General features: G+C 34.5%; 10 protein-coding genes, 5 long non-coding RNA genes, 1 other non-coding gene and 3 pseudogenes across 19 annotated transcripts; 12 read left to right on the top strand and 7 right to left on the bottom strand.

Annotated features, from left to right (window-relative positions):
* Positions 1-17,071: 17,071 nt before the first annotated feature.
* LOC142623376 (uncharacterized) lies at positions 17,072-19,061 on the top strand. Its single transcript, XM_075796779.1, has 6 exons — positions 17,072-17,140; positions 17,242-17,285; positions 17,370-17,390; positions 17,686-17,834; positions 17,987-18,292; positions 18,743-19,061. The coding sequence occupies exons 4-5, from the start codon at positions 17,704-17,706 to the stop codon at positions 18,273-18,275; spliced, it is 420 nt and encodes a 139-aa protein (XP_075652894.1). The 5' UTR covers positions 17,072-17,140; positions 17,242-17,285; positions 17,370-17,390; positions 17,686-17,703; the 3' UTR covers positions 18,276-18,292; positions 18,743-19,061.
* Positions 19,062-22,045: 2,984 nt separating this feature from the next.
* On the top strand, positions 22,046-23,350 carry LOC142623701 (uncharacterized). The gene is made up of 4 exons (XR_012842191.1): positions 22,046-22,105; positions 22,207-22,233; positions 22,835-22,918; positions 23,216-23,350. It is a non-coding gene; the product is annotated as an uncharacterized LOC142623701 (long non-coding RNA).
* Positions 23,351-67,487: 44,137 nt separating this feature from the next.
* Positions 67,488-69,625, top strand: LOC142625307 (heat shock 70 kDa protein, mitochondrial-like; annotated as a pseudogene).
* Positions 69,626-70,218: 593 nt separating this feature from the next.
* Positions 70,219-71,139, top strand: LOC142623936 (uncharacterized). Its single transcript, XR_012842251.1, has 3 exons — positions 70,219-70,290; positions 70,392-70,418; positions 71,023-71,139. It is a non-coding gene; the product is annotated as an uncharacterized LOC142623936 (long non-coding RNA).
* Positions 71,140-91,328: 20,189 nt separating this feature from the next.
* Positions 91,329-94,810, bottom strand: LOC142623817 (uncharacterized protein At4g37920-like). 3 transcript variants are annotated; one of them, XM_075797274.1, is made up of 5 exons: positions 94,508-94,810; positions 94,011-94,176; positions 93,274-93,518; positions 92,217-92,404; positions 91,329-92,100 (listed from the first exon to the last, which is right to left on the bottom strand). In XM_075797274.1, exons 1-5 carry the CDS (start codon positions 94,547-94,549, stop codon positions 91,884-91,886), a joined length of 858 nt encoding a protein of 285 aa, XP_075653389.1. In that variant the 5' UTR covers positions 94,550-94,810; the 3' UTR covers positions 91,329-91,883. The 3 variants fall into 3 exon arrangements, with proteins under 3 accessions (XP_075653389.1, XP_075653391.1, XP_075653392.1); XM_075797276.1 differs by having other exon boundaries at positions 94,011-94,191; positions 94,508-94,774; XM_075797277.1 differs by lacking the exon at positions 94,508-94,810 and adding an exon at positions 94,313-94,341 and having other exon boundaries at positions 94,011-94,191.
* A 19,844-nt stretch (positions 94,811-114,654) lies between these two features.
* LOC142624430 (uncharacterized) lies at positions 114,655-162,447 on the top strand. Its single transcript, XR_012842334.1, has 3 exons — positions 114,655-114,792; positions 151,641-151,796; positions 162,402-162,447. It is a non-coding gene; the product is annotated as an uncharacterized LOC142624430 (long non-coding RNA).
* LOC142626208 (heat shock 70 kDa protein, mitochondrial-like) lies at positions 129,561-132,827 on the top strand (annotated as a pseudogene).
* Positions 134,920-136,954, top strand: LOC142623404 (uncharacterized). Its single transcript, XM_075796811.1, has 5 exons — positions 134,920-135,018; positions 135,114-135,262; positions 135,558-135,706; positions 135,859-136,182; positions 136,636-136,954. Exons 3-4 carry the CDS (start codon positions 135,576-135,578, stop codon positions 136,169-136,171), a joined length of 444 nt encoding a protein of 147 aa, XP_075652926.1. The 5' UTR covers positions 134,920-135,018; positions 135,114-135,262; positions 135,558-135,575; the 3' UTR covers positions 136,172-136,182; positions 136,636-136,954.
* A 3,723-nt stretch (positions 162,448-166,170) lies between the features above and the next one.
* Positions 166,171-169,113, top strand: LOC142623959 (uncharacterized). The gene is made up of 4 exons (XR_012842255.1): positions 166,171-166,198; positions 167,436-167,471; positions 168,433-168,516; positions 168,923-169,113. It is a non-coding gene; the product is annotated as an uncharacterized LOC142623959 (long non-coding RNA).
* A 1,380-nt stretch (positions 169,114-170,493) lies between these two features.
* LOC142626369 (uncharacterized protein At4g37920-like) lies at positions 170,494-174,245 on the bottom strand. Of its 2 annotated transcripts, none has more exons than XM_075800192.1 (6): positions 173,905-174,245; positions 173,303-173,580; positions 172,807-172,888; positions 172,069-172,313; positions 171,013-171,200; positions 170,494-170,896 (listed from the first exon to the last, which is right to left on the bottom strand). In XM_075800192.1, the coding sequence occupies exons 1-6, from the start codon at positions 174,146-174,148 to the stop codon at positions 170,680-170,682; spliced, it is 1,254 nt and encodes a 417-aa protein (XP_075656307.1). In that variant the 5' UTR covers positions 174,149-174,245; the 3' UTR covers positions 170,494-170,679. The 2 variants fall into 2 exon arrangements, with proteins under 2 accessions (XP_075656307.1, XP_075656306.1); XM_075800191.1 differs by having other exon boundaries at positions 172,807-172,972; positions 173,905-174,243.
* Positions 174,246-174,553: 308 nt separating this feature from the next.
* On the top strand, positions 174,554-176,737 carry LOC142625306 (serine/threonine-protein phosphatase 7 long form homolog). The gene is made up of 3 exons (XM_075798986.1): positions 174,554-174,579; positions 176,095-176,194; positions 176,318-176,737. Exons 1-3 carry the CDS (start codon positions 174,554-174,556, stop codon positions 176,735-176,737), a joined length of 546 nt encoding a protein of 181 aa, XP_075655101.1.
* Positions 176,738-186,452: 9,715 nt separating this feature from the next.
* Positions 186,453-189,511, top strand: LOC142625305 (ABC transporter G family member STR2-like; annotated as a pseudogene).
* Positions 189,512-198,294: 8,783 nt separating this feature from the next.
* LOC142625829 (nodulation receptor kinase-like) lies at positions 198,295-209,987 on the top strand. The gene is made up of 15 exons (XM_075799554.1): positions 198,295-198,768; positions 199,467-199,995; positions 203,232-203,701; positions 203,812-203,962; positions 204,133-204,219; positions 204,513-204,581; positions 205,713-205,784; positions 205,909-205,974; positions 206,056-206,225; positions 206,670-206,896; positions 207,241-207,367; positions 207,445-207,513; positions 208,288-208,477; positions 208,981-209,113; positions 209,378-209,987. Exons 2-15 carry the CDS (start codon positions 199,790-199,792, stop codon positions 209,726-209,728), a joined length of 2,388 nt encoding a protein of 795 aa, XP_075655669.1. The 5' UTR covers positions 198,295-198,768; positions 199,467-199,789; the 3' UTR covers positions 209,729-209,987.
* A 2,301-nt stretch (positions 209,988-212,288) lies between these two features.
* On the bottom strand, positions 212,289-213,625 carry LOC142625830 (protein BRICK 1). The gene is made up of 2 exons (XM_075799555.1): positions 213,264-213,625; positions 212,289-212,584 (listed from the first exon to the last, which is right to left on the bottom strand). Exons 1-2 carry the CDS (start codon positions 213,394-213,396, stop codon positions 212,460-212,462), a joined length of 258 nt encoding a protein of 85 aa, XP_075655670.1. The 5' UTR covers positions 213,397-213,625; the 3' UTR covers positions 212,289-212,459.
* A 3,410-nt stretch (positions 213,626-217,035) lies between these two features.
* Positions 217,036-235,152, bottom strand: LOC142625828 (putative cytosolic oligopeptidase A). Its single transcript, XM_075799553.1, has 17 exons — positions 234,715-235,152; positions 234,426-234,593; positions 233,935-234,058; positions 233,048-233,124; positions 229,705-229,848; positions 229,363-229,593; positions 229,204-229,294; positions 228,435-228,556; positions 223,225-223,332; positions 222,892-223,137; positions 222,597-222,742; positions 222,085-222,202; positions 218,498-218,657; positions 218,360-218,391; positions 218,137-218,202; positions 217,484-217,555; positions 217,036-217,323 (listed from the first exon to the last, which is right to left on the bottom strand). Exons 1-17 carry the CDS (start codon positions 235,135-235,137, stop codon positions 217,231-217,233), a joined length of 2,421 nt encoding a protein of 806 aa, XP_075655668.1. The 5' UTR covers positions 235,138-235,152; the 3' UTR covers positions 217,036-217,230.
* Positions 225,405-228,227, top strand: LOC142625831 (uncharacterized). The gene is made up of 3 exons (XR_012842410.1): positions 225,405-225,492; positions 226,415-226,481; positions 227,420-228,227. It is a non-coding gene; the product is annotated as an uncharacterized LOC142625831 (long non-coding RNA).
* A 9,526-nt stretch (positions 235,153-244,678) lies between the features above and the next one.
* Positions 244,679-246,291, bottom strand: LOC142624130 (ribosomal RNA small subunit methyltransferase, mitochondrial). Its single transcript, XM_075797638.1, has 2 exons — positions 245,694-246,291; positions 244,679-245,583 (listed from the first exon to the last, which is right to left on the bottom strand). Exons 1-2 carry the CDS (start codon positions 246,099-246,101, stop codon positions 244,804-244,806), a joined length of 1,188 nt encoding a protein of 395 aa, XP_075653753.1. The 5' UTR covers positions 246,102-246,291; the 3' UTR covers positions 244,679-244,803.
* Positions 246,292-250,617: 4,326 nt separating this feature from the next.
* On the bottom strand, positions 250,618-257,261 carry LOC142624379 (serine hydroxymethyltransferase, mitochondrial). The gene is made up of 16 exons (XM_075797942.1): positions 256,958-257,261; positions 256,788-256,838; positions 256,514-256,600; positions 255,036-255,157; positions 254,819-254,895; positions 254,398-254,522; positions 254,029-254,121; positions 253,842-253,934; positions 253,538-253,735; positions 253,313-253,417; positions 252,661-252,726; positions 252,416-252,493; positions 252,035-252,146; positions 251,843-251,953; positions 251,515-251,682; positions 250,618-250,798 (listed from the first exon to the last, which is right to left on the bottom strand). Exons 1-15 carry the CDS (start codon positions 257,045-257,047, stop codon positions 251,537-251,539), a joined length of 1,554 nt encoding a protein of 517 aa, XP_075654057.1. The 5' UTR covers positions 257,048-257,261; the 3' UTR covers positions 250,618-250,798; positions 251,515-251,536.
* A 1,520-nt stretch (positions 257,262-258,781) lies between these two features.
* On the bottom strand, positions 258,782-258,855 carry TRNAN-GUU (transfer RNA asparagine (anticodon GUU)). The gene has a single exon. It is a non-coding gene; the product is annotated as a tRNA-Asn (tRNA).
* Positions 258,856-265,228: the final 6,373 nt, after the last annotated feature.

Genomic DNA, 265,228 nt, shown 5'->3' with positions numbered 1-265,228 from the left:
TCCTTATGAATGAATCATTGCAACCCTTCAATACCAAACAATATTGCAAAATAAATCTTTTATCTTCACCTAAATTTCTATGAATCCAGTCAACAAGAAAAACAAGCTTTCAAAATCTAATTACCTCAAAACAAAACAACATAATTTAATTCTCTTCATTCTCTCACAAACCAAACAAAACAAAATCCATAAAAAAGCACTGGTCTCTTCCCATTCCCTCAAAACCCAAACAAAACCAAGCAACAATACCATAATTAAAATTTTTCAAACACTACTCATGCAAAATAAAACTCTCTCAGAAACCATGTAACAAAAAATCAACCTGTCATAAACGTGATTCTCTTGCCCGTGTGGGGGTCCTGAGAAAAACAAAGGGGGAAGAGGAGGATGAGAGAGAAAGAGAGAGGTGGGTCTGGAGAAAAAGAGAGAGGGTGGCTTGTGTGGGAGAAATTACAAGGCCCTCATGGTATACCACGTCACTTGTCCACTATTTTACTCAAAGACTCACACTTTTTAAAAATTGCTGAGTCAGAAAATTTTTTAAAACAAAAACTAATTATCGGCTCAAAAATTTTAAATAAGTATGAGTCTTTTAGTAGAATGGTGGACAAGTGATGTGGTCCACCATAAGAATTGTATAATTTCTCCTTGTGTGGGTGCCGTCTGAACATGAGAGAGAGAAGTTAACTCTTAAAATGGGCCATGTGCATTGCATATGACCCTTGCATGTCTCTCTCTCTCTCCTTTTTAACACCTGTCTCTATTTGCAGTTAATTATTGCAGGCTTGTGTGCAAAAAATCCCTTTCCTTGTTTTAATATGTTGTGAAAATACTCAACTTTGTTGCCATAGAAACTCAATTTGTGTAATATTTCAAAGTTCTTATTTAAAAACTTAAAAAAATAATCATTGAAAATTATCTTATATAAATAATCATTGAAAACTGACCTGATGCCAGTGATGGTCGGAGATGGGTCTCCGCCCACAAAAGCCGACTGACGCGGGTTGGATGGCGGGTTTTATTCTTCAAAACCCGATATACCCGATCTGACCGAGGAAACCCATGAAAGAAGGTAGAAGTTATGTAGATCCGTTTAGATTCATTGATTTTTCAGTGAAGGTTTGGTAGTTTTTGGTTAGATCCGGTGAAGATGTAGGTTTTCTTCCTTAAATCCAGTGGTGAGATGAAGATTGTGCTTCGATTTTGAGCTTTGATCCGGCGATTTTGAGCTTCGATCCAGCGAAGATTTGGTGCTTGTGCATCAAAATTCACTTAGATCCGGCGATAGTGATGAATTTTGTTGCACAAATTTGAGCTTCATGTGATGTTTTTCTTCAATTTTTGCTTAGATCCGTGATTTTTGCTCAAATCTGGGCTTGATGTGTTGATTTTGAGCTTCAATCCTGCGAAAATTTGGTGATTGTAACTCAGTACGAGGCCGACTGACCAAACCGTTATCCACTGGCGTCCAATCTGACTTGACCCGAGGTCGTCTGTGGTCAGCGGCGGGTCGTTTAACCGTCCACCCGACGTAAGCGGGTCGGTTGCGGGTTGGGCATAAACCCGACCTGGATCGACCCATGGACACCCCTACATGACTTAATAAAAAATATTTTGATAATATAATTAAATTTAAGATTAAAAAATAAATTGTACTTGTACACTTAAAAGAAATTTAATTTTGTCTCTCAAAATTTTTTTTAATTTTAATTTCTTATTTTGATATTTAAATCATTTGTTTTAGTGTTGATTTCATTCAAATGGTTATAAGTTATATCAACCTAAACCAGCATATGTATACATATGTAACATTCTAAATTAATAATAAATAAAAATATAATACTCTAACTTGAGTCTAAACACTACAAAAAATTGGGCCTATAGTGGCGTTAAGGAAGTCCTATAGTGGCGTTTCCAAGGGCCTATGGCAACGTTTTTAAAACGCCACTATAGGTCCTAGTCTTCCAAGGACCTATAGTGGCGTTTCACAAACACCACTATAGGCACTTTTTATTTCAGTTTTTATTTTTTATTTTTATTATGGTTGGATTTTTTAAATAAGGGCTAGAGGGAAAAAGACCTATGGTGGCTTTTATCAAATGCCACTATAGATACTTTTTTTTTGGGGTCTTTTTTTTTTTAATAAGGGCCAAAGAAAAAAGACCTATAGTGGCGTTTGTCAAATGCCATTATAGGCCATTGTAAGAGAAGGACCTAAATTTTTTAAGTTTATATATATATATATATATATATATATATATATATATATATATATATATATATATATATATATATATATGTATATATATATGGGCCAGAGGTAAAAAGACTTATAGTGGTGTTTGAGAAACGCCACTATAGGCCCTCTTATAGTGGCGGTTGTCAAACACCACTATAGGCACCTTTTTTTTTTCAATTTTTATTTTTATTTTTTATGGGTTGGGTTTTTTAGGTGAGGGCCAGAGAAAATAGACCTCTAGTGGCGTTTGACAAATGCCACTATAGGTTCTTAAAGATATTACAACATATTTATATATATACCCAACCGCAGAACAAGCATATTTTAAGAATATGCTATGACATATTCCAAAAAAAAAAGAAAAAAACCAAATCTGAATTCAGTGATTCAGCAAGTTGAATATGCCTAGAATATTCTATGGCATATTCCAGAATATTCGAATAATATATATATATATATATATTTAAATGTATATATTATTATATATTTATATTTAAATGAGAGATGCTACGTCTACAACATTTTTTTAATATTTTCACAACAAATCATAAGTGGTTAATTGTTATTGGTTCAAATTTGAACTTAACACTAGGATTACTTTTTTGTTCCAATAATAACAACTAATAACAATCTACTACTTAAGATTTGTTTTAAAAATGTTGTGAAAATATCATTTCTCTATTTAAATATATATATATATATATATATATATATATATATATATATATATATATATATATATATATATTAGAGGTGCTACGTTCACAACATTTTTATAACATTTTCACAACATATTATAAGTGGTGAGAGATGCTACATCCACAATATGTTTACAATATTTTCACAACAAATCATAAGTGGTTAATTGTTATTGGTTCAAATTTGAACTTAACACTAAGATTACTTTTTTACCCCAATAATAGGGTGAGTTTATAGTGGCGCCACTATAGGTCTGCCTTATAGTGGTGTTCTTAAACGCCTCCATAGCCTTTTTAAAAATTAAAAAAAAAAAAATTGGTCAGCCTTTTAAAAAAAAAAAAAGGTCTATAGTGGCGTTTCAAACGCCACTATAGGTCTAGTTTTTTGTAGTGAAATCTTCTATCCCACTCTTCTTGCTTCACTATATACTCCACAAATAAAAACATGTCACATGTCTATCTACTTTATTAAATACTAAATTTATACCTTCTATTGTTTCAATTACCTAAATATGATGGATTATTTATTTATTTATTTTAGAAAATTGAAATAATAGAATGCATAAATTTAGCATTTAATAAAGTAGATGGACTTGTGGCATGTTTTTATTTGTGGAGTATATAGTGGAGTAGAAAGTGTGTGATAGAAGATTTGGACTCCTCTAACTTAATGTAACATTCTTACTTACTAATAAATAAATATAACACCCTAACTTTTTTTTTTAGAGTGTTGAGGACTCTTTTTTCGGCCCACGTGACATTACTTTATTGGCAACCCATGCCACATCAACATATTATTGATTTTTTGGGTAAATCTCTTTAAAGCCCAAAATAAGCTCATCAATTGGAATCATAACCCCGCAACATCATCAACATCAACATATGGATTGGGCTCACACAATGAATCAAAACTCACGACCCATATCACCTCTCTTACACTCATGAAAATTGGCTTCTTCAACAAGAGTCCATATTCACACAAAATGACAACAAAACCCGAGGTACGTCATCTCATCTTTGGTTTATGATCCAAGCTCATAAGTCTATTTTGGGAAACTTTGGGAGTCGTGGTTTGGAGGGCCAAGAGATATGTTCAGTAAAGCTCCAGTGGTTTAAAGTTGATAAAAGAAACATGTTGCTTGGTGTGTCTTCTTCAACTCCCTAAACTCTGACGAGTCCGTGTGTAGCGGGTAACATATGGTAAACATCTCTTATCACATAGAACTTTAGATGATAAAATTCCCTATTGCTCTTTTTTCTAAAACTTAATATTCATCATGTGACAAATACTCAATATCCCCAGCCATCTAACTACTGGAAAAATAACTTTTCATTCAATCCCCAGCTGTTGCTATACAGATTTGGAAACTTCATTATATTATTCTACATAAATCTTATTATTGCTTTCAACTAAAATCTAACTCAAACACATGGCCTAATTTGATTGGCTATCTCTTATCTCCAACTATATGCAAAATATTCATGATATCTCTCATACCTAGCTGTTGTTTGCCACAATTTGACCATATATTTCTTTGCCAGCTACCAGAGCAGAGCTTTAAATACTCTTCTTGCTCACCAAGATTATGTCACAACACAATGAAGCCTTAACTAAATCTCTAAAGTTTCATTAACTTTCAACTAATCCTTCTATTACTTGCTAGAAATGTGTTGTAATGAAACATTGCACCAAAAAAACAAACACCCAAAATGGGAAACATTTTCAGCAAAACCCCAGCAGTGTATTCAGCACTTAACACCTGGCTGGGAGTGATATCATCAGCCATTTAATGTTGAAATCCTAGCTACCAGATGCTATACCCAAAATAGAAAGATATCATTGAAAGAGATCTTACCATTTTTAGCCAAATCCATAGAGTAAATGTTGAATGACCTCTCCAACACTCTGAAACCACCATACTGACCTCTTTTGTTTCTGCCCAAAGCAACAACTGTCTTATGACAGTTGTCTCATGATAGTTGTCACAACTTTTCCTAACAGCTGGGATAGCTTTTTCAGAACAGATGTAATAGTTGACCCAGTCGCCTGAGCATTACTTTTTTTTTTTCCACATTTGGCTAAAACCAAAACCAGCTAAACTAACCATCTTTTTCTTGCCAAAATACCTTCCTTTTCTGCTGCTCTTTCCCCAGCAGCTCTTACCCAAAATAACTAGAATACCTTAAAGCTAAATCTACCTTTTTTGCCCAAATCTTAAGATAGATTTTCTGAAGATTCATTACTAGTTGGAACAGATTTTGGCTGAGATTCTTTGCTAAAAGACTCCTTTAAACTCAGTTAAATAGGACCCTTCATCAACACCTCAAGGGGAGGACCAAAGAGGGAGAAGAACAACTCTTTCACAAATACTCTCCATGCTCTCTCCCTAAGCTCTTAATGAAATTTTGAGATTTTAGTTTCCAAATGAGGAACTAAACTCTTCAGCCCTTAGCTCACAAATGCCCTTCATAAATCTTCATACACCCTATAGCAGAAAATCCCAGCAGTACATACCAGCAGAAAAGCCCAGCAGTAAATTCCACCAATCTTGCTAAACACACTGCAGCACTATTACCCTCTTATACTCATTCTCTCACTCTCCATGTTCAGAAAATACACCTAATTTACTGCTCCTATCTCCAAATACTTAAACACATCTCCATACTCTTCTCCTACAAAATCTTTCCTCTTGGAAAGAAATCTCTACAACTTCAATGGTTATAATCTCATATTTTTACGATCTTTAACCACCATATCTCTCATACTTCCATATATCATACATATTACAAATACTACATCTCACAAAACATCTCTTTCTCCACTTCTCTTACACAATCTCATACACATTTACTACACCATTACATATGACTCACTACACTCATCTAAACCTCACTTTCATACTCTCTCACTCTGAAGTTCTACTATTTTGCTGTTTATAAACACATATCAATACTCTTCTCTATCTTTCTTATGAAATCCATTCTCATGGAAGGCGTAAACTTCTATTACTAAAGTCCTTCTCCTAGAAGGCATAAGATTTCATATCAAAACCCCTCTCATGGAAGACACAAATCCATCTTACATAAAGTCCTTCTCTTAGAAGGCACAAATACTCCATACAAAAGCCTTTCTCATGGAAGGCAACACTATTCATAACTTAACAACAACTAAAAGAGCATTGTCAAGGGGAAAACTCATTTAAGTGTATGATAAGAGAGGCAAGCTTAACCAGCCCCTAAACACAGCTGGGCATACTTTCTCTCCCTCCAGTTGCACCCATTTCTCTCTCTCAATCTTGAAGTTATCATGGCAAACAGCCTTCGCTGGGGTCACTCTGCTAGGATATTATTAACTCATAGAAGCTACACAGCTGGGCTACAAATCATACAAAGATAAGTGATTTTGCTTCCATATCTTTAAATATACATCATTTAGTACATGACTACTTCACATTTAAATACATATTACTTTATTCCAACTATTATTACAACTATTAACCAAGGCTTAAATTCATTTAAATGCATGATAAGAGGGGCAAGCTTAACTGCCCTCTACCGCTGACATTCTGCTGGAATCTTATCAGCTCATTAAGGCTACATAGCTGGGCTACAAATCATATGAAGATAAGTGACTTTGCTTCCATATCTTTAAATTTACATCATTGAGTACATGATTACTTTACTTCTAAATAAATACTACTTTATTTCAACTACTAATCAAAGCTATCATATCAAACGCATATTGTATATTTATTCGACTATTATCATGATTCTTAGACTTTAGCTTCAATGGTTTGGTAGGCTTAAAAGTATACCGGTAGCCGTTGGACCACGTGGCCCAATGTTGAGTTCTGGGACGCAACTCCCCAAACAAACCCGGGTCTAGCAAGGTCACCCCTCCAAAGGACCACACGTGGCCGAGCAACCGAAAAAGGCCCCCGAACAGAGAGATATATAACACCCTAACTTAAAGTAATGTTTGTAATTGTATTGTTTTTTAGCCTTTAAGAACACATATATTATTATTTTTAATCATAAAAAAACACAGATTTTAATATTACACGTGAAAAAAATAATAAATTTAATAATTGAAACGGTTGAAAACAAAATTAAGCCAAAACCTCAATTTATTAATGAAAAAATAGCCAAATTTTTTAACTTAAAAAAAAAAAAACTGGAGTTAAGTAAAGATTGACTTACATAAAAATTTGGACAGATGGATTCTCTCATATCCAATTTCATGTTTAACTGCAAATTTTGCTTTTAATTAAAGAATATAGATTACATGGAATAAAACACCAAACAAAAGCCATAACAAATTAAATCCATTATAAGATATTGATGTCAACAACAAATAATCATGTAATAAGAAATTAAAAAATACAAATATATTGATTGTTGTATTGACTTCTGAAAAAAACACTAAAATGTGTGATCAAACATAGAAGTTCAACCTATCTATAAAACTTGTTGATAAAAATCATATTATATATAATAAAAAGGCAACAAATATATAAATCTATTCAATTTGATGAAAGAAAAAAAAAATTACCTGCAAGGTTGTAGGTAGGATAAAGTGGAGAACGGAAGAATATAGTAAATAATTGTAAAGTACGTTGTAAAAATAATGAAACACTAAAAAACTGTGTGTACATATAGTGGGAATAATTTTAGGTTGTAAAGAAGATGATATGAATAAAAAGAAATAGTTTAGGTGAAACTCAAATACTTTTATTTTTATTTTTTACTTTATTATTAGGAAAAAGATGACATAAGATGCAAAAATTTATCCACAAAAAAAAAAAAAAAAGAGTAGGGAAAAAAATGCAAGTTCTATCTTTTTTTCCTTTTACATTTTTTAAAGAAACGTAGGAAAAAGAAAATGTAAATTCGATCTTTTTTTTCTTTTACTTTTTTTTATCTCTCTTTTTTATTTAAATTCTATCCTTAGGTAAATCAAATACTACTTCATTTCATTACTTGATTTGTCATATTTATCCAAAAAATATGTATATATCTATTCTTAAAATCTAAAAATTTATTAAAATTTCTGCAATTTGGTGAAGTCATATGGGACAATCACGACATCTAAACCCAACTTTTATTATATATAATATGATAATATGATATGATATGATATGATTTCACTATTTAACTTTTTTATCTACTATTCATGGGTTCTACTGCACTTTTTGGCACTATTAATGGGTCTCACTGTACTATTTCAGTTACTTTTTACCTTTATCTACAATAGTTTTAGCAATAAGTTTTCATTTTCAGCAAAATAAGCAGTATCCAAACAGACTACAAGTCGCTACATTCTTTTACACTTGATTTCGATTTAGTTTTTATACTTTACTTTTTTGTCTATGTTTTACTTTTAAGCTAGATCTCTAGTATATTCCTTTAATTTATCACAAGAAATATAGCATCCGTAAATGGACATGGCACAAATATGGACCGGGCTGAGGTTGATCCAATCTACTAAAGTCTGGCCTAACCCATAATAATAATAATAATTAAAAATAAAAAAAAAACTGCAGCCCCCAAACTTAATAGAATAAATAGTAAATGTTCAGCACCGCCCACTCCAAAAAATAACACTAACAGTAGGGTTGCATCATGTTTCAGATTCTTCTTGTACGATCGATCTCTCTGAAATTACACAATGGAGGATTCTACGGAGGATTTTACTTTTATTGAGCAATTATTGGAGGATTGTTTCTATATAGGTACGAATTTATGCTAATTGATTAGGGTTTTGTTTTGTTTTGTTTTTTTATTTTTTTTTTGTCATGTAGTAATTGGATTTTGCTTTTTCTTCTTCCCCTAACCCAAACACTAATTCCGCTACTCTTTTTTTTTTTTTTTTTTTTTTGGTGAGGATCACAATAGCACTAGCAAACTCAACAACCTAGAGCACACCAACCACTAAACCCAATACTCACCACCAATTACAAGACCCACAATTGAGAGGGGAGGACGCATGATGGATATCAGGGTCGGTCTTGTGGTAGATCTCAAGATTGGTAGTGGTGGTCCATGAGAAAAAGTAAGTGTTTTTTTTTTTTTGGAACTTTCTTATTTTCCGTACCTTCTTTGCATAGTGTATATCAAAGATATAATTTTAAGTAATTTTTATGCAAAATGTGTTTCAAAAAGCTAAAATTTAGTTTATTTTGAAAATGCCAGAAAGCTAGACTAAAAAAACATTGAGACAAAAAGTGAAAAACTAAACCTTTTCCAACAATTCCCAATCGCATTATAGAGGGAGAGAGGGGAATAGTAGAGAGAGAGAGAAAGGTTTGAACAAAGAACGAGCAAAAAATATTATCATATTACTCTAGGGATTTTGAGAACAAAAACTGAGAGAGGCATCTTCTCGAATTTTGTTTGTAAGATGAAAAATGAGAAAATTATTACATAACAATTTTTTTTTAATGTAATTAATTGAACAAGAAATTTTTTGTGGGCCCCAATTTTTTGTTTTTAAATTCAGCTACCAAACATGCTCTTATTTTTCATGTTTTTAAAAATGTTTTGTTAAAATTTTGTATTGAAACACAATTAAGGTGTTAAAAAAAAAAACTACAATTTAAAAGATATACATTTTTTTTAAAGATGAACCAATGATCAAATACACCTGGTGTAACTCTTTAGAGTTACACATTTTCTAAACCATCATATTTAAGTAGATCCAACGGTCAAAAAAGACACCCATTAATGGTAATATTCTAATTAAGATTTCATTAATTATCCCTTATTTATTACATTCCACAGCTATCTTTAAACCTTAAAAAAGGTATACATCTCTCTCCTTCTCCTCAACTACACGTTTCTCTCTCTTTCTTTCTCCTCCACTGCTCTTCCACCTCCACGGCCAAGTTGCCGACAGATGGGAAAAAAAAAAGCCACAGCTGCTGCTTGCATAATGGGATTTCTGATCACCACGATTGACAAACAAGTTTTGAGGGTGGAAGAGATTTTGATCACCACGATTATTCAAGAAAAGAAAAATGTAATGATTTGATATCTTATAATTTATGTGCTAAGTTATTTTCTTTTCCAATAGAAATGGAAATAGTACAAAATTAGGTTCATTTATGTTTTTATCAAGAAGATCGTAGTATTTCAAAGTCGTTGTCTTGTCCCATTGTAAGCAAATATAAGTCACGACTTGATTGGGTTATGGTTCCTAATACAAAGTCGTCATAGGATCAATGTGAAAGTCATAGCATGAGCTTTTAGAAGGACTAATATAAAAGTCATTTGCCAATCCTGCACCATTCTAGTAAGTACAGGATACCAAGGCAAAATCCCTTTAGACCACCCTAAATACCTTTATCTATTTTTTTTTGGCTAAACCTGTGCATGCTTGTAGGTGGTCCAAAGTACTGATAATGTTTTATAGTTCTACTAACATAAAATTGATAGGTTCCTTTAAGCTATGCAAAATATCGATCACATGCACGCAAGCAAGAATGACAAAAGGCAGGACCATGACTATATGGCATTCAGGTTCCTTAATTAAACTTTATGCATCACCAAAGTCTAAAAGGTTGAATTGCTATCACGATTTTGAACTCTAGAGTTATCTCATAATCCTTTCCAGTAACAAGATTAATTTCTTACAAACTCTAAAAGAAGAAAGAAAAGGGAAATGGTAGCTGAAGGAGCAAGTAATTTGCATATGAAAGTTGACATAGAACACACTTTTGCGTTCCAACACCCACAACCATCACTAAGCATCTAAGATTGATCTTCAAGGATGGTCTTGTACTAACCAATTGCTTATGATATGCTATGCCAGCAATAGCATCATTGTATACCATTTTGCTTTTTTTTTTTTCTTTTCTTTTTGCTTGCAACTTGTGGAGGTGGTACGAGAGAGAGAGAGAGAGAGAGAGAGAGAGAGAGAGAGAGAGAGAGAGTCAGAAGTCAAACTTTTTTTGGGTTTAAAAGGTAATAAATGAGGGTAATTAATTAGATTCTAATCTGAATATTTGTAATAATTAAAGTCTTTTTTTTAACCGTTAGATCAACTTAAATCTAATGGTTTAAAAAATGTGTAACTTTTTAAAATTATACTAGGTGTAACTTGAACCTATCTCATACATATAAGTCTAAAAGTTTAAGTGTAATATTCATTTTTACTACATCCACTTCACTCCATTTCAGAAGCAAAATCTATTAGTAAATAACTAAATAAATAAATTTAATTATTTTGTCCAAATTTATTAGTACATGAAGTTATTTAAGCATTTTTTAAATTAATGTTAATCAAACAACACAATCTTTCAAATAATATAATACATCTTATGAACGTTTTCATTTAAATTTTTAATAGTATAAAAAAAAAATTACAAAATGACATGATTAGTTAGTTTCACATCAACAACATTAATAAAAAAAAAATTATTTGGTCCACTTTGGTCCATTTGGTTTACTTCGGTTTCATTTGGTCCAATCGGTCTCTTTCAGGCCTCATTGGTCCATTCGGTCCATTTTGGATTAAATGGGTCTCAAATTGATTTTTTTGTAGGTTTCCTTTTAGTTCCGGGCTCAAAATTTATATATTTATTCTTAATTTATGGGTTGAAAAGTATGAAATTTTAATCTATTTGATCCAAACTCTTTAGTTTTGCGGTAAAAAATACAAACAAAATAAGCATTATAAATTGGAGACATGAGCTCTAAAAAAGCAATAAAAATGATAAATATTCAAAATATTAACTTAATTTTCAAGTTTCTCTAATATAGAAATTATACTTATATTTTGAAAGAAAAACAAATGATGCAATTCTAAAGTTATATAATAATTTAAACTTAACATAACATGTTACATGTGTTCCATGGAATGAGGATGTACATTTTTTTTATTAATATTCTTGGATATGTACACATTAATCAACTGATTTTTAATGATAACATTTTTACTGATTTTTACTTTTTACTTTCTCTACTTTGTTTTTAATAATTCTTATTTGTTGGTAATAAGGAGATTAACATTAAAAAAAAAAAAACCATCCAAAAGACACAAGCGGTAGACATTCTATTACCGTACAAACCATAAACATCAAAGCTTAACAAAAGAGAAGTTTCCATATTTATTGGCATCAAAAACAACAAAATCTTCACCCGAAGGGCATCCTCTTTTGGCTAACATGTCTGCATTTTTATTGGCTTCCCGATAGATTTGCATAAGTCTAACTTGAGGGAGTTTGACTAGTGTTAAACTTGCCTTGTGCGGGATTTAATTTTATCGTGAAAGAAATATTACAAATAATAATTAATCTTGGAAAATTCAAGCATATGTTAAATGCAAATTGTTATTCGTCTAAGATAAATCAACAATCCATGAGTATTGGTAATTACAAAATTATATCGTGCTCCAATAAATTCTACAAGCAAGTCGTGTTTACCATCCTACATGATTTAGGAATTGTGTTGAATGTGTTGTAAGTTAGGAAGTAATAGACATGACATAATTTCTCTAAACTTCTGTTTTAAAATTATTAATTTATTTGTTTATATGTGTGTGTGTGGGGGGGGGGGGGATGTTTTGGGTTTTAGATTTGCATTAAAGTGGCTATTTAACTTTTTTGTAGGGCATGAATTTCATCTTCTATGTTATTGTATAGTTTTATAATTTGATTGATTGTTAGTATTTTAAGTTGGAATTTATAAATTCTCAAAAAAAAAAAGTTGGAATTTATAAATTAAAAAAAAACCCAAAAAAAAAAAAAAATTTTTTTAACACAATCGTAAGCCTGCAAAAGGGCATATTTTTTTCTTTTTCTACAAATAACAATACACCAATTTCGAAGTCTAAAAATAAAAAATCTTTACCTCAAGGTTCTCAACAACCACTAAAAATAGATACTGTGATTTCATATTCTATTACACCTCCAATAGTCCTTCAAAGTACATTTATATTTAAAATACATAAATGTCCACGATAACTAATACTTTTTAGTTTTTTTTTTTTTAAATTTAATTTATGAAAAACTTGTAATTTTATTAAGATGAAGATAAATTCAGTACATCATGAGTAATGGCTAATTCAATCAGTGGTGGATTTTCCTCTATTCACATTACATAATTATCACTATTATCTATATCATTCACATACAAAATATAAGCTGGTATTTTGCTTTGACGCTTTACATGAGAGACTTTTATTGATTGGAAGTCTAGGAGCTTCAGAGCTACCCTAGCTAGAATGTTTGAGACAACCACAGGTGGTGTGTATTATCCCGAAAGAGTATCAGCTACTATCTTAGAATCACATTCAAAGACCACATCTTTTAGACCAACATCCCAAGCAAAAGACACTCATACCTCCATGGCTTTCACTTCAATCTCCAACAGCCCCAACGGTTGATGAAATCTTCTACTTAAAGTAGCCGTAACTCTTCCCTCATGATCTCAAATTTCCACACCTACACTCGCCTGTCGAGACTAAGCAAAAACCACCCCATCCACGTTCACCTTGTAACTTTATTAAGACAAAGATAAATTTAGTACATCATGAGTAATAGCTAACTCAATTAGTGGCAGATTTTCCTCTATTCACATTACATAATTATCACTATTATCTATATCATTCACATATTTCACCAAAATATGAGTTGGTATGTTGCCTTGATGCTTTACATGGGAGACTTTTATTGATAGGAAATCTAGGAGCTTTAGAGCTACCCTAGCTAGAAGTTTGAGACAACCACAGGTGGTGTGTATTATCTCAAAAGAGTATCAACTACTATCTTAGAATCACATTCAAAGACCACATCTTTCAGACCAACATCCCAAGCAAAAGACACTCATACCTTCATGGCTTTCGCTTCAATCTCCAGGGGCCCAATGGTTGATGAAAACTTCTACTTGAAGTAGCCATAACTCTGCCCTCATGATCTCAAATTACCACACCTACACTCACCTGTCGAGACTAAGCAAAAACCGCCCCATCCACATTCACCTGTTAGCTCAATATAATAATATATCCACTGGCAAGCAAGCACTAAAGGGTAATTTAAGAATAGCTTAAGCATTGATTGAAATAAAAATTTGCCTCACTAGCTTAGCCTGCCATTCGCATGTTAGAGGATCAATGAGAGCACTAACCTTTGCTTGTGTTGGTAGTGTATTTGGTTGAGATAAGACTTTGAAGGTGTTCGGTTCATTAAGCCACTTATCGGTCCAAATTCCAATTGATACCTAAATAGTTGTCAATATCGTATGATACACGATACGTATTGTATCGTGTGTAAAAAGTTACGTATCGTGAGGGTGTATTAGAAATGCTCATGAATTGTACGATATATTGTGCATATTGTGTAAAATCGTATGCATCGTACGATTCACAAATATATGCTTTAAATGAATCTTTTTAAAAAAATTTGTACTTTTATTTGAATTGAACAAGTTATTAGACTTGTTTTTAACACAAAATTACTAGGTTATTTAATTTAGCTTGATAAAATAACATGTCCATAAGTTTTTTTTTCCCCTCTTTCTCCGACAAAATTTGGGAGACACATTTATACTTCACTTTCATATTTACAAATTTATTTTCTATACTATGAATAAATTATTAATTGAGAATATAATTATTTTTTATTTTTTTCATTATTCTTATAAGTCTAAGAAATTAGAATGCCAAGAAGAAATATTTTTTAAAAAATTATTAAACTAAGAGAACAAGAAGTGATATTAAATATTGATGATGATGAAGACAATTTTAATGAATAGATAAGCTTGCAAAATGATAAACATTATGATAACATTGACTTGAGATGGAGTTGATTAGACAAGATGATGAATATGATAAAAAGAAATTATTATTATGGGTGATTTGTAATGTTATTAGTGAAGGTTACTAGAATCTTTTTGTATCTCCTAATCTGCATGCTACATTGTTAGATTTAGTGGCCATTTGGCATCTGAAGTAGTGCTTTAAGCCATGGAGTTAAAGAGTGTTATATCAATTTAGTAGCCAAATTGATCAAAAATTTAAATGTTCAAGGTATAGACATGATAATTGAAACTTCGGAGACTAAACTGTACCAGGCCAAACCAAAGAAAATATTACAAAATGAGCATGGACATTTGGCCGCTTCACAGTTTTATCAGTGTAGTAAATTATTTTTTGAGGTACAACTATTTCAAACAACTCCATTTTCAAAAAGCTGAAAAATAAGCTATACTAAACAAACCCTGATAGTGTTGGAAACCGTACATTTTTGAAAATTATGTGGAAATCAGGGCAATATATTATGCTGGAAATTTGTTATGTTGAACTTACACTGTTTGTGTGCATGTCTAGTTTGTCCTTTTAGTGCAGTCAATGTTCCAATGTTTTGCAGGAAAATTACCCTTTCCCTTTGGAGTTCTAATGTTTATATCTTAAAATTTTCTTTGTCAATGCATTTACAATTTTCGCTAGATGTATACGTTTGTGATAAACATTGAGTCTAAGATACTGACCGAACTTAATAATGCATGAAAATCAATAATTGACTACTACTGCTACATATTGCTTTCCATTTTCCAAGGTTTTATGGACAACTGAAGAAAGGTTAAGAGTTTGTTAGTGTTTTTGGTATATTGGGTTTTATGGGTGGTTCTTAGTTGCTATTTGTAGCTATGCTTTGGCGATAATTTTATTAGTGAAGGTTGCTATAAACTTCTTGCGTCTGCTGAATCTGCATGGTACACTGTAAGATGTAATGCCCTTTGGCATGGTTTTATGAAGTAGAGCTATAAGCCCTAGAGTTGAGTGCTATATCAATTTAGTAACCAAATTGATCAAAAATACATTTTTTGGGGTAAAAACGTAATAATTGAAACTTCGGAGACTAAAGGAAATATTGCAAAAGTAAATTCTAGAGACACACCCAACTCTACACCTAAATCTGCAACATGTTTATGTATCGCCTTGTGAATTCTAATTGGTGTACCTAATTTTTTTTATCATCAAGTACCCACACTGGTCCTATGTAAGTACTAAAATCTAACACCTAAGCAAGTTGTGAAATTAATTGTGGATTTGGGTGTGGTTGTAGGCACCTTGATTAGAAAATGAGCATGGACATTTTGACTTATGCAATTCATGGGAAAATTTAATATAATTATTTTATAAAAATATAATGTAAAATTTGTAGGTTAAATACTACATGTGTTACTTAAAAGTATTTTCTATTTTTATAAGTTTTATGTAATAGAATATATAATGAACTTTGCATTCAACAACAATACATAGTTATATATATATATGAAAAATATAATTTAATAAAAAAGATTTAAATCACATAATTATACTATTGTTTATATAAATGGAAAAAATCAATTATTGTTTTTGTTTTGTTTTTAGAATTGTTATTTAAATTAATCATACTCACAACTTTTTTAATAAACCTAGAAATTGATCACTGTTCCAATTTGAGTAGAGGATAGACCTTAACAGAAAATTGAAGAGAAATGGCAGGAAGTGATTGAGTGTAGAAGTTTCTCGTATAAAATCATTGACTCTAGAGATATAGTAATATGGAGAAGACAAAATTGTTTCAAGCACCAACAAAAATGGAATTGTGATGTTGGGGTCTTGGGTTGAAACAAGCGATATTTTAGTAGGCAAATTAATGCCTCAGGTGGCAAAAGAATTGTCGTTTGTTTCGGCACGTGTCAACCTTCCGCTCATGATTCAACCACTTGAATCCCATTTCTAATATATATATTACTTTTAAACTATTTCTATCTATATATTACTTTTATACTGTTTCTATTTCACTTCACTTTTCAGATTTGAATTTTATATAAATAAATTAGAAAGAACTGAAGGATATAAAGAGCTAGAGAAAAGGAATTTTAATTTAAATAGCACTCTAATTGTTTTGTTTTGAATACTATTATTATTAAAAATAAAAATTCTAATTAAAAAAGAAAAGAAAAATCTAACCGACTCTCACATTTTAGCGCCAAGCCTAATTGTTTTGTTTCGAATACTATTATTATTAAAAATAAAATTTCTAATTGAAAAAAAAAGAAAAAGAAAAAGAAAAATCTAACCGACTCTCACATTTTAGCGCCAGGACAAAAGATTTAAATTTGAAAAATTGAGGACAACCTCAGAACCACTTCGGGGCATCTCAGGCAAGCTCCTCTCTCTGTCTCAGGTTCTCTCTCGGTCTTAGCTCAGTCTCAGGTTGTCTCTCACTTTCATGTTCTCTCTCTCTCTCTCTCTCTCTCTCTCTCTCAGATTCTCTCTTGAATTTTCTTTCTGACTTGTATTAATCATTTTGATAGCTTTGCAATTTTACGAATCACAGAAGAATTCGTCTCAGTCTCAGGTTCTCTCTCTCAGATTCTCTCTTGAATTTTCTTTCTGACTTGTATTAATCGTTTTTATAGCTTTGCAATTTTACCTATTACAGAAGAATTCGTCTCAGTCTCAGGTTCTCCCTCACTCTTTCTCTCAGATTCTCTCTTAAATTTTCTGTTTGACTTGTATTAATATTTTGATATCATTTCAATTTTACCTGAATAATTCTGTATAAATTGAGAACTCTTAAATATTCTTTTTGACTTGTATTAATCAGTTTGATAGCATTTCAATTCTGATAGAATAACTCTGTTTAAATTGAGAACTCTTAAATCTTGATTTCAGTTTTAACAAATAATAATTCTGTTTAAATTGATTACTCTTATAAATTGTCTTTTTGACTTGTATTGATCAGTTTATTTTGATAGCATTTCAATTTCTACTAGATGGCTGCTACTGCTCGGTTGTCCGCTCGATTGGCGTGGAGGGAAACCAGAGGAAATGGCTCAGTTGTTGGTGGAGGCCTCCGGAAAAGTACTCCTCCAATTAGCAACATTCCAAAATTCGGTCTCATTAGGTAATTTCTTTCTATTTCTATTTCTTCTTGCTGGTTTTTGTCATGAAGCTCCATTTCCTTTGGTCAGAGAGCTCGAGGAGAGAGGGGGAAGATTCTAATTCCAATTTGACAAGTATTTTAATTTAATTATTTTTGTTGTTGTTTCTATATAGGCCTGCTGCTGGTCTTTTCTTTCAAGCTGCTCGTTTTTTCTTTCAAGCTGCTCGTTTTGCATTGTGGTTCTCCAAATATAAGGGTTACTTTCAGGGTGGAGCCAAGATTTTTGTTCTTGGACTTTCTACCTACTGCTTTTCCCAAATTTCCAAGCTGGGAAGTCTGGAGCAGAAAGTTGAACAGATTGATCGTAACGTGGACATTGTTCATGGGGGAATCAACATTATCATTGCTGATTTGGCAGAGATAAAGGGAAGGATGGATGCTGTCATTGCAGCAAATCCATGACTGTTATTGGTCGTCAGGTACAAAGGCTTGGTCATTTCTTGGCTGTATGCAATAAGCAACTAGTGTCATGCATAAATTCCAAATATAGCTTATTTTCATGAATAGTTTCACCTTAATGGGATTGCCTAGGAAATTATTATTATTATTTTTTTTTTTTTGTGTAATTCCCCCTAAAGAAATTTAGGAATAAGGTTAGGGCTTTATCTTGGAAAGCTTCTGTTTGTTGGGTTTGAGTATAATAGGGTTAAGCATATTGCTCATACTGTAACCCATTAACCCCACTTAAACTTTGATTTAATATGCAATAGTTTTTTTGTTGGGATTTAAATGAAGCATGACTACTGATTTATTTTTTCCTTCTTATCAGTCCTTTAAACATATTCTTTTGATGATACTTTCAGAAATCTTTGTATTTTATTATTCACATGTCAAACAAATTTATTTGGTGTCTCTCTTTTGGGATCCAGGACCTGATGGGCTTTTTGAGGTGAAGCACGAGCACCACTAAGGCATTGAGTCCATGGCTACCAAGTGTTGCACATTCTTTCCATCCTGTCAGATTCTATTGTACTACCTTTGGATGTTGATGATCAGAATTTCTTTTTCGCATTATGGATTCTGAACTAATACTTGCAAGTGGCAAATTCTTTTTTGCATTATGGATTCTGGACTAAGGCATTGAGTCCATAGCTACCAAGTTGTTTTGTGTTGTCTTTTTCCCATACTTTCAGCTAAATAAAATTGATGATAGTCTGGATGATTCACTTTCCAGCTGATTGATTTCAATGATAGCAATTATTATCATTTAGTGTGGAATGTGAGTGAATTGACAAGAGGACCACAGGACTGGCCAGGGGAGTTTGGTCTGGAACAGGACTAATGAAAATTCTGAAAGCAAGACAACTAGGAATGAAGCAAATAATTTTGGTATAAGGATTTGGGAGAATTGTGCATTAAGGAAAATCAAGTGGCTTGTCAATTGGAGGCTCTGAAACAAGAAATCAATAATACATTTGAAAAGACACAGGCCTTTTTTTTTTTTTTTTTTTTAACAGTTCATGATAGAAGTTTGACTAAAGCCAAACAACCGGCTGCTTTAGCTTTGAATGTGTACATATTCTGGACTCTTATCAGTAGATGCTTCTTTTTCCTATTGATGTTATGAAAAAAGATAAGAGTTCAGGATTCTTATTCATGAGACATGAGACATGAGAAATGAAAATTAAATTTTATTTTACAAACAAAAATGCCGTGGAAAAAGGAAGAAAACAAAATGGGGGAGAATTTATAAGGTGCCTGTATTAGCTAGGCTTAATGTTTAGGAATTGGGATCCAACATCCACAAAGTGCGGTGATATGAATTTATTCTCTGAAGAGAATCTGATATAAGGAATTTTTTCTCGGACTCTTCAGGCTCCCTGTACCATCTTGGACCTTGGAAGAGTGAGAAGTCGAAAACTTAGCTATGAAAAAAGCTTTGCAAAAACTTAATTAATATGATAACTCGTACTTACTAGTGTTTACAAGTCCAAGTTTGAATCACCTCCTCCACTTAAGATGTATATATTAATAATAATAATAATAATAATAAAGTTATTCGCTCTTAATAACACTACGGGTCCGTTTGGATAAGTGGTTTAAAAAAGTGCGTTTTCAGAAATAGCGTTTTTAAAATAAGCGTTTTGAAAACACAATTTTGAAAATCACAATAAAACGTTTGGCAAACTTTGTGAACAATTAGTCTAAAATTGTTGTTTCAGTACAAATTACCAAAAAGACCTTAGCGTTTGGTTTGTATACTATTTAGTTTGTCTGCTAAATCATGATCCAAATTCCAATATATAAAAAAAAAATATAATTAAGTACAACCAATTACATGATGTATTGTTGTATATTTTTATTGAGTCCAAATCTTCTGTCCCACTTTTCCTACTCCACTCTATACTCCAGCAATAAAAACTTGCCACGTGTTCACCTAATTAATTAAATACTATCATTATTGACTTATTAATGCTACCGTTATTAATTAATAGTAGTATTTAATTAATTAAGTGAACACGTGACAAGTTTTTATTGGTGGAGTATAGAGTGGAGCAGGAAAAGTGAGACAGAAAATTTGGACTCATTTTTATTAGGTATAATAATAGTTTGTTATGTTTATTTAACAAATAAAGATGAAAAAGAAAAGTCATAAAAGTGGCCAAAAGAAAAGAAAAGTCATAAAAGAGTTTATGACCCATACCATTACGTGACCACCTAGGGACTCTAAGTTTTAAGACTTCTAGTTTCAACCATACACGTGGTGGAGGTAGATGGGTAATTGATAAATGTTGCTTTTGTAAAATCAAAAAGTCACTCTCTGTGCTTCCTAAAAATGACGGAAGAACTGAAGAAATAAAGAAAGAAAAACTGGGAGAAAAAAGGTAGAAGAGTTAGAATGCTGGAGATTTAAAGGAGATGAGCTAAGAAAAGTGTGAAGACTACTTATTTAGCAAGTGCCTACCCAGATGCATCTGCCAGCGAAAGCTAGTGCTGTCTGCAACTATATGGTGGTGCAGATTAGGTAAGTTGCTAAAATTACATTAAGCTTGAAGTTTTTTTTGGGAGGGGGGGGGGGGGTCATGATCCCCTCGGCCTCAACGTGGCTCTGCCACTGGACAGAGAGCAAGCTTGAGGGTGACTAGTGAGGTTATTTGCTAGCTGGTGTTTTTGTCATCTAGCAAAAACTTAAGGGTGTTTTAGGTATTCAAACTTTAAAATGTATAATGTGATTTGCGTTTTCAATGAAATTTTTCAAAAAGCTATTCTATACCTCAGTTTCAAAACGTAATATTTGACGTTTTAAATAACGCAATTTCTAGTAAAATCGTTATACCAAACACACGTGAATTGACGATTTTAATAAAAACGTGCGTTTAGGATTCTAGCAAAGGTAAGATTCTTGTAGGCTATAATATTTGAAGCAGCTTCATAGTCAATTTTCAGGTTCATGACAGTGAGTGGAAAAAGAAAAGTAATTTCCCCACCAATGAGCAGAAAACTATATAAAGAATGGAAAACAGATCTTTTAGTCAAAATTTGTCCTGAGTGCTCTATCCAGTACGTGGTCTTCCTAAATCTAACTCATAATCATAAAGGTGCATGTCATGTTCAGTCTAAGATGGGGGTTAGGTAGGACTTTTCAAACTCAATTTTAGGTTTGGAGGGGTTGTCAGTGTTCATTGATTGTGCCAATTGCAGTACGCCGCATGCTTCATTGGTCTTTTCATGTTGCAACTGAGTTCCACCATGATAGAGCAAGTGAAGATTTGAGCAAAAAGAAGAGTAGTGACTTGGCACAAATATGGACTAGGCTGAGGTTGACCCAATCTACTGAAGTCTGGCCTAACCCATAATAATAATAATAATAATAATTATAAAAAAAAAACCGCAGCCCCCAAACTTAATAGAATAAATAGTTGATGTTCAGCAACGCCCACTCCAAAAAATAACACTAACAGTAGGGTTGCATCGTGTTTCAGATTTTTCTTGTACGATCGATCTCTAAAATTACACAATGGAGGATTCTACGGAGGATTTTACTTTTACTGAGCAATTATTGGTGGATTGTTTCTGTATAGGTACGAATTTATGCTAATTGATTAGGGTTTTGTTTTGTTTTTGTTTTTGTTTTTTTTTTTGTCATGTAGTAATTAGATTTTGCTTTTTCTTCATCCCCTAACCCAAACACTAATTCCGCTACTCTTTTTTTTTTCTTTTTTCTTTTTTGTAGTTTATTCTCTGGTAATTTGGAATGTGTTTGCCCATTCAGGAGACATAGTGAGCTCGTGGCAAGTTCTGCTTTTGGTTTTACTTTTTAATTTAATTTAAATTAATTGTTGACTTTTACTGAGTTGATACTAATTTGATCGTGTTGCATCTTGGTCTATAGGTTTGAAAGACGAGCAAAAAAATCCGAGTATGTCTGTTTTTCGTTTTTACTATGCTTTCATATAATTCAAAGAAATCTCATCATGTGCTTGCATGTTCTAATTATTTATATACTCATGGTCCTATTTTGAGTTTACGTTGGAGTTTAGTTGGTGCATAATATAGACCTTTCAGTTGGATTTATAACTTACCAGTGGAGAGTAGTTATGGGTTTAGGGTTTTGAGAACTTGTGTATCTAGGGTTTAGGGTTGCTTAAAAAGGATTATGGGATTGTAAAAAAAGAAAAAGAAAAAGCAGAAAACATAGGTTTTTAATGTATTTAAGAGGTTGTATGAACTCTACTTAGAGAAGGAGAAAAAACTCTCTCTTGTACCGGTAGTATTTGGTTTCTTACTAGTATAGTACTAGTCCAAATACTAAATAAGTCCTATTAATACAATAAAACCCTTGGAATTTGCATTTTTTTTTTATGCCTATTGGGTTGTTAATATATTGTATGACTTTTATTATAAAGATTTTGCATTGACATGATGTTCCTTTTAGGCATCTTGGTATTTATTCAGAATCAATTTGATTAAATTTTGTTGTTTCAATTATTATTTTCATTCTAATGATTTTTTTTTAACAGGTTAGCTAGAATCCATCACATAATTCGCAAGAAAGGATGGACAGCAAAATTTATGACTTTGGGAGAGTTGGCTGAGGATCTTAAGTAAGTCTTACAATTTTAACAAATTCGTATGCATAATAGTAACTTTAGAATTTGTTCACAAGAATCTTTAAACTTGATCCGATTAAACCAAACATTGTATACTTGTTCGACTGTAGAATTTTTCCTTTTAAGGTAAAATCAAATGCCTTTTAATTTGGTCTATTGTTTCATGAAGTTTTTAGGATCTGTGAAGATGCAAACTTTTGGACTAGAATGTGATATCTTTGACAATTTTCTTTTTAATTTTTTGCAAGAAAAAAAAATCTTAATGACTTCCCAATTTACTTATGGGCCTAGGTCTTATGGAGATACGTGGAGCGAACTGGCTGAATCTGAATGAAACTTCAATGTGAAGACAGATTGACATGAATTCAAAATATTCTTGCTTCACAGTTATTAAATATACTAGTTCCTCGCGTGATGTGCTACTCGTATGTTGAATCTTTAGTTACATTTATGTTATGTTTCATGTATAATACTTATTATGGTTAATATTTTCGGAATGAACTTCAATTATATTAAATATTATAATTAATATTATGAATTAATTGCTTGATTTTTTTTTTTGGTGGTAATTTAGTAGTTGGAGGTTGGGGGATTTGAATTTTGCATATCATTGTTGAAAACACCTGGGAGTGTAAATTGAGTTACAAGGCTTGTGAAAAATGCGTGATTAATTGCATTAAATTTAATTGTTGTCGAACAAGATAAAATTACTTATTCTTAATTGATCAATGCAATTGCAATCATGTGTTGAATTTATGCCAAAATATTGTTCTTGTCTCCAAAGTTTACATGAATTTTTCATTTTTTACATAAATTCTAAAAATTTAATGAATTTATTTGTTTTATATTTTTAATAATTTAAAGATGAAAACGAACTTCTGAAATTGATGTTGTTTATGGATGAAAAAATTGTATTTTTTTTTTTTTAAAGTTTAGAGATCTAGAACAAAATTCATGGAAATTTTAGGGTTGAAAACAATATTTTGGCATTAAATTTAACCGTGCTTTACACCTAAAGAATAGTATTTAAGTTTGGTCTATTATATTTGATATGTTTTTACGTACTTTGTGTCCTTAATGACAAGAATTTCCTACACACAACCCCTGCAGCAGTTGCTACAAACAGGGAAAAAAGAGACACATATGCAAGGGTCATGTGCATTGCACATGACCCATTTTAAGAGTTAACTTCTCTCTCATGTTCAGAAGGCAGTCATGACACCCACACAAGCCACACTCTCTCTTTCTCCTTAATCCTCCTCCTCCTCCTTTGTTTTCCTCAAGAACTCCAGACTATCAAAGAGAGTCAACCTATCATAAATATGATTCTCCAAAACAATGTAACCCCTCAAGGCCAAACAATAGAAAATCAAACTGTCATTACCTCACAATCAAATAATCTACAAAACAAAAACACTACTTTCCCTACATTTCCCCACAAAATCCCTAAAAAAAGGGACTGCATTCCTTATGAATGAATCATTGCAACCCCTCAATACCAAACAATACTGCAAAATAAATCTTTTATCTTCACCTAAATTTCTATGAATCCAGTCAACAAGAAAAACAAGCTTTCAAAATCTAATTACCTCAAAACAAAACAACATAATGTAATTATCTTCATTCTCTCACAAACCAAACAAAACAAAATCCATAAAAAAGCACTGGTCTCTTCCCATTCCCTCAAAACCCAAACAAAACCAAGCAACAATACCATAATTAAAATTTTTCAAACACTACTCATGCAAAATAAAACTCTCTCGGAAACCATGTAACAACAAAAAATCAACCTGTCATAAATGTGATTCTCTTGCCGGTGTGGGGGTCCTGAGAAAAACAAAGGGGGAAGAGGAGGATGAGAGAGAAAGAGAGAGGTGGGTCTGGAGAGAAAGAGAGGGTGGCTTGTGTGGGAGAAATTACAAGGCCCTCGTGGTATATCACGTCACTTGTCCACTATTCCACTCAAAGACTCACACTTTTTAAAAATTGCTGAGTCAGAAAATTTTTTAAAACAAAAACTAATTATTGACTCAACAATTTTAAACAAGTAGGAGTCTTTTAGTAGAATGGTGGACAAGTGATGTGGTCCACCATAAGAATTGTATAATTTCTCCTTGTGTGGGTGCCGTCTGAACATGAGAGAGAGAAGTAAACTCTTAAAATGGGCCATGTGCATTGCACATGACCCTTGCATGTCTCTCTCTCTCTCCTTTTTAACACCTGTCTCTATTTGCAGTTAATTATTGCAGGCTTGTATGCAAAAAATCCCTGTCCTTGTTTTAATATGTTGTGAAAATACTCAACTTTGTTGCCATAGAAACTCAATTTGTGTAATATTTCAAATTTCTTATTTAAAAACTTAAAAAAATAATCATTGAAAATTATCTTATATAAATAATCATTGAAAACTAACCTGATGTCGGTGATGGTCGGAGATGGGTCTTCGCCCACAAAAGCCGACTGACGCGGGTTGGATGGCGGGTTTTATTCTTCAAAACCCGATATACCCGATCCAACCGAGGAAACCCATGAAAGAAGGCAGAAGTTATGTAGATCCGTTTAGATTCATTGATTTTTCGGTGAAGGTTTGGTAGTTTTTGGTTAGATCCGGTGAAGATGTAGGTTTTCTTCCTTAAATCCAGTGATGAGATGAAGATTGTGCTTCGATTTTGAGCTTGGATCCGGCGATTTTGAGCTTCGATCCGGCGAAGATTTGGTGCTTGTGCTTCAAAATTCACTTAGATCCGGCGATAGTGATGAATTTTGTCACACAAATTTGAGCTTCATGTGATGTTTTTCTTCAATTTTTGCTTAGATCCATGATTTTTGCTCAAATCTGGGCTTGATGTGTTGATTTTGAGCTTCAATCCTGCGAAAATTTGGTGATTGTAACTCAGTACGAGGCCGACTGACCCAACCGTTGTCCACTGGTGTCCAATCTGACTTGACCCGAGGTCGTCTGTGGTCGGCGGCGGGTTGTTTAGCCGTCCACCCGATGTAAGCGGGTCGGTTGCAGGTTGGGCATAAACCCGACTTGGATCGACCCATGGACACCCCTACATGACTTAATAAAAAATATTTTGATAATATAATTAAATTTAAGATTAAAAAATAAATTGTACTTGTACACTTAAAAGAAATTTAATTTTGTCTCTCAAAATTTTTTTTTAATTTTTATTTCTTATTTTGATATTTAAATCATTTGTTTTAGTGTTGATTTCATTCAAATGGTTATAAGTTATATCAACCCTAAACCAGCATATGTATACATATGTAACATTCTAAATTAATAATAAATAAAAATATTATACTCTAACTTGAGTCTAAACACTACAAAAAACTGGGCCTATGTGGCGTTAAGGGAGTCTTATAGTGGCGTTTCTAAGAGCCTATGGCAACGTTTTTAAAACGCCACTATAGGTCCTAGTCTTCCAAGGACCTATAGGCACTTTTTATTTCAGTTTTTATTTTTTATTTTTATTATGGTTGGATTTTTTAAATAAGGTATAGAGGGAAAAAGACCTATAGTGGCTTTTATCAAACGCTACTATAGGTACTTTTTTTTTGGGCTCTTTTTTTTAATAAGGGCCAAAGAAAAAAGACCTATAGTGGCGTTTGTCAAACACCATTATAGGCCCTTCTAAGAGAAGGACCTAACTTGAGAAGGACCTATAGAGTCGGACAGGACCATAGGGCATGTAAAACATCCTTAAAGTGACTTGAGCATAAAGAGCAGATTGGATCGTTGATGATGCATCTCCGGACCAACTCTGAACTTGTGGGCAGTGCATTACAGGCTGCTCTCCATAAGAAGTTTTTTATTTTGTTTGGCAGATTAAGCTTCCAGATCCGATTCCAAGGTGGCTTGGGATGATTAGGTAGAGCTTGAGCTTGTGTGATTGTGGAGCGAGCTTTAGACTTGAGAAAATAGTAACCTGACTTGACTGAGTAAATGCCTGACTAAACAAATGGCCAAAATAGAACATCCCTTGATTGTCCACGGTTTAGAATGATTTTCTGAACCAAGTCAGCTTCAAATGGAGTGAGAGCAGTGGATAATACCTCTAAATCCCAGGTGCGAGTCTGATGGTTTATAAGAGATCTTACTGAGGCATTTTGAAATTCTGATGGTAGAGGGTCGCGTACACCAGAAAGGGAAGCAGTAGGCAGCTAGTTGTCTCCATAAATTTTGATTGATTCTCCATCTCCCACCCCTCATTTCGCCCCCTTTTGAATAACACCCCTGGCTTTCAAGATGCTCTTCCGTGCATAAGACCCACCATGACCCTCTTTGGCTTCCATAATTGTGCAATTTGGAAAGAACCTTGATTTAAAAACTCTGTAGAACAAAGAATTTTTATTATGCAGCAGCCTCTATACTTGCTTGCCTAGTAGAGCTTCATTGAAAAGCGATAATTCCTTAAAACCCATCCCGCCTTCCGCCTTTGGGTCACACATGTCACCCCATTTAACCCAATGAATTTTCCTTCGGCCTCCCCTTTGTCCCCACCAAAACTTACAGATTAGAACTTCAATTTCATGGCAAAGACTTAGAGGAAGCATAAAACAACTCACCGTGTATGTTGGGATTGCTTGCACCACAGCTTTTATGAGGATTTCTCTACCGGCTTATGACAACAACTTCTCTTCCCACCCTTGTAATTTCCTCCAAATCCTTTCCTTTATGTAATCGAAGCTTGCTTTTTTGTTCTTCCCAATAAGTGATGGTAGCCCCAGGTACCTATCATAGGGCAGAATTTTGAGAACTCCAAATGCTTCCTTAATCTCTTTTTTTTCCTCCTCGGATGTTGACTTACTAAAGAATAAAGAGGTTTTGCTTCGGTTGATTTGCTGCCCCGAAACACTTTCATAAGTTGCTAAAATTTCCAACACCTTAAGGGAATCATGTCTGTTTTCCCTACAAAACAACAAACTATCATTTGCAAAAAGCAAATGGGTTAGTCTTGGGCTCCTCCTACAAAGGGAGATCCCCCTTATAGAATTTTTCATTGGCAACTTTGGTAATAAGGCTATGTAGTCCTTCTGTGCACAATAGGAACAAAAATGGAGATAGGGGATCGCCTTGACGAATCCCCCTAGAAGGACGAATTAGGCCTTTCGGTTCCCCATTCACTAGTATCGAGTACAATATTGATTTCACACAAACTATCATCAGGTTTATCCACCTCTCTTCAAACCCCAATTTTCTCATAATTTTTTCCAAGAAAGTCCATTCTACCCGATCATAGGCTTCACTCATATCTAATTTGACCGTCGTATAGCCAGTTTTGCCCCTTTTATGTTTTTTCATGCTATGGAGAGTTTCAAAGGCTACAAGAATATTATCATATATCAATCGGTTTTTTGTAAAGGCACTTTAATGTTCCGAAATGATATTAGACAATATTTTATTCAATCTATCAGCTAACACCTTTGACAAAATTTTATAGAGGACATTACATAGGCTAATGGGACGAAAGTCATTAACAAACAAGGGTTTTCTATTTTTGGGATAACAGTGATGAAAGTATGGTTAAGGGGATGGGGGAAGGGTGGTTGTATTTAAGTAGGACAAAATTGTTTTTGTGACATCACAACCTACCAAATTCCAATAATTTTGATAGAATAGAGGGGGCATACCGCTGGGACCTGGCGCATCGCCGGGACCTGGCGCTTTTAATGGGGCCATCTGCTTCAAGGTCGTTTGGACTTCCCAATCCATGAATTCTTGAGACAACATTGCATTCATCTCATCAGTGATAAGTTTTGGAACCGAATTCAAGGCAGCCTCCTCCATGACTGGGTTTGAAGATGTAAACAATCCCTGATAGTAATCTGTGAAGCTATTTGCATTTGAGTCAGGTTGAGTAACCCACACCCCATTCAAGTTGAAAATGCCTAAAATTTTATTTTGCCTACACCGCTGAGTTGCCCTACTATGAAAGTACTTTGTATTTTTGTCCCCTCCAATCAACCAAAAATTTTTAGCCTGCTGCCTCCACATTTTATGCTCCTTATCCATCAAATCATGTACCTCCTTTGTTAACTCCCTAACCAGAAAATTATTGCCTGATTGCATAGCCACCTGTTTGGCCTTCTCTAGTTGTTTTTTCTTCTCTTTCAATTCTCGCCTAACACTCCCAAAGTGTTGCCGACTCCATTGAGTTAAATCCTTCCCACACTTCTCAATTTTTCTCATCACTTGAACCTCGGCACTGCAATTGAATTCATCTCTCCAAACAGCTTCCACCGTACGGCCACATCCTTTATCCGATAACCACATCTCCTCAAACCTAAATGGTCTAGACAAGGGTGGAAGGTCTAGACCTTTTGGAACAATCCATACAGGAATATGATCAGAGGTAGAGCTATTTAAATGAAATACCTTTGTTGCTCCAAACTGCTGCACCTAGTCATTTGTACACAATGCCTTATCCAACCTTTCCCATATTGATTGACCATTAGCAAAATGTTTTCTCCATGTGAACTTCGAACCTAAGTAGCCTAGATCAATGAAACCACATTCATCCAATGCATCCCGGAAAAGCTTTATTTGATTATGACTTCTTCTATTGCCCCCCAATTTCTCATCGGCCCTTCTTAGTTCATTGAAGTCTCCCGCTCATAGCCAAGGGAGTTGGAATTTTCGATCCAAACTTCTAAGTTGTTCCCAAGATTCTAATCTCGTGTGGGTCTCTGGTTTGCCATAAAAGTCGGTAAATCGCCATTCATCCTCCTTATTTCTGTTGATAATTGCATCAATAAAATTCTTACTTGAACCCACCACTGATACACCAATTGATAATCTCCAAACAACACCAATCCACCACCCCTAGTCGATCTAGGAGTGATGAAAATATTTTCAAACTATATCTTCTGTAGCACTTGTTTTAGCCTTGCTTCATCTGCCCATGTTTCAGCTAAAAATACGATAAAAGAATCTTTTGCCCGCACCATCTCTGCAAGCTCGTTCTCTGTACATTGGTTTTCAAGCCCACGACAGTTCCACACTAAGCAACTCATTGTGATTGGCGGGGCTGCTATATAGCCTCCACCATTGAAATTGTAGCAACTCCATCATCTTTTGAAACCAATCTACGCTTCGAATGTAACTCCAGATGATTAACCCCCCTCCTCTTCCTGCATCTTAGCCCATTCTCTTCTTTGTTCACCTGTGTTTTCTATGTAGGTTTGCAAACTTGTTCCGTCCATGTTTTTTACTTTTTTTTTTTACACTTAGGATTAGGTTTTCCCAAGCTTTGAGAATGATTAGAAGTTTCTGCCACGTCAGGAAAAAACTTTCCTTGGTTATCTGTTGATTTACGTGAACCCTTGCTACTGATTGGAGGAGCCAAATTAGGAACTTCAGAATTACTCATTCCATTAATTACCCTCACCACTTTATCCTTAATACTCGGGTCCTCATCATATCTAGCCAACTCTAGGAAGTAATTGAGTTCGAGATTAATTATGGTTCCTTATTTTTCTCCTCCCCATTACTACGTGTATCCGTCGGTACCTCTGTAACCATTGGGGAATTTGATTCAATCACAACTTCTGGAGGTAATGTAGCATTGATGGTCACCTCATTTGGAACGGGTAAATCTTTGGCATTAATATCTAAATTAATTCCTTCATCGGTTTCCATGCTTGCTTGAGCCATCTCCAGTTGTTTCTCCGCTGAACTGTTCGTCCTCATCTCCAATCTTTCCCTTGCCGCCTGGAATTCTTTTCTCGTGAATGGATGTCTCATCCCTTAGAAACCAGGTACCACTATGACATCTCTTCCACTAGACGTGTATGGTGCGGCCTTCAGATTAGAGTTGTACTATTGTTGATCCACTGTTAATGTGCCTTTGCTTTGCAGCCATAGCTCGCAATTCTTATCTGCGTGATTCAGACTCCCACACCAGAAATAGAGGTTTGGCAAACGCTCGTATCGGAATTGGACCCAGTGTTTTAACCCATTATCTAGTGTAATAACCCTACCTCGGCATAAAGGCAGAGTAATATAAATCATCACTTGCACCCGATTGAAATGTCCACCTTTATCGGTTACTACATCTGTTGATTTATGCACTCCCCAATGATGTCACAGATGTTTTCTGCCACTTCCTTTGTCATGTACCGAATTGGGATATCATGGACCTGAACCCAAATAACGTTTTTGAAAAAACCAGGTTGCAAACCGGATAATCTGTATTGTACCTCTGCAGCATCGCCAGATGTTTATCGAAACTCCAAGGCTGATTTTTGAGAATTCTATCTATATCATTGGGGTTATCAAATACAAACAGAACTCGGTGATCATTTTGGTTTCAGATAGTGAACTCGTTTGTAGATCTCCACAATTGTTTGAAAGTTCGCACCATGGCCTCCATATTTAGAAAACGTGGAGTAAGGAATTGAGTAGCTAGCAAAAATTCACCAATACGTTGTTCTTTTGATAGTGTGAATCCAACAGTTTCCTTTTCTAAAAGGGAAAAGTTGGTCCATTGATTTGCTAACTCCTCCATGGCAAATTTCAAGGTGAACAACCCCAAAAAAACAAAGAATCCACTAGCTCGGAAGGTACACTTGTTACCTCCTGAGAACAAACTCTCCTTCCAATGAAGGGACCAACACACTTCTACTGCCTTAGAGAAGAGAGAAAACCTCACTTTCTAAGCAACAAAGAGACTGAGCAACTTCTACCACGTTGGAGTTCTAAGAAAATGATAAGATAAAAAATGTCTTTTCTCAAGATGTCTCAATAAAATCTTTTCCAAAAAATGTCCATTTTCAAAATAATAAAATTAAGGTTGCAACTTCTTTATTTCAAACCTTTTTCTTAGAATAATTGTAGGGATTTATGTTCAAGACTCATTCCCTTGAGTCTTTGAACCCCCTTTAAGTAACATTGTTCCTACTATTTCATTTTTTTTTTTTTTTTGCATGATAAAAAATGAGAAAATTGTGGATAACAACAAGGTGCTACTTGTCCAACTCTCTCTTTTTATTTTTACGTTGTAATTTTTTTTTTTTTTTGTGTATAGTATTTACTATCCACATGCTAGCTATATAATAAATAAATATTCGCATGCTATTGTATAGTATGCTTGTATGCCTTTTCACATGATACCTATATATATACCTCATATGCCTTGATTGTATATACGTAAATATTTACACACACACACACACACACACACACACACACACATATTTGTATGTATATTGTTTGCAAAAACCTTTTCAAAAAATCAAAACACCAAGTATTCTATTTTTTCATAAAAAGTTAATAATTGAAATAAATTAAAATGAGGTACTATTTTCTGATAGGTGTTGTGGGGTGCCTAACATCTTCCCCACACATAACCAAACTTTTAAGTCCAAGAACTTTGGTTCAAAGAATTTTGGTTCACCATAATTAACAAACCCATTAAAATTGGTATAGCTAATTAGGTAACTTAAAATAAATTAGACTCTAAGTGACCAATTACACCTAATACAAAACTAATGATTGGTGGCGACTCTTAAAATAAAAAAGAAAAGAAAAAGGTAGTCACATGCACACATCCCACCCTAGAAATATAAGCACACAAGAGTCACGTCGCCAAGGACCCAATGTGTGACAAAATCTAAGGTAAAAACCCTAGTACGTCCATAAAGTTCATAAAAGCTCTTTTGGGGGTGGAAATTTTAGGTATAATACCTCCTTTATGAGCCTGAGGTGCTACCAGTGTCCCTTACCCACTTGATAGCACACATGGGCTGGGCTCATGCAAAAGGTTTGAAAGAAACAGACTCATACCCTCCAAACCACACTTCCTCAATTTCCCTCAATATGTTACATGGGCTTGGGCTATGCTTAAAATAATAAAATATAATATAGTACGTGAAATGGGCTTGTAAAAAAATATGTCGTGAAAATGGATGTCAACAATGAGCTCATAAGAAGGGACGGAAGATAAATCTTTCAACTTGTCACTCATTATTAGAGCTTGTTAGAAGTCAAAAGTTCAAGCTTGGCTCAAGCTCGACAAGCCTAAAATAATGTTTGAGATTGAGCTTGTGGGAAAACGAAAAAGCTTAAGTTTGGCTTGGTGATAATTTTGATTGCGGTGTTACCTCGAAGGCCACCTTTGGAACCTATGTTTGGAAAGCTTGGGCCATTCCTAAGATCAAGAATTTTCTTTGGTTATGTGCCCATAAAATGTCCTTGTTCGGGAAATTTTAGCCAATAGGGGGATCGATATGTCTCCTTTATGCCCAAGATGCGGTATGGCTTCCAAGTCCATTGCTCACCTGTTGCGTGACCGCCATGAGTCAGTAGTTTTTTGGAATAATTTGGGAAGCCCTAATGCCTGTATGGCCTCCTTTAATATGCCTATGATGATTGGCTCCACTTTAACTGCTCTAGTCTTGATTCTTCTCCCAAGCATTGACTTCTGTGGAAGATTTCGTTTCCTTTCAGCATATGGTCCTTATGGTTGCATAGGAACGAGGCTGTGTTTGTTGTGGGACCAGCCCACTTTAATGGCCAAGTGAGCCACGTGACTTGGAGTCCCAATTTGCCTAAGAGAAGTATTAGGCGGCTAGGATTATTAATTGATGCATATAAAAGACATATGCTTTGTGATGTGCGTGTGTGCCATATTGTAGAAAATAAGAAAAAGAACAGCAGCAAGTGTGAGGCAGTGAGGAAAGAAAAATTATGTGTGTGAGAGCAAAGAAGACAGGGAGACTTTCTTTAGCGGTGAGACATACACAAGAGAATATTAATTTGGAGTTTTTTCTCTAGGGATATATTTTGGATACTACGACCATGGGTAGTTGTTGGATTTAGAGTGTGACTGAAGATTTTCAGATCTAGGAATTTAGTGTAAATTCCCTACAATTGGTACTAGGGTCTAAGGTTAAGGTTTGAATGGGAGCAATGGTAGAGAAAATACAAAAGGTGTCTGGAATAGAAAAATTCGATGGCACAGACTTTGGATTATGTAGGATGTAGATCGAGGACTACCTCTATGGGAAGGAGTTACATTTGCCACTTTTGGGGGAGAACCTGCACTTATGAAAGATGAAGAATGGGCTCTTCTTGAAAGATAGGTATTAGGAGTTATTCGACTAACTTTGTCATGATCTGTTTCACACAATGTTGTGAGGGAGAAGACCACAACAGATCTGAAGAAGGCTTTGTTTGATATGTATGAAAAGCCGTTAGCAAACAACAAGGTGCATGATGTCACAGAAGCCTGAAGAAATAATTTGACAAAAATATGTGTTTATTGATAATAGTATATGAAAAATGTTTACAGACTTAGAAGCTTATTTAAAGGCTCTGTAAAACTTGACAACGATAAATTATATTCTAAAATAATTCCTAATTAATACCTAACCATAACAGGAATCAAACTTGACCTAAAAAACTTTAAAAGCACTATAAAACAAGGAAATAAATCACCTAAACCTAAAATTACGTTTATTACATAAAAATATTAAAATTAAATAATTACAAAAATTAAATTGTAGATTTTGTCCTACATCAGACCCTCCACTTGAAACAAACTCGTCCTCGAGTTCATCTTTGAAATCTGAAATCTTCTGTACCAAATAAACAAATACTTTGAATTCTTTAATAACTTGATCCGATTTTAAAACTTGAATTCTTCATAAAGTGTAGCATAAGATTTCTTCTCATCTACCTTCAATTTATTTGCAACGTCAATCAACACAGCATTGATAATAAAATTAAAATTTTCTACTCCAAGAAAATCAACATATTGTAGTCATCTTCAACAAATCAACAGAAACTTGAGGATTGTGGGTTGGGGAATTATCCTCATATTTAACCTCTATTGGATGTTCCATAATAGTCTCAACAATTACCATCTTTTGATTTCTGTCATTATTGAAGACACTGCATTTTGTACCCCTTATGACTTAAATCCCCGCTCCCCATGATGCCAAAATTCTTATACCCAAGGTTGGTTTAGGGCCCAATCAGATTACAAATTGATTTGAAAGGTGTTAAATGGAAAATATAACTTTTTAATAAGCAAAAAATCTATTTTTGGAAAGAAACTCCAAAGAAAACCCTCGACTTGCATACGCAAGTATGAACCTGCGTATGCAATCTTAAAGCATGCGTATGCAGGTACGAACCTACGCACGCAAGTAGGGTTTCAAAAACATAAAAGACAAGTTTTCTGCATTAATGTTAAGGTTTGGAACGAATCTCACATCATTTGAAAGTCATTCCAAACCCCCATTTTCACTATATAAATAGTCATACATGGTATATTTTCAAAACACACAAAAATCCACGGGAAAACACTAAAATTCACTAGAAATAGTGAATCAAATAAGGAGTTTTTCACAAAACATTCTCAAATAAATTTTATTTGATTAGGGCATTTTTTGGTCTTGATCTTTGAATTTTAAGATTACTAATCACACGTTTATTGATTTGTGAATAGATTTGACTGAGGGGAACTGTAAAAAATCAGGTCTAGGAGCTTTTTACTTTGAGGTATATATTTCAAACTTTTCTTTCTTTTTTGCCTTTAATTTGTGTTTTAATCTTATTTTTTTGTGTTGTTTATATTATAACATGTTTGTTTAGCCTAGGTTTAGTCTTGCTTCTGCTTTAAAGCATGTTAGGGTGTTAGATTTATAGTTTTAAGTTTTGCCTTGTTTCTGTGTTTGCTATTTCTAGGTTAGGGTTCTTGAACAACCCTGCGTTGTGCATGCATACGCAGATCAAATCCTGTGCACGCATATATTTAGCCTGCGTATGCAGGCTTCTGTGTGCATATGTAGGCTGTTGTCCAGAAACCTTAATTTATGCTTTGCTTTGTTTGTTTCACATGTTATACTCCTGCTTTAATCCTTTATGTATCTGTATATAGCTTGAGTCTTTGTTTACATGTTTTTTTTTTTTTGCCTTCCACGTGTTTAAATTAGGGTTTGATTTTATTTCTTTCTTAAATGCCATGTCATTCATTCACATGTTCATGCATGATGTCATAGGTGTTGAGTTGTTGCAAGGTAAGTAAAGGTAAGTCATGCATTCACGATATACATGCATGGTATGGTTAAGGTTTGATGATACAATTGTGTTCTTAATGCTTTAGGTGATAACATGACTTGTCTTGTTTCTATCTTGATTTGATGTTCAGATGCTTCTGCCTTGGATGGAATATAATGACATGATGGTAGTGGCATGTAGGGTTTATGTTATGCCATGCTAGATGAATGCTAGGATAATGTGACATATATGTTAGATGAATATTAAGATATGCCATGATTAGATGTATGCTAGGGTTTGTGACGTGATGATGTGTCATGATTAGATGAATGTTAGGTTGTTTGATATGCATGATTAGATGAATGTTAGGCTTTGGTTGGCATGTATGATAGATGTATGGTTAGGGATAATTGATGTCATGTTGTGTGTTTAGATGTATGCTAGTGTGTGTATGAGTACAGATGCAATGTTGAGTGTACCTTTAATAGGGTTAAGATATAAGACACAATGAAGAGAAGCCAACCTTAGGGTTGGGTGGTTTTGGGTGCTTGACACTTTCCCAAGACTGGGCCTTAACTCCAAACGCATATCTTTGGTAGTAAGATCAAAAAGTCATTCCTCGAGAGGACACTATATATATGGTTTCTAGACCATTGTAAAAACTAGGTGGCAACTCCCCATTGTGTCCACAATTATCCACAATTAGCTCACCTTCTTTTCTTTAACCTCTTCATCAAGTTTTTGGCGAGTGGTATCTTCAATCTTCAATTCAATAACTTGTTGCAAGTCTTGATCTTTTTTAACCTCTTTAAAATTTTCTTTAGAAACAGGCTGCTTCTTCTCAACCCTCAAATTCTTTACTTTACTTGACACATGAGCTTGACTATGATAATTTTGGTTTTGTGGTTGACCTTCCATGTTTTGAACATATAGCCTTTCACATGAATATAAAGATTTATAATCAACACTTGTATAATCTAGTATATCATAATAGTCATTAGGAAAACATAAATCAATTAATACCCTTTTCATTCTTTGCCAAGAGCAGATTGGATGCTTACTTCGTTGCTTTCTATCGATTTTAATATCTTCCCACCATTCCTCTGCTTCATCATCCAATTTATTATATGCAAGCAGCACTTTTTCTTCATCACAAATCTTCCAAAAATTAAAATACTCTTCCAAATCAAGAAGCCAGTCAATATAATCCAACTTACACATATCTCTGTCAAAGAATGGAATTTTCTTGTAGTTACAAGTGCGTCGTCCAATATATTGGTTATTGTTGTTATGAGATGATTTCCTAGCAAGAAAAGTAGCAATCATTTGCTTGATTTCGCCTATAATTTGCTGACTCTTTTTACAAAATTGTTGATTCTCATCACGGGCCTCTTTATGAAACTCAAGGAACTCACCCCTAGTGAGGACTGGGTTGTTGACGTCGTCATCATGGTCATTGTTGTGGTGGTTATCGTCTCGTCAGTTAGCCATCAAACTAGGGTATGCCAAGACACTAATACTAACTAATGTTGCAGAAGCCTTAAGAAAGCGCACATGATACTTTCTTGAATAGAAACTAAACTATTAGCTTCTGGTAGAAAACCTCAAATCCATGAGGGGTTTTCTTGAATCCACAAGGAAAAGAAAATTGGAATCCACCAGAAAAATAATTTGACAAAAAGTCTCTATTTATTGATATTAGTCTATGAAAAACGTTTACAGACTTAGAGACCTATTTAAGGGCTCCGTAAAACTTGACAGACAAGGAAATATATTCTAAAATAACTCATAATTAATACCTAATCATAACAGGAACCAAATTTGACCTAAAAACCCTTAAAAGCACCAAAAAACAAGGAAATAAATTACCTAAACCTAAAATAGTGTTTTTTTACATAAAAATATTTAAATTAAATTGTAGATTTTGTCCTACATCAGGGCATTTGATGAAGAAATTATTCAATATGAAGATGGTAGAGATTGCATCAATAGCACAACATTTGAATGAATTCGACGCCATCAAAAATCAACTGTCTTTCGTAGAAATTGATTTTGAAGATGAGATCTGTGTACTGATCGTTTTGGCTTCTTTGCCAAATATTGGGAGGCTATGGGAATGGCAGTAAATAACTCTACAGGAAATAGTAAACTCAAGTATAATGACATGCGAGATTTGATTTTAGCCGAGGAAGTTCATAGGCGAGATGCAAGTGAATACTCAGGGTTTGGATTTGCCTTAAACCTCGAGCACAAGGGTAGAAGTAATAGCAAAGAACATAATGATCGGTTTAGATTTTATGAAAGGTCACAATCAAGAGGTAGATCTCAGTTTAAGGGAACAAGAAAATGTTTCTATTATGGAAAAAAGGGTCATATAAGATGGAATTGTTGGCATTGTAATAAGAAGCAAATTAAAGACAAAAATGAAGAGGATGATAATGAAAATAATAATTATTGAGAATGCTTTGATGCTCTCTATTGAAGATCTAAAGTGTGAGCATGCTGTTAAGAATGATATTGAGTGGATTATTGATTCGGCAACCTTCCACCATATTATCCCTACAAAAGGGTTGTTCAGCCTCCCACCATATGATATTGAGTGGGTTGTTGATTCAACTCCTAATTCCAATATTTGGAAGACCTTGTGGAATGCTTATTATTTGCTTGAGAAATTTCTTTCTTTCATGTGGAAAGTACTACATGGTGCTTAGTTTTCTCCCGGATTTTAGTAGTATTAAAAAAAGAAAAAAGAAATATAATAGATGTAACGGATCGGAGAGTGGATGTGGGCAGAGATATGGGCCGCCAATCTCAGCCCAAATAAATATTTGATGGCTAGCACCGCCCACCTCAAACATAATAAGTACTTAACACACTCTCCCGATTCTCAAAAACTCTCGGTCTAGCGTCTAGGAAGGGTTGCATCGCTCTCCAAAAATTCTACAATGGCTTTCAGACTCCGTACGAATTTATGTTAATTGATTAGGGTTTTGTTTTTTTATCGTGTAATTGGATTTTGCCTTTTCTTCTTCCCCTAACCCTAATTCCGCTTCTCATTTTTTTTTTTTTTTTTTTTTTGGTAGTATATTATATCGGACTTGCTGTTGTGGTTGCCAATTTGGCAGATTTAACGTTCTCATGGCAAGTACAATTGGTTTTATTTATTTATTTAAATTTTATCTGCCTTTCCTGAGATGATGCTAATCCTTCTTGCATCTTGGTCATTCAGGTGTGAAAGAAAAGTCAAAGAAATCAAGTATGTCTAGTTTTACATTGCTTTCATGTATTTACTTCATATATATTTTGGTTTTATTTACACATATCAGACCTTTCAGTTGGATTTGTAGGCTGTATATGTACGATGAGAATCCATGTGTAATGCACCAACAATCTTGACTCAATTATGTTGATTTTATGAACTTAGTGGACAATTTGGTAAAAATATAACTCTAACTACCATTAAATTATTGTCTAAAAAATAGGGTTACTTCTTGTTGATTTTCAAATTGTTTTATTTATTTATATATTAAATTTTCAAAATAAAAATTATATATATAAAATACAAACACTTTTTTTTCTACAAAAGCTTGTGATGAGGCTAGTGTATATATATATATATATATATTTTTTTTTTTTTTGGGGGGTGGTGGTTGAACATGGGCTTTACTTGCATTGGTTTATAATATGCAAGACATGAATTTAAATGTTGTAATTTATAGGAGTTTAATAATTTGTATCATTTATTACAGTTCACAACTATTATATTAGTGACTTCCAGAATTATTGGAAAGGAGATTATTTTAGCAATTTTTTGTTATTATTACTTTTGAGAATGGAATTTTTATTTCATTATGGAGGGGAAAGTGAGTTTTTAATAGTTAGATCCCTTACAAATTAATGGTCTTAAAAATGTGTAAACTTTTAAGAGTCACACTAAGTGTAACTTCAACCTATATCTCTCTCTCTAAGACTTAAATACAATACTTAAGTATTGTTCATTAGGTTTTCCTCTTAAAATTCTGCCATGTGGATTTTTCTCATGAGATGAAAATGTATTTTTTAGTAAAATAGCCATGTGACTAAATCTTAAAAAGAGAACATAAGGAATAGTAAAAAAAAGGCCTTGATAATTTTTTTTACTCCTTCCTTAAATCCTTCTTACAACTTTTTCACGAATTTTCCTTTCACCTGACGCGCAAAAGTCCTCAACTAATTGACATATATCTTTCGGTTTATTTTATACTTATCCTAAATCCCCAGATAAATAAAAAATAAAAAATCAGTTTTAGGGAAAATGTAATGCATATCAGTAAAGGCACAAACCCAGGCTGTTGGCATGGTATCTCCTTAAATTCTTTTAGTGTAATTTCTTATTTATCTAATGGTTTTGCATGTGGACACTTTCATGTGTATTGAAGGTGGGATTGGATATGTTGGCCTTTATTGAGATGATGCTAATCTGTGTTGTATCTTTGTCATTCAGGTCTGGCAAAGGAAAAGATGCAGCTGCACTAAATGAGTATGTCTGGTTTTACGATGTACTAATTGATACATAGTTCATAGAAAACTCCATCTAAACTCAATATGTGTGCATGTACTAATTTATCAATGTGCATAATATTATTGTTGATGATTATAATACTCTGCAAAAATTTATAGGCATTAATGTAGCTAGTTGGCCTTATACTTACCTTGGTTTTCATTTTGATAGGTACCAGTAGGTCTTTTAATCTTGTTACAATGATTTTAAATTGAGTTTTGTGCCCACTGGTTCTGGTTTTGGACATGTATAGAGTAGATAATAGAAATACTGGATAGAGCGGAAGTGATAAATGAAAACGCTATATATCTGTCTTACATATGTTTATCTATGATTTTTTTTTAATGTCATTGAAAACCATACCATGCATTTTTAGATCAGGTGATGCCTCATGGAAAAATTATTAGTGACATTAACTAATGGATGTGGATGGACCGATGGAGGGACCACATTGACCACAATTTTGAAGATTGAGGGTTTAGTTGATTTAATAGGCTACCAACAACGTGCTTCCTAGTGGTGAAAGGCTTTGGATGAGTGTTGTGGGCCTTAAAATCCTGAGTTGAGTGGATTCAATTCCGCACTAGTAGTTCCCTTGGATTACACTATAGATACTTTTGATGGGTGGGGTCATGCATCCAATGTTTACTCTCTCATTGTGTCTAAATGGTCTTACCTTGGTGAGATTCCTTGTTATTTCAAAAAATGATTCAAGAAAATGCCAATGAGTTGTAGTTCAAATGAAACTTGCTTTCCTTAAAAAAGTAAGACTGAGGTTGAGCTTGTACGTTCAAGACTCATTAGGTGAATATGTAACTTACTAAGTAAAAAAAAAATTGTTACACTAACCTCCATTCAGATTTAATTAAATGAAACCCCCCTTCTCCTTCCTCCCTTGAGGTTTATTATTCTTATTATGCAAACATTTTTTTTACAGGATAGACACAATCCATCGCATAATTGATAAGAAGGGAAAAGCAGCAAAACGTATGACTGTGTTGGAGTTGGCTAAGGAACTTAGGTAAGTTTTACAATTTAAACAAATCCATTACACATGTATATATATTGAAAGACACCATGGTAACACTATGATTTGCTCACAAGAATCTCCAAACTGATCCGTTCAAACCAAACATAATGTACTGGTTGGGCTGTAGAATTGTTTTCTTTAAATAAAATGTAAAATTAAATACCAATTAGATGAGGTGGTTCATGAATTTTTATTCGATTTTTGAAGATGTATTACATTCAAGCTTTTGTTTATTTTATTTTTTCATAGTTGGCCTTCGTTGCACAATAAAGGCTAAAAAACACAATTGTGTAAAATGATATCTGTCATATTTTTTTTTTCTTGTGTAAAATATTCGTAATGATTTCCCTATTTGTTTGTGTCCTAGGTATTATGAAGTTACAGAAGGTATATGGAGCGAATTGCTTTATTCCAATTAAGTGGACCTAGGAAGGAAGATATTTTGATTTGAAATTGGAATAATCATGTTCCTCACTTGTCCCCTAATTATCAATTACTAGTTGATGCTTTGCATGACGCATGGTGTATTTTGAAATATTTTGTTAAACTTATTTTATGTTGTAGACATATCATTTCTTTTACATTTTTTTAAGGTTAAACTTTAATAATATTAATTCTTTTTAGAAAGAGAGGATAATCAAGGGTATGAATTAATTGCATTAAATTTTATTTTCTTCAGAAAAATAACATTATTTATACTTCGTTGGTCAATGCAACCAAATGTTTAACTTAATTAAGCAACTTATTATTCTATATAAAAAAAGAAAAAAGAAAAAAAGAGCAACCTAATATATTGCACTTAAAGAACCGTACTTAAGTTCTGCTTATTGTCTTTGACATTCTTGATTACGTGCAATTCACTTTGCTTTTATCTTTTGACTCACTTTGTTTTTAATTCTTGCTAGATAAGCTCAATCTGTGCAAGAATGTCAATTTCAAATGGTTTATTTTTTTTAATATAAATCTTATACCTATAATCATTAAAAGTAATTTTGCATAAATAATTAGTGCATCCCTTATAAAGTATTTATATGTGAATTTAGCGGCATTATAGTATTTGTACTTTTTTTTTCAACTATATATATATATATATATATATATATATATATATGTAAAAGTTGTCACTAATTAAGAAATGTCACGGGCTTGGGTGAAACTAACGTTTGATGTGGGCCAGAGCTGAAAGGCATTGAGATTGGGCCTAAATGGAGAGAATTGGCTTGGGACTTTTAATGGAGGGGGCTTATGTAGCTTTAGATAGTATCTGATCCAAATGGGTCTAAACCGGTCCAAACACAAACCCCCCTCAACCAATTAGGACCTAAAGACAGTATCTATGGACCGAAGATAGAAAGCCTAGCCACATCATCATCTTATCTTACCCTTTTTTCTTTTAAGGCTCAAAATCCCCAGTAAATGTTATGCCTTATATGTCAAAATCTCACGGTGGTGAGGTGGCTAGACAGTATTGATACTTTAAAAAAATGCTTAAATAACTTCATAAACTAATAGAGTTGGACAAAATAATTAGATTAACTCAAGAGAGAATAGACTGAATGAACTAAAGTGGATTAAAATACTATGCTGATATGACTTAAAGTAGAGTAACAATATTAAATACTACACTTTCGACTTTTAGATATCATAACAATATAGATGAACAATCCTCAATTAAGTGTACAACAACACATCAGCCCCCAACATCCCTCTGGCTCCAGCTTTCACTTCTCCCTTACTCCCATTTTTCTCTCAATTTAGAAAAGTCTAAGAAAAAGAGAGAAACCTTCACACAACATTGACAATTTAGAGTGCGTTTGGGAAGGGCTGAAACGCCCAGCGTCTGCGCTTCAGCCCCTTCCCCTTTTTTTTTTTTTTTTTTTTTTTCTTCACTGAGACGCGCATTGTGTACTGTTCATTGGTCATGAACAGTGATTTTAGGCCAATGAACAGTAATTTTAAGCGTGAAAAGTGTTTTTCACCTATTAAAAAATTATTTTGCTACAGTATTTTTCAATTTTCAGTTTCAGCTACATCCAAATGGACTCTTAGAACTCAAAGCTTCAGAGTAAACTTGCAAATTCATCTGTAGAATGAATGTGACAGCTATCAGTAGTGCTTTTAAGGTTAATTCACACTGGACTTTGCGTCAGCTTCTATAAACCTCCTACTGTTTGATTCAAGTGGACGCTTACTCACAAGTCATATGATATGCAATCGAGCCAACTAGCCATTAATTGCAATAAATCCATCCAAATATTAAAAGTTACCATCACGGTCCTCCAAACTGTCAGAAGTCTCCGACAGTAGAGTGAGGTAGCGAAAAAATTCCCCTGTGAAGTCTTTGCGCCGCCGTGCAACAATGGCATTAATGTCAGTTGGGCTATCTTGGATCTCCTTCAGAAGTTCACAATGACGTTCCATTTCACCATCAATCTGCAATGCTTACCCCTGATGAAACAGAACAGGAAGATACCTCTAAAACTAAACAAATATATGTATATTCAATTGAACAACCGTTTGTTTGTTTGTTGAGAAAGGTAGCAAAATTAACAAAAGTAGAGACTTAAACCTGAAATTTAATTGCCCGTGTCCCACTACCTGGTCAAATTGGATAAAATTCCTCAATTTTTTTTTATATAGAAACTAAATTAACCTATAAAATCTGGTTGAAAAATCTCTTCTTTGTTTGCTTTTCCTAAACTTCTTTGAGCAACAAAAACAAAGCATGATTGCAAATATATGAAAGATAAACACATTGTTCTACCTTCTTCACTTTTCTTCCTTGTGAGATCAATTTTTGCTTCATAGTAGGGTCGCCTTCTGCATCTGCCCGCGAACGACACCGATTGTAGAAGGTTTCCCTATACTTTTGCCCCCTGAACACCAAATACTTCCTCCATTCCTTTGATTGTGGCTTCTCCTTCAGAAAGACCTCAATAATCTCGCATTGCACATGACCCTTGCATGTCTCTCTCTCTCTCCTTTTTAACACCTGTCTCTATTTGCAGTTTATTATTGCTGGCTTGTGTGCAAAAAATCCCTTTCCTTGTTTTAATATGTTGTGAAAATACTCAACTTTGTTGCCATAGAAACTCAATTTGTGTAATATTTCAAAGTTCTTATTTAAAAACTTAAAAAAATAATCATTGAAAATTATCTTATATAAATAATCATTGAAAACTGACCTGCTGCCAGTGATGGTCGGAGATGGGTCTCCGCCCACAAAAGCCGACTGACGCGGGTTGGATGGCGGGTTTTATTCTTCAAAACCCGATATACCCGATCCGACCGAGGAAACCCATGAAAGAAGGCAGAAGTTATGTAGATCCGTTTAGATTCATTGATTTTTCGGTGAAGGTTTGGTAGTTTTTGGTTAGATCCGGTGAAGATGTAGGTTTTCTTCCTTAAATCCAGTGGTGAGATGAAGATTGTGCTTCGATTTTGAGCTTTGATCCGGCGATTTTGAGCTTCGATCCAGCGAAGATTTGGTGCTTGTGCTTCAAAATTCACTTAGATCCGGCGATAGTGATGAATTTTGTCGCACAAATTTGAGCTTCATGTGATGTTTTTCTTCAATTTTTGCTTAGATCCGTGATTTTTGCTCAAATCTGGGCTTGATGTGTTGATTTTGAGCTTCAATCCTGCAAAAATTTGGTGATTGTAACTCAGTACGAGGCCGACTGACCCAACCGTTGTCCACTGGCGTCCAATCTGACTTGACCCGAGGTCGTTTGTGGTCGGCGGCGGGTCGTTTAGCCGTCCACCCGATGTAAGCGGGTCGGTTGGGGGTTGGGCATAAACCCGACCTGGATCGACCCATGGACACCCCTACATGACTTAATAAAAAATATTTTGATAATATAATTAAATTTAAGATTACAAATTAAATTGTACTTGTACACTTAAAAGAAATTTAATTTTGTCTCTCAAATTTTTTTTTTTTAATTTTAATTTCTTATTTTGATATTTAGATCATTTGTTTTAGTGTTGATTTCATTCAAATGGTTAGAAGTTACATCAACCCTAAACCAGCATATGTATACATATGTAACATTCTAAATTAATAATAAATAAAAATATAATACTCTAACTTGAGTCTAAACACTACAAAAAATTGGGCCTATAGTGGCGTTAAGGGAGTCCTATAGTAGCGTTTCCAAGGGCCTATGGCAACGTTTTTAAAACGCCACTATAGGTCCTAGTCTTCCAAGGACCTATAGTGGCGTTTCACAAACGCCACTATAGGCACTTTTTATTTCAGTTTTTATTTTTTATTTTTATTATGGTTGGATTTTTTAAATAAGGGCTAGAGGGAAAAAGACCTATAGTGGCGTTTGTCAAACGCCATTATAGGCCCTTGTAAGAGAAGGACCTAACTTTTTTAAGTTTATATATATATATATATATATATATATATATATATATATATATATATATATATATATATATATATGGGCCAGAGGTAAAAAGACTTATAGTGGTGTTTGAGAAACGCCACTATAGGCCCTCTTATAGTGGCGGTTGTCAAACGCCACTATAGGCACCTTTTTTTTTTCAATTTTATTTTTTATTTTTTTTGGGTTGGGTTTTTTAGGTGAGGGCCAGAGAAAATAGACCTATAGTGGCGTTTGACAAATGCCACTATAGGTTCTTAAAGATATTAAAACATATTTATATATATACCTAACCGCAGAACAAGCATATTTTAAGAATATGCTATGACATATTCCAAAAAAAAAAAAACCAAATCTGAATTCAGTGATTCAGCAAATTGAATACGCCTAGAATATTCTATGGCATATTCCAGAATATTCGAATAATATATATATATATATATATATATATATATATATATATATTTTATTTTTTATTTATTTAAATGTATATATTATTATATATTTATATTTAAATGAGAGATGCTACGTCCACAATATTTTTTCAATATTTTCACAACAAATCATAAGTGGTTAATTGTTATTGGTTCAAATTTGAATTTAACACTAGGATTACTTTTTTGCCCCAATAATAACAACTAATAACAATCTACTACTTAAGATTTGTTGTAAAAATGTTGTGAAAATATCATTTCTCTATTTAAATATATATATATATGAGGTGCTACGTTCACAACATTTTTACAACATTTTCACAACATATTATAAGTGGTCAGAGATGCTACGTCCACAATATTTTTACAATATTTTCACAACAAATCATAAGTGGTTAATTGTTATTGGTTCAAATTTGAACTTAACACTAAGATTACTTTTTTACCCCAATAATAGGGTGAGTTTATACTGGTGCCACTATAGGTCTGCCTTATAGTGGCGTTCTTAAACGCCTCTATAGCCTTTTTAAAAATTAAAAAAAAAAATTGGTCAGCCTTTTTTTTTTTAAAAAAAAAAAAGGTCTATAGTGGCGTTTCAAACGCCACTATAGGTCTATAATTGCGGTACAATAATGGCGTTTACAAATGCCATTATAGCAAATGCCGCTATAGCCAGAATGGGCCTATAGTGGCGTTTTTTGGACCTGTAGTGGCGTTTCACAAATGCCACTATAGGTCTAGTTTTTTGTAGTGAAATCTTCTATCCCACTCTTCTTGCTTCACTATATATTCCACAAATAAAAATATGTCACATGTCTATCTACTTTATTAAATGCTAAATTTATACCTTCTATTGTTTCAATTACCTAAATATGATGGGTTATTTATTTATTTATTTTAGAAAATTGAAATAATAGAATGCATAAATTTAGCATTTAATAAAGTAGATGGACTTGTGGCATGTTTTTATTTGTGGAGTATATAGTGGAGTAGAAAGCGTGTGATAGAAGATTTGGACTCCTCTAACTTAATGTAACATTCTAACTTACTAATAAATAAATATAACACCCTAACTTTTTTTTTTGAGAGTGTTGAGGACTCTTTTTTCGGCCCACGTGGCATTACTTCATTGGCAACCCATACCACATCAACATATTATTGATTTTTTGGGTAAATCTCTTTAAAGCCCAAAATAAGCTCATCAATTGGAATCATAACCCCGCAGCATCATCAACATCAACATATGGATTGGGCTCACACAATGAATCAAAACTCACGACCTATATCACCTCTCTTACACTCATGAAAATTGGCTTCTTCAACAAGAGTCCATATTCACACAAAATGACAACAAAACCCGAGGTACGTCATCTCATCTTTGGTTTATGATCCAAGCTCATAAGTCTGTTTGGGGAAACTTTGGGAGTCGTGGTTTGGAGGGCCAAGAGATATGTTCAGTAAAGCTCCAGCGGTTTAAAGTTGATAAAAGAAACATGTTGCTTGGTATGTCTTCTTCAACTCCCTAAACTCTGACGAGTCCGTGTGTAGCGGGTAACATATGGTAAACATCTCTTGTCACATAGCACTTTAGATGATAAAATTCCCCATTGCTCTTTTCCTAAAACTTAATGTTCATCATGTGACAAATACTCAATATCCCCAGCCATCTAACTGCTGGGAAAATAACTTTTCATTCAATCCCCAGCTATTGCTATACAGATTTGGAAACTTCATTATATTATTCTACATAAATCTTATTACTGCTTTCAACTAAAATCTAACTCAAACACATGGCCTAATTTGATTGGCTATCCCTTATCTCCAAAATATTCATGATATCTCTCATACCCAGCTGTTGTTTGCCACAATTTGACCATATATTTCTTTGCCAGCTACCAGAGCAGAGCTTTAAATACTCTTCTTACTTACCAAGATTATGTCACAATACAATGAAGCCTTAACTAAATCTCTAAAGTTTCATTAACTTTCAACTAATCCTTCTATTACTTGCTAGAAATGTGTTGTAATGGAACATTGCACCAAAAAAAAAAACACCCAAAATGGGAAACATTTTCAGCAAAACCCCAACAGTGTATTCAGCACTTAATACTTGGCTGGGAGTGATATCATCAGCCATTTAATGTTGAAATCCCAGCTACCAGATGCTATACCCAAAATAGCAAGATACCATTGAAAGAGATCTTACCATTTTCAGCCAAATCCATAGAGTAAATGTTGAATGACCTCTCCAACACTCTGAAATCACCATGCTGACCTCTTTTGTTTCTTCCCAAAGGAACAGCTGTCTTATGACAGTTGTCTCATGATAGTTGTCACAACTTTTCCTAACAGCTGGGATAGCTTTTTCAGAACAGATGTAACAGTTGACCCAGCCTCCTGAGCATTACTTTTTTTTTTTTTCCACATTTGGCTAAAATCAAAACCAGCTAAACTAACCATCTTTTTCTTGCCAAAATACCTTCCTTTTCTGCTGCTCTTTCCCCAGCAGCTCTTACCCAAAATAACTAGAATACCTTAAAGCTAAATCTACATTTTTTGCCCAAATCTTAAGATAGATTTTCTAAAGATTCATTACTAGTTGAGACAGATTTTGGCTGAGATTCTTTGCTAAAAGACTCCTTTAAACTCAGTTAAATAGGACCCTTCATCAACACCTCAAGGGGAGGACCAAAGAGGGAGAAGAACAACTCTTTCACAAATACTCTCCATGCTCTCTCCCTAAGCTCTTAATGAAATTTTGAGATTTTAGTTTCCAAATGAGGAACTAAACTCTTCAGCCCTTAGCTCACAAATGCCCTTCATAAACCTTCATACACCCTACAGCAGAAAATTCCAGCAGTACATACCAGCAGAAAAGCCCAGCAGTAAATTCCACCAACCTTGCTAAACACACTGCAGCACTATTACCCCTCTTATACTCATTCTCTCACTCTCCATGTTCAGAAAATACACCTAATTTACTGCTCCTATCTCCAAATACTTAAACACATCTCCATACTCTTCTCCTACAAAATGTTTCCTCTTGGAAAGAAATCTCTACAACTTCAATGGTTATAATCTCATATTTTTACGATCTTTAACCACCATGTCTCTCATACTTCCATATATCATACATATTTCAAATACTACATCTCAAAAAACATCTCTTTCTCCACTTCTCTTACATAATCTCATACACATTTACTACACCATTACATATGACTCACTACACTCATCTAAACCTCACTCTCATACTCTCTCACTCTGAAGTTCTACTATTTTGCTGTTTATAAACACATATCAATACTCTTCTCTATCTTTCTTATAAAATCCATTCTCATGGAAGGCGTAAACTTCTATTACTAAAGTCCTTCTCCTAGAAGGCATAAGATCTCATATCAAAACCCCTCTCATGGAAGACACAAATCCATCTTACATAAATTCCTTCTCTTAGAAGGCACAAATACTCCATACAAAAGTCTTTCTCATGGAAGGCAACACTATTCATAGCTTCACAACAACTAAAAGAGCATTGTCAAGGGGAAAACTCATTTAAGTGTATGATAAGAGGGGCAAGCTTAACCAGCCCCTAAACACAGCTGGGCATACTTTCTCTCCCTCCAGTTGCACCCATTTTTCTCCCTCAATCTTGAAGTTATCATGGCAAACTGCCTTTGCTGGGGTCACTCTGCTAGGATATTATTAACTCATAGAAGCTACACAGCTGGGTTACAAATCATACAAAGATAAGTGATTTTGCTTCCATATCTTTAAATATACATCATTTAGTACATGACTACTTCACATTTAAATACATATTACTTTATTCCAACTATTATTACAACTATTAACCAAGACTTAAACTCATTTAAATGCATGATAAGAGGGGCAAGCTTAACTAGCCTCTACCGCTGACATTCTGCTGGAATCTTATCAGCTCATTAAGGCTACATAGCTGGGCTACAAATCATATGAAGATAAGTGACTTTGCTTCCATATCTTTAAATTTACATTATTGAGTACATGATTACTTTACTTCTAAATAAATACTACTTTATTTCAACTACTAATCAAAGCTATCATATCAAACGCATATTGTATATTTATTCGACTATTATCATGATTCTTAGACTTTGGCTTCAATGGTTTGGTAGGCTTAAAAGTATACCGGTAGCCGTTGGACCACGTGGCCCAATGTTGAGTTTCGGGATGCAACTCCCCAAACAAACCCGGGTCTAGCAAGGTCACCCCTCCAAAGGACCACACGTGGCCGAGCAACTGAAAAAGGCCCCCGAACAGAGAGATATATAACACCCTAACTTAAAGTAATGTTTGTAATTGTATTGTATTATAGCCTTTAAGAACACATATATTATTATTTTTAATCATAAAAAAACACAGATATTAATATTACACGTGAAAAAAATAATAAATTCAATAATTGAAACGGTTGAAAACAAAATTAAGCCAAAACCTCAATTTATTAATGAAAAAATAGCCAAATTTTTGAACTTAAAAAAAAAATAAAAAAAAAATTGGAGTTAAGTAAAGATAGACTTACATAAAAATTTGGACAGATGGATTCTCTCGTATCCAATTTCATGTTTAACTGCAAATTTTGCTTTTAATTAAAGAATATAGATTACATGGAATAAAACATCAAACAAAAGCCATAACAAATTAAATCCATTATAAGATATTGATGTCAACAACAAATAATCATGTAATAAGAAATTAAAAAATACAAATATATTGCTTGTTGTATTGACTTCTGAAAAAAACACTAAAAGGTGTGATCAAACATAGAATTTCAACCTATCTATAAAACTTGTTGATAAAAATCATATTATATATAATAAAAAGGCAACAAATACATAAATCTATTCAATTTGATGAAAGAAAAAAAAATTACCTACAAGGTTGTAGGTAGGACAAAGAGGAGAAAGGAAGAATATAGTAAATAATTGTAAAGTACGTTGTAAAAATAATGAAACACTAAAAAACTGTGTGTATATATAGTGGGAATAATTTTAGGTTGTAAAGAAGATGATATGAATAAAAAGAAATAGTTTAGGTGAAACTCAAATACTTTTATTTTTATTTTTTACTTTATTATTAGGAAAAAGATGACATAAGATGCAAAAATTTATCCACAAAAAAAAAAAAAAATAGTAGGAAAAAAAATGCAAGTTCTATCTTTTTTTCCTTTTACATTTTTTAAAGAAACGTAGGAAAAAAAAATGTAAATTCGATCTTTTTTTTCTTTTACGTTTTTTTATCTCTCTTTTTTATTTAAATTCTATCCTTAGGTAAATCAAATACTACTTCATTTCATTACTTGATTTGTCATATTTATCCAAAAAATATGTATATATCTATTCTTAAAATCTAAAAATTTATTAGAATTTCTGCAATTTGGTGAAGTCATATGGGACAACCACGACGTCTAAACCCAACTTTTATTATAAATAATATGATAATATGATATGATATGATATGATTTCACTATTTAACTTTTTTATCTACTATTCATGGGTCCTATTGCACTTTTTGGCACTATTAATGGGTCTCACTGTACTATTTCAGTTACTTTTTACCTTTATCTACAATAGTTTTAGCAATCAGTTTTCATTTTCAGCAAAATAAGCAGTATCCAAACAGACTACAAGTCGCTACATTCTTTTACACTTGATTTCGATTTAGTTTTTATACGTTACTTTTTTGTCTATGTTTTACTTTTAAGCTAGATCTCTAGTATATTCCTTTAATTTATCACAAGAAATATAGCATCCGTAAATGGACACGGCACAAATATGGACCGGGCTGAGGTTGACCCAATCTACTAAAGTCTGGCCTAACCCATAATAATAATAATAATTAAAAAAAAAAACCAAGGCCCCCAAACTTAATAGAATAAATAATTGATGTTCAGCACCGCCCACTCCAAAAAATAACACTAACAGTAGGGTTGCATCGTGTTTCAGATTCTTCTTGTACGATCGATCTCTCTAAAATTACACAATGGAGGATTCTACGGAGGGTTTTACTTTTACTGAGCAATTATTGGTGGATTGTTTCTGTATAGGTACGAATTTATGCTAATTGATTAGGGTTTTTTTTTTGTTTTGTTTTTTTTTTGTCATGTAGTAATTGGATTTTGCTTTTTCTTCTTCCCCTAACCCAAACACTAATTCCGCTACTCTTTATTTTTTTTATTTTTTATTTTTTTTGGTGAGGATCACAACAGCACTAGCAAACTCAACAACCTAGAGCACACCAACCACTAAACCCAATACTCACCACGAATTACAAGACCCACAATTGAGAGGGGAGGACACATGATGGATATCAGGGTCGGTCTTGTGGTAGATCTCAAGATTGGTCGTGGTGGTCCATGAGAAAAAGTGAGTGTTTTTTTTTTTGGACCTTTCTTATTTTCCGTACCTTCTTTGTGTAGTGTATATCAAAGATATAATTTTAAGTAATTTTTATGCAAAATGTGTTTCAAAAAGCTAAAATTTAGTTTATTTTGAAAATGCCAGAAAGCTAGACTAAAAAAACATTAATGAGACAAAAAGTGAAAAACTAACCTTTTCCAACAATTCCCAATCGCATTATAGAGGGAGAGAGGGGAATAGTAGAGAGAGAGAGAAAGGTTTGAACAAAGAACGAGAAAAAAATATTATCATATTACTCTAGGGATTTTGAGAACAAAAACTGAGAGAGGCATCTTCTCGAAAATTGTTTGTAAGATGAAAAATGAGAAAATTATTACATAACAATTTTTTTTAATGTAATTAATTGAACAAGAAATTTTTTGTGGGCCCCAATTTTTTGTTTTTAAATTCAGCTACCAAACATGCTCTTATTTTTCATGTTTTTAAAAATGTTTTGTTAAAATTTTGTATTGAAACACAATTAAGGTGTTAAAAAAAAACTACAATTTAAAAGATATACATTTTTTTTAAGATGAACCAATGATCAGATACACCTGGTGTAACTCTTTAGAGTTACACATTTTCTAAACCATCATATTTAAGTAGAGAGAGAGAGAGAGAGAGGGAGAGAGAGAGAGAGAGAGAGAGACGGGTTCAAGTTACACCTGGTGTAACTCTTTAGAGTTACACATTTTCTAAACCATCATATTTAAGTAGATCCAACGGTCAAAAAAGATACCCATTAATGGTAATATTCTAATTAAGATTTCATTAATTATCTCCTATTTATTACATTCCACAGCTATCTTTAAACCTTAAAAAAGGTATACATCTCTCTCCTTCTCCTCAACTACACATTTCTCTCTCTTTCTTTCTCCTCCACTGCTCTTCCACCTCCACGGCCAAGTTGCCGGCAGATGGGAAAAAAAAAAGCCACAGCTGCTGCTTGCATAATGGGATTTCTGATCACCACGATTGACAAACAAGTTTTGAGGGTGGAAGAGATTTTGATCACCACGATTATTCAAGAAAAGAAAAATGTAATGATTTGATATCTTATAATTTATGTGCTAAGTTATTTTCTTTTCCAATAGAAATGGAAATAGTACAAAATTAGGTTCATTTATGTTTTTATCAAGAAGATCGTAGTATTTCAAAGTCGTTGTCTTGTCCCATTGTAAGCAAATATAAGTCACGACTTGATTGGGTTATGCTTCCTAATACAAAGTCGTCATAGGATCAATGTGAAAGTCATAGCATGAGCTTTTAGAAGGCCTAATATAAAAGTCATTTGCCAATCCTGCACCATTCTAGTAAGTACATGATACCAAGGCAAAATCCCTTTAGACCACCCTAAATACCTTTATCTAATTTTTTTTGGCTAAACCTGTGCATGCTTGTAGGTGGTCCAAAGTACTGATAATGTTTTATAGTTCTACTAACATAAAATTGACAGGTTCCTTTAAGCTATGCAAAATATCGATCACATGCACGCAAGCAGGAATGACAAAAGGCAGGACCATGACTATATGGCATTCAGGTTCCTTAATTAAACTTTATGCATCACCAAAGTCTAAAAGGTTGAATTGCTATCACTATTTTGAACTCCAGAGTTATCTCATAATCCTTTGCAGTAACAAGATTAATTTCTTACAAACTCTAAAAGAAGAAAGAAAAGGGAAATGGTAGCTGAAGGAGCAAGTAAGTTGCATATGAAAGTTGACATAGAACACACTTTTGCGTTCCAACACCCACAACCATCACTAAGCATCTAAGATTGATCTTCAAGGATGGTCTTGTAATAACCAATTGCTTATGATATGGTATGCCAGCAATAGCATCATTGTATACCATTTTGCTTCTTCTTTTTTTCTTTTCTTTTTGCTTGCAACTTGTGGAGGTGGTACAAGAGAGAGAGAGAGAGAGAGAGAGAGAGAGAGAGAGAGAGAGAGAAACATAAATGAGAGAGAGAGTCAGAAGTCAAACTTTTTTTGGGTTTAAAAGGTAATAAATGAGGGTAATTAATTAGATTCTAATCTGAATATTTGTAATAATTATAGTCTTTTTTTTAATTGTTAGATCAACTTAAATCTAATGGTTTAAAAAATGTGTAACTTTTTAAAATTACACTAGGTGTAACTTGAACCTATCTCATACATATAAGTCTAAAAGTTTAAGTGTAATATTCATTTTTACTACATCCATTTCAGAAGCAAAATCTATTAGTAAATAACTAAATAAATAAATTTAATTATTTTGTCCAAATTTATTAGTACATGAAGTTATTTAAGCATTTTTTAAATTAATGTTAATCAAACAACACAATCTTTCAAATAATATAATACATCTTATGAACGTTTTCATTTAAATTTTTAATAGTATAAAAAAAAATACAAAATGACATGATTAGTTAGTTTCACATCAACAACATTAATAAAAAAAAATTATTTGGTCCACTTTGGTCCATTTGGTTTACTTCAGTTTCATTTGGTCCAATCGGTCTCTTTCAGGCCTCATTGGTCCATTCGGTCCATTTTGGATTAAATGGGTCTCAAATTGATTTTTTTGTAGGTTTCCTTTTAGTTTCGGGCTCAAAATTTATATATTTATTCTTAATTTATGGGTTGAAAAGTATGAAATTTTATTCTATTTGATCCAAACTCTTTAGTTTTGCGGTAAAAAATACAAACAAAATAAGCATTATAAATTGGAGACATGAGCTCTAAAAAAGCAATAAAAATGATAAATATTCAAAATATTAACTTAATTTTCAAGTTTCTCTAATATAGAAATTATACTTATATTTTGAAAGAAAAACAAATGGTACAATTCTAAAGTTATATAATAATTTAAACTTAACATAACATGTTACAGTGTTCCATGGAATGAGGATGTACATTTTTTTTTATTAATATTCTTGGATATGTACACATTAATCAACTGATTTTTAATGATAACATTTTTACTGATTTTTACTTTTTACTTTCTCTACTTTGTTTTTAATAATTCTTATTTGTTGGTAATAAGGAGATTAACATTAAAAAAAAAACCATCCAAAAGACATAAGCGGCAGACATTCTATTACCGTACAAACCATAAACATCAAAGCTTAACAAAAGAGAAGTTTCCATATTTATTGGCATAAAAAACAACAAAATCTTCACCCTAAGGGCATCCTCTTTTGGCTAACATGTCTGCATTTTTATTGGCTTCCCGATAGATTTGCATAAGTCTGACTTGAGGGAGTTTGACTAGTGTTAAACTTGCCTTGTGCGGGATTTAATTTTATCGTGAAAGAAATATTACAAATAATAATTAATCTTGGAAAATTCAAGCATATGTTAAATGCAAATTGTAATTCGTTTAAGATAAATCAACAATCCATGAGTATTGGTAATTACAAAATTATATCGTGCTCCAATAAATTCTACAAGCAAGTCGTGTTTACCATCCTACATGATTTAGGAATTGTGTTGAATGTGTTGTAAGTTAGGAAGTAATAGACATGACATAATTTCTCTAAACTTCTGTTTTAAAATTATTAATTTATTTGTTTATATGTGTGTGTGTGTGTGTGTGTGTGTGTGGGGGGGGGGGGGGGGTGTTTTGGGTTTTAGATTTGCATTAAAGTGGCTATTTAACTTTTTTGTAGGGCATGAATTTCATCTTCTATGTTATTGTATAGTTTTATAATTTGATTAATTGTTAGTATTTTAAGTTGGAATTTATAAATTCTAAAAAAAAAGTTGGAATTTATAAATAAATAAATAAAACCCAAAAAAAAAAAAACAATTTTTAACACAATCGTAAGCCTGCAAAAGGGCATATTTTTCTTTATTTTTTCTTTTTCTACAAATAACAATACACCAATTTCGAAGTCTAAAAATAAAAAATCTTTACCTCAAGGTTCTCAACAACCACTAAAAAAAGATACTGTGATTTCATATTCTATTACACCTCCAATAGTCCTTCAAAGTACATTTATATTTAAAATACATAAATGTCCACGATACCTAATACTTTTTAGTTTTTTTTAAAAAAATTTATGTAAAACTTGTATTTTTATTAAGATGAAGATAAATTCAGTACATCATGAGTAATGGCTAATTCAATCAGTGGCGGATTTTCCTCTATTCACATTACATAATTATCACTATTATCTATATCATTCACATACAAAATATAAGCTGGTATTTTGCCTTGACGCTTTACATGAGAGACTTTTATTGATTGGAAGTCTAGGAGCTTCAGAGCTACCCTAGCTAGAATGTTTGAGACAACCACAGGTGGTGTGTATTATCCCTAAAGAGTATCAGCTACTATCTTAGAATCACATTCAAAGACCACATCTTTTAGACCAACATCCCAAGCAAAAGACACTCATACCTCCATGGCTTTCACTTCAATCTCCAACAGCCCCAACGGTTGATGAAATCTTCTACTTAAAGTAGCCGTAACTCTTCCCTCATGATCTCAAATTTCCACACCTACACTCGCCTGTCGAGACTAAGCAAAAACCACCCCATCCACGTTCACCTTGTAAATTTATTAAGATAAAGATAAATTTAGTACATCATGAGTAATAGCTGACTCAATTAGTGGCAGATTTTCCTTTATTCACATTACATAATTATCACTATTATCAATATCATGAAGGAAAAATTCTGGTTTTGTATCTCATACAAAACACATAGCGGAAGCAACAAACAAGGATCTATTTCATTCATGCTCGATAACGTGCACTATGTAAATTTCAGAATTTAAGAACAAGATAGCGTACCTCAGTGTGGAGAAATTCAAAACAAAGATTAGAAGCACTTGGGAACACTTTTAATTTTCACTCCAATTCCACTTTACGCCCAAGATGTGTGGTCTCTCAATCAGTTTTCAAGGGAGAATGAAAGTGTGTCTCACACTCTCTCACACACCGTTTCTTATTTTCTTTTTCTTCTCATAAAAAATTCTGTATGTTTCTCCCTTTATAACTAACTGATTATCTAATTGGGCCGGCCTATTGGGCCTTTCCAATTGAACTTTAGTGTGTGGCTTGAAGTGGGACCAAAAGGGACCAATAAGACACCAGCTCCAATGGGCCTTGGGCTTTTCCGTCAACTCTTGACAAGTTCAAAGTTACCATTAATTATATTTAATACCATTATATAAATATAATTGCACTCTAGACCTTATTAATAAATTATATCCCAAGACTTTATTATACATGCAACCCCTTCATAAAATATTCGTAGTAACACAAAGTCATAAATGTAGACTGTCACTTTGTAAATTACTACATCTTATCCTTGAGTACCCGGTTTAATCCTTTAAAGTTATTCATTATATATTTATGAAATCCAATTTCATAAATATATACTTTAGCAATTTCTTACTAAAGTGGTTAGACCTAACTCTCTGAATAACTGAACCCATTAAACTTATCTCAAGGGAATATTTTATATCTCCATCAAGAGACTATGAATTCCATCTTGAGAATATATGTTCCATCAACACTAAATGTGGCTGCCTAACATACTGAGGTTTTGACTCTCACTTTAGATCTCACTCCTGATATATCAAAGCAACCCACACCTCATGATCAGGTCCATTATTCTCTCAGGATTAAGAGTTCATGCAAATAGAAGTCGTGAGATTTATTATTCATTTGATAGTCGTTAGGAGAATAATAAATCTCACAGCAGTCCTGTTCAATATGTCTTAACTCTTAAAACATATCAACATATCAACTAGAAGTCTCCACTTCCATGATCAAGACAAACCATCTTAGTTGATACGTTATAGTCTTCGTAGATGAAATGCCCAATTTCATCACCGACTACGAACTATAAATTCTAAGTTTACAAAGAACTTGTGATTTACATCTTCTGTGACTTTTCACATAAATCACATACAATGCATCTCATGGACTATATGATAATGTCCCATATTCATGTTACCATTATTTTAGATAATAATAAAATAACTTTATCAATCATAATATTAAGTTATACATCATGTCATACATAATGTCATACATAATATCATACATAGCATCATACAATAGGATTTAAGGGCACAAATCCTAACAATCTCCCATTTGCCCTAAACACTATTGTGCACTAATCTAACTCCCATTGCTTCCAAATGTGACTCGAAAGTCCTTTGAGGCAAGACTTTGGTAAAGGGATCTGCTAGATTATTTGCACTTTCAATCTTTGCTACCACAACATCTCCACGAGTAACAATGTCTCGAATGATGTGGTACTTCCTCTCAATGTGCTTTCCTTTCTTGTGATTTCTTGGATCTTTGGATTGTGCAACCGCTCTACTATTGTCGCAAAACAATGTGATGGGAACTTGCTCCATTCTCATAACACCAAGATCAGAAAGGAATTTCTTGAGCCAAACAGCTTCCTTTACTGCTTCATAAGCAGCAACATACTCGGCTTCTATGGTGGAGTCCGCAATACAAGATTGCTTAACACTCCTCCAACTTATGGCTCCACCTCCCAAGGTGAAAACACATCCTGAAGTGGATTTTCTGAAATCTAGATTTGACTAAAAGTCTAAATCTGTATAGCCAATGGGAATTAAATCCTCACACCGGTAAACAAACATATAATCTCTCGTTCTCCTAAGATACTTGAGAATATTCTTTACAGCTTGCCAATGTTTTGGTCCTGGATTTGATTGATATCGGCTGACCATGCCAACTAAATAACAAATATCTGGTCTAGTACAAAGCATGGCATACATAAGACTTCCCACTGCAGAAGCATAAGGAACTTGTCTCATCATATTTTCTTCCTCTTGAGTCTTAGGCCTTTGGTCATCAGACAGAGGAACTCCATGTCTAAAAGGAAGCAATCAATTCTTGGAGTTTTGCATGCTAAACCGTTCTAGGACCTTATCTATATATCCAGCTTGTGATAAGCCTAATATCTTATTCTTGCGATCTCACCAAAGCTTGATCCCTAGAATAAAGTTAGCCTCACCCAAGTCCTTCATATCAAATTGGCTTGACAACCAAACTTTAACCGATGACATTACCCTTACATGATTCCCAATGAGTAGAATATCATCAACATAAAGCACTAGGAACATTACTACTTTGTCTCGATGTCTTTTATACACACATGGTTCATCAAGATTTTGTTCAAAACCAAATGACTTGATTGCTTGATCAAATCTGATGTTCCATGACCTAGATGCTTGTTTAAGTCCATAAATGGACTTATTCAACTTGCATACCATATGCTCTTGGTTCTTTGCTATGAAACCTTCCGGTTGCAACATGTATATTTCCTCTTCAAGATTGCCATTAAGAAATGCAGTCTTGACATCCATTTGCCAAATCTCATAATCATAGTGAGCAGCAATGGATAAGAGAATTCTGATAAATTTAAGCATGGCTACTAGCGAAAAAATTTCATCATAATCAATACCTTCTTTTTGTGTATACTCTTTCGCCACTAGTCTTGCTTTAAAGGTTTCAACTTTTCCATCTATCCCTCTCTTTCTCTTGTAAACCCATTTGCAACCAACAGGTTTAATGCCGTTAGGCGCCTTTACAAGATCCTATACATAATTGGAATACATAGAATTCAATTCAGATTTCATAGTTTGGACCCAATGATGTGCATCTATATCATTTATTGCTTCATCATAAGTGTAAGGATCCGATTCAGCCTCTTCTGAGATAGCCTCATAAGTTTCTCCCAAACCTATGAATCTTATAGGAGGCCGAATAATTCTCCCACTACGACGAGGCACCTGTGTATTAGACATCTCATGAGTAGTATCTTGTGGTGTATCTAATATAGTCACATCATCCCTAGTTTCATCCATTGGTTGTTCAAGTACAGGTTCATTCATTTCAGCCAAGACAACTCTACTTCTCGGAGTAAAATTATTCATATAGTCATTTTCCAAGAATTTGGCATTTGTGCTAACAAACACTTTATTATCCTTATGACCATAGAATAAACCTCCAACTGTCCCTTTTGGATACCCTACAAAAAATACCACTTCTATTTTAGACTGTAACTTGTCAGGCTTTCCTTTCAACACGTGCTGGACAACCCCAAATGTGGAGATGTCTCATACTAGGCTTATGCCCATTCCACAACTCTACAGGTGTTTTAGGAATAGACTTCGAAGGTACTAAATTCAAAAGATACATTGCAGTATTTAAGGCATATCCCCAAAAAGAAATTGGTAGAGTCGAATAACTCAACATGGACCTAACCATATCTAAAAGAGTCCTATTCGTTCTTTCTGCTACACCATTTTGTTGTGGAGTTCCAGGTGCAGTCAACTGGAATATAATCCCATTTTCAGTCAAGTAATCCTTAAAATCACCAAGAAGGTATTCGCCACCTCGATCAGATCGAATGACCTTTATGTGTTTACCCAATTGATTCTTAACTTCAGCTCTAAACTCTTTGAACTTTTCAAAGGCTTCGGGCTTCCGTTTCATTAGGTACACATAACAAAATTTAGAGTAATCATCAGTGAAAGTAATGAAATACTCATAGCCATCTCTTGCTTGGATTGACATAGGGCCACATACATCTAAATGTACTAATTCTAGCAAATCTTGGGCTCTTCTACCCTTTGCATTAAAAAGTCGTTTGGTCATCTTACCTTCCAAACAAGATTCGCAAATTGGAAAACCATCAAAGTCCATGGGCTGTAAAAGTCCATCTTTGATTAGTCTTTGAATCCTACTTGAATCAATATGACCTAAACGCAAGTGCCATAAATATGCATCACTAGTAGAAGGAAACTTTCTCTTTAATGATTCACATGAGAGTTACTATCTAATTCAGAATTGTATAATTCATGCTTATCAGGAGTTAAAATATAAAGACCATCTACAATATTGCCAGAACAAATAAATACTTTATCCTTCTTTATTACAACATTGTCTTTCAGGATAATACAATATCCATGTTTACCTAAGTAAGTTGCAGAAATTAAATTCCTACGAACATTAGGTATATACAAACAGTCTTCCAATATTAAAACTCTAGACTTAAAACACAAATTAAACACTTCAACAGCTTCAACCGGAATCTTGCTCCCATCAGCCAAAGTAAGAAATAGTTCTCCCTCATTCAACTTTCTGGTCTCCTGGAACCCCTGCAAAGAATTGCAGATATGATTAGTACAACCTGAATCCACACACCAGAAATCCGTTGGATTCTGTACCAAACATATTTCAAGAAGAAATGAACTTTTCATACCCTTATTCTTGGCAGCCTTGAATATTGGACAATTCCTCTTCCAATGTCCTTTCTCACCACAATGGAAACACTTTCTTTTGGTTTTCTTTCCTTTGTTGGCAACCCCTAAGGCAATTTGTTTACCATCTTTCTTAATGAAGTCCTTCTTCTTCTTCTTCTTACCCTTGCCTTTCGACTTAGGTTGAGAAGTAGAAGCTTCACCCACATTGGCTTCAACACTAGAAGTACCAAGGATGCCTTCCGCCGCCACTAACTCATTCATTAATTCAGACAAAGAATAAATCTTTTTGTTCATATTATAATTGAGTCTGAATTCTTTGAATGATTCTGGTAGTGACTGGAGTATTATATTCACTTGGGATTCTCCATCAATGTCGGCACCTAAAATTTCTAATGTGTTCAGATTAGCAATCATCCTAAGACAATGCTTCCTCACTGAACTTCCTGCAGCCATTTTGGTATTATAAATTTGCCTCATGGTTTCTTGCCTTGCAGAACGGCCTTGCTCACCAAGCATCTCCTTCAGACTATGCATTATGTTCGAAGCAAGTTCTACATCCTGCATTTGATGCTGTAGAACATTTGAGATAGATACTAGGATATAGCACTTGGCCATCTCATTAGATTTTTGCCAACGATCATATCGCTGTTTTTCCTCAAGAGGAGCATCTAATGAAGGAAAGGTAGGACATGGTTGAGTAAGCACATATTTGTGCTCTTCAGCAGTAAGAACAATGTCCAAATTTCTTTTCCAATCAACATAGTTGGATCCAGTCAGTTTGTTTTGGTTAAGAATAGAAACAAGTGGGCTAAATGATGCCATGATAAAATCTGAAAATAATAAACATGAATATAATAAGTAAACTAGACATTATCAATTTAGCATATAAGCATATAATATGGAACCTTAACAAAAATTATAAAATAATATATGCAACGACAACCTAATCTCATATTCAATATCTTTCAGCATAGAGTGAACATAAAATACTATGATTGATTGAGAACTATTCTCATTATTAGTTCTATCATGATAACTCTTATCAAACACTAATAATATGCCGTTTTACATTTAGCCTCTAAGTAATAATAGTAAGAACTCAGCCTAGAGGATACTATAATACTTAGTATAGTGTATACCATTGTCTAGAATCATGTGTAACCACATTTCATTCCTTTAATAGGCTTATTTTGAAGTACCATGATAAAACATCCTCCGCATGGAATGCAAAGCTCGAAGCTAAGACAAGGTGTTTATCAAACCACTATAAACCAGGAAATTCAATCTTGTAGGACCATGAAATAAATACTCTCCGCATGGAATGCTAAGCTCGAGGCAAAGATAAAGTATATATTTCACACTACTATGAACCAACAATGGAGGCCATGAGATCCAACCCTTGTATCTCTCTCTCACTAGATATTTTAAAATAAAGGTTTTTAAGGTCAAAAACCATAATAATGCTAGACACGTGAAAAAAATATAATCCTAATCTCATTAGGAATAAATTTCATTAAACTAGCATTAACATATATATATATATATATATATATATATATATATATATATATATATAACGTAATAAAAACCCTTAGTACATATAAAAATTCAAATTATATTATATATAATATAATATACAAATTAATATATGTAATATATAATTATTACTTTTTATATATATATATATATATATATATATATATATATATATATATATGTACGTAACCTTCAGAGGCTTAGATTGCTTTATACGGATTCAATCTCTTAAAAACACAAGATAGCCAAGCATTAAAGTCAAGCCATGGAAGCCATGCAATTACATTAAATCCATGCCATGAAAACAATAGGCCAAGCGGTGCAAACAAAGAACAGTTATAAAACAGTTGCTTCAACATATACTGAGCATGTTTCATTTGGTCTTGGTGTATCACAAAGATACCGTAGGCCACAAAACAATGCCTTTCAATCCGAAACTGTTTGATAACTAAAATCTCCATTGACAAAACTAAGAACACGGTACTTGATCAACAATAATATATATCCTTGTGAAGACACGGATATATATATATATATATATATATATATACACACACACACAAGTGATGCAATTCTCTTCATTATATCCAAATGATGCAGAAAATTGAAAGACAAAGATAACAGTTTTCTTAAATTCTAAAATTCAATCACACGCTATACAATCATGATATGAAAACCTGGCTCTGATACCAATTGAAGGAAAAATTTTGATTTTGTATCTCATACAAAACACATAGCGAAAGTAACAAACAAGGATCTATTTCATTCATGATTGATAACGTGCACTATGTAAATTTCAGAATTTAAGAACAAGATGGCGTACCTTGGTGTGGAGAAATTCAAAACAAAGATTAGAAGCACTTGGGAACACTTTTAATCTTCACTCCAATTCCACTTTACGCCCAAGATGTGTGGTCTCTCAATCAGTTTTCAAGAGAGAATGAAAGTGTGTCTCACACTCTCTCACACACCGTTTCTTATTTTCTCTTTCTTCTCATAAAAAATTCTGTATATTTCTCCCTTTATAACTAACTAATTATCTAATTGGGCTGGCCTATTGGGCCTTTCCAATTGGGCTTTAGTGTGTGGCTTGAAGTGGGACCAAAAGGGACCAATAAGACACTAGCTCCAATAGGCCTTGGGCTTTTCCGTCAACTCTTGACAAGTCCAAAGTTACCATTAATTATATTTAATACCACTATATAAATATAATTGTACTCTAAGCCTTATTAATAAATTATATCCCAAAACTTTATTATACATGCAATCCCTTCATAAAATATTCGTAGTAACACAAAGTCATAAATGTAGACTGCCACTTTGTAAATTACTATATCTTATCCTTGAGTACCCGGTTTAATCCTTTAAAGTTATTCATTATATATTTATGAAATCCAATTTCATAAATATATACTTGAGCAATTTCTTACTAAAGTGGTTAGGCCTAACTCTCTGAATAACTGAACCCATTAAACTTATCTCAAGGGAATATTTTATATCTCCATCAAGAGACTATGAATTCCATCTTGAGAATATATGTTCCATCAACACTAAATGTGGCTGCCCAACATACTGAGGTTTTGACCGTCACTTTAGATCTTACTCTTGATATATCAAAGCAACCCACACCTCATGATCAGGTCCATTATTCTCTCAGGATTAAGAGTTCATGCAAATAGAAGTCGTGAGATTTATTATTCATTTGACAGTCGTTAGGAGAATAATAAATCTCATAGCAGTCCTGTTCAATATGTCTTAACTCTTAAAACATATCAACATATCAACTAGAAGTCTCCACTTCCATGATCAAGACAAACCATCTTAGTTGATACGTTATAGTCTTCGCAGATGAAATGTCCAATTTCATCACCGACTATGAACTATAAATTCTGAGTTTACAAAGAACTTGTGATTTACATCTTCTGTGACTTTTCACATAAATCACATACAATGCATCTCATGGACTATATGATAATGTCCCATATTCATGTTACCATTATTTTAGATAATAATAAAATAACTTTATCAATCACAATATTAAGTCATACATCATGTCATACATAATGTCATACATAATATCATACATAGCATTATACAATAGGATTTAAGGGCACAAATCCTAACATATCATTCACATATTTCACCAAAATATGAGTTGGTATGTTGCCTTGAGGCTTTACATGGGAGACTTTTATTGATAGGAAATCTAGGAGCTTTAGAGCTACCCTAGCTAGAAGTTTGAGACAACCATAGGTGGTGTGTATTATCCCAAAAGAGTATCAACTAGTATCTTAGAATCACATTCAAAGACCAAATCTTTTAGACCAACATCCCAAGCAAAAGACACTCATACCTCCATGGCTTTCGCTTCAATCTCCAGGGGCCCAATGGTTGATGAAAACTTCTACTTGAAGTAGCCATAACTCTACCCTCATGATCTCAAATTACCACACCTACACTCGCCTGTCGAGACTAAGCAAAAACCGCCCCATCCACATTCACCTGTTAGCGCAATATAATAATATATCCACTGGCAAGCAAGCACTAAAGGGTAATTTAAGAATAGCTTAAGCATTGATTGAAATAAAAATTTGCTTCACTAGCTTAGCTTGCCATTCGCATGTTAGAGGATCAATGAGAGCACTAACCTTTGCTTGTGTTGGTAGTGTATTTGGTTGAGATAAGACTTTGAAGGTGTTCGGTTCATTAAGCCACTTATCGGTCCAAATTCCAATTGATACCTAAATAGTTGTCAATATCGTATGATACACGATACGTATTATATTTTTTGTAAAAAGTTACGTATTGTGAGGGTGTATCAGAAATGCTCATGAATTGTACGATATATTGTCCATATTGTGTAAAATCGTATGCATCGTACGATTCACAGATATATGCTTTAAATGAATCTTTTTAAAAAAATTTGTACTTTTATTTGAATTGAACAAGTTATTAGACTTGTTTTTAACACAAAATTACTAGATTATTTAATTTAGCTTGATAAAATAACATGTCCATAAGTTTTTTTTCCCCTCTTTCTCCTACAAAATTTGGGAGACACATTTATACTTCACTTTCATATTTACAAATTTATTTTCTATACTATGAATAAATTATTAATTGAGAATATAATTGTTTTTTATTTTTTTCATTATTCTTATAAGTCTAAGAAATTAAAATGCCAAGAAGAAATATTTTTTAAAAAATTATTAAACTAAGAGAACAAGAAGTGATATTAAATATTGATGATGATGAAGACAATTTTAATGAATAGATAAGCTTGCAAAATGATAAACATGATGATAACATTGACTTGAGATGGAGTTGATTAGACAAGATGATGAATATGATAAAAAGAAATTATTATTATGGGTGATTTGTAATGTATTACCACTTTTTTTTTTTGAGAAACAAACACACACACATAAGGGAGAGAGAAAGAGAGAAATGAGTTTTAACACAAAGACACACTACTTTTGAGTTTAATTAATTTGAATGTGCATGTCATAAACACATGCTAGTTTGATTTATTTAGTTAGCTTGTTAAATACTATTACATATGTGATTAATAAATTAGTTATTAGTTGAATATATTCAAAATTTCTAATGAATATACCTTTATATATGTGTTTATATATATATATATATAATTTTTTTTTAAATTATACGATTCACAATTTAACAACTAGTTTATTGCATAAAATAATTTTCGAATGATAATTGTGCTAAAATTACACTCATAAATTCAATAGCCCCAATTAAGGTTAAAAAAAAAAAATTGTGGTCAGTATTCTCATCATTTTTATATGGTAATAACTTTTGCCTCACTCCTGTGTACTTGTGTTATTCGTGTTGCTCAAGAAAACTTTCATGCCTTGTCTTTAAAACCCTTTGCAAGAGCACCATATGTTTCTCTTTCTTTCTCATGCTCTAAAACCCGATTCTTAAACCCCACATCCTAGTCAACCATTTCTTCAGTTATGGCCACTTCTGTGCTTCTTCGGTCTCTAAGGCATCAGAAGCTTCGAACTTCTTCTTTAGCAGCTTGGAGATCCGTAAGTTCTATTCCTTTATTCTTTTTTCCCCCTTTTGTCTTTGTTACAGAATGGAAATCCTCTGTTTTTATTTTTTTTATTGGCTGGGAAAACGAAGAAAACTAAAAAGTTCCTACCTTGAAATCTATTCGATGATAGATTGTAATCGGATTAGTCATTGTAGTTGATTTCTTGTTATTTTTTCTTGTTGTTGATGATTTTTTAATTTTGGAATCTGTTATTTATTTTCTTTTTTAGTTAACAGATGCATTCTTCATTGTTTCATTATTCAATTGAGTTATATTTTTTCTCAAATATGTGGAAGGTTTTACATATCCTAATGTTATTTTTATTAATCCATGTTTTGCGAAGTCTCATGCATGTGACTATTTTGATCATAAAAATCTTCTTGCGCCTTGTTACTCCCACAGTTCATAGGTGGCAGTGCCAAGACATCATTTGCTACCTCTCCTTTTGTTAACAAATGGGCATCCTTGGCAAGACCCTTTAGGTATATCTCTTCTTTCTGCAGTTTATTGTATGTTTCCAATGCAAGCCTCTTTGATGATTTTATTTATTTTTATTTTATTTTAAACCATACACAGTTCTAGGCCCATTGGCAGCGATGTTGTTGGTATTGACTTGGGTGCCACCAATTCATGTGTTTCAGTTATGGAGGGAAAGGTTTGTTCATCCTCATTTTAACTTTTTTGATTATGTAAAAAAAATTAATTTCCTTCCTTATTGTTAATTTTCCATGATAATTTTCTTTGGCTATTTCACTGATATTTTCTGCAGAATCCCAAAGTTATTGAGAATGCTGAAGGTGCTCGAACCACACCGTCAGTGGTTGCCTTTGACAAGAAAGGGGAGCTGATTGTGGGAACCCCAGCCAAACGTCAGGGTGTGACCAACCCATCTAACACATTTTCTGGTACCAAACGTCTCATAGGGAGATGATTTGATGACCCTCAAATGCAAAAAGAAATGAAGATGGCGCCTTATAAGATTGTTAGAGGCCCTGCTGGAGATGCTTGGCTTGAAGCCAATGGAAAGCAGTACTCTCCAGAACAGAATGGGGCATTTGTTCTTACCAAGATGAAAGAAACTGCTGAGGCATACGTTGGTAAAACAGTTTCTAAAGCTGTGATCACTGTTCCAGCTTATTTTAATGATGCACAGAGGCAAGCAACAAAGGATGCTGGAAGAATTGCTGGTCTAGATGTCCAAAGAATCATTAATGAACCAACTGCTGCTGCACTGTCTTATGGGCTAAACAGCGAAGAAGGCCTTGTAGCTGTTTTGATCTTGGAGGTGGAACTTTTGATGTTTCAATCCTGGAAATATCAAATGGTGTCTTCGAGGTATGCATCACTCAATTTTTGCTGTGTTGTTTCTTCATCGTAAATGAGTCAGCTAATAGTCTTTTTAACAGGTCAAAGCTACAAATGGAGATACTTTTTTGGGAGGGGACGACTTTGACAATGCACTTCTAGAATTCTTGGTGAATGAGTTTAAGAGAACTGACGAGATTGATCTTTCAAAGGACAAGATGGCACTGCAGAGGCTTCGGGAAGCAGCTGAAAAGGCTAAGATAGAACTCTCATCTACAAGTCAGACTGATATCAACCTTCCATTTATAACTGCCGATGCTTCTGGTGCTAAACATTTTAATATCACACTGACCAGATCAAAGTTTGAGACTTTGGTGGATCACTTGATTGAGAGGACCAAAAATCCATGCAACAACTGTGTAAAGGATGCTGGGATATCAGTCAAGGATGTGAATGAAGTTCTTCTTGTGGGAGGGATGACCCGTGTTCCCAAGGTACAAGAGATAGTTACACAAATCTTTGGGAAGCCCCCAAGCAAAGGAGTAAATCCTGATGAGGCAGTTGCTATGGGAGCTGCAATTCAAGGTGGTATCCTTCGTGGAGATGTTAAGGAGTTGCTTCTGTTGGATGTGACTCCTTTATCACTTGGCTATGAAACTCTTGGAGGCATCTTTACGAGGTTGATCAACAGGACATGTTCAGTCTAAGATGGGGGTTAGGTAGGACTTTTCAAACTCAATTTTAGGTTTGGAGGGGTTGTCAGTGTTCATTGATTGTGCCAATTGCAGTACGCCGCATGCTTCATTGGTCTTTTCATGTTGCAACTGAGTTCCACCATGATAGAGCAAGTGAAGATTTGAGCAAAAAGAAGAGCAGTGACTTGGCACAAATATGGACTAGGCTGAGGTTGACCCAATCTACTGAAGTCTGGCCTAACCCATAATAATAATAATAATAATAATTAAAAAAAAAAACCGCAGCCCCCAAACTTAATAGAATAAATAGTTGATGTTCAGCAACGCCCACTCCAAAAAATAACACTAACAGTAGGGTTGCATCGTGTTTCAGATTTTTCTTGTACGATCGATCTCTAAAATTACACAATGGAGGATTCTACGGAGGATTTTACTTTTACTGAGCAATTATTGGTGGATTGTTTCTGTATAGGTACGAATTTATGCTAATTGATTAGGGTTTTGTTTTGTTTTTGTTTTTGTTTTTGTTTTTTTTTTTGTCATGTAGTAATTAGATTTTGCTTTTTCTTCATCCCCTAACCCAAACACTAATTCCGCTACTCTTTTTTTTTTTTTTTAGTTTATTCTCTGGTAATTTGGAATGTGTTTGCCCATTCAGGAGACATAGTGAGCTCGTGGCAAGTTCTGCTTTTGGTTTTACTTTTTAATTTAATTTAAATTAATTGTTGACTTTTACTGAGTTGATACTAATTTGATCGTGTTGCATCTTGGTCTATAGGTTTGAAAGACGAGCAAAAAAATCCGAGTATGTCTGTTTTTCGTTTTTACTATGCTTTCATATAATTCAAAGAAATCTCATCATGTGCTTGCATGTTCTAATTATTTATATACTCATGGTCCTATTTTGAGTTTACGTTGGAGTTTAGTTGGTGCATAATATAGACCTTTCAGTTGGATTTATAACTTACCAGTGGAGAGTAGTTATGGGTTTAGGGTTTTGAGAACTTGTGTATCTAGGGTTTAGGGTTGCTTAAAAAGGATTATGGGATTGTAAAAAAAAAAAAAAAAAAAAAGCAGAAAACATAGGTTTTTAATGTATTTAAGAGGTTGTATGAGCTCTACTTAGAGAAGGAGAAAAAACTCTCTCTTGTACCGGTAGTATTTGGTTTCTTACTAGTATAGTACTAGTCCAAATACTAAATAAGTCCTATTAATACAATAAAACCCTTGGAATTTGCATTTTTTTTTTTATGCCTATTGGGTTGTTAATATATTGTATGACTTTTATTATAAAGATTTTGCATTGACATGATGTTCCTTTTAGGCATCTTGGTATTTATTCAGAATCAATTTGATTAAATTTTGTTGTTTCAATTATTATTTTCATTCTAATGATTTTTTTTTAACAGGTTAGCTAGAATCCATCACATAATTCGCAAGAAAGGATGGACAGCAAAATTTATGACTTTGGGAGAGTTGGCTGAGGATCTTAAGTAAGTCTTACAATTTTAACAAATTCGTATGCATAATAGTAATTACTTTAGAATTTGTTCACAAGAATCTTTAAACTTGATCCGATTAAACCAAACATTGTATACTTGTTCGACTGTAGAATTTTTCCTTTTAAGGTAAAATCAAATGCCTTTTAATTTGGTCTATTGTTTCATGAAGTTTTTAGGATCTGTGAAGATGCAAACTTTTGGACTAGAATGTGATATCTGTGACAATTTTCTTTTTAATTTTTTGCAAGAAAAAAAAATCTTAATGACTTCCCAATTTACTTATGGGCCTAGTTCTTATGGAGATACGTGGAGCGAACTGGCTGAATCTGAATGAAACTTCAATGTGAAGACAGATTGACATGAATTCAAAATATTCTTGCTTCACAGTTATTAAATATACTAGTTCCTCGCGTGATGTGCTACTCGTATGTTGAATCTTTAGTTACATTTATGTTATGTTTCATGTATAATACTTATTATGGTTAATATTTTCGGAATGAACTTCAATTATATTAAATATTATAATTAATATTATGAATTAATTGCTTGATTTTTTTTTTGGTGGTAATTTAGTAGTTGGAGGTTGGGGGATTTGAATTTTGCATATCATTGTTGAAAACACCTGGGAGTGTAAATTGAGTTACAAGGCTTGTGAAAAATGCGTGATTAATTGCATTAAATTTAATTGTTGTCGAACAAGATAAAATTACTTATTCTTAATTGATCAATGCAATTGCAATCATGTGTTGAATTTATGCCAAAATATTGTTCTTGTCTCCAAAGTTTACATGAATTTTTCATTTTTTACATAAATTCTAAAAATTTAATGAATTTATTTGTTTTATATTTTTAATAATTTAAAGATGAAAACGAACTTCTGAAATTGATGTTGTTTATGGATGAAAAAATTGTATTTTTTTTTTTTTTTAAAGTTTAGAGATCTAGAACAAAATTCATGGAAATTTTAGGGTTGAAAACAATATTTTGGCATTAAATTTAACCGTGCTTTACACCTAAAGAATAGTATTTAAGTTTGGTCTATTATATTTGATATGTTTTTACGTACTTTGTGTCCTTAATGACAAGAATTCCCTACACACAACCCCTGCAGCAGTTGCTACAAACAGGGAAAAAAGAGACACATATGCAAGGGTCATGTGCATTGCACATGACCCATTTTAAGAGTTAACTTCTCTCTCATGTTCAGAAGGCAGTCATGGCACCCACACAAGCCACACTCTCTCTTTCTCCTTAATCCTCCTCCTCCTCCTTTGTTTTCCTCAAGAACTCCAGACTATCAAAGAGAGTCAACCTATCATAAATATGATTCTCCAAAACAATGTAACCCCTCAAGGCCAAACAATAGAAAATCAAACTGTCATTACCTCACAATCAAATAATCTGCAAAACAAAAACACTACTTTCCCTACATTTCCCCACAAAATCCCTAAAAAAAGGGACTGCATTCCTTATGAATGAATCATTGCAACCCCTCAATACCAAACAATACTGCAAAATAAATCTTTTATCTTCACCTAAATTTCTATGAATCCAGTCAACAAGAAAAACAAGCTTTCAAAATCTAATTACCTCAAAACAAAACAACATAATGTAATTATCTTCATTCTCTCACAAACCAAACAAAACAAAATCCATAAAAAAGCACTGGTCTCTTCCCATTCCCTCAAAACCCAAACAAAACCAAGCAACAATACCATAATTAAAATTTTTCAAACACTACTCATGCAAAATAAAACTCTCTCGGAAACCATGTAACAACAAAAAATCAACCTGTCATAAATGTGATTCTCTTGCCGGTGTGGGGGTCCTGAGAAAAACAAAGGGGGAAGAGGAGGATGAGAGAGAAAGAGAGAGGTGGGTCTGGAGAGAAAGAGAGGGTGGCTTGTGTGGGAGAAATTACAAGGCCCTCGTGGTATATCACATCACTTGTCCACTATTCCACTCAAAGACTCACACTTTTTAAAAATTGCTGAGTCAGAAAATTTTTTAAAACAAAAACTAATTATTGACTCAACAATTTTAAACAAGTAGGAGTCTTTTAGTAGAATGGTGGACAAGTGATGTGGTCCACCATAAGAATTGTATAATTTCTCCTTGTGTGGGTGCCGTCTGAACATGAGAGAGAGAAGTTAACTCTTAAAATGGGCCATGTGCATTGCACATGACCCTTGCATGTCTCTCTCTCTCTCTCTCTCTCTCTCCTTTTTAACACCTGTCTCTATTTGCAGTTAATTATTGCAGGCTTGTGTGCAAAAAATCCCTGTCCTTGTTTTAATATGTTGTGAAAACACTCAACTTTGTTGCCATAGAAACTCAATTTGTGTAATATTTCAAATTTCTTATTTAAAAACTTAAAAAAATAATCATTGAAAATTATCTTATATAAATAATCATTGAAAACTAGCCTGATGTCGGTGATGGTCGAAGATGGGTCTTCGCCCACAAAAGCCGACTGACGCGGGTTGGATGGCGGGTTTTATTCTTCAAAACCCGATATACCCGATCCAACCGAGGAAACCCATGAAAGAAGGCAGAAGTTATGTAGATCCGTTTAGATTCATTGATTTTTCGGTGAAGGTTTGGTAGTTTTTGGTTAGATCCGGTGAAGATGTAGGTTTTCTTCCTTAAATCCAGTGATGAGATGAAGATTGTGCTTCGATTTTGAGCTTGGATCTGGCGATTTTGAGCTTCGATTCGGCGAAGATTTGGTGCTTGTGCTTCAAAATTCACTTAGATCCGGCGATAGTGATGAATTTTGTCGCACAAATTTGAGCTTCATGTGATGTTTTTCTTCAATTTTTGCTTAGATCCGTGATTTTTGCTCAAATCTGGGCTTGATGTGTTGATTTTGAGCTTCAATCCTGCGAAAATTTGGTGATTGTAACTCAGTACGAGGCCGACTGACCCAACCGTTGTCCACTGGCGTCCAATCTGACTTGACCCGAGGTCGTCTGTGGTCGGCGGCGAGTCGTTTAGTCGTCCACCCGATGTAAGTGGGTCGGTTGCAGGTTGGGCATAAACCCGACCTGGATCGACCCATGGACACCCCTACATGACTTAATAAAAAATATTTTGATAATATAATTAAATTTAAGATTAAAAAATAAATTGTACTTGTACACTTAAAAGAAATTTAATTTTGTCTCTCAAATTTTTTTTTTTAATTTTAATTTCTTATTTTGATATTTAAATCATTTGTTTTAGTGTTTATTTCATTCAAATGGTTATAAGTTATATCAACCCTAAACCAGCATATGTATACATATGTAACATTCTAAATTAATAATAAATAAAAATATAATACTCTAACTTGAGTCTAAACACTACAAAAAACTGGGCCTATAGTGGCGTTAAGGGAGTCTTATAGTGGCGTTTCTAAGAGCCTATGGCAACGTTTTTAAAACGCCACTATAGGTCCTAGTCTTCCAAGGACCTATAGGCACTTTTTATTTCAGTTTTTATTTTTTATTTTTATTATGGTTGGATTTTTTAAATAAGGTATAGAGGGAAAAAGACCTATAGTGGCTTTTATCAAACGCTACTATAGGTACTTTTTTTTTGGGCTCTTTTTTTTTAATAAGGGCCAAAGAAAAAAGACCTATAGTGGCATTTGTCAAACGCCATTATAGGCCCTTCTAAGAGAAGGACCTAACTTGAGAAGGACCTATAGAGTCGGACAGGACCATAGGGCATGTAAAACATCCTTAAAGTGACTTGAGCATAAAGAGCAGATTGGATCGTTGATGATGCATCTCCGGACCAACTCTGAACTTGTGGGCAGTGCATTACAGGCTGCTCTCCATAAGAAGTTTTTTATTTTGTTTGGCAGATTAAGCTTCCAGATCCGATTCCAAGGTGGCTTGGGATGATTAGGTAGAGCTTGAGCTTGTGTGGTTGTGGAGCGAGCTTTAGACTTGAGAAAATAGTAACCTGACTTGACTGAGTAAATGCCTGACTACACAAATGGCCAAAATAGAACATCCCTTGATTGTCCATGGCTTAGAATGATTTTCTGAACCAAGTCAGCTTCAAATGGAGTGAGAGTAGTGGATAATACCTCTATATCCCAGGTGCGAGTCTGATGGTTTATAAGAGAGCTTACTGAGGCATTTTGAAATTCTGATGGTAGAGGGTCGCGTACACCAGAAAGGGAAGCAGTAGGCAGCTAGTTGTCTCCGTAAATTTTGATTGATTCTCCATCTCCCACCCCTCATTTCGCCCCCTTTTGAATAACACCCCTGGCTTTCAAGATGCTCTTCCATGCATAAGACCCACCATGACCTTCTTTGGCTTCCATAATTGTGCAATTTGGACAGAACCTTGATTTAAAAACTCTATAGAACAAAGAATTTTTATTATGCAGCAGCCTCTATACTTGCTTGCCTAGTAGAGCTTCATTGAAAAGCGATAATTCCTTAAAACCCATCCCGCCTTCTGCCTTTGGGTCACACATGTCACCCCATTTAACCCAATGAATTTTCCTTCGGCCTCCCCTTTGTTCCCACCAAAACTTACAGATTAGAACTTCAATTTCATGGCAAAGACTTAGAGGAAGCATAAAACAACTCACCGTGTATGTTGGGATTGCTTGCACCACAGCTTTTATGAGGATTTCTCTACCGGCTTATGACAACAACTTCTCTTCCCACCCTTGTAATTTCCTCCAAATCCTTTCCTTTATGTAATCGAAGCTTGCTTTTTTGTTCTTCCCAATAAGTGATGGTAGCCCCAGGTACCTATCATAGTGCACAATTTTGAGAACTCCAAATGCTTCCTTAATCTCTTTTTTTTCCTCCTCGGATGTTGACTTACTAAAGAATAAAGAGGTTTTGCTTCAGTTGATTTGCTGCCCCGAAACACTTTCATAAGTTGCTAAAATTTCCAACACCTTAAGGGAATCATGTCTGTTTGCCCTACAAAACAACAAACTATCATTTGCAAAAACCAAATGGGTTAGTCTTGGGCTCCTCCTACAAAGGGAGATCCCCCTTATAGAATTTTTCATTGCAACTTTGGTAATAAGGCTATGTAGTCCTTCTGTGCACAATAGGAACAAAAATGGAGATAGGGGATCGCCTTGACGAATCCCCCTAGAAGGACGAATTACGCCTTTCGGTTCCCCATTCACTAGTATCGAGTACAATATTGATTTCACACAAACTATCATCAGGTTTATCCACCTCTCTTCAAACCCCAATTTTCTCATAATTTTTTCCAAGAAAGTCCATTCTACCCGATCATAGGCTTCACTCATATCTAATTTGACCGCCGTATAGCCAGTTTTTCCCCTTTTATGTTTTCTCATGCTATGGAGAGTTTCAAAGGCTACAAGAATATTATCATATATCAATCGGTTTTTTGTAAAGGCACTTTGATGTTCCGAAATGATATTAGACAATATTTTTTTCAATCTATCGGCTAACACCTTTGACAAAATTTTATAGAGGACATTACATAGGCTAATGGGACGAAAGTCATTAACAAACAAGGGTTTTCTATTTTTGGGATAACAGTGATGAAAGTATGGTTAAGGGGATGGGGGAAGGGTGGTTGTATTTAAGTAGGACAAAATTGTTTTTGTGACATCACAACCTACCAAATTCCAATAATTTTGATAGAATAGAGGGGGCATACCGTCGGGACCTGGCGCATCGCCGGGACCTGGCGCTTTTAATGGGGCCATCTGCTTCAAGGTTGTTTGGACTTCCCAATCCATGAATTCTTGAGACAACATTGCATTCATCTCATCAGTGATAAGTTTTGGAACTGAATTCAAGGCAGCCTCCTCCATGACCGAGTTTGAAGATGTAAACAATCCCTGATAGTAATCTGTGAAGCTGTTTGCATTTGAGTCAGGTTGAGTAACCCACACCCCATTCAAGTTGAAAATGCCTAAAATTTTATTCCGCCTACACCGCTGAGTTGCCCTACTATGAAAGTACTTTGTATTTTTGTCCCCTCCAATCAACCAAAAATTTTTAGCCTGCTGCCTCCACATTTTATGCTCCTTATCCATCAAATCATGTACCTCCTTTGTTAACTCCCTAACCAGAAAATTATTGCCTGATTGCATAGCCACCTGTTTGGCCTTCTCTAGTTGTTTTTTCTTCTCTTTCAATTCTCGCCTAACACTCCCAAAGTGTTGCCGACTCCATTGAGTTAAATCCTTCCCACACTTCTAAATTTTTCTCATCACTTGAACCTCGGCACTGCAATTGAATTCATCTCTCTAAACAGCTTCCACCGTACGGCCACATCCCTTATCCGATAACCACATCTCCTCAAACCTAAATGGTCTAGACAAGGGTGGAAGGTCTAGACCTTTTGGAACAATCCATATAGGAATATGATCAGAGGTAGAGCTATTTAAATGAAATACCTTTGTTGCTCCAAACTGCTGCACCTAGTCATTTGTACACAATGCCCTATCCAACCTTTCCCATATTGATTGACCATTAGCAAAATGTTTTCTCCATGTGAACTTCGAACCTGAGTAGCCTAGATCAATGAAACCACATTCATCCAATGCATCCCGGAAAAGCTGTATTTGATTATGACTTCTTCTATTGCCCCCCAATTTCTCATCGGCCCTTGTTAGTTCATTGAAGTCTCCCGCTCATAGCCAAGGGAGTTGGAATTTTCGATCCAAACTTCTAAGTTGTTCCCAAGATTCTAATCTCGTGTGGGTCTTTGGTTTGCCATAAAAGTCGGTAAATCGCCATTCATCCTCCTTATTTCTGTTGATATATGCATCAATAAAATTCTTACTTGAACCCACCACTGATACACCAATTGATAATCTCCAAACCAACACCAATCCACCACCCCTAGTCGGTCTAGGAGCGATGAAAATATTTTCAAACTGTATCTTCTGTAGCACTTGTTTTAGCCTTGCTTCATCTGCCCATGTTTCAGCTAAAAATACGATAAAAGAATCTTTTGCCTGCACCATCTCTGCAAGCTCGTTCTCTGTACATAGGTTTTCAAGCCCACGACAGTTCCACACTAAGCAACTCATTGCGATTGGCGGGGCTGCTATATAGCCTCCACCATTGAAATTGTAGCAGCTCCATCATCTTTTGAAACCAATCTACGCTTCGAATGTAACTCCAGATGATTAACCCCCCTCCTCTTCCTGCATCTTAGCCCATTCTCTTCTTTGTTCACTTGTGTTTTCTGTGCAGGTTTGCGAACTTGTTCCGTCCATGTTTTTTACTTTTTTTTACACTTAGGATTAGGTTTTCCCAAGCTTTGAGAATGATTAGAAGTTTCTGCCACGTCAGGAAAAAACTTTCCTTGGTTATCTGTTGATTTACGTGAACCCTTGCTACTGATTGGAGGAGCCAAATTAGGAACTTCAGAATTACTCATCCCATTAATTACCCTCACCACTTTATCCTTAATATTCGGGTCCTCATCATATCTAGCCAACTCTAGGAAGTAATTGAGTTCGAGATTAATTATGGTTCCTTATTTTTCTCCTCCCCATTACTACGTGTATCCGTCGGTACCTCTGCAACCATTGGGGAATTTGATTCAATCACAACTTCTGGAGGTAACGTAGCATTGATGGTCACCTCATTTGGAACGGGTAAATCTTTGGCATTAATATCTGAATTAATTCCTTCATCGGTTTCCATGCTTGCTTGAGCCATCTCCGGTTGTTTCTCCGCTGAACTGTTCATCCTCATCTCCAATCTTTCCCTTGCCGCCTGGAATTCTTTTCTCGTGAATGGATGTCTCATCCCTTAGAAACCAGGTACAACTATGACATCTCTTCCATTAGACATGTATGGTGCGGCCTTCAGATTAGAGTTGTACTATTGTTGATCCATTGTTAGTGTGCCTTTGCTTTGCAGCCATAGCTCGCAATTCTTATCTGCGTGATTCAGACTCCCACACCAGAAACAGAGGTTTGGCAAATGCTCGTATCGGAATTGGACCCAATGTTTTAACCATTATCTAGTGTAATAACCCTACCTCGGCATAAAGGCAGAGTAATATCAATCATCACTTGCACCCGAATGAAATGTCCACCTTCATCGGTTACTACATCTGTTGATTTATGCACTTCCCCAATGATGTCACAGATGTTTTCTGCCACTTCCTTTGTCATGTACCGAATTGGGATATCATGGACCTGAACCCAAAATAACGTTTTTGAAAAAACCAGGTTGCAAACCGGATAATTTGTATTGTACCTCTGCAGCATCGCCAGATGTTTATCGAAACTCCAAGGCTGATTTTTGAGAATTCTATCTATATCATTGGGGTTATCAAATACAAACAGAACTTGGTGATCATTTTGGTTTCAGATAGTGAACTCGTTTGTAGATCTCCACAATTGTTTGAAAGTTCGCACCATGGCCTCCATATTTAGAAAACGTGGAGTAAGGAATTGAGTAGCTAGCAAAAATTCACCAATACGTTGTTCTTTTGATAGCGTGAATCCAACAGTTTCCTTTTCTAAAAGGGAAAAGTTGGTCCATTGATTTGCTAACTCCTCCATGGCAAATTTCAAGGTGAAACAAGAAAAAAAGTGTTTCCCAACAACCCCAAAAAAACAAAGAATCCACTAGCTCGGAAGGTACACTTGTTACCTCCTGAGAACAAACTCTCCTTCCAATGAAGGGACCAACACACTTCTACTGCCTTAGAGAAGAGAGAAAACCTCACTTTCTAAGCGACAAAGAGACTGAACAACTTCTACCACGTTGGAGTTCTAAGAAAATGATAAGATAAAAAATGTCTTTTCTCAAGATGTCTCAATAAAATCTTTTCCAAAAAATGTCCATTTTCAAAATAATAAAATTAAGGTTGCAACTTCTTTATTTCAAACCTTTTTCTTAGAATAATTGTAGGGATTTATGTTCAAGACTCATTCCCTTGAGTCTTTGAACCCCCTTTAAGTAACATTGTTCCTACTATTTCATTTTTTTTTTTTTTTTGCATGATAAAAAATGAGAAAATTGTGGATAACAACAAGGTGCTACTTGTCCAACTCTCTCTTTTTATTTTTACGTTGTAATTTTTTTTTTTTTTGTATAGTATTTACTATCCACATGCTAGATGTATAATAAATAAATATTCGCATGCTATTCTATAGTATGCTTGTATGCCTTTTCACATGATACCTATATATATACCTCATATGCCTTGATTGTATATACGTAAATATTTACACACACACACACATATTTGTATGTATATTGTTTGCAAAAACCTTTTCAAAAAATCAAAACACCAAGTATTCTATTTTTTCATAAAAAGTTAATAATTGAAATAAATTAAAATGAGGTACTATTTTCTGATAGGTGTTGTGGGGTGCCTAACATCTTCCCCACACATAACCAAACTTTTAAGTCCAAGAACTTTGGTTCAAAGAATTTTGGTTTACCATAATTAACAAACCCATTAAAATTGGTATAGCTAATTAGGTAACTTAAAATAAATTAGACTCTAAGTGACCAATTACACCTAATACAAAACCAATGATTGGTGGTGACTCTTAAAAAAAAAAAGAAAAAAAAAAGGTAGTCACATGCACACATCCCACCCTAGAAATATAAGCACACAAGAGTCACGTCGCCAAGGACCCAATGTGTGACAAAATCTAAGGTAAAACCCCTAGTACGTCCATAAAGTTCATGAAAGCTCTTTTGGGGGTGGAAATTTTAGGTACAATACCTCCTCTATGAGCCTGAGGTGCTACCAGTGTCCCTTACCCACTTGATAGCACACATGGGCTGGGCTCATGCAAAAGGTTTGAAAGAAACAGACTCATACCCTCCAAACCACACTTCCTCAATTTCCCTCAATATGTTACATGGGCTTGGGCCATGCTTAAAATAATAAAATATAATATAGTACGTGAAATGGGCTTGTAAAAAAATATGTCGTGAAAATGGATGTCAACAATGAGCTCATAAGAAGGGACGGAAGATAAATCTTTCAACTTGTCACTCATTATTAGAGCTTGTTAGAAGTCAAAAGTTCAAGCTTGGCTCAAGCTCGACAAGCCTAAAATAATGTTTGAGATTGAGCTTGTGGGAAAACCAAAAAGCTTAAGTTTGGCTTGGTGATAATTTTGATTGCGGTGTTACCTCGAAGGCCACCTTTGGAACCTATGTTTGGAAAGCTTGGGCCATTCCTAAGATCAAGAATTTTCTTTGGTTATGTGCCCATAAAATGTCCTTGTTCGGGAAATTTTAGCCAATAGGGGGATCGATATGTCTCCTTTATGCCCAAGATGTGGTATGGCTTCCGAGTCCATTGCTCACCTGTTGCGTGACCGCCATGAGTCAGTAGTTTTTTGGAATAATTTGGGAAGCCCTAATGCCTGTATGGCCTCCTTTAATATGCCTCTGATGATTGGCTCCACTTTAACTGCTCTAGTCTTGATTCTTCTCCCAAGCATCGGCTTCTGTGGAAGATTTCGTTTCCTTTCAGCATATGGTCCTTATGGTTGCATAGGAACGAGGCTGTGTTTGTTGTGGGACCAGCCCACTTTAGTGGCCAAGTGAGCCACGTGACTTGGAGTCCCAATTTGCCTAAGAGAAGTATTAGGCGGCTAGGATTATTAATTGATGCATATAAAAGACATATGCTTTGTGATGTGCGTGTGTGCCATATTGTAGAAAATAAGAAAAAGAACAGCAGCAAGTGTGAGGCAGTGAGGAAAGAAAAATTATGTGTGTGAGAGCAAAGAAGACAGGGAGACTTTCTTTAGCGGTGAGACATACACAAGAGAATATTAATTTGGAGTTTTTTCTCTAGGGATATATTTTGGATACTACGACCATGGGTAGTTGTTGGATTTAGAGTGTGACTGAAGATTTTCAGATCTAGGAATTTAGTGTAAATTCCCTACAATTGGTACTAGGGTCTAAGGTTAAGGTTTGAATGGGAGCAATGGTAGAGAAAATACGAAAGGTGTCTGGAATAGAAAAATTCGATTGCACAGACTTTGGATTATGTAGGATGTAGATCGAGGACTACCTCTATGGGAAGGAGTTACATTTGCCACTTTTGGGGGAGAACCTGCAACTATGAAAGATGAAGAATGGGCTTTTCTTGAAAGTTAGGTATTAGGAGTTATTCGACTAACTTTGTCATGATCCGTTTCACACAATGTTGTGAGGGAGAAGACCACAACAGATCTGAAGAAGGCTTTGTCTGATATGTATGAAAAGCCGTCAGCAAATAACAAGGTGCATGATGTCACAGAAGCCTGAAGAAATAATTTGACAAAAATATGTGTTCATTGATAATAGTATATGAAAAATGTTTACAGACTTAGAAGCTTATTTAAAGGCTCTGTAAAACTTGACAACGAAAAACTATATTCTAAAATAATTCCTAATTAATACCTAACCATAACAGGAATCAAACTTGACCTAAAAAACTTTAAAAGCACTATAAAACAAGAAAATAAATCACCTAAACCTAAAATTACGTTTATTACATAAAAATATTAAAATTAAATAATTACAAAAATTAAATTGTAGATTCTGTCCTACATCAGACCCTCCACTTGAAACAAACTCGTCCTCGAGTTCATCTTTGAAATCTGAAATCTTCTATACCAAATAAACAAATACTTTGAATGCTTTAATAACTTGATCCGATTTTAAAACTTGAATTCTTCATAAAGTGTAGCATAAGATTTCTTCTCATCTACCTTCAATTTATTTGCAACGTCAATCAACACAGCACTGATAATAAAATTAAAATTTTCTACTCCAAGAAAATCAACATATTGTAGTCATCTTCAACAAATCAACAGAAACTTGAGGATTGTGGGTTGGGGACTTATCCTCATATTTAACCTCTATTGGATGTTCCATAATAGTCTCAACAATTACCATCTTTTGATTTCTGTTATTATTGTAGACACTGCATTTTGTACCCCTTACGACTTAAATCCCCGCTCCCCATGATGCCAAAATTCTTATACCCAAGGTTGGTTTAGGGCCCAATCAGATTACAAATTGATTTGAAAGGTGTTAAATGGAAAATATAACTTTTTAATAAGCAAAAAATCTATTTTTGGAAAGAAACTCCAAAGAAAACCCTCGACCTGCATACGCAAGTATGAACATGCGTATGCAATCTTAAAGCATGCGTATGCAGGTACGAACCTACGCACGCAAGTAGGGTTTCAAAAACATATAAGACAAGTTTTCTTCATTAATGTTAAGGTTTGGAATGAATCTCACATCATTTGAAAGTCATTCCAAACCCCTATTTTCACAATATAAATAGTCATACATGGTATATTTTCAAAACACACAAAAATCCACGGGAAAACACTAAAATTCACTAGAAATAGTGAATTAAATAAGGAGTTTTTCACAAAACATTCTCAAATAAATTTTATTTGATTAGGGCATTTTCTGGTCTTGATCTTTGAATTTTAAGATTACTAATCACACGTTTATTGATTTGTGAATAGATTTGACTGAGGGGAACTGTAAAAAATCAGGTCTAGGAGCTTTTTACTTTGAGGTATATATTTCAAACTTTTCTTTCTTTTCTGTCTTTAATTTGTGTTTTAATCTTATTTTTTTGTGTTGTTTATATTATAACATGTTTGTTTAGCCTAGGTTTAGTCTTGCTTCTGCTTTAAAGCATGTTAGGGTGTTAGATTTATAGTTTTAAGTTTTGCCTTGTTTCTGTGTTTGCTATTTCTAGGTTAGGGTTCTTGAACAACCCTGCGTTGTGCATGCATACGCAGATCAAATCCTGTGCACGCATATATTTAGCCTGCGTATGCAGGCTTCTGTATGCATATGTAGGCTGTTGTCCAGAAACCTTAATTTATGCTTTGCTTTGTTTGTTTCACATGTTATACTCCTGCTTTAATCCTTTATGTATCTGTATATAGCTTGAGTCTTTGTTTACATGTTATTTGTTTTTTTGCCTTCCACGTGTTTAAATTAGGGTTTGATTTTATTTCTTTGTTAAATGCCATGTCATTCATTCACATGTTCATGCATGATGTCATAGGTGTTAAGTTGTTGCAAGGTAAGTAAAGGTAAGTCATGCATTCACGATATACATGCATGGTATGGTTAAGGTTTGATGATACAATTGTGTTCTTAATGCTTTAGGTGATAACATGACTTGTCTTGTTTCTATCTTGATTTGATGTTCAGATGCTTCTGCCTTGGATGGAATATAATGACATGATGGTAGTGGCATGTAGGGTTTATGTTATGCCATGCTAGATGAATGCTAGGATAATGTGACATATATGTTAGATGAATGTTAGGATATGCCATGATTAGATGTATGCTAGGGTTTGTGACGTGATGATGTGTCATGATTAGATGAATGTTAGGTTGTTTGATATGCATGATTAGATGAATGTTAGGCTTTGGTTGGCATGTATGATAGATGTATGGTTAGGGATAATTGATGTCATGTTGTGTGTTTAGATGTATGCTAGTGTGTGTATGAGTACAGATGCAATGTTGAGTGTACCTTTAATAGGGTTAAGACATAAGACACAATGAAGAGAAGCCAACCTTAGGGTTGGGTGGTTTTGGGTGCTTGACACTTTCCCAAGACTGGGTCTTAACTCCAAACGCATATCTTTGGTAGTAAGATCAAAAAGTCATTCCTCGAGAGGACGCTATATATATGGTTTTTAGACCATTGTAAAAACTAGGTGGCAACTCCCCATTGTGTCCACAATTAGCTCACCTTCTTTTCTTTAACCTCTTCATCAAGTTTTTGGCGAGTGGTATCTTCAATCTTCAATTCAATAACTTGTTGCAAGTCTTGATCTTTTTTAACCTCTTTAAAATTTTCTTTACAAACAGGCTGCTTCTTCTCAACCCTCAAATTCTTTACTTTACTTGACACATGAGCTTGACTATGATAATTTTGGTTTTGTGGTTGACCTTCCATGTTTTGAACATATAGCCTTTCACATGAATATAAAGATTTATAATCAACACTTGTATAATCTAGTATATCATAATAGTCATTAGGAAAACATAAATCAATTAATACCCTTTTGATTCTTTGCCAAGAGCAGATTGGATGCTTACTTCGTTGCTTTCTATCGATTTTAATATCTTCCCACCATTCCTCTGCTTCATCGTCCAATTTATTAGATGCAAGCAGTACTTTTTCTTCATCACAAATCTTCCAAAAATTAAAATACTCTTCCAAATCAAGAAGCCAGTCAATAAAATCCAACTTACACATATCTCTATCAAAGAATGGAATTTTCTTGTAGTTAGGAGTGCGTCATCCAATATATTGATTATTGTTGTTATGAGATGATTTCCTAGCAAGAAAAGTAGCAATCATTTGCTTGATTTCGCCTATAATTTGCTGACTCTTTTTACAAAATTGTTGATTCTCATCACGGGCCTCTTTATGAAACTCAAGGAACTCACCCCTAGTGAGGACTGGGTTGTTGACGTCATCACCATGGTCATTGTTGTGGTGGTTATTGTCTCGTCAGTTAGCCATCAAACTAGGGTATGCCAAGACACTAATACTAACTAATGTTGCAGAAGCCATAAGAAAGCGCACATGATACTTTCTTGAATAGAAACTAAACTATTAGCTTCTGGTAGAAAACCTTAAATCCATAAGGGGTTTTCTTGAATCCACAAGGAAAAGAAAATTGGAATCCACCAGAAAAATAATTTGACAAAAAGTCTCTATTTATTGATATTAGTCTATGAAAAACGTTTACAGACTTAGAGGCCTATTTAAGGGCTCCGTAAAACTTGACAGATAAGGAAATATATTCTAAAATAACTCATAATTAATACCTAACCATAACAGGAACCAAATTTGACCTAAAAAACCTTAAAAGCACCAAAAAACAAGGAAATAAATCACCTAAACCTAAAATAGCGTTTTTTTACATAAAAATATTAAAATTAAATTGTAGATTTTGTCCTACATCAGAGCATTTGATGAAGAAATTATTCAATATGAAGATGGTAGAGATTGCATCAATAGCACAACATTTGAATGAATTCGACGCCATCAAAAATCAACTGTCTTTCGTAGAAATTGATTTTGATGATGAGATCTGTGTACTGATCGTTTTGGCTTCTTTGCCAAATAGTTGGGAGGCTATGGGAATGGCAGTAAATAACTCAACAGGAAATAGTAAACTCAAGTATAATGACATGCGAGATCTGATTTTAGCCGAGGAAGTTCATAGGCGAGATGCAAGTGAATACTCAGGGTTTGGATCTGCCTTAAACCTCGAGCACAAGGGTAGAAGTAATAGCAAAGGACATAATGATCGGTTTAGATTTAATGAAAGGTCACAATCAAGAGGTAGATCTCAGTTTAAGGGAACAAGAGAATGTTTCTATAATGGAAAAAAGGGTCATATAAGATGGAATTGTTGGCATTGTAATAAGAAGCAAATTAAAGACAAAAATGAAGAGGATGATAATGAAAATAATAATTATTGAGAATGCTTTGATGCTCTCTGTTGAAGATCTAAAGTGTGAGCATGTTGTTAAGAATGATATTGAGTGAATTATTGATTCGGCAACCTTCCACCATATTATCCCTACAAAAGGGTTGTTCAGCCTCCCACCATATGATATTGAGTGGGTTGTTGATTCAACTCCTAATTCCAATATTTGGAAGACCTTGTGGAATGCTTATTATTTGCTTGAGAAATTTCTTTCTTTCATGTGGAAAATACTACATGGTGCTTAGTTTTCTCCCGAATTTTAGTAGTATTAAAAAAAGAAAAAAGAAATATAATAGATGTAACGGATCGGAGAGGGGATGTGGGCAGAGATATGGGCCGCCAATCTCAGCCCAAATAAATATTTGATGGCTAGCACCGCCCACCTCAAACATAATAAGTACTTAACACACTCTCCCGATTCTCAAAAACTCTCGGTCTAGCGTCTAGGAAGGGTTGCATCGCTCTCCAAAAATTCTACAATGGCTTTCAAACTCCGTACGAATTTATGTTAATTGATTAGGGTTTTGTTTTTTTATCGTGTAATTGGATTTTGCCTTTTCTTCTTCCCCTAACCCTAATTCCGCTTCTCATTTTTTTTTTTTTTTGTAGTATATTATATCGGACTTGGTGTTGTGGTTGCCAAGTTGGCAGATTTAACGTTCTCATGGCAAGTACAATTGGTTTTATTTATTTATTTAAATTTTATCTGCCTTTCCTGAGATGATGCTAATCCTTCTTGCATCTTGGTCATTCAGGTGTGAAAGAAAAGTCAAAGCAATCAAGTATGTCTAGTTTTACATTGCTTTCATGTATTTACTTCATATATATTTTGGTTTTATTTACACATATCAGACCTTTCAGTTGGATTTGTAGGCTGTATATATACGATGAGAATGCATGTGTAATGCACCAACAATCTTGACTCAATTATGTTGATTTTATGAACTTAGTGGACAATTTGGTAAAAATACAACTCTAACTACCATTAAATTACTGTCTAAAAAATAGGGTTACTCCTTATTGATTTTCAAATTGTTTTATTTATTTATAAATTAAATTTTCAAAATAAAAATTATATATATAAAATACAAACACTTTTTTTTCTACAAAAGCTTGTGATGAGGCTAGTGTATGTGTGTGTGTATATATATATATATATATATATATATATATATATATATATTTGTTTTTTTTATTTTTTTTGGGGGTGGTGGTTGAACATGGGCTTTACTTGCATTGGTTTATAATATGCAAGACATGAATTTAAATGTTGTAATTTATAGGAGTTTAATAATTTGTATCATTTATTACAGTTCACATCTATTATATTAGTGACTTCCAGAATTATTGGAAAGGAGATTATTTTAGCAATTTTTTGTTATTATTACTTTTGAGAATGGAATTTTTATTTCATTATGGAGGGGAAAGTGAGTTTTTAATAGTTAGATCCCTTACAAATTAATGGTCTTAAAAATGTGTAAACTTTTAAGAGTCACACTAAGTGTAACTTCAACCCATATCTCTCTCTCTAAGACTTAAATACAATACTTAAGTATTGTTCATTAGGTTTCCCTCTTAAAATTCTGCCATGTGGATTTTTCTCATGAGATGAAAATGTATTTTTTAGTAAAATAGCCATGTGACTAAATCTTAAAAAGAGAACATAAGGAATAGTAAAAAAAAGGCCTTGATAATTTTTTTTACTCCTTCCTTAAATCCTTCTTACAACTTTTTCACTAATTTTCCTTTCACCTGACGCGCAAAAGTCCTCAACTAATTGACATATCTTTCGGTTTATTTTATACTTATCCTAAATCCCCAGATAAATAAAAAATAAAAAATCAGTTTTAGGGAAAATGTAATGCATATCAGTAAAGGCACAAACCCAGGCTGTTGGCATGGTATCTCCTTAAATTCTTTTAGTGTAATTTCTTATTTATCTAATGGTTTTGCATGTGGACACTTTCATGTGTATTGAAGGTGGGATTGGATATGTTGGCCTTTATTGAGATGATGCTAATCTGTGTTGTATCTTTGTCATTCAGGTCTGGCAAAGGAAAAGATGCAGCTGCACTAAATGAGTATGTCTGGTTTTACGATGTACTAATTGATACATAGTTCATAGAAAACTCCATCTAAACTCAATATGTGTGCATGTACTTATTTATCAATGTGCATAATATTATTGTTGATGATTATAATACTCTGCAAAAATTTATAGGCATTAATGTAGCTAGTTGGCCTTATACTTACCTTGGTTTTCATTTTGATAGGTACCAGTAGGTCTTTTAATCTTGTTACAATGATTTTAAATTGAGTTTTGTGCCCACTGGTTCTGGTTTCGGACATGTATAGAGTAGATAATAGAAATACTGGATAGAGCGGAAGTGATAAATGAAAACGCTATATATCTGTCTTACATATGTTTATCTATGATTTTTTTTTAATGTCATTGAAAACCATACCATGCATTTTTAGATCAGGTGATGCCTCATGGAAAAATTATTAGTGACATTAACTAATGGATGTGGATGGACCGATGGAGGGACCACATTGACCACAATTTTGAAGATTGAGGGTTTAGTTGATTTAATAGGCTACCAACAACGTGCTTCCTAGTGGTGAAAGGCTTTGGATGAGTGTTGTGGGCCTTAAAATCCTGAGTTGAGTGGATTCAATTCCGCACTAGTAGTTCCCTTGGATTACACTATAGATACTTTTGATGGGTGGGGTCATGCATCCAATGTTTACTCTCTCATTGTGTCTAAATGGTCTTACCTTGGTGAGATTCCTTGTTATTTCAAAAAATGATTCAAGAAAATGCCAATGAGTTGTAGTTCAAATGAAACTTGCTTTCCTTAAAAAAGTAAGACTGAGGTTGAGCTTGTACGTTCAAGACTCATTAGGTGAATATGTAACTTACTAAGTAAAAAAAAAATTGTTACACTAACCTCCATTCAGATTTAATTAAATGAAACCCCCCTTCTCCTTCCTCCCTTGAGGTTTATTATTCTTATTATGCAAACATTTTTTTTACAGGATAGACACAATCCATCGCATAATTGATAAGAAGGGAAAAGCAGCAAAACGTATGACTGTGTTGGAGTTGGCTAAGGAACTTAGGTAAGTTTTACAATTTAAACAAATCCATTACACATGTATATATATTGAAAGACACCATGGTAACACTATGATTTGCTCACAAGAATCTCCAAACTGATCCGTTCAAACCAAACATAATGTACTGGTTGGGCTGTAGAATTGTTTTCTTTAAATAAAATGTAAAATTAAATACCAATTAGATGAGGTGGTTCATGAATTTTTATTCGATTTTTGAAGATGTATTACATTCAAGCTTTTGTTTATTTTATTTTTTCATAGTTGGCCTTCGTTGCACAATAAAGGCTAAAAAACACAATTGTGTAAAATGATATCTGTCATATTTTTGAACCAGAAAATGATATCTGTCATTTTTTTTTTTCTTGTGTAAAATATTCGTAATGATTTCCCTATTTGTTTGTGTCCTAGGTATTATGAAGTTACAGAAGGTATATGGAGCGAATTGCTTTATTCCAGTTAAGTGGACCTAGGAAGGAAGATATTTTGATTTGAAATTGGAATAATCATGTTCCTCACTTGTCCCCTAATTATCAATTACTAGTTGATGCTTTGCATGACGCGTGGTGTATTTTGAAATATTTTGTTAAACTTATTTTATGTTGTAGACATATCATTTCTTTTACATTTTTTTAAGGTTTAACTTTAATAATATTAATTCTTTTTAGAAAGAGAGGATAATCAAGGGTATGAATTAATTGCATTAAATTTTATTTTCTTCAGAAAAATAACATTATTTATACTTCGTTGGTCAATGCAACCAAATGTTTAATTTAATTAAGCAACTTATTATTCTATATAAAAAAAGAAAAAAGAAAAAAAGAGCAACCTAATATATTACACTTAAAGAACCGTACTTAAGTTCTGCTTATTGTCTTTGACATTCTTGATTACGTGCAATTCACTTTGCTTTTATCTTTTGACTCACTTTGTTTTTAATTCTTGCTAGATAAACTCAATCTGTGCAAGAATGTCAATTTCAAATGGTTTATTTTTTTTAATATAAATCTTATACCTATAATCATTAAAAGTAATTTTGCATAAATAATTAGTGCATCCCTTATAAAGTATTTATATGTGAATTTAGCGGCACTATAGTATTTGTACTTTTTTTCAACTATATATATATATATATATATATATATATAAAAGTTGTCACTAATTAAGAAATGTCACGGGCTTGGGTGAAACTAACGTTTGATGTGGGCCGGAGCCGAAAGGCATTGAGATTGGGCCTAAATGGAGAGAATTGGCTTGGGACTTTTAATGGAGGGGGCTTATGTAGCTTTAGATAGTATCTGATCCAAATGGGTCTAAACCGGTCCAAACACAAACCCCTCTCAACCAATTAGGACCTAAAGACAGTATCTATGGACCGAAGATAGAAAGCCTAGCCACATCATCATCTTATCTTACGCTTTTTTCTTTTAAGGCTCAAAATCCCCAGTAAATGTTATGCCTTATATGTCAAAATCTCACGGTGGTGAGGTGGCTAGACAGTATCGATACTTTAAAAAAATGCTTAAATAACTTCATAAACTAATAGAGTTGGACAAAATAATTAGATTAACTCAAGAGAGAATAGACTGAATGAACTGAAGTGGATTAAAATACTATGCTGATATGACTTAAAGTAGAGTAACAATATTAAATACTACACTTTCGACTTTTAGATATCATAACAATATAGATGAACAATCCTCAATTAAGTGTACCACAACACATCAGCCCCCAATATCCCTCTGGCTCCAGCTTTCACTTCTCCCTTACTCCCATTTTTCTCTCAATTTAGAAAAGTCTAAGAAAAAGAGAGAAACCTTCACACAACATTGACAATTTAGAGTGCGTTTGGGAAGGGCTGAAACGCCCAGCGTCTGCGCTTCAGCCCCTTCCCCTTTTCTTTTTTTTTTTTCTTCACTGGGACGCGCATTGTGTACTGTTCATTGGTCATGAACAGTGATTTTAGGCCAATGAACAATAATTTTAAGCGTGAAAAGTGTTTTTCACCTATTAAAAAATTATTTTGCTACAGTATTTTTCAATTTTCAGTTTCAGCTACATCTAAATGGACTCTTACAACTCAAAGCTTCAGAGTAAACTTGCAAATTCATCTGTAGAATGAATGTGACAGCGATCAGTAGTGCTGTGGATCAAAAAGAGCAGCACCTCACAGCTCCTCTGATTTTGTGGTCCCTTCTGTTTTAGAGTCTTGAAACCTGCTACTTTCCAAGTATTCTTCTTCTATAGTTTCCTTGAGGATGAACAACCTCTGTATAACCACAGGCTGAGTCAAGTGTTTGACTTCTCTAATGTCAGTGTCTTCCTTACTGAGATTGTAAGCATCAAGCATTATCTTAATCCATTTGTGCAGCTCTTTGGGAGTACTGCTCAACAACAAAACATGATAAATCTAAGGATGTCATAATCTGAACAGAAGCTGATTCTCAGATACTAACATAAGGGTACTATGGTAGCCTAAAGAAGCAAGAAGCTCTCTTACGTGTAAAGTGCATTAGGGTCCTTGGCTTCATGTTCATCACCCGGAGAGAAAGCAGTTGCCAATGCTGAGAATCGCTCTTCAGGATCAGTGATGTTCAGCAAATGCTTGAGTAGCTTTATCTCTTTTGGCGCAATGCTTCTAAGACTGCTCTTTGTTGCTTTATATAAACGATGCATTATATCTTTGACCTGCAGTTACACGTCTAAGATTAAACAATACAAAACAAGGAAAAACTTGGCAAATAAAGGCATTTAAAAACATTGAAATGAAAGAAATTATACAAATCAAAGCTTGATTTCAAGTGTCAGGTTTTGTGGGGTCCAGATATTTTCATGTGAGAATTAACAACTCTAGAAATCAATCTCAAGTATTGAACCATGCGATTGATGCTGTTATAGTCTTTATTCATAGTAACAAAGCCTGTGAATTGTGCATAGCAATCTGTCACATGGTAACTGCAGATTTATTTGTTTTCAAGGACATATGTTGCACCATGAAATGAAACTATTCCAGTGTCAGCAAATAATGGCAACGCAAAACAAAGTATTTGGTTAGTCTATGAAACATAAACCAAACTTTGAAGGGCTCTACTCTATTCAGGAATATTCTACACGATCAGTTTAAATAATTCAAGTGTTTTTGCCATACAATGACATTGAGACAGAGGGTTAGACTACTTTAGTACCTAAAGAGAATAACATAAATTTCAGCAAGTTGTTGCTCATATGCATAGAGGGCAATCCCATGCACTCTAATGCATTTTTTCAGGAGATCTACAGTATACAATCCTTTTTCTTGGTGTATAATCTATTTAACAAAACATACTCATAAAAATGAGACATACTTTAAATACCATCACAGCTGTAACCACAAATGTTGCATTATACTAAGATTATATGGAATATATATTTTAGAACAAGGTTTACTTTGTGACTATTAAGGTCTTGTCCACCTTGCTTGTGCATTTTGTGATGCGTTAACCAAGTTAGGAAAGTGACCCTTGTAGTCCATCAACGGGAATGTCCTCAGTAAAAGTTTGCCATCCATTCATCCATACCTCATCTTTCATAGTTGTGGATTCCTTTGCAGAAGCCCAAGCACTGTTTATCAACAAGATCAATGAGGAATCTAGCTCCTTTGCCTTGGCAAGGCTTTTAATCTTCTCACATGCCACATCCACTGAAGGAGAGTCGAGGATATTATCAAATTTGGCCTGAGCAACCTCTAACGTATCCACATAATCCAGTGTATTATCATAAGCACTGACAGCAGACAAGCATCTGGCCCCCAGTCTTGCCACGGCTGCTCAAAAAATAAATAATAATAATAATGGAACAATCTTATAAGAGAGACAAGAACAAGCTATACACAAATCAACCTTCTTTTTATTTTATCAGGTTAAAATGTCGCGAACAATCAATAAAGACTTATTTTAGGCCAGATGAAGGTGAGTTTGGATTAGCTTTTTCATGTACTTGCTTATGCATAGTTTTTTAAAAACTCACATTTTTTTAGGTACAACTGTACTCTTGCTAACATTAAATAAATAAAAAAGATATAAATTTCAACAAAAAAATAATCTAAACGCATACAATTATACAAATCAAAATCTCAGTTAATTATTGCTCATTTTCACTCTTGTAACCTCAGGGTAATTCACACTGGACTTTGCGTCAGCTTCTATAAACCTCCTACTGTTTGATTCAAGTGGACGCTTACTCACAAGTCATATGATATGCAATCGAGCCAACTAGCCATTAATTGCAATAAATCCATCCAAATATTAAAAGTTACCATCACGGTCCTCCAAACTGTCAGAAGTCTCCGACAGTAGAGTGAGGTAGCGAAAAAATTCCCCTGTGAAGTCTTTGCGCCGCCGTGCAACAATGGCATTAATGTCAGTTGGGCTATCTTGGATCTCCTTCAGAAGTTCACAATGACGTTCCATTTCACCATCAATCTGCAATGCTTACCCCTGATGAAACAGAACAGGAAGATACCTCTAAAACTAAACAAATATATGTATATTCAATTGAACAACCGTTTGTTTGTTTGTTGAGAAAGGTAGCAAAATTAACAAAAGTAGAGACTTAAACCTGAAATTTAATTGCCCGTGTCCCACTACCTGGTCAAATTGGATAAAATTCCTCAATTTTTTTTTATATAGAAACTAAATTAACCTATAAAATCTGGTTGAAAAATCTCTTCTTTGTTTGCTTTTCCTAAACTTCTTTGAGCAACAAAAACAAAGCATGATTGCAAATATATGAAAGATAAACACATTGTTCTACCTTCTTCACTTTTCTTCCTAGTGAGATCAATTTTTGCTTCATAGTAGGGTCGCCTTCTGCATCTGCCCGCGAACGACACCGATTGTAGAAGGTTTCCCTATACTTTTGCCACTCCTCCCTGAACACCAAATACTTCCTCCATTCCTTTGATTGTGGCTTCTCCTTCAGAAAGACCTCAATAATCTCGCATTGCACATGACCCTTGCATGTCTTTCTCTCTCTCCTTTTTAACACCTGTCTCTATTTGCAGTTTATTATTGCTGGCTTGTGTGCAAAAAATCCCTTTCCTTGTTTTAATATGTTGTGAAAATACTCAACTTTGTTGCCATAGAAACTCAATTTGTGTAATATTTCAAAGTTCTTATTTAAAAACTTAAAAAAATAATCATTGAAAATTATCTTATATAAATAATCATTGAAAACTGACCTGCTGCCAGTGATGGTCGGAGATGGGTCTCCGCCCACAAAAGCCGACTGACGCGGGTTCGATGGCGGGTTTTATTCTTCAAAACCCGATATACCCGATCCGACCGAGGAAACCCATGAAAGAAGGCAAAAGTTATGTAGATCCGTTTAGATTCATTGATTTTTCGGTGAAAGTTTGGTAGTTTTTGGTTAGATCCGGTGAAGATGTAGGTTTTCTTCCTTAAATCCAGTGGTGAGATGAAGATTGTGCTTCGATTTTGAGCTTTGATCTGGCGATTTTGAGCTTCGATCCAGCGAAGATTTGGTGCTTGTGCTTCAAAATTCACTTAGATCCGGCGATAGTGATGAATTTTGTCGCACAAATTTGAGCTTCATGTGATGTTTTTCTTCAATTTTTGCTTAGATCCGTGATTTTTGCTCAAATCTGGGCTTGATGTGTTGATTTTGAGCTTCAATCCTGCAAAAATTTGGTGATTGTAACTCAGTACGAGGCCGACTGACCCAACCGTTGTCCACTGGCGTCCAATCTGACTTGACCCGAGGTCGTTTGTGGTCGGCGGCGGGTCGTTTAGCCGTCCACCCGATGTAAGCGGGTCGGTTGCGGGTTGGGCATAAGCCCGACCTGGATCGACCCATGGACACCCCTACATGACTTAATAAAAAATATTTTGATAATATAATTAAATTTAAGATTAAAAAATAAATTGTACTTGTACACTTAAAAGAAATTTAATTTTGTCTCTCAAATTTTTTTTTTTAATTTTAATTTCTTATTTTGATATTTAGATCATTTGTTTTAGTGTTGATTTCATTCAAATGGTTATAAGTTATATCAACCCTAAACCAGCATATGTATACATATGTAACATTCTAAATTAATAATAAATAAAAATATAATACTCTAACTTGAGTCTAAACACTACAAAAAATTGGGCCTATAGTGGCGTTAAGGGAGTCCTATAGTGGCGTTTCCAAGGGCCTATGGCAACATTTTTAAAACGCCACTATAGGTCCTAGTCTTCCAAGGACCTATAGTGGCGTTTCACAAACGCCACTATAGGCACTTTTTATTTCAGTTTTTATTTTTTATTTTTATTATGGTTGGATTTTTTAAATAAGGGCTAGAGGGAAAAAGACCTATAGTGGCTTTTATCAAACGCCACTATAGGTACTTTTTTTTTTGGGGTCTTTTTTTTTTAATAAGGGCCAAAGAAAAAAGACCTATAGTGGCGTTTGTCAAACGCCATTATAGGCCCTTGTAAGAGAAGGACCTAACTTTTTTAAGTTTATATATATATATATATATATATATATATATATATATATATATATATGGGCCAGAGGTAAAAAGACTTATAGTGGTGTTTGAGAAACGCCACTATAGGCCCTCTTATAGTGGCGGTTGTCAAACGCCACTATAGGCACCTTTTTTTTTTTTCAATTTTATTTTTTATTTTTTTTGGGTTGGGTTTTTTAGGTGAGGGCCAAAGAAAATAGACCTATAGTGGCGTTTGACAAATGCCACTATAGGTTCTTAAAGATATTAAAACATATTTATATATATACCTAACCGCAGAACAAGCATATTTTAAGAATATGCTATGACATATTCCAAAAAAAAAAAACCAAATCTGAATTCAGTGATTCAGCAAATTGAATATGCCTAGAATATTCTATGGCATATTCCAGAATATTCGAATGATATACATATATATTTATTTATTTATTTATTTATTTAAATGTATATATTATTATATATTTATATTTAAATGAGAGATGCTACGTCCACAACATTTTTTCAATATTTTCACAACAAATCATAAGTGGTTAATTGTTATTGGTTCAAATTTGAACTTAACACTAGGATTACTTTTTTGCCCCAATAACAACAACTAATAACAATCTACTACTTAAGATTTGTTGTAAAAATGTTGTGAAAATATCATTTCTCTATTTAAATATATATATATATATGAGGTGCTACGCTCACAACATTTTTACAACATTTTCACAACATTTTCACAACATATTATAAGTGGTGAGAGATGCTACGTCCACAATATTTTTACAATATTTTCACAACAAATCATAAGTGGTTAATTGTTATTGGTTCAAATTTGAACTTAACACTAAGATTACTTTTTTACCCCAATAATAGGGTGAGTTTATAGTGGCGCCACTATAGGTCTGCCTTATAGTGGCGTTCTTAAACGCCTCTATAGCCTTTTTAAAAATTAAAAAAAAAAAAAAAAATTTGGTCAGCCTTTTTTATATATATATAAAAAAAAAAAGGGTCTATAGTGGCGTTTCAAACGCCACTATAGGTCTATAATTGCGGTACAATAATGGCGTTTACAAACGCCATTATAGCAAATGCCGCTATAGCCAGAATGGGCCTATAGTGGCGTTTTTTGGACCTGTAGTGGCGTTTCACAAATGCCACTATAGGTCTAGTTTTTTGTAGTGAAATCTTCTATCCCACTCTTCTTGCTTCATTATATACTCCACAAATAAAAATATGTCACATTTCTATCTACTTTATTAAATGCTAAATTTATACCTTCTATTGTTTCAATTACCTAAATATGATGGGTTATTTATTTATTTATTTTAGAAAATTGAAATAATAGAATGCATAAATTTAGCATTTAATAAAGTAGATGGACTTGTGGCATGTTTTTATTTGTGGAGTATATAGTGGAGTAGAAAGCGTGTGATAGAAGATTTGGACTCCTCTAACTTAATGTAACATTCTAACTTACTAATAAATAAATATAACACCCTAACTTTTTTTTTGAGAGTGTTGAGGACTCTTTTTTCGGCCCACGTGGCATTACTTCATTGGCAACCCATGCCACATCAACATATTATTGATTTTTTGGGTAAATCTCTTTAAAGCCCAAAATAAGCTCATCAATTGGAATCATAACCCCGCAGCATCATCAACATCAACATATGGATTGGGCTCACACAATGAATCAAAACTCACGACCTATATCGCCTCTCTTACACTCATGAAAATTGGCTTCTTCAACAAGAGTCCATATTCACACAAAATGACAACAAAACCCGAGGTACGTCATCTCATCTTTGGTTCATGATCCAAGCTCATAAGTCTGTTTGAGGAAACTTTGGGAGTCGTGGTTTGGAGGGCCAAGAGATATGTTCAGTAAAGCTCTAGCGGTTTAAAGTTGATAAAAGAAATATGTTGCTTGGTATGTCTTCTTCAACTCCCTAAACTCTGACGAGTCCGTGTGTAGTGGGTAACATATGGTAAACATCTCTTATCACATAGCACTTTAGATGATAAAATTCCCCATTGCTCTTTTCCTAAAACTTAATGTTCATCATGTGACAAATACTCAATATCCCCAGCCATCTAATTGCTGGGAAAATAACTTTTCATTCAATCCCCAGCTGTTGCTATACAGATTTGGAAACTTCATTATATTATTCTACATAAATCTTATTACTGCTTTCAACTAAAATCTAACTCAAACACATGGCCTAATTTGATTGGCTATCCCTTATCTCTAAAATATTCATGATATCTCTCATACCCAGCTGTTGTTTGCCACAATTTGACCATATATTTCTTTGCCAGCTACCAGAGCAGAGCTTTAAATACTCTTCTTACTTACCAAGATTATGTCACAATACAATGAAGCCTTAACTCAATCTCTAAAGTTTCATTAACTTTCAACTAATCCTTCTATTACTTGCTAGAAATGTGTTGTAATGGAACATTGCACCAAAAAAACAAACACCCAAAATGGGAAACATTTTCAGCAAAACCCCAGCAGTGTATTCAGCACTTAACACCTGGCTGGGAGTGATATCATCAGCCATTTAATGTTGAAATCCTAGCTGCCAGATACTATACCCAAAATAGCAAGATACCATTGAAAGAGATTTTACCATTTTCAGCCAAATTCATAGAGTAAATGCTGAATGACCTCTCCAACACTCTGAAATCACCATGCTGAGCTCTTTTGTTTCTGCCCAAAGCAACAACTGTCTTATGATAGTTGTCTCATGATAGTTCTCACAATTTTTCCTAACAGCTGGGATAGCTTTTTCAGAACAGATGTAACAGTTGACCCAGTCGCCTGAGCATTACTTTTTTTTTTTCCCACATTTGGCTAAAACCAAAACCAGTTAAACTAATTATCTTTTTCTTGCCAAAATACCTTCCTTTTCTGCTGCTCTTTTCCCAGCAGCTCTTACCCAAAATAACTAGAATACCTTAAAGCTAAATCTACCTTTTTTGCCCAAATCTTAAGATAGATTTTCTGAAGATTCATTACTAGTTGAGACAGATTTTGGCTGAGATTCTTTGCTAAAAGACTCCTTTAAACTCAGTTAAATAGGACCCTTCATCAACACCTCAAGGGGAGGACCAAAGAGGGAGAAGAACAACTCTTTCACAAATACTCTCCATGCTCTCTCCCTAAGCTCTTAATGAAATTTTGAGATTTTAGTTTCCAAATGAGGAACTAAACTCTTTAGCCCTTAGCTCACAAATGCCCTTCATAAACCTTCATACACCCTACAGCAGAAAATTCCAGCAGTACATACCAGCAGAAAAGCCCAGCAGTAAATTCCACCAACCTTGCTAAACACACTGCAGCACTATTACCCCTTTTATACTCATTATCTCACTCTCCATGTTCAGAAAATACACCTAATTTACTGCTCCTATCTCCAAATACTTAAACACATCTCCATACTCTTCTCCTACAAAATGTTTCCTCTTGGAAAGAAATCTCTACAACTTCAATGGTTATAATCTCATATTTTTACGATCTTTAATCACCATATCTCTCATACTTCCATATATCATACATATTACAAATACTACATCTCACAAAACATCTCTTTCTCCACTTCTCTTACACAATCTCATTCACATTTACTACACCATTACATATGACTCACTACACTCATCTAAACCTCACTCTCATACTCTTTCACTCTGAAGTTCTACTATTTTGCTGTTTATAAACACATATCAATACTCTTCTCTATCTTTCTTATAAAATCCATTCTCATGGAAGGCGTAAACTTCTATTACTAAAGTCCTTCTCCTAGAAGGCATAAGATCTCATATCAAAACCCCTCTCATGGAAGACACTAATCCATCTTACATAAATTCCTTCTCTTAGAAGGCACAAATACTCCATACAAAAGCCTTTCTCATGGAAGGCAACGCTATTCATAACTTCACAACAACTAAAAGAGCATTGTCAAGGGGAAAACTCATTTAAGTGTATGATAAGAGGGGCAAGCTTAACCAGCCCCTAAACACAGCTGGGCATACTTTCTCTCCCTCCAGTTGCACCCATTTTTCTCCCTCAATCTTGAAGTTATCGTGGCAAACTGCCTTCGCTGGGGTCACTCTGCTAGGATATTATTAACTCATAGAAGCTACACAGCTGGGTTACAAATCATACAAAGATAAGTGATTTTGCTTCCATATCTTTAAATATACATCATTTAGTACATGATTACTTCACATTTAAATACATATTACTTTATTCCAACTATTATTACAACTATTAACCAAGACTTAAACTCATTTAAATGCATGATAAGAGGGGCAAGCTTAACTAGCCTCTATCGCTAACATTCTGCTGGAATCTTATCAGCTCATTAAGGCTACATAGCTAGGCTACAAATCATATGAAGATAAGTGACTTTGCTTCCATATCTTTAAATTTACATTATTGAGTACATGATTACTTTACTTCTAAATAAATACTACTTTATTTCAACTACTAATCAAAGCTATCATATCAAACGCATATTGTATATTTATTCGACTATTATCATGATTCTTAGACTTTGGCTTCAATGGTTTGGTAGGTTTAAAAGTATACCGGTAGCCGTTGGACCACGTGACCCAATGTTGAGTTTCGGGATGCAACTCCCCAAACAAACCCGGGTCTAGCAAGGTCACCCCTCCAAAGGACCACACGTGGCCGAGCAATTGAAAAAGGCCCCCGAACAGAGAGAGATATATAACACCCTAACTTAAAGTAATGTTTGTAATTGTATTGTATTTTAGCCTTTAAGAACACATATATTATTATTTTTAATCATAAAAAAACACAGATATTAATATTACACGTGAAAAAAATAATAAATTCAATAATTGAAACGGTTGAAAACAAAATTAAGCCAAAACCTCAATTTATTAATGAAAAAATAGCCAAATTTGTGAACTTAAAAAAAAATTAAAAAAAAATGGAGTTAAGTAAAGATAGACTTACATAAAAATTTGGACAGATGGATTCTCTCGTATCCAATTTCATGTTTAACTGCAAATTTTGCTTTTAATTAAAGAATATAGATTACATGGAATAAAACATCAAACAAAAGCCATAACAAATTAAATCCATTATAAGATATTGATGTCAACAACAAATAATCATGTAATAAGAAATTAAAAAATACAAATATATTGCTTGTTGTATTGACTTCTGAAAAAAACACTAAAAGGTGTGATCAAACATAGAATTTCAACCTATCTATAAAACTTGTTGATAAAAATCATATTATATATAATAAAAAGGCAACAAATACATAAATCTATTCAATTTGATGAAAGAAAAAAAAATTACCTGCAAGGTTGTAGGTAGGACAAAGAGGAGAAAGGAAGAATATAGTAAATAATTCTAAAGTACGTTGTAAAAATAATGAAACACTAAAAAACTGTGTGTATATATAGTGGGAATAATTTTAGGTTGTAAAGAAGATGATATGAATAAAAAGAAATAGTTTAGGTGAAACTCAAATACTTTTATTTTTATTTTTTACTTTATTATTAGGAAAAAGATGACATAAGATGCAAAAATTTATCCACAAAAAAAAAAAAATAGTAGGAAAAAAAAATGCAAGTTCTATCTTTTTTTCCTTTTACATTTTTTAAAGAAACGTAGGAAAAAAAATGTAAATTCGATCTTTTTTTTCTTTTACGTTTTTTTATCTCTCTTTTTTATTTAAATTCTATCTGTAAGGACACAATTCAAATTCCCAAACTATGACTGGAGGTAGATGGGCTTGAAAGGCCTTTCTTTACAATAAATTTGTAGAGGATGGGTTTGTAATCTAGATTTCAAGGATGGTATAGACAATAAGGGAAAGAACGGGCTTTTGGCCCAATGGGACAAATTAAAGAGTTGTTTGCAAAAGTAAGATTGAGAATTCCTCCTCGGACGAAATCCGAGGATAGTTTATAATAGTATTTCCTTAAGTTTGGATACAAATATTGATTATCATATACTATTGGCTCTTTTTCTTCCTGAAAAAGCCTCTCCTTTTTCTTGTATGTCTTCCCTTCTATTTATACTCCTTTCCTTCTCTTCATCATCTTCCACTTCATGGTTGCAATCCTGATTCCGGATACTTGTCCCATCCATTCTTCCCTAAAGCCCGCTGGGGTTAGGGACCAAGTTCCAAGCTCCATGCTCAGGTCCCATCCTTCCATCTATGCAGTCAGCGTATCAATTACAGAGCTTTTAATGTATGGGCGGTGGTAGCAGCTTTACTTTAGATATTCCACCGCTCTTTCTATTGTCCTCCACGTGTACTGTGTATTCCCGTAGTCGTAGGATTCTTTATAACATAACCCGGGGACACTAAACTTCTCTTCCTATGTCCTCGGCTTAACAATCCGAGGACAAATCTACTCCTCGGACGTATTTGGACATTTAGATACTCCAAGATCATTTTGACGTCTTCGGATTTGGGTTTCTAGCCCAACAGACTTCGTTGGGCCATCTTTGATAAATTACTGGGCCCAATACCCCTACAATAGCCCCTCGAGATTCTTTATTTCTTCACCTCGGGAGGAAAATAGGATCTCGACTTAAAACACCTTTTTATCCTGCAGAATCTTGGCAATATTGCTGACGGGGAAATAACTTTTGAATTACCCATCGCGTGTTCCCGATGCTTCGGTATGCGAAACGCCCCCGAATTAATTATTGGCGCCTCTATGTCTCCCACGTTTCAATGATGTGACACATATCCAACGGTTGAGAGCGATTCCTGTGTTAAGGCGGGAATTCGCCCGCTTCAAAACTCCTTTTGATATATAAGTACTAACTTCCTTCAAAATTCTTCACACTACAGTAACCTTATAACGTACCTGCCACACTTGCCATCTTCCCGTACCTTCTCTTTTTATCAAATACCCTGTCCGAGGTGACCGTGCCTTCTTCTTTTTTAAAGTAAGTTCTTCAATACTCTCTCCCCTCCTTATCAGCTCTTTGTTTCTTTTGTTTCTTTCCCTCCCCATCTTTTTCTTTTTTCTCTGTATCTTTCATCCTCGGCGTAGTTCTTTTTAGTTTTCTTCACACCCCCCTTTCAAAGATGGGTAGATTTGCGTCCCTGGTGGATTCAAACGAAAAAATAGAGCAGTTCAAGGTTATGTACAAAATCCCCTCGGACGTATCTATTAGGTACTGTAACGAGGAGGAATATTATGTAAAAAGAAAAACGGGGGAAGTTGTAATTCCGATGATTGCGTTCATCGAAGGGGGAATGAAAATCCCCATGGGAACCGTGACTAGGGACTATCTTAGGGCTTTTAGATTAGCTCCCACCCAGTGCGCCCCAAATGTCTTTAGGATCCTAGGTTCCGTAGATGCTTTAAATGAGAAGATGGACCTAGGGCTCACTCACCACGATGTGAACTGGGTTTATAACCTCCATTACCTAAGCAAAAAAGATGAATATTACCTAAAATCTAGATACCCAGAAGTTAGGCTAATTCAGTGTCTGCCTGAATCTAATAAGGGCCTAAAAAACGACTTCCTGATCGTATCAGGAAATTGGCACGACGGCCTCCCCTGTCCGACAAGGGAAGGGACTCCAGGTGAAGTTTTTTGGCTTCTATATAGAACCCTTAAAACCATTATACTATTATATACATACTATTTTTTTTTTTTGTCTTTTTACTTGTTTTTACCCTCCTCTATTTGGATAACTCTACAGATCCACACGCAGCAGATCGTCACCCTACTCTGGTCGATTTCGGATGGTTGGATAGGATCCTTCAAGCCGAGGTATTCGTGCATACAGACGGCCAACTCTGAGCGGCTCATCTGATCCTCGGCTACAATCCGATATCAAAAGCCTTTCAAGCGCCGAAGTACGTGATCAAAGCCCACGACCCTCGCCTTCCTCGGATTAGCGTTGCCGTTGAAGGTTTTCTGCTATCGAAGGGGACTCCTATTCCTCAAGGCACTTTGGTCACCCAACCGATTCAACCACAACAACTTGTTCCAGTTGGGATTCCCATAGTCCCTTTCCCCATACAATCAGTCCCAGGTGAAGCTGCATCTTCCCATATTACCGTAAAGGAAGAAGAAGAAGTAGTTGAGGTACCTGATTCCGAGGACGAGTTTGAATTTTTTAATCAACCTCACTCCCCTGAAGATTCAATTCCCATCCTCGGCACTTCCACACAAGTCTCGCAGGCTACTACTCAAGAACCTGACAATATAGGCATTCAACGTAAGATTAAGCCCAGCCTAAGAGATGTCCTTGAGGGCGCCGACAAAGGCCCTAGAGTCCAAGAACCTCCTAAAGAGGTGCGCCCTCGGACTCAAGAAAAGGGTGCTGACAAAGGCCCTGAAACTAGGCTCCCTCCTCCTCCCCCTCCTTCCCAGACCCAACGCACCAACACAGCTGACCTTAAAAGGAAAAGGGATCAGTCAAAAGGAAATGAAGTGGTGGAGGCAGGGAAGGGCTCTCTTCCCAAGGAGCCCGAGATTGAAAGGGGTGGTAAGCAGGCCCGGGCCATGCAGACCAGGTCGGAAAAGAGGATCGAACAACAGATGGCCGTGCGCGCCCCTTTGTGGCTTCCTGACATGTCCATGGATGACCAGGCTATCACCGCGGATGCGTCCATCAGAAACTCCGATGAAGGGACAGCTGCATGCGTCGCAGACGCTTTGGAGCAGGCGCTTTTGCTCCTTGAGGACATGGGTGAACTTAGAAGAAAAAGGGACCATAACGTTTTCATGATTTTGAAGAAGGAGCTTGCAATGGTAAGTTTTTGTTCTCTAAACTTTTGCTATATTTTGTTGTTGTTGTTGTTTTTTTTTTTTTTTTTTTTTTTTTTTTTTTTTATATGTATGTATAAGTCTTGTATTTTCGTTCACAGGCCGTTCAATCTGCCCATAGGGCAGAAGAGATTGCCATCAACTCCTATAAATCCCTGAAGGCCGAGGAGTCAAGGCGTGAAACCGCCCAGAAGATTTCGGACCTTCAGAAGAAGAAGTTGCAGGAGGTCTCGGCCAAGTTGGTTAAGGCAGAGAGTGAGAAGGCAGGTTTAGAGGCTGACTTAAAAACGACAACTAAACAGGCCGAGGACCAGAGATTAATGCTCCGCCAAGCCAATGACAACCTCTCTGCAGCACGGCGGCTAATTGAGGACCTCAAGAAAGACCTGATCGAGTCTGAGAGGATCAAAGAGGAGGCTATTAAGGGCAAAGAGGAAGCCCTTGAGGAGAAGGAAAGAGCTGAAAAAGCAAAGGAAGAGGCCGAGAACTCAAGGGACCGAGATGAACAGGAAGGTTATGATATAGGTGTGAAGGAGATAACGGAAACCTTCAAGGCTCAGGTTCCCGAGGTGTGTAGGCACTACTGCCTTCAAGTGTGGAATGAGGCACTTTCCCAAGCTAGGGTTGAAGCCTCTTCCACTCTTTGGAAAGCAGAAAATGTCTACTATCCTCCTGCAATTCGAGCTTCTACCATTCCTGAAACTGCCCAAGAAGCTGCCCAGAGATCATCTGAGGATAAGGGAGGTGATTTGGCTGAAGACTTAGCTCTACCTGAAGATGCTCTTAAACAAGTTGATCCAGCACAAGAAAAGGCACTTGAAGACGTACAGCCCTCAAGTGACCTTCAGGAATCTTCAAAGGATGAGTTGGGTGATCAAGCTAATCCAATAACTTTGATAGATGATCCCAAAGGCAAAGGAATTGCCGTTGAGTCCTCGGCTCAGCCTCCATCTCCTCAAGACCCCAAAGGCCCTCTGAAGATTAAGCTGAAACAGTGACTGCTTCTCCATAATTTTTGCTTGTTGCCTTTCTCTTTTTTATTTTTATTTTATTTTATTTCTAAGTGTAATTTCTAAGTGTAATTGCAAAAGTACTATTGGAATCTAATATAAGCACGAATGTTGTTTTCCTTGTTAGATGATTCTTACTTTTTGCTTTGTTTTGATCATATCACTCCAAAAGTACCATCTTTTTGCTCTTTGCTAAAGTTAAAGCCATAACCTGAATTGAAATTGATACTCCAGGAAGGCTTAATATGCCAGGAACTGCATTAAGTGATGCATTAAGTAATTGATTCTTCATTTTGGATCTCTAGTTGAACTATGTAAAAATAAGGCATATGGTCTTTTGACTTAGGTATGCAAAGATTTGATGTTTTGACAAAAAGAAAAGAAATGTTAGCTCTTCCCAAGTAAATGATCCGAGGACTAGGCCTAATTAAGGTTCTGTTTAACACTTGGTAAAGAATATCAATTTAGACAAGGTATGTGGTCCGAGGATCCAGGCATACCAAGTTTCATTTTGATACTTAGGCGAACGAATTGAAATGTTAATTTTCTCAAAGTAGGTGATCCGAGGACCAGACGTAACTTAGGTTCTGTTTAACACTTAGTAAAGAATATCAATTTAGACGAGGTATGTGGTCCGAGGATCCAGGCATACCAAGCTTCAGTTTGATACTTAGACGAGCAAATTGAAATGTTAATTTTCCCAAAGTAGATGATCCGAGGACCAGACGTAACTTAGGTTCTGTTTAACACTTGGTAAAGAATATCAATTTAGACGAGGTATGTGGTCCGAGGATCCAGGCATACCAAGTTTCAGTTTGATACTTAGACGAGCAAATTGAAATGTTAATTTTCCCAAAGTAGATGATCCGAGGACCAGACGTAACTTAGGTTCTGTTTAACACTTGGTAAAGAATATCAATTTAGACGAGGTATGTGGTCCGAGGATCCAGGCATACCAAGTTTCAGTTTGATACTTAGACGAGCAAATTGAAATGTTAATTTTCCCAAAGTAGATGATCCGAGGACCAGACGTAACTTAGGTTCTGTTTAACACTTGGTAAAGAATATCAATTTAGACGAGGTATGTGGTCCGAGGATCCAGGCATACCAAGTTTCAGTTTGATACTTAGACGAGCAAATTGAAATGTTAATTTTTCCAAAGTAGATGATCCAAGGACCAGACGTAACTTAGGTTCTGTTTAACACTTAGTAAAGAATATCAATTTAGACGAGGTATGTGGTCCGAGGATTCAAGCATATCAAGCTTCAGTTTGATACTTCGACGAACGAATTGAAATGTTAATTTTCCCAAAGTAGATGATCCGAGGACCAGACGTAACTTAGGTTCTGTTTAACACTTAGTAAAGAATATCAATTTAGACGAGGTATGTGGTCCGAGGATCCAAGCATATCAAGCTTCAGTTTGATACTTAGACGAATGAAGATAATGAACGTAATGTAGTTTACAACAAAAAACGGCCGAAGTGCCTTTTATTTAGTAATAGTACCATCGTAGATTATTTACATTCCAGGGACGTTGTACAACACGTTCGTCCAAATCTTCCAGATTGTAGGCCCCTATTCCTGCGATCGAAGTAATACGATAAGGTCCTTCCCAGTTGGGCCCCAATTTTCCCCACGCAGGATTCTTCGTCGTGCCCAAAACTTTTCTTAATACTAAGTCGCCAGGTCCAAGAGGTCGAAGTTTTACATGAGAATCATACCCCTGCTTGAGCTTATGTTGATAATAAGCTAGTTGAACCATGGCGTTCTCTCGTCGTTCCTCAACTAAGTCTAAGTTTCTCACTAATAGGTCATCATTGCTATCTGGAATGAAGGAGCTTTTCTTCAGGGTTGGGAACCCAGTTTCTAAGGGTATTACTGCCTCGGCTCCATAAGTCATGGCGAAGGGTGTTTCACCTGTGGATCTTCGTGGTGTAGTTCGATACGTCCACAAGACATGTGGCAGTTCTTCCACCCACCTCCCCTTGGCGTCACCCAACCTCTTTTTGAGTCCGCTCACTATTACTTTGTTGACAGCCTCGGCTTGCCCATTTCCTTGGGGATAAGCCGGAGTGGAATATCTATTTGTGATGCCCAGATCACAACAGTATTTCCGAAAGGCTTTGCTATCAAATTGTAAACCATTATCTGAAATGAGAGTATGAGGGATGCCGAACCTGGTAACGATGTTCTTCCATACAAACTTTTTTGCTTCCATGTCTCTGATATTTGATAATGGCTCGGCTTCAACCCATTTGGTGAAATAATCTGTTCCCACGAGAAGCCACCGTCTGTTTCCTGTTGCTTTGGGGAAGGGTCCAACAATGTCCAAGCCCCATTAAGCAAAAGGTCAAGGGCTAGATAGAGGATTCAGGACTCCTCCTGGTTGGTGTATATTTGGAGCAAATTTTTGACATTGGTCACACTTCTTCGCATAATCTTGCGCCTCCCTCTGCATATTTGGCCACCAATAGCCCTGAGTAAGGGCTCTGTGAGCTAAAGACCTTCCCCCTGTGTGACTTCTGCAAATCCCTTCGTGTAACTCTTCCAAAAGTAGCTCCGTTGCCTTGGGGTGCATACATAACAAATATGATCCCGAAAAGGAACGTTTGTACAATTTCTGGTCCTCGGATAACCAGAAACGAGTGGCTTTCCTGTGAACTTTATCTGCTTCAGCTTTTTCTCCAGGCAGGATGTCATTTATGAGAAATGTTACTATTTGATCCATCCAACTAGGCCTTGTCCTAATTTGAAGAATTCGAGTGGAGTTACCATCCATCCCAGTGGGTTTCAACAGATTTTCAACAAGGATAACTCGTGGTAGACTTTGTGCCGAGGACGTTGCGAGTGTGGCTAATGAGTCGGCATGGGTATTGCCACATCTGGATACATGTAATAGTAAAAAAGACTCAAATTTAGATTGCATATACCTAACCTGGGTTAGGTATTCTCGCATTTTGGAATCCCTTGCTTCTAGCTTCCCTTCTACTTGGCCTACCACCAATAGTGAATCTGAGAACATTTGCACTGTCTTTCCTCCCATTTTATGAACCATGTTCATCCCTGCGAGGACGGCCTCATACTCTGCTTCGTTATTGGTGGCCGAGGACGTCTAATCTCAAAGATTTCTCAAAAGTAATTCCCTCTGGGGATATCAAAACTAGTCCTATACCAGATCCCCTCTGATTTGCTACTCCATCAACATGTACTTTCCATAATGGAGGCTCTTCGCACGAAATCATGCCTACTGACTTTTTACCCATGCCTTCTTCATAGTCTTCTAACGAAGGCTCAGCAAATTCCGCCACAAGGTCCGCGATGACCTGCCCCTTTATAGAGGTGCGAGGCATATATTTGATATCGAAAGCTCCTAGGACAGTTCCCCATTTGGCAATTCTTCCCATATAATCTGCACTTCGCAGAATCGATTTAAGAGGGAGTTGTGTAAGAACAACAACCGTATGAGACTGGAAGTAATGGGGAAGTTTTCGTGTAGCATGTACCACCGCCAAGATAGCTTTCTCCAGTGGCAAATAACTCAGCTCGGCCTCATGCAGAGATTTGCTTACATAATAAACCGGTCTCTGGATATTATTGTCATCTCGGATAAGAACCAAACTAACTGCATGGTTAGCCACTGCAATATATGCAAACAGAATTTCATCAACTTCTGGTCGAGACATAACTGGCGGTCGCGAGAGATATTCTTTAAGCTGTTGGAAAGCCACCACGCACTCCTCGGTCCATTCAAAACCCTTCCATTTATTCAATAATTGAAAGAAAGGTCTGCATCTGTCCGCGGACCGAGATATAAATCGGTTGAGAGCAGCAGTCATACCTGTTAGCCTCTGCACTTCTTTAGGATTCCGAGGTGGGTGTAAGCTGTTTATTGCCTTAACCTGAGCAGGATTCACTTCAATTCCCCGGTGAGTCACCATATATCCTAGAAACTTGCCCGATCCCACACCAAAAGAGCATTTAGAGGCATTGAGCCGCAATTTATACTCTCTTAGCTTTTGAAAAGTGTTGCTCAGATCTTCCAGATGTGCAGAAACTCCTTTACTCTTTACCACCATATCATCCACGTACACCTCAATAGTTTTTCCTAGCTGTGCCTCAAACATTCTCGTCATCATCCTTTGGTAGGTAGCCCCTGCGTTTTTCAAACCAATGGGCATTACCTTATAATGATAATTTCCCGTAGGAGTGACAAATGCAGTCTTCTCCTGGTCCTCAACGGCCAAAGGTATTTGGTGATAACCTTGGAAAGCATCAAGAAAACTCATCCGAGGATGTCCAACAGTAGCGTCAACCAATTGATCAATCCGAGGCATTGGGAATGAGTCCTTCGGGAAAGCCTTGTTTAAATCTGTGAAATCTACACAAACTCTCCACTTCCCATTCTTCTTTTTCACCACCACCGTATGGGCTAACCATTCAGGATAAAACACTTCTTTGATAGCACCTGCCTTTTTGAGTTTAAGCACTTCCTCTTTTACGGCTTCGGAATGTTCTTTGGAGGACCTCCGAGGTGGTTGCCTCCTCGGTACCACAGTTGGATTGACCTTTAAATGATGACATATGAAGCTCGGATTAACCCCAGGGGCCTCATACGCATTCCAAGCAAATACATCCATATTTTTCTTTAAAAATAAAATAAGCTCCGTCTTCTCTTCCTGTGGCAATTGAACTCCAACCTGAAAGAACTTCTCAGGGTCATTGTCTATGAGAATTTTCTCCAATTCTTCACATACCGCTTCATCTACCTTGGCTGCGGTAAGAGACTTTGATTGCTATGCTTCTCCGTTAGCCGAGGCCGAGGAGTCTGGCTCTGGTCGACGCAGAATTGCAGCCGTGACACACTGTCGAGCCACAGATTGACTCCCAAGTAACTCCACCACCTGGTCTCCAGAATGAAATTTAACTTTGACATGCAAGGTTGAGGAAACAGCCCCTAACGCATGCAGCCAAGGTCTCGCTACAATAGCCGTATAGGAAGAATAAGCATCGACCACGATGAAATCTACGTCTACCACCTCCGGACCTGATTGCACAGGCAGTCTAATTTGTCCCTTCGGAACGACAGCTCTCCCTTCGAAGCTTATCAAGGTTGATTCATATGCCATAAGATCTTCAACTTTTAAATTCAAGCCTCTAAATAGGTCAGGGTACATGATATCTGCGCCACTGCCTTGATCAACCATTACCCTCTTTACATCATAGTTACCTATTCTGAGGGTTACCACTAAGGCATCATCATGAGGATGGATAGTCCCCATCTTTTCCTCCTCAGAGAAACTTAGGACTGGTAGGATGCTTGCCTTAATCCTCTTCGGCTGATCCCGTGACTCTTCGGCCAATGTTCGAGCCACTGACATTACCCTGAAAGGAGCTGAGCCAGTCCTTCCAGGTGCTGCAAAAATGACATTGATAGTACCTAGAGGAGGTCTCGACGAAGGGCCGTCGTGGTTTGCTACTCCTGATTGGTTTCCTCGCCCATTAGGTTGGTATAGGAACTGCTTTAGCTTTCCCTCCTTAACCAATTGTTCCAAATGATTCCACAAAGTGCGACAATCCTCGGTGGTATGACCCCTCTCCTGGTGATAATGGCAATGGAGATTTTGGTTGCGTCTCAAAGGGTCCCCTGCCATTTTATTTGGCCATTTGAAAAAAGGCTCATGCCTTATTTTCTCCAACAGCTGCTGCACCGGCTCCCTGAAGACGGTGTTGACCACTTGTGGGGGTATGTGACCAGCCTGCCTGGAAAAATCCCGTGCAGGCCTATTGTTGTTGTATCTGTCCGACCTGAAATCCCTCCTTTCTTGTGGGATAACCTTCGCCTTGCCTTTTCCCTGCTGCTGATCTTCCTCAACCCTTTTGTACTCGTCGATGCGATCCATCAGTCGACGTACGCTTCTGACAAGTTTCTTCGTTAAGGACTTCCTCAAGTCATGCTCCGTTGGTAGGCCGACCTTGAAGGTCCTTATTGCTACATCATCAAAGTCTCCGTCAATCTCGTTGAACATTTCCCAATACCTGTCCGAATACGTTTTCAGGGTTTCCCCTTCCCTCATAGCCATGGATAATAAAGAATCCAATGGACGAGGAACTCTACTGCACGTGATAAAGCGAGAGCCAAATGCTCTAGTAAGCTCTTTAAAAGAATCAATAGAGCCTGCCCTTAAGCCGTCAAACCATCTTATGGCCACGGGCCCAAGGCTAGAAGGAAAGATCTTGCATATCAAAGTTTCATTCGTGGAATGCACTGCCATTCTCTGGCTGAAATGGCTTACGTGCTCCACAGGATCCGTCCGACCATTGTAAATAGTGAAGGCCGGTTGTGTGAAGCGCCGAGGTAACCTCCCTTCCTCCAATCTGCGCGTGAAGGGTGACCTGGAGATTTGGTGTAACGCTCTTCCCATTGCGTCATTTCCCAAGCCCCTAGAGGGGTAGTCTCTGCCACGCCTCCCATGCAGATTGTCTTCTTCGGAAGAGAAATATTCACCTGGGGGAGTTCTGGATCTCTGCCCGTAATTGTCATCCTCGGATCCTTCCGAAGAGGGGTCAGAGACCGGAGGAGTTCCCCTTTTCCTTTCTTGACGCAATCTCCTCTTTAGGCCGTCAATCTCCTTCTGCATGGCCCTGGCATTTCTTTCATAAGGAACTCTGCTTCCTCCTTGCGAATGACTTGCACTTCTGATGGTGTGTGTAGTATGTATACTTCCTTCCCGGTTCTCTCCATGATCAGGATGCAAGGAGTGATCCTCACGCTGGAAGCCTACGGACTCCGCACTGCGTTGTGGTCCTGATCCTACCATGATGTTCTAAACTTCCTTAAAGACTAAATTCCCACAAACGGCGCCAATTGTAAGGACACAATTCAAATTCCCAAACTATGACTGGAGGTAGATGGGCTTGAAAGGCCTTTCTTTACAATAAATTTGTAGAGGATGGGTTTGTAATCTAGATTTCAAGGATGGTATAGACAATAAGGGAAAGAACGGGCTTTTGGCCCAATGGGACAAATTAAAGAGTTGTTTGCAAAAGTAAGATTGAGAATTCCTCCTCGGACGAAATCCGAGGATAGTTTATAATAGTATTTCCTTAAGTTTGGATACAAATATTGATTATCATATACTATTGGCTCTTTTTCTTCCTGAAAAAGCCTCTCCTTTTTCTTGTATGTCTTCCCTTCTATTTATACTCCTTTCCTTCTCTTCATCATCTTCCACTTCATGGTTGCAATCCTGATTCCGGATACTTGTCCCATCCATTCTTCCCTAAAGCCCGCTGGGGTTAGGGACCAAGTTCCCAGCTCCATGCTCAGGTCCCATCCTTCCATCTATGCAGTCAGCGTATCAATTACAGAGCTTTTAATGTATGGGCGGTGGTAGCAGCTTTACTTTAGATATTCCACCGCTCTTTCTATTGTCCTCCACGTGTACTGTGTATTTCCATAGTCGTAGGATTGTTTATAACATAACCCGGGGACACTAAACTTCTCTTCCTATGTCCTCGGCTTAACAATCCGAGGACAAATCTACTCCTCGGACGTATTTGGACATTTAGATACTCCAAGATCATTTTGACGTCTTCGGATTTGGGTTTCTAGCCCAACAGACTTCGTAGGGCCATCTTTGATAAATTACTGGGCCCAATACCCCTACACTATCCTTAGGTAAATCAAATACTACTTCATTTCATTACTTGATTTGTCATATTTATCCAAAAAATATGTATATATCTATTCTTAAAATCTAAAAATTTATTAGAATTTCTGCAATTTGGTGAAGTCATATGGGACAACCACGACGTCTAAACCCAACTTTTATTATATATAATATGATAATATGATATGATATGATATGATTTCACTATTTAACTTTTTTATCTACTATTCATGGGTTCTATTGCACTTTTTGGCACTATTAATGGGTCTCACTGTACTATTTCAGTTACTTTTTACCTTTATCTACAATAGTTTTAGCAATCAGTTTTCATTTTCAGCAAAATAAGCAGTATCCAAACAGACTACAAGTTGCTACATTCTTTTACACTTGATTTCGATTTAGTTTTTATACGTTACTTTTTTGTCTATGTTTTACTTTTAAGCTAGATCTCTAGTATATTCCTTTAATTTATCACAAGAAATATAGCATCCGTAAATGGACATGGCACAAATATGGACCGGGCTGAGGTTGACCCAATCTACTAAAGTCTGGCCTAACCCATAATAATAATAATAATTAATAAAAAAAAACCAAGGCCCCCAAACTTAATAGAATAAATAATTGATGTTCAGCACCGCCCACTCCAAAAAATAACACTAACAGTAGGGTTGCATCGTGTTTCAGATTCTTCTTGTACGATCGATCTCTCTAAAATTACACAATGGAGGATTCTACGGAGGATTTTACTTTTACTGAGCAATTATTGGTGGATTGTTTCTGTATAGGTACGAATTTATGCTAATTGATTAGGGTTTTTTTTTTTTTTTTTTTTTTTTGTCATGTAGTAATTGGATTTTGCTTTTTCTTCTTCCCCTAACCTAAACACTAATTCTGCTACTCTTTATTTTTATTTTTATTTTTATTTTTTTGGTGAGGATCACAACAGCACTAGCAAACTCAACAACCTAGAGCACACCAACCACTAAACCCAATACTCACCACGAATTACAAGACCCACAATTGAGAGGGGAGGACGCATGATGGATATCAGGGTCGGTCTTGTGGTAGATCTCAAGATTGGTCGTGGTGGTCCATGAGAAAAAGTGAGTGTTTTTTTTTTGGAACTTTCTTATTTTCCGTACCTTCTTTGCATAGTGTATATCAAAGATATAATTTTAAGTAATTTTTATGCAAAATGTGTTTCAAAAAGCTAAAATTTAGTTTATTTTGAAAATGCCAGAAAGCTAGACTAAAAAAACATTAATGAGACAAAAAGTGAAAAACTAACCTTTTCCAACAATTCCCAATCGCATTATAGAGGGAGAGAGGGGAATAGTAGAAAGAGAGAGAAAGGTTTGAACAAAGAACGAGAAAAAAATATTATCATATTACTCTAGGGATTTTGAGAACAAAAACTGAGAGAGGCATCTTCTCGAAAATTGTTTGTAAGATGAAAAATGAGAAAATTATTACATAACAATTTTTTTTAATGTAATTAATTGAACAAGAAATTTTTTGTGGGCCCCAATTTTTTGTTTTTAAATTCAGCTACCAAACATGCTCTTATTTTTCATGTTTTTAAAAATGTTTTGTTAAAATTTTGTATTGAAACACAATTAAGGTGTTAAAAAAAGAACTACAATTTAAAAGATATACATTTTTTTTAAGATGAACCAATGATCAGATACACCTGGTGTAACTCTTTAGAGTTACACATTTTCTAAACCATCATATTTAAGTAGAGAGAGAGAGAGAGAGAGAGAGAGAGAGAGACGGGTTCAAGTTACACCTGGTGTAACTCTTTAGAGTTACACATTTTCTAAACCATCATATTTAAGTAGATCCAACGGTCAAAAAAGATACCCATTAATGGTAATATTCTAATTAAGATTTCATTAATTATCTCTTATTTATTACATTCCACAGCTATCTTTAAACCTTAAAAAAGGTATACATCTCTCTCCTTCTCCTCAACTACACATTTCTCTCTCTTTCTTTCTCCTCCACTGCTCTTCCACCTCCACGGCCAAGTTGCCGGCAGATGGGAAAAAAAAAAGCCACAGCTGCTGCTTGCATAATGGGATTTCTGATCACCACGATTGACAAACAAGTTTTGAGGGTGGAAGAGATTTTGATCACCACGATTATTCAAGAAAAGAAAAATGTAATGATTTGATATCTTATAATTTATGTGCTAAGTTATTTTCTTTTCCAATGGAAATGGAAATAGTACAAAATTAGGTTCATTTATGTTTTTATCAAGAAGATCGTAGTATTTCAAAGTCGTTGTCTTGTCCCATTGTAAGCAAATATAAGTCACGACTTGATTGGGTTATGCTTCCTAATACAAAGTCTTCATAGGATCAATGTGAAAGTCATAGCATGAGCTTTTAGAAGGCCTAATATAAAAGTCATTTGCCAATCCTGCACCATTCTAGTAAGTACATGATACCAAGGCAAAATCCCTTTAGACCACCCTAAATACCTTTATCTAATTTTTTTTGGCTAAACCTGTGCATGCTTGTAGGTGGTCCAAAGTACTGATAATGTTTTATAGTTCTACTAACATAAAATTGACAGGTTCCTTTAAGCTATGCAAAATATCGATCACATGCACGCAAGCAGGAATGACAAAAGGCAGGACCATGACTATATGGCATTCAGGTTCCTTAATTAAACTTTATGCATCACCAAAGTCTAAAAGGTTGAATTGCTATCACTATTTTGAACTCCAGAGTTATCTCATAATCCTTTGCAGTAACAAGATTAATTTCTTACAAACTCTAAAAGAAGAAAGAAAAGGGAAATGGTAGCTGAAGGAGCAAGTAAGTTGCATATGAAAGTTGACATAGAACACACTTTTGCGTTCCAACACCCACAACCATCACTAAGCATCTAAGATTGATCTTCAAGGATGGTCTTGTAATAACCAATTGCTTATGATATGGTATGCCAGCAATAGCATCATTGTATACCATTTTGCTTCTTCTTTTTTTCTTTTCTTTTTGCTTGCAACTTGTGGAGGTGGTACAAGAGAGAGAGAGAGAGAGAGAGAGAAACATAAATGAGAGAGAGAGTCAGAAGTCAAACTTTTTTTGGGTTTAAAAGGTAATAAATGAGGGTAATTAATTAGATTCTAATCTGAATATTTGTAATAATTATAGTCTTTTTTTTAATTGTTAGATCAACTTAAATCTAATGGTTTAAAAAATGTGTAACTTTTTAAAATTACACTAGGTGTAACTTGAACCTATCTCATACATATAAGTCTAAAAGTTTAAGTGTAATATTCATTTTTACTACATCCATTTCACTCCATTTCAGAAGCAAAATCTATTAGTAAATAACTAAATAAATAAATTTAATTATTTTGTCCAAATTTATTATTACATGAAGTTATTTAAGCATTTTTTAAATTAATGTTAATCAAACAACACAATCTTTCAAATAATATAATACATCTTATGAACGTTTTCATTTAAATTTTTAATAGTATAAAAAAAAAATACAAAATGACATGATTAGTTAGTTTCACATTAACAACATTAATAATAAAAAAATTATTTGGTCCACTTTGGTCCATTTGGTTTACTTCAGTTTCATTTGGTCCAATCGGTCTCTTTCAGGCCTCATTGGTCCATTCGGTCCATTTTGGATTAAATGGGTCTCAAATTGATTTTTTTGTAGGTTTCCTTTTAGTTTCGGGCTCAAAATTTATATATTTATTCTTAATTTATGGGTTGAAAAGTATGAAATTTTATTCTATTTGATCCAAACTCTTTAGTTTTGCGGTAAAAAATACAAACAAAATAAGCATTATAAATTGGAGACATGAGCTCTAAAAAAGCAATAAAAATGATAAATATTCAAAATATTAACTTAATTTTCAAGTTTCTCTAATATAGAAATTATACTTATATTTTGAAAGAAAAACAAATGATACAATTCTAAAGTTATATAATAATTTAAACTTAACATAACATGTTACATGTGTTCCATGGAATGAGGATGTACATTTTTTTTATTAATATTCTTGGATATGTACACATTAATCAACTGATTTTTAATGATAACATTTTTACTGATTTTTACTTTTTACTTTCTCTACTTTGTTTTTAATAATTCTTATTTGTTGGTAATAAGGAGATTAACATTAAAAAAAACCATCCAAAAGACACAAGCGGCAGACATTCTATTACCGTACAAACCATAAACATCAAAGCTTAACAAAAGAGAAGTTTCCATATTTATTGGCATAAAAAACAACAAAATCTTCACCCTAAGGGCATCCTCTTTTGGCTAACATGTCTGCATTTTTATTGGCTTCCCGATAGATTTGCATAAGTCTGACTTGAGGGAGTTTGACTAGTGTTAAACTTGCCTTGTGCGGGATTTAATTTTATCGTGAAAGAAATATTACAAATAATAATTAATCTTGGAAAATTCAAGCATATGTTAAATGCAAATTGTAATTCATTTAAGATAAATCAACAATCCATGAGTATTGGTAATTACAAAATTATATCGTGCTCCAATAAATTCTACAAGCAAGTCGTGTTTACCATCCTACATGATTTAGGAATTGTGTTGAATGTGTTGTAAGTTAGGAAGTAATAGACATGACATAATTTCTCTAAACTTCTGTTTTAAAATTATTAATTTATTTGTTTATATGTGTGTGTGGGTGGGGGGGGGGGGATGTTTTGGGTTTTAGATTTGCATTAAAGTGGCTATTTAACTTTTTTGTAGGGCATGAATTTCATCTTCTATGTTATTGTATAGTTTTATAATTTGATTAATTGTTAGTATTTTAAGTTGGAATTTATAAATTATAAAAAAAAAAGTTGGAATTTATAAATAAATAAATAAAACCCAAAAAAAAAAAAACAATTTTTAACACAATCGTAAGCCTGCAAAAGGGCATATTTTTCTTTATTTTTTCTTTTTCTACAAATAACAATACACCAATTTCGAAGTCTAAAAATAAAAAATCTTTACCTCAAGGTTCTCAACAACCACTAAAAAAAGATACTGTGATTTCATATTCTATTACACCTCCAATAGTCCTTCAAAGTACATTTATATTTAAAATACATAAATGTCCACGATACCTAATACTTTTTAGTTTTTTTTTTTTTTTAATTTATGAAAAACTTGTATTTTTATTAAGATGAAGATAAATTCAGTACATCATGAGTAATGGCTAATTCAATCAGTGGCGGATTTTCCTCTATTCACATTACATAATTATCACTATTATCTATATCATTCACATACAAAATATAAGCTGGTATTTTGCCTTGACGCTTTACATGAGAGACTTTTATTGATTGGAAGTCTAGGAGCTTCAGAGCTACCCTAGCTAGAATGTTTGAGACAACCACAGGTGGTGTGTATTATCCCTAAAGAGTATCAGCTACTATCTTAGAATCACATACAAAGACCACATCTTTTAGACCAACATCCCAAGCAAAAGACACTCATACCTCCATGGCTTTCACTTCAATCTCCAACAGCCCCAACTGTTGATGAAATCTTCTACTTAAAGTAGCCGTAACTCTTCCCTCATGATCTCAAATTTCCACACCTACACTCGCCTGTCGAGACTAAGCAAAAACCACCCCATCCACGTTTACCTTGTAACTTTATTAAGACAAAGATAAATTTAGTACATCATGAGTAATAGCTGACTCAATTAGTGGCAGATTTTCCTTTATTCACATTACATAATTATCACTATTATCTATATCATGAAGGAAAAATTCTGGTTTTGTATCTCATACAAAACACATAGCGGAAGCAACAAACAAGGATCTATTTCATTCATGATCGATAACGTGCACTATGTAAATTTCAGAATTTAAGAACAAGATGGCGTACCTTGGTGTGGAGAAATTCAAAACAAAGATTAGAAGCACTTGGGAACACTTTTAATCTTCACTTCAATTCCACTTTACGCCCAAGATGTGTGGTCTCTCAATCAATTTTCAAGGGAGAATGAAAGTGTGTCTCACACTCTCTTACACACCGTTTCTTATTTTCTTTTTCTTCTCATAAAAAATTCTGTATGTTTCTCCCTTTATAACTAACTGATTATCTAATTGGGCTGGCCTATTGGGCCTTTCCAATTGGACTTTAGTGTGTGGCTTGAAGTGGGACCAAAAGGGACCAATAAGACACCAGCTCCAATGGGCCTTGGGCTTTTCCATCAACTCTTGACAAGTTCAAAGTTACCATTAATTATATTTAATACCATTATATAAATATAATTGCACTCTAGGCCTTATTAATAAATTATATCCCAAGACTTTATTATACATGCAACCCCTTCATAAAATATTCGTAGTAACACAAAGTCATAAATGTAGACTGTCACTTTGTAAATTACTACATCTTATCCTTGAGTACCCGGTTTAATCCTTTAAAGTTATTCATTATATATTTATGAAATCCAATTTCATAAATATATACTTTAGCAATTTCTTACTAAAGTGGTTAGGCCTAACTCTTTGAATAACTGAACCCATTAAACTTATCTCAAGGGAATATTTTATATCTCCATCAAGAGACTATGAATTCCATCTTGAGAATCTATGTTCCATCAACACTAAATGTGGCTGCCCAACATACTGAGGTTTTGACTGTCACTTTAGATCTCACTCTTGATATATCAAAGCAACCCACACCTCATGATCAGGTCCATTATTCTCTCAGGATTAAGAGTTCATGCAAATAGAAGTCGTGAGATTTATTATTCATTTGACAGTCGTTAGGAGAATAATAAATCTCATAGCAGTCCTGTTCAATATGTCTTAACTCTTAAAACATATCAACATATCAACTAGAAGTCTCCACTTCCATGATCAAGACAAACCATCTTAGTTGATACGTTATAGTCTTCGCAGATGAAATGCCCAATTTCATCACCGACTACGAACTATAAATTCTGAGTTTACAAAGAACTTGTGATTTACATATTTTGTGACTTTTCACATAAATCACATACAATGCATCTCATGGACTATATGATAATGTCTCATATTCATGTTACCATTATTTTAGATAATAATAAAATAACTTTATCAATCATAATATTAAGTTATACATCATGTCATACATAATATCATACATAGCATCATACAATAGGATTTAAGGGCACAAATCCTAACAATCTCTCATTTGCCCTAAAGACTATTGTGCACTAATCTAACTCCCATTGCTTCCAAATGTGACTCGAAAGTCCTTTGAGGCAAGACTTTGGTAAAGGGATCTGCTAGATTATTTGCACTTTCAATCTTTGCTACCACAACATCTCCACGAGTAACAATGTCTCGAATGATGTGGTACTTCCTCTCAATGTGCTTTCCTTTCTTGTGATTTCTTGGATCTTTGGATTGTGCAACCGCTCCACTATTGTCGCAAAACAATGTGATGGGAACTTGTTCCATTCTCATAACACCAAGATCAGAAAGGAATTTCTTGAGCCAAACAGCTTCCTTTACTGCTTCACAAGCAGCAACGTACTCGGCTTCCATGGTGGAGTCCGCAATACAAGATTGCTTAACACTCCTCCAACTTATGGCTCCACCTCCCAAGGTGAAAACACATCCTGAAGTGGATTTTCTGAAATCTAGATTTGACTGAAAGTCTAAATCTGTATAGCCAATGGGAATTAAATCCTCACACCGGTAAACAAACATATAATCTCTCGTTCTCCTAAGATACTTGAGAATATGCTTTACAGCTTGCCAATGTTTTGGTCCTGGATTTGATTGATATCGGCTGACCATGCCAACTGAATAACAAATATCTGGTCTAGTACAAAGCATGGCATACATGAGACTTCCCACTGCAGAAGCATAAGGAACTTGTCTCATCATATTTTCTTCCTCTTGAGTCTTAGGCCTTTGGTCATCAGACAGAGGAACTCCATGTCTAAAAGGAAGCAATCATTTCTTGGAGTTTTGCATGCTAAACCGTTCTAGGACCTTATCTATATATCCAGCTTGTGATAAGCCTAACATCTTATTCTTGCGATCTCACCAAAGCTTGATCCCTAGAATAAAGTTAGCCTCACTCAAGTCCTTCATATCAAATTGGCTTGACAACCAAACTTTAACCGATGAAATTACCCCTACATGATTCCTAATGAGTATAATATCATCAACATAAAGCACTCTGAACATTACTACTTTGTCTCGATGTCTTTTGTACACACATGGTTCATCAAGATTTTGTTCAAAACCAAATGACTTGATTGCTTGATCAAATCTGATGTTCCATGACCTAGATGCTTGTTTAAGTCCATAAATGGACTTATTCAACTTGCATACCATATGCTCTTGGTTCTTTGCTATGAAACCTTCCGCTTGCAACATGTATATTTCTTCTTCAAGATTGCCATTAAGAAATGCAGTCTTGACATCCATTTGCCAAATCTCATAATCATAATGAGCAGCAATGGATAAGAGAATTTTGATAGATTTAAGCATGGCTACTAGCGAAAAAATTTCATCATAATCAATACCTTCTTTTTGTGTATACTCTTTCGCCACTAGTCTTGCTTTAAAGGTTTTAACCTTTCCATCTATCCCTCTTTTTCTCTTGTAAACCCATTTGCAACCAACAGGTTTAATGCCGTTAGGCGCCTTTACAAGATCCCATACATAATTGGAATACATAGAATCCAATTCAGATTTCATAGTTTGGACCCAATGATGTGCATCTATATCATTTATTGCTTCATCATAAGTGTAAGGATCCAATTCAGCCTCTTCTGAGATAGCCTCATAAGTTTCTCCCAAACCTATGAATCTTATAGGAGGCCGAATAATTCTCCCACTACGACGAGGCACCTGTGTATTAGACATCTCATGAGTAGTATCTTGTGGTGTATCTAATATAGTCACATCATCCCTAGTTTCATCGATTGGTTGTTCAAGTACAGGTTCATTCATTTCAGCCAAGACAACTCTACTTCTCGGAGTAAAATTATTCATATAGTTATTTTCCAAGAATTTGGCATTTGTGCTAACAAACACTTTATTATCCTTATGACCATAGAATAAACCTCCAACTGTCCCTTTTGGATACCCTACAAAAAATACCACTTCTATTTTAGACTGTAACTTGTCAGGCTTTCCTTTCAACACATGTGCTGGACAATCCCAAATGTGGAGATGTCTCATACTAGGCTTATGCCCATTCCACAACTCTATAGGTGTTTTAGGAATAGACTTCGAAGGTACTAAATTCAAAAGATACATTGCAGTATTTAAGGCATATCCCCAAAAAGAAATTGGTAGAGTCGAATAACTCAACATGGACCTAACCATATCTAAAAGAGTCCTATTCCTTCTTTCTGCTACACCATTTTGTTGTGGAGTTCCAGGTGCAGTCAACTGGAATATAATCTCATTTTCAGTCAAGTAATCCTTAAAATCACCAAGAAGGTATTCGCCACCTCGATCAGATCGAATGACCTTTATGTGTTTACCCAATTGATTCTCAACTTCAGCCCTAAACTCTTTGAACTTTTCAAAGGCTTCGGACTTCCGTTTCATTAGGTACACATAACCAAATTTAGAGTAATCATCAGTGAAAGTAATGAAATACTCATAGCCATCTCTTGCTTGGATTGACATAGGGCCAAATACATCTAAATGTACTAATTCTAGCAAATCTTGGGCTCTTCTACCCTTTGCATTAAAAGGTCGTTTGGTCATCTTACCTTCCAAACAAGATTCGCAAATTGGAAAACCATCAAAGTCCATGAGCTGTAAAAGTCCATCTTTGATTAGTCTTTGAATCCTACTTGAATCAATATGACCTAAACGCAAGTGCCATAAATATGCATCACTAGTAGAAGGAAACTTTCTCTTTAATGATTTCACATGAGAGTTACTATCTAATTCAGAATTGTATAATTCATGCTTATCAGGAGTTAAAATATAAAGACCATCTACAATATTGCCAAAACAAATAAACACTTTATCCTTCTTTATTACAACATTGTCTTTCAGGATAATACAATATCCATGTTTACCTAAGTAAGTTGCAGAAATTAAATTCCTACGAACATTAGGTACATACAAACAGTCTTCCAATATTAAAACTCTAGACTTAAAACACAAATTAAACACTTCAACAGCTTCAACCGGAATCTTGCTCCCATCAGCCAAAGTAAGAAATAGTTCTCCCTCATTCAACTTTCTGGTCTCTTGGAACCCCTGCAAAGAATTGCAGATATGATTAGTACAACCTGAATCCACACACCAGAAATCCGTTGGATTCTGTACCAAACATATTTCAAGAAGAAATAAACTTTTCATACCCTTATTCTTGGCAGTCTTGAATATTGGACAATTCCTCTTCCAATGTCCTTTCTCACCACAATGGAAACACTTTCTTTTGGTTTTCTTTCCTTTGTTGGCAACCCCTAAGGCAATTTGTTTACCATCTTTCTTAGTGAAGTCCTTCTTCTTCTTCTTCTTACCCTTGCCTTTCGACTTAGGTTGAGAAGTAGAAGCTTCACCCACATTGGCTTCAACACTAGAAGTACCAAGGATGCCTTCCGCTGCCACTAACTCATTCATTAATTCAGACAAAGAATAAATCTTTTTGTTCATATTATAATTGAGTCTGAATTCTTTGAATGATTCTGGTAGTGACTGGAGTATCATATCCACTTGGGATTCTCCATCAATGTCGGCACCTAAAACTTCTAATGTGTTCAGATTAGCAATCATCCTAAGACAATGCTTCCTCACTGAACTTCCTGCAGCCATTTTGGTATTAAAAATTTGCCTCATGGTTTCTTGCCTTGCAGAACGGCCTTGCTCACCAAACATCTCCTTCAGACTATGCATTATGTTCGAAGCAAGTTCTACATCTTGCATTTGATGCTGTAGAACATTTGAGATAGATACTAGGATATAGCACTTGGCCATCTCATTAGATTTTTGCCAACGATCATATCGCTGTTTTTCCTCAAGAGGAGTATCTAATGAAGTAAAGGTAGGACATGGTTGAGTAAGCACATATTTGTACCCTTCAGCAGTAAGAACAATGTCCAAATTTCTTTTCCAATCAACATAGTTGGATCTAGTCAGTTTGTTTTGGTTAAGAATAGAAACAAGTGAGCTAAATGATGCCATGATAAAATCTGAAAATAATAAACATGAATATAATAAGTAAACTAGACATTATCAATTTAGCATATAAGCATATAATATGGAACCTTAACAAAAATCATAAAATAATATATGCAACGACAACCTAATCTCATATTCAATATCCTTCAGCATAGAGTGAACATAAAATACTATGATTGATTGAGAACTATTCTCATTATTAGTGCTATCATGATAACTCTTATCAAACACTAATAATATGCCGTTTTACATTTAGCCTCTAAGTAATAATAGTAAGAACTCAGCCTAGAGGATACTATAATATTTAGTCTAGTGTATACCATTGTCTAGAATCATGTGTAATCATATTTCATCCCTTTAACAGGCTTATTTTGAAGTACCATGATAAAACATCCTCCGCATGGAATGCAAAGCTCGAAGTTAAAACAAGGTGTTTATCAAACCACTATAAACCAGAAAATTCAATCTTGTAGGACCATGAAATAAATACTCTCCGCATGGAATGCTAAGCTCGAGGCAAAGACAAAGTATATATTTCACACTACTATGAACCAACAATGGAGGCCATGAGATCCAACCCTTGTATCTCTCTCCCACTAGATATTTTAAAATAATGGTTTTTAAGGTCAAAAACCATAATAATGCTAGACACGTGAAAAAAATATAATCCTAATCTCATTAGGAATAAATTTCATTAAACTAGCATTAACATATATATATATATATGGATATATATATATATATGTATATATATATATATAACGTAATAAAAACCCTTATTACATATAAAAATTCATATTATATTATATATAATATAATATACAAATTAATATATGTAATATATAATTATTACTTTATATATATATATATATATATATATATATATATATATATATATATATGTACGTAACCTTCAGAGGCTTAGATTGCTTTATACGGATTCAATCTCTCAAAAACACAAGATAGCCAAGCATTAAAGTCAAGCCATGGAAGCCATGCAATTACATTAAATCCATGCCATGAAAACAATAGGCCAAGCGGTGCAAACAAAGAACAGTTATAAAACAATTGCTTCAACATATACTGAGCATGTTTCATTTGGTCTTGGTGTATCACAAAGATACCGTAGGCCACAAAACAATGCCTTTCAATCCGAAACTGTTTGATAACTAAAATCTCCATTGACAAAACTAAGAACACGGTACTCGATCAACAATAATATATATCCTTGTGAAGACACGGATATATATATATATATATATATATATATATATATATATATATACACACACACAAGTGATGCAATTCTCTTCATTATATCCAAATGATGCAAAAAATTGAAAGACAAAGATAACAGTTTTTTTAAATTCTAAAATTCAATCACACGCTATACAATCATGATATGAAAACCTGGCTCTGATACCAATTGAAGGAAAAATTTTGATTTTATATCTCATACGAAACACATAGCGGAAGCAACAAACAAGGATCTATTTCATTCATGATTGATAACGTGCACTATGTAAATTTCAGAATTTAAGAACAAAATGGCGTACCTTGGTGTGGAGAAATTCAAAACAAAGATTAGAAACACTTGGGAACACTTTTAATCTTCACTCCAATTCCACTTTACGCCCAAGATGTGTGGTCTCTCAATTAGTTTTCAAGAGAGAATGAAAGTGTGTCTCACACTCTCTCACACACCGTTTCTTATTTTCTCTTTCTTCTCATAAAAAATTATGTATATTTCTCCCTTTATAACTAACTAATTATCTAATTGGGCTGGCCTATTGGGTCTTTCCAATTGGGCTTTAGTGTGTGGCTTGAAGTGGGACCAAAAGGGACCAATAAGACACTAGCTCCAATGGGCCTTGGGCTTTTCCATCAACTCTTGACAAGTTCAAAGTTACCATTAATTATATTTAATACCATTATATAAATATAATTGCACTCTAGGCCTTATTAATAAATTATATCCCAAGACTTTATTATACATGCAACCCCTTCATAAAATATTCGTAGTAACACAAAGTCATAAATGTAGACTGTCACTTTGTAAATTACTACATCTTATCCTTGAGTACCCGGTTTAATCCTTTAAAGTTATTCATTATATATTTATGAAATCCAATTTCATAAATATATACTTGAGCAATTTCTTACTAAAGTGGTTAGGCCTAACTCTTTGAATAACTGAACCCATTAAACTTATCTCAAGGGAATATTTTATATCTCTATCAAGAGACTATGAATTCCATCTTGAGAATATATGTTCCATCAACACTAAATGTGGCTGCCCAACATACTGAGATTTTGACCGTCACTTTAGATCTTACTCCTGATATATCAAAGCAACCCATACCTCATGATCAGGTCCATTATTCTCTCAGGATTAAGAGTTCATGCAAATAGAAGTCGTGAGATTTATTATTCATTTGACAGTCATTAGGAGAATAATAAATCTCATAGCAGTCCTGTTCAATATGTCTTAACTCTTAAAACATATCAACATATCAACTAGAAGTCTCCACTTCCATGATCAAGACAAACCATCTTAGTTGATACGTTATAGTCTTCGCAGATGAAATGTCCAATTTCATCACCGACTACGAACTATAAATTTTGAGTTTACAAAGAACTTGTGATTTACATCTTTTGTGACTTTTCACATAAATCACATACAATGCATCTCATGGACTATATGATAATGTCCCATATTCATGTTACCATTATTTTAGATAATAATAAAATAACTTTATCAATCACAATATTAAGTCATACATCATGTCATACATAATGTCATACATAATATCATACATAGCATTATACAATAGGATTTAAGGGCACAAATCCTAACATATCATTCACATATTTCACCAAAATATGAGTTGGTATGTTGCCTTGAGGCTTTACATGGGAGACTTTTATTGATAGGAAATCTAGGAGCTTTAGAGCTACCCTAGCTAGAAGTTTGAGACAACCACAGGTGGTGTGTATTATCCCAAAAGAGTATCAACTAGTATCTTAGAATCACATTCAAAGACCAAATCTTTTAGACCAACATCCCAAGCAAAAGACACTCATACCTCCATGGCTTTCGCTTCAATCTCCAGGGGCCCAATGGTTGATGAAAACTTCTACTTGAAGTAGCCATAACTCTACCCTCATGATCTCAAATTACCACACCTACACTCGCTTGTCGATACTAAGCAAAAACCGCCCCATCCACATTCACCTGTTAGCTCAATATAATAATATATCCACTGGCAAGCAAGCACTAAAGGGTAATTTAAGAATAGCTTAAGCATTGATTGAAATAAAAATTTGCTTCACTAGCTTAGCCTGCCATTCGCATGTTAGAGGATCAATGAGAGCACTAACCTTTGCTTGTGTTGGTAGTGTATTTGGTTGAGATAAGACTTTGAAGGTGTTCGGTTCATTAAGCCACTTATCGGTCCAAATTCCAATTGATACCTAAATAGTTGTCAATATCGTATGATACACGATACGTATTGTATTTTTTGTAAAAAGTTACGTATCGTGAGGGTGTATCAGAAATGCTCATGAATTGTACGATATATTGTCCATATTGTGTAAAATCGTATGCATCGTACGATTCACAGATATATGCTTTAAATGAATCTTTTTAAAAAAATTTGTACTTTTATTTGAATTGAACAAGTTATTAGACTTGTTTTTAACACAAAATTACTAGGTTATTTAATTTAGCTTGATAAAATAACATGTCCATAAGTTTTTTTTTTCCCCTCTTTCTCCTACAAAATTTGGGAGACACATTTATACTTCACTTTCATATTTACAAATTTATTTTCTATACTATGAATAAATTATTAATTGAGAATATAATTGTTTTATTTTTTTCATTATTCTTATAAGTCTAAGAAATTAAAATGCGAAGAAGAAATATTTTTTAAAAAATTATTAAACTAAGAGAACAAGAAGTGATATTAAATATTGATGATGATGAAGACAATTTTAATGAATAGATAAGCTTGCAAAATGATAAACATGATGATAACATTGACTTGAGATGGAGTTGATTAGACAAGATGATGAATATGATAAAAGGAAATTATTATTATGGGTGATTTGTAATGTATTACCACTTTTTTTTTTTTTGAGAAACAAACACACACACATAAGGGAGAGAGAAAGAGAGAAATAAGTTTTAACACAAAGACACACTACTATTGAGTTTAATTAATTTGAATGTGCATGTCATAAACACATGCTAGTTTGATTTATTTAGTTAGCTTGTTAAATACTATTACATATGTGATTAATAAATTAGTTATTAGTTGAATATATTCAAAATTTCTAATGAATATACCTTTATATATGTGTTTATATATATATATATATAATTTTTTTTTAAATTATACGATTCACAATTTAACAACTAGTTTATTGCATAAAATAATTTTCGAATGATAATTGTGCTAAAATTACACTCATAAATTCAATAGCCCCAATTAAGGTTAAAAAAAAAAAAAATTTGTGGTCAGTATTCTCATCATTTTTATATGGTAATAACTTTTGCCTCACTCCTGTGTACTTGTGTTATTCGTGTTGCCCAAGAAAACTTTCATGCCTTGTCTTTAAAACCCTTTGCAAGTGCACCATACGTTTCTCTTTCTTTCTCATGCTCTAAAACCCGATTCTTCAACCCCACATCCTAGTCAACCATTTCTTCAGTTATGGCCACTTCTGTGCTTCTTCGGTCTCTAAGGCATCAGAAGCTTCGAACTTCTTCTTTAGCAGCTTGGAGATCCGTAAGTTCTATTCCTTTATTCTTTTTTCCCCCTTTTGTCTTTGTTACAGAATGGAAATCCTCTGTTTTTATTTTTTTTATTGGCTGGGAAAACGAAGAAAACTAAAAAGTACCTACCTTGAAATCTATTCGATGATAGATTGTAATCGGATTAGTCATTGTAGTTGATTTCTTGTTATTTTTTCTTGTTGTTGATGATTTTTTAATTTTGGAATCTGTTATTTATTTTCTTTTTTAGTTAACAGATGCATTCTTCATTGTTTCATTATTCAATTGAGTTATATTTTTTCTCAAATATGTGGAAGGTTTTACATATCCTAATGTTATTTTTATTAATCCATGTTTTGCGAAGTCTCATGCATGTGACTATTTTGATCATAAAAATCTTCTTGCGCCTTGTTACTCCCACAGTTCATAGGTGGCAGTGCCAAGACATCATTTGCTACCTCTCCTTTTGTTAACAAATGGGCATCCTTGGCAAGACCCTTTAGGTATATCTCTTCTTTCTGCAGTTTATTGTATGTTCCCAATGCAAGCCTCTTTGATGATTTTATTTATTTTTATTTTATTTTAAACCATACACAGTTCTAGGCCCATTGGCAGCGATGTTGTTGGTATTGACTTGGGTGCCACCAATTCATGTGTTTCAGTTATGGAGGGAAAGGTTTGTTCATCCTCATTTTAACTTTTTTGATTATGTAAAAAAAATTAATTTCCTTCCTTATTGTTAATTTTCCATGATAATTTTCTTTGGCTATTTCACTGATATTTTCTGCAGAATCCCAAAGTTATTGAGAATCTCGAACCACACCGTCAGTGGTTGCCTTTGACAAGAAAGGGGAGCTGATTGTGGGAACCCCAGCCAAACGTCAGGGTGTGACCAACCCATCTAACACATTTTCTGGTACCAAACGTCTCATAGGGAGATGATTTGATGACCCTCAAATACAAAAAGAAATGAAGATGGCGCCTTATAAGATTGTTAGAGGCCCTGCTGGAGATGCTTGGCTTGAAGCCAATGGAAAGCAGTACTCTCCAGAACAGAATGGGGCATTTGTTCTTACCAAGATGAAAGAAACTGCTGAGGCATACGTTGGTAAAACAGTTTCTAAAGCTGTGATCACTGTTCCAGCTTATTTTAATGATGCACAGAGGCAAGCAACAAAGGATGCTGGAAGAATTGCTGGTCTAGATGTCCAAAGAATCATTAATGAACCAACTGCTGCTGCACTGTCTTATGGGCTAAACAGCGAAGAAGGCCTTGTAGCTGTTTTGATCTTGGAGGTGGAACTTTTGATGTTTCAATCCTGGAAATATCAAATGGTGTCTTCGAGGTATGCATCACTCAATTTTTGCTGTGTTGTTTCTTCATCGTAAATGAGTCAGCTAATAGTCTTTTTAACAGGTCAAAGCTACAAATGGAGATACTTTTTTGGGAGGGGATGACTTTGACAATGCACTTCTAGAATTCTTGGTGAATGAGTTTAAGAGAACTGACGAGATTGATCTTTCAAAGGACAAGATGGCACTGCAGAGGCTTCGGGAAGCAGCTGAAAAGGCTAAGATAGAACTCTCATCTACAAGTCAGACTGATATCAACCTTCCATTTATAACTGCCGATGCTTCTGGTGCTAAACATTTTAATATCACACTGACCAGATCAAAGTTTGAGACTTTGGTGGATCACTTGATTGAGAGGACCAAAAATCCATGCAACAACTGTGTAAAGGATGCTGGGATATCAGTCAAGGATGTGAATGAAGTTCTTCTTGTGGGAGGGATGACCCGTGTTCCCAAGGTACAAGAGATAGTTACACAAATCTTTGGGAAGCCCCCAAGCAAAGGAGTAAATCCTGATGAGGCAGTTGCTATGGGAGCTGCAATTCAAGGTGGTATCCTTCGTGGAGATGTTAAGGAGTTGCTTCTGTTGGATGTGACTCCTTTATCACTTGGCATTGAAACTCTTGGAGGCATCTTTACGAGGTTGATCAACAGGAACACAACCATCCCTACCAAGAAGTCACAGGTCAGTTTATCTACTAAAATGCAAATTCCAGAAAACTAGGATCAGGGTGAGAACTGAGAAGTAGTAGACTTAAATTAAAAAGTTAATACTATAACATAATTATTTGCCCTGTCTGCTTGATGAGAAGACTATATATATACTCATATATGTTGTAAAATCAGTAGATAGACAGTTGTATTTAGAAAGCATAGATTAACCCAACCTTTGGCAGGGCATGCCAATGCCATTTTTAGGAGACTGGATTCTAAGAAAAGGAGGTTATCTTATCAACGTTTTGCTTTTAATTCTTATTTTCTTTAAGTGTTTGTTTTTGCTAGTGTACTTGAACACTGTGTTGCACCTAGCTGTAAGAATATAAGGTTTAAATTTTGATTTTCATGCATTTGTGTCTCAGGTCTTCTCTACTGCTGCAGACAATCAAACTCAGGTAGGAATCAAAGTTCTCCAAGGTGAGCGTGAAATGGCAGCTGACAACAAGCTTTTGGGTGAGTTTGAGCTAGTTGGTCTTCCTCCTGCACCTAGAGGCATGCCACAAATTGAGGTGATGTTCAATATTGATGCAAATGGAATTGTTACGGTTTCTGCTAAGGATAAGTCAACAGGTAAAGAACAGCAGATTACAATCTGATCCTCTGGAGGGCTCTCTGAGGTTGAGATTGAAAAGATGGTCAGGGAGGCTGAGATGCATGCTCAAAGAGATCAGGATAGAAAAACTTTGATTGATATTAAAAATAGCGCTGACACAACCATATACAGCATCGAAAAAAGCTTGGGTGAGTACAGGGACAAGATTCCTACTGAGGTTGCATCAGAAATAGAGGCTGCCGTTGTGGATCTGAGGAAAGCAATGTCCAATGAAAATATCGATGAGATCAAGGTGAAGGTTGATGCTGCAAATAAAGCTGTTACAAAGATTGGAGAGCACATGTCTAAAGGCTCAGGAAGATCGTCCTCAGGAGGATATCAGGGTGACGAGCAGCCCCCAGAAGAAGAATATGAAGAGGTCAACAAATAGAAGTTCTTAAATCAGATCACATGATATAAGATAATACAATTATTTTTTTCATGAGTTTCCAAAATCTTTTTTCAGTGGTTCTGTAGTTAATTTAGTGTGGACTTTACATGAGAATTTATTGAGAAGATTGTCATTTGTGAATGCAATCTTAAATTGGCCCCGCATTAAAATTGAATCCATTAGAATCAATTTTGAATTTATTTTTGCTGCATCTTGAAGTGGCTTCTGCAATTATTTTCACAAATACAATAGAAAGTACTCATGCTATCTTGGCGAAACTGGACTAATGGTAACATAGGTTCAGAAGATCTTATACTGTAGTGCCTAAATTTGGCTTGGGATCTGCTGTTGCTTTGTTACTGGACCCTGCTTCTTATATTGTTGACAGAATGTTTCATTGGGTCTAATGCATTGGTTTGGTTGCAACAATTATGTTTTGGCGATAATGTTATTAGTGAAGGTTACTAGAATCTTTTTGTATCTCCTAATCTGCATGCTACATTGTTAGATTTAGTGGCCATTTGGCATCTGAAGTAGTGCTTTAAGCCATGGAGTTAAAGAGTGTTATATCAATTTAGTAACCAAATTGATCAAAAATTTAAATGTTCAGGGTATAAACATGATAATTGAAACTTCGGAGACTAAACTGTACCAAGCCAAACCAAAGGAAATATTACAAAATGAGCATGGACATTTTGGCCGCTTCACAGTTTTATCAGTGTAGTAAATTATTTTTTGAGGTACAACTATTTCAAACAACTCCATTTTCAAAAAGCTGAAAAATAAGCTATACTAAACAAACCCTGATAGTGTTGGAAACCGTACATTTTTGAAAATTATGTGGAAATCAAGGCAATATATTATACTGGAAATTTGTTATGTTGAACTTACACTGTTTGTGTGCATGTCTGGTTTGTCCTTTTAGTGCAGTCAATGTTCCAATGTTTTGCAAAAGTAAATTCTAGAGACACACCCAACTCTACACCTAAATCCGCAACATGTTTATGTATCGCCTTGTGAATTCTAATTGGTGTACCTAATTTTTTTTATCATCAAGTACCCACACTGGTCCTATGTAAGTACTAAAATTTAACACCTAAGCAAGTTGTGAAATTAATTGTGGATTTGGGTGTGGTTGTAGGCACCTTGATTAGAAAATGAGCATGGACATTTTGACTTATGCAATTCATGGGAAAATTTAATATAATTATTTTATAAAAATATAATGTAAAATTTGTAGGTTAAATACTACATGTGTTACTTAAAAGTATTTTCTATTTTTATAAGTTTTATGTAATAGAATATATAATGAACTTTGCATTCAACAACAATACATAGTTATATATATATATATATATATATATATATATATATATATATATATATATATATATATATTTATTTATTTATATATGAAAAACATAATTTAATAAAAAAGATTTAAATCACATAATTATACTATTGTTTATATAAATGGAAAAAATCAATTATTGTTTTTGTTTTGTTTTTAGAATTGTTATTTAAATTAATCATACTCACAACTTTTTTAATAAACCTAGAAATTGATCACTGTTCCAATTTGAGTAGAGGATAGACCTTAACAGAAAATTGAAGAGAAATGGCAGGAAGTGATTGAGTGTAGAAGTTTCTCGTATAAAATCATTGACTCTAGAGATATAGTAATATGGAGAAGACAAAATTGTTTCAAGCACCAACAAAAATGGAATTGTGATGTTGGGGTCTTGGGTTGAAACAAGCGATATTTTAGTAGGCAAATTAATGCCTCAGGTGGCAAAAGAATTGTCGTTTGTTTCGGCACGTGTCAACCTTCCGCTCATGATTCAACCACTTGAATCCCATTTCTAATATATATATTACTTTTAAACTATTTCTATCTATATATTACTTTTATACTGTTTCTATTTCACTTCACTTTTCAGATTTGAACTTTATATAAATAAATTAGAAAGAACTAAAGGATATGAAGAGCTAGAGAAAAGGAATTTTAATTTAAATAGCACTCTAATTGTTTTGTTTCGAATACTATTATTATTAAAAATAAAAATTCTAATTAAAAAAGAAAAGAAAAATCTAAGCGACTCTCACATTTTAGCGCCAAGCCTAGTTGTTTTGTTTCGAATACTATTATTATTAAAAATAAAATTTCTAATTGAAAAAAAAAAGAAAAAGAAAAAGAAAAATCTAACCGACTCTCACATTTTAGCGCCAAGACAAAAGATTTAAATTTGAAAAATTGAGGACAACCTCAGAACCACTTCGGGGCATCTCAGGCAAGCTCCTCTCTCTGTCTCAGGTTCTCTCTCGGTCTTAGCTCAGTCTCAGGTTGTCTCTCACTTTCATGTTCTCTCTCTCTCTCTCTCTCTCTCTCAGATTCTCTCTTGAATTTTCTTTCTGACTTGTATTAATCATTTTGATAGCTTTGCAATTTTACGAATCACAGAAGAATTCGTCTCAGTCTCAGGTTCTCTCTCTCAGATTCTCTCTTGAATTTTCTTTCTGACTTGTATTAATCGTTTTTATAGCTTTGCAATTTTACCTATTACAGAAGAATTCGTCTCAGTCTCAGGTTCTCCCTCACTCTTCCTCTCAGATTCTCTCTTAAATTTTCTTTTTGACTTGTATTAATATTTTGATATCATTTCAATTTTACCTGAATAATTCTGTATAAATTGAGAACTCTTAAATATTCTTTTTGACTTGTATTAATCAGTTTGATAGCATTTCAATTGTGATAGAATAACTCTGTTTAAATTGAGAACTCTTAAATTTTGATTTCAGTTTTAACAAATAATAATTCTGTTTAAATTGATTACTCTTATAAATTGTCTTTTTGACTTGTATTGATCATTTTATTTTGATAGCATTTCAATTTCTACTAGATGTCTGCTACTGCTCGGTTGTCCGCTCGATTGGCGTGGAGGGAAACCAGAGGAAATGGCTCAGTTGTTGGTGGAGGCCTCCGGAAAAGTACTCCTCCAATTAGCAACATTCCAAAATTCGGTCTCATTAGGTAATTTCTTTCTATTTCTATTTCTTCTTGCTGGTTTTTGTCATGAAGCTCCATTTCCTTTGGTCAGAGAGCTCGAGGAGAGAGGGGGAAGATTCTAATTCCAATTTGACAAGTATTTTAATTTAATTATTTTTGTTGTTGTTTCTATATAGGCCTGCTGCTGGTCTTTTCTTTCAAGCTGCTCGTTTTTTCTTTCAAGCTGCTCGTTTTGCATTGTGGTTCTCCAAATATAAGGGTTACTTTCAGGGTGGAGCCAAGATTTTTGTTCTTGGACTTTCTACCTACTGCTTTTCCCAAATTTCCAAGCTGGGAAGTCTGGAGCAGAAAGTTGAACAGATTGATCGTAACGTGGACATTGTTCATGGGGGAATCAACATTATCATTGCTGATTTGGCAGAGATAAAGGGAAGGATGGATGCTGTCATTGCGACCAGGGCAACCATTGCAGCAAATCCATGGCTGTAATTGGTCGTCAGGTACAAAGGCTTGGTCATTTCTTGGCTGTATGCAATAAGCAACTAGTGTCATGCATAAATTCCAAATATAGCTTATTTTCATGAATAGTTTCACCTTAATGGGATTGCCTAGGAAATTATTATTATTATTATTATTTTTTTTTTGTGTAATTCCCCCTAAAGAAATTTAGGAATAAGGTTAGGGCTTTATCTTGGAAAGCTTCTGTTTGTTGGGTATGAGTATAATAGGGTTAAGCATATTGCTCATACTGTAACCCATTAACCCCACTTAAACTTTGATTTAATATGCAATAGTTTTTTTGTTGGGATTTAAATGAAGCATGACTATTGATTTATTTTTTCCTTCTTATCAGTCCTTTAAACATATTCTTTTGATGATACTTTCAGAAATCTTTGTATTTTATTATTCACATGTCAAACAAATTTATTTGGTGTCTCTCTTTTGGGATCCAGGACCTGATGGGCTTTTTGAGGTGAAGCACGAGCACCACTAAGGCATTGAGTCCATGGCTACCAAGTGTTGCACATTCTTTCCATCCTGTCAGATTCTATTGTACTACCTTTGGATGTTGATGATCAGAATTTCTTTTTCGCATTATGGATTCTGAACTAATACTTGCAAGTGGCAAATTCTTTTTTGCATTATGGATTCTGGACTAAGGCATTGAGTCCATAGCTACCAAGTTGTTTTGTGTTGTCTTTTTCCCATACTTTCAGCTAAATAAAATTGATGATAGTCTGGATGATTCACTTTCCAGCTGATTGATTTCAATGATTGCAATTATTATCATTTAGTGTGGAATGTGAGTGAATTGACAAGAGGACCACAGGACTGGCCAGGGGAGTTTGGTCTGGAACAGGACTAATGAAAATTCTGAAAGCAAGACAACTAGGAATGAAGCAAATAATTTTGGTATAAGGATTTGGGAGAATTGTGCATTAAGGAAAATCAAGTGGCTTGTCAATTGGAGGCTCTGAAACATGAAATCAATAATACATTTGAAAAGACACAGGCCTTTTTTTTTTTTTTTTTTTAACAGTTCATGATAGAAGTTTGACTAAAGCCAAACAACCGGCTGCTTTAGCTTTGAATGTGTACATATTCTGGACTCTTATCAGTAGATGCTTCTTTTTCCTATTGATGTTATGAAAAAAGATAAGAGTTCAGGATTCCTGATGTATATTCTTTTTCCTACTGTGGTCATAATTTCTCATTGGAGGTGCCGGCAGTTATACTTTTTTTGGCTTTGCAGTCGCATTAATTTTTCTTTCCTTAGTAACTCTGCTCATAGTTTTAGCAACTGTCATTCATCTCTCTCTGTCTATTATCATTTCAAACTTTCTCTTACTATATTACTCTCATCTTATTGGTCCTTTTTTTTCTCTTTGTTAGTAGAAAGATATTGTAATATTTCATGTATTTGAGTGTGTGTGTGTGTTTTTTTTTTAATATTGATATATTCAAATTATTTTTTTAGTAAATTTTATATAACTTAAGTTTCTTAATGACTATCCTAAAAAAATTCCTAAAGTAGCCACTATTCTGTATGCTATTGCTATGTATATATACTATAGATTATTGCAACTTCCATGCATCAGTACGTATTATCAGTAAAGCTTTTTGATTAGGATTTATCAGTAAAGCTTTTATGTTTAGGATTGTGCTTTAGCCTTTCATCTTCAAATGGAAAGAACGATTTCGTTTGTTCAAACTTAAAATCATAAAAGGTGAAAATTGCTACAATCTATATTACTAGCTAGGTAAACTAAGTGATTATGGTTTTAACCAACATAAGGCCATTCAAAAAAAAAAATAGCCGTTTTTTTCCTTGATTTTCTTAGGCCAGTAATATTTGCGTTCCATAATAAATAAATAAGCCAAAATTATTTTATTTTAAAAAATTTTAAATAAATAGCTAGAAAGATTTTGTGTTGGTTTGAGCTGGGGCGGTTGGAGATTTTGACCGCTACCATATATCAGAGGTCTTGTCCAGAAACTTGATGTAGTTAATCATATTTTTGGTGGACCGGTCCTGCTCTCTCAAAGTCAATTTTAGGTTTGGAGGGGTTGTCAGTGTTCATTGATTGTGCCAATTGCAGTATGCCGCATGCTTCATTGGCCTTTTCATGTTGCAACTGAGTTCCACCATGATAGAGCAAGTGAAGATTTGAGCAAAAAGAAGAGCAGTGACTTGGCACAAATATGGACCGGGCTGAGGTTGACCCAATCTACTAAAGTCTGGCCTAACCCATAATAATAATAATAATTAAAAAAAAAAAAAAACCGCAGCCCCCAAACTTAATAGAATAAATAGTTGATGTTCAGCACCGCCCACTCCAAAAAATAACACTAACAGTAGGGTTGCATCGTGTTTCAGATTCTTCTTGTACGATCGATCTCTCTAAAATTACACAATGGAGGATTCTACGGAGGATTTTACTTTTACTGAGCAATTATTGGTGGATTGTTTCTGTATAGGTACAAATTTATGCTAATTGATTAGGGTTTTGTTTTGTTTTTTTTTTTTTTTTTTTGTCATGTAGTAATTGGATTTTGCTTTTTCTTCTTCCCCTAACCCAAACACTAATTCCGCTACTCTATTTTTTTTTTTTGTAGTTTATTGTCTGGTAATTTGGAATGTGTTTGCCCATTCAGGAGACATAGTGAGCTCGTGGCAAGTTCTGCTTTTGGTTTTACTTTTTAATTTAATTTAAATTAATTGTTGACTTTTACTGAGTTGATACTAATTTGATCGTGTTGCATCTTGGTCTATAGGTTTGAAAGACGAGCAAAAAAATCCAAGTATGTCTGTTTTTCGTTTTTACTATGCTTTCAAATAATTCAAAGAAATCTCATCATGTGCTTGCATGTTCTAATTATTTATATACTCATGGTCCTATTTTGAGTTTACGTTGGAGTTTAGTTGGTGCATAATATAGACCTTTCAGTTGAATTTATAACTTACCAGTGGAGAGTAGTTATGGGTTTAGGGTTTGGAGAACTTGTGTATCCAAGGTTTAGGGTTGCTTAAAAAGGATTATGGGATTGTAAAAAAAAGAAAGAAAAAAGCAGAAAACATAGGTTTTTAATGTATTTAAGAGCTTGTATGAACTCTACTTAGAGAAGGAGAAAAAACTCTTTCTTGTACTGGTAGTATTTGGTTTCTTACTAGTATAGTACTAGTCCAAATCAAGGAAGTCAATACCGTACCGGAGGCTGTACCGATTTGGCCACCGGTACAATATATTTCGGATACCGGTCAATACCGGTGTACCGTTTCGGATTTACCGCTATTTTATATATATATACACACACACACACACACCAAAAATTTTAGAACCATGTTTATAAACATATAATATTTCACTTATATTATAGTAAATATAAAAGTTTATTATAAAACATTACCTCAATTTAGAACAAATTATTCATAGTTTTAGACTTTAGTATCAAATAAAAGAAAAAAAAAAACACAATATGAAAAATAGAAAGCTTAGTTGTTCATTGCATACTAAGAAAACAAATAATACTAAGAAGTTAATATAAATAAGTTACCATTATGCCTTTACAAAAATTCAAAAATTACAAAACTAAAAAAAAAAAAAAAGTTTTTTTCTGTACCGGCCGGTACGCCCGGTACCGGCTGGTATTGCCCGAAATTGGCCGGTATACCTGGTACGCGGCCGGTACGGCCGGTATTTTTTTCGGTACAATATAGAAGTGTACCGGTACCAGTGCACTGGCCGGTACGGTATGTACCGGCCGGTACGGCCGGTGCCGGTACCGGTACGGTATCGGCCACACTAGTCCAAATACTAAATAAGTCCTATTAATACAATAAAACCCTTGGAATTTGCATTTTTTTTTTATGCCTATTGGGTTGTTAATATATTGTATGACTTTTATTATAAAGATTTTGCATTGACATGATGTTCCTTTTTGGCATCTTGGTATTTATTCAGAATAAATTTGATTAAATTTTGTTGTTTCAATTATTATTTTCATTCTAATGATTTTTTTTTTTAACAGGTTAGCTAGAATCCATCACATAATTCGCAAGAAAGGATGGACAGCAAAATTTATGACTTTGGGAGAGTTGGCTGAGGATCTTAAGTAAGTCTTACAATTTTAACAAATTCGTATGCATAATAGTAACTTTAGAATTTGTTCACAAGAATCTTTAAACTTGATCCGATTAAACCAAACATAATATACTTGTTCGACTGTAGAATTTTTCCTTTTAAGGTAAAATCAAATGCCTTTTAATTTGGTCTATTGTTTCATGAAGTTTTTAGGATCTGTGAAGATGCAAACTTTTGGACTAGAATGTGATATCTGTGACAATTTTCTTTTTAATTTTTTGCAAGAAAAAAAAAATCTTAATGACTTCCCAATTTACTTATGGGCCTAGGTCTTATGGAGATACGTGGAGCGAACTGGCTGAATCTGAATGAAACTTCAATGTGAAGACAGATTGACATGAATTCAAAATATTCTTGCTTCACAGTTATTAAATATACTAGTTCCTCGCGTGATGTGCTACTCGTATGTTGAATCTTTAGTTGCATTTATGTTATGTTTCATGTATAATACTTATTATGGTTAATATTTTCGGAATGAACTTCAATTATATTAAATATTATAATTAATTTTATGAATTAATTGCTTGATTTTTTTTTGGTGGTAATTTAGTAGTTGGAGGTTGGGGGATTTGAATTTTGCATATCATTGTTGAAAACACTTGGGAGTGTAAATTGAGTTACAAGGCTTATGAAAAATGCATGATTAATTGCATTAAATTTAATTGTTGTTGAACAAGATAAAATTACTTATTCTTAATTGATCAATCCAATTGCAATCATGTGTTGAATTTATGCCAAAATATTGTTCTTGTCTCCAAAGTTTACATGAATTTTTCATTTTTTACATAAATTCTAAAAATTTAATGAATTTATTTTTTTTATATTTTTAATAATTTAAAGATGAAAACGAACTTCTGAAATTGATGTTGTTTATGGATGAAAAAATTGTTTTTTTTTTTTTTAAGTTTAGAGATCTAGAACAAAATTCATGCAAATTTTAGGGTTGAAAACAATATTTTGGCATTAAATTTAACCATGCTTTACACCTAAAGAATAGTATTTAAGTTTGGTCTATTATATTTGATATGTTTTTACGTACTTTGTGTCCTTAATGACAAGAATTTCCTACACACAATTCCTGCAGCAGTTGCTACAAACAGGGAAAAAAGAGACACATATGCAAGGGTCATGTGCATTGCACATGACCCATTTTAAGAGTTAACTTCTCTCTCATGTTCAGAAGGCAGTCATGGCACCCACACAAGCCACCCTCTCTCTTTCTCCTTAATCCTCCTCCTCCTCCTTTGTTTTCCTCAAGAACTCCAGACTGGCAAAGAGAATCAACCTGTCATAAATGTGATCCTCCAAAACAATGTAACCCCTCAAAGCCAAACAACAGAAAATCAAATTGTCATTACCTCACAATCAAATAATCTGCAAAACAAAAAACTACTTTCCCTACATTTCCCCACAAAATCCCTAAAAAAAGGGACTGCATTCCTTATGAATGAATCATTGCAACCCCTCAATACCAAACAATACTGCAAAATAAATCTTTTATCTTCACCAAAATTTCTATGAATCCAGTCAACAAGAAAAACAAGCTTTCAAAATCTAATTACCTCAAAACAAAACAACAAAATTTAATTTTCTTCATTCTCTCACAAACTAAACAAAACAAAATCCGTAAAAAAGCACTGGTCTCTTCCCATTTCCTCAAAACCCAAACAAAACCAAGCAACAATACCATAATTAAAAATTTTCAAACACTACTCATGCAAAATAAAACTCTCTCAAAAACCATGTAACAACAAAAAATCAACCTGTCATAAACGTGATTCTTTTGTCGGTGTGGGGGTCCTAAGAAAAACAAAGGGGGAAAAGGAGGATGAGAGAGAAGGAGAGTGTAGAGAGAGGTGGGTCTGGAGGGAAAGAGAGAGGGTGGCTTGTGTCGGAGAAATTATAAGGCCCTCGTGGTGGGCCACGTCACTTGTCCACTATTCCACTAAAAGACTCCCACTTGTTTAAAATTGCTGAGTAAGAAAATTTTTTAAAACAAAAACTAATTATTGACTCAGCAATTTTAAACAAATGAGAGTTTTTTAGTAGAATGAGAGAAAAGTGATGTGATCCACCATGAGAACTATATAATTTCTCCTTGTGTGGGTGCTGTTTGAACATGAGAGAGAGAGAAGTTAACTCTTAAACTAGGTCATGTGCATTGCACATGACCCTTGCATATCTCTCTCTCTCTCTCTCTCTCTCTCTCTCTCTTTAACACCTGTCCCTATTTGCAGTAATTATTGTAGGCTTGTGTGCAAAAAATCCCTGTCCTTGTTTTAATATGTTGTCAAAATACTCAACTTTGTTGCCATAGAAACTCAATTTGTGTAGTATTTCAAATTTCTCATTTAGATACCTTAAAAAAATAATCTTTGAAAATTACTTATATAAATAATTATTGCATCACTTTTAAATAATTAATGAGATGGGTTCAAGATGTATCTACATTTTTTGTTTTTTAAGAGATGGTTTCAAATTATGGCATCCACTTATGATATTGCCTTTTATTATTAGATTTGGACACCAATTAGGTTTTTCGGTGTAAGTGGGGATTGAACCCTTAATCTCATATTTTAAACTATTGATTTATATGAAATTGAATTGTGAAAAAATAATAATGTCATTGGATCAACATTCTCTAAGCTCTAGTCTCTATCTTCATCTCTCTCTATCTTAGACAAAAGAACAATGTTACCACCTTGGGAGTTTCAAATCAAATTCTCAGCTATCTTGTGCTCCCAAACCTCACTGCAATCATTATGTTTTTGGAGTCTCAAAGTTTAGTGTTTGGTTTGGCTTTTTTCAAAAACTATGACTTGCATACGAGAGAAGACTAAGGTAGCATTTAATACGGAGGAATCCGCATTACTCCTAACATTCAGATTATTAGGAATGTGATGCCTTACAATCTAGATGCCTAAAATGTAACTATTCCTATGTTTGGTTTAATTGGAAATCAAATAAGATTCCTAGAAATGTGATATTATAATGTTTGATTAATTCCTAAGAATGTTAAGTGAATTATTTATTTTTCTCATACTATCCTTAAATTTGTAAATCCAATATCAAGTTTTTTATTATTATTGTCCTCCAAATAAATAATGACAAACAAAATGTAAACCATAAATTATGACAAATTCATTAAAGCTATAGTCTAACATTTCAAAATGACAAATACAATATAAAAATAACTATTTAAAATTATTATTCTTTAAGGAAATCTTGTTAATAAAAATAAATAATTTAGTTTACTTTATCATCTAATGTATCCCAAATAGGGGATATAAAAAGGAGAAAAATTAATTCTTAACCATAATTTTTGAAAGAGCTTAATCCATAACAAAACAATTTGACAACGTTTAGGTCTATAAGATATTGATGATTTGTTTTATGTTTTATCTCCATTGTTTAAATGATAAAGAAAAATTGTTAAAATTGTCAATTTATAAAAAGTACAACATCATTTAAGCTTGGGAATCTAGATACCCACCTATTTTAAAGGGAATCCACATTCCTACAAAAAAGGGGTTGAGGGAAAATCCAAATAACTCTGGTATCTGATTTCCTAGTGTGATTTGCAAGCAAATATGAGAATCTTTAAACATTTTTGAGAATCCTAAAACATTACCTCATATCAAACGTCACATAAGAGTTTATGTGGTTCAAATTTTGGAGCTCAATGGCAGTTTCGTCAACTTCGGTCCCAAAGGTTGAGCCCATCATGAATGTCGTGGGAGTATTTAGTAATTTAGACTTTGTGTTACAGTTGTGCCTAGTGCATAAGAAAACACAAGTTTTGAGTCTTTTGACAGTCAGATGAGCCTGACATTTGATGTCAACCCCTTTAAAAGTAACACTACAACTAGCCGAGTGAATTGCATTTTTTTTTTTTTTACAAAGTTTAGTTACAAAATTAATTGTAGTCTAAGGCTACAACCTTACTCAATATCTTTTTGTAGAAGGTAAATGTTGATAATTCCACCATTGGATTATATCTTCTTCTTATATCCTTTATGCTTGCAAAACTTCTAGAAAATTAAAAATCAATAGCTATGCTATTAATAAATTATTTTAATTGTTAGTTTTTGTAGTTTAAAATTATGCATAAAATATAAGTTTATAGATCATATAGTAAATTATAACTGATTGACATAAAATCCAACATGTATATTAAGAGTGTAGAGAACATGCAATTCAACGATTAGATTTTCGAAATATGTAGTAATGTTTATTTTATTGAGTAAAGTTGTAGTCTTAGGTTATAACTAATTTTATAGCTAAACTTTGTCATTTTTTTTTTATTTTTTATTTGCTTGAAGGACTAGCCTGTATATGGATAGTCCAGCGAAACGTGGTATTAACATTGAGGGGAAAATTTTTTCGTATCAAAGCTCAAGATAATTACACCAAATTGTTTCACCTTTAAAAATTAATACCATGATACTTGTTTATTCGAATTATGACCTCTTGTTACTTATTTTCGACATAGTTTGCTATGACTTATTTGCATCCTCAAACTATTTGAATAGTGTTTCCATTAAAATTTTTGCAATCAATTTTTTTTTTGGCAATCCCGTAGTTTGCAGTAGTTTATTTGCATAGTTTTTATTAAAAGATATGGTTTCTAATACTTCTTTTACTAAATTGTGACAAAAACAAAAAACAAAAAACTTAAAGCTAGTTTATTTATTAAAAAAAAATAAACGTAAGTATATTTGTAAAAATGCTAAAACAAAAAGTAACAAGCAAAAAGCTTTTAAGTGACGTTATATTAAATATTAGATAAAATAAATAACCCACTTATAATACAAAAAACAATTTAATTTATAATAATAACCCACTTATAATAGAAAACAACAGTTTAAATTTTTTGATTTGTGAAGTGCCTAAAAATTTGAACATTAATGAAGAAATCATAAGTTTTTCTATTTATCAAGGGAACACAGATTATAACAGAACACATAATTCATCACAACTAACATTATAACATATTTTGGGTATCTGATAGCTCCGTTAGTAGAGTCATTTATTATCGAATAAGAAATCTGAGATTATTTTTGTCTTTGAGTATAAAAAGAATATATTAAGAATGAAAACCATAGGTTGAAATTTATATATAAATTATAACACATTTCAAACATATACATGCTTTTAAAAAGCGTAAGATCACAACTCCAAAAATTGGGTCCTTTTTTTTTTTTTTTTTATAAAAAGGGAAATTTGATTAAAAGAACTTAAGTATTGCAAATTTAGGGTACATATCACCCCAAGCATTAGTCAACAACTGTTACCAAATATAATGAGGACTGGAATACAATACAAAAGATTCACTACAAATGTATAAAAATACCTACTACATCCAAGGAATGTTGAACACCTTTAGAGGTACTATCAATGGGCATTGACTAATTGTATTTTAATTTGTTCATGCTCTTTGAAGTTTTTTTTTTTTTTGTTGAGAAAATCATGCTCTTTGAAGTTAGCAGAATAAGAGCATTCACATCAAGAATGCTAAAAATGCTAAAAAGCTAATTTTACAACCAATGCACAAAAATACCTACTACATCAAAAAGCTCTCAAATGCTAAAAATTTTGACACTTAGCTACATTGAGCTGCCATCTATAATAGCTCATTGTAGCTTAATGTTAAAACCAAAAAATATTTTTTTAATCCCTCAGCCTCTGAACCTCTCCCTCTTTCTCTCTTTCTCATGTTGCCCCTTTTCCACATCTTTTCTATTGGCTCTTCTTCAGCCCATCCCTTCCCTTCTTCCACGCCTAAGACTGAACCCAAGCTTGAAACTCTTTGACCAGCGGGGGCATCGGTGTGGGCATTAGTGTTGAGGTGAGATCGGCGTGGGCCATTGGCATGGAGTGTGGAATGGTGGTGGTTGTTTGGGCTTCATGGGTTTGGGTTGTGTGAAATTCATGGGTTTGGATTTCGTAGATCTGGATATGGTGGGTTGGTTTTTGTTGGTTGTGGTTTGGGTGGGTTCGTCGTCATCGATGATGGTTATGATTGTTGTGGCTATGGCTATGGTGGTTGGTGGTTGTGGTGGCAGTGGGTGTGGATTTGAGCTTGTGATTTGATTTTAGGTATGTGATTGGTTTTGAGATTGTGATTTGGTTTTGGGTTTGTTTTTGTTTGTAATTTTGGTGGTTGGGGGTTGAAGTTATGGGTGGTGGCGGCTATGGCAGTGGGTGTCGGTGGTGGTGGCTGGTGGCAGTGGATTGGGTTTCATGTGGGTTGGATATTTTTTGTTTTGGAGAAGAGAGATATACCTACGGAAAAAAGAGAGGAAGAAAGAGAGAGGAATAGATGAGATTGAAAATAATAAATAAGTAATTAATAATATTTTAATGAAGTGTTAAAAAATATAAACCTTTGATGTTGGGTATATTATAAATTGAGGTGTTAAAATAAATAAAGTAGTGTTTTGAGTTGCTAAATGCTATATTTTTTAGCATTCTTGATGTGAATGCTCTAAAAGAATGGAATTCTTCATAAATATTTGTCCAAAAGAGTTTGGCCACTCCAAAAAAGTTGTCCAAGCAACAATGATAAAAATTCTTTATAAGAATAAAATCATTCAACGATACATTCTTCATGTAAGAATAAGATCGCCAAAGTAGCAATGATAAAAATTCTTTATAAGAATAAAATCATTAAACAATACATTCTTCAAGTTAGAATAAAATCGTCCTATCAATAATGATAAAAAATTCTTTATGAGAATGAAATCATTCGACGATACATTCTTCATGTAAGAATAAAATCATCCAAGCCACAATGATAAACATTCTTCATACAAGAACTCAATGACACATTCTTCATGCAAGAATAAAATTGTTCTAATCAATGGTGATAAAAATCCTCACACGAGAATAAAATCATTTGACAACATATCTTTCATGAAAACCATTCAAAACATCTTCGTACAAGGATAAGGCAATACAAAGAAAAATGTTTTTTAAAATGTCAAAAGCAAAAGGTAAATTTAGTGTTCAAACAAACCAGAACAATGTAGAATGATCTTTGGACGTGGTGTGCAAGTTCTTTCCATATTGGGATGTAAGAGTGGAGAACACGCCAATGGTATAGTATTGGGTGTAACCACCCATCGAGCTTGTATAACTCGTCGGGTGGAACTATTAGTCCCGATGTTCGTTTGGGTGGAGGGTATGGAAGGTGTCACGTTGCTATCTGACCCGAAGGAGACCTTTTAACCTGAAGGGTATTTTCATCCTGAAGGGCAAAAGCCCTATCAAGGAGGTTATGGTCAGATTTTCTTTAATTGGATAAAAGGGTTAGCTTATTTTTTGCACAATTTGGGAAATAAAGTTGCCTAAATTCATTGGTTGATGTTTCCTAGACATGGGAGGCCCTGGGAGGCTGCATTTGGTTGCTATAGCAAACAAGCCACTTAGGGCTAGCTATGTGTTTTAGGCAAAAATAGTATAGAACTAAAAAGTTGGGCCATAGTCAGCAAGAGTGTTGATACTGTATTTTGTTCGGTCCCGATTCATACGTCAAAAAGGGGTAAAGATAAATACAATGTGATTGGATGGTAGATAAAAAAGTAACAACAATTTTTTTGAGGAAATAGTAACAAAATTTGAAAAAGTCATTTTATAGCAATTGAGACCAAAACCCTAATCGGTATTGGTAAAAAAGTTGAATATTTTATCCAACCGTTGGATCGTGTTGAATTTCGGACCATCTTTTAGGGCATATTTATCCCTTCAAAATGATAGTTTATATGCTAAAATCAAAATTAAAATGGATGAGATATCACCAAAAATACTAAAAGCCCTAATTAAAATCTTCATTTTTTTTCAGGAAAAACTAGTAGTTTTTTACCCGAATTCGTGCAATAAACTGTACTGATTTGGCAAGAACTGGAATGAGCGGGCTAGACCATCTTGAAGAACAAGATCTTAGCTAATTTTTATCTAAAGGGCTTGACGATATCTGCTTCAGATTGGAAGATATGAGTTTTTGAAGGAAAAATGTCACAGAATTTTTTAACGCTGCATCACCTTCATTCCGAGCACAATATCTCAATTACCGTAGCTCCAAATCAAATAAGGCTAAAACTGTTAGAAACTAGACATCCATAGCTTTCCATGCGTATAATATTGGAAGAAAACGGAGCTCAAAAAGGCCTCCAAACAATAGCGCGAAGATTGGGCTAGAAATTAAAAAAAGTCAAAAAAGGGTTGATGATATGGCAAAAATGGGAGGATAGCACTAGTGTATCTTGTTACACTAATGCTAGCTCTCATTTCCTCACATCTTCTATAAATTACCCCCCCACATTTTTTAGAAAAAATAGAAGAAAAATAGAGAATTTTATGTAGAAAAAAAATAGAGAAGTAGAGAGAAAAAAGTGAGGAAAAGTTAGAAAAAGTAAGAAAATTCTGGAAAAATAGCCTTAGAAAATTCAAAAAAAAATCTCTCTCTCTCTCCCTCTCTCTCTCTCTCTCTCTCTCTCTTGTAAACCCTACACAAAAAAAGCCTCATCCATTTTTTTTGGGTAATCTTTGTGGGTAAGGCTATAGGGATGGGTTAGTTCCTTAATAATTAAACCTATCACACCTCTTTATTATCTTGTAAACATCATTTCCATATATATAAAATCATTCTTTTATCTTGCTTATTGTTCAAAGTTGCTTTATTTTTACTATGCTCTTGTACATGTTGTGTCTATCTCTTTATTTCAATGTTCATATTATTGTTGTTGGTTTATATTGTTGTGTTGTTTTCCTAGATGGGTATTGGACCATCTCTTAAGCTATGTATGGGAAGTACCCTTAGAGGGAAGAAATCTCATTCCACCTAGGCGCATTTAGGGATTTTACTATTAATGGTTTTATTTTATGTCATCTCATTTACTTTCAAGCAATCTCCATCCCCTTTTATTTTTGGTCATTCCATTTACTTTCAAGCAATCCCAATCCCTTTTTATTTTTTGTCATCCTTTTTGTACGTTTTTAGACCCTTTAAAATAACCAGATTAACCTAGTTATTTAGCCAAGTTATTAACTTAGGTAAATTATGCAAATCTAGGTTAACACAAATATATCATATCATGCAAAGCAACGGAAATATAAAGAACATAATGATATGATGACCCAGGAAAACCAAACCGATAAAAAACTTGGGGAGGATTTAACCTAACTATCCTCAAGGTAAAACTGAATCCACTATGAAAGAATTGAAGTTTACACAATAGCGACTTAGACCACTAACATCCTATTGCTACCTCGAGTAGGAAACTTACTACCACGACTAGGAAACTTACTACCACGACCACGTGATAGCTCTGAGTCCACAGACTACTTCCTTCTTGGATTTCCAACAAGCACAAGCACTCCCGCTTGTATATCTTTAAGCTCTTAATGTAACAACTAAATGATCATCAAATTCTTGACATAGTCTTGATCCTTGATAACCCTAAGTATGTGTAAAGGCATACACCTCTAGATCTCACAGAAGATTCACACACACAGCATCAACAACTTTTAAAAACGTGGCTAGGATTTTCCCTTTTATACCTAGGGCAAAACATAAAACCCTACACACAAAACAGGCTTGGGCTGAGTTGAAAAATTCTGCAGAAAAACAATCTGCATGACTTTCGATCGGTCGAGTCTAATTCTCAATCAATCGAGCTAGGCAGAATTGTACAGTAAATTTTGTAGCAACTCGATTCCAACTTTACATAAAAGACACATACTTTGAGCAGTCTAAATAAGACTAAAACGTTTTGATCATAGTTTGCCAATCATTACAAATTAGTGTTCTAATACATTTAAACCTAAAGGTCTTAGAACCTAACACTTTTAATTTCTTGCACATTCCCTCTCCCCATTTACTTTATTGCTCCTACACACACCGCGCGCGCACACACACACACACAAACTATATCTAGACACGTTAAAAAAAAGACTTTCTATCATCTTTCTTAAATGATTTTTAAACCTCAAGTAAAGCACAATATGTGTATGTCTCATAGGACTGGTTGATGGCTTAGAACTCCCATTTCCTTATGATGAAGGACCCATAAGGCTTGAAAGAGATTAAATCTATTTAAGAGAGACATAAAAAAAAATAAAAAAATAAAAAAAAATCAACCTTTACAATATTTCAGCCCTTTATTTTTATGTTCTTTACTTTTATGTCATTTAAATTTCAGCTCTTTACATTCTTGCAACTTAAAATTTCTGCACTTTATTTTCTTTGCAATTTATTATTGTTGTTTCTTTGCATTTCTCATTATTAATGTGGCCATAAGAAAATGTTTTTCTACTTGCTATTCTAAGAAAATGCTTTTCTCACATTTTTCTTTAAAAAAAAGTTTTCATAAAAAAAAATCTTTTTTTTAAAAATGAAGTCTGAAATTTTATAAAAATATAATAATAAAATCTGTTTTCAAAACTGTTTTGAAAGTAAAAAAATCTGCTTTCAAATCTGTTTTCAAATAAAAATCTGTTTTCAAAGTTTTTAAAAAAAAAAAAATCTGTTTTCAAATAAAATCTGTTTTCAAATAAAAAACCTGTTTCCTAAAACTGTTTTTAAATTAAAAAATATCTGTTTTCAAATAAGAAACCTGTTTTCTAAATCTGTTTTCAAACACTTTTTTCAAATAAAAATAATCTGTCTTTTAAACTGTTTTCAAAACCAAAAAAAAAAAAAATCTGTTTACAAAACTGTATTCAAAATAAAAAACAAAATCTGTATTCTAAAATCTGTATTAAAAAAAAAAAGAATCTGGTTTCTAAAACTGTTTTCAAATAAAAAAGAAAATCTGTTTTTTTTTTTTTTGTTAAAAATGAAATTTTTCTAAATAAAAATAAAAATGTTGTTAAAAATCTGTTTTCAGATAAAAATAAAAATCTTTTTTTTTTTTTAAAATATGAATGTTTTCAAAAACGCTTTTCCAAAATGTTGTCAAAAATGTTTTTCAAAAACGTTTTCAAAAAGGATGAATGTGGAGTTACTGATCCGTTGATTATGGGTTTTGATCGTTACCCAATTGATTTTGTTAACAGTTTGGGTTTTGATCCATTTTGGTCTCTCTCTCTGGGGTGAGTTCCTGACTGAGCTTGAAAGTTTTGTTTTTTCTTTTCCATTCATCTGCTCTTTTCCTTTCTGAGCTTTAATTTTTTTTTTTTTTTTTGAAATTGGGTTTCTGTATTACTATGGGGCTTTGCTGCTGTAAAATGGTGGTTTTATTACATAAATGATATTATTTAAGGTTGAATCTGGTGCACAATTTTTTGGCTTCTAATGCATATATATTCTTCAGATGCGGTATGCCAAATGGAATTAGAGCTTCTACTGAACTGTCATTGCAAATGCAGATTATTAGCACATACAATTGCATTTTAATTGTTCTTGATGCAATAAAGTCAATAACTCAGAAACGTCCGATAGAGAAAGAGCTTGAGGGATTTGGCATAAGGTAATATGTGCATTGTTATAATATCTGTATTTGTATAGTTACTCTGTTTCTTATTCTTGCAAATGTGTGGGTAGCATCCTTAGTTTTGTCTCGGTGAGCAAGTGTGAGAATCTGTTTTGAGGAGAGAGGTGTTCGATCCGTTTTGTGTTCTGATTTTGGGATTTTTTTCTCTAAAATAACCAAATCCGTCAAACAATTTCATTAGTTAGCAAGGTTTTGAAATTATTTAGCAATCTAACAAATCGAGTGCAGAGAACTCGATTTTGTTGTGCTAAATCGAGTCATTGAGAGTCAAGTTCCATAGAACTCGACTCTTAACGACTCGATTTCCCTGAGAGCCAACAAACATCAGACTAGAACAACAAAAAACAACAAAGCATCATCAAATCGAAAGACTTAGACAAGAAAAACAATGAATTAAAGGAAAACCTTTGCAGAGCTTCGTCATCGTTGCCGTTGCCGTCTCCACCTCTTGGAACCGCTGGTTTGTGTTTCTTCTATGCTAGTTTGTGTTTCTTCTTTGTTTAGTCTGGGTTTTTGGGTTTTCTTCTTTGTTTGTGTAGTTCTTCAGTTTCTGGGTTTCGTTCTTCAGTTTCTAGGTATCTTCGGCTTCATCTGGTGTCCTCATGGAACTCAAGTGTGAAACACTCGATTTCAAACTAGAACTCGATCCCTCTTGACTAGATTTCATAGAGCAAAATCGAGTCCCTTGGACTCGATTTGTTAGATTGCTAAATAGTTTCGAAACCTTGCTAAGTAACGAAATTGTTTAAGGGATTTGGTTATTTAGAAAAAAAAATCCCTGATTTTGGCATAAATGTGTTAGACTAACGGCATGTGGGGAGGTGGGTTATGGAGTAGTAACAGGAAGAACCACAGGTGGATAAAGTGTCAAAAATGAATTTCGAGCAAACTACAAGTGGGTAAGTTGTAATTTGCCCTACAAGAAGAGAACCAATTTTTTGCAAAAAAAGAAAAAGAAAATGTTTTCCAAAATAAATGTGTCTTACCACGTTAGAGTTTTTTTTTTTTTTTTGAGAAAGAAATAAGTTATTTTATTCAGCAATAGGCAAATCTGCCTGATAAGCAGCAAGTGTGTGAGAAGGGACATCTTCCATCCACACTGAAAAACCAGTGACATGACATGCATACCTAGCTAGGTTGTGTGCTACAATATTACCCTCCCTACGAACATGAGAAAACCTAATACATCGAAAAAATTCAGCATAAGCCTTAATATCTTGGATCAAAAGACCAAAAGAGGCTAACAATAGTGAATTATCCATCAATGCATTCATAAGAATCTCTGAATCACCTTCAAGAACCACATAAATCAATCCCAAATCTGCAGCAAACTCGAGTGCTTTTAATGCCACCAAAGATTCAAGCTCCACTATAGTTTGAGGGAGAGGAATTACTTGAGACATTGAACCCATTACCAAACCGCGGTTGTCTCGAATAATTACTCCAATCCCTGCTCTGTCCAGGTCCTTAAAGACAACCCCATCGAAGGTTATTTTGAAGCTCTCATTTGGAGGTGCTATCCACTTAGATCTCGGCCTGGCTGCCCTTGGCTCAGCTGGTGTTTACGATTTTTGAACTCCAGCAGTGAGTTAACTACTGCCTGCATAACCTGGTCCAAAGGGAGCCCCAGTGGTGAAAATCTGAGTTTGTTTCTTCTAAACCAGATTGTCCACGTGATTGTAGCGAATAGTTCCACAATGCATGTTGAGTCCAATACCATGAAGAGAAGTTGTGTGAAATCGGAATACCTTGAAGTTTGTCTGAAGCTCCATTGCGGATCTTCTTCCCACACTTGTGATAGAGTCGGACAGGACCACAGGGCGTGTAAAACATCCTTAAAGTGACTTGAGCATAAAGAGCAGATTGGATCGTTGATGATGCATCTCCGGACCAACTCTGAACTTGTGGGCAGTGCATTACAGGCTGCTCTCCATAAGAAGTTTTTTATTTTGTTTGGCAGATGAAGCATCCAGATCCGATTCCAAGGTGGCTTGGGATGATTAGGTAGAGCTTGAGCTTGTGTGGTTGTGGAGTGAGCTTTAGACTTGAGAAAATAGTAACCTGACTTGACTAAGTAAATGCCTGACTACACAAATGGCCAAAATAGAACATCCCTTGATTGTCCACGGCTTAGAATGATTTTCTGAACCAAGTCAGCTTCAAATGGAGTGAGAGCAGTGGATAATACCTCTAAATCCCAGGTGTGAGTCTGATGGTTTATAAGAGAGCTTACTGAGGCATTTTGAAATTCTGATGGTAGAGGGTCGCGTACACCAGAAAGGGAAGCAGTAGGCAGCTAGTTGTCTCCGTAAATTTTGATTGATTCTCCATCTCCCACCCCCCATTTCGCCCCCTTTTGAATAACACCCCTGCCTTTCAAGATGCTCTTCCATGCATAAGACCCACCATGACCTTCTTTGGCTTCCATAATTGTGCAATTTGGAAAGAACCTTGATTTAAAAACTCTATAGAACAAAGAATTTTTATTATGCAGCAGCCTCCATACTTGCTTGCCTAGTAGAGCTTCATTGCGATAATTCCTTAAAACCCATCCCGCCTTCCGCCTTTGGGTCACACATGTCACCCTATTTAACCCAATGAATTTTCCTTCGGTCTCCCCTTTGTCCCCACCAAAACTTACAGATTAGAACTTCAATTTCATGGCAAAGACTTAGAGGAAGCATAAAAAAACTCACCGTGTATGTTGGGATTGCTTGCACCACAGCTTTTATGAGGATTTCTCTACTGGCTTATGACAACAACTTCTCTTCCCACCCTTGTAATTTCCTCCAAATCCTTTCCTTTATGTAATCGAAGCTTGCTTTTTTGTTCTTCCCAATAAGTGATGGTAGCCCCAGGTACCTATCATAGTGCACAATTTCGAGAACTCCAAATGCTTCCTTAATCTCTTTTTTTTCCTCCTCGGATGTTGACTTACTAAAGAATAAAGAGGTTTTGCTTCGGTTGATTTGCTGCCCCGAAACACTTTCATAAGTTGCTAAAATTTCCAACACCTTAAGGGAATCATGTCTGTTTGCCCTACAAAACAACAAACTATCATTTGCAAAAAGCAAATGGGTTAGTCTTGGGCTCCTCCTACAAAGGGAGATCCCCCTTATAGAATTTTTCATTGGCAGCTTTGGTAATAAGGCTATGTAGTCCTTCTGTGCACAATAGGAACAAAAATGGAGATAGGGGATCGCCTTGACGAATCCCCCTAGAAGGACAAATTAGGCCTTTCGGTTCCCCATTCACTAGTATCGAGTACAATATTGATTTCACACAAACTATCATCAGGTTTATCCACCTCTCTTCAAACCCCAATTTTCTCATAATTTTTTCCAAGAAAGTCCATTCTACCCGATCATAGGCTTCACTCATATCCAATTTGACCGCCGTATAGCTAGTTTTGCCCCTTTTATGTTTTTTCATGCTATGGAGAGTTTCAAAGGCTACAAGAATATTTTCATATATCAATCGGTTTTTTGTAAAGGCACTTTGATGTTCCGAAATGATATTAGACAATATTTTTTTTCAATCTATCGGCTAACACCTTTGACAAAATTTTATAGAGGACATTACATAGGCTAATGGGACGAAAGTCATTAACAAACAAGGGGTTTTCTATTTTTGGGATAACAGTGATGAAAGTATGGTTAAGGGGATGGGGGAAGGGTGGTTGTATTTAAGTAGGACAAAATTGTTTTTGTGACATCACAACCTACCAAATTCCAATAATTTTGATAGAATAGAGGGGGCATACTGCCGGGACCTGGCGCTTTTAATGGGGCCATCTGCTTCAAGGTTGTTTGGACTTTCCAATCCATGAATTCTTGAGACAACATTGCATTCATCTCATCAGTGATAAGTTTTGGAACCAAATTCAAGGCAGCCTCCTCCATGACCGGGTTTGAAGATGTAAACAATCCCTGATAGTAATCTGTGAAGCTATTTGCATTTGAGTCAGGTTGAGTAACCCACACCCCATTCAAGTTGAAAATGCCTAAAATTTTATTCCGCCTACACCGCTGAGTTGCCCTACTATGAAAGTACTTTGTATTTTTGTCCCCTCCAATCAACCAAAAATTTTTAGCCTGCTGCCTCCACATTTTATGCTCCTTATCCATCAAATCATGTACCTTCTTTGTTAACTCCCTAATCCGAAAATTATTGCCTGATTGCATAGCCACCTGTTTGGCCTTCTCTAGTTGTTTTTTCTTCTCTTTCAATTCTCGCCTAACACTCCCAAAGTGTTGCCGACTCCATTGAGTTAAATCCTTCCCACACTTCTCAATTTTTCTCATCACTTGAACCTCGGCACTGCAATTGAATTCATCTCTCCAAACAGCTTCCACCGTACGGCCACATCCCTTATTCGATAACCACATCTCCTCAAACCTAAATGGTCTAGACAAGGGTGGAAGGTCTAGACCTTTTGGAACAATCCATATAGGAATATGATCAGAGGTAGAGCTATTTAAATGAAATACCTTTGTTGCTCCAAACTGCTGCAGCTAGTCATTTGTACACAATGCCCTATCCAATCTTTCCCATATTGATTGACCACTAGCAAAATGTTTTCTCCATGTGAACTTCGAACCTAAGTAGCCTAGATCAATGAAACCACATTCATCCAATGCATCCCGGAAAAGCTGTATTTGATTATGACTTCTTCTATTGCCCCCCAATTTCTTATCGGCCCTTGTTAGTTCATTGAAGTCTCCCGCTCAAAGCCAAGGGAGTTGGAATTTTTGATCCAAACTTCTAAGTTGTTCCCAAGATTCTAATCTCGTGTGGGTCTCTGGTTTGCCATAAAAGTCGGTAAATCGCCATTCATCCTCCTTATTTCTGTTGATAATTGCATCAATAAAATTCTTACTTGAACCCACCACTGATACATCAATTGATAATCTCCAAAACAACACCAATCCACCACCCCTAGTCGGTCTAGGAGCGATGAAAATATTTTCAAACTATATCTTTTGTAGCACTTGTTTTAGCCTTGCTTCATCTGCCTATGTTTCGGCTAAAAATACGATAAAGGAATCTTTTGCCCACACCATCTCTGCAAGCTTGTTCTCTGTACATAGGTTCCCAAGCCCACGACAGTTCCATACTAAGCAACTCATTGCGATTGGCGGGGCTGCTATATAGCCTCCACCATTGAAATTGTAGCAACTCCATCATCTTTTGAAACCAATCTACGCTTCGAATGTAACTCCAGATGATTAACCCCCTTCCTCTTCCTGCATCTTAGCCCATTCTCTTCTTTGTTCACCTGTGTTTTCTGTGCAGGTTTGCGAACTTGTTCCGTCCATGTTTTTTACTTTTTTTTACACTTAGGATTAGGTTTTGCCAAGCTTTGAGAATGATTAGAAGTTTCTGCCACGTCAGGAAAAAACTTTCCTTGGTTATCTGTTGATTTACGTGAACCCTTGCTACTGATTGGAGGAGCCAAATTAGGAACTTCATAATTACTCATCCCATTAATTACCCTCACCACTTTATCCTTGATACTCGGGCCCTCATCATATCTAGCCAACTCTAGGAAGTAATTGAGTCCGAGATTAATTATGGTTCCTTATTTTTTACCTCCCCATTACTACGTGTATCCATTGGTACCTCTGCAACCATTGGGGAATTTGATTCAATCACAACTTCTGGAGGTAACGTAGCATTGATGGTCACCTCATTTGGAACGAGTAAATCTTTGGCATTAATATCTGAATTAATTCCTTCATCGGTTTCCATGCTCGCTTGAGCCATCTCCGGTTGTTTCTCCGCTGAACTGTTCATCCTCATCTCCGATCTTTCCCTTGCTGCCTGGAATTCTTTTCTCGTGAATGGATCTCTCATCCCTTAGAAACCAGGTACCACTATGACATCTTTTCCACTAGACGTGTATGGTGCGGCCTTCAGATTAGAGTTGTACTGTTGTTGATCCACTGTTAGTGTGCCTTTGCTTTGCAGCCATAGCTCGCAATTCTTATCTGCGTGATTCAGACTCCCACACCAGAAACAGAGGTTTGGCAAACGCTCGTATCGGAATTGGACCCAATGTTTTAACCCATTCTCTAGTGTAATAACCCTACCTCGGCATAAAGGCAGAGTAATATCAATCATCACTTGCACCCGAATGAAATGTCCACCTTCATCGGTTACTACATCTGTTGATTTATGCACTTCCCCAATGATGTCACAGATGTTTTCTGCCACTTCCTTTGTCATGTACCGAATTGGGATATCATGGACCTGAACCCAAAATAACGTTTTTGAAAAAACCAGGTTGCAAACCGGACAATCTGTATTGTACCTCTGCAGCATCACCAGATGTTTATCGAAACTCCAAGGCTAATTTTTGAGAATTCTATCTATATCATTGGGGTTATCAAATACAAACAGAACTCGGTGATCATTTTGGTTTCAGATAGTGAACCCGTTTGTAGATCTCCACAATTGTTTGAAAGTTCGCACCATGGCCTCCATATTTAGAAAACGTGGAGTAAGGAATTGAGTAGCTAGCGAAAATTCACCAGTACGTTGTTCTTTTGATAGTGTGAATCCAACAGTTTCCTTTTCTAAAAGGGAAAAGTTGGTCCATTGATTTGCTAACTCCTCCATGGCAAATTTCAAGGTGAAACAAGAAAAAAAGTGTTTCCCAACAACCCCAAAAAAACAAAGAATCCACTAGCTCGGAAGGTACACTTGTTACCTCCTGAGAACAAACTCTCCTTCCAATGAAGGGACCAACACACTTCTACTGCCTTAGAGAAGAGAGAAAACCTCACTTTCTAAGTGACAAAGAGACTGAGCAACTTCTACCACGTTGGAGGTCTAAGAAAATGATAAGATAAAAAATGTCTTTTTTCAAGATGTCTCAATAAAATCTTTTCCAATAAATGTCCATTTTCAAAATAATAAAATTAAGGTTGCAACTTTTTATTTCAAACCTTTTTCTTAGAATAATTGTAGGGATTTATGTTCAAGACTCATTCCCTTGAGTCTTTGAACCCCCTTTAAGCAACATTGTTCCTACTATTTCATTTTTTTTTTTTTTGCAAGATAAAAAATGAGAAAATTGTGGATAACAACAAGGTGCTACTTGTCCAACTCTCTCTTTTTATTTTTACGTTGTAATTTTTTTTTTTTTTTTGTATAGTATTTACTATCCACATGCTAGCTATATAATAAATAAATATTCGCATGCTATTGTATAGTATGCTTGTATGCCTTTTCACATGATACCTATATATATACCTCATATGCCTTGATTGTATATACGTAAATATTTACACACACACACACACACACATATTTGTATGTATATTGTTTGGAAAAACCTTTTCAAAAAATCAAAACACCAAGTATTCTATTTTTTCATAAAAAGTTAATAATTGAAATAAATTAAAATGAGGAACTATTTTCTGATAGGTGTTGTGGGGTGCCTAACATCTTCCCCACACATAACCAAACTTTTAAGTCCAAGAACTTTGGTTCAAAGAATTTTGGTTTACCATAATTAACAAACCCATTAAAATTGGTATAGCTAATTAGGTAACTTAAAATAAATTAGACTCTAAGTGACCAATTACACCTAATACAAAACCAATGATTGGTGGCGACTCTTAAAATAAAAAAGAAAAGAAAAAGGTAGTCACATGCACACATCCCACCCTAGAAATATAAGCACACAAGAGTCACGTCGCCAAGGACCCAATGTGTGACCAAATCTAAGGTAAAAACCCTAGTATGTCCATAAAGTTCATAAAAACTCTTTTGGGGGTGGAAATTTTAGGTAAAATACCTCATCTATGAGCCTAAGGTGCTACCAGTGTCCCTTACCCACTTGATAGCACACATGAGCTGGGCTCATGCAAAAGGTTTGAAAGAAACAGACTCATACCCTCCAAACTACACTTCCTCAATTTCCCTCAATATGTTACATGGGCTTGGGCTATGCTTAAAATAATAAAATATAATATAGTACGTGAAATGGGCTTGTAAAAAAATATGTCATGAAAATGGATGTCAACAATGAGCTCATAAGAAGGACGGAAGATAAATCTTTCAACTTGTCACTCATTATTAGAGCTTGTTAGAAGTCAAAAGTTCAAGCTTGGCTCAAGCTCGACAAGCCTAAAATAATGTTTGAGATTGAGCTTGTGGGAAAACCAAAAAGCTTAAGTTTGGCTTGGTGATAATTTGGATTGCGGTGTTACCTCGAAGGCCACCTTTGGAACCTATGTTTGGAAGGCTTGGGCCATTCCTAAGATCAAGAATTTTCTTTGGTTATGTGCCCATAAAATGTCCTTGTTCGGGAAATTTTAGCCAATAGGGGGATCGATATGTCTCCTTTATGCCCAAGATGTGGTATGGCTTCCGAGTCCATTGCTCACCTGTTGCGTGACCGCCATGAGTCAGTAGTTTTTTGGAATAATTTAGGAAGCCCTAATGCCTGTATGGCCTCCTTTAATATGCCTCTAATGATTGGCTCCACTTTAACTGCTCTAGTGTTGATTCTTCTCCCAAGCATCGGCTTCTGTGGAAGATTCCGTTTCCTTTCAGCATATGGTCCTTATGGTTGCATAGGAACGAGGCTGTGTTTGTTGTGGGACCAACCCACTTTAGTGGCCAAGTGAGCCACGTGACATGGAGTCCCAATTTGCCTAAGAGAAGTATTAGGCGGCTAGGATTATTAATTGATGCATATAAAAGACATATGCTTTGTGATGTGCGTGTGTGCCATATTGTAGAAAATAAGAAAAAGAACAGCAGCAAGTGTGAGGCAGTGAGTGCAGTGAGGAAAGAAAAATTATGCGTGTGAGAGCAAAGAAGACAGGGAGACTTTCTTTAGCGGTGAGACATACACAAGAGAATATTAATTTGGAGTTTTTTCTCTAGGGATATATTTTGGATACTACGACCATGGGTAGTTGTTGGATTTAGAGTGTGACTGAAGATTTTCAGATCTAGGAATTTAGTGTAAATTCCCTTCAATTGGTATTAGGGTCTAAGGTTAAGGTTTGAATGGGAGCAATGGCAAAGAAAATACGAAAGGTGTCTGGAATAGAAAAATACGATGGCACAGACTTTGGATTATGTAGGATGTAAATCGAGGACTACCTCTATGGGAAGGAGTTACATCTGCCACTTTTGGGGGAGAACCTGCAACTATGAAAGATGAAGAATGGGCTCTTCTTGAAAGATAGGTATTAGGAGTAATTTGACTAACTTTGTCATGATCCGTTTCACACAATGTTGTGAGGGAGAAGACCACAACAGATCTGAAGAAGGCTTTGTCTGATATGTATGAAAAGCCGTCAGCAAACAACAAGGTGCATGATGTCACAGAAGCCTGAAGAAATAATTTGACAAAAATATGTGTTTATTGATAATAGTATATGAAAAATGTTTACAGACTTAGAAGCTTATTTAAAGGCTCTGTAAAACTTGACAACGATAAACTATTTTCTAAAATAACTCCTAATTAATACCTAACCATAACAGGAATCAAACTTGACCTAAAAAACTTTAAAAGCACTATAAAACAAGGAAATAAATCACCTAAACCTAAAATTATGTTTATTACATAAAAATAGTAAAATTAAATAATTACAAAAATTAAATTGTAGATTCTGTCCTACATCAGACCCTCCACTTGAAACAAACTCGTCCTCGAGTTCATCTTTGAAATTTGAAATCTTCTGTACCAAATAAACAAATACTTTGAATGCTTTAATAATTTGATCCGATTTTAAAACTTGAATTCTTCATAAAGTGTAGCATAAGATTTCTTCTCATCTACCTTCAATTTATTTGCAACGTCAATCAACACAGCACTGATAATAAAATTAAAATTTTCTACTCCAAGAAAATCAACATATTGTATAGTCATCTTCAACAAATCAACAAAAACTTGAGGATTGTGGGTTGGGGACTTATCCTCATATTTAACCTCTATTGGATGTTCCATAATATTCTCAACAATTACCATCTTTTGATTTCTGTCATTATTGTAGACACTGCATTTTGTACCCCTTACGACTTAAATCCCCGCTCCCCATGATGCCAAAATTCTTATACCCAAGGTTGGTTTAGGGCCCAATCAGATTACAAATTGATTTGAAAGGTGTTAAATGGAAAATATAACTTTTTAATAAGCAAAAAATCTATTTTTGGAAAGAAACTCCAAAGAAAACCCTCGACCTGCGTACGCAAGTATGAACCTGCGTATGCAATCTTAAAGCATGCGTATGCAGGTACGAACCTACGCACGCAAGTAGGGTTTCAAAAACATAAAAGAGAAGTTTTCTGCATTAATGTTAAGGTTTGGAACGAATCTCAAATCATTTAAAAGTCATTCCAAACCCCCATTTTCACAATATAAATAGTCATACATGGTATATTTTCAAAACACACAAAAATCCACGGGAAAACACTAAGATTCACTAGAAATAGTGAATCAAATAAGGAGTTTTTCACAAAACATTCTCAAATAAATTTTATTTGATTAGGGCATTTTCTGGCCTTGATCTTTGAATTTTAAGATTACTAATCACGCGTTTATTGATTTGTGAATAGATTTGACTGAGGGGAACTGTAAAAAATCAAGTCTAGGAGCTTTTTACTTTGAGGTATATATTTCAAACTTTTCTTTCTTTTCTGCCTTTAATTTGTGTTTTAATCTTATTTTTTTGTGTTGTTTATATTATAACATGTTTGTTTAGCCTAGGTTTAGTCTTGCTTCTGCTTTAAAGCATGTTAGGGTGTTAGATTTATAGTTTTAAGTTTTGCCTTGTTTCTGTGTTTGCTATTTCTAGGTTAGGGTTCTTGAACAACCCTGCGTTGTGCATGCATACGCAGATCAAATCTTGTGCACGCATGTATTTAGCCTGCGTACGCAGGCTTCTGTATGCATATGTAGGCTGTTGTCCAGAAACCTTAATTTATGCTTTGCTTTGTTTGTTTCACATGTTATACTCCTGCTTTAATCCTCTATGTATCTGTATATAGCTTGAGTCTTTGTTTACATGTTATTTGTTTTTTTGCCTTCCACGTGTTTAAATTAGGGTTTGATTTTATTTCTTTGTTAAATGCCATGTCATTCATTCACAAGTTCATGCATGATGTCATAGGTGTTGAGTTGTTGCAAGGTAAGTAAAGGTAAGTCATGCATTCACAATATACATGCATTGTATGGTTAAGGTTTGATGATACAATTGTGTTCTTAATGCTTTAGGTGATAACATGACTTGTCTTGTTTCTATCTTGATTTGATGTTCAGATGCTTATGCCTTGGATGGAATATGATGATATGATGGTAGTGGCATGTAGGGTTTATGTTATGCCATGCTAGATGAATGCTAGGATAATGTGACATATATGTTAGATGAATGTTAGGATATGCCACGATTAGATGTATGCTAGGATTTGTGACGTGATGATGTGTCATGATTAGATGAATGTTAGGTTGTTTAATATGCATGATTAGATGAATGTTAGGCTTTGGTTGGCATGTATGATAGATGTATGGTTAGGGATAATTGATGTCATGTTGTGTGTTTAGATGTATGCTAGTGTGTGTATGAGTACAGATGCAATGTTGAGTGTACCTTTAATAGGGTTAAGACATAAGACACAATGAAGAGAAGCCAACCTTAGGGTTGGGTGGTTTTGGGTGCTTGACACTTTCCCAAGACCGGGCCTTAACTCCAAACGCATATCTTTGGTAGTAGGATCAGAAGGTCATTCCTAGAGAGGACGCTATATATATGGTTTCTAGACCATTGTAAAAACTAGGTGGCAACTCCCCATTGTGTCCACAATTATCCACAATTAGCTAACCTTCTTTTCTTTAACCTCTTCATCAAGTTTTTGGCGAGTGGTATCTTCAATCTTCAATTCAATAACTTGTTGCAAGTCTTGCTCTTTTTTAACCTCTTTAAAATTTTCTTTAGAAACAGGCTGCTTCTTCTCAACCCTCAAATTCTTTACTTTACTTGACGCATGAGCTTGACTATGATAATTTTGGTTTTGTGGTTGACCTTCCATGTTTTGAACATATAGCCTTTGACATGAATATAAAGATTTATAATCAACACTTGTATAATCTAGTATATCATAATAGTCATTAGGAAAACATAAATCAATTAATACCCTTTTCATTCTTTGCCAAGAGCAGATTGGATGCTTACTTCGTTACTTTCTATCGATTTTAATATCTTCCCACCATTCCTCTGCTTCTTCATCCAATTTATTAGATGCAAGCAGTACTTTTTCTTCATCACAAATCTTCCAAAAATTAAAATACTCTTCCAAATCAAGAAGCCAGTCAATAAAATCCAACTTACACATATCTCTATCAAAGAATGGAATTTTCTTGTAGTTAGGAGTGCGTCGTCCAATATACTGATTATTGTTGTTATGAGATGATTTCCTAGCAAGAAAAGTAGCAATCATTTGCTTGATTTCGCCTATAATTTGCTGACTCTTTTTACAAAATTGTTGATTCTCATCACGGGCCTCTTTATGAAACTCAGGGAACTCACCCCTAGTGAGGACTGGGTTGTTGACGTCATCACCATGGTCATTGTTGTGGTGGTTATCGTCTTGTCAGTTAGCCATCAAACTAGGGTATGCCAAGACACTAATACTAACTAATGTTGCAGGAGCCTTAAGAAAGCGCACATGATACTTTCTTGAATAGAAACTAAACTATTAGCTTCTGGTAGAAAACCTTAAATTTATAAGGGGTTTTCTTGAATCCACAAGGAAAAGAAAATTGGAATCCACCAGAAAAATAATTTGACAAAAAGTCTCTATTTATTGATATTAGTCTATGAAAAACGTTTACAGACTTAGAGGCCTATTTAAGGGCTCCGTAAAACTTGACAGACAAGGAAATATATTCTAAAATAACTTATAATTAATACCTAACCATAACAGGAACCAAATTTGACCTAAAAAACCTTAAAAGCACCAAAAAACAAGGAAATAAATCACCTAAACCTAAAATAGCGTTTTTTTACATAAAAATATTAAAATTAAATTGTAGATTTTGTCCTACATCAGAGCATTTGATGAAGAAATTATTCAATATGAAGATGGTAGAGATTGCATCAATAGCACAACATTTGAATGAATTCGACGCCATCAAAAATCAACTGTCTTTCGTAGAAATTGATTTTGATGATGAGATCTGTGTACTGATTGTTTTGGCTTCTTTGCCAAATAGTTGGGAGGCTATGGGAATGGCAGTAAATAACTCTACAGGAAATAGTAAACTCAAGTATAATGACATGCGAGATTTGATTTTAGCCGAGGAAGTTCATAGGCGAGATGCAAGTGAATACTCAGGGTTTGGATCTGCCTTAAACCTCGAGCACAAGGGTAGAAGTAATAGCAAAGGACATAATGATCGGTTTAGATTTAATGAAAGGTCACAATCAAGAGGTAGATCTCAGTTTAAGGGAACAAGAGAATGTTTCTATAATGGAAAAAAGGGTCATATAAGATGGAATTGTTGGCATTGTAATAAGAAGCAAATTAAAGACAAAAATGAAGAGGATGATAATGAAAATAATAATTATTGAGAATGCTTTGATGCTCTCTGTTGAAGATCTAAAGTGTGAGCATGTTGTTAAGAATGATATTGAGTGAATTATTGATTCGGCAACCTTCCACCATATTATCCCTACAAAAGGGTTGTTCAGCCTCCCACCATATGATATTGAGTGGGTTGTTGATTCAACTCCTAATTCCAATATTTGGAAGACCTTGTGGAATGCTTATTATTTGCTTGAGAAATTTCTTTCTTTCATGTGGAAAATACTACATGGTGCTTAGTTTTCTCCCGAATTTTAGTAGTATTAAAAAAAGAAAAAAGAAATATAATAGATGTAACGGATCGGAGAGGGGATGTGGGCAGAGATATGGGCCGCCAATCTCAGCCCAAATAAATATTTGATGGCTAGCACCGCCCACCTCAAACATAATAAGTACTTAACACACTCTCCCGATTCTCAAAAACTCTCGGTCTAGCGTCTAGGAAGGGTTGCATCGCTCTCCAAAAATTCTACAATGGCTTTCAAACTCCGTACGAATCTATGTTAATTGATTAGGGTTTTGTTTTTTTATCGTGTAATTGGATTTTGCCTTTTCTTCTTCCCCTAACCCTAATTCCGCTTCTCATTTTTTTTTTTGTAGTATATTATATCGGACTTGGTGTTGTGGTTGCCAAGTTGGCAGATTTAACGTTCTCATGGCAAGTACAATTGGTTTTATTTATTTATTTAAATTTTATCTGCCTTTCCTGAGATGATGCTAATCCTTCTTGCATCTTGGTCATTCAGGTGTGAAAGAAAAGTCAAAGCAATCAAGTATGTCTAGTTTTACATTGCTTTCATGTATTTACTTCATATATATTTTGGTTTTATTTACACATATCAGACCTTTCAGTTGGATTTGTAGGCTGTATATATACGATGAGAATGCATGTGTAATGCACCAACAATCTTGACTCAATTATGTTGATTTTATGAACTTAGTGGACAATTTGGTAAAAATACAACTCTAACTACCATTAAATTATTGTCTAAAAAATAGGGTTACTCCTTATTGATTTTCAAATTGTTTTATTTATTTATAAATTAAATTTTCAAAATAAAAATTATATATATAAAATACAAACACTTTTTTTTCTACAAAAGCTTGTGATGAGGCTAGTGTATGTGTGTGTATATATATATATATTTGTTTTTTTTTGTTTTTTTTGGGGGTGGTGGTTGAACATGGGCTTTACTTGCATTGGTTTATAATATGCAAGACATGAATTTAAATGTTATAATTTATAGGAGTTTAATAATTTGTATCATTTATTACAGTTCACAACTATTATATTAGTGACTTCCAGAATTATTGGAAAGGAGATTATTTTAGCAATTTTTTGTTATTATTACTTTTGAGAATGGAATTTTTATTTCATTATTGAGGGGAAAGTGAGTTTTTAATAGTTAGATCCCTTACAAATTAATGGTCTTAAAAATGTGTAAACTTTTAAGAGTCACACTAAGTGTAACTTCAACCCATCTCTCTCTCTCTAAGACTTAAATACAATACTTAAGTATTGTTCATTAGGTTTTTCTCTTAAAATTCTGTCATGTGAATTTTTCTCATGAGATGAAAATGTATTTTTTAGTTAAATAGTCATGTGACTAAATCTTAACAAGAGAACATAAGGAATAGTAAAAAAAAGACCTTGATAATTTTTTTTACTCCTTCCTTAAATCCTTCTTACAACTTTTTCACTAATTTTGCTTTCACCTGACGCGCAAAAGTCCTCAACTAATTGACATATATCTTTAGGTTTATTTTATACTTATCCTAAATCCCCAGATAAATAAAAATAAAAAATCAGTTTTAGGGAAAATGTAATGCATATCAGTAAAGGCACAAACCCAGGCTGTTGGCATGGTATCTGCTTAAATTCTTTTAGTGTAATTTCTTATTTATCTAATGGTTTTGCATGTGGACACTTTCATGTGTATTGAAGGTCGGATTGGATATGTTGGCCTTTATTGAGATGATGCTAATCTGTGTTATATCTTTGTCATTCAGGTCTGGCAAAGGAAAAGATGCAGCTGCACTATATGAGTATGTCTGGTTTTACGATGTATTAATTGATACATAGTTCATAGAAAACTCCATCTAAACTCAATATGTGTGCATGTACTAATTTATCAATGTGCATAATATTATTGTTGATGATTATAATACTCTGCAAAAATTTATAGGCATTAATGTAGCTAGTTGGCCTTATACTTATCTTGGTTTTCATTTTGATAGGTACCAGTAGGTCTTTTAATCTTGTTACAATGATTTTAAATTGAGTTTTGTGCCCACTGGTTCTGGTTTCGGACATGTATAGAGTAGATAGTAGAAATACTGGATAGAGCGGAAGTGATAAATGAAAACGCTATATATCTGTCTTACATATGTTTATCTATGATTTTGTTTTTAATGTCATTGAAAACTATACCATGCATTTTTAGATCAGGTGATGCCTCATGGAAAAATTATTAGTGACATTAACTAATGGATGTGGATGGACCGATGGAGGGACCACATTGACCACAATTTTGAAGATTGAGGGTTTAGTTGATTTAATAGGCTACCAACAACGTGCTTCCTAGTGGTGAAAGGCTTTGGATGAGTGTTGTGGGCCTTAAAATCCTGAGTTGAGTGGATTCAATTCCGCACTAGTAGTTCCCTTGGATTACACTATAGATACTTTTGATGGGTGGGGTCATGCATCCAATGTTTACTCTCTCATTGTGTCTAAATGGTCTTACCTTGGTGAGATTCCTTGTTATTTCAAAAAATGATTCAAGAAAATGCCAATGAGTTGTAGTTCAAATGAAACTTGCTTTCCTTAAAAAAGTAAGACTGAGGTTGAGCTTGTACGTTCAAGACTCATTAGGTGAAGATGTAACTTACTAAGTAAAAAAAAAAAATGTTACACTAACCTCCATTCAGATTTAATGAAATGAAACCCCCCCTTCTCCTTCCTCCCTCGAGGTTTATTATTCTTATCATGCAAACATTTTTTTTACAGGATAGACACAATCCACCGCATAATTAATATGAAGGGAAAAGCAGCAAAACGTATGACTGTGTTGGAGTTGGCTAAGGAACTTAGGTAAGTTTTACAATTTAAACAAATCCATTACACATGTATATATATTGAAAGACACCATGGTAACACTATGATTTGCTCACAAGAATCTCCAAACTGATCCGTTCAAACCAAACATAATGTACTTGTTGGGCTGTAGAATTGTTTTCTTTAAATAAAATGTAAAATTAAATACCAATTAGATGAGGTGGTTCATGAATTTTTATTCGATTTTTGAAGATGTATTACATTCAAGCTTTTGTTTATTTTATTTTTTCATAGTTGGCCTTCGTTGCACAATAAAGGCTAAAAAACACAATTGTGTAAAATGATATCTGTCATATTTTTGAACCAGAAAATGATATCTGTCATATTTTTTTTTTCTTCTGTAAAATATTCGTAATGATTTCCCTATTTGTTTGTGTCCTAGGTATTATGAAGTTACAGAAGGTATATGGAGCGAATTGCTTTATTCCAGTTAAGTGGACCTAGGAAGGAAGACATTTTGATTTGAAATTGGAATAATCATGTTCCTCACTTGTCCCCTAATTATCAATTACCAGTTAATGCTTTGCATGACGCGTGGTGTATTTTGAAATATTTTGTTAAACTTATTTTATGTTGTAGACATATCATTTCTCTTACTTTTTTTTAAGGTTAAACTTTAATAATATTAATTCTTTTTAGAAAGAGAGGATAATCAAGGGTATGAATTAATTGCATTAAATTTTATTTTCTTCAAAAAAATAACATTATTTATACTTCGTTGGTCAATGCAACTAAATGTTTAATTTAATTAAGCAACTTATTATTCTATATAAAAAAAAATTAAAAAAAAAAAGAGCAACCTAATATATTGCACTTAAAGAACCGTACTTAAGTTCTGCTTATTGTCTTTGACATTCTTGATTACGTGCAATTCACTTTGCTTTTATCTTTTGACTCACTTTGTTTTTAATTCTTGCTAAATAAACTCAATCTGTGCAAGAATGTCAATTTCAAATGGTTTATTTTTTATAATATAAATCTTATACCTATAATCATTAAAAGTAATTTTGCATAAATAATTAGTGCATCCATTATAAAGTATTTATATGTGAATTTAGCGGCATTATAGTATTTGTACTTTTTTTCAACTATATATATATATATATATATATATATATATATAAAAGTTGTCACTAATTAAGAAATGTCATGGGCTTGGGTGAAACTAACGTTTGATGTGGGCCGGAGCCGAAAGGCATTCAAATTGGGCCTAAATGGAGAGAATTGGCTTGGGACTTTTAATGGAGGGGGCTTATGTAGCTTTAGATAGTATCTGATCCAAATGGGTCTAAACCGGTCCAAACACAAACCCCCCTCAACCAATTAGGACCTAAAGACAGTATCTATGAACCGAAGATAGAAAGCCTAGCCACATCATCATCTTATCTTACCCTTTTTTTTTTAAGGCTCAAAATCCCCAGTAAATGTTATGCCTTATATGTCAAAATCTCACGGTGGTGAGGTGGCTAGACAGTATCGATACTTTAAAAAAATGCTTAAATAACTTCATAAACTAATAGAGTTGGACAAAATAATTAGATTAACTCAAGAGAGAATAGATTGAATGAACTGAAGTGGATTAAAATACTATGCTAATATGACTTAAAGTAGAGTAACAATATTAAATACTACACTTTTAACTTTTAGATATCATAACAATATAGATGAACAATCCTCAATTAAGTGTACCACAACACATCAGCCCCCAATATCCCTCTGGCTCCAGCTTTCACTTCTCCCTTACTCACATTTTTCTCTCAATTTAGAAAAGTCTAAGAAAAAGAGAGAAACCTTCACACAACATTGACAATTTAGAGTGCGTTTGGGAGGGGCTGAAATGCCCATCGTCTGCGCTTCAGCCCCTTCCCTTTTTTTTTTTTTTTTCTTCACTGGGACGCGCATTGTGTACTGTTCATTGGTCATGAACAGTTATTTTAAGCCAATGAACAGTAATTTTAAGCGTGAACAGTGTTTTTCACCCATTAAAAAATTATTTTGCTACAGTATTTTTCAATTTTCAGTTTCAGCTACATCCAAATGGACTCTTACAACTCAAAGCTTCAGAGTAAACTTGCAAATTCATCTATAGAATGAATGTGACAGCTATCAGTAGTGCTGTGGATCAAAAAGAGCAGCACCTCACAACTCCTCTGATTTTGTGGTCCCTTCTGTTTTAGAGTCTTGAAACCTGCTACTTTCCAAGTATTCTTCTTCTATAGTTTCCTTGAGGATGAACAACCTCTGTATAACCACAGGCTGAGTCAAGTGTTTGACTTCTCTAATGTCAGTGTCTTCCTTACTGAGATTGTAAGCATCAAGCATTATCTTAATCCATTTGTGCAGCTCTTTGGGAGTACTGCTCAACAACAAAACATGATAAATCTAAGGATGTCATAATCTGAACAGATGCTGATTCTCAGATACTAACATAAGGGTACTATGGTAGCCTAAAGAAGCAAGAAGCTCTCTTACGTGTAAAGTGCATTAGGGTCCTTGGCTTCATGTTCATCACCCGGAGAGAAAGCAGTTGCCAATGCTGAGAATCGCTCTTCAGGATCAGTGATGTTCAGCAAATGCTTAAGTAGCTTTATCTCTTTTGGCGCAATGCTTCTAAGACTGCTCTTTGTTGCTTTATATAAATGATGCATTATATCTTTGACCTGCAGTTACTCGTCTAAGATTAAACAATACAAAACAAGGAAAAACTTGGCAAATAAAGGCATTTAAAAACATTGAAATGAAAGAAATTATACAAATCAAAGCTTGATTTCAAGTGTCAGGTTTTGTGGGGTCCAGATATTTTCATGTGAGAATTAACAACTCTAGAAATCAATCTCAAGTATTGAACCATGCGATTGATGCTGTTATAGTCTTTATTCATAGTAACAAAGCCTGTGAATTGTGCATAGCAATCTGTCACATGGTAACTGCAGATTTATTTGTTTTCAAGGACATATGTTGCACCATGAAATGAAACTATTCCAGTGTCAGCAAATAATGGCAACGCAAAACAAAGTATTTGGTTAGTCTATGAAACATAAACCAAACTTTGAAGGGCTCTACTCTATTCAGGAATATTCTACACGATCAGTTTAAATAATTTAAGTGTTTTTGCCATACAATGACATTGAGACGGAGGGTTAGACTACTTTAGTACCTAAAGAGAATAACATAAATTTCAGCAAGTTGTTGCTCATATGCATAGAGGGCAATCCCATGCACTCTAATGCATTTTTTCAGGAGATCTACAGTATACAATCCTTTTTCTTGGTGTATAATCTATTTAACAAAACATACTCATAAAAATGAGACATACTTAAATACCATCACAGCTGTAACCACAAATGTTGCATTATACTAAGATTATATGGAATATATATTTTAGAACAAGGTTTACTTTGTGACTATTAAGGTCTTGTCCACCTTGCTTGTGCATTTTGTGATGCGTTAACCAAGTTAGGAAAGTGACCCTTGTAGTCCATCAACGGGAATGTCCTCAGTAAAACTTTGCCATCCATTTATCCATACCTCATCTTTCATAGTTGTGGATTCCTTTGCAGAAGCCCAAGCACTGTTTATCAACAAGATCAATGAGGAATCTAGCTCCTTTGCCTTGGCAAGGCTTTTAATCTTCTCACATGCCACATCCACTGAAGGAGAGTCGAGGATATTATCAAATTTGGCCTGAGCAACCTCTAACGTATCCACATAATCCAGTGTATTATCATAAGCACTGACAGCAGACAAGCATCTGGCCCCCAGTCTTGCCACGGCTGCTCAAAAAATAAATAATAATAATAATGGAACAATCTTATAAGAGAGACAAGAACAAGCTATACACAAATCAACCTTCTTTTTATTTTATCAGGTTAAAATGTCGCGTACAATCAATAAAGACTTATTTTAGGCCAGATGAAGGTGAGTTTGGATTAGCTTTTTCATGTACTTGCTTATGCATAGTTTTTTAAAAACTCACATTTTTTTTAGGTACAACTGTACTCTTGCTAACATTAAATAAATAAAAAAGATATAAATTTCAACAAAAAAATAATCTAAACGCATACAATTATACAAATCAAAATCTCAGTTAATTATTGCTCATTTTCACCCTTGTAACCTCAGGGTAATTCACACTGGACTTTGCGTCAGCTTCTATAAAGCTCCTACTGTTTGATTCAAGTGGACGCTTTCTCACAAGTCATATGATATGCAATCGAGCCAACTAGCCATTAATTGCAATAAATCCATCCAAATATTAAAAGTTACCATCACGGTCCTCCAAACTGTCAGAAGTCTCCGACAGTAGAGTGAGGTAGCGAAAAAATTCCCCTGTGAAGTCTTTGCGCCGCTGTGCAACAATGGCATTAATGTCAGTTGGGCTATCTTGGATCTCCTTCAGAAGTTCACAATGACCTTCCATTTCACCATCAATCTGCAATGCTTACCCCTGATGAAACAGAACAGGAAGATACCTCTAAAACTAAACAAATATATGTATATTCAATTGAACAACCGTTTGTTTGTTTGTTGAGAAAGGTAGCAAAATTAACAAAAGTAGAGACTTAAACCTGAAATTTAATTGCCCGTGTCCCACTACCTGGTCAAATTGGATAAAATTCCTCAATTTTTTTTATATAGAAACTAAATTAACCTATAAAATCTGGTTGAAAAATCTCTTCTTTGTTTGCTTTTCCTAAACTTCTTTGAGCAACAAAAACAAAGCATGATTGCAAATATATGAAAGATAAACACATTGTTCTACCTTCTTCACTTTTCTTCCTAGTGAGATCAATTTTTGCTTCATAGTAGGGTCGCCTTCTGCATCTGCCCGCAAACGACACCGATTGTAGAAGGTTTCCCTATACTTTTGCCACTCCTCCCTGAACACCAAATACTTCCTCCATTCCTTTGATTGTGGCTTCTCCTTCAGAAAGACCTCAATAATCTTATCAATGAATTGAGTTAAAGAATAACCCTCAGCAACTTCAACCTCTACCTGCTCTTCCACTTGAGCAGTGGCTATGTCACTGGCTTGAACACCTGAACATCATTTTTTTTTTTTTTTTGGCTTTTATATGGGAGACCCAAAAAAAATGAACTACAAATAGCAAATAGGAACCACCCATAAAACCCCTTATATACAAATCACTAACATTAGTCTTTAACCTTTCTTCGGTTGCCCATAAAACATTGGAAAGTACTAAGTAGTCAATCATTGATTTTTTATGCATTATTTTGTTTTTGTTTACAAGAAAGCCATAAAATTGACAAAAAAAAGTAAACCCAATTCTCAGAAATTTAAATAAAAAAAAAAAAAAGTGAGAGCAAAAAAGCACAGCAAATAAATAAAAGTAAAAAACTCACTGGTTGTGCTTGTGGAGTTGTAATGGGCAGTGTGGGATTTGAAGCTATGAGTTATAATACTTCTCCTTTTGAAGCTGGAGTTGGAGTTAGAGGTGTGTTTGGAGTGTGGGAAACGAGAGGTTGGAGTTGGGGATAGGAATTCAGTGAAAGGGAAGGAATTTATGATATGGGTGTTGTTGAAGAAAGAGGGTTTGGGTGCGAGTGAAAGCTCCAATCCCAGAAAGTTGCTCATGCTCACGCTCATGGTTGATGTACTGTACGGCTGCTTTGCTTGGACTAGCTATGAAGCTTGTAGATAACAATTACCAAATGTTCTTCATAGTTCATACTGAAACTTTCAACAAGGTAGGAGAAATGTCTCAATTCGTCGTCGTTTAGAAAACAATTTTTTTTTTTTTTTTTAGAATAAAAAATTACTTAAAGACATCAGTTTGTTTAGTAATATTTTATGTCAAATTTAAATTTGACACTGGTGGTTTATGATGAAAGTAGCTAAATACCATTTTTTTTTTTCGAAATTTGTAGTAAAAAAATACTGTTTTAGAAGTAATTAGTGATGTACCACTTTTCTGGTACTCGAGCTCTACAAACTCGAATTTTAAGCGGTACTTGAGTACGCTAAACTCGAGTACCCCCTAGCTTTGCCACCATGGCACCGTCTGACATAGCATTTGGGTATTAAAAAAATCCACTTGGTACTCGAGTTTCTTGGACTCGAGTACTGTGCGAGCCTGGTACCCGAGTCCATTAAACTCGAGTTTGACCCCTACTTTTACCGAATCTCCCTCTCTCCCACTCAATCTTACTCTCTCATCACTCACTTTCTCAATCTCCCTCTCACCCTCTCAATCTCGCTATCATCTCACTCTCACTCTCTCAATCTCGCTGTCATCTCACTCTCACTCTCCCACACGCTCTCGATCTCTCTCTCAGTCTTGCTCTCGCTCTCGCTCTCAGTCTCGCTCTCGGTCTGCATCTTCAGTTTGGAATCACAAGGTATGGTTTCACACCTCATTATTTGTTTGAGCATTGGGGAGTTAGGGTTATTTGTGGGTATATTTCGGTATTTGTGGTGTAATTTTTTAAATTTTTAAATTTTTTTTTTGTTTTTAATGAACATTTTTGTGTGTTATTAGAGCAATCAGTCATTGTAGGACACAGTTAGCGTTCTCATTGAGGCCATATTTGATTTGCGAGACTAAGTAGGTTGCTTAGAATATATGTGGTAGATCCCTCTTAGTGTGTAGAGGATCCATAGCTGAGCCTAAATTTTTTTGGGGCTTGATGTTGTTGAATAATTAGTAGGATGCTTGGACTATTAAAGTAAGGGTTGATTTAAATAATGTAGAGAGACTTTCATTTTAGAAATTTCTTCCATCTAAAACTTGTGGCTTTCTCATTTATTTATTTAGGGGTGAAAATGTTTTATCTTGTATGTTGATGTATTCTATTTCTATTAGCTGAATATGTTGTAATCTAGTTAACATTCTAAAGTTTTTTTTTTTTTTTCTTTTTTATGAAATCAGTGAAGGCTGCATTAGATATATATTATTGCCATTTTCAGTCAAATATGTTTATAATTAAAAATAAATAAATAAATAAGAAGAAGAAGAAGAAGAAGAAAGTTTATGTATTTGAAGTGAATTTTTCCCTAATTGCTGTTGTCACCAAATACATGATAACCCTTAGATGTTCAAGCAAAAGATGTATGTTTGGATTGCATAATACCTAATAAAAGATGCATAATACTTTCAACTTCTAATTGTAAATTGTCATACCAATTTCAAAGATCATGCTTATAGTTTAAACACCCTGCCTATTGTAATGCCATGACTCTGTTTACCTACAAGGCATAAACACATCCAAAACAAATGGCTTTACTTTACCCTAATGCAATTCTCTTTCTTTTAAATTTGCTAATAAACTTTAACACAAATAACCCTTTTTTCTTTGTCTAGTAGATCATTGAATCTGCTTGTAAGGTATATAGCCAGTCTCTCTTGAATGAAATTCAACCTTATAAAAGAAATTTATTAAAGAAAAAGAAAGAAAAATTAAGAATTCAATTATGTGAATTTTCCTCATGTGACATGCTCCTTAAAAAGAGAATTAGAATGTTTATGCTTTGCATTTGACCAAATGGGCCAATAGTCACTTAACGGGCCATTACTCACCTTTAATTTATGCTAGATATGGACCACATCGAGCGGGACCCTCTATAGGGATTGTCTTGACGAGGCAGGCTGTGCATCGTTCAAGTTTGCTTTGGGATGCTCCTTTGGCAGGCGAGGTATGCACTTGTCCAAAATCGTAGTCAATATATAGTAGAAAGATGTTTGGCATTTAAGTTTGAAGTGTAATTATTATGTGCTTAGTAAATGCTATTATTAATACTAAGCTACTCTGTTTGCAGGAAGTGCTCGGTGTACTGACTTGTCGTCATCAAGAGAAAGGTCTGTTTGAAGGTGAGTTAGATCCACGGATTGCTTCTTATATCACAGATGCGGGGTCAGATGGGCTACTTCAGGTCCCATATATGGACCTTGACCATGCACTGATCACGGCCTTGGTGGAGAGATGGCGGTCGAAGACGCACTCATTCCACTTACCCTACGGTGAGATGACCATCACGCTACAAGACATAGAGGTTATAATGGGAGTACATGTACATGACTTGCTGGTGGTGGGATTTACCCATATGGACAATTGGGGTGAATTTTGCGCTGAATTGCTAGGGCATAGTCCGCTGAAAAAAACTAGTCGGTTCTGGCAAGAACACTACAGTGATGGAAGGGCCGAGGATAAAGGCCAAATGGCTCAAGGAGCGGTTTAGCAACCCTCTCCCTGCTGACGCCACTGAGGAGCTTGTGTAGAGGTATGCTCGGTTTTACATACTCCAAATGTTGGGTAGTATGCTGTTTATGGACAAGTCTAGCGAACGGCTCTTAATCATATATCTACAATTTTTCAATCCAATCAGCAACGGAAAGAATTATAGTTGGGGTAGTGCAGCACTAAGTTGGCTATATAGACACCTCTATAAGCCATCAGAGAAGACAGCCAAGCAAATTGGCAGTGCATTGCTGTTGGTACAGTTGTGGGCGTGTGTGAGGTTTCCACACATATGTTCTATGATGAGGCATCCACACCAGGCACTGCCCCCAAGTCCACTTGCTAGCAAGTATGTAGGATCTTAGATAGTTACCGTTTTATATTTCCGCATTAACTTTTTTCGCATGGGAATTATGTAAGTAACTAATATGAAGGTTATGTCTGTGTTGTTTGCTAGATGGAAAGGGGCTAAAATAAAAACTGAACATCCAATGCACGTCCTACGCACCTATCATGTGTCGCTTGTTTCGCTACTACCAAATCAAGTATCGTATCTTACAAGTAGGAACCACTTTGGCATGTAGTTGTTGTACTTACAATTCACTTTGGAATGAATAAACCTTTTTTATTTAAGAGTTAAACATTGTTGCCATGTATTGTTCACATTTGTTACACATTTTTTCTAATTATATTGTTAATATGGTTGTTTACATCTGTTGGATCATTGTAGATTGTCTGAGAGCCATATAGAAATTATTTGGGTTCCCTGTCCGCATATTGTATGGCAGGCCAACACATATGGAGGTCTATCGTGCCGCTCATATATTTTTGGGTGGTTAAAGGCCATCACCCCAAACGTGTTCTCCGACAATTTGGGATGAAGTAAGGCGTACCGGTCAATGTCGATACTTTAATTGAACTTCATAACATTACACTCTAGGGAAAGCATGAAAAAAACTGGGCTAAAGAACATGCCACGCATATTGCTAGATGGGCTACGCTGCCATAATTGCCAATGCACCGCCCTTTCATGGGGAGATGAGCTACAATGACGAGTATATGGTGTGGTTTCGTCCCCGTGTTGTTTGGCATATTACAAAAGAGACCTTGTACTGGGACACTTTGGTAAGTTTACAAAGACTATTCCGTTATAAATGTACCTCACTTCGCATAGTTTAGTTCAACCTTCTAACACTACTCTTGTATACTTGTGATAGGTTGAATCACAATTGAGGATTATGGCGAAGTACGAACTAGGGTTCGAGATCTACACCGACTGTATTAATGCCTTGCAATCTATTAAAGAGATCGGTCGGTTGACCTTGGACGATGCACGCATTGCGGGCAACACAAGTGAACCGACTGTAGGGCGTGGTCGGCAAGCATGTGGACGTCAAGGGCATGGAGGCCGTCAATCTAGTCAGCATCATACATCTAGTCGGCGTCTCATAACTGGTGGGCGTCACACATCTGGTGGGCGTCACACACCCATGCATGACCACACCATGGAAGAGGTAAGTCAGACAGAAGATGAGATGTGTTTGGACATTGGTTATGACATGGGCTCCATGGCACATGATGATGTAGGTCCATCCTATACGTTTGCCCATGGGGAGACATGTCGGTCCCCATCCATGGTTCGCGATGATACCTGCCCACCCACATCCTTTACTACATCTCCGTTGCCCACCACCCATACGTCTCCCCCATCGACTACCGGCACTGCCCCCGTAAATGTACGTGGTAGAGATGAGATGAGATTCATGCCCACCCCTGGGCGACCCACCCTTGGTGCCATCCAGACAGAGATACCCCCCCCCCCACACTAGAGGCTTTACACATTGAGGATCAGTCGCGACGCAACGGACACGGACACATCCTCCTGATTGTGGGATTGGACATGGTACTATACTTCGATTTAATATTGATTACATATACATCTCTTTATATTTAAATGATTTGCATATTAGTATTTGCTTGTGTTCTTTTCAGGCAAGGTGAGACCAGTCAAGGAACCAATGAGGAGAAGAAAACGGGGATGATTTCCGAGGGTCAATTGGCATGGGTGGAACCAAAAAGGTGAGACTAGTCAAAGGTTTTAGAATCCAACCCTGAATATTGTTCTTTATGATCTGCTTGAATCCTCTATTTCATAATCTGTGAGCCATATTGTTTGTCTCATATCTCAATGGTGGAATATGGTATCTTTGACTCAACCAATCCTAAAATTCCAATGATTTCTCTAGTAATAAAAGTTTGGTGTTTCATCATAACTATCTAGACACCAGAATATAGTTGATTGTATTTACATAATGCATTGAAAATAGGCTTTTTAAGTTTTGTTGAAATGATTCTTTTGTGTTCCTGACCTTGAGGTGCTTTTTGTTTGAATTTCATCTCCAAGCTTAATTCTTTTGGAAATTTTGAATTTTTTTCCCCTTTCTCAATTAGTATTTAATGGCAGCTTGATTTGCGAAGTGGAGCAAAGAGGTCACTTTCTGATCCTCCTAAACAAATTCTTGCTCTAAAATCTTTTGATATTAGTTCCACTAGGCCTCATTTGCTCCTTGTTGGTACTGGAGTGTACTTCATTTTGCTGGTGAATAATGATTTCATAAGTTAAAATTTATCCTCACATTCCTGATCAATCTCTGATTTTCATATGTTTGCAGTGATGCATTTACACGTTTATATGATAGAAGGATGCTGCCGCCACTGACCTCTTGTAGGAAAAGGATGTCACCACCTCCTTGTGTTAACTATTTCTACCCAATTCATCTCTCTGACCGTGTGAGTTTTAGAAGTTCTTGCTGACTATTATTGCACTCTATTATGACTACTACCACTAGTATTTACTTTACTTATTATATTATTTTTGCTACTAGTGATTACAAGGATGCTGCCACCTACTTGCTCAAACTATTTTTGCGTTTGTTGGCACCATCGCTCATAGGAATAGTAATTTAGGGTGCTTCAAGAATTTTCATTTCTTATGATAGAAAAACCTTTAGTGTTTTTTTTTTTAGCATTCTCAATTCTGTTGGTCTCATTCTTCGGCACTCTCTTTCTTTCTTTCTTTTTTTCTTTTTTTTTTTTCTTTTTTTGGGACTTCTCTTCCTCTACTTATTCTTTATCTTCATAGCGTTTTGATGAAATATTTTGATGTTCATTACCATTTGTGAATTAGGGTTGTATGATTTTGGGTTTTGACATTAATTAGTCTTTAATCTTTATAAACCCTAATAGAAGCCTCTTTTAGTCAATTTTGATCCTAACTGCATCTTCTCTTGACCTTTACTTATGTTGCTGCTTATGTTACATCTTTTGACTGTGTTTCATATGTTAGCTACCATAGGACAACATATTCATTCGAACTGGTTTGGAGGAATCTCCTCTAACCCATTATGTGGCTATTCAGATGACCAGGGACTGCTGGACATGGGGATCACACACATGGAATTAATCTGCTGCAAAGAACTAGCACATGTTAGAAATGGAAACTGTACAAAATACCATGTTCACATGTCATTACAGTTTGTATTAGGTATCGACATGATGCAGAGCAGTACATTGACCCATGCTACAACATGTACGCACTGCTTAGGAGCTATGCTCCTATTTTCCCTGCGTTGAAAGATAGATTATCATGGTCAAATCCTAAAGAAACTCAAAGGTTGTCCCTAACCCCCAATTGTTCAGAGAGAAAGGTCGCCCTGTCTCAACACGAATCAGGAATGAGATGGACGGGGTGGGAAGTGGCCGAGAACCACACCATGGAAGGAGGGGGGGGAGGAAGGTGCAATGCGGGTTGTGTGACCAAGAGGGGCATAACCGAAGAACATGCCCTAAGCGGAACGAGGTACCGACGAGTGGTGGTCTCGCGGACTAGGTACGCTAAGTTTGAATTGTGGCATCCTTCTAAATGCAACTTGAAACAAAATACATGATATATGTTATTAGATCAAAATGCATGCTATATGAATACATGTGCATGGATTTACACATTTTAGATTATCCGTCTTTTTAACTAGTATTTTTGGACTGCTAATCCAATAGTAGTTTAGCAGTGAGTGTTCTTTTCTCCAATTTAAGATTGGATTGTTTTATGTTCTGTGTGTGGATAAGGTGAACTTTTATAAATATAAAAGCCTATGCTAGACTTTTGTTCGTTTGTCTGCTTCTACTATAATGTTTCGGTATTACCACGTCAGCACCTTATTTGGTAGGTTAAAGGTTTGGATCACCTGAGATTGAAATTAGTATGCTTATGTATTATTTTTACCCATTATATGAATGATTTTTTTTAACTTTAGACCGGTAGATCCTTTTATGGTATTGGAGGATCGGAAGATTGAGAAGTAAAAAAAAAAAAATCAAATCTGAAATTCTAAGGATACATTTACATTTCTTTTACTACGTTTTTCAAATTTTTCTTGTTTTCACTATCAGTTATGTTAATGGGCAATAATAATTACCAACTGATACCAGATTCACTAGGTGTATGTTAGGTGTATTTTAATTTTTACTTTCTAAAAGTTGTTTCATTATTGTTTAACTACAAAGAACCATAAATAATCCTATTCAATTTTATCTGTTAGGTTTTTTTTTTAAAGGTAAAGGAACTGCTAGTTATGGGGCTACTTGTGGCTTGGTGCTAATTGAAACCCTGATTCAGCCATGTTGTGGTCTACTTAATTTTCTTGGCCATGAACATATATGCAGTATGATAAATTAAGTCCTTTATGAACAAAAACAGCTCTAGTACATATTAATTTTCTTGATCATTGTTGGAATAATTATTTTCCTTGCTTGTGGTAGGTTGTGTTCATAGTTCATACTCTTAATTTCTGAATTTGATCCCTATCAATTTGAATTGATTCTATGAAATAGTGTCTTCCCAAGTCTCCTTTAAGGTAGAAGTTCTCATTATATTTCTCATTTCTTTTATTAGTGTAAGCTTTGTTGAGTTACTTTGGAAATTATTATATTCTTTTTTTAATATAGAGAGCTACCCACCTGTGGTAGATAGGGGTGCCCTTTATCCCAAGGGCTAGGGGCAAGCTATGAAGGAATCCCATATTGACATGGCAGCCAGAACCACACAAAGGACCTAAGCCATGACCACAAGACAGAATAATAGACCACCTCCCCCACCTAGGATTCCATTTTAGGTTCGATTACTTTAATGCCCCACTTGGTCATAAGCTCCACTTGAAATTATTATATTCAAATAATGGGTATAAGATCTAGTTGAGTGTGCATGAGTTCATGGTTGATTGAGTTATTATGGAAATTACTACACTTATATTTCAAGCTGTCATTTTGTTAGATCATTATGGAAAGCATGCCAATATGTATGTGATAACCAGACGATTTGCTGCCGAGTTTGATTTTGTGAGCTATTATGCCTGTGATGCTTGAGAGGCTGCGTTGAGACTTGAGTGGCTTAAGCTTATTGCTACTATTACTTGAATGTAATTGACTAAGTGGCTATTGTGTACTTGATTGTGTTAGGGTATTAGTTATTGTAATTGTCAAACATTGCTAGCATCAAGTACCAGTTGAGTACTAATTAGCCCAGTAGGTTGTATTAAGCATGTGATTGAGTAATTAAGCACTGTAACAAATTTTTGTAACTAATGAAATTACATGTTAGGTTCAATATGTTAGCTTCGAGTGAAATAATGTCAATAATTATATATGCAAATCATTAATATATTTTAAATTCAATGATGGAAATCCATTGCAATAAAAAAAATGCATATTGTTAACTTCTTAGATTATTGAAACATATAGATTGTTTCACGTAATTATTGCCAAATTATTGTTCAAATTAAATACATTTTTACAAGTTGGCATAACCTTCAATGTTTATAAACTTTTTATCTGGGTCAAGAGAACAATGGACGTCATTTGTTGGAGGAATAATACTTAAAAATGAATATTTTTATTTTTTATGCATTGGACATAAATGAGTTAGTAAAATATCTTAGAAATTTTCAATTTTATGGTTTTTATTAATTAAATAACATTTTGAAATCTTTTGCAAATTCCATGAATCACCATTACAACCAAAATATAAACCCACACCTTGTAAATTTATTTGTACAATACAATTTATTTACTAATTGAAACAAAATATACTTGCATTTTCAAAAAAATAGAAGATCTTACCTTAATCAACTTAATCTTTCTCTTTGCAATTTTACAGCAATGAAGGACTTTTCATTCAGATGAGGACTATTCTCAAAGTTGTGGACAACTCAGGGGCAAAAAATGAAGAAGGCTTGAAGGGCCTCCCATACAGATTGATACTCAAGCTTCACAGACTCGAGTACCAATCTGCATGATTTTGTTTTCCACTCAAGAATGGGTTCATTCATACAGATTGATACTCGAGTTTAATGGACTCGAGTACTGCTAACACAGTACTCGAGTTTTATGGACTCGAGTATCAATCGGCATGATTTGCACTTTTAGTCATATAGATTAATACTCGAGTTTAATGGACCCAGGTACCAATTTAGCACGGTATTCAAGTCCAAGAAACTTGAGTACCAAGTGGATTTTTTTAATGCCCAAATGCCATGTCAGACGGTGCCACGGTGGCAAAACTAGGGGGTACTCGAGTTTACTGTGCTCGAGTACCAAAAAAGTGGTACATCACTAATTACTTCCGAAACAGTGTTTTTTTGCTACAAATTTCAGAAAAATATGGTATTTGGCCATTTTTGCCAGTGGTTTATTATTTGTTTGCTTCAATAGTAGTTTTGATAAATCAATTATGTTTCATTGGCGGAATAATTATTGGTTTATATTGTAATAGTAATGTGATCCATGTTTGTATAAAGTGTAAAATATTGTATATATTTGCATAAAAATATATAATATTGTACACATTTTTTTAGTTTATAATGTAAAGCTTATATAAATAGTACAATGTAAACTAATAACTTTCTTTTTGATAGTTAGTAATTCAACTATGATATTGTTATATGCTTTGTTTATTATGTTTGCCTAGGATTTCATATTTTTTATTTCTCATATAAAAGTTATGCTATAAAATATACATTTGAAGGATAAAACTCTATATTATTTGGACTATTTTAGTCAATTTCTCAATTTTTACTAATTTAATATATTTATTTATATTTTAAATAATTATAAAATTAATTATGACATCATCATAATTCTACTTCGGTTAGATTTCTATCCAACCATAAAAACCTTTTTTTTTTTTTGAGAAACAAACACACAGACAAGGTAGAGGCTCTTTTTATTGTTCATTAAACGGTCTGGGTTTCTAAACCATATTTCTACATGGAATTGAGCATAACAAATAGCAAAATTGGAAAAAACAAATTAATCAAAATATCATTATTAGAATACAATAATAAGAGAGAGTCCAAGGCTTAAAAAAAAAAAAGTCCAACGGTATAACAAAATTGTTTTAAGTAGTAGTGGGCAATCTTATCCAAAAAATAAAAAGTGTTGTAACGAGGGTAAGCGTGATATATTTTAGTTTTTTTTTTTTTTTAAATACTTATGATGGGCTAACACATAGTCTTTTTATTATAAATATATTAGGAAATTTTGTTGTAGACTTATTATTTAAGAAGCTTCTTCTTTTAAAAAAAAAAAAAAAAAAACTAACATAGGGGCATAGATCAAGAGCCTCTATTTAGTGCTTTTAGGGTCTGTTTGGCATGTGAGTTTTAACACAATGACTCACATTTTAAACAACATTACACACTTTTTCACTCACACATATATTAAAAACACCCAAACGAAAATCCCACCCAATTGAGAAGAATGCAAAGCTTGGTGCCAAGACAACGAAACCACCGGTCTTTTAGCACCCATGCTTAAGTCCAACGGCAGGTGCTAAAGGAACTAAAATCTATAGACTGGTTCGAGTTAGATATGGGTTGAAGACTGCCTCTAAGTCTAAGGGCTCTAGAGGGCAACTCAACTACCACCAATGGAAGAGATGCAACCAATTTTTGTTGTTGCGATACTTGTGGCAGAGATGGCATAGAGCATCACTATAGGTAACGAGAAACCCATGAGTGGCGTAAAAGCCATATAAAAGGGTTGGAAAAATCTTCAATAAGCAAGAAGTTTGGAATGTAGCTCGAGATAGTCATAATTCAATTGATTTGAAAAGTGGAATATGATCCTTTCAAATTTAAATGCTGAGAGTCAATTTCATGATTAATAATAAATAAGATTTTATTTTTTTATATATAATAATATACAAAATATCACATTATTTAAAATTCTAAATTATATGAGACTAGAGACATCTTTAGCAATCCCTTTCCTCCAAAACTCAAAATCCTTTGTAACACTATGTTAAGTATTGAATGTTCAAACTTTGTTTGACAACAAATATAAAATGTTCAAGCTCTATTTAAGTTCGAACTAAGCCTACAAATTGTTTGAGTTTGACCTTGTTAGATAGTCTTGAAGTTTGAGCTCTCAAACCCAAGCTCAATATTAAGCTTTTGAATCCCATACAAGTATATTATCAAACTCATATTAAGCATATTGTTACGCCCATTTGGCTTAGACATAAGACCCCAACTCCTAATTAAAAAAAAACTTTTTAGGATATGAGTTTATTTTTGAAGCTCATATCAAGCTTATTACTAAGCCCATAAACTAGTCTAAGCTCAACTTGTAATTTATCAAACTTTATTTATTGTTCACAAGCTTATTCTATGAGAATTTTTTTTTTTGCTTGGGCTCGGTTCGTTTATTAAACAAGCCTAAACTTAAGACTCAAGTATAACTCGTTTATAAATAAAGAAACATGAATGAACCTTTTTATTGAGTCAAACTTAAGCTGTTTTTGAATAACTTGTTTAATTATAAACCTATTTGTAACGGAAAATTATAGAAAACTTCACAAGTAAAATTAATACACACTCCTATTTTCGCATAAATAGTGGACCTTATTATGATTTTTTGTTTATTTTTTAAAATTTTAGGACTAAATTCTTACCATGAATTTAATTAAATAGAATCACTATCATGTGAGTGTAGAGAATATACATTTATTATACTCCTCATGAGATATTATATTTGTGAAATGTTCTATAATTATTAATTACTCGCAAGGTTGTAACAGATTAGCTTAGTATTTGACAGCCTAAAACTGGCAAGTACATGATCACTTACAGTATTGCTAATGAAATTAATCCGAATGATGCTTCCTTTATTTGCACTTGGAAAGCCACGCTGAGAAGGACATAATTGTTACCTCATACAATTTGCAAATGTAAATGATTGGATCACCGATGACAACACAAACTGTTTACTTCAGCTACATAATGACACCAAAAATCTGCAAGAAAGTACAAACAAAATTTGGCTAGCATACATGTCCAAAAAAAGTCAAGGCCAGCAGGCAGCTCCAGGATAAAAGCCTAAAATGCACACAATAATGTCAAAACCAGCCGATGATGGAAACAAGAAGGCATTTTCTTCTTTTCGATTGAAACGAGTCCATACGGATTCTTCTATGAAGAGAGCCTCATGTAACTTTGGGACTACCTCCTTACACCTTTTCACTGGCTGTAACAATTATTTTTTTGTTTTTCCACATTGTTTCCTCCTTTTTAATTCTCCTTCAGTCCTAGCCCCCAACTTACTGGGAGACCCCAAAGGAAAAAAAGAAAACAAAACAAAAGAAAAAAACTAACACTCTACCAATGTCTCATACCAATAGTGATCGTCGTGACACAGTGATCGACATAGGGAAGCCGGTTAATTTCACTGGTGGACTCGAGTTTTCAAGTCTTACCTAGACGGTGACAAAGAAAAAGAAGGATGTTGAAGGGAAATGGTTCAAAGAAGAAGTAGATTTGTTGAACAGGATTACGTGCTATGCACCAAAAGGGTGCATCACTGCAGTGATGGGTCCAAGTGGTGCAGGCAAATCTACACTACTGGATGGTTTGGCTGGGAGAATAGCTAGTGGGAGTCTCAAGGGCAGGGTGTCCTTAGATGGGAAGGAAATGAGTCCGACCTTGATTAAAAGGACTTCAGCATATATAATGCTGGATGATAGGCTATTTCCAATGCTTACTGTGTATGAGACTTTGATGTTTGCTGCTGATTTTCGGCTGGGGCCTATTTCAAGGGCTGAAAAGCAAGATCGTGTGGACAAGCTGATCGAGCAGCTTGGGTTGTCTGTAAGTGATTTGAATTCCCACTTATAGTTATAGGTTCAACATATTAGTACTTAAAACTTTATGATATGCATGTAAGTTCCCAATTCTCGCATTAAGACCTTTATTTCTCTAGGATTCACTTCCACCAACACTAATCATTCCAATTTGCACTGGTTGGAGCTGGAAACATTATATCTAAAAACCAAACGAATTGAATTAGATCAATGTGTTATGCATGTGGTGTTTACCAAGTTAAATTAGACTACATAATTGATTACAAAGAGTTAGAATTATAACTCTTTTGGCATAGCACAGATGTGGTTGTGACTAAAAACTTAATGGGAAGCCATTCTTTCTTGAAATTGCTAACACTTTCCCTCTCTTTAATAAGTTTTTGTTCATGCTAGGTTTCAAAATAATCGGTTGAATAGCCATTTAAGTTATGGTTATTCAAAGGAGATAAAAGTTGACAACATGCTAGCTAGTGAAGAAGTTTCTTTTGATATTTATCTCTAATCTGTGACTGAATTTTTCGACTGTCTATTTTGTAGTCAACTCGGAACACTTATATAGGTGACCAGGGGATCAGAGGAGTGTCTAGTGGAGAGCGTCGCAGAGTGACAATAGGGGTGGACATCATCCATGGGCCATCATTACTCTTCCTGGATGAACCTACTTCAGGTCTGGACTCCACCAGTGCTCAAGCGTGATTGAAAAGGTGCACCACATTGCGCGCTCTAGAAGCACTGTAATCCTCACAATCCACCAGCCCTCATCAAGAATCCAGTTGCTCCTTGACCATCTCATAATCTTGGCTCGTGGCCAGCTCATGTTTCAAGGATCACCCAAAGATGTCACTCACCATGTGTCACGGATGGGGCGCAGAGTTCCCAAGGGTAAGAATTCAATTGAGCACCTAATTGATGTCATACAAGAGTATGATCAGTCTGAACATGGAGTTGAAGCAGTAACTGAATTTGCAAGTACTGGATTGAAGCCCCCGCCATTGGCAGGGATGGATATGTCTGTTTCATCGACTCTACCACCAACGCCTACTCCACCACGTCCTAGCCGTCAAGCAGAAGGTCAACAGAGTGCTGATCATCACAAGGGACAGGGAAAGCGCCTACAGTTACAAAATAATTCTCTTGTATTTGATTCTTTTGATCACAGTGTAAGAAGCCCATATAACAATACTTCAAGGTCATGGAGTGCTAGTGATCGTGGAGTAACGCAAGCACTGAGGTTTACACCTTCGCAGGCTAATAAAAAGGGTCCATATTCAATGAGGTAATTAAAACACAATTTGTAGTTGCATAACACATAGTTAAGCACAAAGTAATGCTTGTCACAAATCACCTTTCATTGACGGGTCACTTTGTAAATCCTTGTAATAAAATTAAAAATAACATTTTAACATTTTCTTGTAGCACATAATTAAGTTTTGCTCTCTTTGAGTTACATGTGCTAGCTCTCTTATCTTTGTGTACATGGTGTTAAGCAGTTGATCCCCTGGCCACTACGCATACTCGAGTGAAATCCTTCCCAGCACTCCAACACCTCACAGCAGTGACTACACTGTCAATGAAGATGACCATCGCACCCCAGGCGGCACTGATGTTGCTATGAACTCCACAGCAAACAATAACCATCTCGGCCCAAAGTTTGCTAATTCATTCTTATCAGAGATCATGAAACTCATGCGCCGCAACTTCAAGAACATACGTCGTACACCTGAGCTTTTCCTCGCAAGACTAATGGTCCTCACCCTAATGGGTTTCATGATGGCTACCATGTTTATGAAACCCCCAAAATCCTTGCAAGGCATCACAGACCTCACCAGCTTCTTCATCTTCACTGTCTGCCCCTTCTTCTTTTCTTCCAATGATGCTGTCCCAGCCTTCATTCAAGAGCGTTTCATCTTCATCCAAGAGACTTCTCACAATGCCTACAGAGCCTCATCTTACACCATTGCTGGTGTTGTTACTTACCTTCCTTTCCTTGCCATTCAGGCTGGAGTCTATGCTGGCATTGTGTATTTTGCATTGAAGCTCAAAGGACCTTTCATATATTTCTTGATTGTTCTCTATGTTTCCCTTCTCACAACAAACTCCTTTGTGGTGTTTGTGAGCTCAGTGGTGCCAAACTATATCTTGGGTTATGCAGCAGTCATTGCTTTCACTGCCCTCTTCTTCTTGTTCTGTGGCTACTTCTTGAGTGGTCATGACATTCCCTCCTATTGGCAGGGGATGAACAAGATTTCCACAATGACATATCCTTATGAAGGGCTTTTGATAAACGAGTTTCAGAGAACGGATATTTATGCAAAAGACCCACTGGGGAATAACGTCTCTAGTATTGACGTATTAGATAGCCTTAAAATTCACGGCAGCGGAGGAAAGAAGTGGGAAAAGGTGTTCATAATGTTGGGTTGGGCTGCAATTTATAGGATTTTGTTTTACATAATCCTTCGCTTTGGGTCAAAGAACCAGAGGAAGTAGAAAGAAAACCGATCGAGGAGGAGAACAAAGGAGTGTGTAACCTAGACAATGCTTTGCAAAATTAATATTGTTGTATTTTTTTTCTTCCCCAAATTAAACTGTTTGATTGCTTCTTTTAAATTATATATAGTTGTTCATGTTTGTAAATTGCGTGAAATTTGTGTTGAATATAGCACTAGTGCCAATAGACTAGTGCTAACTTTGACATTCGATAAATTTGTTGTAATCAACTGAAATAGTTTCATTCTTGGTTTTTGTTGTCAAAGGTCATCAAGAGCAATAAAATTTGTTCGAATAATTTTCACTTTTCTTTTTTTGTTATTATTATTTTATATACCTGAATTGATCTATAGATGAAATGGTGTTGAGTTTTGTAGAACTCTCTCTCTCTCTCTCTCTGGAAGAAAAGAGTAAATAGAAGAGTATTTCTTATTGAATGAGAAAGATGATCTAAAGAATACAAGGAGCTCTGCTTTTATATGTACAAGCTGAGCATAAAATAAGATGAAAAATCAAAAACAGAAAGACTAACTACTACACGTATCTAACTAATTGATCCGTGGATTAAGGAGTTTGTTATAGAGATTAGAATTAGTTGAAGCCTCCCTTACACATGTCTGCATCTAATCTGATTGGCCTTTATCAACTAATCTTTGTGTCATGTGAGAACCACGTGCTTTGACATTTATCTTCTTAACTACCTTTAAGTGATTTCTTCTTTATACAGAAAGATCCCGTTTTCTTTAGCTTCTTAACAAGTTTGAAAGCGAAAAGATCTGAAAATGGAATTTTCAGTTTTAGAATGATATACTTAATTAGCAAACATGTGAGGCCTACTTTTTCATGCCTTGTAGACTTAAAATTTCTTGACTCAAAATGCCTAAGCTAATGGTTTGAAGAGAAAGAATGAAACCGTTGAATATTGTTTTATAACCAATCAGCTTTGCTAGTCCAATGCTCCTAGATAGGTAACCTACTCACGTCCCTCGATCACTCATGAGGAGATTTGAGTACTAAAGCAAAGATGAACAAAACTTACATGTTGAATTAATGCATTTCGGTCCGACAAGATTGGGTAACTTTACCATTTGTTTGACACTTTACACCCCATGCATTGAACTACTAAATTTGGACCAACCTAGCCAGTCTAACTGATACTTAGACTAGCATAATCCAGTTTTTAATTAGACCATTTAAGTTTCTTCTAGATATACATCAATGTCAATTTCTTTAAGACATTCTCTCACCACCACACACTCTTGGTGTGATGGTCACTCTACAAGTATAAGTGATTGTAAAGTGTGTGGGGCAATGACCGGGGTTCAAGTTTCCAGGAGGGAGCTTCACACACATATACACTTAGATTAAGCTAAAGTAAAATTCTATCTTGTATTAAAAAAAAAAAAAAACATTCTCTCATTTTGTCTTGTGTTTGTGTGTGTTAAAATACTGAGTATTCTAAAAAAATAAAAGACCATTTAAGTATATAACTTGGTCAAATATTTAGATTTTTCTATATGTACTTCAAGGAAAATTATTAGGTACTCCCAGAGTACTATAAATGCGTAGTATCTCCTCTCACATGAATGGTGGGTCCTACCATGAATTTAATTAGTGGAACTCACCATTCATGTGAGAAGAAGGAGTACGCATTTATGGTACTCCGAGAGTACACAATAATTTCCTGTACTTCAAAATACTCATTTATCTAATTTTTAAATTTTTATTTTTATAAATGGTTTGACATTTTGGGTTTTTGCAATACGAAAAACACTATATTATGGAAAGAAATAAAAAAATTATAATATCTTTCATGATTTTTTTACAATTATTTCCATTAATGTTATCTCTTAATTTATATAAAAGAGTAACACTATAACCACAAACTATTTTATAACTTTTTTATAAATTGTTGATGTAATTAATTTTTACTGGTTTTCATTTGGGCCCACCAGTAACACAATTTTTTTATTTATCAATAAACACTTACCACATCAGTAGTTTGTAAAAAATGTTTTAAAATTGTTAGTAACTCTAGCATTTTCCTTTTCCATAAAATTATTATAATTTGTTTACAATTATTTCCATCCATGTTATCTCTTAATTTATATAAAACTATTATGAAGAACAGTATAAACTCTCAAAATGGTTTAAATAATTTTCATTTCGAAAATTTTGACTTTATTTCTTAATCTTTTTCTCTAAATGAATTATTTTCACATAAATTGTGTTGATATTCTTAATATATTTCTAATTTTTCTTTCATTACTGTATCTTCTGATTATATAGGAGTATATATTTTTAGAGAAGTGCTACGTCCACAACATTTTTACAACAAATCATAGGTGGTTAGTTGTTACTAGTTCAAATTTAAACCTAACACTAAGATTACTTTTTTACCTCAACAATAATAACCAGTAACAATCTGCAACTTATGATTTGTTGTAAAAATGTTGTGGACATATCATTTTTCATATTTTTAATAAGTTAAAATCAATATTCTTTTGTTACTTATCATTTATGTATTTGTTTAAATATTGGCTCTATATATATATTTGAGATATGATATGTCCACAATATTTTCACAACATTTTTACAACAAATCCTAAGTGGCAGGTTGTTACTAGTTGTTATTGTTGGGGCAAAAAAATAATCTTAGTGTTAGGTTCAAATTTGAACTAATAACAACTAACCACCTATGATTTGTTGTGAAAAATGTTGTAAAAATGTTGTGGATATAGCACCTCTCTATATATTTATATATTGTAACTTAAGAATTTTATCATTATAAATTTTTGTAAAAGAAAAGAAAATCATCAAGCTCATTGTATTTACTTTCTATAAAGAGTGTTCAAAAAATTAAGAGAAATGTTGACCAATGCCCTTAGAGGCTATTTTTAGAAGCATTTTATTAGAAGAATAATAAAATAATAAATGTTGTTGAGTGTTTTTAATACCCATAAAAGTGGTGTCAAAAATTTCATATTATGGTTTATTAACTATTACCTTAAAGGTGTCCATTAACATGACCTAAAAATTAATATTACATGAATGGTCCGTTTGGAAACTGCTTATTTTGCTGAAATTACAAACTTTTTGCTGAAAGTATGTAGAAAAAAAAAAGTTAAAAGTTGACTTTCGGAGCAATAGTACCCACTTTAGGAGCAAAAATAAGCTAAAAAGTAAAATAAGTTAACTTTTTCTCAAATTCTAAAAACAACCTAAGGGACCGTTTAGTACATGTGTTTAAACACATGTTTTCAATTTTTAAATAACATTACATACATTTTCATACATTTTTTCACCTACACGTATTTTCAAAAATATAAATAACGTTACTAGAATAGCGTTACTAAATGGCCCATAAGTATCCCAACAGTATTAACATCTTTTATAATTTTCCATGTTTCTACCTCTTTCCAACTCCACTCACGCTCCTCCACACCCCCCCCCCCCCCCCCTCCATCTGCCATTCAAAAAAGAAAGAAGAAAAAAAGAGGTATGTTGTTATAATCAATGATATTATATGTTCTTTTTTTAGAAGTAGAATACTATATATATATGTTATTTCTGTTAAAATAAAAAGAGTTATTATATTTTAATTTTTATTAAATAGTAAAACTTATCTTGTCAATATATTCTATTGGAATTAAATGTTTTCACACATTTTGGTTTTTAAATTAACAAAAGTCTTTGGTTATAGGATTGTAGATTTATGTCAAATTAGGTACGTCACTTGCGATAATGTTAAAACTTAAAACATTCTTGGATTTCAAAAATTAAACCATAACATCTCTCAGTTTTGGCATTCATTTTTATATATTATAAGCCGTATGTTACAAAACACAAACACGCATGTACACACGCCAACTATATATTACATAAAAAAATAATGATGCACCTGAGGCATTTGGTATAATAATTAAATAAAAATAAATTGATGAGATTAACAAATGGATTGTGTATTAAATAAATATTAATAAAGTTAAAAAGTTAATATAAAATTTGTATAGTAAACAATTTGTAAGAGAAATTGACGATCAAACAGGATATCTACTTGACACAATCACAATTTTTAGGATCCAATTAACTTTTATTAAGTAGTATATAATATTAGGTATTAAATAAATTATGAATAAGAAATGATAAAGGTATAGTCTTTTGTCGTTCAATAAAAAATATAGGGTTTGAGCTCTGTTTAAAAAAACCGATTAATGTCTTAACTTAATAATAAATGTAATTATCATGGAATGAATGATGACATAGGATTGAAATACTACTACATTCTAAAAAAAAAGTGGGGAAAAATGATAAAGTACACATGAGCTCTTGGAAATCAAGCCCATTGTCTTTATGATTTATAAATTATATAATTTTCCTTGAGGTAATCCATCCGCTTAGAAACAAGGAAAAAAAGATAAACTCTCATGGGCATAAGTGATGAATGAAGCATATATGGTGAAATAACCGAAGTTTGTAAGAGAAAGGATATGATCATTGATCATATGAATGGCCGCAACTTTCGACTGACATTCCCAGCTAGTATTTTAGCACCTATATTCCATCTTGTAAACAAAATATGATTTTCTTTTCTTTTTGTGATTTATTTATTCACATACAGAAAGGGGGGCATCTATAGCCCACAATTGTTGTTTCATTATTGAAAATTAAAAACCTTCATTTTATTTGGCTAAATAAAGCATCATGAAGATGAAAAATATGTTTTTCATTTAATTAAATTACATATAGTTTCCTCTATAAAAAAAATAAAAAATAAAAAATAAAAAAAAAACTTACATTTATTTTCCTATAAATAAAAAAACTTATATATTTCAGTTTTTGTGGCATGAACCTTCTTGAACGTTACGGGAGGCGAAAATGGGCAAATGCCCATTTCGCACAAAAAAATGGGCAAATGTCCTCTTTCCCAAACTAATTAGGAAAATACCTTTCTTTTGAAACTCGATTTTCTCAAAATCGAGTTTCAAAAAAAAAATTTCTGGACCCTATAGCGACGTTTTAAGGAGCTTATAGTGACGTTTTAAGGACATATAGAGGCGTTTTGTAACTCGACCTCCATGAAATCGAGTTACATGCAAGTTTTTCATTTTTTTTTACCTATAACTCGACTTCATGGAGCTCGAATTACAAAATGCCGCTATAGGTCCGTAAAAACGTCATTATAAGCTCCTTAAAACGTCACTATAGGGTTTAACTCGATTTTAAGAAATCGAGTTTCAAGAGAGAGGTATTTCTCTAATTAGTTTGAGAAATGAGACAACATGCTGCTTTTTTTTCGCAAAAATGGCAAAAGCCCATTTTGGCCCAATATGGGATTGACCAAGTAATACACCACATCCACATATAAACAATATGGGCAAAGCTTAGGTACAGTATTAAGTGTTGTTCCTTAGGTACTCTTTTTAAAATTCTGTCATGTGGATTTTTTCTCATGGGATAGAAGTGTATTTTTTAGTTAAATAATCACATGACTAAATTTTAAGAGGATAACCTAAGAAACAGCACCTAAGGTATTGTCCCTAAGTTTTGTCCAAGCAATATTATTTTGATAATAAGTTATAATCACCATTTCTCTTTTCTCTTAGCTGTTAAACACAGGCTTCCAATCAGTTGCCACTCTGTTAACTTATTATCAGGACTATAACTCATCCTAAATATCTTAGTAGTAAGTTGTAAGTACTGAGTAGACATTCTGTCTTTTACTTCAATAAATAAATAAATAAACAAATAAATAAATAGTTAATAGAAATGGGCAATCATTCAGTTTTTTTTTTTTGAAACAGGAACAAAAATTTCAGTTTTGATTGAATATGAGCCAACTCAAAATACAGGACTTTTATAGCAGGAGGATTTGAATCTTCCATCCAAAATACATCATCAGAAATATGTTTGGCACAACAGGCTAAAGAGTGAGTAACAAAGTTTGTTTCGCGTCGAACATATATATAGACAATTGAAATGTGCTTATTGGTCTAGCAATTGTAGTAATTAAAACTTTGAGCAACTCTCATTGTAGTTTCTTTTCTTTGTTGAATTCAAGTTTGATATAATTGGTCACTTAATAGCCCAATTTAAGACTCTTGTGGGTTATTTAGTTAGTCCAATTGGTAAAATATTTGGTAGAGATTTAGGGTTTTATTCATTGTTTACACTAAAAACCAATTGATATCTTGGTCCTATACTTAAAACTAATTGATGTTTTGATCTGATAATAAGAAAAAAAATCACTAGGAGCAGACATCCATAGATTGAAAATTATTTTGGATCTCTCTAAAAAAAAATATAATATCATATAGTTCCCACGAAAATATGGGTAAATTAAAAAATGAAAAGAGAGGGATTTATAAAGCATTGGAGCTATTAATATTATTGCAAGGATATTTTTTCTACTTTGAGAGAAAAGAAGAAAAAGAAGACCGCAAAGGTTGAGAAACTCGTGGACGTGATGAGTCCAAATCTTCTGTCCCACTTTTCCTGCTCCACTCTATACTCCACCAATAAAAACTTGCCACGTGTTCACCTAAGTAATTAAATACTATCATTATTGACTTATTAATGCTACCGTTATTAATTAATAATAGTATTTAATTACTTAGGTGAGCACGTGGCAAGTTTTTATTGGTGGAGTATAAAGTAGAGTAAGAAAAATGAGACAGAAGATTTGGACTCGGACGTGATACTATGATAGTCACTAAACATGAACAATGTGCCAAAACCGTGTCTGCTTAGGTGCATGGTTTGACAATTAGTGCAAGCTAATGCTGTCGGTTTAAATTCCATTGTTAAGATAAATAAATAAATAAAAGAGGAGAGAAAAACACCATGATTGAGAAATCACTAGTTTTGCTAGCTCGTGAAATGTAATGGTAGATGAACAGGTGTGACAAAAAAATATGTTCAATCTCTACGCGTGCAATTGAGAATTTTTTTCTTTTTTTGGTTTGAGATACAGTAAAATTTCAATTTACACTCTATAATAATAAATTTTATCATTAAGTTAGATATCAATTGATTTATAATGTAAGCATACTTTAAATCTCAAATATTTTATTTAAAAAATAATTTTTTTTACCAATTGAGCTGATTATAACTTACTTAAATCAAGTTTTATTTTTTATTCTTTGTTATGCCAAACCCATTTCCATGTGCTTGAGAACCAAGGTACATATTTGGCAACCATTTTATGATTTATCTCTTTTCTCTCTCTCTCTCTCTCTCTCTCTCTCTCTCTCTCTCTCTCTCTCTCTCTCTCTTTGGTTGTTGTTGTTTTTAGAATACTATAGGCTATAGCAAACCATTTCCATGTGCTTGAGAACCAAGGTATTTGGCAACCATTTTATGATTTATCTTTTTTCTCTCTCTCTTTTTTTTTTTTTTTTTTTTTTGGTTGTTGTTTTTAGAATACTATAGGCTATAGCATAGATATAGTGGACAAAAGTTTTGAATAACCACAATATTGTAATATGACCATAGTTTTATAATACCATTGACATATTACGCTTTGTATTTCTGTAAAGAAAATTATTAACGTTGTACCCCAAACCAATAAAAACAAAGCTGCTTCAAAATTAAAATTTTCACATGAATTTTTAAGTAAATGTCATATTTTTATATTAAATGGCTTATTTTGTTGATATAAAATATCTCATCAATTGTATATCGTGGGTTTAAATATGGTTTATATCTAATTAACTTGATGCATGCTAGGTATTGGAATGCTAAAAGTTACAAATAAAAATCATCTATCTCATTCTAAGTGTTACATTTTCTACTAGACAATTGCAACTTGCCATAAATTCCTTAACTTTTCCTTATAACAAAGCCATTTTTTTTAAAATTAGACAAATGGCATACTGTAATTAGTAAAGTATAAAATAGAACACTAAGAATGAAATATAAGATTTTTATTCCTAAAATTGTTATAAATTTTATTCTAAAAAGTATTATTGGTATCACATCAACAATATTATTAAAAAAATCTTAATTAATTCTTTGTTTGTTTTGGGTTTAAAAATCAACACATTATTTTGTAAGGCTAATTTAAAAAAATTTGTAATATCCTTATTATTACTCTTCTATTAATTGTTCCAAAAATTTTACTAATCACATTTTAGCTAGCATTCACAAGGTTATGTGCACACCCGCGAGGGTGAATAGGGTTCTAGACTCTAGACTTCTAGCCTCAAGAAGGGCATGTTTATCTTACAAGAGGTCTCATAATAAAACATCTTTTTTACAATATGTGTGAGCTCAAATGCAATTAAAAGATGGCTCATGAGACTGTTTCATGAAATATTCTCTTATATATATATATATATGGATTAGGTTAGTAATCTTATACATTATGCCAAAAAAAAATTTAAATAGCAGGAAAAGAAAATACTATATATTATATATAGAACTCATTTTGTAAATATCCTAAAGATTTCCTTTTTTTCTGGAATAAATATCAGAGAGAACTAGTAGTAAGAGTTGCGTACTGATTGCAGGAAAGCGAGTATTTCCCTTTTTACTGTACATACATGATTAGTACTAAACCGTACAGTATATATGCGTTTAACTAGAGAAGTCACTAACTATTTTCCTCAACAAAAAAAAAAAATAAAAATAAAATAAGAGAAGTCACTAACTATTTCCATGATGTTTCATCCATGGTAACAGACAAAGAGAGGGACAAAGATGAGCCGATGAAGAGTCGCTCCTGCTCATTATTTTAAGCCATATTAGTTCAATATAGTTAATTAACCCCAACCAACATTAGAAAACGACATATATTATATAATCAATAATTAAACATTGCATTACCAAAGAGATTAATTAAACACTAAAATGCTAATCATATTTGAATTATTCTATAACAAAGCCCTCTCATCTTCCTGCCTTAGCTCCATTGATTCCTACACTTGAAGTCAAACCCATGTTGCCAAGTCTCTTCTCTAGTACCCTTCTATCCTTCTGATGCTCTTTTGTCGCAGCGGCTCTATAATGATTCTTTTGTGAAAATAAAAACAACTTTTGGACTTTGCTTGTTAGAACGTGGGAGCTAGCTTTGGCAAAGAAGCTTTGTTTATTATCTGGATTATTGGAAATCTGAAGAATTTGGAAAGTTGTTCAAAACCATGGAGCGTCCATGTAAGAAAATTTTGTGATCATGGATTTAAGAAAGAGTTTGTTTGGTAGTTGGTGGAGAAAAAGCTGGTTGATCATATCATGACCCGATGGAACAACTTTATTTTAAGATAAGAAGATGATGGAGGGATCGGATAGTTGGATTTTGAGACTGGTTGCGTGTTTCCTTTTCTTACTTGTTCAATCAACTTGTGCACAAGAAGGTTAGTATATATATATTTAAACGTGTTTTTTTTAGATCATCAATGATGCTATATATGACTGATTTATTGACAAGGGTTTCTTTTAATATTTTCATAGGATTCTATATAAGTATTAAGTTTGTTGAAAGTTAATCATCCAGTTTTCATTTAAAAGTTAAATCCATAAGATCTGGGTATTTTTCTTTTTTGAATGAAAGAGATTTGGGTTAAGATTTAGGTATAGGGAGAATGATCCATATATCTAATAATAAGCTACAAAAGTTCATATAGGCCAGGTAGCAAGTCAAACTGCAAAAATTGTGACATATATATATCCTGTATTTAGTGAGTGGAAAAAAAATGCATGTGTAGTCCATTGAAATAATTGGAAAGGTCGATCTTGTGAATTGATGAAGATCAATTACTGATGGATTATGCAAGGGATCATGAGCTCAAGGCTGTTAGCTGCTAGATCCATGTGATAATAGTTTTGATAATTACCGAGGCATATTGACTTAGCAAAGATAGGGAACTATATTTAGAAGAAATTTATAATTTTTAGTTGCATATTGAGGTTGTATAAGATGTGGCCTTAACAAAGACAATTTGCATTGAGCTATACATAATTAACGTTTTGGTAAAATTACTTTTTATATGTTCTAGTTATTCCAAGTTAACCCAATATATAAACCCTTTTGTTTTAATGTAACTTCATGCAGGATTTGTGAGCTTAGCTTGCTGCGCAGATTCAAACTTTATAGACCAAAATATAAGTTGGAGCCCAGATGATAGCTGGTTCCCTGATAGAACAGGTTGCCAAAATGAAACCAAGGCAGCTGTAAATAATGATCAGGGCTATAATAAAACCCGAGTATTCAACATACCTGATTTGCCAGATTCGGGGAAGAGATGTTATAATTTAACCACAGTCAAGGATCAAGACTATCTAGTTAGGGGTACATTTCTTTATGGTGATCTACTAAGCACAAATCCTAATAATTCCTTCAATGTTTTGGTTGGTGTTACCCCAATAAGTTGAGTCATGAGCTCGTTGGACATGACAGTGGAGGGGATTTTTAGAGCTACTGAGGATCATATAGACTTTTGCTTAGAGAAGGATATCGGAAATCCTTACATTTCAAAAGTTGAACTAAGGCCACTGAAAATTTCGGAATATCTGCAGGAGTCTTCTTCTACCGTCTTGAAATTGGTTAGTAGAGTAGATGTGGGGGGCACAGGGGCCATCAGGTATGCTTCTACTTCCTTTGAAGCCGGTCTATAAAGAAAATAAGAAAAAGACATGTTTAGTGCACAGTACTTAATATAAAAAAAAACTTAGGTACTTCGGGAGCATTGCTTCCTCGTCTCACATGAGGGGTGGATCTTATATGTGGATCCCATCTCTCATGTGAAAAAAGGAAGCATTGCTCCTAGAGCATGTAATAATTGCTCACTTAATACATACATAGTACACACATTCTCCAAAAACAAGAAAAACTGTTTCATGAAGCATGAGATCTTTTCATGAAGCAATTTCTCTTATTTTTGGAAAGCGTACTATGTGAGTAAGTGTGTGCCCACAATATACACTTTCCAATAAATAAATAAAAAATGATCATTAAGGACTATAATATAAGCTTCAAAGAGATGTGTTATAAAATAACAATTATGTCATTCATTAAATATATACATCATCTTTACAATGTATGGCTCAATCTTATAACCTTGTGAAATTTATGCATTATAAAAATAAAAATAAAAAACATATATCCAATACATAGAAATTTTTTCTCATAGTCAAAATCAAAACCCTTATTATAAGTATATTAACAAGTTGTGACATGAAGTCTGCATGGTTACTATTCACCTTCTTGAAGAGTTGGTTTTGCAACTTAAAAAAATATATAAGCACAGACAGTTAGGTCTGCTTTTATGAAATTATAGAATGCAATGCCTTTTTGAAAACCATCATTTCTTTTAAAAAAATATGTATCGTTCCCTATTCCTAACTAGTCCATATATACATTGGATGTCCTCAAATCTAGTTCATTATATATATACAGCATACCCTTCCTAGGGTTTAGACTCTTATTGATCACCTCTATTATCAATTATTTCTTTACTCAAACTAGCCCTCAAACTCTGAAATCCAACATTGCTATTTGTCGGTGTAACTTATCGATATACATCCACTTAATACACTAGCATTCTTACTAACTCTACAACTACCTCTTCCATTTTCACTGTATCACCGTCAACACCACCAGCTCTCATATATATAGTTGTCACTGTCATTAATTTACAGTTGCAAAAGTTGCTACCACTCCCACACTGCAATCACCACTCTGCTATCATATTGTAATATTAATTTATTTTACGATACTAGTATTATATGCGAATATGGAAAGAACAAACTTAATTTAGAGCATTCTTATCAAGTATTCTAAAAAATTTAGCATTTACCATCTCAAAACCCAATTTTATAACATATAACACACCACTTTACAATACAACATATATCAAAACTTCTATTTTTTTTACCATTTCATTTAAATATTGTTTCTTTATTATTTTTCAATAATTTTTTATTTTTTCTCTCGCCTTTGTCTCTCTCTTTCTCACAGCACCGCCGGCGCCACACTACCAACAGTCACCACAAAACCCACCACCCACAACCACCACAAAATCCAATAGCAATAGTCACAGCCACCTCCGCCACAGCACTACCAGCATCAACCTCCACTGTAGCAACCAAAATCCACCACACCAAAAAAAAAATTAATGGCCCAGCCACTACCTTCCTCTTCCAAATCACAAATCAACCACCATCACAATCACAAAACCCAGATCGGTGAGAAGAAAGAAGAAAGAAAGAGAGGCAAACCCATCACGCCGGCGAGCAAAAAACACACACACACACAAACCCACCACGACAAACCTCCACCAAAGCAAACTCATCACGCCGATCCACTGCACCACCACCCACTATGACCCAGACCCACAACCTAGAGACCCACGCCGATCACAATCCAAAGTCACAAACCCACAACCCATAGACCCACGCCCACGCCGATCACAATCTGAAATCACAAACCCACAACCCAGAGACCTAGACCCACGCCCACGCCAATCACAATCCGAAACCACAAACCCACAACCAAACCCACGCCAATCATAATTCAAAATCACAAATTTACAACCCACAAAATCAAATCACCCCGCCGCCAAGCTCTACCTCCATATTGACGGCAACACTCTGAAGGCATTTGGGTTTTGATGTTCCTAACTGACGAACCGTGGAGGGGAGGAGCTCAAACCATGAACCTGAGAGAAACAAAGAAGCTATAGGAAAGAGAGAAAAGGAAAGTGAGAGAGGAGAGAGAAGAAAGAAAGGAAAAATAAAAAACAAATACACGCACAGTTACCGTTGGAATAAAAAAATATTTTTTGGTTTAAGATTTGTGCTACAGTGAGGTTGTATTGATACAATCTCACTATAGCAGTATCTCAAAATTTTTGAGATTTGAAATGTTTGATGAAGTTGGTTTTTTGGTGTTTTGGGGTTAAATTTTAGCATTTATACCATTTGCCCATCTTAATAAGAATGCTCTCAGGTGCTTCACGACAGAAACAGTAAGCAGTGGATTGCATTGTGATGTTTTCTTGCCTACTACGGCTTTTTAGTGTCCTCAGCAAGAAAAGAGTATTTTTAATTAGGCCAAGTGACTGTGTGTATTGTTTGGATTAATTATAGAATTCAGTTTTTTTTTTTTAAATCTATATAATATTCGTAGATTCCAAAAATAAAATCTTCTGCCATCAAATAATGAATATACCTATATATATATATATATACAAAAAATCATTTTTATTGTCATCAAATAATGAATATGCCTACACAAAAAATAAGTTCATTGATGTCTTGGATGGATGGTAAATAATAATTATTATAGAGTAGGCATAGGTTCAATCTTATCATATCTAAAAATACCTTTTATATATATATATATATATATATATATATATATATATATATATATATATATATATATATATATATATTTAAGTCTTACTTGTTCTAAGTACAATTTTTTTTTACCCAACTTATTTTTACAAATAAATTAAAAAAATTAACAATAAGTCATCGCAAATGGATAGTAAACCTAGTCACAATAACCCACACAAATTGGAAATCTCAACAACATTGTCAACCCTAAAATTGATTTCACTATACACAAATTGCCACCCCCACCAAGCAAAGCCAAGCCGCTACCTGAAAGAAACAAAAATAGAGATATGAATAATGAAATAAAATTTAAATAGAGTAGAGAAAGAAAAGTGATTTCTTAAGGTAAACCCTTTTTCATCTTTGCCTCCTAAAAAAAAAAGAGCGACTCCCATTTCCTTTTGCCTATTTTGTAGTGCTTGTCACCTAGACCAAATGTCCAGTTCATGTGCCTATGCTTGACATTTGCAAATTTCAGGTACCCACATGACGAAAGTGACAGAATTTGGCAACCAAGTACAAATTCAACAGCCACCATAACATCATCCTTCTCTGTTAATGTTACCAACTACACTGCTACTAATGTGAATGCACCTCTACGAGTCCTACAAACAGCTCTAGACGATTCTGAGCGATTGGAGTTCCACGAAGACCTCGACAAAGTGGACAGTGGGTACCGTGTGTTCCTCTACTTCCTTGAGCTCAATGAGAATGTTAAACCTGGGCAAAGAATGTTTGATATTTACATTAACAATTTAAGGATAATGAGGACCTTTGATATATTGGCTAATGGGTCTAATTATAGGGAGGTGGTTTGGGATTTTATGGCAAATGGGTCTCTTAATTTGACCTTGAGCAAGGCCTCTGGGTCTGCATTTGGGCCCATTTGCAATGCCTATGAGATCTTGCAGCGCATAACATGGGTTCAAGAGACTAACCAAAAGGATGGTGAGTTCAGTTTACCAAATTTAAGTTCAAGTGCACCCACGAGGCATGAGTTCAGTTTACCAAATATAACTAACCAAGTCCTCCATTAACAATTTTTTTTTGGTCTTCAGTGGAAGTGATTTCAAAGGCAAGGAATGAGTTGTTGGTATATAATCAAGCCAATAAACTGTTGGATACTTGGTCTGGAGACCCATGTGTTCCACATACCTGGCTTGGTTTGTTTTGTGAGACCTATAATGGTTCAATTATCATCACTGATGTGTAAGTCCAGTTCATTTTATCCTTCCTTTAAATGTGTTACTTCTTAATAGGTTCAATTGCATGTGCTTATGTTCACCTATATTTATCTCTAGTTGTATTGGTGCCATTTTGGGGCTATTTTGTTGAATGGGTAATGATTTAGTATTGTTCAATATCACACTTTCTTTCAGGAATCTTTCTTCCAGGAATCTTTCTTCAAGTAAACTTAAAGGGTTAATACCTCCCAGCATCACTGAACTGGCCAACATAATAACACTGTAGGAATCAAACTACTGTCCTCTATTGAATTGTCATTTTCTCCTTTTTTCTTGAGTAGCTAGGATTGTGATTATTTAATATAGGTCCAGTTAATGTGTGCCCTTAAGGCATATAGTAACAATCTATTTTAGGAAACTTTTTATGAAAAATTGAAAAAATTGTCAAATCAGTTAATTATTTTTTTCATTTTTCCATAAAAAGTTTTTTAAACTGGTTTACTAACATATGTTCTTAGGGCATACATTAGTAAATCCTATTTAATATATTGATTTAATTTGTTTGTGATAAGCAGGAATCTGAGCAACAATCACTTCAATGGCACTATCCCAGAATTTCATCCTTACTCCATGTTGACATCAGTGTAAATATTTATTTAATCAATTCGTGTTAGTTATTATTATTCATGATAGCCTTCAAATCCTCTAAATTTTGATAATATGACATTATTTACATATATAGATGAATTTATGAAAAATTATTAGGTATTCTTAAAGTATAGTAACGTGGCACTCCTCTCAGACAAATAGTGGATACAACATAAATTTAATTGATAGAACTCATAATTATATAAAGGAAAGAGTATCATGTCGTTGTACTCCCAAAATACTGGATAATTACTCATTTAAGAAATGTATAAGAACTGCTAAGCCCGCAATGATTATAGAGTGATGGGACATCCCATTTTCCCTTGAGCTTGGTGATATATCAATCTATTGACATATAATGTTAATCATTTTTACATCAGATTCTGATAAATTTGTCCCAGAAGTTATACTAGGGAGGATTCTTTGTAGGTGTGAGGGTGTGAGCTAGATGGGTAGCCTCCAGGTCCGGCTTCCCAACTATGGAACTTTCTTATACAAAATTGCATATTAGCTTACCATAGAGACTAAGCTTCATAGCGTTGCGCTCTACTTACTCTGCAAGCTATAGAAATTATTATAGGTGGATCGAGTGTGTCACTTTAGATTCTATGGGGGGTGTTGGGTATCATAATACTGCACCCATTCTACTGATGCTTTGAAAGTACCATATGTTTTCTATTTAAGACTTGCCGACAACATTACCCAGTGTGCTCGTAAAATTTCCAGTAGACAGTTTATAGATAGCAATATCATATCACATTGACATATGCCAACGTCTACAGACGGGCATAAAATATGTTATTGCTCTATACAGTCATTACCTTTAGACAGTTATCGTCTTTCTTTTTATCTACAAGTATAGTGGTTAATCATCTGATTCATATCCTGAGGGTCTGTCAAAATTGACTTTTCATTTCCAAAACGAGTGCAATGTGGATGTGCTAGCCCTAGACCCGAACAAATATTTTGAGACCACTAGCTCAATTTTTTTAGATGTTCTACAGATCTCTTCTCATTTCTTCCTTCACTTAGATTCTAATTAGTATCATGAGTAATTTTCTTAATTGAAGTATTGCACATCAGAAATATCATGTTTCACTCATTCATTGATTTATAATAATTACCAGGGATATAAGCAACAATGAACTGGTGGGGCAGATTCCAGAATCTCTTACCTCACTGCCATATTTGAAATTCCTGTAAGTTTTCTTTTGAAAGTATTATTGTGCCATATATAAACTAGTATATGTCTGTTAAATTTTAAACTGATTCCTGTTTATGAAACATACTTCCATTGATTCAGTAATTATGTGCTTGCTCCAGATTTTTTGGATGCAATTCCCAGTTAGACAAAGGGCATAGCTTCAAAAGCTCAACACTTAATACAGAGTATGAATTCTATTATCTATAAAATGAAAAAATGGATGTGTGGAAGAATGGGAAATCTGAAATTTGGAATCTATTTTTCAGCGACGGAAAATGTGATACTGGAAAAAATATATCAGCAATTCTCATTGGCACTGTTGCATGTGGATCCTTCCTACTTACTGTTGTGGTTGGAATCATTTTGGTTTGTGTTTATAGAAGAAAGACGAGGCCTCAAGGAAGATTTGATGGGAAACGACGCCAAATGGTTGAGAGTAAGTCAACTAATCTATTCTCCACCCATTGATCTCTGAAATCTTGTTGGGAGAATATACATAAACTGATAAAAGCATGAAAGAAGATCTAAAGCACAAATGAAGATCTTATCCTCTAAATACATAAATGAAATCTTATCCTCTTAGTAGGAAGACATCAGCACAGATGAGAATTAAGAATTATCATCTAAACCCCAAGGGGATGACTACAAAACAATAGATTTATTATACCCTCCATATAGATGATGAATCCATATGGAAGGAAATTGTCTTCCTGGTGGTGCACAACAACCGCTATTTTACTATGCTTTCATAATTCACTCAATAGTATGGACAATAGATAGTGTCAATCAGGTGATTACATAACTACTTGAGGCCAATTTCAGCTGTATATTTAGCTTTGTCAATTGCGTTCATCTCAACAAATTCTCCCAAAATATACAGACGTAGTTATTTTCCTGCCCAGCAAAGATGATATGAGTATAAAGTCGATATCTATTGAGCCATTTACCCTAGAGCACATAGAGACCATCACCAAGAAGTACAAAACATTGATAGGTGAAGGAGGATTTGGGTCTGTTTACCGCGGCACTATCCTTGATGGCCAAGAGGTGGCAGTGAAGGTTCGGTCAGCCATGTCCACTCAGGGTACTCGGGAATTTGAGAATGAGGTAATAATCTATTTTATGTATTAGAAAGTTGTATCATAACATGTTATATCTTTAAAGTTAAACAGGATTGAATAATTTTCCGCATAAGTGCAAAGTATTCAATCTCTTGCCTACCCCCCGCCCCAATAAAAAATAAAAATAAAAAACCCTGAACTTCTGGTAACAAACTGCATTAATTTTTATCAATAAAATGAATAAATGGAATCTATTTATTTTTTGTTTTGTTATTATTTCTTTTTCCGCAAACACTATTCAACCAAAAATTTTCATTATTTCCCTTTTTATCCAGAAGTATGACTTGCTTTAAAAATGTGTCCACTGACAACTCTAATGATGTATGACAGCTAAACCTGCTTTCAGAGATTCGGCATGAGAACCTAGTGCCTCTTCTGGGTTATTGTAGCGAAAAGGACCAACAAATTCTTGTTTATCCTTTCATGTCTAATGGCTCTCTACAAGATCGCCTCTATGGTACTTATTACAGCCTTGACTATTCTGACTGATATCAATTGATATTCAACAATGTCTAATCACTAGTTTGTTCCCAGGGGAACCAGCAAAAAGAAAATTTCTGGACTGGCCAACCAGACTTTCTAGTGCTCTAGGTGCTGCTAGAGGCAAGTATAATGGGTTTTCAGTTTTATTATTTTATTGCTCTAATTCACAAGTAAAGAGAAGCTGTAAAGGAAATCTTAATGCACAGAGAAGCTAAGGAAAACTTGATTAATATGCTACATGCCACAATATCTTAAGTACTTGATGTTGCTACAGGATGAAATTCCTAGCAAGTAGTACTTATTATGAGATACTCTACTGTGTTATACCTACTAGAGGAAAGGAAATGATGGAGAAGTGGTACCCCAATTAAGTATTCTACAGTTACTTTTGCAAAAAAGATGATAAATCCATGACATGATGACAAGTTAACACAGCTTCAGAGTAAACCAATACAGTGACATATTTGTCAAGAAAAAAAAAAAAAAAAAGGTAGGGAAACTTTGTCCAGTCTTACTGACTGAGCTGATTGAAAGAATTATCGTGAAAATTGAGCAATGATTCAATAACAGTTTTGGTTCATGGGTGGGCAACATATGGCATTTTGATGTTAGAGGCATTTCCAAAGCATTGCTTATTAATTGGTTGCATTGGATGGATTAAAAGATACAATAAAGAACAAAGATGGGAATGACCTATTGTGAACTAATGATCCATTACTTTTTCTGGAATTGGTGTATATGGATGAAAATGGAATTTCCAATGTCGTTGCTTCCCAAAATTTCTTCACTTGATTGGCTTTCCTTTGGTTGTTTTGGTTGATTTAACTGTTTTTATTTTCTTTCCTCCCCCCGCCCCCCCAACAACATGTTTGAATGAGTATTTTCATTATTCAGGTTTGACCTATCTTCACACATTTCCTAGACGTAACATAATACATAGGGATGTGAAATCAAGTAATATACTTTTGGACCATAGTATGTGTGCAAAGGTTGCAGACTTTGGTTTTTCAAAATATGCTCCTCAGGTAGGGGACAGTAATGCATCTCTGGAAGTGAGGGGGACAGCTGGTTACCTAGATCCAGAGTAAGCATGTGTTTGGATTGAAATGAAAAAATATATAATTATTTTACTATTTAGCTTATTTTTGCTACTATTTATGAGCCCTACTGTACTTTTTGGTACTATTCATGGACCTCACTGTACTATTTTAACTAACTTTTATCTTTATCTACAGTACTTTCAGCAATCAGTTTTCAATTTCAGTAAAATAAGCGGTATCCGAACAGACCTAAGTCTGAATGTTTTTCTTAGAATTGTTTCTATATAAAACATTCAAACCTTGTTTACTTCTGTCTCTATGAGCAACAGATTTTTTTTTTCACTTAATCAATGATCATCAATAATTTAATCTTCTTCATGAATATATGCATACCTAAGTTTTCTGGAATCTTAAGTAGATCTTAACTGCCCAAGCATCCAACATTGTTCCATTTCACCTTGAAGTTGGTTTTATGTATCAAAGAGAGTTAACTATAGCCATGGAAATTTTAATGTGGCCTTCCTTATGTTTTGAATCTATCATTCAGGTACTATACAACACAGCAACTATCAGCAAAGAGTGATGTCTTCAGCTTTGGTGTGGTTCTACTTGAGATTGTAAGTGGTCGAGAGCCGCTCAACATACAGAGGCCACGAAACGAATGGAGCCTGGTTGAATGGGTACAGTCCAATTTCATGTTTTCTAGCTTCTGATAATTTGATGACTATAATCTTGCCCTTTTAGAAGTCACATATATGAATCAATGACCTATAGTGTTACACGCTTACACTACTTTCACACTGCATGATGCCTAAAGATTACAACCTACATGGAATTTGAGAATTTCTACTTCACATCTGTCCCTAGAGATCAAAAATATCCTAGAGGGCTGGTTGACCTATTAATTGAGGACTAACTCTGACAGTGGAACACTTTGCATGCAGGCAAAGTCCTATTTTAGAGAGTCAAGGATTGATGAAATCGTGGATCCTGGCATTAAGGGAGGGTACCATGCAGAGGCAATGTGGAGAGTAATGGAGGTGGCATTATCATGTATTGAATCCTATGCTGCTTATCGACCATGCATGATTGACATAATCCGGGAGCTGGAGGATGCTTTGATTATAGAAAACAATGCATCTGAATACATGAAATCCATAGACAGTCTGACAACATCCAACTCTAATCGCTTCTCTCTCATCTTAGATAAAAGGATCCTCATACCACCCATTTCGACTCCAACAGAAACATCGCCTATTATGACACAAGCCCTGTCCCCTCCACAGCCAAGATAGTAAAATGGGTTAATGTGAGATGTTTCATCAATATGTGAAAGATGGAACTTTCTTTTTTTCTTTTACCCATTTTCAACAGATATTGATATGTGAATAATGAATCATTCTAGTCATGTCATATGATAGATGATAGTAGAGAAAAAGGGGATAATCCCACAATACTCTCTTCAAATTAGGCATTTGGTTGCTTTTTCAATTTTCTTTAAATTAAAATATCAAGGAATTCAATTTATGCCAAAATACAACTGAGGAATATAGTATGGGCATTCCATTGCATTATTTTTCCATTAGAACTACTTAATTAAGATTTTTTTTTTTTTATCAGTAAGAATGTAAGAATTCTTAAAAGATTAAAAAAAATGCAGTATGCAGGAAGTATACTACATAACAGTACAGACACAAAAGAAAAATAGAATCCGCATACAAAAAAGCTATCTTGCATGGACAGAAGATCAAAAGTAGGCTCAGGGGTGATGGAACGAGCCTTATGCCCTACAGAAAATCGTGCCTAGTAACTGCAACTTGAGAAGGCGAACCAAAGATTCTTTATCTTCAAAAACACACGAATTCCTTTTCTCTCCAAATGATCCACATTTAGCACGAGAGAACTGAACTCTACACCAGCAGCATGTCCTTGACTGTAAGGCCATTCCAGCATAACAACAACTCGCCCACCCTTTGAGGCATCACTGATTCTACCCCTAAAAGGCTCAGAAAACCCCATAACTCCCTAGCCACCCAACAATGTAGAAATAGATAATCAATGGACTCCCCGTATGTCCTGCACAAACTACACCATGGAATGACAATACCCCATCTTTGTAGATCATCAGTTGTCAAAATCTTGCCCTCCATTGTTACCCACATGTTAAAACAAACTCGAGGCAATGCCTTAACTTAGTCAAGATAATTTGCCAAAATTAAATGCATTGCTAGTCTTGGGAGTCAGACGCCAACTATTCATGCAACAACAGCCTTGTTAAGCATCTCGTTGAGCTTAAGAATTGATAAATTAATGAGGGTCCACCACTATTACAACATTTTTTCTAAATAAGATATTGCTGGTGACGAAACTCAGTCAACTTTTTATGAATAAGACAATTTGATTTATGAAGGAAACTACATGTGCAAATACATGCATAGGAAGAACTCTTCAAGACAAATGAGTGATCAGATTCAGTAAAGGTCATCCACAACAATTTACTGGGCTGGTTAATGGAGTAAGTAACATCTGCCCTGTACATAAGAATACCTCTTAAAAGTTAAAAGTAATCCCTGAAATTTAGACAACTTAAATTACAATTTGCATTAGTAGCCCATGACCATTAACCAGAATGTTTATGTAGGAAGAGTTTTAGCCCTTTAATAGATGCCACTGCTCATAAAAACGATGCAGAAAAAATATACCATTCAGCAGTTGGCTATCATGATGGTTGTTGGTAAATGATAATTAGATGAATCAGATTAATCAACAGTCTACCTATGTGAAACATGTTGCATCTACCTACCCACAAAAAGAGAAACTTGTTGCCATATAACCAAAAAAACCTCAAAACCAAGTCCAAGTGAATGAAAAGATATTATATGTTAGCTGTAGCTGAGTCTCAACAAAAAAAAAAAAAAGAGCTGTAGCTATTCGTACAAGAAAATCCCAATACTTCTGGAAACTGAATGATTAAAGAACTTAAAGCAGCAAACAAAATGCTGATATTATGAATCCACTTTACATGACAAGTTAGATGGTTGAGGTTAGGCAATAGACAATAGAAGATCAAGTTATGAGTCCCATAAAGGTGGAAAAAATTACACGCAAGAGGAGCGAATTATAAGCAATGAAGGTTGACACCATTGTTCAACTAAAAACCCAAAGGACTCAGCCCCTCCCCCTCCCTCTATCTATCCAATGGATGGGAGGGCAGAGGCAAGTGGTGTCCCCTCTAGTCAAGAATTGGGGCCTCTCAATTTAATTGCAAGAGTAATATGGCTCATTATAAAAGAGTTACAAGGACAAGAAAACCAAAAAGAACATGTTGTAGACAGAGTGGTGCATGAATAACCATAGACTAGTCTTAAATATTTGTGAAACCAGTATGAATACTGATTTTGCTAAACTCAATTACAAACAATTCCATATTTCTTTTTTAAATTGGTAAGTCACACACACAATGAACCTTGAATCTACAACTTCACACTCTGCCATATTGTTGCAAGGGAATGAGGTGCCATTTGAAGTAGAGCTCATTGTCACATGTATATACAGTATACACCTAGTTCGCTATTAAAAACCATCCACATGATATTGAATTTTCTTAATTAGTGACCTCAGCCAGATAAATCTGCACCATCGATAGATTCTAAAGTTGAAAAAACTTGAACATAACATTCACTGTATAAAGAAGCTTAAGCCTATGGGTTAGGCTCAATTATGTTACGTTAATCACTACTCTTGTCATCATAATCCAATGTGAGAGTTCACTGCTTAACTTACCACTCCACTCAAACGTGAATATTCCAACAAAAGCATGTAATGTGCCCAAAGAAGCTAAATCACAATCACAAATTTTCTACTGCCTCAAACAAATCCATGATATTAGCAAGAGAACATACTAATACATTAGAGTTTCACACAATATTACAAGCCAAGAAATCTGTTCACATTCACAATACAGACAAGAGAAGAGTGTGCTTACAGAGAAGCCGTATCACAACAAGAAGGACAACAATAACATTATCATGTAGCAAAAAGAGATGGGTTGGCTGATGCTGTTCCCACTTGGACTTCAAGGAGTTCTAGACGACACTCCAGCGTATCAAGCTTCTCATTCAGTGACGCCAGTTTGCTCTTCGTTGTAGCCTCTGAAATGAGTAAAAAAGAAGCACAATATAAGTGAAAAATAGAACACCACCACCAAAACCCAAAAACTGATACTTTATGTTGCAACAACCATGTGGGATATCCGGGAAAAACTAGACTCAGAAAGCTTTAGATAGAATTAGAAGCACAATATAAATGAAAAATATAACACCACCACCAAAACCCAATAATTGATACTTTGTGATGTAACCAACCATGTAGGAATTCCAGAAAAAATGTAACTGGGCCCAGAAAGCTTTAGATTGAATTAGATGCACAATATAAGTGAAAAATGTGACACCATCAACAAAACCCAAAAACTGATTCTTTATGTTGCAACAACCATGTAGAATTTCCCAAAAAAATAAAACTAGACTCAGAAAGCTTAGATAGAATTAGAAGAACAATATAAGTGAAAATTGTGACACCACCACCAAAACCCAAAAAGAAACTAATTCTTTATGTTGTAACAACCATGTGGGAATTTCGAAAAAAACTAGACCCAGAAAGCTCAAATAGAATTAGAAACAAAATGGGTTTGTTGGCATTCATTTCATTGATGCAATCAAAGAAGGTAGTATCGAATGAATTAAAACAAACCCCAGATCAGCAAATTCAGCTAAAACAATGAAAACAGTACAAAAAAAAGAAGGTAGTTCAACAAGGAAAAGAGAGTGGTACCGAATTGGACTAGGAAATCGAAGAGGCGGCGAACATTGAGAGAAATGTGAGAGATGAATTCACGGTTTTCCCAATCAGCTTGCACGGCTATACCTACGTTCACTGCATTTGTTATCCCTCCTGCTCTTGCCATTTTTCAGTTATAGGTGCTGCCTCTGTTGATACGAATATGATTATGAATTTATGGGTTTTTGGGGTCAGGCTTTCAGAGATCTAATCAAGGCTGATGTAGTTGGTTAGTAATGGGTACAGTCTAAACAACCAAATTCAACAGCTGGGGTGATCTTGTTGGTTTATGGTATTGGTATTGGTATTGGTATGGTATGTTTCTGATTGTGAAAAATGTTGAAGTTTAGTTTGACTTGTTTTTACTTAAAATAAACTTCATCTCTAATATTTCTACTTTCAAGCCAAGTAGTCATAATTACCGTTACTTCCCTTTTTTTTCTTTTTTTCTTTTTTCTTTTTGGTCTTTAAAGTTTAAAGGCCCAAAACTCCCTTTTAACTTTTGTTTTTTCGTAACATTTTTTATACATATGAATTCAAGGACAAACTTAGCTACAGTCTCCGTATCTTATTTAAGTGATGTTTTTTAGGTTTTTTTTTAAAAAAATTCAGTCATGTAACTATATTTAACTAAAATACACTTTCATCACATAAGAAAAAAGTCATATGGTTGAATTTTAAGAAAATAATCTAAGGAACTGCACTTAAGTACTATATTTAAGTTTTGTCTTAAATTCAATAATTAGAATAGTGAGGAAGGGAATTCTTTTTTTTTTTTTTTTGTTGAAAAGAATCAAAACATAAAGAAATGAAAGATATGTCATTGAATTACAAGGATCTTTTTAACTCTATTATTAAAAACAAGTTTAAGATCTATATATTTTAATAAATCAGATTTAAGATAATTACTCTTAACACAAATTTGTCTTTTTTTTTCATTTTTAAATAAGTACACCGAAATGGACCTAGTGTACTAAAATGCTACGATTATGTGGTTTAATAGGAGCGTAACTGTAAGGACCTCCGAATCTAGCAGCCCAAACCCACTTAAAGCAATGGGTTTGGACAATTCAACCTCAGCCCAAACCAATAAATTTGTAAAAGAGGGAAACAAACAACAAGAGAGAGCTTTGCCCGAGGATGAGAATAAGGAAGAAAGGCTTGGTTTTATAAAATATGTAGGCAAATGTCTTAATGCAAGCTCGTCCAAGAAAGCCAATATTACACTAAAAAATACATTGTTCACTCTCTTTTCTCAATGTTCTTGCTCTAACTCCCCTTTTTCTGATATTTCTGTCTGGACCCTCTCTCTGGAAATTCTCTTCTTTTATATACTATCCCCCTCTTCACATCTTGACCCCCCATCTTTACCTAACCAAATTCTCATTGTGACACCTGTCCCTTTAAACATCTGATGAAGGTAATAGAAGAAGCTACTAAACTTTGAATTACACTGTTCAAGTCACTTCCTCATCAATGCAGCTGATACAGCTATTGCCCACCATTTAATGCAGAGGTAACAGGCTACTTCTTGCTAGAAACTTCCCCTACCCTTCATGATTCTCTCTTTTCAACCAATCTTACCCACCTAAAACTCCTAAGAATCTTTTGTTTGTTCTCCTCTTCTCCTCTGATGAATTCCCTCCTCGGGTAGGTGGTGCCCCAACACCAGCGCTAACAGTTCACCAATCCCTTCCTTGGTCCTCGGGCTCCCACAGTAACAATAATAAATGTTAAGCTTCTAGCCTTTAGATATTAATAGAATATAGTAATTCTTTTGCTCTCTTTTACATCCACAAGTACTTCCCCTCTTTTTCTCTAGTAATTGGCATCTAAAATTTTCTTTTTTGTTTAAATTTAAATTTGGATAATTGTGTTGATTTTAATGACTTTCTTTTTTGTTCTAACAATTTATCAAAAAGCATAACAATATTCTCTAATCTTTTATATATATATAAACCATGGTGGGATTAATTTTTTAGGAAAATGTTTTTTTAAGTCTAAATTTGTCATAGTCAAGCAAGTAAACTTAGACTTTAATATTCAAAAATAAGAAAAACATTATCAATATTTTTCTTCTATAATATTTATGGAGATAATAGTTTTGAACAAAAGACATAATATTAATTATAAACTTATTTAATTTATGTATTTAATAGGATGCTAAGTTAGACTTATTAATAGTATAAATATAATTTAATAAATATGAGTAATTTATGAAATTTGACTAAAATATTATTTCAGTTTACTAGCTTATCATCTTATACCAAATTATAAATTAGTGATGTTCACGAGTCGGTCTGGGTTGGGTTTGTGCCTAACTTAGAATCAACTCGATCACTTTGGGTCTCCCATATCTAGACACGCCACAGACCACAAGTAAAAGGAGTCTATTCAGGTAGTCGAACCTCCTCGAGTACCAGTCAGTTCTTGATTAGAGTTAAGCTAGGCAAAACTCTGCCAAATCTCGTCGAAATCCGTTGGATCTAGCCTAGATTTGGTGAGATCTGGTTGGATCTCAACTAGATCTCGACGAATCTTGAAGAGATCAGGCCAAATCTCAAAGAGATCTCACTAGATCTTGACAAATTGGACAAAAAAAACTAGCAAACCACATGTCTTGACAGAGAACAACGATTTTTCAATGTGTAAAAGGTCAGGTTGATTGAAGATTAGATTTTCATGCTCAAACCCACCAACCGAGCCATCGATCTTAGGTGATGGGGGGCAAAGACCCGCCATCGACCTGAACCAGCATTAGGTCAGCCGGTTTTTGGACCCCTATTATAAATTACAAATTCAAGGGTTCTATTACTTGTAGTCACCTAATAGATGAATAGGAGCATTGTTAGTGCTTTCTTGTATAATCTTATGTAATCACCGTTACAATGGATAAAAAGCATACCCTGAGTAGTTGCAATAGCATACTTTTTTTTACAATGAAAATTGCAATAGCATACTAGAGCTCCCTTAAAGACACTCAAAAATCAAAACTTAAGCAATCTAACATACATCCATCCCTTTTTTAGGGGCGCCCGTTTGGGGGGGGGGGGGGGGGGGGGGGTTGTTGACTGTTGACAATATCCCTATTTTATTGTTCCATTCTCTTTTTTTTAGGCCAAAAAATTTTTTCATATAAAACTTCATAATTCCTAAACCAAGCGGGTACTAAATTTCCCAATAAAAGATAAATCCATTGGTGGGCTTATGATGGATTACAAAATGTCCTGCTTGTTACAATCCCGTTTAGCAAGAGCATCCGTTGCTCTGTTAGTTTCCCTATAGCTTGAGGAAAGTTGGAGAATAGTGCTGCATTCCACCACAATATGTTGTACCAGTCAACTAGGGGTATAGTTGCTAGAAACAGGGTTCACAACTTTCTTAGCATCTATTTCCCCCGCAAGCTATGATCAATCAATCAATATTCTGCATCTACACTGGTCACTATACCGCTCTAAAAAAACCCTGGACCCAAGCACCCTCTACATTTCAAACGAGGCCTCTAGCTCTAGTCACAAATTCTAAAAGGATGATCCATTTGCTACATGCGGTTTGAACCATATTTGAAAAACATGAGCATGAGCTCATGGAGAGGTACGTGAGGAGGAAAGAAAGTGGAATTCAATAACCTTCCTAATGCACTCCTCATGGATTTTTTTAGTTTGGCAATTCTGATTGAAAAACAAATTTATTTCCATCTAACCAAAAAGTCGACTATCCAAACAAGAAAATAACACCTCAGTAAATGTTATGATGGTAAGAGCCAGAGGAAAAGGTCCCATTCAAATGTACTTGTACCATTAATTTCACCCATTTGAGAAACCATAACTTAAAATTTATTCTAGGATCTTTCATTTTGGTGCAGAGCAGTTAAATTGATTAATTTCAGCCAAGATGTACAATAATATCAAAAACCAAATAAACAAGTATGCATGTTCTTTGTGACAATTAATGTTACGACTTATGCAGAGGCTGTAGCTGGGATGGCTACTAGCCCATTGTGCCTGAGCAGTGCCTCTGGTGAAGGTTCTCTACCACGGAATTCCACAAATACCTGGATGCAACAACATAAATTATTATGAAAATCAAAGAAGAGAAATCTCGAAGAGTAGACTCGACAAGATCAGTCAATAAACTACAATGCAATGAAATAAGATAAATCCATCCAATGCTTATTCAATTAGAAAACCAATGAAAAGAAGTTTTTTTCTAACCTCTTCTGGTGCTTTGCCACCTCCAAGAGCAAGGATTGTTTCTCGAAACCTATGCCCTGTTTCTTTCACAGCCTATTGCAAAACATAGAAATCGCTCCCATTATAAAATGCCAGAGCTCTGACTGCTAATTATTGAAAGCAATCCTATAAAAGTGTTTCGTCTCAAGAATTATATGTGATGCTAGGGCTAAAAAGTCAATATGCACATTTGTATGCAAACTTAAGGCTAATGACCCTAAAACGACACTTCAATTTGGGATGTTTGTCTGAAGTTCTACGTGGATGCCCAAATGCCATGGTTATGGCCTCCCTATCAACATAGTCTACAATCTATAAATAATAGCTAACTATCAAATTTTCATATTTCTTTATTTCATAACTTGACTAAATTTGGAGATGAACCACAATAATTGACAAAATTTGGGAACCCGAAAATGCAATGGACACTGTGAGTCTTCAACGAGGTGCCCCAATGCACCATCATTCAAACAAGAAACTATAAATAAAGAGATCAACCTGGTGCAACATGAAAATGATATGCTCTAATTTAGAAATTATATTCTGTATGAAAATGAAATTAAAATGGATAAAAAATCAAGGTAAGTTGCAACACTATAGAGGCCTATCTTTTCATACAGCTCTTTTGGACTTACTTTGTTGTCATCCAGTCCAGCATCCTCAAATGCAGAGAATGCATCTGCTGACAACACCTCAGCCCACTGCCAAATGCAAAAATATGGTATCAGAATAAACTCAAAGGGAGGAATATACAAAGGAGTCAACACGCAACTGTACAAAGCAGGCCCAGTGTTCACGAAAGAATAACACCATATGAATTAAAAAGATAATTATGAATATTACAGGAATAGATAATACCTTGTAACTGTAGTATCCAGCCGCATATCCACCTAATATTCACAAAGAGTTTATATAAAAGAAAATATCACAAGATTAGGTTTCAGTTAAAGAAGTAAAAATGATGTTGAGACAGTAAATTTGAGAGGGAGAGCAAACCTGCAAATATATGGCTGAAACTACAAAGAAACCGGTCTTCTGGTAGTGGCGGGATCACTTGCGTCTTTTCAGAAACCCTTCGATCAACATCATAGATGGATTCTGACCCACCAGGAACATACTTTGTATGAAGCTCCAAATCAACACTGGCAAATCTGATCTGCAAAATTATAATAAATGCAAAGAAAATAGAAGTCAGTCATGTAATGAACATTATAGAAATTTTAATTTATTACTTCCCACAGAATCACAACCTTCACTCATCAAAACAAAATCACATAATGAGGAATGCAATTCTATAATTACAACTTCCATGAGAAAAAAGTAACATTAAAATCAAAACATATCAAAAGAAACAGCAATCTAATTCTTGTTCAAAGTTTAAATTATGAGAAACAAATATATCGCAAAATAAATAAATAAATAAGGGATTCGTGTCCAACTTTAAATATTTCCACCCATACAAAAGATCCACATAAATAAGAACATCTTTAAAATAACTCATAAAGATTATCATAAATGTGCTTTCTGACTTCCCACATCAGACATGTTTGGAGTCTTTCTCCAAGATAAAAATATCAATCTTCCTCGTTAGCTACAACATCATTGACCTCCTTGCCAATGGATGTATTAATATCAAAGAGAAAATTTCTTGATGATGTAATGTAGGATTCGTAGAAATTCAAAACTAAAATTAGGATTCTTGATGAGAACGTGGGGTACTTGAATAGGATAAGTGATAGTCATGGAAGATTAATATGCTATTACTTTGCAAATTCGCCTATTCAAGAATCATTTTATTGGGTTCTCATGTGAAGTCCTATTGAAGTGAAAGTAGAGCCCTTTTAATGGTCTAAGTACGAGTCTTTTAGGGTTAATGCAGTTTTTAATTTGGGTTTTTATTTTATTAGTTATGGTTAGCTTTATATTGATTGCCCGTTTGGATCCACGTCAAAGCTGCGTTTCACGTTTGCGTTTACTTCTTCTTCTTCTTTTTTGATTCACGCGCAACAGCTTTTAGGAGACAATGCACTGTTCATGTAATGTTTGTGCACTGTTCATCAGAAAAAACAAATTTAAAAATGAGTTCCATGACACTATTCACATATTTAAAAATTATTTTACTACAGTGTTTTCAGTTTTCAGCAATAAGTTCTATCCAAACGGACCCTGAGGGGGAAATCTGTAATTTTCGCAATTCCTGCAAATTAAGGGTATTTTGGCAATTTTGTTGAGTCTAGAATCTTCTAGGTTTTAAGTATCTTAGTTTTATTTACTTTGGGTCCAAGTTAGTATTTATTAGGTTTTATTAGTAGTCCTAATACTAGTAGGAATCATATTACTACTAGTACAAGTAAGAGTCTCTATATATATATATTGTTCTCAATGTATTCAAAGAAGTAGAATGAGTTGATTAATAAAATTGAGTGTTTTGAGTAATAGGCTTTGTTGTTTCTTTCTCCTCTCTCTTTTCTTTATTTTCTCTTCTTTCTTTATAGGGTTACTGTTCACCAAACTGTTCACACAGCCCCTAAACAGCCATAACTTCTTTCTAATTCTTCTTCATTCCTACCCTAAACCCATTTTCTTTTCTTTCTTTCTAGGGTTACCGTTCACGTTACTGTTCACGGATTCTGTTCAGACAGCCCCTAAACAGCCCTAACTCCTTTCTAATTCTTCTTCATTCCTACCCTAAACCCACCACAACTAAATGTAGACAATTTCCTAATTTTTCCTACATCAATATGACCTTTGGGTTCAAATAAGGTTAAGTTTAAAATAAAAAAAAAGGATTTAAATGGAGTTTATGGTTGTTTGGTGTCAAAACAGTGAATTTCTAAGAAAGGTCCCAAGAGAGCTTTTTATCATGCGAAACATCCCAAATTAATGCTTGAGTACTCAAACCTACCTTCCCCTGCCTCTTATAAGTCTTTAAAGGGGCCTTCCAATTATGTTCCCCATCAACATGAGATCACCACTTTCAAATGCCCATTCCAGCACCAAAACCTTGTCATAAGGGTATGCATTTAACACACCAACTAGATGAAACCAACCTAACCCAGCATAAACTGATGCCTTGGGTTGGTTTTTATGGTTGATGGGTTGGGTTCTAGGATTTTCTTTTAAGCTTGGGTTAGGTTGGGTTCAAGTTGACAAAATTTTCAACCTGAGTAACTTGACCCAATTTAGTTATGGATAGTTTTAAAATATCTATATGTATCTTGAATTTGTTCATTTGATTTATTTTAGATTTTGGGACTTAGTTTGAATGAATTTGGTATATTAGACCCAATTGTGTAATTATAATCATGTATTGAATTATAGGTTTAAATAGTTAGATGAAAACCCAATTTATTAATAATTTTAAGAGGCCTAACAATATTTCCCCAAACTGATCCCTAATGGTTGAATTGGGTTGGATTTTAGAGCCAACATAAGTTGGGTTGGAGATTTCTCAACCTGAGGACGCCAGGCTGGGATGAAAAATACCCAAAACCCAACACAAGCACACCCCCACCTTTTTGGACCTAATGAGTGCCCGGTTGTAATTTTTTAAGGATGCTCACACCTTTGAGCAATCCTTCATTCTAATAATAATTCTCTTACTTGTATAAAATAAAAATAAATAAATAAATAAATAATACACACACCCACCTTATCCTAAGTCTTTAAATTGCATGTAAGATTAAGAATACTAAAAAAAAAAAATCCAACTCCCACGAAGGATTGTTCATTGAACTCCCACTTAATTCAATACGGACTTAGTAGATCATTTTCATAAAGCCCGTCATTTTCAATGCAAAAGCAAAAGACCAGGAAGCTATCCTAGGCAGGTCTTCTTTCCGTTCAGTCTCTTAGTTAAAAAATATTCAGAGGGGCAACAAAGGAGGTGATTGCCAATATCCGCTGGCTCAAATCGTACATGCCCCATAAGAATGGATTCAAAACTCATTACATCCATTTATATCTTCCAACCAAGACAGAAGAGGAGGTTTTCACAACAATAGAGCATCTTGAAACACCACCGGACCCATCAAAACATAAAAATAATTGGCTTCCCTTATAAAAACACTAGCATGGAATCAATGTTAACATCCACCCCATGGTGAGCTTTTATATTCAATTAATACCCAATATAAAATATAAAAAGATAGATTAATTGCAGTGAAAAGGGAAAACCTTTTTTCCCTATAGTCAAGCTGATAGACAACGCACTTCTGTATACAAAAGCCAAGCTCAAAAATTATGCGGTAATGCTCTCATCTCTATATGTAAGAGCACATTCTAAAGATTTCTAATGGCTTTAACCAGCTTCTATCTCAGTGGATCTTCCTAATTTATTCACAGCACCTCTTTAAGACTTAAATGCCAATCACACTCAGTTAAGACAACACAATGCTACCTAAAGTCCAGATTGTTATAGGCATGCAAAATAGGAACTGGAACATCACAAGCCATTTAATACGGAACATGAGTTGAAATGAAGACCAAATACTAAAATCACATCAGATTACCAAAGGATACATGACAAATAAATGGCAAAAGATAACAGGGAAGAAAAAATAACACAAACCAAACACACAAACCTGGCGAAGACTTAGAGAGCCTGCCCGAAAAGTCCTAGCTGCAAGGAGCTTCAAATATACTTCTTCAGGGAGACTCTCCCCGGTCTCATAATGCTTTGCAATGCTCATCAAAGTATCCCTAAAAAAGTCATTAGAAAGAATTAGATGACGACATAAGAATAAAGCAATGAGATGCTAATAACCTGTATATTGTCACATAATAGTACTATATTAATAAGGAAAAAAGAAAAAGAAAAAAAAAAGTGTCTACATTTCGGTCATTAAACATTAACATCTAGATAAATTAATATTATATGTAATGGTTAAAAAGGTGAGGTCATTTTCATTTACCAAGTACTTGCAGTTTGCATGTCAAGCACCCGTAAAAGCTAGTATTCAACCTGATTGCTTAATTAAGTATAATATAGGAAAGGAGTTGTCTTGTTATGGGTCAGAGTTCCTATTCAGAGTGCACAAATGAAAAGTTCATGCAATAATGCCCCAAAGCTAAGTATCTACGAAGACAAAATTACCTGTGGTAACACCAGTTTTCCATGAACTGAGAAGGCAATTCAACAGCATCCCACTCTATTCCCCGAATACCTGAAACTAGTCCCTCGTCTTGCTTGGTCAGCATATGCTGAAGTGCATGACCAAATTCATGGAAGACAGTCTCAACCTGCCAAAAAATCATTAATAAATCTGACAACAAATAATATTTAAAACTCAGAACCGCTAGTAATCGTCCATTATTTTTCTAATAGTTTTATCTTAGGAACTAGCATTTATAGAAAATAATCTAAATCCAAAGTGATTGACTTTACTTACCTCACGGAATGTCATTAGGCTTGGCTTGCTCCCCACTGGTGGTGTTTGATTGCACACCATGTGAGCAACTGGCAACCTTGCAGAGGAACCATCACGTGACAACACACAACTTCGACCAACAACCTCATCCATCCATGCACCTCCTCTTTTCTCAGATGACCGAGTATATGGATCAAAATAGAAGTATGCAATAGGATTACCTGAAGAATCTTTGACACGGTAGAATCTAACATCATTGTTCCAAACCTGAAAATAACAACCATATATTAATACAAAGCAAAAAATAGTATAACAACCTTTTTTCCCAAGTATGATGTAACTAAAATATAATACCGGAGCTAAACCATCAGCTTGCTCAATATCAATTCCAAACAATGTCTTTGCAAGGTCAAAAAGGCCATCCATAACCTTTGGCAAGGAGAAAAATGGTCGTAGCTCTTCCTGTAGAAAAGAAAAACAGGAAACACTAAAGTTTCTCCAAGTAAAGTAAAAAGAAAGTAAGAATTTGGCAACATTTAAAGTATAACTCATTTAAGTACAACACATATTGCCGGATCAAGTTACATTTAAATCAGTTAACATTATATAAATAATATGTATTTTTTTAAAGTATATAAATAATATGTATAGTGTTAGGCTAATTTAATTTTAACCCTACAAACTTCCCAAAAAATAACATGGTATCAGAGCAACCACCCACCACTGATAACTTCGGTATTCTCGTCATGTTGATGGCTTTAAGTAGGTAGATTTGTCATAATGGAGGTTTTGGGAAGGGGATTATTTCAGTCAAACTAGAGGTTTTGAAGGCATTTTGACTATTTTGGAGGTATTAAGTTTATTTTGTTCATTTTGTAGATTTGAGAGTATTGCAGTCATTCTAGAGGTTTTTAGGATATTTTGATCATTTGGGAAGTTTTAGGAGTATTTATGTCAATTTAGAGGTTTCCAAGGTACTTCGGTCATTTTATAGGATTTTGAGTATTTCAGGCATTTTAGAGGTTTTGAGAGTATTTCAATAGTTTTGAAAGTTATAGGATTTGGTGGAGCCTTGTACCCCATACTTCTTTTTAATAATTAGATCTTCTTTTTAATAATTAGATTTGTTGTTCAGTAAATCATCTAAATCTCCTATGCCCTCAACCTTGCCCACCACATTCAAATGTGCAGCTGGGACTACCTATGCCTTGCCTATTTTGTGAAAACGGCCATTCCTATACAACAAGGATCAAAGAACGTCTTAGAGCTCGCTTCTTTGTTTTCTTAAAAAGAAAAGCAGACCCACCAGTAGACCTAGACTAGAACGGATAGAATCACACTACCACTGCCGATACCGTGCCTTCACACCCGAGATGCTCATTTATAGTCAGTGCTTCTGCCGCTGCCATAAGAAAGAGGGTATTTTGGAGGTTTTAAGGGTCTTTTTATTATTTTGGATTTCTTTTTTGATAGGTAGCAAATTATTTTGGAGATTATTAGTAGTATTTCTATCATTTTCAAGGTTTTAAGAGGTATTTTGATCATTTTAAAGGTTTTAAGGGTATGTTAGGTGTACTTTTATCATTTTGGAATTTTTCTCTAGAGCTTAATGGTGATTCCAAGCAGGTGTAAGTGGCGATTCCTAGGTTGGGGTGGCAATTCGTGTTTACATGTCAGGTTCATGTCAAGTTGACTCATGAGTATTCGACTATGAGGGTCAATAGTATCCTGACACGTTTATTAATTATTAAACAGGTCAGAATTCCTCACCCCTAACACAACCTATTTATTAAATTGGTCAATTGAATCGACCTATTTATCAGATTTTATCAAAGCCAAAAAAAAATACAAATGCTAGTATTAACCTAATTGATTTGAATTATGAAAAACCAAACAAATAGGTTTTTAATATAAAACTCCAAACATCACAAATAATCATTCAAAATTATAGAATTTCTCAATATCACAAATAATAATCACAATATGTCAAACAAAATATACCACAACAATTAATAAGTTTACATACCGAGGGTTTTGAAAGGTATATTGGTAAAATGACATTTAGTTAAACGGGTCAGACATGTCAAAACGGTTTTGTGGGTTGGACATGAACACGGCATGCGTAACACCCCAACTTAATTGCATAATTAAATTTATGAGTTTATATGTTTGTTATTATCTTAATTAATTTAAGTGCATAAAGTTTTGATATTGTGATATTATAAACCATATATACTCTTTTGATGTTGTAGAAATGAATTTTATAAAGATAAGGATATATATATGCAAAGTTATATTGTCATTGGGCCTTTCTTGAAATATAAGCTTATAAGGGGTGAAAAGTATAAATCCCAAAAGTTGAAAAGGTGGGTCTTGATCTTTTTCTCCTTAGCATTACACGTGCCCCACAAAAGTCTACTTCTCTTATCTTCTTGGCTGCATCAGACCAGAAAGTCCAGCTCCTTTTTCTTCTTTCTCTATTGCTTTTTTTTTGTTCTTTGTTTTCTTCTCTCTTTGCTCTCACACGGCTACATCTCTCTCCCTCTTTCACCAAAACAATATATCTCTCTCTAAAGAAGAAATTAAAAGGTTAACACTAAGTTTCAGCTTCAAAATTTGTGGGTAAGTAATCAAAACTTCATTTAATTTTGGATATGTTGATGGTATAATTGTTTTCCTTCTTTATTCTCTAATCTAATTTTAGAAGTTAAACTTGTGTTTCTGTTTTAGTAAGTTGAAAGATTGATGGTGTTATGGTCTATTGGATGCTTAATAATTTATTTTAATGTTTATAGTATTGGTATAAAAATACCCAAATGAAATGAAGACCAATTGCATTTAGTTGAGGATTTTGTAAGAACATGCACTGAAGCTGTCACTGTGACAGATTTGAGGTTTACAACAAGAAAATTATGTATTAAATCATTTGCAGTGAATTAGGATGCTAGAAGTAGTTTTTATGAATCCTAAGACACATATGGTTGTTATGGAAGTGGTCTCACAGCATTTGGATTAATACAAAAATAATGGTTTGATTTCTAAGTTGCATGAATTTCTGTTAGGACAGATTTGAGCACGTTGCCTTGTACGATTTTTAATAAATCATGGTTTTATGCTTTGGCTCTGAAATTTATACAGTATATACTAGACATACATGAGAGTAGCTCTGTAAAATTTCATGACATTGGATGTGTTTTGATAGCCCATTTGTATTTTACAAATGAGGCATTTGCTGCTGAAATGAGCAGTAAACAATGTAGGATAACTCTGACTTTGTGGATTTAATTTTGAAGTTAGGTTGAATATTTTGAGCTATAATTTAATATACTTCTCTTTTGGTATGTCTAGATCATGGATGAATTTTTATGCCTTGGTTTCTCTATGTTTTGGTATGTAATGTGTTTGATGATTGTACCTTGTTTTTTGGAAACTTTATGTGATGAGAATTAAGATTTTCTTGAGTTTAAGAGTTAGGTTGTGATTGAGGTATAAGTTTATATATTTAGGAAGTGTTGTTAGTAATAATTTTTGGTCTTTCATTTAGGTGACGAGAACGAGAACACGGACACTTGAGCTCCTCTTGTACAATCTCTCGCGTCTTCTGTTTTCAGGTAAGGGATATGTGATATGTGCGTTTGATAAGTATAAAAATTGTTTAAAAAACTATTATGCATTAAAACCTTTTAATTAGAGATATTGCATATAAGCATGATTTAAGTAAAATATATGTTCGTGAATTGTTCAATCTTATATACATGATAATTTCAGCATATTGATGCTATTATCTATATCACGAACATAATATTTAAGAATGAAGTGGATATGCTATTATTATGAAATATCATGCAAAATAAGAAATTTCAGTATGATGTATAAATATGAAATTTTTGGGTTATGTCCTCTGGTGATCTGAACTCAACCAGTAGGGGTTAATTACTGGCTTTCCCTGAAAAATGCTATCTGTTTGGCCATTTAAAATGGAGGAAATGGGGCTGCCTGTAACTCTAATCTGAACAAGGCCTTCTCCCCAATGTGTACGGACGGCGGGGAGGAACAAAACCTTGAGGCGATGTGCCATCAGGCCTCCCAAAGAGGACAATCTCATACACACGAGGGCACCCAAATGTGATGAGGCCTTCTATGTTGTTCACATGCACCAAGTACAGACTTATCAAATATGGACTAACCAATATGTTATGAACAGCTATATTATGTTATTGATCATGAGATAATGATTTTATTTAAATGCATTATGAAAAGCTAAAAGCTCTCATGAAAAGAAGTTTATGATGAAGCATTTTATAGTCTTTTTTTCTAAAGATAAAGTTACTGAATTATGTTTATGTTCCTTATTATGTCCTTTTATGAGTATATGAAGTATCTTCATCTAAGAGCTCATAAGTTAGTTCAAGAGCAATATGAATAGTATCAAGGCTATTTTATCAAAACTGGCATATTCATAAGATATTTGTTTTACATGCATTCTTATCAAAGGTCCATGGAGCTTAAAACCTTATTAGGCTTCGCAGCTCACCCTATTATATTTCAGTGCACAGGTTCTTCCTGGAAGCGGCGAGAGTATTAGAGGTGGCAAGGATTCTGTGATTCTCGTTTGTTAGATTGTATAGTCTTTTTGTTGTCTAGTAGTTTAGCTCTTTTGCCGTATAGGAGGAATCAAGATGTACTTGATCCTTTGAACACAGATGTATTTTGGAACCTTAGTTTGTTTTGAACCCCAATTGTATGTCTTTGAGGTTAGGTTCGTAAATAAAAGTTTTTGCTAAATGTTTAGCTATGTAATATTTGCATGAATACCTGAAGTTTCAGCCAAGTGGTAATCTTGCAAAGTTCAAATGAAATGAATTTTCAAGATTTTCATCATTTTTGTATATTATGGCTTTTATGCAAGAAAATAAGCAGGTATTCAAAAAACAATTCTTGATAAGCACCTTCAGTTTAGGTTGGTTCGTGTTAGTATTGAGGTAAACTTGATATTAACATGCCAGTCATGCTCTAAATTCTAAAGTACAGGTTTGGGTCGTGACAACATGTTTATTAAACGGATCAATTGTGTCAACCCGAATATGACACAAACCCATTAGACATCAATCTATAACCTGCTAACTTCGTGTCATGTCATGTTCGCGAGTTGTATCAGATTTTGCCACCCCTATTCTAGGTTCGTATCTTTTATCTCCTGCTTGGTGGTGAATCCTAGGTTCTATTTTTCTATTTTCATGGTGTGGTGTTGATTTCAAGCAAATTCTAGGTGGTGATTCCTACATCCTATCCTTCATTTTGTTCTTCTTTGTTCCCCAACCACAAGTCCCCCTCTTAGATTTGTCATCCAACATCACAAACATAACACAAACAAAGAGTCTAGTCTCCATTCAAACTGAAACAAAAGGCATATTTGCAAAATCCAAGAAATAGAAGACAACTATTGACTTACAGTTTGGATAATGGAAGCCAAATTGACTTATAATTTCAAAAGAGCAAGTGATTAGAAATGCAAATTCACATGTGCATAACTACGTGCGCGCGCGCACACACACAAAGCCAACCTCATTGATGTCAAATTTTGACTCTCGAAGCCTCTCACTCCAAAAGTTGATATCCCAATGGTTCAAATCATCAGCTTCTTGTGCACCCTGATTCTTGGAGAAAACTTTTATGTCATCCATATCTACAAGGATCAATCAAAGAGACCAATCCTCAAGTATTTCCAACATAAAAAGTATTTGTTGATAATTTTTGAGAAACAATGGCTTTAAAGAAGAAAATTTGGGCAGTTATTGTTTTCAAAAGATATGCTAAGATAAATAAAAACACAAAAATTTTGGGTAAACAAAAGCATCTTATTTTGAAAATAAATATCATAGCAAAACTCATATCAGTATAATAAGTGCATCAAGCACTAATTAACAAAGTAAAGTTTCAATTTGCAACATGGCATATGAAGTACATATACAAATAAGAAAACTAAACCACCATACTAGATTTCAAAGACTACAAAAAAAATTAACTAACAATGAGATGCCCAATAAAAATTATTTAATTTCAAGCAATAACACCTACCGAGAACAAAGTTAATTTAATGTTTTAAAAGGTCATACAAATAGAAACTTGTTTATAACATGAAGAAACAATTTTAAAAATAAAATAAAAAATCGTATGAAGAAACATTTTTTATTATTGGTAATTAATTACACAGGTGCCCAAGAGGTTTTGAACCCACAACCTCTTCCTCCATATCGCTCTTATGAGGGGAGAAAGAGCCATTTGAGCTAAAACTCATTCACAACTATGAAGAAACTAAATACAATGCACTACCTTGAACTGCAGCATTCCAGGAAGCACTACGAAGTTTTTCCAAAAGCTCTCCTGCTTTTTCAACAGTAGCCATTTTGGTTGCCATGCTTACCTGAAAAATAAATATATTTAGGCAGCTCTAATAAAAAAATTTGTACTGTTAAATATAACAGAACATACCTCAGCATAATTTTTATAATTGAGAAGGTTAGCCTTTTCTAATCTAAGCTTCAAAGTCTGGTCAATTATTGATGTATTGTCCAGATCTCCACTAGAGGCACGCGTTACATAAGCACGGTAGACTTCTTCACGCAAAGATCGGTTTCGAGCATGTTGCATAACAGCCATAAAACTTGGAGCATCCAATGTCATTACCCAAGGCCCATTCTCAGCAGTCGCATTTTCATGGCCCTGGTGAGATACATTATATATGCATTAAATAAGATAAAACTAGTTGTAGCAAATTTGAAGAAGGAAATAGAGATTGAATAGCCAAAAGAAAAGGATTTCAACAAGGAATACCTTAGACACTGCAGCTTGTGCAGCCATTCCAAGAGCCGTAGCAGGCAATCCTTCAATTTCTTTCTTATCTGTAATTAATTTCTCAAACTTCTTTGTGGCATCCAAAACATTTTCATCAAATTTTTGAGATAACCTTTCCAACTCCTATAAATGAAATCAAAATGAAAAGTAAGTAAAGGCCAAGCCAAGTGGAAAATCAAATCAAAATGAGCAGAATAATCATCACCAATCTTATTTGGTCCAAGTTAATAATTTGACGTCCACTACCAAATTAGAGGAGGATAAGCAGAAAAATTATAGTTTTCTAATAGAATTTAATGTTAGATCCACCCCCACCCTCCTTCTCAATTTAAACAAGAGGAAAGGGGGACAGTAAGGAGTGTAGAAAATGAAGGGCAGAAGAAATAAGGATACCATTTTACAATTTCAAACAAAATATTCGTCTATATTTCCAACAAATGCCATGACAATAGCATATCATTTTTTTTCATTTTTTTTTTGATAGGTAATTCGAATGCTTATATAAATGATAGAAAGAAAGTCATACAAGAAGTTCATAATGATGAACAATAAGAAAAAAACTACTAGGAAACTAAGTTAAGGGAGGATAAAAACTCAGAGAGAGAAGAGCAATTAGTAAACCCCCAACAATGAGACCACTCTAAGAGACTACGCTGGCATAAAAGGTTTAACTCAACCAAGGTCTTCTCTTTGTCCTCAAAGGAATGACGATTTCATTCCTACCACACAATCCACATTAAGCACCCTGGAACCAAGTTCCATATGTCCGACTTATCCTTTCCATGCCACTGATGCCAGCAAGATATCAAATCCGCCGCCGATCCTGGCATAACCCAAAGAATCCCAAAGGCCTGAAGCATACAAGACCATAGGGAATGGGTAACAGGACAATGCAAAAGAAGATGGTTAACCGACTCTCCATCCTTGCAACACAAACAGCACCTATTAACCAAAGGCCGACCCTTAAGCATAAGGTTGTCCAAGGTGAGGATCCGACCATGAGCAGCAGACCACAAAAAGAACGTCACGCGCTTAGGGATCTTAGGTTTCCAAACCCCCTTCCAAGGAAGACAAGAATTCGAAGCACCCCAGATCACGAGGTAGTAAGACCGAGTGTCAAACATACCATCCCCTTTAAGCCGCCAGTAAAGGGTATCTCTCCTACTACCCTGTGGAATACGAGATTGGATAAGCCAGAGAAGAGAATACGAAGCAGCCAACTCCCAATCTTCAAAGGCTCTATAGAACGTTAAATTCCACACTCTTACAGTACCCCCCTTCTGGAATCCACAAAACCTCAGAGATACAGGCATCCTTGACCGTTGAACACACATAAAGCTCAGGATAGAGAACTTTTAAAGTAACGCCACCAATCCACCTGTCATGCCAAAAACGGATACGAATGCCTTCCCCCACTACAAAAGAAAGATGCTTAGAAAAGTTCTCCCAACCTTCGTTAATGCTTCTCCAAAGGCCACACCCATGGGACCTCCTGCAATCCCTAGTCCTCCACCCCCCTTGATCCTCGCCATATTTTGTAGAGATAACACGACGCCACAGGTGGGTATCTTCATGGCCATATCTCCACAGCCACTTCCCTAATAAAGCCTGATTAAACGGCACCACCTTTCTTAACCCCAATCCACCCATCTCAACGGGTAAACACACCTTATCCTACGCCACCAAAGGATATTTGAAACCCCCCTCAGAAGACCCCCAAAGGAAATTCCTCTGAATACTTTCCAATCTAGTCTCCACTGCTTTAGGAATAGTAAAGAGAGATAGAAAGTATGTCGGGAGACTTGAGAGAGTACTCTTTAGTAACATGAGCCTACCACCCTTAGATAAATAGAGACGCTTCCACCCAGAGAGCCTCTTCTCCATCTTTTCCAAAATAGGATTCCAGATCAAGGGAGACTTAAAAGAAGATCCCAACGGCATCCCCAAATATTTCATAGGCAAACTACCTACTCTACAATGAAGCACATTAGCCAAAGCATCTAGATTATTCACCTCCCCAACGGGGACAATCTCGCTTTTCCCGACATTGACCTTCAAACCCGTAAACGCCTGAAAACAAGACAGCACCAACCCTATTGACAGAAGCTGCTCCCTAGAGGCCTCACAAAATATGATGGTGTCATCCGCAAATAACAGATGGGAAATACTCACCCCGGCAGAGTTCACAGCTCCCACCTGAAATCCCCGAATAAGATTACACTCCTTTGTCTTCTTCAAAAGTCTACTTAAAACCTCCATTATCAATAGAAACAACAATGGAGATGGGGGATCCCCTTGTCTCAACCCACGGGAGCTACCAAAAAGACCTTCAACTAAAACAGAGAAACGGACAGACGAAACGCAAGCCTTAATCCATCCCCTCCATTTCACCCCAAAACCCATCCGGCCCAACAAATAAAGCAGGGCCTCCCAGTTCACATGATCATAAGCTTTCTCAATATCCAGCTTGCAAACCACACCCGAAACTCTGCTCTTCAACCTACTATCCAAGCATTCATTTGCAACAAGCACTGAATCCAGAATCTGCCTTCCGCCAACAAACGAATTTTGAGTCTCAGAGATGAGATTATCCAAAACCCTCCTCATCCTATTAGCAAACACCTTGGACAACAGCTTATAAACACTACCCACCAAACTAATGGGGCGAAAGTCTTTAATGTTAACGGCACTACACTTCTTAGGAATTAAAGTGAGGAACGAAGCATTCAAAGACCGTTCAAACGAAGAGTGTCAATGGAAATCTACAAAAAAATCCATTACATCCCTTTCCACGACACTCCAACATTTCTGAAAAAAGGCCATGGTGAAGCCGTTAGGACCAGGAGCTTTATCCCCCTCCATCTCCTTTAGTACCTGGAAGACTTCCTCCTTCGTAAACTCCTTCTCTAAGGACACCCGGTCATCCTCTTCAATACTAGCAAACTCTAACCCATCCATAAAAGGACGCCCCATCAATAGCATATCATTGTGGTCTATACTATTCAAGTACGAAATCCTAGCATCATGATTAAATACATGTATGTATTTATTTCAAATAAAATACAAAGGCAACTTCAAGGAAGACAAAAATCAAAGAAACAATCAATGATTCTTTAGAAGATATGACCCCTTTCTCTTAGTTTGGAGACAATCATCATACATTTGTTTTGTGATGTGAGACATACTCAACTAACTTCATGTGCAATATATATATATAAGAGATAAGATAAGCCACTAGTATTTGGAATCTAAAATTATAAATACAAGAACTGACTACTTGATGCAACAATTGATTTCAAAATGGGAGATTAGCCAAGCATACCTGTTCAATTTTGTTAAATTGATCTCTTTTATCATCTTCAAGAGAAACACCATTAAGAATTGCCTCCTTTATCTGAGCTGCATGCATATAAAGCATCAGAATGCACAAGTCCAATCCAACATTTAGAATACGTTTGGATGCAGCGTTTTCCAGCTGCGTCCACGTTTTTTTTTTTTTTTTTTCCACGCGCATATGTCACTGTTCATTGGCCATGAACAGTGATTTTAGGCCAATGAACAGTACTTTTTGGGATGAACAGTAATTTTTACACATTAAAAAATTATTTTTGTACAGTGTTTTCAGTTTTCAGTTTTCAGCAATAAGTTCTATCCAAACGGACTCTTACAAAACATCAAACTATAGGCAGCTGTAGATGATGAACTTTCAATAGAAAACTAGGTTATCCAATTGAAGCATCTTAAAAGAAATCACGGAAATCAATTTAAAATAACAGAGGTAGATGGCAAAAGTTTACAAAATTGTAATTGCCAAGAGCCTTACAGCTCAGTGGCATTAACTAGTCTCCTTTATAAGAACCAAATTTTGAATCCACTCTCTCCACTTGTTGTACAATTGAATTATTAAAAAAACAGGTTTAAAAAATTGTAATCAACATTACAAAGACAAGATGTGTAAGATCTAGTTTAAATATATATATATATGGTATAAATTTACGAAAAGTACAAATGCTATTTCACCAAAACATTTCACCGTTGACAGAAAGATAAAACAAAACCAGAAAATCCTAAAAGTGGTGCCTTTTTTTAATGTACAAGTGAAAGTGCTCTACCTAATAATTTACAATCGAAAGGAATGAAAAACAAAAACAGGGTTAAGTGCAGAAACCTCATGAATAATTATGATGAAAGCATTTGACATATACTTACATTCCACAATTCGTTTACGAGCATCACTTAATGTGTTCCAATCAGGGGATTCTTGAATGGCTTTAAACGCATTGTAAAGGGGTTTACTTTGCCCCAACCTCAGCTGAAATTTAACCTTCTCTGGCTGAAAATCACAAGTAAACAACATAAGCACTAATCAGTATGAACAGAGTGAAAAAAAAAAAAAAAAAAAGGACAAATTCATGGACCTGAAACAAATATAACTAAGTCTAAACAACAATTAATCTGAGAAGAGAGCTAAAGCTCCTGGCCTAGCCACACTAGAACTAAGGAAAACATAGCAAATAAAGTCAACAGACAAATATCGTGTAATGCTCAAGATAGAGGAATGTAACAAATTTCCGGCTTAGTCACCCAAGAATCAATCATAAAGGCAAAATTGAAGTTTGTTTATTAAGAAAATAGAAAATCCAAAGTACAAATATATAAAATGGCGCTTCACACATGAACATAGAGAAAGTTATACATACCTGGACTTCTTCAATGGCAGCACGGAGCTCAGGAGAGTCCTTGACAGCCTTGAGATGATTAACAATGCCCCAGACCACAGTCAACCGGTCTACGATCTTCTCCAACGGCTCAACCAATCTAGGCCATGATGGGTCCACTGTGCGCTCCAATTCCAATAAATCATCCTCCTAAAAAAACCCAGTACCCCATGACCAAAAAAAAAAACCCTCAAAACCCAGAAAACCAAACCACAACAAAAATGAATAAAAACAAAAACCCAGAAACCAAAATTGTCCAACGAGACCATACAAGCTTCTTTAAGAGGGCACGGATCCCGGGGCGAACGTGTTTGGCTTCGACAACATTGAAAGGTGGGAAGTCAAAGTCTTGGAGAAGAGGGTTGTTTTCGATGGATTCTTCCATTGGTAGAGAAGAAGAGGGGAGGGTAGCAGAGCAAGAAAAAGAGGAGTGTGAAAGAAAAGAGGTGGGGTTGGTGACGGTGGATTTGTGCAAGGTTTGGAGGCAGAGAGAGAACGAAGAAGACCAGAGTGAACAGGGATAGGATTTGGATTTGGATTTGGATTTGGAAAATAAAAGGGGAAGTGTACGTGAGTTAGCCTTTAGGAGTGGATGGACCGAACGGGAGAGGCATATGCGTGTTGCCATTAACATGTTGAGTATAAGAAGGGCTCTTATTGTGCTTGGAATCGCTAAGTACACATGTTGCCTCATTTTTGTTTCGATTTTTTTTTTTTTTTTTTTATAACTTTGGTTTCCCTATGTATATTTGTCTGCTTTTCTTGCTTTGGAAAGCTATCCTTTTCTCCATATCAATTTATGGAATTTGGATGATATTGTGAGACAATCCATAAAATGTGGGGGCCACTTTAATTGGTGTTCCACGTGAGACTCGTGTTGGTTTGTTTGACTGTATGCATGTATGTATTATGTGTAAGATGCGTGTGGGATGTCTTTGATTGATCCGAAGAAGCAAAGAAGCTATTACACCTTCATGTACATCAAGCTATCAAAGATACAATATGCTTCTTTGGATTTTACCAAAGAAGTTTTTTTTTTTTTTTTTGACAATCAAGTTGGAAGAATTAGATGCAAAGTTAAGTAGTGAACTTTTTTCTTTTTTTTTTATGAACGTTAAGTAGTTAACTTTAGTCATGAATGCATGTTCAACAGCATCTGCTAATTCACAATTTCACACCCAAATTTGATCTACAAAGTCACTTTTTTCTATTTTTATTTATTTTTCAAATACACTTCCTCAAGAAATTCTTCTTTCCCTGTCACATTTAACTTCTTTTTTTTCTTTCATTCGTTCTTATGTTTTTATTTTTTTTCCAATGATCAAATTCTGTTGGCTTGGACCATCTTGAACTTGGGTTATGTGTTGGGCCACCCTTCAAAAGGATCATGTGCTAATTCATAAGTGGGGGCACATGTTTGCAATCTTAGGCCCCATGTGGTTGGAGATTTCAAGTATTGTTGTTCAGTTTTCAGTGTTGTAGATAGAGGTGTCCACGGGTCGGTCCGGGTTGGGTTTTTGCCCAACCCACGACCGACCCGATGACATCGAGTTTCCAACGAGAAGACCCGCCACCGACTGCAAAAACCCAAGGGTCAAGTCGGATCGGACCCGCTTGGTCGGCGGTCGGGTCGGTCGAAGCTAAAAATATGATGCCAGAGGTTCAAATCGGCGGCAACTACAAGTTTTTTTAGCCAAATCTTCGTCGGATTTGAGCAAAACCACTCGATCTGAGCAAAATAACACCATATCTTTGCCGGATTTGAGGAAAACCCACCGGATGTTAGCAAAAAATTACCATATTTTCGTTGGATTTGAGAAAACCTCACCAGATTTGTGTCGTATATGAGTGAAACTCAATAAATCGTAGCTGGATATGAGCGAAAATGAGGAGATCTGAGCAAAAATCAATATGTTTTTGCCAGATTGAAGGTGGATCTGGCCTTTCGCCTGTCGAATCGGGTGGCTCGATTTTTGGAGAAGGAGATCCGCCATCCAACCCGTCAGCATCGATTTTGAACCTCTAAGACCCGCCACCGACCACCTCTCTCCTCAGGTTGGACGATTTCGGTTCGGGTAGCTCCGGATCGGACGGTTGTCACGACCCAAACCTGTACTTCATAATTTAGAGCATGACCGGCATGTTAATATCAAGTTTACCTCAATACTAACACGAACCAACCTAAACTGAAGGTGCTTATCAAGGATTGTTTCCTATATACCTACTTATTTTCTTGCATAAAAGCCATAATATACAAAAATGTGAAAACCTTGAAAATTCATTTCATTTGAACTTTGCAAGATTGCCACTTGGCTGAAACTTCAAGTATTCGTGCAAATATTACATAGCTAAACATTTAGCAAAAACTCTTATTTACAAACCCAACCCCAAAGACATACAACTGGGGTTCAAACCAAACTAAAGTTCAGAAATACATTTGTGCTCAAAGGATCAAGTACATCTTGATTCCTCTTATATAACAAAAGAGCTAAACTACTATACAACAATAAAAGACTATACAATCTAAACAAAAGAGAATCACAGAATCTTGCCACCTCTAATACTCTTGCTGCTTCCAGGAAGAACTTGTGCACTAAAATATAATAGGGTGAGCTGCGAAGCCCAGTAAGGTTTTTAAGCTCCATGGGTCTTTGATAAGATTGAATGTAAATCAAATATTTTATGGACATGCCAGCTTTGATAAAATAGCCTTCATACTATTCATATTGTTCTTAAATTAACTTATGAACTTTTAAATGAAAATACTTCATTTTCCTTTCATATAATAATAAAAGAACATGATAAAGAACTTAAACATAATTCAACATACTTTTCTTATCATCATACTTTTCATATAACTTCCAAATAACTTAATAGCTCTTTTATAATACATATTAGTTAGTCCAATTGTAAGTCTGTCACAACTTTGGGAGGATTCCAGCACTTAGTGCCAGGCATCCAGCATTCCCCACAATGCTAGGTAATTCCGGAATCATATCATAATACATACTTTCAACCATGGGGGTAGGTTGACATCCTCCACAAGTTGGCGGTTACCAACAAGGGCAGGTACAGCAGAGCCAGTCTTATTTTTAATGGCCAAACAGAATCTCCATGGAAATACCAGTACTATAACCCCTACTGGCTGAGTTCAGATCATGACAATTGAATAACGAAAAACTATATTTTTCAGATACTATACTTTTACATAACTATTTCATAACAGTAGCATATTCAATTCTTTCTTTAAATATTACGTTCATGATATGAGTAGTAGCATCAATATGCTAAAATTATCATATATATAGGATTCAATAAGTCACGAATATAAATCTTTACTTAATTCATGCTTATATGTAATATCTCTAATTAAAAGGTTTAATGCATTATAGTTTTCCAAATAGTCTTTATACTTATCAAACGCACATGTCACAAATCCTTACCTGAAAACAGAAGACGTGAGAGATTTGTACCAGAGGAGCTCAAGTATCCGTGTTCTCATTCTCGTCACCTAAATGAAAGACCAAAACTTATTACTAACAACTCTTCCTAAAAATATAAACTTATACTTCAAACACAACCTAACTCTCAAACTTAGTAAAATCTTAATTCCCATCACATAGAGTTTCCCCAAAAACAAGGTACAATCATCAAACTCATAACATACCAAAACACAGAGAAACCAAGCCATAAAAATTCATATATGATCTAAACATACCAAAAGATAAGCACATTAAATTATAGCTCAAAAAATTTACCCTAACTTCAAAATTAAATCTACAAAATCAGAGTTATCCTACACTGTTTACTGCTCATTCCAGCAACAAATTTCCCATTTGTAAAATACGAATAGGCTGTCCAAACACATCCAATCATCATGAAATTTTACAGAGCTACTCCCCTGTATGTCTAATATATACCGTATAAATTTCAAAGTCAAATCATAAAACCATAATTTATTAAAAATTTTACAAGGCAACGTGCTCAAATCTGTCCTAGCAGAAATTTATGCAACTTAGAAATTAAACCATTATTTTTGTATTAATCCAAATGCAGTGAGACCACTTCCATAACAACCATATATGTCTTAAGATTCATAAAAACTACTCCTAGCATCCTAATTCAGAGCAAATGATTTAATACAGAATTTTCTTGTGATGAACATCAAATCTGTCACAGTGACAACTTCAGTGCATGTTGATACAAAATTCATCATCTAAATGCAAATGGTCTTCAATTCATTTGGGTATTTTTATACCAATACAATAAACATTAAAATAACTTATTAAGCATCCAATAGACCATAAAACCATCAAACTTTCAACTTACAAAAATAGAATCACAAGTTCAGCCCCTAAAACCAGATTTGAGAACAAAGAAGGGAAAACAATTAAACTATCAAAATACTCTAAAATCAAATAAGGTTTTAATTATTTACCCACAAATTTGAAGTTGAAACTTTAGTTTTAGGCTCTTAATTCCTTCTTTAGAGTGAGATTTATTGTTTTGGTGAGAGAGGGAGAGAGAAAGGTCTAGCCGTGTAAGAGTAAAGGAGAAGAAAAGAAAGAGTAAAAGAAATGAAGCAAGAAACTTTTGGTACAACAAAAGAAAAGATGAGGAAATTGACTTTGAGGAGGTGTACGTGTATAGCAAAGGAGAAAAAGATCAAGACCCACTTTTTTCCACATTTTGGCATTTATACTTTTCACCCCATATAAACTTATATTTCAAGAAAGGCCCAATGACAATATAACTTTGCATATACGTATGTATGTATGTGTGTGTGTATATATATATATATCCTTATCTTTATAAAATTTCTTTTCTACAACATTAAAAGAGCATATGTCTTCTATAATATCACAATAGCAAAGTTTTAATGCACTTAAAATAATTAAGGTAATAACAAACATATAAACTCATAAATTTAATTATGCAATTAGGTTGGGTGTTACAGTTTTGGCGGGCACGGGTGGGTGTGGACAGGCCTAGTTGTAGAAATACGTATTTGAGTGTTATAGAAATACATATCAAAAGTGTTATTATTGTTTAAACACTGAATACTGTTATTTAAAATACACTATCAAATGGACCCTTAGACTCTTTGTTTTTTAGTGTGATCCTAAAAATTTGTCAAGAAAAATCGTTTCAGTGTTTGGGCCCAATGGAAAATACAAAGTAAATAAAACTTAAAATTCACCATACCAACAATATAATCCCATCAATCTACAATACCAAAACAAAATGTGATTTCACAAAATATATCCAAAAATCAATTGAATTTTTTTTTTTTAACAAATGCGGAGAGGGGAGAGAGAGAGAGGCATTATTGGTTCATCGTTAGTTGCAGTGGTCCTATGAAGGTTACAACATGCAGGGGTTGTTCTAGGAGCTTGGGGCTGGTGGTGGGAGTGGGGGAGGCCCTTGATATGTGTTGAGTGAAGAAGCATAAATTGTTTTACGCTATTAACCCTTTTACACCCCGTGAACCAAAAATTTACAGGTTGACTAGCATTTTCATCACACCAAGCACTTGAAAATGGGAAATATTTTTTAAAAAATATGTTACATCAAAGCAAACGTAGTCTTATAGTATTTGTGGTAGATATGGGGTTCCTAAGCCCTCTTCAAGGCCGCTTGTGTTTATTTTAGTTCTTAGTCAATCACAATGAGATTTTCTTTATTTGTGATAAAGTTTGACATTTTGACAGACAAATTTTGTTTGTCCATGGATTTGGGCCCTTTATGGCCTATACCCAAGGGTGTAGCCAAGAATTTTTAGTTGGGGGATGAATTATGCATTCCTATGTTAGTCATATTTTATAAACATATTTTATATAAAATTATCCAACTTAACATATCATAACCTTTCTAAACTTAAATGAATATATACAAATTAATAAATTTGTTTTTTTCCCAAAAAAGATTTTTTTTGTTTTTTGCTATAAAGATATACAAAATATATTAAAAGAATAAATTAGCATATCCCATCAAAGTTATGCTCTCAACGACGATCTTTTATCGAATAAAATTGATCTATTATCATCTTTTTAATCTTTAATTAGAATATTCTATCTTCACAATAAATAAAAAATGAATATATACAAATTAATAAATTAGTATATCCCATCAAAGTTATGCTCTCAACGACGATCTTTTATCGAATAAAATCGATCTATTATCATCTTTTTAATCTTTAATTAGAATATTCTATCTTCACAGTCAAAAAAAAAAAACTTTAATTAGAATATGATGGAACAATTGATTTTGGAAAAACCATAAAATTAATAATTTGTTCTCAATGATATGGACCACATGGCTTACTTTCCCTATTCAACTATTCCTCTAAGCCCAATAAACCAAAATTATTATTTCAAGACCTACTCAACCAGTAACAAACAATGGCAAACTTAAGCAAATAATTTTTTTTTATTTTAAAAATCATGTATTACATACCCATGTATCAAACTCATTAAACATTACATGGGAAATCTTAAAAAAGAAAAGTATATCGTCTCTTTGATAAACCCATATTATCTTCTATAAAAAAATCAATATTTGAACAACTTATTTGACACCTAAATTCAAGCTCAAATGCCGGGGGGGGGGGAGGGGGAATGATGATGGCATGAGAAAAAGAAAAATACTCAACTGGCAGAAAGAGTCATGAAAAGATTGAATATAACTTTGGGAGTGGGGGAGCCATTTTGATGGGAGCCAACTAGTATATTTTAAGGGCTGAGCAGATTCTCATAGTTCATATTATAAAGAATTGATAAATTTTGGGGGGCCATGTGCCTCTATCTTTGTCTACACCTAAAGTCTATTAAAAAATGGTCATGAAAAGATTGAAAATAGTTTGGGAAGGGGGGAGGAGATTTTTTTTTTGGGGGCCAACTTGTATGTTTTAAGGGTCCAATAGATTCTCATGGTTCATATTATAAAGAATTGAGAAATTTTGGGGGATCATGTGCCTCTGCCCCTTCCTACACCTAAAGTCTGTCTAGAAAGAGTCATCAAAAGATTGAAAATAGTTTGGATAATTTTATTACACTTAATTTTCTTTAGCAGAGACAAATAGGATTTAAATATTAACTTCACTGTTGTAACTATTGAATTATCAATAAATACAAGAAAAAAAAATAGCCCCACCTGTTTGAAGATCCAATTGTAAGTCCCACGTCTGGAGTTGGAAGATTTTTTTTTTTTATTTTTTTTATTTTTAAGAATCAAGTCGGAAGAATTAGATGCAAAGTTAAGTAGTTAACTTTAGTCATGAATGCATGTTCAACAGCATTAGCTAATTCACAATTTCACACCCAAATTTGATCTACAAAGTCACTTTTTTCTATTTTTATATATTTTTCAAATACACTTTCTCAAGAAACTCTTCTTTCCCTATCACATTTAACTTTTTTTTTTCTTTCATTATTTTTTATGTTCCTTTTCCAATGATCAAATTTTGTTGGCTCATACCATCTTGAACTTGGGTCATGTGTTGGGCCACCCTTCAAAATGATCATGTGCAAATTTAGAAGTGGGGGCACATGTTTGTAGTCTTTAGTCTCTTTGTTTTTTTATTGTGTTCCTAAAAATTTATCAAGAAAAATAGTTTCAATGTTTGGACCCAATGGAAAACACAAAATAAACAAAAACATAAAATTCACCTTACCAACAGTTTAATCCCACTAATCCACAATACCAAAACAAAATGTGATATCACAAAATATATCCAAAATCAATTAAAATTAATATTTTAAAACAAATTGGGGGGGGGGGGTTCATCCTTAGTTTCAGTGGTCCTATGAAGGTTAGGACATGCGGGGGTTGTTTTAGGAGCTTAGGGCTGATAGTGGGAGTGGGGGAGGGGCTCAAGTTGTGTTGAGAGAAGAAGCATAAATTGTTTTATGCTTGAGCCCAAGTATTATCCCTTTTACACCCCATGAACCAAAAATTTACAAGTTGACCAGCATTTTCTTTACATCAAACGCTTAAAAATGGGGAATATGTTATATCAAAGCAAACACAGTCTTATAGTATTTGTGGTAGATATGGGGTCCTTAAGTCCTCTTCAAGGCCGCTTGTGTTTAATTTAACACTTAGTCAACACGATGAGATTTTCTTTATTTGTGATATGGTTTGTCCTTTTGAAGACTCAATCTTGTTTGTCCATGGATTGGGCCTTTTATGGGCTATAACTAGGGGCATAGTCAGGAATTTTTAATTGAGAGGGCCGAATTATGCATTCATATTTTACTCATATTTCATAAATATATTGTATATAAAATTATCCAATTTAACATATCATAATCTTTCTAAACTTAAATGAATATATACAAATTATTAAATTTGCTATAAAGATATACAAAATATATTAAAAGAATAATTTAGCATATCTCATCAAAGCTGTGCTCTCAACTACGATCATTCCTTGAATAAAATTGATCTATTATCATCTTCATGATCTTTAATTAGAATATGATGGAACAATTTATTTAGGAAAAACCATAAAATTAAAATTTTAATTAATAATTTGTTCTCAATGGTATGGGCCACATTGCTTGATTTCCCTATTCAACTATTCCTTTAAGCCCAATAAACCAAAATTATTATTTCAAGACATAATTAACCACTAACAAACAATTACAAAGCAAATGAAATTTATTTTTTTAATATCATGTATTACATACATATGTATCAAACTCAAAACTCATTATACATGACATGGGAAATCTTTAAAAAGAAAAGTATATTGTGTCTTTGACAAACCCAAATGATCTTCTATAAACAAATCAATGTTGTAACAACTTATTTGACACCTAAATTCAAGCCCAAAAGTGGGGGTGGGGGGGAGATGATTATGACATGAGAAAAGGAAAAATACTCAATTGGTAGTACACACAATTCACAGTTTTAAACTTGAAGTCTAGCACGCATAGTTGAAAGAGTAAGAAAGAATGACTATTTTAAGGGCCCTCTAGTATATTTTAAGGGCCGAGCAAGTTCTCATGGTCCATATTATAAATAATTGAGAAATTTTGGGAGGCCATGGACCTTTGTCCCTATGTACATTTAAAGTTTATTTAGAAAGAGTCATGAAAAAATTGAAAATAGTTTAGAGGGGGTGGGGGGGGGGGGGGATTTTTTTTTTTAAATTTTTTATGTGGCCAACAAGTATATTTTAAGGGCCCAACAGATTCTCATAGTTTATATTATAAAAAAATGAGAACTTTTGGGAGGTCATGTTCTTCCGCCCTTGCCTACACTTAAATTCTATTTAGAAAGAGTCATGAAAAGATTGAAAATAGTTTGGGGGAGGAGGGGGGGAACTATTTTTATAGGGCCAACCAGTATATTTTAAAGGCCAAGTAGATTCTCATGGTCCATATTATAAAGAATTGAAAAATTTTGGAGGGCAATGTGCCTTCGTCTCTGCCTACATCTAAAGTCTGTTAAGAAAGAGTCATGAAAAGGCTGAAAATAGTTTTGGAGGGGGGGGGGGAGGCGCTATTTTTTAATGGGACCAACTAGTATATTTTAAGGATACAACAGATTCTCATAATTAATATCATAAAGAATTGAGAAATTTTGGGGGGCATGTGCCTCCACCCCTGCCTACACCTAAAGTTTATCTAGAAAAAACCATTAATAGACTGAAAATAGTTTGGACAATTTTATTACACTTAATTTTCTTTAGGAAAGACGCCTAGGATTTAAATCCCAACTTCACCATTGTAACTATTGAATTATCAATAAATAAATAAAAAAAATAGTCTCACCTGCTTTATGTGTTAATGCTTCCTCTTCTTGATAGTTTTTTATTATTATATTTTTTTGATCAACGTGTATGGTTCCAAACTCCGTCCACATATCCAAATGCATAAACATATTTTCAATTGCATCCCATTGTAGGCAATACCAGTTGAAACCCCATCACTCACAAGGGGAAAGAGTTGAACGAATTTGCATCAATTACCATCACCATTTTGGATACTCCAATAAACGGACTGGGGCCTCTTTTGCATGATGTCAATTTTATTTGTTTCTCAGGAAAGCATTGCATTCCATGAATTTTTTTTGTAATTATATATCTTTTGTTCATGTTGTCTGTGCCAGCAAATAAAAGAACATGATTAGCCGTCTAGCACCCAGGGGCATCTAAATACTCTAATAGCATCAAAATAACAACGTTAATGTATACTAGATTTGTCGTCTTTTTTTTAATTCATTCAAAATGATAAGCAAATAGAAATTTCACTACTGCCTGATTTTCCTGTCGGCAACATCCTTACAGTTACCAAACCTAGGAAGCATAGAAAAACAAAAATTGAACAAATAATAGAGGAAGAAGGTAGTATTGCTATGAACTGAAAGCTGCAGCAAGTTCTATATTGTCTGCATCCCTAACCCTAGGCTTTGATTGATCATGAAAATATATTCCAGCTTGATTGAATAATGCAAGTAAATGCAGTAACTCCTTGTTACACAGCTTTGAAGGCCTCTTAGCTTCAAAACCACCTGATTTTAGAACTCCTATGATCTTGTCCTTGAACACACTCATTTGTGTCTCTGAGCAAGAAGATGAATAACAGTCTACTTCATCACTATCCACTTCTTCATCATCATCATCAGCAGCAGTATTATTGCTGCAGTCATAATTGTCACCATTGTTGGCACTTTCAGTTGAGCAAGTTGTTCTGGACAGTCTCAACAATTCCAACACCTTCCTCTTCCCCTTAAATGTAGCACCCAGCGTCTTATTTTTCTTACCAAAACAGGTTCTCGTGAAAGCCGACCACTCATCCAGATTCACATCAGGAATTTCAGCTTTGGGACGGATAATAACCACGGAGGAATCAACCTTTGGACATGGAACGAAGTCCCTTTTGCTTACGTCCATGACAAACTCCACATCAGCCACCAACTTCACATTTACCGCCAAGCGATTGAACTCTGAATCACCAGGATTAGCCAACAGCCTCCGTGCAAACTCTTTTTGAAGGAGAAGCGTGGCGCTCCTAAATGGTTTATCCCCATATACCAACTTAGCCACCAAAGGTGAAGATATTCCATATGGAATGTTGGCCACTACAAGATCAAATTGAGGAAACTTAGTCTTTAACGCATCTTTACATATAACCTGCAAAACCCGTATGCAAGTGCAACTCATTCTCAATAATTGACTCGTGCACAAGCTCAAAACTTTCAGTTAGGCATTTCATCGAACATGTCATAGACAAGCTAACTTACAGTGAGTTGATCTTCAAACCCCTTCTCGGCTACGCGTTTGTGGAGAGTCTCAACCATTCGTTTATCGATTTCAACAGCAACAACCTTCCTGGCAGCTTGTAGAAGCCTCAGCGTGAGATTCCCGGTACCGGGTCCGATCTCAAGGACCGTATCAGTGGGTTTTATATGGGATTTTCGGACAATGGAGTCAAGGACTCGAGGGTTAGTGAGGATGTGCTGGCCCTTGCTCTTGTATAGATGTAAAGGCGCACCTTGATTGTCCTCTCTTCTATGAATGTTGTCGTCATTGTTGCTCTTGGGATGGCAACGACTACTGGATCTTGCATTGAGTTGACGGAGTGAGCGTGAGAGTGTGAGCTGAGTGGGAATGAAGCTGGAACTGGAAAGAGACCTTGGGAAGCGAAGCATGTGTAAATTTTTTCAATGCTCTATTTGGTGGTTTAGTATTTACCGTTTCTTTACATTTGAAATTCAGTTGGCTGGGAGTTTCGTCTGTTATAGGTTGGATTTGGATCAATGTCGTTTTTGGTTCTGACTATGAAGATTGAAGATTGCCAACGATTAATTAATAATGATGAGGCCCTTGCACCACTTCCGGCCGGGCGGTAAGTTTAGGGAAACGATTTTTTTACAATTAAGTTTGGCAAATGCACAAAACAAATTTCTAAGTGTTTTTTTAAAAGCATTTTTTTAGGGATTTTTTTATTACAAAAAAAATATATGGCATTCATTTTATGATAACAATGTAGGGAAATCCCTTGGCAATATCCAATATAATTACTTAATCTATATATATATATATATATATATATATATATATATATATATATATATATATATATATATAGATTTTTTTACAATTAAGTTTGGCAAATGCACAAAACAAATTTCTAAGTGTTTTTTTAAAAGCATTTTTTTAGGGATTTTTTTATTAAAAAAAAAATATATGGCATTCATTTTATGATAACAATGTAGGGAAATCCCTTGGCAATATCCAATATAATTACTTAATCTATATATATATATATATATCTCTATATTTATATATATATATATATATAGATTTTTTTACAATTAAGTTTGGCAAATGCACAAAACAAATTTCTAAGTGTTTTTTTAAAAGCATTTTTTTAGGGATTTTTTTATTACAAAAAAAAATGGCATTCATTTTATGATAACAATGTAGGGAAATCCCTTGGCAATATCCAATATAATTACTTAATCTATATATATATATATATATATATATATATATATAGATTTTTTTACAATTAAGTTTGGCAAATGCACAAAACAAATTTCTAAGTGTTTTTTTAAAAGCATTTTTTTAGGGATTTTTTTATTACAAAAAAAAATATGGCATTCATTTTATGATAACAATGTAGGGAAATCCCTTGGCAATATCCAATATAATTACTTAATCTAGGGAAATCCCTTGGCAGTATCCAATATAATTACTTAATCTATATATATATATATATATATATATATATATATATATATATATATATATATATATATATATATATATATATAAAACTGAAGTCTCTGAAACTCTCACAATTTTTCACGTTAACACTATTTTCTTTTTCTTTTTTCTTTTAGATTTTAGATTTTAGATTTTATATATTTATTATTTCTTTTCAACGTGTAATTATCTTATCAGTGTTATAATAGTTTAGTTTAAGTAAAACTTTATTAGATATATGTTTCAAGAGCTTGAAAATTCTACTTCAACTAAAATTCTATAACAAAATTTCAACAAATATATAATATAAAATCATTATATATATATATATATATATTTATATATAAATAACCCTTCTTTTACATTTAAAACACGCAGATCTCTATCTCTCTCTTTTTGAGAATTCTATAACAATATCTAAGTCCATACGGATCCTGCGTGAAGTCAAGTTGCTCAGGCTTTTACGACATCTTGATATTGTTGAAATTAATCGCATCATGTTGCCACCATCAAAGAGGGAGTTCAAAAACATGCATTTACATTGTCTTTGAGCTAATGGCGTCTGATCTTCACCAAATGATTAAAGCTAATGATGACTTGACCCATGTACATCATCAGTTTTTTCTTTATCAGATGCTACGTGCATTGAAATATATGCATCTAGGTAATTTTTTTAATATCTTATCTTTTTTTTGTGCTTTTCTTTAGTTTTAGTTTTTTTTTAGCTTCCGTGAAATTTGTGGTACAAAATATTTAGCATCATGGGTAATACTTAGCCTCCTATTCAAATTTGATAGGGTCTTCAATGTCAACTTTGATTATTTTTATTATCAAGTTGAGATTTTAATTGGTTTATCAAGCATTGGTTAGTTGAAAAATCTGATCCTCATATGCAATTGACAGATGATTACTAAGAGAGACAATCACTTATTATCAATAGAGGAGTTTAACAAGGTTTTGGGTGTGTGGAAAGCATGGCTTAATGAGTAGCAACATGAGAGAAGTCGATGGAGGGGAGGAGACTTGGAAGTTTTTGGACTCATTTTTTTTGTGATTATTTTGTAATGCATTATTTTGGGCATTGGGTATTTTGTTATCCAAGTAGGAAATAGAAAACCTAGGTATAAATAGTTGATTTGTTATTGTTGTTTCGTACTTCTGAATTGTTTCCATAGTTTGTAAGTGTATGGAAGGAATTAGGGTTATTTGGAGTGTGGTTTTTGGTGGATAAGGTTAGAAAAATATATAGAGGTAAGGTTTAGAATATATAGCAATGTATATGTAGGGATGATAGGCCCAGTAGTATATATTGGGCCGGGGGCCCGGTCTGAGGACGCCTAGTTGTCCGAGAACGGGTAAACGTTGTTATGGAGGTCAACATTGATGAATAAAGAAAGAGGTTTGGTCATGATGATCCGAGAAGGGGGTCCGAGGAGGGATGCTTCCTCGGCTGAGCGAAGCAAAGGTTAGAAGATACGGTCTACCATCCAGAATCAACATTATAGGAGTATCTGTTGATAAGGATATACATCGTTAAAGCACAGGACAAAGGAAAGTTATGAAATATCTAAGAGAAAGCTGTTGCCATTGCATTGAATGTTCTGTAGCTAACTTTTTAGCCGCATTAATGAGAAAGTGATACCTGAATAATAGTTTTGAGCCTTACAGCTACTCCCAAAGACTTCAGAAAGGTGCTGATGGGACAAGGATCAACACCAGCAATCTGATCTACACGTGGAGGGTAGAGATAAAAGAGGAAAGGGAGTGTAAAATAGAAAAGGACCCTGAGGAAAAGGATCGGAGGATGATAGAGAAAATTTTTGTAGAATCAAGAACAATATTTGTAATCAGTCCCAAAAGAAATAGATACAAGAATCAACCTCCTCAGATTGTGTCCGAGGACGACTTTCCTTAGATAAAATCAATTCATCTTTATTCTATTGTCATCTTGACCCACTATGATTGTTGTCTAAAATCATTAGAACTAGTTTTCTAATCCACTCTCTAGAAATTCATTGTATTGGGCTCTTTGGGCCTACTCTCTTTCTTCCTTTGGGCTTAGGTGCCAAATTGCCTCCCTAAAGTATAGATCATATGAAGTAGATATGAAATGCATTTTTCTGCAAGGAAATATATGGACTTAATTGAAATTTTATGTGATTAATAATGTTATTTTTATTTATTTATTTATGGATTGTGTCAACATGGTTGAGACTTCTATGCAAAATATAAATGGAGTAAATACAAAAAAGAAAAAAGAAGAAGCTAGAGGTAATAGATGCCTAAAATTATTTTTTACATTTGTTAATTATCTCGTGCGTTGCATGGGCTAGCGACTAGTTAAACCTAAACTCTAGCATGCTTGCACTTCCTTGTGGTATACTGCACAAAACCCCATCACATACCATTAAGGCCAACCGAACCCCTATTAGCATCTCCTTGGGCGAAATTCCAAAGGGAATCTTTGGACATATACTGATCTCCTTGGTTTTCTTCCTTGTTGTCTCTGTATTTATTGTTGTCACCTACTGATAGTCACCATGCATTTAATGCTAAATGACCCATTTAAACGGTAGGGATAGTAGGATTAGCCCTATACCCATCCCTCCATTCTCACAAAAGTAGGGGAGGTGGATAGAATCATCCTCCCAACCCCAATTTCTTGGGGAAAGGACTCAAGTCTCCTCTATAAATACCCTCCTACCAAGTTCAAGAGGGAGGCAGAAAGGGAAAGAGTGATCAACCTAGCAATAGACTCGAGAGATGTTAGTGTTTGAGCAATGTCCCTTAGTGAAAGGAGAGACACCTTAGTGTTCCAATTGTTTCTCTAACGAGATTGCTACTTCTAGATTTTAATGTGGTTCTCCTAAGTTAATACACATTGTGTTGAGTTAAATATCTACTGAATACAATTAATCTTTACCATTAGGCCAAAACACTAATGAGTTTCTTTTTGGTATAGGCAAGATTGAGCACGTCCTTTTTTTGACAACAAAATACTTTAACAAGTGATATTTCTAGTTGTTAAATTGACATATAGGTGGAGTTTGGATAGCGCGTCTACGTTTTGCGCTGCGTTTTCAGTCTTTTTTTTTTTTTTTTTCCCCAGCCGCAGTTGTTGACCAAGTCTTCCGTGAACAGTGCACTCGTGCACTGTTCACGGACCCACAAATTTCATTTTTCAGCAACTTTTTTATTAAAAATGGGTCCCGCAGTACTATTCACACATTTTAAAATTATTTTGCTACAGTATTTTTAGTTTTCAGTTTTCAGCAATAAGTTCTATCCAAACGGACCCATAATCACCTCAACAAATCCTCTTGGTAAAAGTCCCTGCAACTTTTGTCACCAAAGGGCTCTGCTGAGGGGATTTATGAAGGTAAATTTTCAATTGTGCAAGAGCATATCAGAGTTTGCCTTAACTAATTACATCATAGGGATAACAAGGTAGCTGCATTTCAGATCAAGGCTAGTTTGTGATATTGCAAAGCCTCAGTTAATATGTTTATATACGCTTTATGAATATCCAGAACAAGGTTTGATGCATTTATACATTAAGGCTCTAAATATGCATCCTTGACATATGGTCCCTCCCTTTGTCAACTAGGAAATCTCTCTTGATTTTTGCTTATGCAGCCTGTTCCCAGAAAAAGAATGCGCAGTTAGAACATAACTGAAAGTATATATAAACAGAACATGACGTGATCTGCCATCTACCTCATAAGTAATAATCAAAAGGATATTAAACAAAGACACTACAAAGATGTAGATAATGGAAGAGCAGAGTAAAGCATTACTTTCTACTTTTAGGTATCACTCAAGTCCAAATGTATCAAACGCTAGTTTGGGGCCCTGGAAATATGTTATATTAGCCCTCTAATGTGCAGAATACCTGCATGTATAGATCATTCTTGCAAATAATGTCATAATTACCTTTTCATTTTTATAGTATCAACGATGCTTTGAAGCCCAAGGACATATTTCACATTAAAATGAACATTTTTCAAAGGTAATCCTATCTACGACTCTCCATTTTTCTTCTCTGCATGTACTCAAGTACACAACACTCCTATGGACACATCCCAATGAACACAAAACTATGCCCCAGCCACAGAACCTGTGAGAGTTGCTGAACTTAACACCATGTTTTTCCCATAGAAGGTCCTATTTTCAGTCTCTTAATCATCAGTCAGATTGTCTAATATTCGTTACATACTTTGAAATTCTACCATTTTGTTCTTGATAATTTATTCTCAATTAAAAAAGGTACAAACAAAAAATATGATTTAACCCTACACAGTGGCCTCGTAAGCATGAATGCAAGACTCTAAAGATAATCAGGTGATAAGTTACCTAACACAACAGGATTTCTTTCTCAGTCCTTGTACTTCATGGTTTCTTTCTCAAAACCTATTGTGGGAAATTGCTTTGCATATGCCTCAACCTCATGGCGGAGCTTTGTGATCTCAGATTGGAAGTGAGGAGCAGACTGTACAGCCAAGAAGTCCTTCAACTTTGTTCCTGGTTTTTACACCACAATTAACCCTATATAAGCAGGATTCACGCGCCTAGATTTTCCCCACACCAACCATTACAAACACAAGCATGTGTGCATGTCCATATGACTGGTGATCAGACAAACACAAGACCAAGAAGCATGAAATTTAAATATGAAAGATACCTTTGGTTTCTGCCTTGATCTTAACCGCCAACTTCACAGAAGCGTCAAAGAATTCTGCTACCTTAGCAAAATCCTCCTCAACAAATCCCCTAGAAGTAAGAGCCGGGGTTCCTGAAGTTCACAAGAATTCATCAGGTTAAGTTATTAAGCAATAATTAAAGAAGTACAATCTGATAAATGAAAAGCCTTTACCCATCCTGATGCCACCAGGAACCATGGCAGATACATCTCCAGGAACAGTATTTTTGTTGGCTGCAATGTGAACAGATTCCAAGACCTTTTCAACTCTGGAGCCATCAATACCCTGTACACAGAAATTAATAACAGTTGTGTTAATTACTCATCCTAGGTCTATCTGAGAGAGTTGACATCTTTAATGCATTCTGCCAGGACACTTGGTATTGTCTTTGAACCAAAATTCAGTAGCAGATTAGTTTCAAAGTTGTTGTCTAATGTAAAGCACAACTAATTGGTAGTGTTGGTGATTTCATGAGACACAAATTTTAGTATCGAAGCTTCTCTAGAAAAGTCAAGAGATTAAAAAGAAAAAAAGAAGAAGGTTGCCTTGGTTACCTTGTTCTTTAAATTCACCAAAACAAGGTGGTTCTCAGTACCACCAGAAACTAGTTCATAACCCTTCTCAACCAGAGTCTGCAAAATTTCAACAATAAAATAATAGAAGCAAATTAATTAGAACCATCCATTGATGAGAGAACATCATATTAATTACAAAATCCAATGTAAGCCAACAAGGTAAATTTGTATCTACAAAATTTTGACTCAAGCATAAGTTTTGCTATATCTCATAAATATTATACCTGTGCAAATCTTGAGCAATTACTGAGAACTTGCTCTTGATAGGCTCTGTATTCTGGAGTTGTAGCCTACATCCAGGCAGATTAAGAAAATAAAAAGTGTGATTTTGAAAATATTGAAAAGAGCCCAAGTGAAGGACAAACTAATTTTATATATATTTTACCTCCCCTCCCAAAAAATAAAAGCGGGGTGGGATGGTCCTTAAAATTTCTTTTTAAGCACATTTTTAAAAGTATTCTCATTTTTTTTCCCAACCAATTTGGCACTTCCACTCTCATTCTGTGAATCTCATAAAATGTACCACGAGCTTCAGGCAAAACACTATTCATGCAATAATGCCTTTGCACCAGCATGTTTCAACTGCCCCATCAAACAATATGAACCTAGTACCATTTAGAATGTGCAATAAAGGAAAAAAAAAAACCAGAACTCACTTTGTTGGGAACTTCAACATTCAAAATCAATTTAATGTCAACTATAGTATGCATTACTATGAAACAACCTTTTTTGGGGTTGTAGTCACAATGCAACCCAAAAAACCTCAATTCTAATAAAAATTGTAAGTGGTGTGGATTCCTTTCTGCTGCAAATAATTGGAACAAAATCTACTATTATGGAAATAATGAAATGATGACAATCTTATTAGCTGCCAACCTGTTTCAATGCAACTGCTAAACCAGAAATTGTGTGGTTATGTGGGCCACCTTGAAGCCCAGGAAATACAGCCTGATTTATTTTGTCTTCGTAATCATATAATACCTTCAGGAAAAGCAAAAAGTATAAAATTTTGATTTATTTCATAAAATTTATCACAATATTAGGGGAAAAGTAAATTATAATAAGTAAAAAATGGGGTCGACATGGCAAGATCAAATATACCTCTTTCCCTTGTTTGTTAATCTCTTTTACCCCCTTCCTGAAGAAAATCATTGCTCCACGTGGCCCACGAAGTGACTTGTGAGTTGTGGTGGTCACTACATCTGCATACTCAAAAGGAGATGGGATGACACCAGCTGCCACCAGCCCGCTAATGTGTGCCATATCTGCTAACAATATAGCTTTCTGTTTGTCACAGACCTATCAAATAGCAAACAAATGTTACCTTGGATTCTCAAGACAATCATTAGCTAAAAACCATATACACTAATGCACAATAATTTCTTGATAGAGATCAATATATTACCTTACGAATACGTGCATAATCATATAGCCGTGCATAAGCACTAGCACCAGCTACTATCAACTTTGGTCTGAATAGTGTGGCACTTTTCTCCATCTGTAATTCACATCTTTTCATGTTACACAATTTACTCTTACACATAGATATGGGGGATTTGAAAATAAATAAGGGAGTTGGGCTGCAAAGCTACCTGGTCATAGTCAATATAGCCAGTGCTCTCATCCAATCGATATGGCATTGTCTCAAAAAATATAGAGACTGCAGATATCTTTTTGGTGTCAGTCTGTACAGCAGCAAAAGAAGCAATGTAAGGTTATAAGACAAGCCAAAAATAGTGTCACAAACAAGGAGAGTTAATAAAAATTTGTTACAAGACAAAAAGACTAAATCCACTTTAAAGTTCAAAACTCAACAAGATTAAATTTTATGATCATCGTACGCTACACAGCTATGACAACTTCCCAAATAAAAGAAATGTTACCGAAATTTGGGGAAATGATGCCTACTGATCTTCAAGGGAGATAAAATCCAAATTCATATATATGAAAGCTGTAAATACCTGATATCCATGGGATAGATGCCCACCATGAGGAAGATCAAGTGCCATGATTCGATCATGAGGTTTTAACAACGCAGTGTAAACTTGAAAATTGGCTGGAGAGCCAGATAGAGGCTGCACGTTCACTACAATGACAAAGGTGATATGAATTTAGGAGAACTTGTTATACATCACACACTAAGAAAAGTCAAGCCCATTAAAATTCCTATTAAGAAACCGTCCAAATAACACATCTCCATTTGCCAGCAAACCTAAAATTTAGTAAGTTACTTCTTATCATGTCCATGAGACATAAGAACAGGTAATTTCATGTAAAATTCCATCCCTAAACATAGTTACAGCTAACCATTTATTTGATTCAGAAAGGTTTTGAGACAAATTTCATGCGCATGTATCAGCAAGAACAGTAGCGCATATTCACCTCCCCATTTTGCTGGATCCAAACGAAATGCTTCCAGAGCACGCTTCTGGCATAAGGATTCTGCCATGTCAATGTACCTGAAATGTGAGGGAGTTCCATGCTTATCTGTGTCAAAATTTAACCGGGAAGTTCAAAAATAAAAATTTAAAGGGGTCAAAAAAATGCTAATCACAATCCATGACAAGCACAAGCAAGGGATGAAGAAGACTCCACGTACTCATTTCCTCCATAGTATCTAGCTCCAGGATACCCTTCACTGTATTTGTTAGTCATGATAGATCCAACTGCTTCCATTACAGAGACAGAAGTGAAGTTCTCTGAGGGAATGAGTTCTAGCCCCTTTACCAACACAATAATGAATTCCAATAAGATATTAGATTACACAATAAACTGTAATTACACATTTGTGCAATAGCAAAACCCCTAATCCTTCATCTATCACCTAGAGTATGAAAGAAAAGAAAAAATTTAATTCTATTCTTAAATTTTTCCATAAACCTAAGACAACTATGCGGCTTAAATGAATTTTGTTTTTCACACTACTTTACAAAAGAAAATAAATAAATTCAATATTATGTTCTCACATAAAGGGTACAAAAAACTAAGAATTTATTAACTTTTTAAATGAATTACACAAACACATAGAAAGTTTCACCCCTCCACAAAAAAAGAAAAAAGAAGTTAGGTATTGTGCTGGCAAATCCATGACAATGTAGGTCTTGATTGAGTTGTAACATTGTAAATCAAGTTCAAGACCAAGTCTAAGATTCAGCTCAAGATAATGGCAATTGCGGTTTTTAAAAAAAAAAAATTTTATTCTCTCTCAATCGACTTGTAAATAAGCCTCTTTCAATCAAGGATTGGGAAACCTAAGTCTCATCAAGCTGACAAGCCCATTAAGCGTCCGTTTGGGAATAAATTATTTAGCTGAAATTGAAATTTTTTTGCCAAAAGTACCGTAAACAAAGGTAAAAGTTACTTGAAATAGTACAGTGAGACCCATATATAGTACCAAAAGTGCAGTGGGACCTATGAATAATAACAAAAATAAGCTAAATAGTAAAAAAAAAAGCTGGTTTTTTAATTTGTGCCAAAATGCACACTTATCTAGTTGTTAAGTGGGACTTTGTGCTGTACATGCTAAATTATATAAGAGCACATAATAGTTGATGAAAATAGAGGTTTAGACAGCTTGTGCCATGTGCTACAGAAGAGAAAACGCTAAACCTAATTTCACAATATGAGTTCATAATTCAAACCTCAAGAGGAAGCTTTTGTTTGGCGATCAAGGCAAAAGCTACAGTGTTTTACCTATTGTACAACATGGAAGAGTTTTCAAAGTGGTCATTGAAGTCACAGATGCATTTCTTGCTAGAGATTCCAGATTAGAAGAGTCCAAGTAGCTTGGAGCAGTGTGGGGTCACATATATAAGTACTGCTACCAAGGGTAGCAATCAGTTGTATAAATTTCAATTCTATTGGGTTGGTGACAACGTTTTTTCCATTAGAATTGTCCATTGGTTTTTCAGTCCGTAAACAAATTGCCTGTGTTGTTTATTTTACTGCACTTTACATTATATGGTGATTTGTTTACCGGAATTTGAATTAAAATCAACCTCAAATGTATGAGTTGTTAATCAAACTAACAAATGAGCACAATATGTCCAAAGATTAACAGAGAATGAGTAAGCGTACCTTCCATTGTCTAGCTTTCTCTAGCTCTATAATGTTAGCAATCTCGGGATCAACAGCCTCCAGGGGAGCATTCAATTGCTTCGGCCACTGTATTAAAAAAAAAACACTAGTAAGGGATAAGTAATAGTAATACAAAAAAAAAAAAAAAAAAAACAGAGCAAAGTAGGCCTAGGAAATGCAGTGAACACGTACATGTGTAATAAAACATAAACAGAAGTGCATATATAATAAAGCTATGGTGGAGTGGAACTGGAGATTAAAGAAATAAGCTTACAGCGACACGGGTTTTTTCCTTCTCGTACACAGCCTCGTTAGGCAAAGATGACTATCAATTATGAAACAAAACCAACGACAATAAGTTGTAAGAAAGTTAATGTTTAGGAACAGGAACACAAAGAAAGAAAGAAAGAAAGAAAGAAAGAGAGAGAGAGAGAGAAAGAGAACCATGTAATAGAGGGAACCGCCATTGAAGAGAGGGCGAATTGGCTTGTCAATGGATGAGGCAAGCCTGCGAAGCGCCATTGCCATTGCCATATCTCTGTCTCTCTCTCTCTCTCTCTAAAAGCTCTCTATCTCGCTTTGTTAATGTATCGGGGTGTGTGTGTGGTATATGGGGGTGGTGAGATTTTGGGTTGGGATTTGTCGCTGCCCGAGGTTTGGTTTTGGTGGTTGCTGATGTATTCGTTATCCCACTCTCTGGCTCTGGTTCCTCTTAGCTTCACAAACAGAGCATAGTCGCAGGGCCCCACCATATCTATTTCCTTCACCTTTCTCTTTATATGACATGAATTTTTGTGATTAATGGATTTGATCAATTAGACAAAGTTTTACTCCAAATGACAATTTTGATAATCTATAAAATTATAATGGAGATAGTTCATTTGATTTGACTCTTAAAATTACATGCTGCAACGAAATTTAAATACACAACTTTTTTTATTTTTTATTTTTTGCTAATCTCAAATACACAAAACTTTCTTTTAAATTGAATTTGATTTGGAGAAAATTCTGTCAGATTAACCCTCGCGTCAAGGGTGTCAATTCCCTGTTACAAAAAAAAATTATGAACTCCAAACACATGACAATCTTGTTATTTCTTGATTTAATATATGCATTGAATTATGGATTCTCTACAATACTGTATGGATGACTTGTGCTCCCTATATCTAGAGGTTATATAAGTTGTGTTGATATGGGTGTCAAATAGCTTAATAATTCATAAACTCCATAAGAAATTTGCCAAAAGGAGATGGTTTTAAGTGAGGGGAAAAGACTTCCTCTTATTGATGAATAAAAACAAAAATTCCAATACTAATGATAACAAAATATAATCAAAATTTGAATTATAATGGTACTTTTTCATTTATACTTAGTACTTACTATTGTAAAAAAATAAACAAAAATGAAATTTTGTATGTTTCATGGTTCATTTTAATGAATGTTTTTAGCCAAAATTTTATGTGTAAGATCACTTGCATGTTAAAATGACATAATGAGTTATTTTTAATCTTGTGCATTTAAGAGTCTTGCATTAGAAATTTTACTATATCAGTGAAATTATTTTATAATTGTTATTCCAGGAGCAATTATATAATTTGATTGTATTCATTAAGAGTCAAAATTAATCTGAGCATATATTGATGCTTTGTTGAAGGTCAAAAGTGATCAACAACTTGAATAAAAGACTTAAATCTAAGCATAAGCTCTAAACTTATTGTAGATTCCATTTAACTCAATTTGTAAAATCGACATATATATTAAAATTTTATTGTATTAAAAAAAAAAAAATAAAACTCGAGAACTTGTTTATCCAACTGCTTATGCACAATAAGACATAATATATAAATGAAATAATTATTTAAAATTGTGGACTAGAGATACAACACCACCAAAACCAGCCATGAAAACCCTATCCGATCTTCACATTTTCTTAGCCACAAAGTGAGGCCTAAAGATATAAACATGATAGAATGCGATGTTTGAGAGACAAACTTGGCCACCGATGCATTTTGAATACTTCCTCTTCTATCTAGGACCTCTACCAACGCAATTGTGTGTCATTTTCTTGGAGATTGCACTCAGAGTTGTTAAGACATTACAGCCAAAACCCAGAAGGCTCTTACAGTTAATTAGCACGGTCCATAATTCTAAGCCCACAACTGGCCGGGTTGGTCCAGAAAAGAGGCCCGATCTTTGTGGGTCATAACTCATTAGGATACGAGCTTGGGCTTTGTGGTTGAAGAAGAAAAAGAAAAGAAGATCTTATGTCGCTAGAAGGAGGGCTTGAACCTCCGACCTTGTGGTTAACAGCCACACGCTCTAACCAACTGAGCTATTCCAGCTTGCTGATATAGCTCAACATTAATAATAGTTATATAGTTTGAGCCAAATATACCGTGGCATACTCTGCATGATAAAAATTAGAATAATCCACAAACTCTTTTAATAAGATGGGACAAGAAGTACAAGAAGAAGCTCAAAATTTATGACATTTTGAGGAGTCATAAATTATACGAAAAGGCAATGAAGAAAGCAGGTAATGTAATGTCATTAAATTCAACAAATTTTATTGGGTGATGGTTTAATGCAACATTCATCTGTAAGAGAAATCAAATAAATGTGTCTTGGCCGAATCCTCGAAATTCCATTCATGGATTCCAATTTCCACACAGGGTGGGATCCATCCTCTACGACTATGAGAGTGGAAGTCTGTCAAGCAATTGTAATAATTTCACTACACTTTATAGTAAAAGAATAAAAACCCTTTTTAACTAGACAAGTCAACCCTTGTCACCTCTTTCACTCTTACTTCTTCCATCCAAGATATAATTTCACTCACTTTCTCATTTATGTCCACTGAATACTTTTGTTTGAGGACACGCATCCTATCTGCATTCAAAATCTTCATAAAAAGTTTCATAAATTTGAATTCATAGGTCATGACTACATTACACGAGTACACGCACAATTGTTTAAACAATAAAGAAGTGGGTGGGGGGAGGGAGTTTAATTCTAATCGGGTTTAGAGAAAAATTCCCTCACTTTGTAGAGATTGATACACCATTTATGTCTAGTTTTAGCCTCATGATTTATTTAATAAGTTATGTAATTTATTTGAATAATTTATGTGGATAATTTTATAAATCTTCACATGATGGGGTAAAATTTTTTTTTCGGAAAACTTAAAAAAAAAAAACTAAACGAAACACATTAATAAGGCTTCATTTGTTTTGCTGTAAAATGTTTTCTTTTTTGGTATTTGGTTATGTTCCTAAACAAGTTTTTTGGTACAACGTAAAAATTGAAAAAAATTTCCTATCTCATAATCTAATCCACTAAATCTCATGACCCGCTAGATTGGTGCAAACCCTATTAGAACCGCACTCAAAACAACTAGATTGGTGCAAAATCAATTGTATCCATACACAAAATAACCAAATTGGCATACACTCGGCTAGATCCACACATAAACCATTGGAACGTCGACTATTTATGTTGATTGCAAAGTCCATCAAGCTGAGTTTTCTAATGAGCGCCACCTCCCAACTAGCCACCATTGGCGGCCACTACTCATCCCGTGCCATTGCACTAATGACCTTGTGCCCCATTATCAACATCTTTTGTGTGCGAGAAAGAGAGAAAGGAGGGTAGGGGGATTTTTGCAAGAAAGTCGGAAAAGGGGTGGTTGCTTGAGCCTTAGTTTGGAAAATGTTTTATAAAAAAAGTTTTGGTAAAATATTTTACAATTTTTACAACTGTGTTCTTTACTCAAGAGAAAATGTTTTTTTTTTTTAAAGATTAACCAAGGTTTTACAACAAAACGACCACTAAAAAATGTTGAAAATATTTTTTGAAAAACATTATACAATGAAACAAATAGAGTCTTACCAAGATTGCAATAAGCATCATCAATAGTAAAATTTCTAACTTTATTAAATACTCAAGTAAGATGATCTTGAGGTTGAGGTAGTCTAGGGGGCTTAGTGGAATATTCTTGATGGTACGAGTTTAATGAGGGAAAAAAGATACTATATCCATTAAATTAGTCCACCAACAATGTGATTATCAATAAGATTAGCTAGATGACACACACCAAATTACTCTCTCTCATTTTGGGCTCACTAGTCACTACCCTGAAGGTAGATGGCGTGGACAATCATCCATCTTTGCAAAAGATTACCTTAGTCCGTGCATGAACGAAGACTTCATTGTTACATCATTAAATAACAAAACATATAGATTTTTTATTATTAAATGATAGTTATGATTGTGTTTGAACTTATGATTTTCTATTATATTTTCTTAGAGTGGAGGAAAATTAGACTGATAGTTGACGCATATGTCAGTTAAGCTAAACAAGCAGAAGCAGTATGCCACATCTGTAAGATAGTTGCAGTTAATAATTAATCTTTTGGTTGAAGGCAAAGGGATAAAAGGGAATCCAAGAGAGTCAGAAGAAGATAAGCAAAGACATGGAAGTGCTGACATGAAATGAAATTCTAGGGGCTAAAATGTTTGTATATGACTTTGTCCACTGCTTTTATCTGTTCCGTTACAGGATTTGAAGAAACACGACAAGCAGCAAGTCCCCACAAATTTCGGTTGCTGTGACTGGTGCTGTTGTTGTGGTTGTACCCAAGTCACATGCCAACTCTTACAAATATTCTCTATTCCCCTTTTCTGTTCTTTTTTTCTTTTTTTCCTAATCCTAGTTGTCATTATTTCACTTCATCTTACAGACTCAGATCAGACCATGTATTTTTTATTCTCTGTAACTGTTGTTTTTACAGTTTTGTTCTTAGTTATATATCCCTTCCATTTTTAATCCTCAAATTCTTCTACGATATAAATTTTGAAAACTAAATTATGCTTTTGCTTAGGTCGTGCTTTTTATTTATTTATTTATTATTTTTTATACAAGATAGAATTTCTACTTTAACCTAATCTAAGTGTATATGTGCATGAAACTTCCTCCTAGAGACTTGAACCCCGACCCTTACCCTTCACACCCCACACCCCACACCCCACAAGCATTTATACATGTGGAGTGGCCACTGCACCAAGGGTGTGCGGTGATTACTTAGCTCGTGCTTAATCTAGGATGCACAGATACAGACACAGATATGACTATGAATACAAACACAAATTTGACATAACAACACAAGCAATTTAAAAAAAATTATAATATAAAATGACTAGTACAATACTAATATGATATGGATACGGTATGAGTACAACACCCTAAATAAAGTGTCTTTATTTTTTATTACTTAATCTAATTGTTGTACATAAAATTTGATCTACCCCTAAATCATTTTTTTTTTAATTGTTACAATAAATAAAGGCAGAATTCAAATCTGATTTTCCTAATAAAGAGATCGGATAATATCATGTGTAGTTTCATTTTCTCCATCAAATTAAAGCCATTTACACTATAATTAAATTATGTCCTAGCTGGTTTATCATTATGGTTATGTGATTTGTTCTCATCATTATTGTTAGAATCTTTCATATTTAATAAAGTTGTCAACCACTTCTTTAGGCAACTACCGCCATTAATTTTCCTTAGTAATCGAGCTGTTTTCTCAATTGAAATCATTAACGGATATTCTTTCTCATTTCAATTATCATAACTTCATAAGGCAGGATTTATGTGGGAGAATGTTTTTCTTTTTTTGAAAAGGGGGGGGGGGGGGGGAATGTTTTTCAGTTTCACATTATAACATTATCTATTCCTATTTTTTTTTTTAGAGAATATATAACATGTAGTAAAAGTCAATGTTGTCATGCAGCTGTTTTTGTACAGATGCATGTGTCCATTCATCTGACAAAGTGCCGAAAATTAATTTCCAAAACTTCATTATGGAGGTTACTTTACGGGGTCAGCTCCGTTACATGGCCCTCAGATCATATTTGCCTGCAAAATATGGTACATATTACGTAATTAATTGGTCAAAATAACGTCATATTTCTTGAAATTGACTTGGGTTCTGTGCCCAATTTTTTCATTTTCCATTAATTTGAACAACAATCTTATAATTCCAGAGTTCACGCCACAATATAGAATTTCAGTTAGTTCAGGTTGGGAGAAGTAACAAGTAACGTGAGGCAACCACATACAAACCTGTAATAGAAAAGTATGGACTAATAAGTACCTCTTCTCTAATGGCAAAGAGAAACCACACCAAGCTAGAGTAACCGTCCAAAGTTTATCTTTTCGAATGTTTATTTTACCTCCAGTTTTTTAAGCATCTAAAACTGCAATTTTCAAATAATTAGTGAACCTCTTGAACTGCAATTAGACCGGATGATCAGAGTCAAAACTAGACTTTTAAATAATAAAAAATAAACCATTTGCATGTACCACGCCTAGAAAAGTATGGACTAACGAGTATCTCTTCTCTATTGGCAAAGAGAAACCACACCAATTAGGAGTAACCACCCAAAGTCTATCTTTCCAAATATATATCTTACTTTCAGTTTTTTAAACGTCTAAAACCGCAATTTTCATATAATTAGTGAACCTCTTGAACTGCAGTTAGACCTTGACAACAGTCAGAGCTAGACTTTTAAATCATAAAAAATAAACCATTTGCATGCACCACACCTAGAAAAGTATGGACTAATGAGTATCTCTTTCTCTAATGGCAAAGAGAAACTGCACCAAACAGGAGTAACAACCCAAAGTCTATCTTTCCAAATATTTATCTTACTTCCAGTTTTTAAAGTATGTAAAAACCGCAATTTTCAAATAATTAGTGACCTCTTGAACTGCAGTTAGACCGGATGACCATAGTTAGAGCTTGACTTTTAAATCATAAAAAATAAACCACTTGCTTGCACCACGCCTAGAACTTGGGTTCTAGTAAAGCTATTTTTAATTAATATACCAACCCCTACACCATAGCTGGTTGTTTAAGCTCACTGTGGCAAACTAAAATATTTGAAGTATATTAAAAAGAATGCCATAAGAATAATTCTTTCATTACTTTATATTTTATATTGTAATCAAAACTAATAATATTTTATTATATCATTTATTTTAACTAGCCATCTCAAAAGTCAAAAGGGGGGATATATTAAAATTAAAATTCTTTAAATATATTCATAGTTTTATACTTAAACAATCAACTATAACTTTCAATGATTTTTTATAGTTTATTATTTTTGTAAACTTTCTTATAATTTTTTGAGAATAATTTTATTTTGAATATATATATATATAATCAATATTACTCATTTTTAAAAATTTATTTCATTTTAGTTAATTATTAATTCATTATGATGTCATCACGGTCCAAATTTGGTTGAACCTTGATCCAACCTCTAAAGCCTTGAAACTCTCCATTTTTCGGTTCTTTGAATGGTCTGGGTTTCAAAACCATGAATGAGCCTCCATAATACTACACCAAGGGTAAGAGACTCTCTATGGAGCTGCGTCTTCAAGAAGAAACAATTTGGGAAAAAACTCATTTGTTTGAGTTTGTTAGGTCTTGTATTAGTTGACTAATTTCATGACAAATTTGAAGTTTTTTTAATCTTAAAGTTTATGAGTGTTTACGTGATTTTGTGGGATTTTCATTTGTATTGGTGGGTGAAGTGGTCAAAGCACATACATTGAAGTTTGCTATTACAGATTTTTGCTCCTATGAACTTTTCTATAGGAGGCCAAGTGAGGAACAAAACTTGAATTTGAAAAGCAACTAACCCAATAAGTTCACCCTCTCTCAAACGACCTTTGGAGGAGCAAACTTCAAAGAACTAGAGAAAATTTTGTTATGAATTTTTTTGCTATTGATTCCAGCCCATACCCTCACTATATATGCTCTCATTTTCCACGACTTTTGTGACCTAATTCCCATCTGAAGAGCTAGAGAAAACCCATAAACCCTAGAGCTAAAACCTTTATCAATTTCTTTATCTTCTCCCTCTCATTTTTGTTGTTAAATATTAGTTTTGATATACTATATTGAATATGTTAGAATGGATGCAGAAATGGAAGCATAAAATAGAGAACACAAGAACATGATGGTTATGTGGTTCAGCCTAACATCGTACATTCATGGAGGAAACCCTTAAGGATTACATCTTTATTAAATGAGAGTGTAGTACAAAACAATGAACATAACATGGATATATATATATATATATATATATATATATATATATATATATATATATATATATATATATATATAGAGGAGGCTAAACCCTAGACTTCTAATATAAGTAGGAGACTTGCCTTGCACACAAGGTAGGTATGAGCTTGGGCCTATACTATTGGGTTAATACGTATAATTTATCTTTAACAATTGTCAAATTCCTGAAAGGAGATGAAATTCATCACATTTAAATCAACCTTCAAAGTTTTGGTGGTAATTGGAGCTTGAGAATCATTGGAGCAGCTTGTAATTACCAAGGAGAATTGGAGTTTCCAATTGGAGCTAAATTATAGATCTGATGATTAGAGGAGAGAAAAGACTCGAGGAGTCGATTGCTAGTGGGAGCTTGATGGGCTTAAGTACATTATTTATTTCTTAACTTGGATGTTTTGTATGTAAGATATATTGCAACTATTTTCTCTAGTGAATCGTTTGGTATTGTGACGTTTGGAAGAGGTTTTTCCACTCGGTACTTGGGGTTTTCTCTTTATCAAAACTTCAATGTATTGTGGGCGATTGTGCTTTATTTAACATGGTTTTAAAAACCGAAACG

Source organism: Castanea sativa, chromosome 2 (genome assembly GCF_040712315.1).
Source record: "Castanea sativa cultivar Marrone di Chiusa Pesio chromosome 2, ASM4071231v1".
Classification (NCBI taxonomy): domain Eukaryota; kingdom Viridiplantae; phylum Streptophyta; class Magnoliopsida; order Fagales; family Fagaceae; genus Castanea; species Castanea sativa.
This window is presented reverse-complemented; position numbering and strand designations above follow the sequence as displayed.

Bases quoted from the DNA above. Each gene is read 5' to 3' on its own strand.
- LOC142625830 (XM_075799555.1), bottom strand. From the start codon at position 213,396: ATGGCAAGAGCAGGAGGGATAACAAATGCAGTGAACGTAGGTATAGCC. The intron at 212,585-213,263 runs GTACCACTCTCT...TACTCATTTCAG, and splicing joins CGATTTCCTAGTCCAATTCG to AGGCTACAACGAAGAGCAAA.
- LOC142623376 (XM_075796779.1), top strand. From the start codon at position 17,704: ATGGCTGCTACTGCTCGGTTGTCCGCTCGATTGGCGTGGAGGGAAACC. The intron at 17,835-17,986 runs GTAATTTCTTTC...GTTTCTATATAG, and splicing joins CCAAAATTCGGTCTCATTAG to GCCTGCTGCTGGTCTTTTCT.
- LOC142625829 (XM_075799554.1), top strand. From the start codon at position 199,790: ATGAGCTCGTTGGACATGACAGTGGAGGGGATTTTTAGAGCTACTGAG. The intron at 199,996-203,231 runs GTATGCTTCTAC...TGCAAATTTCAG, and splicing joins GGGGGCACAGGGGCCATCAG to GTACCCACATGACGAAAGTG. The intron at 207,368-207,444 runs GTACTTATTACA...GTTTGTTCCCAG, and splicing joins TCTACAAGATCGCCTCTATG to GGGAACCAGCAAAAAGAAAA.
- LOC142624130 (XM_075797638.1), bottom strand. From the start codon at position 246,101: ATGCTTCGCTTCCCAAGGTCTCTTTCCAGTTCCAGCTTCATTCCCACT. The intron at 245,584-245,693 runs GTAAGTTAGCTT...CGGGTTTTGCAG, and splicing joins GGTTTGAAGATCAACTCACT to GTTATATGTAAAGATGCGTT.
- LOC142626369 (XM_075800191.1), bottom strand. From the start codon at position 174,148: ATGAGCGTGAGCATGAGCAACTTTCTGGGATTGGAGCTTTCACTCGCA. The intron at 171,201-172,068 runs GTATGGATAAAT...GAGTAACTGCAG, and splicing joins CCACAACTATGAAAGATGAG to GTCAAAGATATAATGCATCA. The intron at 170,897-171,012 runs GTAAGAGAGCTT...GTTGTTGAGCAG, and splicing joins GACCCTAATGCACTTTACAC to TACTCCCAAAGAGCTGCACA.
- LOC142625306 (XM_075798986.1), top strand. From the start codon at position 174,554: ATGGCACCGTCTGACATAGCATTTGG. The intron at 174,580-176,094 runs GTATTAAAAAAA...AATTTATGCTAG, and splicing joins CCGTCTGACATAGCATTTGG to ATATGGACCACATCGAGCGG. The intron at 176,195-176,317 runs GTATGCACTTGT...CTCTGTTTGCAG, and splicing joins ATGCTCCTTTGGCAGGCGAG to GAAGTGCTCGGTGTACTGAC.
- LOC142625828 (XM_075799553.1), bottom strand. From the start codon at position 235,137: ATGAGGCAACATGTGTACTTAGCGATTCCAAGCACAATAAGAGCCCTT. The intron at 234,594-234,714 runs GTATGGTCTCGT...GGGTTTTTTTAG, and splicing joins GTGCCCTCTTAAAGAAGCTT to GAGGATGATTTATTGGAATT. The intron at 217,324-217,483 runs GTTAGAAAAAAA...TGTTGCATCCAG, and splicing joins GTGGCAAAGCACCAGAAGAG to GTATTTGTGGAATTCCGTGG.
- LOC142623817 (XM_075797274.1), bottom strand. From the start codon at position 94,549: ATGAAGCAAAAATTGATCTCACTAGGAAGAAAAGTGAAGAAG. The intron at 94,177-94,507 runs GTAGAACAATGT...TAAGCATTGCAG, and splicing joins TAGGAAGAAAAGTGAAGAAG to ATTGATGGTGAAATGGAACG. The intron at 92,405-93,273 runs GTATGGATGAAT...GTGTAACTGCAG, and splicing joins CCACAACTATGAAAGATGAG to GTCAAAGATATAATGCATCG.
- LOC142623404 (XM_075796811.1), top strand. From the start codon at position 135,576: ATGTCTGCTACTGCTCGGTTGTCCGCTCGATTGGCGTGGAGGGAAACC. The intron at 135,707-135,858 runs GTAATTTCTTTC...GTTTCTATATAG, and splicing joins CCAAAATTCGGTCTCATTAG to GCCTGCTGCTGGTCTTTTCT.
- LOC142624379 (XM_075797942.1), bottom strand. From the start codon at position 257,047: ATGGCAATGGCAATGGCGCTTCGCAGGCTTGCCTCATCCATTGACAAG. The intron at 252,727-253,312 runs GTTGGCAGCTAA...GCCTGGATGTAG, and splicing joins TAGCAGTTGCATTGAAACAG to GCTACAACTCCAGAATACAG. The intron at 252,494-252,660 runs GTATAATATTTA...GAAATTTTGCAG, and splicing joins ATTGCTCAAGATTTGCACAG to ACTCTGGTTGAGAAGGGTTA.